Source organism: Rhinopithecus roxellana, chromosome 1, assembly GCF_007565055.1.
Source record: "Rhinopithecus roxellana isolate Shanxi Qingling chromosome 1, ASM756505v1, whole genome shotgun sequence".
Classification (NCBI taxonomy): domain Eukaryota; kingdom Metazoa; phylum Chordata; class Mammalia; order Primates; family Cercopithecidae; genus Rhinopithecus; species Rhinopithecus roxellana.
The window spans coordinates 171,105,579-171,393,936 of record NC_044549.1 but is presented as its reverse complement, the minus strand read 5'-3'; the positions used below and the strand labels follow the sequence as shown (position 1 = coordinate 171,393,936).

The following is a 288,358-nucleotide window of genomic DNA, read 5'->3' as shown; positions in this document are numbered from 1 at the left end:
TCAGCAGAATGAAGGACAACAACCATGTAATAATTGCACTTGATGCTAAAAAAGTTTGCTAAAATTTAACATTCCTTCATAATGAAAACTCTCAAAAACCTGCATATAAAAGGAACATACCTCAACATAATAGAAGTCATATATGACAGACTCACAGCTAGTATCATATTGAATAAGGAAAAACTGACAGCTTTTCCTCTAAGATCTGGGATGAGACAAGGATGCCCACTTTCACCACTGTTATTCAACATAGTACTGGAAGTACCAGCTAGACCATTAGGACAAAAGAAAGAAATAAAGGCCATCTAAATTGGAAAGGAAAAGGAAAGAAGTAAAATTATCCTTGTTTGCAGATGATATGATTTTATATTTGGAAAAACCTAAAGACTGACAGAAAACTATTAGAACTGATAAGAAAATTCAGTAAAGTTGCAGGATACAATATCAACATGCAAAAATCAGTACCATTTCTATATGACAACACTTAACTATCTGAAAAATGTATCAAAAAAATCTCATTTATAATAGCTGCAATTAAAATTAAATATCCAGGAATAAAATAAAAAAGTGAAAGATATCTACAACGAAAACTATAAAACATTGATGTAAGAAACTGAAGAGGTCAAAAATATGAAAAGGTATTCTATGTTCATGGATTGGTAGAATATCATTAAAAATGTATATATTACTCAAAGCAATCTATCTATTCAATAAATGCCTATCAAAATACCAATAACATTCTTCACAGAAATAGAAAACATAATCCTAAAATTTATATGGAACTGCAAAAGTCCCAGAATAGACAAAGCTATCCTGAGCAAAAAGAACAAAACTTGAGGAATCACATTACCTGACTCCAAATTACGCAACAGAGATAACGTAAGGAAAACAGTGTGGTACCAGCATATAAACAGACATATAGACCAGGAATAGACAACCCAGGAATAGATCCATACATCTACAGTGAACTTATTTTCAACAAAGGTGTCAAGAATATACATTGGGGAAAGGACAATATCTTCAATAAGTGGTGCTGGGAAAACTAGATATGCATATACAGAAGCATGAAACTAGACCCCCACCTCCTACCATATACAGCAATCAAACCAAAATGGATTAAACACTTAAATCTAAGACCTTAAACTAAGAAACTACTAAGAAAAAATTGGAAAAACTCTCCAGGACACTGGTCTGGGCAAAATTTCTTGACAAGCACAGGCAACCAAAGCAAAAATGGACAAATGGGTTCACATCAAATGAATAGCTCCCGCACAGCAAAGTATACAATCAACAAATTGAAGAAACAACCCACAGAATGGAAGTAAATATTTTCAAGCTATCCATCTGACAAGGGATTACTAACCAGAATATATAAGGAACTCAAACAACTCAATAAAAAGAAATCTAATCCAATTAAAAATGGCAAAGACCTAAGTAGACATTTCTCAAAAGAAGGCATACGAATGACAAACAAGGATATAAAAGTGTGCACAACATCACTAATTATCAGAGAAATGCAAATCCCAACTACAATGAGATATCATCTCATCCCAGTTAAAAGGCTTTTGTCCAAAAGACAGGCAATAACAAATGCTGGCAAGGAAGAGGAGAAACGGGAAACCTTGAACATTGTTGGTAGAAATGAAATCAGTACAACCACTATGAAGAACAGTTTGGCAGTTCCTCAAAAACACTAAAAAGAGAACTGCCATACAATTCAGCAATACCACCACTAGGTATATACCCAAAAGAGAGAAAATCAGTATATTGAAGAGATATCTGCACTTCCATCTGCACTTTCATGCCTGTAATCTCAGCACTCTGGTAGGCCAAGGCGGGCGGATCATGAGGTCAGGAGTTCGAGAACAACCTGGCCAACATGATGAAACCCCATCTCTGCTAAAAATACAAAAATTAGCCGGTTGTGTTGCATGCCTGTAATCCTAGCTACTTGGGAGGCTGAGGCAGGAGAATTACTTGAACCTGGGAGGCGGAGGTTGCAGTGAGCCCAGATTGTGCCACTGCACATCAGCCTAGGCCACAGAGCAAGACTCCGTCTCAGGAAAATAATAATAATAATAATAATAAAAACCACTGCTACATATAACAACATTGATGAATCAAACATGATACTGTACGAAACAAACCAGGTACAAAAGAGTACATGTTGCATGATGCCATTTAAATAAAGCTCAGTATTAGGTGGAACTAATCTATGACTATTACTAGAGGAAGATTGATTTCCAAGGGATAGCATTGTGGGGGCTGCTGGGGTGTTGGTAATATTCTATTATTTGACTCAATGGTAGTCACACAGATGTGTTTACTTGGTGGAAATCCATTGAACTATACACTTATGATTTGTGCTTGTGTGCTTTTATATATACATACTATGTTTCAATTAACAATTTTTTTAAAAATAAAGCTTGAGTATGATAGTGATTGTTTGGGGGGTTCTACAGATAATAAAGTTCCTTTGAATAGTGGTTATATTTGGCTTTCAAGAGATGCAAAGAATCAATCAAGGGAGAGAAGTTCAAAGATGAAAAACAGTAATAAAAGATGGGGTGGGAACTGTGATTGCAGGTCTATGTAAAAGACTACTCAGGGCCTGGTGTGGTGGCTGATGACTGAAAGTGGGAAGATTGCTTGAGGACAGGAGCTGGAGATGATCCTGGGTAACATATGAAAACTCCATCTCTAAAAAAATATATATATATATATAAATAACCATAATAATAATTAACCAGACATGGTAGGACTGTCTATGGTTCCAGTTACTCAGAAGGCTGAAGCAAGAAAATCACTTGAGCCCAGCAATTGGAGGTTATGGTGGGCCATGATCACACCACTGCACTCTAGCTTGGGCAACAGAGCAAAACCCTGTCTCTAAAAAAAGGAAAACAAACAAACAAAAAAGATGATTCAATAGCTCTGTACATCTTTGGAGAAACGAGCAGAATGGAGGCTGTTTAAGGGCAAAGACACTGCCCCACCAATTCTCTCCTCTGCTTTTCGTTCAGCAGACCTGGAGATAGTTGGTATAGCCTAAGGCAAGAATAAGATACACTAGATATTAATAATGACACTACTATAGAATTTGTAAATAAATAATAAATCAGACCAGTCTTCTTTTCCAGATAGAGAAACACTTCAACTATTTTTACCCTGTTCTGTTTTGTGTTTTTATTAATCATCTCCAGAGGTAGGATATCTTTGAAGCCTTTTATGCGGCTTTTTTTAATCTTTATTGTAATCTCATAATTCTAGATTCAGCTTCTTGAGAGCAGTGTTGTTTCTTACTTTGTTGCAAATGTACATTCACCAATCAGGCTCTTGTTAAAGAGTAAGTACTAAATGAATGTTTGCTGTCTGTCTGTTACTAGTATGATCTAAACCCAGGATTTAAATTAGGGCCAATATTGTGGAATACTAGATATGCTACGTGTTTTGCCTTTGCTTTTTAATTTATTTATTTTTGCTTTAAGGGGGAGAAAACCCAGGAACTATGCCATCAATGGCAAAAGTAGATTAGGATGTGTGTGTTCTGATGTGACTTAAATTATTGCTAAATTGTCTCAGAGCTTAGAAGTTTGTCTGTGATCTGACACATATGTTTGTAATCAGATTTGGCTTTTGTCTCCAGACTAGGCCTGATATTAGTAAAATTTTCCATATGTGTTCTTATTCAATTACTCTTTTATGAGTACAAGACATTTCTATTATGTCTGTGTCTCTAGATAGCTCATTGTAAATTTAATCAAATTTACATTTTTAAGCAAATTGGCAAATTAACACCTTGAAAAGTCTTCTTGGGGAGCAAGGCTAGATGGTACGTGAAAGGCATGTTTAGGTGCTCGGTATTATGACAAATGTTTCCTGCATAGGTGACCCTGACTGTATAAAAATATTCACAAATATTCAACATTAAAAAAGTATACTTTTCCCAAGAAAAGTAAAATCCATGAAAAAACAAAACATATTTTCTTCATATTAATATCTAAAATTGGAACTTTAAGACTGAAAGCTTATTTGCTCAGTATACAGCTTCCAGAATTCAGGCTCACCAGCTCCAAAAGCCCACTCGATGGACATGATGTCACTTAGCACAATAGAAAATAGTTGTGACTGTCTCCAGTACATGCCAATATTTTTTCAACGGTCACCACCCTGACCAAATGATACACAGCTAATAAATCATTTGCCTGTAGAATAGCCTGGGCTGGGTCCAAACATTTTTAAAAAGGAGGATATGGGGGGCCATGGGTATTTTGTTATTGCCCTGTATAACTGCACCAAACAGAAGGGGGAAAAATATCCCACAAAATTCTGTGCCATTATATTATGTACATATTATGTAGACATGCATGCAGTCATTCAACAAGCATATTGAAAAAAATCTCAGTATCACTGATCATTAGAGAAACGCAAATCAAAACCACAATGAGTTACCATCTTATACCAGTCAGAATGACTATTATCCAAATGTCAAAAAGTAACAGATGCTGGTGAGTTTGCAGAAAAATGGGAACACTTATACCCTGTTGGTGGGAGTGTAAATTACTTCAACCATGTGGAAAGCAGTATAGTGATTCCTCTAAGAGCTAAAAGTACAACTATCATTCAACCCAGTAGTCCAATTAGTACATTATACCCAGAGGAATAGAAATTATTCTCTCATAAAGACACGTGCACATGAATGTTCAGTATACCACTATTCACAATAACAAAGACATGGAATCAAACTAAATGCCTATTAAAGACAGATTGGATAAAGAAAATGTGGTACATGTATACCATGGAATGCTATGCAACCATAAAAAAAGAATTAGATCATCTCTTTTGCAGGAACATGGATGGAACTAGAGGCTATTAGCCTTAGCAGACTAACTGAAGAACAGAAAACCAAATATTACATGTTCTCACTTATAAGTGGGAGCCAAATTATAAGAACTTATGAACACAAAAAAGGAAACAACAGACACTGGGGTCTAGTTGAGGGGGGAAGAAAGAGGAGGGAGAGGAACAGAAAAGATAACTATTAGATACTAGGATTAATATCCGGATGATGAAATAGTATGCACATAATATGTACATAATATATTATTCATATAATTATGATTGGTATAATTATATTATATAATTATATTATATATTAATATATGATTAATAGAATTAATCATAACCATATCCTTTTTTTTCACTAAATAAAATCTTACAGGTAACCCACCGTAGACATAAAAACTGAGGTGTGAGATTGAACTTTTTATCCAATATTTGACAGCTAGTTAGCAACTAAGGTGAAACCACAACTCAGTTACGGTGGCTCACAATAAGTAAGTTTTCCCCTAACAAATTGTTGGGCTAGTTTTTTACAAAATGTGTGGATTTAAAGTTTAATATAGATAGAGCTGGAATAAAACTCCTGCCTCACTTCATTAAACATTTACTTTCTTACAAGGTTCAAGTATGTTTGTCTCATAGGTCCTTGAAATGGCAAATAATAAAGACTACTAGTTTTTAGATATTGTATCTCGGCAGAGATGCTGATAAGAGAAAGAGAGAAGAATGAAGTTTTTGCAGAAAGACTGGAAATACGAGGAGGTAAGTAGAGAAAGAGAGCACCAGGATGGAAAAATACGTGTCTTGCCTTTGGCAAACGAACTTGTGCTTCAAAACATTGTATGAGCATTGGTTACGTATGTTTGCATAGAGAGTAACTACTGCTGTTGTGGTGGCTTTAAAATTCTTTGCTACTCCTCTTTTCAAAAGGTGTAACCTAATTATCCCTCTTCTTGCTTATGGGCTGGACTCAGTGACTCATCTCTAGTGTACAAAATATGGTAGAAGTGATGCTGTCTAACTTTCAAGACTAGGTCATAAAAAGCATTGTGATATCTGAGCAAGATGGTAGACTTCCTTTTTACTTCTTTGATCCTTTTCTAGGTTAAGCTAGCTGCCATATTGTGGGGTTATTAAAGCAGCCTTATAGAGAGGCTCTTGGGGCAAGGAACTACTAAGGCCTCTTGCCAACAACCAACAGTAACTTTCTGGTCATGTGAATGAGCCACCTTGTAAGTAGATCCTCCAGCCCCAGTCAAGCTGGGGACAGGACTGAAGAAGTTAACTTCAGCCCTGTCCAATAACTTAACTGTAACTTCACAAGAAACCTTGAACTAGAACAACCCAGCTAAGTCACTTTTGAATTCCTGACTCATGGAAACGGTGACATAAATTTTTGTTGTTTTAAGCCACTAAACTTTTGGGAAATTTATTACATAAAAGTAGATAATAATGCAATGTAATAATGTAGATAATTAGTAATAGTAGCGTTGAAGTGAAAAACAGTGTGTATGAACTTATAAAACACAACTACTCTTGGAATGAACCACATGAAATTGCTGATTTTGTAGATCACATATCAGCCATATGGTCCAACCTTCCTTTTTAACTTTTATTTTCGGTTTGGAGGTTCATATGAAACTTTTGTTACATAAACACATGTCCCAGGGGTTTGTTATACATACTATTTCATCATCCGGATATTAATCCCCGTATCTAATAGTTATCTTTTCTGTTCCTCTCCCTCCTCTTTCTTCCCCCCTCAACTAGACCCCAGTGTCTGTTGTTTCCTTTTTTGTGTTCTTAAGTTCTTATAATTTGGCTCCCACTTATAAGTGAGAACATGTAATATTTGGTTTTCTGTTCTTCAGTTAGTCTGCTAAGACTAATAGCCTCTAGTTCCATCCATGTTCCTGCAAAAGAGATGATCTAATTCTTTTTTTTTTTTTATGGTTGCATAGCATTTCATGGTATACATGTACCACATTTTCTTTATCCAATCTGTCTTTAATAGGCATTTAGTTTGATTCCATGTCTTTGTTATTGTGAATAGTGCTGTACTGAACATTCATGTGCATGTGTCTTTATGAGAGAATAATTTCTATTCCTCTGGGTATAATGTACTAATTGGACTACTGGGTTGAATGATAGTTGTACTTTTAGCTCTTAGAGGAATCACTATACTGCTTTCCACATGGTTGAAGTAATTTACACTCCCACCAACAGGGTATAAGTGTTCCCATTTTTCTGCAAACTCACCAGCATCTGTTACTTTTTGACATTTGAATAATAGTCATTCTGACTGGTATAAGATGGTAACTCATTGTGGTTTTGATTTGCGTTTCTCTAATGATCAGTGATATTGAGATTTTTTTCAATATGCTTGTTGGATGGCTGCATGCGTGTCTTCTTTTAGGAAGTGTCTGTTCATGTCTGACCACTTTTAAATGAGGCTGTTTTTCTCTTGCAAATTTTTAAGTTCCTTATAGATGCTGGTTGTTAGACCTTTGTCAGATGCACAGTTTGCAAAAATGTCCTCTCATTCTATAGGTTGTCTATCCTATTGATAGTTTCTTTTGCTATGCAGACGCTCTTAACAATTAGATCCCACTTTTCAACTTCTGCTTTTGTTGCAATTGCTTTTAGTGTCTTTGTCATAAAAACTTTTTTTGATATTAAATTTTATTTTGATAACGTAGTTATATAAAAAGCATGTTCTTAGAAAATAATTTTTGTAGGGCAGCTATAGAGAGAGAGGAAGCATGCATTGTGTCAAAATATTAACAATTATTGAACCATGGTACAAAGGAGCTATTCATGCTATTCTTGCAAATTTATGTTTAAAATTTTCTCAAAATAAACAAAATTAACCAAAACTCTCAAATTGGAATAGCAATGCGATTTTTTGGTAACAAATGAAATTTCTCAAAAAGGTATAAAAACATTTTTAAATTCTCTCTAACCACTTTATTCTCCTGAGATAGTAAATATAAGCAGAAAAATTACATCCTGCCACATCTTATATGCTCATCCAAATATATACATAGATGTTTTTATGAATACATACATATTTCTGTCACAAATAATTGTTTGCACGTTACTCTATAATGTGGATCAATACATAAAAAATGTCTGCCTTGCTTAATACGTACAAAAATAATTTCTTTGCCTCACTAGTTGCTTAATATCTCAGAGTATGTGATCCACTCATTATCCAACCATATTTTTGTTTTGTTTTGTTTTTTGTTTTTGTATTTTCTTTTTTTATTTTATTTTTTATTTTTTATTTTTATTATACTTTAAGTTCTAGGGTACATGTGCATAACGTGCAGGTTTGTTACATATGTATACTTGTGCCATGTTGGTGTGCTGCACCCATCAACTCGTCAGCACCCATCAAGTCATCATTTATATCATGTATAACTCCCCAGTGCAATCCCTCCCCCCTCCCCTGTCATAAAATCTTTGCCCATTCCTATGTCCAGGGTGGTATTGCCTAGTTGTCTTCTAGTGTTTTTACAGTTTTGGATTTTACATTTAAGTCTTCAATTCATCTTGAGCTGATTTTTGTGTATGGTGTACGGAAGGAGTTCAGCTTCAATCATCTGCTTATGGATAGCCAGTTTTCCCAGCACCATTTATTGAATAAGAAGGCTTTTCACCACTGCTCATTTTTGTTAGCTTTGTTGATGATCAGATGTTCATAGATATGTGGCCTTATTTCTGGGCTTTCTATCCTTTTCCATGTATTTATAGTGCCTGTTTTTGTACTAGTATCATGCTGTTTTGGTTACTGTAGCCTTGTAGTATAGTTTGAAGTCAGGTAACATGGTGCCTACGGCTTTGTTCTTTGTGCTTAGGATTGCCTTGGTTATTTGGGCTCTTTTTTGGTTCCATTTGAATTTTAAAATAGTTTTTTTTTTTTTTTTAATTCTGTGAAGAATATCACCAGTAGTTTGATAAGAATAGCATTGAATTTGTAAATTGCTTTGGGCAGTATAGCCATTTTAATTATATTGATTCTTCCTATTCATGAGCATGGGATTTTCCTTCCATTTGTTTGTGTCTTCTCTTACTTCTTTGAGCAATGTTTTGTAATTCTCATTGTAGAGATCTTTCACTTCCCTGGTTAGCTGTATTTCTAGGTATTTTATTCTTTTTCTGGCAATTGTGAGAAGAATTGCCTTTCTTTCTGATTTGGCTCTTGGTTTGCCTGTTGTTGATGTCTAGGAATGCTAAGTGAGTTTCGTACATTGACTTTGTATCCTGCAACTTTGCTAAAGTTGTTTATCAGTGGGAGGAGCTTTTGGGCTGAGACTATGAGGTTTTCTAGGTATGGAATCATGTTGTCTGCAAACAGAAATAGTTTGACTTCCTCTCTTCCTATTCGGAAGCCTTTATTCCTTTCTCTTTCCTGTTTGCTCTGGTTAGGACTTCCAATGCTGTGTTGAAAAAAAAGTGGAGAGAGCATACTTGTCTTGAGCTGGTATTCAAGGGGAATGCTGCTAGCTTTTGCCTATTCAGTATAATGTTGACTGTGGGTTTGTCATAGATGGCTCTTATTATTTTGAGGTTTCTTCTACATCTAGTTTATTTAGAGTTTTTAACATGAAGGGGTGTCGAATTTTATCAAAAGCCTTTTTCTGCATCTATTGAGATAATCATGTGGTTTTTTGTCTTTAGTTCTGTTTTTGTGATGAATCACATTTATTGATTTGTGTATGTTGAACCAACTTGCCTTCCAGGGAAGAAGCCTACTTGATCATAGAGGATTAGCTTTTTGATGTGCTGCTGAATTTGGTTTGCAAGTATTTTGCTGAGGATTTTTACATTGATGTTCGTCAAGGACATTGGGCTGAAGTTTTCTTTTTTTGTTGTGTCTTTGCCAGGTTTGGGTATCAAGATGATGTTGGCCTCATAGAATGAATTGGGGAGGAGTCCCTCTTCAAGTTTTTAGAATTGTTTCTGAAGGAATGGTCGTGGTTCAACCTTACGTAACAAAGCTCAACCAACTTACTTCTTACAACTACAATTTTTTAAACTTGTAGTTATAATAAACTAGTTTGGACTGGACTTTGGTCTCCTAGGATGCATTTCTGGAATATGCTTATTATTTTCCAAATTTGCCATTCTCCAAATTACGTAGGAATACAGTTATGATTTTCTGATACAATGTTCTGATACAACAGTTGGAAACTAATTATTTGTGGGTTGTGGCTTGGTTTAGACATGTAAAAGATAATTATTAGCAAATGATTATCGTTCTCTCAAAAGGTATGTCGGTTTTGGACTTGAAACAAATATTTGAATAAATGATGAAATAGGCTTTAAATGTCTTACACAATACTAAATACAAAAAGCTATTTTATTCTTATCCTTGGAAACACTGGATGCATGTTCTTATGACATCATGTTTTCTTTCCACAATAAAAAAAAGGACAGCCAAATCATCCAGTCTGTAAGTATGTAATTACCTTCAAATGTTCTCCTCATTTAAGCGCATTAAAATGCTTCAACTGACCCAGGTTACACAAAATTATCTTCCTGATAACTTACTATCATTTTTGGCACAATCTGTGCCACTTTCACATGTCTGTTGATGATATATGCCAAGCTATTGAGTGAGAATTTATATCTGTTTCTAGGCTCCCTGGAGCTTTCACATGTGTGCCTGATTTAACACAAAGCTTTATGTGTAACATTTCCAGCACCCAAACACAACAATTTCCATCTATCTGTTTTATTTTAGCTTTAAAGACAAATATTAAGTGGGAAATAATTTCTAAAAGGAACATTTTACCCTGACTCCAAATTCAGATTCTGCTACTGTTTCACAGGGCCTTTGTCAAATTATCTTTTTTTAAAAAAAAATTGTGAGGATATGTCATGTCTGAGCAATGGTCATAGGATGCTTATTTTCTTTGAAAAGAAGAATCTCCAAGCTAAAATTCCTGATTTGCCAGTGCAATTGCACTGTCATCTTAGGGGTTTATTGGCACTGGCATAAATGTAATATTTTCTTCTTCTCATGATTACATCTAGCAAAGCCTTGGTCAACATCAGTAGTTATTGAGAGCAAAAAGGAACTCTTCACAAATCCAAAGTTAGAAATCATGCTACCTTTTCTATCTTACCAGGGTATGAACTTACCTAACTTCCTAGCAAGAGCTCATGATATTGCCTGTGCCTTTATCAGGGTGATAGGTTCAGAGAAGATCATTGTTTCCACTCCTGCTCATTTCTACTGCTTAAAATTACTTAAGAGTTAATATGTATTTCTATTATGTTATAGAAATATGTAATCATCAGTAATTATATTTGTACTTAATATATAATGTATATGCTATAAATTATAACTTTCTCTAAATAATAAATCTATCTGGCGCAGTGATACTAGCAGTAATATATAAAATTATCAATTGACTCTAATTTAGTTACAGAAATCTTGAGTCTTTCCCTTACCTTCTTGGTAGAGAGCTCAGCCTATTTCTACAATATCTACAGAAAAATTTTATGAGCTGAAACACTTATTGCTAACTCAGATGGGAAAATTCTGAACTTCTTTAACTATTGAAAACTGTATGGCTTGGATTTCCTTTGAAAACAGAATGCTACATGAAAGGGCAACAAATCTTCTGGCAATAACTCACACTTAACGGGTTGATACAGCAAATCTATCTTTCTAAACAACAAATGTGTGATCTAATGGCAATACCAACAGTGCACTGTACCAGCAATTAGAATGGTGTATTAAAGCTTCCAATTTGCAATGATTTTTTATGGAAGTATAATTATCCATTTAAAATGTAAAATTCCCTGTACAAAAACATTTGAATTATTATGAAAATGTAAGTGATCCTTTGCAAAAACTAATTATGGTGAGGGAGACTTTCCTTGGCTGTCAGTGTTTTATGCCTGTGTTTGGTTCCATAAGCAAACTAATTAAAATGTTGCAAGACACACTGAAATGCTGGCATTTTAGATGGAAAGCAGTTGTACTTCTGGCAAAGATCGTTTCATGTTTCTGGAATTTTAAAATTGTAGTTATAATAAACTATTCAGTCAAGCAAACAGAAAACAAGAGCCAAAATCATGCTCTCAGCTTTCAGATCTATAGCCACATGCCACCACAAAGCCGTGAATTTTCTAAGTATAAACTGGAAAAAAAAACACACATTTGTTTTGTTAGCAAACATTTAGGGTATGTATGCGTGTGTTTGATACAACTGTGGTAATTATGCAGCTAAAATAAGAAGAACCAATTTGGAAGTCGTCTTACTATTTTGTGTTATTTCCATTATTGGAAATCATTGGTCAAAAGGTGGGCAAAACGTTTCCACCACAAATAAGAATGCTCTAACATGACAGCTAATAAGACAAAGAACTGTATTATGGCACCTCCTCAACAGTAAATACTTGTCCTAAGAGTGTAGGAGGTAAAGGGCAGCTGCAGAATGATTATCAGGATTGCTTCATGCTCCAGATTGCATTTGGAACATGAAATGTCCATCCTCTTCACTGTTGGGTCAGTCAGTCATGCTTTGGGCAAGATTTACTGAGGTTGTCACTTTTACCAGTCACAGTGGTAAGAAGTGGAATTTCAGTGGTATGTGAGGGACTTATAGTGCATGCCCGCATGGATTTTACACTCCAATCTTTTTAAAAGACAGTAGTTTGATGAATTATGTACTCCAGGGCAGACCACCTGGGCTTAAATCTTGGCTTATCTACTATCTATCTATGTGAATTTAGGCTAGCAAACTATTCTCTTTAGCATGCTCATCTGTGGAATGAGAATAATAGTCCTGCCTTATGTAGTTGCTGTGAGAATTAAATGAGTTAACCTATGTGTAAATGTATAATGCCCAGCAATCAGTACATTATATTGTTATTAGCAAACATTTTTATCTCCACTCCAACAAAGCAATACCATAAATATTGCCAAACAGACAACATAATATCTAATTTCACATAAGATAGATATCCAGTAGAAGTCAAAGGTCAGAAAAGCTCCTAGAAAGTACCCAGTAGCTGCAGGTATCTGAAAGTCTTCACTATTTGTTCTGCAGGCAAAGCATACAAACACACTCTGGCTATTATTTATATTAAACAAGATAGAAGACATACAAATAATAGATAACGCAGCTGGAGGAGGTAGAATAACCATTTCTGTGAGTTAGAAGTAAAACAGCAGTTTCAAATTATATTATCATCATCCATCACAGCTATCATGTATTCAACTCTTCCCATGGTACAAGTTATTAAGCTCTAAGCTCTTTAAATGTTATCCCAATCAACCCATTTTCCATAGGAAGAGGAAGAAATAGTTTAAAATCACTTTCCCAGGCTATCTTAATAGTTTGTGATGAAGATATGACAAGAAAGGTCTCTCTGAAGCTAAAGTTCGCATTATTGTACTATATTGCTATCCACGTAATATGATGAGCATGTTCCCAAGTCATTACATTTTCTTCACAAACATGTTTTTAATAGCTTTAAAGTGTTCTAGTCTATGGCTGTTTCATAATTGATTTACTCTCTTCTGTCTTGTTAAATATTTATGTTGTTTCTAGTCCCTTAGATAGTTTGAATTATTGGCAATAAAAATCTTCATGTGTAAATCTTAGTATGCATAGCTGATAAGTTTCTTAGTATAAATTCCAAGCAGTGAAGTCACCAGGCTGACGGATTTGAACATTTCTAAACCCTTAGCACAAATTGCCAAATCATCCACAGGAATAGTATAGCAATTTTCTCTCCTTTCAGAAATTTTTGAGCTTGTTCATTTAGCTGCATCCTTGCCAATCCTGAACCTATTCTAAAAGTTTTCTTATCAACATGCCATATACAAAAGTCTCCTGTAGATTTAATTTGTATTTTTATCTCCACTGTGGTACTTAGGGAAAAAATATCACCTATTGAAAACAAAGCACGTGAATAATAACTTTGACATTCGTATCTGTCTCTGTCTGTCAGCCTCCTCCTTGCATGCAAAATTTGGGTTTCCCTTAACAGAATGTTACAAAATCCATGAGTGCTACTCTGCCTATGGGCTAACCCTGCCCCATCTATGGAGCAGCCATTTTACTATGCACTGGTGCTCTAATACATTTGGTTTCTTTTACTGTTGGCTTGCTCTTGAATTCTTTCCTGACCAAAGCCAAGCATCTTCCTGAGCCGAGCCCTAATTTTGGGGTACACCTGCATCAAAATCCCATCTTTACTTTTAGTGTCGCTATGAGAAATTCAGCATATCTTTCAATTATAAATGTAGAGATCAGCCACAGGGCTGTTGGCAATTCCTGTGACTTTCTCATCAATAAACATCATAGGAATTTCTTGTTGTGGATATCTTTAACTATTGTTTATACTTATCAGCACCTTGAAGTATCAGTTGTTACTAGAGCAGCCAAGAGATTTGTTATTAGTATGTTAATAACAAGAACATATTTTGAACCTAGATTAATAAACAAGGACATCACATTTTAAAAATATTTTGAGAAAGATATTTTAATGTAATCAGTTTTCTTTTTAATTATTTGTATTTCAATACTTTAGTTATTTAAAATCATCATCCTTAGAAGTGCATAGACTTAAATAGACAGCCAAGGGAGTTTGTTGTAACATACACACACACATAGACACAGACACACACACGCTCACACGCACATACTGAAGAGTTCTTGGATTAACTAGGAAAAATATATTAAAACAGAAATTTTCTTTTGTGATACATACCCCTTAAAAAGAGTGATAAGGAGATTACCAATTACTGGCACCCAATTGAGATAGGTTACTCGCTTTTCTTGGTTTATCATTTTTAAAAGGCTTTACTACACCTCCTAAGTCCTGTCTGCTTTTACCAAACGTACTCATTTTAAATTTGATTTTAGCTATGTAGACGTACAGCTATGCACATCAGTCAGGTTCACAGAACTGCAGCATTTCCCCTGAGGGTCTGTTGTTTTTATGAATAAAAAGCCAAGGGTATTACACTGCATTATAATGTCAAATAGCAAAGACATTTCCTCAGGTTTTCACTGACAAACCTATTCTATAAAGTTAGTTTGATGTCTTAACCGTTGCATCTATCTGAAAGGATACTTGAGACAAAACAACATTGTGTGGGTTTTTTTTTTTTTTTTTTTTTGCCTATCATATCTGATGTTATAGACAAATTTGAATGCAATCTAAGTGTATGGGATGACAATATTTAATATTGCTTGTTTGATTTAAATTATTTGCGAGTAAAATTCTTCAAAATTAAGAGAAAAAAATCAGCCATCACCAACATTTTGGGCTTTATCTTTATCAATATTCTCACCAAATTATTTAACTTCATTGTATTATTCTCTTGCAACAAGGAAGGCAGAGAACAATCTATGGTCAGACTAGTTTTCAAATATGGTTCTACTTCTCATTTTTGAACTTGTGACTTTAGCTACTATCTCTGACACTCAGTGTTCTTACATATTAAATAAGAATTACACCAGTAAGAATTATAGCAGTGCAATAGATAGCTTCAAAACTAGACTAGATTAAGCAGAAGAATTTCTAAACTTGAAGGCAGGTCTTTTAAAATACCCCAGTCAGGCAAAAAAAAAAAAAAAAAAAAGAAAAAGAAAAAAAAAAGAAAAGAAAAGAAAAACAAAAAGTGATGAAGAAAAACAATGTAACAATGTGACATATGGGATACCATAAAATGACCAAATATTCTAATTCTGGGCACCACAGAAGAAGAGAGGGGTGAAGGCAAAGAGAAACTATTTTAAAAAAATAGCTAACAAGTTCTCAAGTTTGGAAGAGATACACACATCCAGACACAGGAAGTTCAAAAATCCCCAAATAGATTCAACCCAAAATGGTCTTATGTAGGCGGGGAGCAGTGGCTTACGCCTGTAATCTCAGAACTTCAGGAGGCTGAGGTAGGCAGATCACAAGGTCAGGAGATCAAGACCACCCTGGCTAACACAGTGAAACCCTGTCTCTACTAAAAATACAAGAAATTAGCCGGGCGTGGTGGCGGGCGCCAGTAGTCCCAGCTACTCAGGAGGCTGAGGCAGGAGAATGACCTGAACCCGGGAGGCGGAGCTTGCAGTAAGCCGAGATTGCACCAGTGCACTCCAGCCTGGCCAACAGAGCAAGACTGTCTCAAAAAAAAAAAAAAAAAAAAAAAAAAAAAAAGGTCTTATCTAAGGCACATTGTAGTTAAACTGTCAAAGGGACCTCTGGTCGTCCTCACTGCCACACTCCCACCAGTGCCATGACAGTTTACAAATACCATGGCAATGTCAGGAAGTTACCCTATATGATCTAAAAAGGGGAGGCATGAATAATCCACCCATTGTTTAGTGTATCATCAAGAAATAGTATGTCCATAAAAATGGGCAACCAGCAGCCCTTGGAGGGTTGCTCTGTCTATGGAGTACCCATTATTTTATTCCTTTACTTTCTTAATAAACTTGCTTTCACTTTGAAAAAAAAAAATCAAAGACAAGGAGAGAATTCCAGAAACAGCAAGGGAAAAGCATCAAGTCACATATAAAAGAATCTCTAACAGATTAATAGCAGATTAATAGCAGAAACCTTACAGACCAGGAGAGAATGGGATAATAAATTCAAAGTGCTGAAAGAGGGGAAAAAAAAAAAAAAAACCTGCTAATTAAAAATAGTATACCTAGGAAATCTAACCTTGTAAAATTAAAAATGAGTCTTTCCCAGACAAGCAAAAACTGAGGGAATTCATTACAATTAGACCAGTCCTACAAGAAATATTTAAGGGAGTTTTTTTTAAACATCAGGAAGTGTAAGGAAAATTATCTGCCATCATAAAAATATAAAATAAAATAAAATTCATTTGTAGAGCAAACAAATTGGTAAGATTAAGGAATCAAAGGTTATCAAATGTGATATAAAATCAATGAACTGCGATGAGAAACAATAAGAGAGAAATAAGGAATAAAATATATACAAAATAACCAGAAAGCAATTAACAAAAGGATAGGAATAAGTCCTCACCTACCAATAATAGTCTTGAATATAAACAGACTAAATTCCCTACTTAAAAGATATAGATTAGCTGAAAGGACTTTTTTTTAAAGCAATAATATGCTGCCTACACGAAACTCACTTCACTGGTAGACACATATGGACTGAAAGTGAAGACATGGAAAAAGATATTCCATGCAATAGAAACCAAAAACAAGCTGGAGTATACTAGTATCAGATAAAACAAACTTTAAGTCAAAAACAGTAAAAAGAGACAAAGAAGGTCATTATATAACAATAAAGAGATCAATTTGTCAAGAGGATATAACAATTGTAAATATGTATGTACCCAATACCAGAGCAGCCAGATATATAAAACAAATATTATTGGATATAAAGAGAGAAATAGAGTCCATTTGCAATTTTAGTTGGGTACTTCAATACTCCATTCTCAGCACTAGACAGAAAACCAACAAAGAAACATTGGATTTAAACTGCACATTACACCAAATGGATCAAACAGATATTTACAGAACATTTCATTCAGCAGCTGCAGAATACACATTCTTCTCATTAGCACAGGAAACATTCTTGATGATAAACCATATGTTAGGCCACAAAATAAGTCTCCATTAAAAAGAAAATATAAACCCTATATTTTTTCAGACCACATTAGAAAACAAAGGACACTTGAAAACTGTATAAATAAATGAAAATTAAACGTATTCCTGAATGACTATTGTGTCAAAAAAGAAATTTTTAAAAATCAAAAAAATTATTGAAACATATAAAAATTGAAATATACTAAAACCTATGCCATACAGCAAAAGCAATAAGAGGGAAGTTTATCACAATAAATGGCTATATCAAAGAAGTAGATTTCAAATAAACAATCTTGTAACAATATAACTCAAGGTACTAGAGAAGCAAGAGTAAACCAAACTCAAAATTAGGAAAAGGAAATAAAAGACCTCTACAAGGAAAGCAACAAAACACTCATGAAAGAAATTAAAGAGGACATTAACAAATGGAAAGACAAATTAGAGCAAAACTAAACAAAATAAAGGCTTAAAAACACACACACACAAAATTAATGAAATGAAGAGCTGATTTTCAGAAAAGATAAACAAAATTAATGCACTACTAGCTCAACCAATACCAAAAAAGACCCAAATCAATAAAATCAAAATTGAAAAAAGTCATTACAACTGCTATCACAGAAATACAAAGAATCATTAGAGGATATCATGAACAAGTATATACTAACAAATTGGAAAACCTAGAGCAAACGGATAAATTCCTGGAGTCACACAACCTACCACAATTGAAGCAGGAAGAAATAGAAAATCTGAACAAACCAATAACAAGAAGCAAGATTGCATTGGTAATAAAAAGTCTTCCAAAAAAGAAAATCCTAGGACTAAACAGCTTTACTGCTGAACTCTACCAAACTGTTAAACAAGAACAAAAACTCTTCTCAATCTATTCCAAAAATTGAAGAGAAGGGAATTCTTTCTAACTCATTTTATGAGGCCAGCAGTACCCTGACACCAAAACCAGACAAGAGCACAAAAAAAAAAAAAACAAAAAAAACAACCAAATCCTGCACATAAATATGCTTAATGAACACAGACACAAAAATATTCAGCAAAATACTAGCAAACTGAATTCAGCAAAACTTCAAAAAGATAATACACCAGGATCAAGTGGTATTTATCCCAGGGTTGCAAGATTTATTCAACATACACAAATCAAGAAACATGATACATTACATTAACAGAATGAAGAACAAAGCCATATGATGATCTCAATAGATGCAGAAAAATTCAACATCCCTTTATGATAAAACGTCTCAACAAATTAGGCATATAAGAAACATATCTCAACATAAAAAAGGTCATATATGACTAACTCACAGCTAATATCATTCTGAATGGGGAAAAGCTGGAAGCCTTTCCTCTAAGAACTAGAATAAGAAAAGGATGCCTACTCTTACCACTCTTACTCAGCATAGTACTAGAAGTCCTAGTCAGAGCAATCAGTCAAGATAAAGAAATAAAAGGCATTCAGACTGGAAAAGAAGTCAAATTGTCCTTCTTTGCAGATGACATAATATTGCATATTAAAAACAAAACCTAAATATTCCACCCAAATCTCTTAGAACTGATAAATGAATTCAGCTAACTTGCAGGATACAAAATCAACATACAGAAATCAATAGCTTTTCTATATATCAATAATGAACTAGCCAAAACAGATATCAAGACCACAATTTCATTTACAATAGCTGCAAAAAAAGCATAATTCCTATGAATAAATTTAATCAGGAGGTAAAAGATTGCTACAAGGAAAGCAACAAAACACTCAGGAAAGAAATTAAAGAGGACATTAACAAATGGAAAGATATCTTATGCTCATGGATTGGTAGAACTACTATTTTTAAGAAAGATCATGGTACCAAAAGTATTCTCTAGATTCAATGCGATCTTTTTCAAAATACCAATGACATTTTTCACAGAAATGAAAAAAAAATACCTAAAATTTGGCCGGGTGCAGTAGCCCACCCCTGTAATATCAGCACTTTCGGAGACCAAAGTGAGTGGATCACTTGAGGCCAGGTGTTCGAGACCAGCTGGACCAACATGATGAAACCGTGTCTCTACTAAAAACACAAAAATTAGGCAGGCATGGTGGCAGGCACCTGTAATCTCAGCTACTCAGGAGGCTGAGGTGGGAGAATTGATTGAACCTAGGAGGCAGAGGCTGCAGTGAGCCGAGATTGCGCCACTGCACTCCAGCCTGGGTGACAACACAAGACTCCATCTCAAAAAAAAAAAAAAAAAAAAATGAAAAGAAAAAGGAAAAAAATTACAAAACTCAAATAGAACCACAAAAGACCCCAAATAGTCAAAGCAATCCTGAGTAAAAAGAACAAGGCTGGAGGCATTATACTACCTGACTTAAAAATATACTATAAAGCTATAGTAACTAAAACAGTACAGTATGGTGTTGATATAAAAACAGACACACAAACCAGTGGAACAGAAGAGAGAACCCAGAAATAAACCCACATATTTATAGCCAACTGATTTTCAACAAAGGCACTAAGAATACATGTTGGGGATAGGATACCCTCTTCAATAAACAGTACTGGGAAAGCTGAATATTCATAGGCAGAAGACCCCTATCTCTCAGCATATTCAAAAAGCAACTCAAATTTAAATACTTAAATATAAGACTCAATACTATAAAATTAGAAAAAAAAACATAGGGGAAATGCTGCAGGATATTGGTCTAGGCAAAGGTATTAGGGCCAAGACTTCAAAAGCACAAGCAACAAAAACAAAAATAGACAAATGAGATTATATTAAACTAAAAAGCTTTTGCACAGCAAAAGAAACAATCAACGGAGTAAAGAGACAACCTGTGGAATGGGAGAAAAAGTTTGCAAATTATTCATCTGATACAAGGCTAATATTCAGAATACAGGTTGGGAGCTCCTTAGGGCAAACCTGCCTCCCATTCTATTCCTAAAAACGATAGCTGCAAAGATAAAAATGTTACATACCTCACTCACAAGGAATTTCCTTGTGGATAAAGGACAGACAGAACTCAAAGTCATCCTTCTACTCACTGAGATAAATGCGTATCTGATTGCTTCCTTTGGAAAGGCTTATCAGAAACTCAAAAGAATGCAACCTTTTGTCCTTATCTACCTACTACCTGGAAGCCCCTTCCGTGTTTTAAGTTGTCCTGCCTTTCAGGACTTAACCAATGTACATCTGACATGTATTGATTGATGTCTCATGTCTCCCTAAAATGTATAAAACCAAGCTGTGCCCTGACCACTTTGGGCACATGTCATCAGGACTTCCTAAGACTGTGTCACAGACGGGTGTCCTTAGCTTTGGCAAAATAAACTTCCTGAATTGACTGAGACCTGCCTTAGATGTTTGGGGTTAATACAAGGAACTCAAACCACTCAGCAGAAAAAAGAAAAAAAAAAAGCAGATAATCCCATTAAAAAGTGGGCAAAGAAGACATACAAATGGCCCACAGGTACATGAAAAAATGTTCAACATCACTATACACCACAGAAATACAAATTAAAACCACAATGAACTAGCATCTTATCCTAGTTAGAATGGCTATTATTAAAAAGATAAAAAATAACAAATTCTGACAAGGATGTAGACTAAAGGGAATTCTTACACACTGTTAGCGGAAATATAAATTAACATAGCCATTATGGAAAATAGTGTGGAGGTTTCTCAAAAAACTAAAAATAGAATAAGAGAAATCTATTGCTCAATAGCATAGCAGCTTAACTATTGTTAACAACAATATATTATATATTTTTAAATACCTATAAGAAAAGATTCAAAATATTTTCAGCACAAATAAGTGTCAGAGGTGATAGATATCCTAAATACCCTGATTTGGTCATTGCACAATTATGCATGTATCAAAATAGAACACATATCTCATAAATATGTATAATTATTATACATTAATAAGAATTAAAATAAAATACTCCCACCTCATTATATTCTCTCATCTCATTATACCCACTTAAGGAATTGTCCTCTTTAAGCTTCCCTTTGAAAATAAAACACAGTGAAAGAAGGATCCATTTACACAACCTTTAGAAACCTAAGTGTGAAATACTAAGTGATATTATTTGACTGAAAATCCTCATGTCTTTGTTCTAATAGGCATTTGTAGAAATGTGAATGAGCTTTAGAGTATTTAAAAGGAGTAGGAAAAATATAGGTACTAAAAGTCATTATTTTTGAGTCTGTCTTTATCTCTAAATACTGACTATTCACAGATATTTAAAGTTCTGAAAGCTTTCTTTTTCCCACTTTCTCTCTCTCTCTCACTATTGAATGTGTCTTTTTGAGCTTTGACTATAACTGTAAAAAGAAAGAATAGCAGCTTTCATGTATTTAAATATAGTCCAAGGTAGTCAGTCACCTCCTGGTTGTAATTTCACATGATGATCCGGGCTTATATCACTCTTCAATCATTAGATAAATTTTTAAAAACAGAGGCAAAATGAACACATTTTAGATAAAGCTAAGCATAGTTTTACATTTTGAGAAGAGGAGGGAAAGGAACTTAACTACTTAGTGCATCTGTGGTAAGACAAATAGTCAATCTTGTTGATATCCATTACAAAAAAGTCAATTGCAAATGGTTTTGTATATCTTAGTCATACAAAAATCTGGGTCTGTGTTTCTACATGTTTTTCAACTAATAAAATGCTTGTAAAATTAGAAATGTTCATGACACTATTTCAAATTTATAACTATGGGAAAATACAGTTGTTTCCAGAAATGATTTTAAAGTAATCTTTTACTTCAAATACAAATCACTTGTATTCATATACAAATGATTTGGAATAATTATCTCCTTTTGATCATAGCAATAAAGGAAGAATAGGAAAAGATAGGAAGGATAAAAAGTTGAATCACAGATGGAAAATGGACAATAAAGTATCAAAAAGTTAATTACAGAAAAAAGAGAGAGTAAGTAGGAATAAATTGGAAAAGAAAATGGAAGAGACGTCACGAAATAATGCCTTTATTTTTGGCAATACAGTATATTAGATTTGCTGAAAAGCTTTTTTGTGAAAACAATAAAAATTGGATAAAATATAATAAAAATCTCTTGAAGTATATAAATGAGCTTATAAAAATAATACCAAAAACAAAAAGGGAAAAAGGAAACACAGGGACAAAAAAGAGTGATAAGTAGAAACTGATACAAAACTAACAGAGAGACATCAGAAACCAAGAGAACCGTGTTTTATAAGTCATTCAAGGTTTGGTAAGAACTTCTGAGTCTGTGAGAAAAAAAAAACCATTTAATATAGATATCAAGGCCTTAGGCCTAGGGAAGGTGTGAAACTGATGATGTTGTCAATTTGATATAGCATTAGATTCAATATTAGTTTTTCAAAACTCTCACTTATTAATATTTTTGAAAAGGCAAACTGTTCATATGTTTAAAAAAAACATCTACACCAAGAAGTATTCTCAGAGAAGTTTCAATCTCATCCATACCCCTTCTACTCCATTTTCTTTCATACCTATTAATAACCATTGTCCTTAGTGTTTGGTTCATCTCTCCTATATTTTCTTTTGCAAAAATAAGCAATGCTCAACTAAATCTTAATTTTTTAAAATCAACATTATATCCTGGAAATCAATTCATAACTGTTTCTAAGGATCTAATACATTCTTTTTAACATCTGAATAACAGTCTTGTGTAAGTCTACCATACCATTCAAATCAGACTTATGGATATTTATTTAGTTTGTTTTCCAAATTTGCAATTTCTAATAACTTTGGATGAATAACCTTGTGTATAAGTTGTTTAGTATGTGTGGAGGTGTATCCTCAGGGCATGTGGTTATAAATGGCATTCATTGCTGGCTTCACAGGAAATGCTTATTAATTTTGAAAAATATTGCCAAAGTCCTCCTGAGAGGGGTTCTGCATACCTATAAGCAATGTATGAAAGTAGAGATTTCTTCACAGTTTTGTCAGTAGAGTGTGCTGCCTATCTTTTCAATCCTTGCTAATCTGATAAGTGAGAAATGATAATTCAGTATAGTTTTAATTTACATTTTCAAAATTATAAGTTAATAATCATCACTTGTATGAGTCATTTTTATGTTTTATCTGAACTGCCTATTGATATATATACATATATTATTTTCTCCTAGTTTTTAATTTTTTAATATTGTTTATATAGTTTTCTTTTTCTTAATACAAAAGCTTTCTTTTTATAATTTGTATGTAGTAAAATTTATCAATCTCTTATCACCTCTGAATTTTGAATTTTGTTCATGTTTTCTCATATCTATGTACAAATGAGCTGAGCCATCTTTTATTCTAGAATTTGTATAGTTTCTTTCTTTATATTTGGATCTCTGATGCATCTGAACTTTATTATTCCAGAGTTTGATGAGAAACAGAATCCAATTTTATTTTTTTAATGATGATTTAGTTGACCCTTTAGTATTTATTTATTTTTTAAACCATTTTTATTTAGATGGGTGTTGGAACTAAATAAAGCTCCTCATAAAATTCAGAACTTCTAAGTGCTACACTTTCAAAATAAGGTAGACTAGGAAAACATACACTTGGCATCAAAGGGAGATGACAAGGAAATATGCTTTTACTGGCCAGGGTTTTGTGAAAAATACTTACTAGATCAAAAGGCAAAGTTCAACAGATTTAAAGAATCACTTTCATACAGGCCATGTTTTTATAACCACAATGCAATCAAGTTGGAAAGCAATAACAAAACACAACTGAAAACAAAACACAACTGAAAACTGAAAAACTGTGACTATTTTTACACACACTTCGAGTAACAAAGATTAAAATAGAGAAATGTATAGACTCAAACAATTATAAAAATAGTGAAAGTCAAGACAAATGGTAATTAGCTAAATCAAAGCATATGAAGAACTGTAAATGTAAATGCTGCTTTCATGAAAGAAGAAAGTCTGTAAATTAATGAGAGACATGTCTAACATAGGAAGGCAGAGTAAAACGACAGAATAAATCAAAAGAATATGGAAGGAAGAAAATTAAAAAACAAAACAACAGGAATCAAAGAAACAGAAACATTACAAAGTCATACGAGTCTAGTGTTGGGTAAGAAAGGAGGAATTATACATTAGATAGGGGCCAGCTTGGTCAAACCACTTTAGAGCACATTGTAATATCTAGTTTATCTAAAAACACACATATCCTCAAACCTAGCAATATCCAGTAATCTTATTTTTAGGTATACAGCCTATTAAAATTTTGTGAAAAAAATGTGATTCCAGTAATGTTTGAAACAGGGAAAATTGTAATGAATATCCATATCCATCAACAGGATAATAAATAAATAAATTGTGGTATACCTACACCATGGAGCATTATATATTATACATATTTTTTAAAAAATTAGATTCAATGAGAAATCAAGGTACAGGATGCATCACATATGACATTTATAAAATTTAACATACACAAGTTGAATATTAAATTATGAAGTTTATAAATACCAAAATCTGGAAAGTAGTCACTTCTGGCTGATAGAGAGTCAGAGAATTTTCAATTGACAGTCCAGGGTCATCAGCTGCATTTGTGATGTTTTATTTCTTACAAGTAGTCATGGATATATAGATTTGTGTTATGATAAGCCTATAGTTCATAAAAATACAAAATTTTAAAAATTATATAACAAAATATAAAAGGAATGAAAACTATTTTAAAAATGATAGGAATAGAAACAGTAGGAAGGGCATAAAGAGGGCATGAAGGAAATTGAGGAAAACTGGTAAACACAGTCACTTCTGAACTGTTATCAAAACCCCACAATTAAGCTAATCATCTACCTGACTGTATTTGACCTAAGTAGTCTATTAAAGGAAGAAAAAAAATCTCTACAAGATTCCAAGATGAGAAAATTTCATTTAATAAAAATATGAAAAAAGTATATGTTTTAAAAAGCAGTTTGTATGACAAAACAGGATGAGCATGAAAGGCAGAAGCATAAAACGTGGAATGATCAGGAGCCATTTTAGTAGTTGTTGCTATAAACACCGATGTCACAAGACTTGGAATATTTAGGAAATTTACTAAAGTGGACAAATCAAAATTCACAAGTGCTCTATATACATAATTCATTGACAGAATTATTTCTGCCTTATCAAGAAAACAAATATTATCTTCAGGACGAATTATTTACTCCCAATACCAGTTCGCCTCTAAATCTTGGAGTTTATTGAGGACAAAAAGATAAATCAAGAGACACCTATTGAGTTTCCTCTATCTAGGCTCAGATTTGCATCCTTTTCAGTCTGGAGACTGCAAGTCCGATATGACACAGTTGAGATAACTACGTTTAAAGCCTAGAAATCCACAGTCTAAGACTCTTTTGATTGTCTCTAAATGGACATGAGGTTCCCATGGACCTAATACTACAAAAACAGTCTAGGGCCAAACTGGATTCCAGACTCACCTCGCTCAGAACCAGAAGAGAACCAGGTGAATTTTTTCTTTCCAGATGTATCACTCTCTCCTCATAAGAATTTAATAATTTCTGAACTTCTGTATGAATAATTATTTTGACAGATGTTACTCTGGGTTGTTTATATTTTGGACAGGGAAATTAATGTAAGGAGAGCTATTTCAATACGTTGTGTCTGCAATTTTTTTCTTTCCCTTTTTCTCCCATCTTCCCACCATTCACCCTCATTGAAAATATCACCTATTCAGAACCAAAGATACATGAATACATGAATAAAATCCTGGATAGACTATTTCAATGGATCATAATTGAAAAGGTTTTATTGCCAATATAACTCATTAAAGACATGATACATGGATTTCGACAAGATTTGTTAATGAATCCTCCCCAAATTGTTTCCAGAAGCATAATAATTTCTTAGAGCTTGATTTATTTTTGTATATAACTACAGTAATTTATGAGTAAATTCCACTGTGTTTATTGTTTCTAAAATATGTATATGTAAGCAAAAAAGTCACCAATGAGATAAATTTATGGAAATAAATACAAACAATGGATAGATGGTTATTTTAAAATATCTAAAATATTGAAGAGCAGTATTTTTATTTTAGAAAAAAAGATCATGCTTATTTTCCATCAGAGCTTTATCTTTGCTTCAAAATATATCTATCATTAAAATAGTGGGAAACTGTCCCAGGAGTGAACCCAGTACTGGGTTATTATTCGTTTCTCCATACTGATGAGTTTGGCAGATTAAGCTCAAGGCAAGAAGAGAACAACTTTTCTATCATGATATTTAATGGACACATGGAAAAGAGAAACATAATAATACAGTTTGATATTCCTTAGAAATTTTTCATTTTGATGCATAAAATAAGGTTGTGGATTATCTGAAGAAAATTTTGTAATCTAAATAATAGTAAAATAGGAAAGTTGTTGTATTAATAAGTATGGTTGTAAATATCTAATGATATGATAATAAAAGCTATAATTTATATAACAATCACTTAATATTTACAACAATTCTTTAAGGAAGGTAGGGAATTATTATTATCCCATTTAACTTACTGAGATACATAGTGAAATTGTATCTTACCTAAGATCACATTTTTGGTAAGCTGCAGGGCTGAAATTCCAGTGGATATCTATCTAACTGTAAAGACTGTAATCATGCTACTATGACACATTCTACATACTGCACACAGTAGCACCAACAAATAAAACATTCCAATAAAAGGGCCTAACCAGGCAACAGGTTTTCTTCTTCCCTCCCTTCTTTTCTTCTTTGACTTCTTTCAAGTATTGTGTTTCTAGACACACATAACATAATCAGTACAAGTGCATGATATTATCAGATAGGGAATTATATCAACTTTCTACAAGGGTTCCTAATTTGGGAACCACAGGTAGGCTCCAGGGAGCCCACTACCTTTCTGGAACAATTAGTAATTAGAGTTTTCATTTTTTTCTGGGGCAAAGAAGTCCATTACTTAAACCCCAGATTCTTGAGAGGATATATGACACACCTCTTCATTGACATTTTAAGAACTACTGCATAATGTCTTATATCTACAAGCTCAAATTGAAATACATAGCTCTTCTCGAACTTTCTTCAAGTATGGAGTCCACTAACAACTAATATAAAATGTTTGGTCGATCCTAAGGACATAACATGCTAACTATATACCACAAATGTGTTTTAGTGCTAAAAAATAAATTACATTATTTACATTTGTCATTTTAAAATATTGCTCATAATATTTCTCTCTCTCTCCCTCTCTCACTCCCCTCCCTCTGAGAAAATGTGTGTGCTTCAGAATTTTCCTATATTGAGGAATTTTAAAGACGAATAAATATTATCCCTAGATTGTAGTCTAATGAAGAGACCAGACTGATAATAAAACAAGCATTCAAAATAATTACCATGAGATAGGAATGTGGATATGATACTTTCCAGAGCTGGCTTCACTTGAACTCTCAATCAACAGGGAAGTATAATGACTTATTCTAGTCTTGGGATCCTTTATGGGTTCCCAATGGTGCCTACCCCACTGTGTTACAGTATAGGATTAAGAACATTTTCCATAAGCTGCTTAGCACATAATTCTTAGGAACTGCTAATCCGCTCCCGTCTAAATTGAAGTACTGGCAATAGATTACATTTATTTAAAATGTTAAGGTAAAATCTAGAGTTTCTCAATTAAGTAATCATAGGCTCCTAGTCAAAGACAACTGGTTCAACAACAGTGTTTAGTGTTTCCATCATCCCAAATCCCATTAATATGATAGAAAAAATATATAAATTAAAAATAAATATTAGCTTTAGAAACTGGAATACCATTAGCAGAACAAAAATTTAAGAAATGTATGGAAGATTTAAAGTAGATAAGCTCAAACAGAATGTAAAACTCCAAAGAGCTAAGAAATTGGAATCTGCAGAGGTTAAGGAGAAAGTCAGTGCTTAATATCTATAAAAATGTTTTAAAACTAAAAATATATATCTATTGGCTTTAAGATACATAAAGTGCAAACCTCTAATGAAAACAATACTTGCTTAAATATCCTCTAAATTTAAAAAATGTAATAATTGTCTTGGTTATTATACATAGTATATATAAAAATTCTATTACATTTGCTAATGAAGTTAGATATTTTCACTTGGTAAGAATTCCTAAACATGATGTTGATTACTGAGAAACCAAAGCCCACCATATCATGGTAGTTACAACAGGCCAAATAATTTTTTTTTTTTTTTTTTTTTTTGAGATGGAGTCTTGCTCTATTGGCAGGCTGGAGTGCAGTGCCACGATCTTGGCTCACTGCAACCTCCGCCTCCTGAATTCAAGCAATTCTCCTGCCTCAACCTCTCTAGTAGCTGGGACTACAGGTGCACGCACCATGCCTGGCTAATTTTTGTATTTTTATCAGAGACAGGGTTTCACCATGTTGGCCAGGATGGTCTCTATCTCTTGACCTCGTGATCCACCTGCCTCGGCCTCCCAAAGTGCTGGGATTACAGGGGTGAACCATCGTGCCCGGCCAGGCCAAATATTTTTTTTTATGAATGCTTTTATGTTTTGTACTAAAATGTTTATATTTATTGCTGATTTCGGGACCTTTTGATGTTTGATATTTCGGTTGGTGTCTCCAAATAAAGATTTGAAAATAGTAAATTTTCTCAATGGAACTTCAAGATAACTCCACTGGTGCAGGCAGCATGATTAGAAATCAAGTCAACCCCTAGGATTAGGTAGAAACTTAATTAAGAAGGTGATTAGCTGAGAATGTCCAGCCAGACTAAAAGTTTAAGTACAGTCTGTTAATCAAAGTGTGAGTCCCATAGGAGACTGACAAAGCAAGTGAGAGGGCTGAAGGATGAAGCTTGGTGAAGCTCGTCAGGGAGCATCTGGATCCATGTTTACAGAGGAGACCCATTCTCAGAGCACAAATGTTCCACAGCACCCCCCTCCCCCTCCCAAAATAAGCCAACTGGGCTGAAGGTTCAGTGCAACCTTATCTAATTAAGTACAAAGCTCTTCAATAATGCTGAGTTAAGACCCTTCATCAACTGCTTTGGTCAAAGCATATATTAACAAACTGACCAAATGTTTGAGGAAAATCATTGGCAGGACGGACTCCAAAAACAAGAAGCAACCTCAAGAAACACAGTTACATCAGGAATGGGAAAAAATCTTTGAGGAAAATAAATGTGTAATTTATATCTTCAAAGAGTTTCAAGATGCTATCATATGACTAAATATAGAAAGTCTTCATATTTAAAACAAAAAACCCCAAAAGTCCCATAGCTCTTGGAAGTTAAAAGCATGGCTGCTACATTTTTTTTAAAGAGACAAGGAAGAAAAGGAAATGCAGTAGAAGTAAGAAGTTGCCCAATGGCAAAAGAACGAATCAGTGTATGAGAAGTTTAAGACAAAGGAAGGGATTCCTCCAGATCACAGGATGCAGAGATTAACACATCCGTGCTCCCCCACTTCCCTAGACAGTGAAATCTCCAAAGGTAACAATCCTACAAGATGCCAGAGAAAAGAAAGAAGATAACTCTGAAGAGCAGAAACCAGTCTCATTTGTGACATGGAATGCTAACCAAAAAAACACAAACTACCAATGCAACAGTATGTAAAATGGGCTATGTTAAGAAAGTTTGAACCCCAAACCTACATCCACCTACCCCCAAAATGCAGACAGTTTTACATATAAAAGTACTATACTCAGAAAAACTACCACCATGAAAATTTTAAAGCAAAATATGATAATATGTGCAAGGAAATTGAATAACGAACTGAAAGAAAAATGAAGACCTGATAAATAAGAAATAAAGTGCAAACTGCTAAGAATCGTGATTAAATATATTAATAATGAAATTTCTATGTAAATATTGACAAAATAAAAATGCACAATACAATAAAAATAAATACTAAAAATGGCCGACAAAAATTACTTGTAAACTAATGTTTACAAATGTTATAAACATAAAAAGAGTATTAGACACCAGTGTATCTGCCACTCAGATTTTATATAGGTTAACATTTTGTTATATGTTTTTACAGTTATGATAGCCTTAAATAATACATTAAAATTAAAATCCATTTCTCTTTTGTCAATTTTTGCTTTAGATATTTTTAGGCTATGTTGTGAAGTGTACATCTGGTTAACATCACATACAGACATAGTGAATTTTTTATATAAAGTAACTCCATTCTGAGTAATATTTCTCAAATAAGATTTTATTTTATACTAGCAATGCTATGTAGCTGTTCTTTTGGTTAGTAGATCTCTGGCGTATCTCTTTTCAGCTCTGTCAAATTTTCTTCATCTCTGTGTTATCTTTTAGCTTTATCTCTCGTAAAGAAATCAAAGCTCTATTATTTTCTGTTTCTTATTCTGTCAATAATCTCTGTCTTATAACTAAAAATTAGCTTTTATATTTATTCTGATTTAGATTTATTTCTACCATATTGTTTTGTGTCTTCATTACTTCCTTCCTTATTCTCTTTTATTTTATAAATTTTTATTATCCATCTTTCTCCTTACTGGGTTGCAATAAATAAATGTATTCACTGTTTTATAATGCTTTAGCAATTAAATTCAATTGTAAAGTTGTTCACTTGGCAGCAATGTCCTAAATTTATAACATATTTCTCCTATCATTTTCATTTTTATGGTTTTCTAGTAATTCTAGCACACTTTATTTTTAACACTCTGCCCAAATTATTTTATATTTTAAGCTGTCTAGACATATTTGCGTCTAATAATATGTTTACATATGTATTTGATTTGAATTACTCCTTGTATTCAACTTGCTTTTTGCATATTCAATTTATCTTTCACTGAAATATAACTGATTTCTTACAGTGAAGTTCTATGTATAGAAAAGTTAATCTTAAAATATCTTCATATTCACTTAATGTTGACTGATACTTAGCTGGATAGAGAACTCTACTATTTTTTCCCCAATAGCACTTTGAAAATAATAATTAATTATTTTCCGGCTTGATAAGAAGTGGAATGTCAGTCAAATTAATTTCTGTTCATAAGTAAACCATTTTTATTGTTTAAAAAATACTCTCTATAATTTTTTAAAATGTGCAGTATCAATTTCTCCAGTTAGAAATAAATATGACTCTTGTCTAAGAGGGATGTATGTCTTTTTTAACAAGTTTTGGAAAATAATTTGTCATTTAAAAAATTATTTTCTTTATTCTATTTCACTGTGGGTACTCTATTAACATATAGATTGTACATTAACATTCTCAACTCCATTTCTATTAACTTGCCTTTTATATTTATCTTGCTTTACATCTTTGTGACTTTTTCTGGTAATTTTTTCATGTGTATCTTCAAAGATATTAATTTTGTCTTCAAAGCTTTCAAATACACAGTTCAGTTTACCTGAGTTTTAACCAATTTTTATACAAATCATTTTTTGTTAGTTTCTATTTCTCCAGTTTTGTTTCATTACATCTTCCATTATATGCTCTGGTTCTTCTCTATGACTTTAATTATTTAAAAAAATTCTTACTTAGGGTTTGAGAGTATTTTGTTATATCCAGGTTCAAGTATAAATCCTCCTCTTTGTCATGTTGACTTTCTCTTTCTCATAATGGCCTATTTACATTTGTGGATTGTTTTAAGCTTGGGTTATATTTTACTAAAGATTCCTATGTGTATTGGGTTGTTAAAGCAACCCTACAAAGTCATTTGACCTTTGCTTTAGCAGACTGATCCAGCTGTGTTACAGAAATCGGTGGAGTTTAATTGCTAATTTTTGAGTTTAGATTCCCAGTGCACAGGCTGTGTAAATTTGGACTCCAGGCCTACAGAGCACAGGACTGAAAGTGCAATTTATACTCACTCCTTCCCTTCTCTACCCACAAACACCTAAAGCATTGCTATATTACCTCCCTACCACTTCCCAGTTTCATGGCTAGAGTTATTTACCTTTTTTATTTTTTTTTCTTATGAAGGACGCTATCCCTGTAGCGTTCTGGCTTGCTTCAAGAGCCTTTATTCCTATCTCTTGTCTCCTATACAGGGGTCTATAATAAACCCAGATCTGTAATCTGTATCAATCTATAATACTGGCATAGGGCCAATATATGACCGAGATCCTGCAGAGAAAGGCATTCTCACCTTATTTCTAGAATGTGATAATTTCTTTAAGCTCAAATATGTATTCTTTTAAAATTATTGTTATACTTTCATGTATTTTTATCTCTATAAGCAGATGTGGGAAATTTCACTGTAATTCATTCACATAGATTTCAGGACAGACCATCAGTTATGTCAAGGTTACTTTTAATGTCAAGATATGTCTAACCCATCTCATATAGTAATTGTTAAATTTCTAAAATTTATGAATTCAGCAAAGATAGTAATTGAATTTGTGGTTTATTAATTATAACTTCTATATGCATGAAAAATATAAGCACGTACATATATACAAAACAAATAATGATCAGACTAATTCGAAAAAAATCCTTTCATTTGTGTCTGAATTCCTATTTTCATTGCAATAGTCAAAGATTTCTTAGGTATCTAATACCAACATGTTGAGTACCAGGATTCTAAATATCCCCCCAAAGGTCTGGTTAACCATTTTGGAGACTCTTCATTTATGCTTAGATGTATACCCTTTATGCAGGAACAGTTACATGAATCTATGCCGTGGGAACTGGGGAAAAATAAAAATGTGGGGCCCTTATTTGAAAATTATTGAGAACCTTGAGAGTGTGATAGAGCATTAAACCAAGCACAGGATCCTTTATATATAAAGTCTGTAAGATTCAGTACACCTAGTTCACTTATTTATTTAACCTATTTTTATTAATTTTTCTGTGTCCCAAATGCTGTGGTAGATAATGAAAAAACAAGATAACTTCTTGTAATGACTGCATAAATACTTTGTTTTACTAATTGAATTCAGATTAATTGTTTATTTTTAAACAAAATTCATAAAATTAAAAAGTGTAAAACAAATATTTTGTTTAAGAAGAATCCTTCGTTAGTACATGGATGCTTAGAAAATTCTGGATACTACTGTAACAATTCTATGACTTGTCATGCAATACATGATAAGGAATTCTTAAAGTGGTGTGGGTTACAGAATGATGGCTGGGCGTTATAAACATAACAAGAATAAGAGCCAGCAAGGTCTCTACAGAAAGGACACCCAGGCAGCAGTGGAAATGCTGCATGTATAGATTTCAAGTATGTTGGTGACAGTTTTTCTTTTTCTATTATTTTTAAATTTTTTCTTTAGTTGAACCACATGGGGAACATAAGACAAGATAGTTTCTGTGCTCCAGCAGTTTCATCAGTAGGAACAGCTGGAACCTAAACATAGTTAAGGCTCTAAACACAGCAGTTAGCATTTTCAAAAGAAGACATAAAAATGGCCAACAGGTCTATGAAAAAAATGTACACCACTAACCACCAGATAAATGCAAATTAAACCACAAAGAGATACCATACTATGCCCATGAGGATGGCTATTACTAAAAAGTCAAGAAACAACAGATATTGGTGAGGATGCCAAGATAAGAGAACTCTTTTTTTTTTTTTTTTTTGAGACGGAGCCTCGCTCTGTTGCCCGGGCTGGAGTGCTGTGGCCGGATCTCAGCTCACTGCAAGCTCCGCCCCCCGGGTTCACGCCATTCTCCTGCCTTAGCCTCCCGAGTAGCTGGGACTACAGGCGCCCGCCACCTCGCCCGGCTAGTTTTTTGTATTTTTTAGTAGAGACGGGGTTTCACCGGGTTAGCCAGGATGGTCTCGATCTCCTGACCTCGTGATCCGCCCGTCTCGGCCTCCCAAAGTGCTGGCATTACAGGCTTGAGCCACCGCGCCCAGCCAAGAGAACTCTTATAGACTGTTGGTTAGAATGCAAATTAGTACAGTCTCTATGAAAAACAGTATGGAGATTTCTCAAAGAACTAAATATAGAACTACCATTTAATCCAGCAATCCCACTACTGGGTATCTACTGAAAGGAAAATAATCATTGTATCAAAAAGATACTTGCACTCATATGTTTATCACAGCACTATTCACAACAGCAAATATGTGGAATCAATCTAAGTGTCCATCAACAGGTCATTAGATAAGGAAAATGTGGCATATATATACAATGGAATACTATTTATCCATAAAAAAGATGAAATTATGTCTTTTGCAGCAATATGGATGGAACGGGAGGCCATTATCTTAGGTGAAATAAGACAAATATTTCATGTTCTCATTCATAAGTGGGAGCTAAAAAATGTACACACATGGACACAGAGAGTGAAATGATAGGCAGAGGCTCAGAAGAGTGAGGGGGATGGGATTGGATGAGAAACTACTTAATGGGTACAAGTATGTTATTTAGGTGATAGATACTCTAAAAGCCCTGACTTGGCCACTGCACAATCTATTCATGAAACAAAATAGTACTTGTACCTGAAAAATTTATGCAAAGGAAAAAAAAGACTCAACATGTGAAACATCCAGTGTCATACTAAATGTTGATACTTCAAACCGCAAAGCTTGGTGGGGAATCAGTGTCGGCAAACAGAAATGTTAGAAACTCACAACACAAATAGGCTTTCAGGTATCAGAAGTATAGAAACACAGAATAGTGACCCTAAAATAGAAACAATATTATCACTAGAGTCACAACATCTTGGGTTCAGAGTCAAACTGACTTAAGTTTTGAATCCTGACTCCACCGCTAACGACATCTATGCCTTTGAGTAAGTTGCTTTAATTTGCTCAGCCTCAATTTTCTTATATACTTTTGTGAAGATTGAGTGAGATAACGCAGGTAGTGTTTAGCTCCATGCCAAGTCTATAACAAATACTCAATACAAGTTGGAGCAGAAAAAAATTTTTTGAGACTCTCAAACAAACTAGGGGTACTTAAAATGATGAAAACTGGCTTAGGAATGAGGAAAACTTGGTTCTTTCCAAGCATTTCCACTAACTTAGTGTTTTGCAAACTTGTCTATATCTTGGAATGTTGTGGGGAACTTCAGGAATTATTGATGCCTTGTCCCACTCCCTGGGACTATGATTGAGTTAGTCTAGGATGTGGCCTGCACTTGGAATGCTTAGAATAATTCCCAGGTGATTCTAATGTGCAGACAAGTTTGAGAGCCACTGTTCTCACTTGTTCTGGAAAACTCACTCACTGAACTTCCATTTCCCTGTCTATGCCGGGGCACAGAGGAATATAAAATAAAGACTTTGTGGTTAATAGCACTGAATTTGAAGTCAGAACTAATTGAGTGTGAGTAAAATTGTAGTAACTGATGAGCTCAGATTGTTAGGAAACTTAGTTTCTCTGTATTTCAGTTTTCTTAACCATAAATGCATCACCTAGAATTATAAACGTCAGAATGTTACTATAAAAACTAAATGAAACAACTTACACAAAGTATATAAAATTAAGTTAACTGGCACATGGTTAAGCTTCAAAGGTATGTTAGTTATTATCATATTATTAATGGTTTTAATTCACAAGCTTATCATACATTACTGAATTAATGTATTGTACTCACATTTCCACATCAATTTCTTAGTTTCAACATGATTTTGAATGTTGAAAAGATCAGCTCTAATCTTTCAACTTGGAGTTATTCTATGAAAGTCCTACTCTCAGCTCAAAATTTCAGGGAAAATGAACAGCATCAAGAAATAACATACCAACTCTATGATGAACTCTATGATCTAGTTCAACTGTTTGCACTTATAGCAAATATACACCAAAGGAAATCAAGAAAAAAGAAACGATGCATCATAAATTCCTGTTTGGCAAATGAACAGCGTGTCCACTGTGATAGCATATTCCGGATCCTCCCAGAAATCTATCGTCACAGAAAAGAGTAATATATGTCTTAAGCAAACTCAACATTGTACATTATGTATTACTTTTTCCTTCAAAGAATGAACAAGGAATAGAAACCAGAAATTGAGACAGAAAAAAATTCAAGAATATGTAAAATTTAAAAAATATATGGAGAAATAGTACTATTTTTTTCAAATAAAAATATGCAAAATGGTTACCAGGAAGACAAAATTAATATTTTTTAAAGAATGAAGGCCACTTTGACTTGTTTCTTTGTATACTTATTTAGCATGGAAGGCAACTATGGATGGCTCGTGGGGATCCAGGAAGAGGTAAAGGCCTGAAAATAAAAATTGGGAGTCTAAAGAAGGCAAATAAACAGAACACAAAATAAACTCTGTTCCTTAAAAATAGTATGTATTCCAGTCTGCTCTTTACAAGTGTTTCCTTCCTCACTGAAGTCTTTTCTTATTTTTATCCCCTTTAACCATGTCTTATGGAGGGCACAGAATCAAAAGCCTTCCAAATAATATGGCTGAATTGAAGTAATGATGGTAGAAGGAGCAGTCAAAGGAGATTGCAAGGAATAAAACAAAAGTGAGAATGAGAGGAAGCAGAGTGGCAATTGAGTCTGGGCAGGAATCACCTCAACTTACATTTGTGCTTGGTGCCACCAATTGGCTCAGTCTATTTAGAGTTCACATGCTTTAAATTCAAAGATCAGGACTGAGTAAACATGCTCATAATATTATCATGCACATATCATGTCTATATTAACATTTGAAAACCCAGCGGCATAGAACACTAAAAAGGATCACACTGAGAAACTAAATCTGATTTCTTCTTTCAAATTAAAGTTTTACATCAAAACCCATCTTTGCTGAGAATAAAATGGAGTCATTGTGACAATGCTTCTTCCCACTGCACATTTAGATAAATTACAAAGCTGGTTCTGGCTGAGAGCAAATGGAGAGAATTTAATCAAAACAAACAAAAAGACATTCTAAATATGAGTTAGCAGCAAAGCAATGCATATTTTATCAAACTGATGATTCAGTAAATCTCAATAGAAATCATTTTATTCTATTATGGATTCTAATATACAGCAGGTCAAGTCATGTAGATCCTATATTGCTAAAAGGTACACTTTATTATAGTCAAAGGCTGAAAGCAAGAACTTGGAAGAGTGCCCCGTACCTGGTACAAGGCTACAGGATGAGGCAATGATGATAGGTTCATTAAAGGACTCCCTGTATAAGTCCGTTTCCACACTGCTATAAAGAATACCTGAGACTGGATAATTTATCAAGGAAATAGGTTTATGTGATGGTTAACAGTGAGTGTCAACTTGATTGAAGGATACAAAATATTGATCCCCCGGGTGTGTCTGCAAGGATGTTTCAAAAGGAGATTAACATTTGAGTAAGTGGGCTGGGAGAGGCAGACCCACCCTTAATCTGGTGGACACAACCTAATCAGCTGCCAGTGAATATAAAGCAGGCAGAAAAAAAACATGAAGGAGCCAGATGGGCCTAACCTCCAAGTCTACATCTTTCTCCCGTGCTAGATGCTTCTTGCCCTAGAACATCAGACTCCAAGTTCTTCAGTCTGGGGACTTGGACTGGCTCTCCTTGCTCCTCAGCTTGCAGACAGCTTATTGTGGGGTCTGTGATCATGTAAGTTAATACTTAATAAACTCCCCTATATATGTGTGTATAATAGGATATCTATATATCCTATTAGTTTTGCCCCTGTAAAGAACCCTAATACAGATTTTGGTGCCAGGAGTGGTTTTAGAATATTAAGGATGGAGTTATTTCCTTGGTTTGGGGGTTTCTGGAGTTGGCTGCTTGATATGATTAGACTCAAAAATGCTAAGGACTCTACTTCTAATAGTATGGAGAACTAATAGTATAATAGTTATAATAGTAATAGTATGGAGAACTATTAATAGTATGGAGAACATACTATTATATTCTTCGTAATAGTATTATTAACTTCTAATAGTATGGAGAACACTGATAGTACTTGGCAAGAACCGTTTAGACAGTTATGCAAAATAATGCATTTGACACTCCTGGTTCACCGCTTGTGAGAGGCAAGGAGTTTAGTGACTCTATACATAACACCTTTGACCATATGTGGAGAACCAAGGAACATAACGAAGCTGGATGATTGCTCCTAAGTTCCGTGAACAAAGTGATGAAAGAAAATGATGACCTCAGAGATTCTGTCTCCCTGGCTTCAGAAGCAGATACTAAGTTTCAAATCTGCTAAGACTGCCCTGAGTGAGAGTCTTATCTCCTGTAGAGAAAGAGCTGAAATTGTGGAAAAACAGACACAAGCCCTTAGCATACAAGTGGCTGACCTGAAACAAAAGACACATGCACAGTCTCACCAGGGGTCTACTGTTAAAGTGAGGGCATTGATTAAAAAGAATGGGACCCTGCAATTTGGAATGGGGACATGTGGGAGGACCCTGATGAAGCTGGGAACACTGAGTTTGTATATTCTGATCAACCTTTTTTGCCAGAAGAAACAGCTTCCCCATCCCTAGTCCTGGCAACATACCTTCCCTGACCCATGGTGGCATCAGCCTTTCTAATTCTGTCTAAGGAGATAAACTCTGCACTGCCTGAGGCAACAGTGATGGCCTCCCCTGAGGCAGCTGCCAGGAAAGATAATGTTGATTCTCCTCAGAAGCCACCTCTAAAACCTCTGTTTGCTTGTGGACCTATAACTAAAGTCCTGCAGGGTCCCTAGAAGTGAGGTTGAGAGTGTGACCCATGAGGAGGTGTGCTACACTCAAAAAGAACTGTTTGAGTTCTCTAATTTATATAAACAGCAATCTAGAGAACAGGCATGGGAATGGATATTAACGGTATGTGATAATAGTGGAAGAAACATAGAGTTGAATCAGGCTGAATTTATTGATTTGGACCCTGTAAGTAGGAACTCTGCATTTAATGTTGCAGCTCAAGGAGTTTAAAAAGGTTCTAATAGTTTATTTGTTTGGTTAGCTGAAATATAGATCAAAAGATGGCCCACTGTGAGCAAGTGGAAATGCCTGATCTCCCTTGGTTTAATGTAGGGGAAGGGATCTAAAGGTTTAAGGAGATTGGGATGGTGGAGTGGGTTAATCACTTTAGACCTACTCATCTCAGCTGGGAGGGTCCAGAAGATATACCATGGACCAATGCCTTGTGAAATAGATTTGTGAGGGCAGCACCTGCATCTTTGAAGAGCCCTGTAATTTCTCTTCTCTGTATGTCAGATGTAACAGTGGGAACTGCAGTCATTCAACTACAAAATTTAATTACAATGTGAATAATTGGATCTCAAGGTGGCAGGGGCCAAGTGGCGGCACTCAACAATCAAAGGCAAAATGGGCATAGCTATCATAATGGACAGCAGAGGCAAAGCAGCAATCAGAATAGCCTGGCTTGAGTAGAGCTCTGGCATTGTCTAATTGATCATAGCGTTTCTAGAGGTTGAAATTGACAGGAAGTGAAATTGTTAAAAAGTGAAATTGATAGGACGCCTACTGCATTCCTACTTACATTATACAAACAGAAAACACTTCTAGGTCAAATAGACAAAAGACGAATTTGAATTATAAAAACAGAGAATCATGGCCCCTCAATTTCCAGACTTGACCCAGTTTACAGATCCTGAACCCCTTGAAGGAGAGGCCAGGTCCCCTTGAGAAAGGACCCCACTACATTACCGACAATTTATGCGGTGAATCTTTCTCCCATCCTTCCCCAAGGAGACCTCCAGCCTTTTACCAGGGTAACTGCATTGGGGAAAGGGAAATGTTGAGACATTTCAGGGACTACTGGACACTGGCTCTGAGCTGTTGATTCTAGGGGATCCAAAATGTCATTGCGGTCCTCCAGTTAAAGTAGGGGTTTACGGAAGTCAGGTAATTAATGGAGCTTTAGCTCAGGCCCAACTTACAGCAGATCCAGTGGGTCCTCAGACTCATTCTGTGATCATTTCTCCAGTGCCAGAATGTGTAACTGGCACAGACACACTTAGCAGCTGGCAGAGCCCTCACATTGTCTTCCTGACTGGTAAGGTGAGGGCTATTACGATGGGAAGGGCCAAATGGAAGCCAATAGAGCTGCCTCTACCTATAAAAATAGTAAGTCAAAAACAATATTGCATCCCTGGAGGGACTGAGAACACTAGTGCCACCATCAAGGACTTGAAAGACGCAAGGGTGGTGATTCCCACCACATCCCCATTCAACTCTTTCATTTGGCCTGTGCAGAAGACAGATGGATCTTGGAGAATGATGGTGGATTATTGTAAGCTTAACCAAATAGTGACTCCAATTTCAGCTGTTGTACCAGATGTGGTTTCATTGCTTGAGCAAATTAACACATATTCTGGTACCTGGTATGCAGCCATTGACTTGGCAAATGTATTTTTCTCCATTCCTGTCCATAAGGCCCACCCAGAGCAATTTGCCTTCAGCTGGCAAGGGCAGCAATATACCTTTACTGTCCTGTCTCAGGAGTATATTATCTCAGATATTCCTTTTAAGGTGAAGGATAAGTTGCTGCATTTGGCCCCTCCTACAACCAAGAAAGAGGCACAATGCCTAGTCTACTTATTTGGATTCTGGAGGCAGCATATTCCTCATTTAGGTGTGCTACTCTGGCCCATTTATTGAGTGACCTGAAAGACTTTCAGTTTTGAGTGGGGTCCAGAACAGGAGAAGGCTCTGTAAGAAGTCAAGGCTGCTGTGCAAGCTGCTCTGCCACTTGGCCCATATGATCCAGCAGATCCAATGGTGCTTGAGGTGTCAGTGGCAGATAGGGATGCTGTTTCAAGCCTTTGGCAGGCCCCCATTGGTGAATCACAGCAGAGGCCTCTAGGATTTTGGAGCAAGGTCCTGCCATCTTCTGCAGATAACTACTGCCCTTTTGAGAGACAGTTATTGGCCTGTTACTGGGCTTTGGTGGAAACTGAACGTTTGACTATGGATCATCAAATCACCATGCCACCTGAACTGCCTATCATGAACTGAGTGCTTTATGACCCATCTAGCCATAAAGTGAGCCATGCACAGCAGCATTCCGTCATCAAATGAAAGTGGTATATACATAACTGGGCTTGAGCAAGTCCTGAAGGCACAAGTTACATGAGAAAGTGGCTCACGTGCCCATGATCTCCCTCCTGTCACCCTGCCTTCTCTACCCCAGCCTGCAACAGTGGCCTCATGAGGAGTTCCCTATGATCAGTTGACAGAGGAAGAGAAGACTAAGGCCTGGTTCACAGATGGTTCTGCACGATATGTAGGCACTACCCAAAGCGGAGAGCTATAGCAGTACAGCCCCTTTCTAGACATCCCTAAAGGATAGCGGTGAAATGAAATCTTCCCAGTGGGCAGAACTTTGAGCAGCGCACCTGATTGTGCACTTTGCATGGAAGGAGAAATGGTCAGATGTAAGATTATACACTGATTCATGGGCTGCAGTCAATGGTTTGGCTGGATGGTCAGGGACTTGGAAGAAGCATGCTTAGAAAATTGGTGATGAAGAAATTTGGGGAAGAGGCATGTGGATGGACCCCTCTGAGTGGTCAAAAACTGCGAATATGCTTGTATTTCATGTGAGTATTCACCAACAGGTGACCTCAGCAGAGGAGAATTTTGATAATCAAGTGGATAGAATGACCTATTCTATCAACTATCAACGCACCTCAGCCTCTTTCCCCAGCCACCTCTGTCATCACCCAATGGGCCCATGAAAAAAGTGGCTATGGTGGCAGGGATGGAGGTTATGCATGGACTCAGCAACATGTACTTCCACTCACCAAGGCTGACCTGGCTATGGCCACTGCTGAGTGCCCGATTTGCCAGCAGCAGAGACCAACAATGAGCCCTCAATATTGTAGCATTCCTCAGGGTGATCAGCCAGCTATCTGGTGGCAGGTTGATTATATCAGACCTCTTCCATCATGGAAAGGGCAGAGGTTTGTCCTCACTGGAGTGGACATTTACTCTGGATATGTGTTTTCCTATCCTGCACACAATGCTTCTGCCAAGACCACCATCCATCACCTCACAGAATGCCTTATCCACCATCATGGTATTCCACACAGCATTACCTCAGACCAAAGCATTCACTTTATGGCTAAAGAAGTGTGACAGTGGGCTCAGATTCATGAAATTCACTGCTCTTCCCATGTTCCCCATCATCTTGAAGCAGCTGGATTGATAAAACAGTGGAATGGCCTTTGGAAGTCACAAATACAATGTCAACTAGGGGACAATACTTTGCAGGGCTGGGCAAAGTTCTCCAGAAGGACCGTGTGTGCTGAATCAGTGTACAATATATGGTACTGTTTCTCCCATAGCCATGATTTATGGGTCCAGGAATCAAGGGGTGGAAGTGAAAGTAGTACCACTCACTATCACCCCTAGTGATCCACTAGCACAATTTTTGCTTCCTGTTCCCATGACATTACATTCTGCTGGCCTAGAGGTCTTAGTTCCAGAGGGAAGAACACTTCCCTCTGTGTGCCAGGAGACACAACAACTCCATTAAACTGGAAGTTATGACTGCCACCTATATACTTTGGGCTCCTCCTACCTTTAAGCCAACAGGCTAAGAAGGGAGTTACAGTGTTGCTTGGTGTGACTTACTTGAACTGTCAAGATGAAATTAATCTACTACTCCAGAATGGAAGTAAGGAAGAATATGCATGGAATACAGGAGATCCATTAGGGCTTCTCATAGTATTATCATGCCCTGTGATTAAGGTCAATGGGAAACTACAACAGCCCAATTCAGGCAGGACTACAAATGGTCCAGACTCCTCAGGAATGAAGGTTTGGTTTATTCTACCAGGAAAAATCCCATGACCTGCTGAGGTGCTTGCTGAAGGCAAAGAAAACACAGAATAAATAGTAGAAAAAAGGTAATCATCAATACCAGCTATAACCACATGACCAGCTATGAAAACGAGGACTGTTGTCATGAGTATTGCCTTCTTCTTTTGTTAAAAACATGTTTGTGCATGTATACACTTGTACTAAGAAAATGTCTTTTATTTCCTTTTTCTTTATCATGTGACATGAGATTTTTTGACTTCATATCATATTTAGGTATTGTTAACTTTCTGTAATAGTATTTGGGTTGGGGTTTGGTGCATTTCTGGTTGTATGAAGGATAGTTGTATTATGGTAGGCATAATTATGACATTATTATCTTTAGTTGAAGATTATGATCTCAGAAGATGTGTATGGGTTCAAGTTGACAAGGGGTGGACTTGTGATGGTTAATACTGAGTATCAACTTGATTGGATTGAAGCATACAAAGTATTGATCCCCTGGATGTGTCTGTGAAGGTGTTGCCGAAGGAGATTAACATTTGAGTCAGTGGGCTGGGGAAGGCAGACCCACCCTTTATCTGGTGGGCATAGCCTAATCAGCTGCCAGCAAATATAAAGCAGGCAGGAAAAAACATGAAAGAGTGAGATGGGCCTAGCCTCCCAGTCTATATCTTCCTCCCATGCTGGATGCTTCCTGCTCTTGAACATCAGACTCCAAGTTCTTCAGTTTTGGGACCTGGACTGGCTCTCCTTGCTCCTCAGCTTGAAGACAGCCTATTGTGGGATCTTGTGATCATGTAAGTTAATACTTAATAAACTCATATATATAATATATATATTCTATTTGTCTTGTTCCATTCCTCTAAGAGAACTCTGACTAATATGGTTTAATTGACTCATAATTTCACATGGTTTAAGAGGCCTCAGGAAACTTAACAATCATGGTGAAAGTCAAGGGAGAAGCAAGTAACTTTTTCACAAGGTTGCAGGAGGCGGGGAGGGGAGGAGACAGAGAGAGAGAAAGAGAGTAAGAGCGTGCACAGAGGAAACTGTTATTTTAAAAACCATCAGATCTTGGGAAAGCTCCCTCAGTATCATGAGAACAGTATGGAGGAAACCATCTCCGTGATCCAATCACCTCCTACCAGGTTTCTCCTTTGACACATGAAGATTACAATTTGAGATGAGATTTAGGTGGGGACACAAAGCCAAACCATATCATTCTGCCCTGGCCCCTCCTAAATCTCATGTCTTTTTCACACTTCAAGACCAGTTATGCCTTCCAAACATTCCCCTAAAGTCTTAACTCATTCCAGCATTAACTCAAAAGTCCAAGTCCTAAGTGTCATCTGAGACAAGACAAGTTCCTTCCACCTATGAACCTGTAAAATCAAAAACAAGTTAGTTACTTCCAAGACACAAGGGAGGGACAGGCATTAGGTAAAAGTTCCCATGCCAAATGAGATAAATTGGTCAAAACAAAGGTGCCACAGGCCTCATGCAATTCCAAAACCCAACTGGGCAGTCATTAAACCTTAAAATTCTAAAGTCTCATTTGATTCTATGTCTCACATCCAGAACATCCTGATACAAGGAGTGGGCTCTCAAGGCCTTAGTAGCTCTGTCCCTGTGGCTTTGTAGGATTCAGCCCCCGGGGCAGCTTTCATAGGCAGGCGTTGAGTGCCTGCAGCTTTTCCAGGTGCAAGGTGAAAGCTGTCAGTGGATCTAAATTTATAGGGTCTGAAGAATGGTGGCCCTTTTCTCACAGCTCTTCTAGGCAGTGCCCCAGTGGGGATTCTGTGGGGGCTCCAAGACCACATTTCCCTCGCACACTGCCCTAGCAGAAGTTCTCCATGAGGGGCTCTGCCCCTGCAGCAAGCTTCTGTCTGGACATCCAGGCATTTGTCTACATTCTTTGAAATCTAGGCAGAGGTTCCCCAAACCTCAGCTCTTGTCTTCTGCACACCAGTAGACCCAACACCATGTGGAATCCTCCAAGGCTTGGGGCTTGCACCCTTTGAAGCCATGGCCTGAGCTGCACCTTACCCCTTTTAGCCATGGCTGGAGTTGGAGCAGCTGGGATGCAGGGCACCAAGTCCTGAATTTGCATAGAGCAGCATGTCCCTGGACTGGGCCTACAAAATCATTTTTCCCTTCTATGATGGGCCTATGATTGGGGGAGCTGCTGAGAAGATCTCTGACATGCCCTGGAGATATTTTCCCCATTGTGTTGGTTATTGACATTTGGCTCCTTGTTACTTATGCAAATTTCTGCAGCAGGCTTACATTTCAATCCAGAAAATGGGTTTTTCTTTTCTACTGCATGGTCACTCTGCCAATTTTCCAAACTTTTATGTTCTGCTTCCCCTTTAAACATAAGTTCCAATTTCAAACTATCTCTTTGTGAACACATATAAATAAACACTTTCAGAATCAGCCAGGCCATATCTTGAACGCTTTGCTGCTTAAAAATTTCTTCTACCAGATACCCTAAGTCATTTCTCTCAAGTTCAAAGTTCCACAGATCTCTAGGGCAGGGGCAAAATGCCACCAGTCTTTCTGCTGAAGCATAGCAAGAATGACCTTTGCTCCAGTTCCCAGTAAGTTCCTCATTTCCATCTGAGACCATCTCAGCTGGGACTTCATTGTCCCTATTACTATAAGCATTTTGGTCAAAACTATTCAACAAGTCTCTAGCAAATTCCAAAGTTTCCCACATCTTCCTTTCTTCTTCTGAGCTTTCCAAATGGTTTCAACCTCTGCCAGTTACCCAGAACCAAAGTGGCTCCCACATTTTCACATTATCTTTATACCAGGCTGGGAAGGACTCAGGAAACTTGCAATTGTGGTGGAAGGCAAAGGGAAAGCAAGTACGTCTTGACAAGGCAGCAGGAAAGAGAAGAGCAAGAGAGCACACGCCGAGGAAACTGTCATTTTAAAAACTATCGGATCTCATGAGAACTCCCTCACTATCACTAGAACAGTATGGAGGAAACCATGACCATGATCTAATCATCACCCACCAGGTTCTTCCCTTGATACATGGGGATTACAATTCAAGATGAGATTTGGGTAGGGACAGAGAGCTAAACCAAACCACTCCCTATATATATGGTCCTAAGCAGTGTATAGAACTAATAACAGAGGTGACTTTCTTAGCACTAAGGTTAACAGAGATCTGGCAAATTAAATTACACACTGACAAATACTAAACAATTAAATAAAAGCAGGGGGTCAGGGAAAGGGCATTTAGATAAATGGTAACTTATGGGGTTGGCTGAAAAAAAATCAGGATTAATAATACTAATGCTTACTGAGTACTTACTATATGCTCTGGACTGATTTGCATGCTTTAGATGCATTAATTTTAACCTTCACAATTACACCTAAGAGTTAGAGTTGCCATTATCGTCCTAATTAAGCATTTGAGAGTACTGAGGCACAGAGAGGTAAAGTAACTCGCCCAAGGTCCCACAACTAGCAAATAGTAGCGTGTAAGTTTGATCTGCATCATTCGGATATACAACTCTTTCTCTTAGCCACTGTGCTATACTGCAGACTGAAGAAGACAGAATCAAGATTCAGAGATTGAATTTCTGCCCAAGACATTTTGATTCCATGCTGTGAGGTCAAAGAGTATAGAATGAACAGTGAGGCTGGGCACAGTGGCTCACTCTCGTAAACCTAGCACTTTAGGAGGCTGAGGCGGGTGGATAGCCTGAGCTCAGGAGTTGGAGATCAGCCTGGGCAACATGTAGTTAGAAATTTAGTAGAAACTCTGTCTCTACTAAAAATACAAATATCAGCCTGGCATGGTGGTATGTCCCTGTCATCCCAGCTACTCTGGAGGCTGAGGCATGAGAATCACTTGAACCCAGGAGACGGAGGTTGCAGCGAGCCAAGATCAGGCCACTGCACTCCAGCCTGGGTGACAGAGCAAGACTACCTCCAAAAATAATAATAATAATAAATAATAAAAATGCACAGTGAGATGAGTTAAAGATATAAGCTGATGGAACCAGGGAAATCTTTTTGAAGGAAAGGGAACAGATTTTAAAGACCTGAAATTTCACTGAAATTATGAGTGTGTCACAGAAGGAGGTAGTATCTGTCAGTGTTCAGTATAAACACACAGAGAAATGCATTCTGAGAGCAAAATGCAAACTAAAATCCCTCGATGAATGATCACCAAAGAAATTAAGGTGATTATAACAAGAACTATGTCTTCTATATTCCTTGAACAATCTGTGATTGAGAAGAAATTAAAGACATGAAAAGCAATTTTCCATAGAACACCTTATTTGAGCAGTCTGACTGTAGTAGTTACAATAGTAGGTTACAATGGATTATCTTTACTACTCACTTCAGTTACCAAGCATTATGACTAAAAATTCTCTAAATTAAAATCTATAATCAGGATGTAAGGTTACCAATTCATTCTGCTTCACCCAGAGCTTTCCTTGTTTTGATACTGAAAATCCTGTGTGCTGAGCAACAACTTTCTCCAGGAAACCTGGGATGGTTTGCTTAGGATAGTCCCCGTTTTAAAACGTAAAGTCCTGCTTTCAGAGAACTCTGTAAGTAAGTCCTCAGCAAACCGAGATGCTTAACCATCTTATCAGGATAGTACATTATATTAACACCCTGCTGTGGACTGAATGTTTGTGTTCCCCCAAAATTAATATCTTGAAACTTTATTCCCCAGTGTGATTGCATTGTGAGATGAGGACTTTGGGAGATTAGAATTAGATGAGGTCTTCAGGTCGAAGTTCTCATGAATGAAATTAGTGATCTTATAGGAGTCAATAGAGAGTTTGCTTCCCCTCCCTGCTCCCAGCCATATGAAGACAAAACAAGAAGTTGGCAATTTGTAACCTGGAAAATGGCCCTCATGAAAACCTGACCGTGCCAGCACCCCGGTTTCAACTTCCAGTCTCCAGAACTGTGAGAAAATCATTTCTGTTATTTATAAGCCACCAAGTCTTAGTCTTAGCAGCCCAAACTAAGATACACCCCACCATAATTATTTTTACATGGCAAAATTCTTTACAGAAAGCAATTTAAAATGAGAAAGAAATAAATCAATTTGAATTGTAAAAATATGTACTAATATATTTAAGACATTGTACAACAAAAGAAATAGAAGTTGGAGCTATCAAATAACCTCATAAGTGGTATAAAAAATGTTAATACAATCCAGTTTCCTTGCAGACCTGCTATTTTAAAGAATTATAATTTCACAAATGTTTTAATTCAAGAATAACTCAATACATATTAAAAAATAAGTACCAGCCAGGCGCGGTGGCTCACGCCTGTAATCCCAGCACTTTGGGAGGCCAAGGTGGGTGGATCATGAGGTCAGGAGATCGAGACCATCCTGGCTAACACGGTGAAACCCCGTCTCTACTAAAAATACAAAAAATTAGCTGGGCGTGGTAGCAGGTGCCTGTAGTCCCAGCTACTTGGGAGGCTGAGGCAGGAGAATGGCGTGAACCCGGGAGGCGGAGCTTGCAGTGAGCCGAGATGGCACCACTGCATTCCAGCCTGGGAGACAGAGCGAGACTCTGTCTCAAAAAAAATAATAAGTATCTTTAGACATGGTAAAACAGCAATAATCAGAGAAAATATTTTACATTTTAAAACTGTCCTTGATATTATAGGTGAAAGAAATGTATATAATTTCATAAAAAAACTTAAAGTCAGCCCAGAGATATGTTGAATTTATCCTACAGTATAATAGTATTTCATGATTTACATGTCAAATACTTTAAAACATATCAATAGGAAAAATTTATAAAATGGTACCATTTAATTTTTATATTGTTTTCTACATAAAATTTGTACATAAAGTCAACATTGTCGATTTATATACTGTTGTTCATGCAAGAAAATCACTAAACATTGAATAAACCAATGTTATCCTACATTTGGGTATCAATGAACTATAAAGTGAACACAAAATGTTCTGGATGAAGTGTGTTAAGTCACTTGTATCATTTAGTTTGATCACTATTAAAAATAACTGGGTTCAATACAACTGGTATGCTAAGAAGGAAAGGTAAAACTTTTCAACCTTGTCCTCGTAGGTCAAAATAATTCCATTTAAATTATGAGAAAGAGGGCTGGACAGTCTTGTTTCCAGTGCCCATCTGGCAATATCTTCTCCTGTCTTTTAAAATATATTTTGAATGTTAAGCAAAATGCTGCACTAAATCCAAGTATAATTCCCTTTTCATTAAAAACAGAAATCCAATGCTTATCAGTTAAGCCCAGAGCATAACAGAACACAAACCATAAAAGATGGTTTCTGAAAAACAACATTTTAAAATTAGTTTTAAAACTTGTTTGTTTTTTAATACTGTGACCTAAGTTCTGGGTGTTTGATTAAGTAATTGTCTTTGATAAATTGTCATAATGGTAAAAATGTAGAAGTGGAGAAAGTTAAGTAGCCATATCAGCCTAAAAGTAATATTCTCTCAAATCCCCACTTAATCAAGAAGACCTCTAGAAAACAAGCAATGGGCCATGAGTGTTTCCAAGGGGAGTTTCTGAAAGAAATAAGGGGTTGTGGTCTAAGATGCAGAACGTAGACTCCAAAATTATGACCACTCTGCAGAAAAATGAAGAGGATTCTAGGATCTAAAAATATTGTGGATCTTGTTATGGGTTCCAGGCAGTGGAAACACATGGTTTGCCAGTGGCTTGCTAATAAATGATTACGGACGCAGGTGGTACCTTCACAGTTTTTCCCAACATAAAAGACATAGTTAAAAAGAGAAAAGCAGAAATGGAAAATGAAGAGTCAAAATAAGACGTATGTATTTTTCTGAGCCTTGATGCCTTGGAAAAAGAAGACAAGGGTATCCTGGCAGGAATCCTAACTCTACCGTGAGTATTTAAAATGATATGAATGAAATTCAATGATATACAATAGTTAGAGAAAAAAATATGGTTATAACAGCAGAAGTTGTATCAATTGAGAACCTCAGATGAAAGGGAAAGGATTCATGGGGGAGAAGGTACTCCATTCTTCTCAGAGGTAAACAGCAGGGAAGAATACAGGACATAATCACTTTCCCCCAAAGCAGATCACAGTTAATCAACCAAATATATATATTAAGGCAGACTGGTAACTGTGATAAGAAAGATATAACCAAGTTTTGGCCCAATGAAACAAATGATTGGAATGTATCTTCTAAACATAAAATGAATTCAGTAGGAAAAGCATGTGAGTAATATCAATTGACAAGAAAACTGACCCATCGAGAAATTCACAAACCAAGGGGAAAGGAAATAGTGGAAAATACTTACCTGAGAAAAGAAAAATGGAAAGAAATAGTAGTGATATGAGTATATGGCATATGAAATTGAACTCCATCTGGGTTTATTTGGCACCAATCTAGAGCAAATTGCTGAACTAAGATGTATGGGAGATAACAAGTTGAATAATGACACATGAAGGAGTTTTCCTGATTGAAATTACAAAACATTCAAGAAAGATAAAAATGTGATAGAGATGGGCTCTTAAATTACCCGAGGAAACTATAAATTGGGACTACTTTTCTAATCCCTGGAGTCAAATTGCCTAGCTTAGAATACTGGATTTCTCACTTATTATCAGCATGCCCTTGGACTTGTTACCTAATTTTTCTTGGCCTTAGTTACTTCAGTAGCACCTGTTTCACAGAGTTGGTGAGAGCAATTAAATGATATATGCAATAGTTAAAATGGAGACTGCAGCAGAGTTAACATTGGCAAATGTTATTAGTACTATTGTTGTCATCATTATCATTACAATCTACAGGCTGAAATAAAATTTATTCTACTAAAAGCACAGTGTGAAACACACTCCTCATTTGCTTTTTTAACAGTTTAATCAAAAGTTTGAGAAAACTAGCTTAATTTGGAAATTTAATTCTAATTCTTTTGGATCTAATCAACAAAAAGTTAAATATATTAGCATCAAGAACTTTAGATCTTGATAATGAATGTTAAGATTATAGATTTCATACACATTAAGGAAAAAATATATATCCTAACTCCTGTAGTTAAGCATGTTTTTAAAATGTGCACTGAAGTGATGAACATGGTCATTATTATGTCTATCATAACAAATACATAATAAGGTTATATTTTATTTTTTATTATATATAAATATATATATTTTATTATATATAAATATATTTTTTTATTATAACAAAGTTAAATATGATCAGGCATGACTCAATGAAGAGTCTCTAAATTATAATCAAATAATTTTATCTTTCATTTTAACAATGCCTTGTAATTTATGTAGTGGTCTGAACAGGTTATGGGCTCTCACTATGTAATGCTAGCAAAATAATTACAAATGATCCCTATGCAGACCATGTAAATGAGCCAGAAGTGGAAGCATAGCAAAACTATGTAAAAAGTAGCAAAAAACCTCTAAGGATGTCCGTTTGACTGATGTGAATGATGAATGGATGCTTCTGAAAATACTAGTAACAATAAACACTGTCGATTTGGCTATAATCCAAGCCAAAAAAAAAAAAAATAATAATAAGGCTATGTATAAGCAGGCTCATTGTTAGGGGCAGATGGCATGCTATTCCCAGAAAATGTCAACTTCCTAAAATCAGGCCTGATAGCATCACACCCCAGTTTTAACATTTTCAGTGGCTTCTCAACTAGTACATGGTAAATTTAGAACTTAGCATGGCATCCAATGCCCTTATCTTCCTGTCTCCAGTCTACCATTCCAGCCAAAATTTTCATCATTCTCTCTTTACTCAAAATGTAACCTAAATCCTAGTTGCATCAGACTAGAGAGGAGTCAAGTCTAGTATATTACTTTGAACTACATAAAAGTCTAAGCATTAAGCTACTTTGACCTACAAAATAACAATTTCATTCAACCTAATATATAATATAAAAAAGGAGAAACCACAGCTTCATGTTAAATTCATTGCAAATCCAGGCAAATGACACCCCAGGATTCTTAGAGAGTCTGAATATTATAACTAAATAACTTGGTTAAAAAAATCTTTTTAGGGTACACCGTTTTAGGAGTTGAGTTTTTGCTGGATGTCTTTCTTCCCTTTTCTTCTTTAGTACCACTCTTCATCCTTTTCCACCCTTTTCTATAACTGAAAGGCTAATCTACATTGACTGCTACAACTGGCTCCCTTGTCCTCTGGCTTTGAATTGGATGTAGCCATTGGGATATCCAGCAGGAGATCAGAAACAAGGAGGATCATGAGGCTGAATATTTGGCCACCTGCTCCCGCCATGCACTGTTGCATCAACCTGGCCATGCACTCTTACTAATGACCACATCTCAAGATTTCAGTGTGTACCTAACTCTCCTGTCTTGAGTTTCTGCAACTGCTCCCTCCTCTCATTGCATAGGTCCAGGGTGAGGTCAACTTCACCAATTCCCTCATGATTTTCCTTCCACATAGCCCATATCTTTGTAAATGTTTCCTTTATTAAACCTTTTACAAATTATCCTAATTTGAGTCTATCATCTGTTGTCTGCTGTAATTCTAATTGACACAAGACCAAATTCTTCATATTATTCAAATTTAATTCTTACTACACTTTAAGGAAGGTTTGGTTATTATGTCATTTTATAGACAAGGGAACTTAAGTTCATAGAGACTAATTAATGTGTCCAACATTAAACAAAAAAATGGGTTACAGATCAAGGGTTGCAATCACAGCAATGAGACTCCAGAGGCTACAGTCCTGATGGGTGATGGGAAATTGCAAGTTTGATCTGCTAAAGTGGAGAAAAATAAATTTCAGAAACCACACATTGATAAAAAGAAGTAATGCTAATCACAGGTTTTCTGAACAGGTTATTAAATGTGTAGATAGTCTCATATGGTATGTTGGTATGTTTTTGGACACTGTAAAGAATTATGGAAACAGTGTCTTAGACTTCAGGAGACTTGGTAATTTTTGGTCTACAGTTTAGGGAAACGCAGAAAAGACGATCTTATTCAATTTGCTGATGCTGCAAAGCTAGGATAGAAGGCTGATAGAATCAGAATTTCAAAAACATTGACAGACTAGAAAAAACAGAGTAAATGAAATGAAATACAAAGGTAATAAATATCATGCTACGTTTGCAATGGTCAAGTGTCTTGTTTGCTAGAGTCTTTTTTGTGGGGGAAGTTTTATTTTAATTAAGATATAATTTATATGCTATACAATTTTCTCTTTTTCTGTGTACAGTTCAGTGGTTCTTAGTATAGAAGCAGAGAATCGCATTTATTGGCTCAAGTAACTATATAATCTAAAGGAGGACATTAAAGGTAAATACATGAAGGGATTTCGAAAGATGTCATTAGGTAAGTTCTCCCCCTCTGTCACTCTCTTCTCTGTTTTCCTCTATGTTGCCTCTTGAGCAAGTTCCTGTCATCAAAAGGGTTGATATTCTACCCCTCTCTGGTTCAGGTCTAGTTGAAGAGAAAAACTCTCTGAAAAATCTCTAGAAATGACACATGGTTGCATATCATTGGCTCTGAAATAGGCCATGTTTTCACACTGGACTATAGCCAGGCATCTGTAGTATCTGTAGTACTCTGATTGGCAAGGCATGGATCCCATGCCCATCCCAGAGAGAAACCTAGCTCCACACAACCACAAGAATTGTAAGTTGAAGAGGTGGCATAATACAAAGAAAATCAGTCAGAAATCATTAAGCCAAGTGTTACAGTTATATCAAGCAAAGCCACAAGTAAAACGCATATCGACTACAAAATTCAAAACAATTTTTAAAATACAGAATGTGGAAGGCATAGCTTAACTACAATATCATTAATATTAAAAATTTCTTAGGGTTTTCAAATGCCATTAAACTCAGTATAAACCAACTGGGTGATGTGAACACTAAAAAAGTCTCAGACTGAATTGATCAATGTATATTATTTACAACAATAGTGACAATATTTATATTGATCTGCACTTAACTGATTACACTGAAATATCGTGTTAGGTGCTATAAACCACATTTTAAGGGAGATATTGAAGAGCTGGTGTCTATTCAATTGAGATTTATAAATGTGCTTGGAAGGCATAAAACTTTGAGGAATGGTTGAAAAAACAGGAAGGGAGGTTCAGGTAGGAAAATGGACAATTCAGTGAGGTTATAATATCTGTGTTCTAACATTGAAGAAAGAATTCATATGGAAAGAAAAGTAGATTTATACAAAGCAATTATTGGTGGCTGAATTAAGACCAGTATAAAATTTCAGCAGTATTTTAATGCCTTACAAAAGTTGGAAATGTGTTTTAATAGGAGAAACATAGTGGTGTTAATTAGTGAGTAGGCAGCTACTTCATAAATATGCTACCTAAGGGTTATCAGATTGGGTCAAACATGGGACTAGAACTGGCCTTATGTATTTCCAGCTTGGAATTCAAGAAATCCTACTACCTAGATCCAAACTCTTGTGTCACTGTTCACTATGTATGAAACTGGGAATCCTCTACAAACCTCATTTCTTAATCTGCAAAATGAAGATAATAATCTCTTCCTTTTAGAGTTGTGGTATTAAATTATTAACACCCACAAGGAACTTAGATGAGTGTATGGCCCATATTAAGTGCTCAATTTTAGCCATTATTATTACTGTATAGTTGATGATTAATACTTAACTTTCTTTGCCATGCACGTACATTTCTATACTTAGTTGTGATAGGGCTAAAAAAAAAATTTTTCCTTTGTGTTACAAAACATATGGTAGGTTGAGCAACTTAAGGTATTTTTCTGCAGTAAAACAGACTATAAGGTATTCACATAATTCTTTTACAACAAGTTATTTCCAAGAACGGAATAGTCATCCAGGTCCAATTTTCGGCAAAGCTATGAGGCTCTGGTGATGTACTTCTCTGCTGGGAAAGCCCATAAAACACCCATTCCTTCTCTTCCAAGTTTCACTCCTCTAGAGGATCAAAAGTCTGAATCGTCTCACTAAGAAAACGTATTGGCCAGAACTCAGTAAACACCCTCAGAAGTTATTGTAAAGGCCTAATTTAAACAAGAACATCCAGATTTTGCTTACAGCTCAAAATCAAAACAAACTCTCATGCCTGATCTCAACGTGTTTGGCTATCTTTGGAAGATCACAGACATATGTGAAATGTGAATTCTATATTACCCAGGAAGTGTGAACTTTGCAATCACCAAATCAACGGACTAACCTAAAATTCTAATTTTCTCAACTAGGATCAGTTGTAATCCTCTAATTTTTTAATCTGATTAACCCAGTCACAGATTGAAATGTTTCAGAGCTTAACAAGGCTCCAAACTGAGAAGTCCATTGTGGCTGACTGTGCCACACGATCATTCCTTGACATTTTTTCCACTCAGAGAATAAAGCTGCAGTCATTTGGTCTACACATAACAAGGCAGAAAGTCTTTTGGGTTATTTATCCCTAACATTAAGAAAACAAAACAATAGCACTAAATTTATCAATGATGTAATCATGGCTAGAGTTTTCAAGCCTTAAAAAAGAAATCTTGCTAATTGGAAGCACTGAAAACAATGTACAGTTTAAACACTGTCAAAGACTACAGAGTGAATTATTATGTTTCTTATAGTTGAGGTCTGTGGCCCAGATTCTAAACTGTTAATTATTTTTTAACATACTGAAACTATGCATGCTACAAACATAGGCATAGATACAAACAGAGTTGCGTTTTAAACATGATTCTATTTTAAAACAAAGGAAAGTATAATTATCAAATTTATTTATGTAAACATATTTACTTGTATATTGGTTAACACAGCAAGAGCAAGTAAATACTGAGTAACAATTATGTCCTATACATTGTTCTAAAGGCTGAGGATGTACAGTATAGTGAACAAGACATTATAGTTCCCGCCTTCTCTTCTAGCAGAGGACAGAGTGTAGTAGATAACTTCAGGGATGTCCCACCAGTGACCCTTGCCTTAGGGTCTTCAAGACTTTGTTGCAGCCTCACCTCATTGTCTGTGGCTGGACCTAGAGATTTGCTTTTAACTAATATAATATGGCAAAAGTGACAGATTGTCATTTCCAACATTAGGCTATAAAAATCTGATGACAATCTTGCTTGCTCTCTCTCTGACTCTACTTGCATGCTTGCTTTGATAAAGCTAGCTGCCCTAAGAAGATGCCCATGTAGCAAAGAAGTGAGAGAGGCCTCCAACCAACAGCTAGCAAGGACCTGACATCCTCAGTCCAGGCTGGAGTGGGTTGAGGAAAAAAAAGAAAGAAAATTAGGTAGAAGTGACAGCAAATATTCTCAGATCTTTAAAGGAAGTTTTCCCTTAATGAGGAACAAAGAAACATGGTGATCAGATGAAACACGAAACCTGGGAAAAACATTTTTTTTTTTAAGTACTGACCTCAGGATTTGGTGGGTATGCTGTGATTGTACAGTACAGCCTGCATGGATAGTCACAAAAGTAATCCTTAAAGATGAATTGGCACCAGTGAGGGGTGACTGTTCACTTATTTGTTTACTCAAAGGTGATAACTGTTAGGAATGGAACCTGTCATCTTTGGAAATCTAAATTAACTGGCAGTATTTTAAAACCATTTCTCTAATGTTTAGTACATGTTCCAAAATGGCTGCTTGATTGAATCACATCCCAAACTGGCCTAGATTTGAGCACCCTTTGGCCCATTGTGTTTGGGTGATAGCGTTCCTAGAACAAGGCCAACAAAAACAGAAACAAAAACAAACATAACAATTTTTTTTAAAGACATAGGCAGAATCACTTTATTTTAATACTGAGAAGAGCAATTTTTAAATAAAAGCAGAGGATGTTATATCCTTATATTTTGGAGAAGGGAGAAATTTATTGTGTAGGGAAGGTGGTGATGAATTTTGGAGTAAAGGTTTTTAGTAAGTTATGAAACGGGATACGGGGCACAGGTTTATGCTTTGCTAAGAGCCGTTTGGTTAACCTGCTCTATTGGGAAGGAAGGTGGAGAGAATGGATACACGTGCAGGCAGGCTGGTTGTGGGAGTCTTTTCTTCCAAGATCTTCAACTTTCTCATGAAACAAAAGACAAGAACTTAAGCTAAATGTGAGAAATGGGAGGAGGAGAGAAAATGAACCCATCCTTTTTGTGAGAAAAAGAGATGATGAACGTGAAACTTTCCTTATAGTGATTTGCTGTAATTGGAAGTATGGTGCAGAATAGGGAAAGGTACATAAAAGAACATTTTGCTTGGTATGATATAATAAAATATAACATAATAAATTCATGGAAATATTCCAGTAAAGAGCGAAAGGAGTGGGGCTTTTGAGAAATGGGAATGGGAGATGCAATTTAGAACTCAAGAAGAGTCTGGTCTTCCACAGAATTGGGAACCGCTCCACTGTGAAGCCAGGAAGAGAGTCCTTCAAGCTCCCACTTCTCTTTTAATTTCTACCTCCATTTCCAGCATTTCCAGTTCCCTAGCAAGGTATTCAGAAATTCAGATGTGAGTTCTTCATGTGCCACTTTTCACTCTTAACACCACCCCCATAGTGTAGAAAATTTTCTACACTTCTATGTTTTTTTTTTTTGTTTTTTTTTTGTTTTTTTTTTTTTTTTTGTATTTCAGATTTCTGACCATTCTCTCAAACCAATAAAGCCTGGAGACACTGAGATCATGACCTGGCGATTTCTATATGGCTACTTGGGGCCCCAGCTGCTCTTGAGAAGTAAAACTCGAAACTCGAAACTCAAACTCTTTGCCACTAATCAGAGGTAGAATTATAACAGAGATCTAAACAAATTTCTCTATCTCTAAGCCCCAGGTGAAGAGCAAGGGACTATTCATATCAATTGCCTCCAGGGAAGAAAAATAATGAGGGAGGGAATCTGAATGACTGAACATTACTGAACAAGCACTTGTTAGTATAATAATTGTCAACCTTGGCAGATTCAGCTGGGAGGAAAATTGATGATAGTCGCTTAGCACAACTGTTTCAGCCAAAATGACAGTGGAGTGGGCAGCAGGAGATCTGCTAAGTGGAATAAACAAATGGCCACTAAGAGGAAAAAGTCAAAGAAAAATATTCATATAGGGTTTCAATTCAAAGCACCAATACACATTTCTGTAGAGTAGATAAACTTCTATTTTCTAAAACTGCTCATTTTTGCTGTAGTTTCATTAACCGTATGTTACCAGTCCTCTTATTCCTCTCACTATCACTGTTCCATAATACTGAATAGAGACATTCTCTGAAAAAGAATGCCCTGACAGCCCACTATATTTTATGTTTATATAAAAAAGACATTGTAGATTGGCTAAAATTCCCTTTAAAGTGTTTTGTTGATACTTAATCCAAACAAAAAATCTACTAGACATTTTTTCCCATGTGTGCTAAGTGAAATGTTTTAAGAGCTACCACTGAAGAAAAGCAATTTTCTTGTCTTCTTCCACTAATATTAATGAAGCATCATTTTTTCATCTTCCTTCATATAAGCAACTGCAAATAGATTGAGATTTACTGAATGAATTACATTTAACCCCTATGAAATTTAACATCTGTTCATTAATTCACTCAAGAAAAGTTAGTGAAATAACTTCTAGCTCAACTAGGTAGAGTTGAGTGTCATCTTGATCATTATTTCATTTGGTGCAGATATTATATACAGGTCAACAACAGGTACTTTTCTAAGTCACACTGTATTTGGAGAAACAATTTATTTTATAAAGTAAATGTGGAATTCATTTTATAAACTATGAAACAAAGGAAAATATGAAATTGGAAACACTTTATACTATATGGGATTCATTAAATAACTGGGAAATATAAGTCCAGATTAGATTATATCTAATTTGAATAAAGAAAGAACATATATCTTTTACTAATTTTTGGGTGGCCAATAATGAATTAAGATAAATTATACCAGTAACTGGACTATAAATAACAGTTCACCTGATTTCTCTGTCAACAGTGAAGGCTTCTGATGTTCTTGTTAATTGACAAATAAAAAGTGTATACATGTGTGGTTAATTGACAAATAAAAGTGTATACATGATGTTTTGAAATGTATACATTGTAGAATGGCTAAATCAAGCTAATTTATGCATTAGTTTGATTATGCATCAGCTCACATACTTTTCTTTTGTGGTGGTAAGAACACTTAAAATCTACCTCAACAATCTACTCTCATCAATTTTCAAATATATAATATACTAACTAAAGTTACCATGATGTACAATAGATCTCTTGTGCTTATTCCTTTTAATTGAAATTATGTGTTCTTTGACCAATATCTTTCCATATCCCACTCCTCAGCCTCTGGTAACCACTCTTGTACTTTCTGCTTGTATGAGTTAAATTTTTTGAGATTCAACATGTAAGGAAGATCATGAGTATTTGTCTTTCTGTGCCTGTCTTATTTCACATAACATAATGTCCTCCAAGCTAATTCATGTTGTTACAAATGACAGGATTTCCTTCCTGTTTAATGCTGAATAGTCCATTGTGTGCATAAATATACACATTTTCTTTATTCATTCATCATTGGTGGATATGTAGGTTGATTTCATATCTTAGCTATTGTGAATATTTCTTCAATGAACATGGGAGTGCAGTTATCTATTTGACATACTGATTTATAAAATCAGTATACCCTTAGATGTATACTCTTTAGATGTATACCCAGAAGTGGGATTGCCAAATCATATGGTAATTCTATTTTTAATTTTTTGAGGAATTTTCATACTGCTTTCCATAATGGCTGTACTAATTTACTTTCCCACCAATCGTATACAAGGCTTCCCTTTTAACACTTCACATCTTCACCAATACCTACCTTTGGTCTTTTTGCTAATAGTCATTCTAACAGATTTGAGGTAATAGCTCATTGTGGATTTAATTTGCGTTTCCCTGATGATTAGTGATGCTGAACAGTTTTCATTTACTTGTGGTCATTTGTATGTCTTCTTTTGAGAAACATCCATTCATTTAAAAAAATTTTTTAATCAGGTTGTTTACTTACTATTGAATTGAGTTCCATATATATTTTTTGGATAATAGACCCCTACCAGATGTGTGGTTTGCAAACATTTTTTTCCTTTTCTGTAGTCTGTCTCTTTATCAGTTGTTTCCTTTCCTATGCAGAATGTTTTTTAGTTTGCTGTAATACCATTTGCTTTTGGAAAAAAAGCCTATTTTTCCTTTTGTTCCCTGTGCCTTTTGGGCCATATTCAAAAAATCATTGCCCAAACCATTATCATGGGGCTTTTCTCTAGTAGTTTTATAGATCCAGGTCTTATATTTAAGTATTTGATCCATGTGAGTTGATTTTTCAGTGGGGTGCAAGATAAGGATTAAATTTTATTATTTTGCATGTGAATATCAAGTTTTCCCAGCCTGATTTGTTGAAGGGACTATCACTTTCCTGTTGTGTGTTCTAGACATTTTTGTTGAAAATCAATGGACAACAAGTACATGAATTTATTTCTGAGCTCTTCATTGTGTTCTATTGGTCTACGTGTCTGTTTTTATAACAGTACCATGTTGTTTTGATTATTACAGTTTTGCAGTGAATTTTGAAGTCAGGTAATGTGATGCGTTTGGCTTTGTTCCTTTCACTCAGGATTGCTTTAGCTATTCTGGGTCTTTTGTGATTCCAAGTGAATTTTAGGATTACTTTGTGATTCCAAGTGAATTTTAGGATTGTTTTTTCCATTTAAGTGTAAAATGTCTTTGGAATTTTGATAGTAATTGCATTGAATTAGTAGATCACTTTGGATAGTATGGACAATAGTATTTATTAATTCTTTCAATTCATGAACATGGAACATGTTTTCATTTGTCTGTATCTTGTTCTATTTCTTTCATTGATGTTTTATAATTTTTCATCTACAGACCATTTTCTTGACTTTTTCTTTGTTGGATAGTTCATTGTTAGTGTATAGAAATGCTGTTAATTGGCCAGGCATGGTGGTTCAGGCCTGTAATCCTAGCACTGTGGGAGGCCGATGTGGGTGGATCATTTCAGGTCAGGAGTTTGAGACCACCCTGACCAAATGGTGAAACCCCATCTCTACTAAAAATACAAAAATTAGCTGGGTATGGTGGTAGGCACCTGTAATCCAGATACTCAGAAGGCTGAACCTGGGAGACAGAAGCGCTTGAACCTGGGTGACAGAGTTTGCAGTGAGCTGAGATTGTGCCACTGCACTATAGCCTGGGCAACAAGAGTGAAACTTAATCTCAAAAAAAAAAATGCTGTTAATTTTTGTTTGTTGATAGTTATCCTGCAACTTTACTGTACTTGTGTATTAATTCTAATAGGGTGTGCTTCTTTTGGTGGATTCTTTGTCTGCAAATAGAAATGAATAGAAACAAGTGTACCCCTGTTCTCCAGCTTCCTTCGCATTGGATGCCTTTTATATCTTTATCTTGCCTAATGGCTCTAGCTTACACCCTCTAGTACTATATTGAATAAAATTGACAACAATGGGCATCTTTGCCTTCTTCCTAATCTTAGAGAAAAAGTTTTCAAAATTTAGTTTGATGTTATTAATACCTGTGGGCTTATCATATATGGTCTTTATTGTGTCGAAATAGATTCTTCCTATACCTTGTTTGTTGAGAGTTTTTATCATGAGGAGATGCTCAATTTTTAGCATCTATTGAAATGATATATTTTTTGTTCCTCATTCTGTTAATGTGGTATATTACATTTGTTGATTTGTGTATGTTGAGCCATCTTTGCATCCTAGTAATAAATCTCACTTGATCATGGTGAGTTATTCTCTTAATAGGCTATTGAATTTTGGTTAATATTTTGTTGAGGAATTTTGCATCTATGTTCATCAGGAATAATAGCCATAGTTTTCTTTGTAAAGTCCTTGTCTGGCTTTGGTATCAGGGTAATGCTAGCATCATTGTAAGTATTTCCTCCTCTTTAATTTTTTGGAAAAGTTTGAGAAGGATAGGTATTAGTTTAGTTAAAATGTTTTGGGGGCTGGGTGCAGTGGCTCTTGCCTGTAATCCCAACAATTTGGAAGACCAAGGCAAGCCTGGGGTTTGAGACCAGCCTGGGCAAAACAGGAAGATCAGGTTTCTAAATAAATAAATAAATAAATAAATAAATAAATAAATAAATAAATAAATAAAATTAGTTGTCCTTGGTGGTGCATGCTTAAAGCCCCAGTTACTCAGGAGGCTGGGGTGGGAAGACTGCTTGAGCCCCAGAGGTTGAGGCTCCAGTGACGCATGATTGTGCCATTGCACTCCAGCCTGGGTGACAGAGCAAGACTGTCAAAACACACACACACACACACACACACACACACACACACACACACACTTTTTAAAAAAGTTTGGTAGAATTAAGCTGTAAAATCATCAGATCCTGGGCTTTTCTTTAGATGAAATATATCATTATTGATTTAATTTGGTTGCTCTTTATCTGTTCAGATTTTCTATTTCTTCATGATTTTTTGGTAGATTGTATGTTTCTAGGAGTTTGAACATTTTTTTCTAGGTTCTAATTTTTGACTAAATCTAACTTTTGATTAAATCACTGAATTGACCAAAGGCCACATGTGTTTTACAACATGAACTCAGCAGTTTTCAATGAGTTAATTTCTCTGATTTTATCTGATTCTGAAATTATATTAATCCATTGTATATTATGTATTTGTTTTACAATTGTATATTTATATTAAATACACTAAACAATAAAAAATAATGAATATCTGTTCCTGACTTTCACAATCTATTCACTTTTCTGACCCTTAAAAATTCAATGTGATACAGATACCTAGAGAGTACAGTAAGAACAGGATAAAATATAACCCATGTGTTAGTTTAGGGGCTGTCTATTACAGACTATGGCAAAGATGATAAGCTAAACTTCCATCAAGGATCAGTTAGGTGGGAATGTCACCAGGTGAAAGACACCCAAGATAAAACCGTAGTGAGTATTAGGAACCATGACCCATTATAGGGTGTACATCTTCCTAAAGCCATTCCAATTAAACAGAAAAGAAAGTTTAAAAATGGTCCTGACCAAAAAACAAAACAATAAAACCCACCAAAAATAACTCTACAAATGAAATTCAGTTGGTGTAGTTTGACAGTTTTAATTCAAAACTATTGTTCAGTGTATATCAACTATTGCCATAATAATGCTATGTAACAATCCACAGAAAAACTCAGTGGATTAAAACAATTGTTATTTATTCTCATGCTTACAGGTCTGAGGGTAGACTGGAATCAGTAAATCTCAGATTGTTTGGGTGGCCTTGGCTACAGGCTGCAGGTTCAATTCAAATTAGCTCCATGTGTCTCATTGTGGAGCCCAGGCTGAATTATCAGTAGCCACTCAGAACAATAAAGTAATTATGCAATCATAAAGTCTCTAATCACATCACTTTCACCAAAATTACATTGGCCAAAGCCAGCCACATGAATAAGTCTGAAGTGAAGAGGTTGGAATATATACTCCATCTTCCATGAACTTGTTGGGAGTGTGAAGTAAAACAGAGAAACAAAATATTGAAACTAATCATTTAACCTATCACATCTGATCAGTTGCTATGTGACCCTGTGCAAGATATTTGTGTTTAAAACTCAGGCTTTAGAAACTCATACACCTGATTTGAATTTTAGTGAATCCACTCACTAGTTGTACAATTTTGGGCAAGTTAATTAAATTTTCTCAACCTCAGTTTATCTGTTTATGAAATGGAAATTACAAGAATAATATTACCCACATCTCATAGATTATAAGGATTAAATCACATAATCATTTTAAAGTGACTAGCACTGTTCCTGGAACGCAGTTAAAACTAAAAATTAATATTAGCTAACGATAACTGTGTTAGGACTTGAAGTAGGAAAATTGTATTATGCTTTTACTATATCAAGTGATATTGCAATTAAATTGGATAAAAGCAGATGCAAATTACTCCAAAACATTATTTATTTTCTTTTTAATTATCATTATTATTATTATTATTATTATTATTATTATTATTATTTTGAGATAGAGTCTCACTCTGTCGCCCAGGCTGGAAAGCCGTGGTGTGATCTTGGCTCACTGCAACCTCCGCCTCCCGTGTTGAAGAAATTCTCCTGTCTCAACCTCCCGAGTAGCTGGAACTACAGGCAGGCACACACCACCACGTCCAGCTAATTTTTGTATTTTTAGTAGAGACGGGGTTTCACCATGTTGGTCAGGCTGGTCTCGACCTCCTGACCTCAAGTGATCCACTTGCCTTGGCCTCCCAAAGTGCTGGGATTACAGGCTTAAGCCCCTGTGCCTGGCCTCACCTTTTTAAAATCCAATTTACTTTTCCTGACCTCCATATCCTGGAAGCAGTAAATGGACAAATAGGTAAATTGAAATAAAGACTGATGGAGAAAATCATTACAATTCATGGTTTTGCTATGACAAACATGCCATTTAGGCCATATGCTTGTTTATCCCAATCAAATAAAGTAATGGAAAATAAGTGAATGAATAAATGAATGAATGAATAAATGATGACCAAACTAAAACAATTCTTGTTGGCTATACACACTCCTCTACGCCACACTACACAAGCTGACAGAAGGCAGAAAGGAATTTCATGCTGGTCAAAAGAAATGTGGTTCCTTAAAATATTGGTAAGTCGTAAGTTGATAATTCAACTTTATGGCACCATCTGATTTGATTTCTTGTTGAAAAAAAGCAAACTCTATTAAAATACTTTTTGCTTCAAATGTTAGAGTCAACTCGATGTTGCTTAGTTGAAGAATGAAAAAGTACAGAAGGGAATTTGATATTAGCTAATTCAACAAGCTGCCCCTATTGTCAACAGTTGCCTCAGACCCAGGCCTCCAGGATTCAAGCCAGGAAAGGACCCTGTTGTTTAAAAGGACTGGACAAAATGGGTTACTCATTCCAGCTCTCCCCATTTTTTACTTATTCATAGCCTCTTTAGATAACTGGATAATGGGTATCACACAAAGTGAGGCAATGGTTCCAACTCCTAACTGGTCCAAAGGGCATGAGAAGCAGGGGAGATCTTGGTAGAGTCAGGAAAATGAGTACTGTCAAATAATTTCAGGATTATAAACTAATTTGAGAGTTTTCATATTTAAATAATTTATTGATGCCTAAATGAAAAAATAGGACATTATGATTTGTTTTCTTTTCTTTATATTTTAAAATGTTTTGGGCCGGGTGTGGTGGCTCAAGCCTGTAATCCCAGCACTTTGGGAGGCCGAGACGGGCGGATCACGAGGTCAGGAGATCGAGACCATCCTGGCAAACACGGTGAAACCCTGTCTCTACTAAAAAATACAAAAACTAGCCGGGCGAGGTGGCGGGCGCCTGTAGTCCCAGCTACTCGGGAGGCTGAGGCAGGAGAATGGCGTGAACCCGGGAGGCGAAGCTTGCAGCGAGCTGAGATCGTGCCACTGCACTCCAGCCTGGGCGACAGAGCAAGACTCTGTCTCAAAAAATAAAATAAAATAAAATAAAATAAAATAAAATAAAATAAATAATAAAAATAAGTTTTAATTATTCTATTTTAAAACATTTTGTATTGAAAATCTATACCATTTCAAATTTATATGTTAACTTTCGGAAGCCAGTATGAAATTTTAACCATAATTTATAATTTACTTTGTATATTTGGTTACAGCCCTGTGGGTTGCCCAGATTAGAAATGGCTGGTGGTTAGTGGGGGGGCCACTATCCACCTCCATAGCAAGAAGTTTGGTGTCTTCTCTTAATCCAAGTCTTTTCCTCTTTAAATCTTTTTCAGGAATATTTACTAGCTAAGAGTATAATCAAATTCATGGGAGACTGATTTTAATCACTCCTAAACCTCATACTAGGTCTGATTTAAGGAAAAGGAAAAGGACATTGGTAGGACACATTGTTTGGGGTGGCCAAGCAGCTGGGCAATCACTGGACTCCTGGAGGTGGAGCTGACTTGGCTCAGGAATTAACCTGTCAGGAGTTATTTCTTTAAAGATGACCCTGTGTAATCATTGGAAGTGACTGCCCCTTTGGTCAGCACTGAGCATTAATTTAAAGACTTCTCATTCAGTGACAGGTGTCTGGATATGTTTTTAAGAGGGAGGAAGGAGAGAAAGGGAAAAGAAGAGGAAGACAGGGCCACAGGGACTGTGTGTGTGTGAAAGGGTGTTGGCATTTCTAAAGTTTCCCAGGTGAGTCTGTGTTGCAGCCAGCAGCAAGAACCAGAGAACTGGGGTCATTCACTTTCTTAAGATCAACACCAACCTTGTGGTTGGTTTTAAGAATATTTTCTTCTATGAAACAATGCCCCCAAAATAAGAGATGAGTGACAGATGTATCTTTCTTTTGCAAAGCCGGAGTGTCCTTTATGATAGGGTTGGTGGTGGTGGTGGTGAGTGGAGTATGTACAAAGTTGTGAATCTGGAAACATTCCCTTAAGATCCTTCATCAGCTTCTTGGAATGTCTTTGAGTTCTCCAATGGGTATGTGGAGCACATTGTTGTGAAGACTACATATAAGTTTCAAAGAGCAGAGATTTTTCAATTTTGTTTGCTGCTGTATCCCCAGGGCCTAACCACCCATAATAGATGCTTGTGCAGATTAATTTTATGTGTTAACTTGACAGGGCTAAGGGATGCTCTGGTAGTTGGTAAAAACATTATTTCTGGGTGTGACTGTGTGGGTGTTTCTGGAAGATTAGCATTTAACTCAGTAGACTGAATAAAGAAGATCCACCTTCACCAATGTGGGCAGGCATCATCTAATCACTGAAGATCCAGATAGACTTGGATAACAGTGAAGGAAGGGTGAATTTTCTCTTTCTCCGCTGGAGCTGAGACATCTACTTTCTCTTGCCTTTGGACATTGGGAGCTACTGGTTCTCAGAACTTCAAATTCCAGGAGTTATACAGCCTTACCTGCCCAGTTCTCAGAACTTCGACCTCAGACTAGGAGTTACACCCTCAACTCCCCTAATTCCCAGCCTTTTAAATTTGGACTCAATTACAACACTGGCTTTCTTGAGTCTCTAGCTTGCAGATGGCAGATTGTGGATCTTGTCAGCCTTCATAATTATGTGAGCCAGTTCCCATTATTCTCCTCTTATACAGTATATCTCTATATACCCTATTGATTCTGTTTCTCTAAAGAACTTTATAATACAGTGCTTAATGTGTATTTGTTGAAAAATTTATGATTAACACTAAATTCAAATTGAGTTTCAATCAACCGTCCACATATATTCTATTTTCCATAATTAAATGAATAAAGTAATAATGAAGGGACAGGAATAGCATAGTGAGGACTTTTTCCAAAGATAAAATTAAACCATTACTTTGTCAATACGTTTTAATTTTGTAAAACATGTTTCCTTTTTAGAAATTGAAAATGCACTAAATGCCCTAGGAAATTCTGTTCACATTTCCAAAACTTATTTCAAATATGAATTCATTTTAGATCTCACTTAAAATATGTTAACAGCCATGGAAACCAATGATCTTAGAGCATGAGGAAATGAAGTTTTAGATTATTAAAATTAAAGATATATAATATAGCAGATTATTATTGGGTTAGCACTGTTCAACTAGAAAATAAGAAAGTCTAATAAGAAAAGCCATCCACACAAGGGTTTTTGAATAAAAACAGTGACTATTAATTTAAAAAAGAAAGTTTTGCGGTTCAGTTCTAATTGCTTCATTATTCAATTACCAATTTTGGCTCGTAAGTAGAAAAATCTATAAAAAATTGTAAATTGATAATAAAGTTAATTTCATGTCAAATTAAAATTAAGTGATGGCATTTTTACTAAATAACTGTTAAATAAATGTATAATAACTTGATAATCATGGATATTAAAAAGCTTTGTTGATTTCTCATTCTCTGAAGGCAGTATTAATACTACTAGAGCTTGGGTAACAGGGAGAATGTTAATTTAATCACCTGATAGTTGCAAAGAATTATTCTCTCAAAGTAAATTTGTTTTCTGAAATTTCTTCTGGAGCAAAACAGTCTGAAAACATTTCAGCAGTGAGCATAAAGTATGAAGAAAAGTAGTTATTTAAATATTAAATGAACAATATCATAAGGCCAAAAACCTTTGGGTTTATTCCTTATTCATTTAGTTCTCTTCTGTCCAAACGTATCTGAGTCCACCCATTTCTTCCTTCTTTTCCTGCTTCTACCTATTCTAAGGCATTGTCACCCCTAGATTACTGTACCCACATCCCTGCTGGAATTCCTGCTTAAATGTTTACCTCACAGAGTTTATTCTCCCAAGAGCAGCTAGAATCTTGCTCTTAAAAGTACATCAGATCATGTCACTCTTTTATTCTCAAGCCTCCCACAATAACTCCAAAGTCTTCAATTCCTTTGGTCTCCAAGACTCAGGATTTGATTCTCAATTACATGTCCAGCCTCATTTCTTGTCACTGTCTTCCAACAGTTCATCCATACAATGAGTGTCAATTCTAGAATATATTGTGTTATCTTGTCAAAGAGGCCTTCTGTGATCATATCAAAAATATGTCCTTCTTTCCTCTCCTTTCGCCCTCTACCACTGCCTCTGTACACACACACTCCACCTGCTATTACCTTATCCTGATTCATAGCTCTTATCACAATCTGGATTACCTTTCTTTACTCATCTAGTTATTTGTTTATTGATTGTCTCTGCCACTAAAGTGTAAGATGTATGAAGGCATATTTTGAGCTGTCTTATTTGTTGCTTCATCCTCAGCACCTAAAACAGTATTGGTGATTACCATGCACTCAGTAAATATTCACTGAATACATTAGTAAATAAAATAATTCTAAACGTGGAAATGTTTGTTGTTGCGTTTAATTTTAATTTTATTTTTAAGACAAGGTCTTGTTCATGTCACCCAGGCTGGAGTGCAGTGGCATAATCATGGCTCCCTGCAGCCTCGACCTCCTGAGCTCAAGAAATTCTCCCACCTCAACCTCCCAAACAGCTGGGACTACCTGGGACTGCAGGCAAGCACCACCATGCCTAATTTAATTTAATTTTTATTTTTTGTAGAGACAGGGTTTTGCCATATTACCCAGGCTGGTCTTGAACTCCTGGGCTCAAGAGATTCACCCACCTCAGCCTCCCAAAGGGCTGGAATTACAGCCGTGAGTCACTGTGTCCAGACTATTGGTGCATTTTTAAATAATCTTTCTTCTAAGTGGAAGAATTAACATTCATTTTACTTTATAATACTTTAAATGAGCATCTCTATGTCCATAACTAATGAAATATTGCCATATAAATAAATATGCTTCTTGCAGCAATCATGAAAGTTGTTTCAATTAGTAGTGAGCCTAACTTGTGATCAAAATTTGAAAAGTAACCATACATGCTACTTTAAAATATTTAACATTGTGGTGGTTTTAAAACATGCCCCAAAATTCTGCCCCCCTGGCCCCCAAAGATGCACTCTATCTGCCTTCCACATAAGTGTCGGCCAGCCTTAGTGACCTGCTTTTCAGGAGTAGAGTGTAGTAGAATTGACAGTGCGTGGTTTGTGGGAGTTGGTCATAAAAGACATTGCAGCTTTCTTCTTGCTGTATCTCTAGGAGATGCCAGCTGCCATGTAGTGAGGACATACACACAGCCATATGGAAATACCATGTGCTAAGTAACAGAGGTCTCCTACAAATAGCCATATGAGTGAGTCTTTGTGAAAGTGGATCCTTTAGACCTAGTGAGGCCTTCAAATGACTGCAGCCTGGGTGACATCTCCACTACAACAGAGTGAGAAATTCTGAGCCAGAACCACCCAAATAAGACACTCTCAGTCTCATGACTCACAGAAATTACATGGGATAATTTTTTTTATTTAATCCATTAATCTGGGGGTAATTTGCTATGCAGCAATGTATAAGTAATACACAGATACAATGTACTTTTCTCACTTAAAGAAGACATTCCTGAATTGGCCAATATGCCATTTTGGTTAACTTTTTTAACCTTTCTGAACTTCAGTTTCTTGATCTGAATAATGGGAATATTATCTATTTCACTGATTTACTGAAAAAATTAAACAATTTATTGTAGTTAACAATTCCTAGAACATTGTCTGATTAATTTTGGTTTACTTCCTTTTTCATCAATGAGAAGCCAACAAACACATATCAATTTCATTAATCTTCTCTTAAAATATTAATAAAAATTGAGTAAAGCCTCAGAGTTAGAGAACCTAGTTTCTAAAAGCATCATGATACAAAATTTCATCTGCAAGCTATTTATTTAGAATATTCAATATACTTTTTCCATAAAACTTCCATGTAAAATGAGTATAACGCTTGAGAAGCCCACTAAAGCCTATTAAATTCTCTAAAGTCTCTCATAATAGTTAATTTAAAAATAAATCGAAAATAATCCTAATGATATGGTAATATATTTGTAGGTGATGCTGTGCTCAATTTCTCTCTGAAGGATTCATGCCCCAGCTGCTGGGCATGCTGCATGCTGATAGCCCTCAGCTCTCTGTCCTCTCCAAGAATTATGCTTAGCTGAAAATAGGCATCTTACCCAAAGTCACACCCTCTTCCCCCAGGCAGCCTGTATACCTTCACTGGTTCATGTGGAGCTATGTGTCCAGTGTGTCCAGATCCCTTGCTCCAACTAAGTACAACTCTAAAGACTTATCCAAGCTCCAGAGCTCCTTGCGGGCTGGCTGAGGCCTTTGTTGTGATGGCAGGACATCTCGATTTTCCCGCTGCTCAGTCTTTCCTCCTTCCCTATAACCCACAGTTATTAATCCTGAGCGCATACCCCAATACACTTGCTGTAACCAAATATCCATCTCAGAATTTGCTTCCCAAGGAATCCAAATTGTGATATTTTTGATTGTAGTGCACTTCATGCTTCACACTTTGTACCTCACCTTTAGGGGACTGCTAGGACTGGAGTCTAGTTATAGGGCTAGAAATAAAGAGAAGTGGCAGGGTTGGTCCTGAGGAGACTCAGTCTTGTCTTTCATGGTGATTACCTCAGGAGAAGCCATTCCAGTTTCCTCAGGCAAGGAAGGGATAATCCTCTCCGATGGGGTGGAAAGTGATTCTCTAACACCAATGGTGTTGTTTAGGGAGTAGGAAATTTAATTAGAAGAGCACAGAGGAGCAGAGATTTTTGTGATAAATTGCGTGGTGACTTTGGGACAACTTCAAAAACTGTTAGAAAGCAGAACATTCGTTGCTTGTATTTCTTTTAAAAATTTTATCCCACTTCTGGGTATATATCCAAAAAAATTAAAATTAGTAAGCCAAAGAGATATCTGTATTCCCTATGTTCCTTGCAGCACTCTTCACAATAACTAAGATAGGAGAGCAATCCAAGTGTCCACTATCAGATGAACAAAAAAAATAAGATACACATCCACAATGGATTGCTATTCAACCTTATAAAAGGAAGAACTCCTGGCATCTGCAACAGCATGAATGAACCTGGAGGACATTACGCTAAATGAAATAAGCCAGACACAGAAAGACACATATGACATGATCTCGCTTATATATGGAACCTAAAAGTCTGGAAGTCATTAGTAGTAAGCATAATGGTGGCTGCCAGAGTCTTGGGGAGAGTCCTGGCTGGGGAAAAAGGAGATACTGATCAAAGGGTATAAAGTTCAATTAGACAGGAGGAAGAAGCTTTAGTGATCTATTGCACAGGATGGTGATTACAGTAAACAACAATGCATTGTATATTAAAAAAAAAAAAAAATGTTTCCTTAAAGCCAATGTATCAGTAGCATGGTTGACTTAGGCAAGCACAAATTATATTATGACAGTATAATGTTCTAAGTAGGGTAGACTTTAGAACTTTAGAAATACAACCTCAAATCCTAGTTATGCCACCCACTAGCTATAAGTCCTTAAACAAATTAGTTAGCCTTCCCTGGCTTTGATTTTAAATAGAAACATAAACAATAACTTAAATCAACACGGAAGATGAACTTATTGAGAGAGTATGGAGCTATTAAGCCTTAGACTAAAAAAGGGTGTTGTGTGGCTATTGTATTGCTCTCCTCATAAGACTGGGGCAGATTTGCCAAAAGAAGCACTGATAGAGAAAAGGACTTTTAAGAAAGCCAGATGGACATCTCTGTCTCATCTAGCTCACTGTCCTAGCTAGCTAGATGTCTGCAAAGCTGCAAAAATAGTCCAATCTATGCCAACAGAGTGCTTGGGACTTGACTGTAAAGAATGATGCCTGCTTTTCTAAAAAATACAGAAGATGGAAGGCAGTTGGAACACTCTGCAATGGCAGGGTAGGGGCAACAAGAGGTTGCACCCTACACTTTCATGTTGGTGTGGGGCAGAGATGCCAGGTGGGTGTACAATAGCATCCAGATCTGAGCTCACTTGATGGGATCCTGACACAAAAGGAAATCGGGCATGGTGAAAAGATCAATTTGTTGAGGACAGGACTGGGCGTGTGGAGCTCACAAGTGGTGAGTTCAGTTAGGCAAATACACAGGATCATAATCTAGGAGTGTACGTGTATGTGTGGGGGGATGGTATTCTCAAAGAACATAACACACACTGCATAAAAAACCAGCACATAAATATCTATCATGACTTAAGGGTCACCAGTGGCCACAAATTATATAAGTCATAAAATATGTTTTGTCTTTTTCTTTTAATCTCTTACCTCCTCATTTTGATTCTAAGATCCAGAAGGGTAAAGAGATATAGATAAAGACACCACAGATCACAGTCCAACTGAAATTGGCCAAGTGGGGTGAAGGAAAACAGTATCTGAGGCTCAATTTTAAAACTGGACCACCTAAGGATTATTTATTCCTGAAAGTGAAAATTATCAAAAAATAAGATCGTTCTTACAATTGAAAGTGACAAAAGAGCTGTTGTATCTTCCAGAGATGTCATCAGAGAGCAGGGAAAGAGGAGTCAACCGAGAAGAGTTGAAAGGTGTCGCTGGAGAAAAAGATACCATTTTTTTTCTGATGCATATTTTATGTCCAGTTCATTCAATAAATTAGTTTAGCGTCAAAAGTTATGCCCAGAAAAGAAAAGAGAAATTGCTTATGAAACAACAAGTACAGTTTGGAAAGACCAAAAAATGAAGGAAAGGGGAAAAGGATGCTTCTTTGTGAGTTAAGGAGAGAGAGAGAGAAGAGAGAGGGGGGGGGGGGGGGGGGGGGGAGTGGGGGGAGGGGGGAGGAGAGGGAGAAGGGGGAGAGAGCTGAGGAGAGGAGAGAGAGGAGCAGAGATGCGAGTAGCTCGATGGAGCTGAGAGTAGCATAGATCATAGATATCTAGAGAATATCTAGCCGAACTCGCGACTAGAGCTCTATAGACGCTGTGTTTTTGTGTTATGTTGTTTAAGTAAAAAGATACTGGGTGAGATGGTTCCCTATCTGTGCACCAGGGAGCATTATAAAATCAGGGCAGCTTTGGTGTTGTAGGAGACAGTAATGAGGTTAGAAAAGGAACATCTAGTTAGGAAGTGACTGCTAAGAAGATAAGTGATGTGCACTTAGATATTCACGTTTACTGGATGTTTCCTAGTTAGTTGTTCATGACCTGAGATGCGTCTATTTCTGGAAGATAGTAAGTCACATGAAAAAGAAATTGAAAATGTATTTCCTTGAAAACATAATCCAGGTTGCTAAATAACTTTTACCTACGATGAATGCTTCATCAAAATCAATGATGCCTATAATCAGAAGTACCCCATTCTTGTTTAGTTTCCCTACTTTCTAACATCCATCAATTCAGCAATGAATTATGAAAGTCTACATCACGCTCAGGCACCTAATGTGACTATAAAGAAGTGATATTCTCCTCAGTGGAATTACTCTTTTAATGTTCTTGCTTTCCAATTTACATCAGTTAGAAGCTGTTGAAGTAATGGCACAGGCATTAGAAAAATAAAGAGAATATGGAAAGTAAAATTGCTTGTGTCTGTGTTTTATTCATCATACTGCCTGTTGAGTTTATATCACTGGCTTCAAATTTATACAGTTTCTTTTCTTTTATGACTGGAGACATTAAGCTAAACCTGTCATCTCTGTAAAATAACATTTGTAGTACTCTCAATCTTCTCAGTGTAAACTTTAATAACTTTCTTATGTTCAAGTTGACAGCAAGCAAGTAATAAAATGCCTAATATTTTATAGGTCACATAATGCAACACTTTATTTTAGCTCAGCAGGGCAATAACAGGTAACAGATAATGAAGTCACTATAGATTTGTATAATATAGTTTCTGAGTTGGCAACAGGTTCAGAAAAGGCTTAGAAATCATCTTTTAAGCTATGACAAAACAGAAGTGTATTTCCCATTTCCTCTCTTTCTAATGATTGATAACACTAAAGTTAACTCAGAGGTGGTACACTTCAATGTTAACAAGCTGAGGTATGTTATACAAACAAATCAACTTTTTAATGAATGCCTTTCTCACAGAACTTCAAATTACATAAGGGAAAGAAGCAATTATTCTACAACTATTTAGAAATATAAAATTATATTTCTACGATTATTTAGAAACATAAAATTATATTTCTACGAGTATTTAGAAATATAAAATTATATTTCTACAACTATTTAGAAATATAAAAATATCTGGCCGGGCGTGGTGGCTCACACCTGTAATTCCAGTACTTCAGGAAACTGAGGTGGGCAGATCACAAGGTCAAGAGATCGAGACCATCCCGGCCAACTTGGTGAAACCCCGTCCGTACTAAAAATACAAAAATTAGCTGGGCATGGTGGCACGCACCTGTAGCACTTGGGAGGCTGAGGCGGGAGAATCGCTTGAACCTGGGAGCCAGAGGTTGCAGTGAGCGGAGATCACGCCACTGCACTCCAGCCTTTTTCCACTGGGGGTGGAAAGAAAAATACCTAAGAAATCTCTGATCAATACAGTAGCCACTAGCTACCTGTGACTTTTGAAATTGAAATAGAAATTAACTGAATTTAAGTAAAATTTAAAATTCAGTAACTTTAAGAAGGTCTTATTCTTTTATTATGGTTTATCTGCCTTATTTTATCTTCTTTATTAGTTGGAACAGTGTTCTCTTAGAAGCTCTTTCAGACAGTTGTACTATCTCTTGATACTGTGGTGCTAATTATATTCTTTTTTTGCACCTAGTAATACTATGTCTCTTCATACGAATTAATACTTTGCATCAGTTTTAGTTCCAGCTTAACACTTTGAGCTACACTTCACTCCCTGTCCCTTCATGAGCATTAAAACCCGACATACCATCCTTAAGGCCTATATCCAAGTGTAGTAAACAGATACATGAATGTCTCTTTTTCCTTTTCTTTCTCTGTCTACTCCCCCACACCCCATTTGTCTTTCCTTCTTAAGCTCTGCTAATTCAGTCTACTAATCTAAAACTTTTTATTTTATTCTTTTGAGGATTTGTCCTAGCAGTTGGATCTGCCTGGCTTCCTACAGGTTCAACATTATCCACCCACACTCTGTCTATTTAGTGACATTTCTTTGATCTTTCTTTGGCTCTTCTTTTCCACATTTCCTCTCACATATGTGAAAGGCCTAATTCTCAAAATAAATTTCTTTTTCTACATATTCCTAGTTAAACTCTGATTGAACTCTGACTGATAACTTTCTTTTTTTTAAAAAATATTTAAAAATTTTTTTTATTATACTTTAAGTTCTAGGGTACATGTGCATAACCTGCAGGTTTGTTACATATGTATACTTGTACCATGTTGGTGTGCTGCACCCATCAACTCGTCAGCACCCATCAATTCGTCATTTATATCAGGTATAACTCCCAGTGCAATCCCTACCCCCTCCCCACGATAGGCCCCGATGTGTGATGTTCCCCTTCCCAAGTCCAAGTGATCTCATTGTTCAGTTCCCACCTATGAGTGACAACATGCGCTGTTTGGTTTTCTGTTCTTGCGATAGTTTGCTAAGAATGATGGTTTCCAGCTGCATCCATGTCCCTACAAAGGATGCAAACTCATCCTTTTTTTATGGCTGCATAATATTCCATGGTGTATATGTGCCACATTTTCTTAATCCAGTCTGTCACAGATGGACATTTGGGTTGATTCCAAGTCTTTGCTATTGTGAATAGTGCCGCAATAAACATACGTGTGCATGTGTCTTTATAGCAGCATGATTTATAATCCTTTGGGTACATACCCAGTAGTGGGATGGCTGGGTCATATGGTACATCTAGTTCTAGATCCTTGAGGAATCGCCATACTGTTTTCCATAATGGTTGAACTAGTTTACAATCCCACCAACAGTGTAAAAGTGTTCCTATTTCTCCACATCCTCTCCAACAACTGTTGTTGCCTGACTTTTTAATGATTGCCATTCTAACTGGTGTGAGATGGTATCTCATTGTGGTTTTGATTTGCATTTCTCTGATGGCCAGTGATGATGAGCATTTTTTCATGTGTCTGTTGGCTGTATGAATGTCTTCTTTTGAGAAATGTCTGTTCATATGCTTTGCCCACTTTTTGATGGGGTTGTTTTTCTTGTAAATTTGTTTGAGTTCTTTGTAGATTCTGGATATTAGCCCTTTGTCAGATGAGTAGATTGCAAAAATTTTCTCCCATTCTGTAGGTTGCCTGTTCACTCTGATGGTAGTTTCTTTTGCTGTGCAGAAGCTCTTTAGTTTAATCATATCCCATTTGTCAATTTTGGCTTTTGCTGCCATTGCTTTTGGTGTTTTAGACATGAAGTCCTTGCCCATGCCTATGTCCTGAATGGTACTACCTAGGTTTTCTTCTAGGGTTTTTATGGTATTAGGTCTAACATTTAAGTCTCTAATCCATCTTGAATTAATCTTCGTATAAGGAGTAAGGAAAGGATCCAGTTTTAGCTTTCTACTTATGGCTAGCCAATTTTCCCAGCACCATTTATTAAATAGGGAGTCCTTTCCCCATTTCTTCTTCCTCTCAGGTTTGTCAAAGATCAGATGGCTGTAGATGTGTGGTATTATTTCTGAGGACTCTGTTCTGTTCCATTGGTCTATATCTCTGTTTTGGTACCAGTACCATGCTGTTTTGGTTACTGTAGCCTTGTAGTATAGTTTGAAGTCAGGTAGCGTGATGCCTCCAGCTTTGTTCTTTTGACTTAGGATTGTCTTGGCAATGCGGGCTCTTTTTTGGTTCCATATGAACTTTAAAGCCGTTTTTTCCAGTTCTGTGAAGAAACTCATTGGTAGCTTGATGGGGATGGCACTGAATCTATAAATAACCTTGGGCAGTATGGCCATTTTCACGATATTGATTCTTCCTATCCATGAGCATGATATGTTCTTCCATTTGTTTGTGTCCTCTTTTATTTCACTGAGCAGTGGTTTGTAGTTCTCCTTGAAGAGGTCCTTTACATCCCTTGTAAGTTGGATTCCTGACTGATAACTTTCTACAGCTGACACGTGAAGAAAAACACTACAGAAATATTGGCTTATGCACAACTGTGAATTAAATGCTTCTAGCAACAAGTAACATGGGGCCTAATAACAGTAGCATAGATCACAGTGACACTTCAAGTCAACTTTACAATAAATATGGAGGAAGGTGTCTCGGGACTGGTACAGACACTTCAAGATTGCATTACATACCCAGGTGCTATCTTTACTCTCCATCACCCTCAGCTTTAATCTTGTTTTCATGCTCAGTGTTTCACTGTCAGAAGATGGCTCCCACATCTCCAGAATTATATCTGTGTTCAACTACTACAAGGATATAAAGATCTGGGCTAGCTACAGGTGTTTGTTGTATTATAAAAATTAACATTTTAATAGATTCTCTCCCAACTAACTTCTCCTTATATCTCATTGGTTAGTACTGGTTCAAATGGCTACTCCCAGTTCCAACAGGTTCTGAGAAAATGAGAGCACAGTGACTGGCTCAGGGTGATCATGGATAATCTCTTGGAAGTGGCAAATGGTTCTACATACCCTCACCACAAGACATCTCTCACCAATGACCAAACAAATCAAGATTCTGGTAGAATAAAAGGAATATGAGAAGGATGTAGAATGCTTTTTGGGTAGGCACTAGAACTAGTGTTGGTCTTAGGGTGGGGAGAGAGGAAATTATATATTAAACAAGAACCCCAAGGGGTGTGCATGTATAGCACATAGACAATATAAAGATAACATAAACAACAATAATGGCATGCTAACATTTTGGACCTGACTCCTTGGAAAACTGAAGCTATTAGAAGCAAAAGGATGGCATAAACATATCTGTGTTTTAGAATGGTATTTAATGGAATATTTTGGCCTCTAGAAAGAAATAAATTCTCTCCACAATGACTCCTTCATTCTATAATCTTCCCTGAAAAGCAGCAGTGAAGATGAAACTCTAGGATTCTGGGGCCTTTTTTTAGATGTGAAGGTAATAGGTGCGCATCATTGATAAGTCAACTGGGACTCCTCCACATGGCCCTATTGCTTTTCTTCTTCTGTCCCATGAAATAGTCAGGCCCAAACCAGCCACCTAGGAAAACCCACTGTAGCAGGTACCTTCCTTTGCTCTATGTCTCCTGTTGCCTTACTGCTGGTTCTGTCTGGTATAGAATGGGTTTCAGAGTGCCAAGCTGTCTGCAGCACCTTCAGAAAGAAAGCAACCTAAGACGAATAAGATAAAGCTGTTTGTTACTCTACTATTCTTGGTACTTTATTTTTAGTGCCACAAACTGTCTAAATTCCAAATTGTATGCTCACATTGAAAATGGGCTTTTCCTAGAATTAAAAACACATTAATTTCCTTTTTAAATTATTTTCCACAAATGTTCACTTAGAACTTTAAAGATAAGCAATCTTTTAAAAAAAAATAAATAAACATTATCTACTCACATGTTGTAATTTAAATCAGTGGTCTCATCCCTTTAAAGCACATTCTAGGTCCTGGATAAAGAAATAGGTCCACTTATTTTTAAATGGCACCACCTGTAATTATACACCTATATTTCCTTTTATATATACATAAAAGGAAAGCAATACATCCTACAGAGAAACAGATGCCTATGAAGTAATCTGCTTTCCAGAAAACACATTACTAAATTGTAAAGCTTTATAGTTAATATGTCATTTTATGGTAGATAATGCTAATTTTTTCTGTTGTATTTTATAAGAGAGAGCTGAGTGCTTTGTTAATTACCTCAAACTTCACTTAGGAAAGTGAAATAGGTTTCTATGAAAGTTCTTCCAATCCTAGGACACATTGTGATGAAAGAATATAAAAGGATGAAACTATTTTCAAATAGAGAAACATCTATTCTAGTCATAGAAAGTCCTATACTAAGTCCAGGGTAGAGGAAATGAGAACATAGAAAATAAAAATTTTGAATAAAAAAACAAAGTTTCAAATTTTATAATGTTGAAGCTTTATTAAGAGTGAGGGGAATCTATATCTTGAGTTGTGGAAGTAAGTCATGAAATTTCAGAAAGCATTAAAATTAATGAACAAGTTTGTTTCCAATGATATAATTTATAAATAGCTTACAATTTCAACTGGCTTCAATGTAATCACTTTTGTTAAGTTTTCTTCTCCTGTCTTCAGAAAGCCCTTACTACATGGAAATATTTAAGAAATAGCTTTATTAACAGTATAGGTGTCAACCAATATTAGGAAAAGTGAGACATTCTCCAGTCTGCCAAAATTGAAAGATTTTTACCTATTCAGTTGCCAAATCTATGAAAAGAATAAAAAATATTGATGCACTGAACACTTTGAAATAGAAAGGTAACATGGTATTTATGAAATAGCTCAGTCCTGGATACAGAATTGTCCTGTGCCTGACTTTGGACAGCAATAAAGAATGTATATGTCTGCATTACAACTTACCTTTCTCTTATTCCCTTTAAAAGCTAATTTCATATTTGACAGATAAATAATATCCCGAAGGTTCCAACTCATTCTTCAGTATCTCTACATCATTTTTATCAAGCTTCTGCCCCAAAGCTGAAATATTGGCAACATTCATGGTATACAGCAACCTATCTAAACAGTGAACAGTCTAATATTTTTCCCAAAGCAAGAAAGAGTATTTTCTACAAACCTGAGGAAGAAAATATTATCCAGCTTCACACTAGAGGTCACTAGGTGATTGAAAAGAAATTGCTGACATTTATCCCTCAACTGCACTTCTGATGATTAAATCAACTACAAACCTGCCATTATTGGCCTTTGTTCTAAGGAGCCACCTTTGAAGTTAATTTTATGCATTCCTCCATACATGCTCCTCACTTTCCCTGTAATACTACAGAGAATAAAAATTATATGATGGGTAAGTTCAACATTTCATCATACTTAGAAAATATCCCTGATCATTTGAGTAAGCTCACATTCTCTTGGGTTGGCAGATGAATGTAAAGATGAAGAAGAATGAAGTACGATACCTATCTTTTTTCTATGGACACCGACAAGATTAGTAAAAGCCCTAAATCTAGTTTTCTCTTCCTGGTCATGCAGTTAAGTGCCTAAGACACACACCGATACTGTTTTTGCTCTGCCATCTGTGGTTGGTGCATTTGATGATGGCCCCATCATAGACTATCTTGACATAAGTCAAAGACTATTAATGCAATGGTCCTGCAAGGTCTGGTAACTCATTCTATTTACCAAGAAACCTGAAGGAAACTGTCAAATTCAGAAAAAAAGATACATACTTCTTTTCTTGAGATGAGCAATAATTTATACCTGTAATACCCATCATGTATGTTAATTGTAGCATTATTTTCATTTACCCATCTGAGTAACTATGATGAAATTAGGCATTGAAGAAACTGAATCACAAGATTGTAAATTAGACACCTTTATTCTAAGTTATTTTATAGTAAGTGACTAAAGCCATCCTGTGGTAAGCAAAGTCTGAAAAAGGATAGAATTTCTTAACTGGACATGGAAAATTCCTGAACTAGACATGGGCAAAAGCCATGTACAACAGATACTGCGACCGTACTTTGGCATTACCTACTTCTTGGAAGTTATCTGTGAATTGAAAAATTTAAAAAAGTAACCGTCTTATTAAACTACTCAATATTTTGGTTATATATAAGAGGCTTCATCTGCTCCTTCAAGCAGAATGCAGCATTCTCTAAACAATTTCATCAAGAATTACTCGAACTAGAGTCCTTCAGTTGCTTGCCGAAGAGCTGGCACTGAAATAAGCATTATACTAGCTTTTCTTCTATGGAGATTGGTTGTAGAGTTGTAATTTTTAGGAAGGAAAGTGACTTTCAAATCTAAGACATATTGTTATATTATCTAATCAAAACTAAAAAGAATCAAAGGATAGAATGTTAGGAAGGCAAGAAGGAATGGAGAAAGGGAGGAAGAGGAAGAAAGAAGGGAGGACACGAGTACAGTCAGACAAGGAAGAAAAAAGAAGAAATATTGAAGGTTGGGAGATGGAAGGAAAAAGGGAATGGAGAAGAAATAAGGAATTAGAACAAAAGGAAAGGTAAGGACTTGATTCTTAGTGCCCTGGAATACATATTCTTCTCTGCACTTGTGCTGTTTGATTCGAAACTGAGGTTCCCGGGAAGACTCGGGGCTAAGTGAAAAGCACTTGCTCTGAGCACATAGAGAAGGCAGGCCACCTTGCCTGGATTGCCTCTCAGATGGTTTCTGGGCATTTTCCATCTTTTCAGAAGTTCAGACTTCTTCTAGCTCCAAACACCTCAAATCTCCATTGAACTAGAAAGTTCTTCAGCAGGAAAAATGTAGCAATCCTTAAGGGCAGAGACAAGCAGACCTGGAAAGGCTGAAGGTGCCCTCAGAATTTACCTGCTTGAAACAAAGCTAGCTTCTGGTCAAAATCTAGACCTTTGCTGTGTTTAAGTTCCAAATAATTAATTAAAATCATCATTTGCAGACAAATCTAATAATATTTCCCTTTTGGATTCCTGCTTTTTATTTTCTAAACTACTTTAGGTTAAAACTAGTTCTATATGAAGAAGAGACAGAGTGAAAAAAAAAAAAAAGGAAATTCATGTAATTTCCTCTGAAGGAGGGTGGGTGAGAGGGTGAAATGCCATCATTTCTCCATATTTATTGCTTTATTCCTTAGGGGAAAAGTAGTTTAAACTTCCAGAAACTTAATCTTTCCTGAAATTTAATAATTGCTTTATTTTTAAAAAGTATAAAAAGCCATACACAACAACCTTTCTGGGGAAAAAATTAGCGGCAAGGAATAAAAAAGCAAGGGTTCTAGCCTCATTTCTGCCACAAATTATGAGATTACACAAATAATTTAGGCTTTCTATTTGCATTTGTAACAGAAGCACAGTACCAGCTATCCTATCTTACAAGTTTGTAGTGGGAATTAAGGAAATGGGGAGGTTGGACATTTTGGATTAAGAACTGTTTGCTGAATTGAATAATACATTTGAAGGTTCTCTGAATAGGTAAGAACACACTATTTTTAGAATTTAAAAAAATACAGAAAGAGGTTAATTACCAAACCCATACATATGTGTCTCCAAGGCAATGTATTTATTTATACTGAGAAGCATTTTCTCTTTTATAAAACAACTTTTACAATTGTTTTATGTTATTCATGAATGGTTTTGCATCCTTTAAAAGGGCAGTTTATCTTCATGTATTAAAAATCTATTCCTTTTTTCTGCTTGTACTAAAGTACATTGATTTAATGTTCCCTTCCTATGTCTAGGGATCTTAAAATTTGGCTTCTGATTATTCTGTACCCTAAGCAACACTTTTGGAAGCATTAAAATTTTCCTATGATATTTTTTTTATTTTTCTGTGTACCTGTAAGATAAAGATATCTACAGTGAAGTTCCCAAACGGTTTTACATAAACAAGTGTCAACAGCTGTGCAATTTGTTTGTCTGTGCCAGCTCATTTGCTTTGAAGAGAAAAGACAAAGACAAGCTGATCCACGGTGATCAGCTAGAGTGAAGACATTGATTATGTCGATGCACAAATAATTAGATACATAGTTACCATCAACAGCCTTTGATGTGTTTCAATAGCTGTAATTCTATCCCTTGCTATCATCCAGCCCTTGGCAGAGAAGCCAACTCTTAATTTTTCTATGGGTGGATCTAAGCATAAAACATTGAGCCCAATGCCTAATACTAGAAAATTACTAATAAATGATAGTTGAACATGAATCTTGCATATTGGTTACTTCTGATTATCATCAGAGAAAATTATATAAGCAGGCTGAATGTTTCCCTTTTTAAAATTCCTGATTCAAACCTCAAATTGATACTGCCTGGTATTTCTGTTATGTTTCCATAGTTTGCTTAATTCCACAACATAAGAAAAACCTCCATTCTTCAAATTTGTATGCTCTCATTCTCCAACGAGGGGTCATTTGATAACCTCACAAGCACATCATTGAGTAAAGTAAGCAATGATACTTTTTAAATCTTTCCAGAAGAATTCAACGTGATAAGAGAGTTGAGACCACTTATGGGTAATAACCTTTCTCCTATGTTGTCAATCTCATTCCTACCAGTAGGTTATTCCCTTCAATTTATATGCACATTATAATCACTTAATTGTAATTTTTTTCCTTTCCAGGTTCCCTAAAGATTCCTCTCCAGAGGCCTAACATCATGTTAGGCCTTTTCTTTCAATCACTTCTCCTCCCTCATCCCAATTCACCCTTCAATTTCACTCTAATCTGATCTCTACTCTCAACAGTCCATTGAAAGTGCTCCTGCAAAAGTTGTCAATGAACTTCATATTGCCAGAGGCAAATGATGATTATTTGCCCTCATTATCCCTCTTCATTTTCCCTCTCTCTCCTCAACAAACCTTCTTTCTTGGATTTCATGATAGCTCATGCCCTTGATTTTCTCTTCCAGAATGACCACTCTTTTCTAGTATCTTTTGTAAGATTGTCCTTCTCTATTAAACTGCTAAACTTTAAAGATCCTCAAGGCTTATGCTTGAGTTCTCTTTTCCTTCTTGTACTTTCTTTCCAAAGAAGTTTTGATCCATTCTCTTGGCTTTAAATATTATCTACAAAAAACCCTCTCACATCTATCCCAGATTTTTCTCTGAGCTTTAGCTTCAAATATTTAACTGCACTTCCTTTGCAAATCTTAGGAACATTTCTATCTTCAAATGCACAAATGAGTTCATCTATAACTTTTTTTGTCTTCCCAAACTTCGTAAATACCATCCTAATCCATCCAGTTCCTCGAGTTGGATGTCAATCTCCAAATGTAGTGAGGATATTCTTCACTTCTTTAATTCCCCATGCCCAAAAGACAGCAACTCCTACAAATGCAAACTGCAAAATATATCTGAAATTAATCCAGCTTTGTCTCCCCTATTACCAACTGAGTCTAAACTACTGTATTTTTTTTTTTTTTTTTTTTTTTTTTTAACCTAGACTAATGCCTTTTAGTTTCACTTCTCACTTCCAATTTGCCTCCCTTTCCTTCCATTTTCCACTGAGCTTCCAGAAGGATCATTTGAAAACCTAAATCAGGTCTTGTAATTCCCCAGTCCAAAAATCTTCATTAGTTTCTCACTTCATTCACAAAAAAAGATACATTCTTTATCCTCCATTACTGTGACCTGGTCTCTATCTGTCCAGCTTCTCATGTCCTACCCACTGTTCCCCAACCTTGATCACTTTGGTCCAGTCTCTCTGGTTTTCTTTCAGTTACCTGTATGAACATTTCCCACCTCCCATTAGCTGGCTTATTTTTTAATGAATATTCCCCCACACCCTATTTTTTAATCATTTGGGTCTCAGCTTAAGATTCAACTCCCAAAAGTGAGGCTTCCCATAACAAATCCACTTAAAGTTGGTCCTCCAGTGTTATGCTATAACACAGTCTCTATTACTATATAATCACAAACTACAATTATGTATCTATTTGTAATTGTTTATGTTTCTTAGCCCAATAGGACTATAAGCACAAGGACATGTCTATTGCTCATAGTTTTATTCCTAGTACCTGTCAAAGAACATAGTCCAGAGTAAGTGATCAATACTCTTTTTATTTAATGTCTACATTTTATATTTGGGTTAGGTTTGAGCACCAATTCCTCTTGCGTCTCTAATAACACATTGAAAAATAGAGTGACTTATTCTTGGACAACATAGTTGAAGATCAAGATCATATTCTCCATAAATTTCCTTAGGAAATTATCCATTTTAAAACTCTTTATGACCATAATTACAGAAAAACAGATGAATAGAACAGTAAACATATTTAAAAACACTCATCTACCTCTGAGTACCATGTTTTTAATCATGTTAATATATAAGAGCCACCTTCCAAGTTATAAGGACTCTTTGGATAGAGGTCACGCTTTAAAAATAAGTGTGAGTTATTTTCAGAAACAGCACAAGACCTTAGTATCCATAATAAGCATATTTAAAGCAAATTAAAAATATATATAATAAAAAGCATTAACAGTGTTAGTAAATGATTATGCAGCAGAGGTGTTGCTACAGTTCAGTATTGATGTCTACTTTTTGTTCAGACTATATGAATGTTTCATTTCTTTACTTTTTTTATTGTATAATTGCACTAAGCATAAATTTTCCTGGACTAGATTATGTTCCCATACAGAATTTTGGTTAAATTCTACTTCTTCCATGCCTATTTTTAGTACTCTCAAAAGAGCATCTTTTGGTGGTAGAGGTAGAATAATTGAAAAAGAAGCCTAGACACAAAAGAGAAAATAAGATTAAAATTGTCCAACATTGGTTGTTACCCAAATACATTATCTATGCTGATGTAATTTGGTCCAGTTCAGGCAAGACTGAAATAGATAAGGCTTCTTATCAATAGATTATTCCAGAAATTGGTCTTCTTTTGTCTTAGCAAAGGCCCACAAAGGGTGAGGTTCTGTATCTAAATGCAAAGCAAACTTCCTATTTAACACTCTCCTTGATGAAAGAATCAAATAAATATTTGATGTTTTTGGCACATAGTTGCTATTGTTTTGGTTTGCATGTAATGCTTCCCTCCATACAGAGATTCTTCTCAGCAGATGTTTTAGAGTGCAGTTGTAGCTGCCTACATAATTTCTACCTTAGAAGCTGTTTCTAACAACAACAAAAGAAACGGGAGAAATAGAATGTCAGTCTAAAGCATGATTTTAAGTAATAGGTGTGTTAGTGACAGGTTACTATTTATTCATTTTCCATGTGAGACACCCCCACTCCACTTGTAGAAAATGCTCACTTACTCTGTGTCTGATACCTGAAACCTGGTTGTGGGGTATCTGCACTGATAGCTGACAACATGAAAAGTCCCAGACAAAAGAAAAAAATAGGGTTGGCCAAATAAGATCAGGTATTTTTATTGGATTTCAAAACTGAAGACAATCTATCTTAAATATCCCTGAAATTTGTGAGTACCATTTCAGTTTCCCTGGATTCCTTCTCATGAATGCTAAAAGCATGAGACAATTTGTGAGGCTCATTATCTGAAACGTCCAACTGGATATGCAATGTTCAAAATGTTTAACAAGCCCCTTTAAAAAAAAATTAAAAATAATTTATTTAAAAATAATAATTTATTTTAAAATAATTTATTTAAAAATAATCACAGCATAGACACTTTTCAAAAGACATAAATGATTTGGTTGCTCTCTGTCTGTATTTTGAGAAAAAATATGTTGACAAATTAAACGTTTGAAAATATGTTGACAAATTAAACACTTGAATGATTGCGTTATAACCAAGCGTACTCATCATTTGGTGATCATAACAGATAATGTTGACCAGGCTCACAGAGAAAATGATCCAACCATGCAGTGCCACCACCAAGTGCGTATGTGTCCTTCTCATTTATTTCTTTTGCTCCTGTCAAAAGATGAGTGGATAAGGATATGGTATTGAGACATTATGTCTCAAAGCTCACAGATGAGAGGATTTTGCAACACCGTATGAAGAAAATCAAGGAAGGCACAGTGTTTAGCAAGGCAAGGAAGTTCAACAACAAAAGCAGTAATGCCTGGTCACCTTGTTGACATTATCTTCAAAACAGAAATCTCTAATAGTGACAGGTGATGGCAATCAGTGTGTTTTCAAGATACTTCTCAGGCACGGCTGTCAGGAATCTGTATCATAAGTAGTGACAAGTTGCAGAAGTAAATGTCATAAATGTGAAAAAAAACTTTGAAAATAACCTTTTTATATAGGATATGGTTTCAAAATAATATAGATATATAAGCAAAGATAAGTTATATAAAACTGTGTATACAGACTCTTATACCTAAAATTTTAAATACAATAATGTTGTTTCTAACAAAGTATGCTTTGTCAAAAAAATGTGTGGAAATTAACCTACTTTTTAATTTCAAGTGTGTTAAGATTATTTATGCTAATCTTAATTTTTGAAGGTCAAAAACTCTGAGTTTTAGAATAACCAGAATTTACATGAAAGATGTAGAAGACAGAAGTGGAATCAAAGTTAGTCAAAAAATGTGAACGGAAGTTTGGATTAAATAGGAATAAACAGAATGAGTATGAGTGTCATGGATTACTGGTAACCTAGGTTAGCCAATACTAAACTTGAGTGTCACACTACATAAAAAATTGCAACATTTCCCCCATCGCTAAAATGAAATTAGGGGATAAAAGAAAAATATTTTCAACAAACCAAAAAAAAAGATGATCAAATGATATATCTGATTTCATAAATAAGCCTTCAGAGTAAAAGGTGTTACTGAAAAATGTAATTTAACAATGCAATAAATAAATTACATGATTAAGGCCGGGCACGGTAGCTCAAGCCTGTAATCCCAGCACTTTGGGAGGCCGAGACGGGCGGATCACAAGGTCAGGAGATCAAGACCATCCTGGCTAACACGGTGAAACCCCATCTCTACTAAAAAAACACAAAAAACTAGCCAGGCGAGGTGGCGGGCACCAGTAGTCCCAGCTACTCCAGAGGCTGAGGCAGGAGAATGGCATAAACCCTGGAGGCAGAGCTTGCAGTGAGCTGAGATCCGGCCACTGCACTCCAGCCTGGGCGACAGTGCGAGACGACTCTGTCTCAAAAAAAAAAAAAAACAAAAACAAAAACAAAAAACTATGAAGTACAAATTGACTAATGATATTTAATAAAGAAATGTTCTGTTGAAGGTGTTTTCTATAATTCTAAATGTAGGGGTTCAACAAAAGTTTTCCTTGGAAACTGGAATGCGGAGAGATTTCTGAAGTGAATTAATGGTAATTACCAATTAGTAGATGATTAGCATAGAACAAAAAAGTTCCCTCACCATTTTGTAAAGCAGATCAGCGGTTTTTCATTACTGGGAAATGCCAGCATCCTACTATGTATAATAGGGAGATAATGCACTAAGGAAGATTATTTTGGTTTTCATTGATAGCATAAGGTATCCAAAATCAGATTAAGTATGTCTTTATTTATATTATTTTCTCTTTAAAGGATGGTTTTTCCTTTGATTTTTAAAATTATAACAAGTAGTGTATCTGTTGAGAAAATAAAGATCTTGGACATATGGGTATTAAAAGACATATGTAGGAAACGCATAGTGCTGATTCTGATCTTTGTGTATGTTTAAATATAGGTCCTTAAAGATTCAAATATATGTGTGTGTGTGTGTATGTGGGTATATATATACACACACACACACATACATATATACATACACACAAACACACACACACATATATTCTAAAAGCACCAGAGCAGTTATTTTAAATATATGTTCAGGGAGAGAATATCAAAGTCGTTATACTTACCTGGTAGACTGCCAACCTATACCTATGTTAATGAAGGCACAAAATATTCAGGGATTGTTTTATAAGATGTTTTTACCATTATACTTTGTCATATAATTACTTACGAAGTTCTAAAGTATTCCTGTCTAAGTCTTTAATAATACGGGTCCTGAAAGATAATGGATCCTGGAAAAATCATTGTGTTTTATCTCACAAATTTAGAGTGTTATTGACACAGCAGAGCCTAACAACACCAAAGTTGTAATGATCTTGCGTCAGTCACCCAGGAGACTTTAATGCATAAATGACAGTCATCTATGTAGTTGAGACATTTGCTTTAAACTCACATGCTGAGAAAACTCATTCTACTTTTGTTTTTAGAGAAAGCAAGGTTCATGATCAATAAATAAAGAAATAATCTGCTTTCACCCCATATTTTGATGGAAACTCATAAGCTTTGAAGGGAATGAAAATCATATAAATAAAAGCTTTAACAATAATTGGCCACTCAGTATATAACAGTTAATAACTTTATAAACTCTTATACATATATAGTTGTAATAGCTACAGATTTTATATATAAAATTTTTATATTTTATATACAAAGTATACATTTCTGTATCCATTTTATATATAAAATGCATTGATAAATATTGCTATATTCTGAACATTTTTTGTCCCCCTAAAATTCATATGCTGAGTTTCTAATCCCCAAGATGACAGTATTAAGAGGTAGGGCCTTTGGGGGGCAATTAGATTATGAAGGTAGTGTCATTGTGTTTGGGATTAGTGGATTTTATAAATGGGACCCCAGAGAACTAGCTAGGCCCTTGCTCCATGGGAGGACACAGTAAGAAGGCACCATCTATGAACCCGGAAACAGACACTTACCAGACAATGACCCTGCTGCTTTCCTAATCTTGGACTTCCCAGTGTCCAGAACTGTGAGGAACACATGTTTGTTGTTCATAAGCCACCCAGTGGCTTTCCTTGGCTAGGTTCATAAGCGACCCAGTGGCTTATGATGCACATGTGTGTGTATATATGTCTATAGACACAGGTACATACGTATTTTTTTTCTGTATTTCCAACTAAATTATAAACTTTTAAAGGGCAGCAACCATATCTTATAACTCTCAATGTCTCCTATATCTACTACATTTCTCTACAAAATGTAATAGATGTTCAATCTACGATTTCTGTTAGATATTTGCTAAATTAAAGCATTTTATTAATTTTTTTGCCCCAAATTCTTCCTATCTTATTTTTGTATTTCATCCATCTGTGGGTCCTAATTTCAAATATTGGGAGCTATGTAGTATTGAACTGTTTTGGGGATGTGAGCTTAAATTCTTGTTCTCCATTTAGTAGCTCCATTCTTTTAAGCAAGTTACTCAGCCTCCATGTCCTAAAAGAGATCCAAATTATCGAATTCATAAGTTTATCATGAAACACACATATATTGAAAACATGTTTTCAGAACTATGAAATAATATAAAAATTAAGATGTTTTTGTGATAATGGCTGAGGCAGAGATGAGCCAGCCATTCACCAAAACAGTTTCCTCTTCCTCATGAGCACACAGGCAGCCTACTCTCTTCTCGTAGATGGACTGGTGTTTTAGATGATTAAGTGTTGGCAGTCAACTGTTGTCACAGTAAGCTGGGACCAAAACTTGTCATCTACCCTCTTTTTTGCAAGTCAAAATTTGATGGAACATACAAACCTTTCCAAGGCAGCCTTTGAGTTAAAATGGCAGAGTAGTTGTCACAAAGACTATTGCCTCAAAACCCTAAAATGTTGATTCTCTGGCCATTAAAAAAAAAAAAAAAGTTTTTGCTCTACTTCAGAAAAAAAAAAAAAAAAAAAAAAAAAAAAAAAAAAAAAAAAATACAATTATGTATGAATTCACTGAAATTCTTTGATTTGCTTATTATAAATGATCTTAGCTAACACGCGATCTTATCACCTCTTAAAGTTATTGCTTCCCTCTCCCCCAGTAGTTCTAAAGGCAGTTACTTATTTTATGGTTGGGTTTTTGTTTTTTTTTTTGCTTGTTTTATATTTTTAATTCAATAACCGATATAAATGGCTTGGAACTGCAATGTTAAGAATTTTTGGGCCGGGCGCGGTGGCTCAAGCCTGTAATCCCAGTACTTTGGGAGGCCGAGACGGGCAGATCACGAGGTCAGGAGATCGAGACCATCCTGGCTAACATGGTGAAACCCCGTCTCTACTAAAAAAATACAAAAAACTAGCCGGACAAGGTGGCGGGCACCTGTAGTCCCAGCCACTTGGGAAGCTGAGGCAGGAGAATGGCGTAAACCCGGGAGTCGGAGCTTGTAGTGAGCTGAGATCCGGCCACTGGACTCCAGCCTGGGCGACAGAGTGAGACTCTGTCTCAAAAAAAAAAAAAAAAAGAATTTTCTTCCGTTCCAAAAACGGCTGAATAGGAACAGCTCCGGTGTGCAGCTCCCAGAGTGATCGATGCAGAAGATGGGTAATTTCTGCATTTCTAACTGAGGTACCTGGTTCATCTCATTGGGACTGGTTGGACAGTCGGTACAGCCCATGGAGGGTGAGCCGAAGCAGGGCAGGGCATCACCTCTCCCTGGAAGTGCAAGGGGTTGGGGAATTCCCTTTCCTAGCCAAGGGAAGCCGTGACAGACGGGTACCTGGAAAATCAGGACACTTCCACCCTAATACTGCGCTTTTCCAACAGTCTTAGCAAACAGCACACCAGGAGATTATATCCTGCACCTGGCTCGGCGGTTCCCATGCTCAGCGAGCCTTGCTCTCTGCTAGTGCAGCAATCCGAGATCACACTGTGAGGCAGCAGCCTGTCTGGGGGAGCGATGTCCGCCATTGCTGAGGTTTGAGTAGGTAAATAAAGTGGCTGGGAAGCTCCACCTGGGTGGAGCCCACCACAGCTCAACCAGGCCTGCCTACCTGTAGACTACACCTCTGGGGGGCAGGGCATAGCTGAACAAAAGGCAGAGAAACTTCTGCAGACTTAAACATCTGACAGTTCTGAAGAGAGCAGCGGTTCTCCCAGCATGGTGTTTGAGCTCAGAGAACAAACAGACTGCCTCCTCAAGTAGGTCCCTGACCCCTGTGTAGCCTAACTGGGAGACACCTCCCAGTAGAGGCTGACTGACACCTCATACAGCTGGGTGCCCCTCTGAGATGAAGCTTCCAGAGGAAAGATCAGGCAGCAATATTGGCTGTCTACAATATTTGCAGTTCTGCAGCCTTTACTGGTGATACCCAAGCAAACAGGGTCTGGAGTGGACCTCCAACAAACTCCAACAGACCTGCAGCTGAGGGTCCTGACTGTTAGAAGGAAAACTAACAAACAGAAAGGAATAGCACCAACATCAATAAAAAGGACATTTACACCAAATCCCAATCTGTAGGTCACCATCATCAAAGACCAAAGGTAGACAAAACCATGAAGATGGGGAGAAACCAGAGCAGAAAACCTGAAAATTCTAAAAACCAAAGTGCCTCTTCTCATCCAAAGGATCGCAGCTCCTCCCCAGCAATGGAACAAAGCTGGATGGCGAATGACTTTGATGAGTTGACAGAAGTATGCTTTAGAAGGTCGGTAATAACAAACTTCTCCGAGCTAAAGGAGGATGTTCAAACCCATTGCAAGGAAGCTAAAAACCCTGAAAAAAGATGAGACCAATGGCTAACTAGAATAAACAGTATAGAGAAGACATTAAATGACCTGATAGAGCTGAAAACCATGGCATGAGAACTATGTGACAAATGCACAAGCTTCAGTAGCCGATTCAATCAAGTGGAAGAAAGGGTATCAGTGATTGAAGATCAAATGAATGAAATGAAGCAAGAAGAGAAGTTTAGAGAAAAAAGAGTAAAAAGAAATGAACAAAGCCTCCAAGAAAGAGGGACAATATGAACAGACCAAATCTATGTCTGATAGGTGTACCTGAAAGTGATGGGAAGAATGGAACCAAGTTGGAAAACACTCTGCAGGATATTATCCAGGAGAACCTCCCCAACCTGGCAAGGCAGGCCAACATTCAAATTCAGGAAATACAGAGAATGCCACAAAGATACTCCTCGAGAAGAGCAACCCCAAGACACATAACTGTCAGATTCATCAAGATTGAAATGAAGGAAAAAAATGTTAAGGCAGTCAGAGAAAAAGGTCGGGTTACCCACAGAGGGAAGCCCATCAGACTAACAACAGATCTCTCGGTAGAAACTCTCCAAGCCAGAAGAGAGTGGGGGCCAATATTCAACATTCTTAAAGAATTTTCAACCCAGAATTTCATATCCAGCCAAACTAAGTTTCATAAGTGAAGGAGAAATAAAATCCTTTACAGACAAGCAAATGCTGAGAGATTTTTGTCACCACCAGGCCTGCCTTACAAGAGACCCTGAAGGAAGCACTAAACATGGAAAGGAACAACCGGTACCAGCCATTGCAAAAACATGCAAAAATGTAAAGACCATTGAGGCTAGGAAGAAACTGCATCAACTAACGAGCAAAATAACCAGTTAATATCATAATGACAGGATCAAGTTCACACATAACAATATTAAACCTAAATGTAAATGGGCTAAATTCCCTAGTTAAAAGACACAGTCTGGCAAATTGGATAAAGAGTCAAGTCCCATCGGTGTGCTGTATTCAGGAGACCCATCTCACGTGCAGAGACACACATACGCTCAAAATAAAGGGATGGAGGAAGATCTACAAAGCAAATGGAAAACAAAAAAAGGCAGGGGTTGCAATCCTAGTCTCTGATAAAACCAACAAAGATCAAAAGAGACAAAGAAGGCTATTACATAATGGTAAAGGGATCAATTCAACAAGAAGACTAACTATCCTAAATATATATACACCCAAGACAGGAGCACCCAGATTCATAAAGCAAGTCCTTAGAGACCTACAAAGAGACTTAGACTCCCATACAATAATAATGGGAGACTTTAACACTCCACTGTCAATATTAGACCTATCAATGAGACAGAAGGTTAACAAGGATATCCAGGATGTGAACTCAACTCTGCACCAAGCAGATCTAATAGACATCTACAGAAATCTCCACCCCAAATGAACAGAATATACATTCTTCTCAGCACCACATAGCACTTATTCCAAAATTGACCACACAGTTGGAAGTAAAGCACTCCTCAGCAATGTAAAAGAACAGAAATCATAACAAACTGTGTCTCAGACCCCAGTGCAATCAAATTAGAACTCAGGATTAAGAAACTCACTCAAAACCACACAACTACATGCAAACTGAACAACCTGCTCCTGAATGACTACTGGGTACATAATGAAGTGAAGGCAGAAATAAAGATATTCTTTGAAACCAATGAGAACAAAGACACAACATATCAGAATCTCTGGGACACATTTAAAGCAGTGTGTAGAGGGAAATTTATAGCACTAAATGCCCAGAAGAGAAAGCAGGAAAGATCTAAAATCGCACCCTAACATCACAATAAAGAGAACTAGAAAAGCAAGAACAAACAAATTCAAAAGCTAGCAGAAAGCAAGAAATAACTAAAATCAGAGCACAACTGAAGGAGATAGAGACACAAAAAACCCTTCAAAAAATCAATGAATCCAGGAACTTTTTTTTTTTTTTTGAAAAGATCAATGAAACAGAACCCTAGCAAGATTAATAAAGAAGAAGAGAGAGAAGAATCAAATAGATTCAATAAAAAATGATAAAGGCGATATCACCACTGATCCCTCAGAAATACAAACTATTTTGTATTTCAGAGAACACTATAAACACTTCTACGTAAATAAACTAGAAAATCTAGAAGAAGTGGATAAATTCCTGGACACATACACCCTCCCAAGATGAAAGCAGGAAGAAGTTGAATCCCTGAATAGACCAATAACAGGTTCTGAAATTGAGGCAATAATTAATAGTCTACCAACCAAAAAAAGTCCTGAACCAGATGGATTCATAGCTGAATTCTACCAGAGGTACAAAGAGGAGCTGGTACCACTTCTTCTGAAACTATTCTAAACAACAGAAAAAGAGGGAATCCTCCCTAACTCATTTTATGAGGCCAGCATCATCCTGATACCAAAACATGGCAGAGACACAATAAAAAAAGAAAATTTCAGGCCAATATCCCTGATGAACATCGATGCGAAAATCCTCAGTAAAATACTGGCAAACCGAATCCAGCAGCACATCAAAAAGCTTATCCACCGTGACCGAGTCAGCTTCATCCCTGAGTTGCAAGGCTGGTTTAACATATAGAAACCAATAAATGTAATCCATCACATAAACAGAACCAATGATAAAAACCATGATTATCTCAATAGATGCAGAAAAGGCCTTTGGCAAAACTCAACAGCCCTTCATGATAAAAACTCTCAATAAACTAGGTGTTGATGGGACATATCTCAAAATAATAAGAGCTATTTATGACAAACCCACAGCCAATATCATACTGAATGGACAAAAACTGGAAGCATTCCCTTTGAAAACTGGCACAAGACAGGGATGCCCTCTCTCACCACTCCTATTCAACATAGTGCTAGAAGTTCTGGCCAGGGCAATCACGCAAGAGAAAGAAATAAAGGGTATTCAATTAGGAAGTCAAATTGTCCCTGTTTGCAGATGACATGATTGTATATCTAGAAAACCCCATTGTTTCAGCCCAAAATCTCCTTAAGCTGATAAGCAACTTCAGCAAAGTCTCAGGATACAAAATCAACATGCAAAAATCACAAGTGTTCCTATACACCAATAACAGACAAACAGAGAGCCAAATCGTGAGTGAACTCTCATTCACATTTGCTTCAAAGAGAATAAGATACCTAGGAATCCAACTTACAAGGGATGTGAAGGACCTCTTCAAGGAGAACTACAAACCACTGCTCAACGAAATAAAAGAGGACACAAACAAATGGAAGAACATACCATGCTCATGGATAGGAAGAATCAGTATAGTGAAAACGGCCATACTGCCCAAAGTAATTTATAGATTCAATGCTACTCCCTTCAAGCTACCAATGACTTTCTTCACAGATTTTGAAAAAATTACTTTAAAGTTCACATGGAACCGAAACAAAGCCCATATAGCCAAGACAATCCTAAACAAAAAGAACAAAGCTGGAGGCATCACGCTACCTGACTTCAAACGATGTTACAAGGCTACAGTAACCAAAAGAGCATGGTACTGGTATCAAAACAGAGATATAGACCAATGGAACAGAACAGAGTCCTCAGAAATCATATCACACATCTACAACCATCTGATCTTTGACAAACCTGACAAAAACAAGAAATGGGTAAAGGATTCTCTATTTAATAAATGGTGCTGGGAAAACTGGCTAGCCATATGTAGAAAGCTGAAACTGGATCCCTTCCTTACACCTTATACAAAAATTAATTCAAGATGGATTAAAGACTTAAATGTTAGACCTAAAACCATAAAAATCCTAGAAGAAAACCTAGGCAATACCATTCAGGACATAAGCATGGGCAAGGACTTCATGTCTAAAACACTAAAAGCAATGTCAACAAAAGCCACAATTGACAAATGGGATCTAATTAAACTAAAGAGCTTCTACACAGCAAAAGAAACTACCATCAGGGTGAACAGGCAACCTACAGAATGGGAGAAAATTTTTGCAATCTACCCATCTGACCAAAGGCTAATATCCAGAATCTATGAAGAACTTAGACAAATTTACAAGAAAAAAATCAAACAATCCCATCAAAAAGTGGGCAAAGGACATGAATAGACACTTCTCAAAAGAAGACATTTATACAGCCAACAGACACATGAAAAAATGCTCATCATCTCTGGTCATCAGAGAAATGCAAACCAGTTAGAATGGTGATCATTATAAAGTCAGGAAACAACAGGTGCTAGAGAGGATGTGGAGAAATAGGAACACTTTTACACTGTTGGTGGGAGTGTAAATTAGTTCAACCATTGTGGAAGACAATGTGGCAATTCCTGAAGCATCTAGAACTAGAAATACCATTTGACCCAGCAATCCCATTACTGGGTATATACCCAAATGGTTATAAATCATGATACTATAAAGACACATGCACATGTATGTTTTTTGCAGCACTATTCACAATAGGAAAGACTTGGAACCAACCCAAATATCCATCAATGATAGACTGGATTAAGAAAATGTGGCACATATACACCATGGAATACTATGCAGCCATGAAAAAAGATGAGTTCATGTCCTTTGCAGGGACATGGATGAAGCTGGAAATCACCATTCTGAGAAAACTCTTGCAAGAACAGAAAACCAAACACTGCATGTTTTCACTCATAGGTAGGAACTGAACAATGAGAACACTTGGACACAGGACGGGGAACATCACACACCGGGGCCTGTTGTGGGGTTGGGGGAGGGCAGAGGGATAGCATTAGGAAATACCTAATGTAAATGATGAGTTAATGGGTGCAGCACACCAACATGGCACATGTATACATATGTAACAAACCTGCACGTTGTGCACATGTACCCTAGAACTTAAAGTATAATAAAAAGAAAAAAAGAATTTTCTGATTGGAGCATGTTAATTAGAAGAGTGATTATGAGATCTCTGAAACAGCATTATTTGATTTCACAAATTATTACTGAAAAGTATGTCGTATTCCAAGCAAGACAGTAAAATTAAACTTTTTTTTTCACTGAGGCCACATCTATAAAATATGCATATGACAGAATGTTAATTGTCTACCCATATCCATTTCCTCTAAGCCTTTTATTTATATTTTTTGCTGAACAAATGAACACTCAGAGAAAGAAAAAGATGGTATTACTCAGTCTCCCTTAAAAACATGTATGTCATGGAACTAAGTTCTGCCCAAAGGGAGCAAATGAAAATGAGGTATTCAAATTCTAAGAAGTGTCACTTAATGAAAGGATGATGCTTTCTCCTTCCGTTGCCTAGGTCCTGTTTGCTGAAATGTAACATGATGACTGGAGCTAGGGAGATTTTTCTTGGACTGTGATGTGGAAATTAGTTATTAGGAATGATGCTTCAACAAGATACGAGCCTGAATCCCTGGTGATTTTTGAGCCATTACACCATCTCAAGACTACTTACTTTTACTTGAAACAAGAATAAACTTCAACTTTGTTAATTATTTTTATTTTGGGCTTTGTTACTTGAAGTCAAGCTTTATCTTATGGAACAGATAAGTGAGTTAGAAATTAGTGATTTATTAATAATGGGTAAAAGAAGATACAACAGTGAGAATAATCAAAGTTTAAAAAAAGCCGAGTATAGGAATGATTATTCAAAAGCCTGTATCAGAGTGATAATCGTTTTGAACTATATTATCGACTTTTCTTCATCATGTTTCCTTTTATCAACATTCTAATATTCTGCCAGAGTCAATTTATTTGACTGGGAAAGGTTTAGGGTTGTTACAGAAGAAATGTACAGAGAAAGAACGTTAGTGTTCAGTTGTTGACACTCAAAATGGATTCAGCAGCTAGTATTGAAGCAGAGCTTTGTCCAAAACAAGAAGATTTAACAAATTTAAGGAATTTAATAAATGAATACAAAGCATGGAAGGCAGGAGAGGAAACACAGATTTTCTCTGAAGCAGCAGAGAATACCCTTCTGCCCACGATGTTAGACTGCAAGGCGTGTTAACATGGGCACGATGTACAAATGCTGAAGGAGAAAGTGAACATCCAAAATCTGGAAGAAGAAAAACAAAATATGTGATAAAACATGAGAGGGCTCTAAATAATCTCCTTCCCATCTTGCTCTTCAGAGATAACTTCAGAAACATTCCAGTATATGTGCAGGGGCCCGGTAAAGCCGAGTCTGCTGAGCCACTTGCTTTGCTGTATCCTAGGACACTTTCAGATCTGGCTTCAGTCTGGCACCATTCAGCGTGGTGTGAGAGCAAAGATGTGTATGGATGAATCTGAGGCCAGACTCCCAGTTTGCAAACATCTGAAATTGTTGCATGAGACTTAAAAATGCTCTTGTACTCCTGACCATGGACACCAACCACAAGAGATTTAGTGGAGTGGCACTAGAAGAGCAGAGCAACCACTTCTACATGTGCCGGAACCTTGGATGGAGCTGTGTGGGACCATACATAGGCTGCAGTGGTAGAAGCTACTGTTCCATTAAAATACAAATAACAACAAACTAACAAAGCAAAAATATTCCCAACATAAGACCTTAGTAGGAAAAGAAGAAAACCAGACAACATTGCAGTAAGATTCAATAAGAATCCAGAAAACAGTAACCAATGAGAACTGAGATTAATCCTTCTCCAGTGCAGCTAAGTTGTGTTGCTCATATACCTAAACAGCATAAAGAGAAGACCGTAAGGAAGCAGAGGTGTGAAAAAAATTGAGCAATCTATTTAAAATGACTAAGTTTTTTTTTAAGAACACTCTTAAAAGATTTAATTAAAGATTGCAAATTGTAACATTTACATCCTATTATTTTTCCCTTACCCGGGGGTAGGGATCATAAGAAAAATCAGGTAAGCTAAAATAACCAAGAAAAAGATATGTTTTCTTTACACATCTAAGTGTGGCATGAGTTAATTAGCTAGATCTCTATATTTACAATGTTCAAAGAGAAGGCATGGCAGATACTGCTTTTAAAAAACTGTATGTAAAAGAGCTTCATAATAAAACATTTTCTTTAAAGATTAAAACAATGTGTAGAACTCAATGTTAGTGAAATGCAAAATAGTAATACAGCTATGTTAACATGGACATTAGAATGAGGCTGAAATAATTATTGAAAACTTCCTTCAGGTAACTTCAGAGAAAAATCTATCAACCTATTCTAATAAATGTCTTATAAATATATGTTAAAATGACATATTGGGTGAGCCACCAATGCATTGCCTAGACTTTTTTATTCAAATGTTTTCTATTATTATTATTATTATTATTATTATTATTATTTTCATTATCATTACATTGATCCTGCATGGCTCAATATGCGTTATTTATCATCACTTGTTTACCATTAGCAAAAATACTCTCCTACTTTCTTCACATTATATTAGAGCACATGTTTATACCTGTTTGGTAAAATTATCTGTAAACATAATCCTAACATAGCATTTTGTGAGAGCCACAAATTAATTGTCTCTGTAGTCCAAATACACACTTCATTGTTCTGTAATAATGTTGGTAGATGCTAAGTTTTGTCAGTAGAGGGCACTAAAAGGACACTGTAGGAAGAAAGGGTTTCATTTCCTGGTACTGGTGAGTTCCCAAAGACAGGCTCCTGCAGTACACGCAATTTCTGCAACACCTGGCTCCAGCAGTGTGCATGGCTTCTGTGAGTGTGCTTTTAACCATGGCTGGTGACCAGCAGCACATAGTAACTCCCAGGAGAGCTCATGACCTCCATGGCCTTTTTGCTATTCAGCGAGCCATGGATGCACCTTCCCCAGTGAGGTTTAGATCTCTGCCCTGAGTAAGGAGAGATTTCCAGTTCATGATTGTTACTTCAACATTATTTTTTGAGCATGCTATCTCAGCCCAAGGGGTAATAATTGCTTCCTGTACATGCTGTTCTTATATTTTTAGAGTCTTTATCATTACTAGCAAATTATCCATGACTTCAATCCCATGTGTTGTAATTAATAATTTTTTATTTTATTTTATTTTATTTTATTTTTTGAGATGGAATCTTGCTCTGTGGCCAGGCTGGAGTGCAGTGGCATGATCTTTGCTCGCTGAAACCTCCGCCTCCTGCGTTCAAGCGATTCCCCCGCCTCAGCCTCCTGAGCAGCTGCGACTACAGGCACACTAATTTTCATGCCAGGCTAATTTTTTGTATTTTAGTAGAGACGGGGTTTCACCTTGTTGGCTGGGATGGTCTTGATCTTCTGACCTTGTGATCTACCTGCCTTGGCCTCCCAGAGTGCTGGGATTGCAGGCGTGAGCCACAGCGCCTGGCCTGTGATTAATAATTATTTATGGTAAACTTTTCCAGTTCAAATTGCTATGAAATTTCTGCCCTGGAAATGGTCCCAGGAGACAGACCTCCAGTTATGACATTTGGGGGATATTTTGGTTCACTCCTGTGCTTCACTGCAGTGCTGAGCTTCTTACTAATGGGAAATGGGATACTAGGAATCCAGGGCATGTGTGGTATCACAATTAATTAATCAAACTATTGCCTGTGCTATGTTGTGACAAAGTGCCAACTGAAGCAAATCCTTTAAGAGCCCAAGTGACTCTGCCCTTGACCCTATGGCAATAATGATTATTATAAGGAGCATGGTGTGGGATAGATTCTTCTGAGTGCCCTTGAGCACTTACAGAGAAAAAAAAAATAAGCTCTCAGTTCAATTCACAGCCTAAGGGCCAGAGAGCTACCATGAGAACCATAAAAGAATATTTAGTGTAACCACAGAACTGATATTGCTAAATTTGCACAATATTTACTTTGTGGGTTGAGTAAATTACAACAGCAGTGAAATTGACCATTTCTCATGTGAAATTTAGGGTACCAATTGAGAAATAATGAAATCTTGACACTTGGAATGGGGACATATATTTGAACCAAATGAAATTGACAACACTGAATGTGCAAGCCACTCTGAGGCCTCCGTACCAGTAGAAGTAACTTGCTCTTCCATGCCTGAAGAGACTAGCCTTCCTTTGCCTGCAAATCTTGTAATAACCTCACCTGTAGGAGATGCCTTCCTAGGGTCTTATGCCCTGAAGTAATTTGTGTGAAGTATAGTATGCTCAAGAGGAACAGGTATACACTATACAGTAAAAAGACTACATGGCAAAAGAACTGCAAGACCATGCTAATATATAACCAATAGAAACATGATGGGGTGGGACATGTGTGGAGTGGATGCAAAAGGAGTTAGGCCAATAAGCAGAGAATATAACACTAGATAAGGCTGAATTCCTTGCTATAGGAAACTAACTAGAGATTTCAGATTTGATATGTCAGCTTGTAAAGCTGCAGGTGATTCTAACAACTTACTTGGTTGACTGACTGAAACTTGGACACCAAGATTCCAGACATTTTACTAGGTGGAGATGCCAGAGCCTACTGGTGAAGATAAACCAGTCCAGCATGATAAAACATGGCACTAAGAAATTCATTCGTGAAGAAAGTTGAGCAGCTTTGCAGACCAGAGACTGTAAGGGATTCTGCCATTGGGATGGATTCCCTGATTTCAACAGGGATAATGGGCTCTGGGGTAACAGAAATCAAAAGATAGCATACAATCACCAAGAACAAAGTGAGCATATCTAACTGGCAGGGCTGACTAGTAATCAGAACACCCTGGCCTGTAGAGATCTTTGACAGTGGCTACTGAACACTGTGTTCCCAGGAATGAAATACATGAGTTGCCTATCAGAGTTATTGTTTTATCTACCCAGTAGGAAAAAAAAGACCCTCTAGATATGCAGCTAAAACCCTGACAACCCTGACATAAATGGAAACAGCTTCTCACCTATTTCCCAAATCAATCCACAGACACAGAGTCCTCTGACCGAAGGATAAACTGGATCCATTTGTGAACGGCTGCACCACAGCTACAAGTATATATGGTAAATCTTTCAAGACTAAGAAGCTTGTCTGTTTTCTCTTTGCTTGTTATATGCATGTTTTTATTTGCATAACTAACCATTTTTATGTCTCCTTTTTCCTGTTTTTATTTTTTATACAAGTGGCAGATGGTTAACTTTACAATTTAGTCTTTAGTTCACAGAGCATTTAGTAGACCTGTGGTGGAATTTGAGAGGATTAATATAGCCAGTAACGGATACAATGACTGTTGGGACTGTGTCACCTCATTTTAGAAAAGGATGAAAATGGCCGGGCGCGGTGGCTCAAGCCTGTAATCCCAGCACTTTGGGAGGCCGAGACGGGTGGATCACGAGGTCAGGAGATCGAGACCCTCCTGGCTAACACGGTGAAACCCCGTCTCTACTAAAAATACAAAAAACTAGCCGGGCGAGGTGGCGGGCGCCTGTAGTCCCAGCTACTCGGAGGCTGAGGCGGGAGAATGGCGGGAACCCGGGAGGCGGAGCTTGCAGTGAGCTGAGATCCGGCCACTGCACTCCAGCCTGGGCGACACAGCGAGACTCCGTCTCAAAAAAAAAAAAAAAAAAAAAAAAAAGAAAAGGATGAAAATGCATTCACTTTCAGGAAGAACATTTATAAATTATTAGGTGGAAATACAGAGTTGTTTCGTTTTTGAATAAAAGTTCAAGATTGAATAGCAGAGGGAATATGGAAACTACCCAAGGCATGTACTGTCCTAGTCATCACTTTATTGCCTCTCGGTTGAAAATTCACAACTTACTGCTTTATTTCTGACAATGGGGCGAGACCCTGTAAACATTCCTTCTTTGCCAGTCAAGATGTTAAGCTTTGTTAGTAGAAGCTGCTAAGGGAAAACTGAAGGATGAATGGGTTTCTCTCCCAGGTTCTGTTATGCTTCTTGATATTGGCTCCTACAACACAGCTTATTTCTACAAAGCCTGTCCCAGCCACATCCACAGCTTTTGCAGGGCCAGCTCCAGGCATCCAGAGAATGCTGACTGAAACCCCAGCAGGTGTCTTCATGGCAGGGTACTGCTGGTATGACACCTATCTGTGGATGGCTTCCACTGATATCCTCCTGAGTACTTTGCAGCCTCAGCAAACCCTGCCATGCAGATTTTCATGGCTATGCGCTCTCCAGTGAATCTGGATCTGTATGGTGTGTGGAGGCTGGTTCCAGACCCTCTTGCTTCCATTATGTACCAGTTCAGCCTTAGGGGTAGTGGCCTCTATAATCCGCTATTACTATATTATTTACAGTTCTGTTTATTCTTTGCTAGCAAATCCCCTCTTATAGTTAATAATTTTTGATATTAAGATTACTCTCTGGTAATCTTAACCTGATGTTTATCTTCTGGATCCTGACTGATATACCTCTTACAATTTTGATATTTTTAGTTTGAGAAAAAAAGAAAGTACTAAATTTAAGGTCTGATTTATTGTTAGTCTCCCAGGAATTATTAATATTTTAGTTTTCTATCATTTATAACTCATCTATTCTTGAAATTGCTAAAGCAAATTGGATATAATAAAATTATTTTGAATGTTATTTAAATAAAATTAATGCAAATAAACTTATTAAAACTTAGGAATACAAAAATGCCTGTATACAATGAATGTGCATGGTTCAATGTTATGCTATTTATTGATTAAAAATATTGAATATATTAAGAGGTTACTAAAGTCAAAATCCAGGACAAAATCTTGATTTCCAGCAAGTCCCTTGCCTTACTGGATAATTTTTTGAAAGTAAAAATGTTTTCTCATCGCTTTAAATCATCAAGACAGTGTCAATTGAGAATTCTCCAAGAATTGAAGCTTTACTCCCTACATCTAAAGAGAGGAAACAAAGACCTAACCCTCCCTTTAATTTTAGGAATAAGATGAGATTCTTTTTACTCCAATGATTCTTTCAAAAGTCTTTCTCACAAATCTTCTCCTTTCGCTAGTTTTGGTCATTCTTGTGAAATGGTTTTATGTTTTTAATTGCTTTGTGTATGTATCTCATTTGGAATTATTAGATAAGGAGTCCAAGATTAGTAAAACTATATATAGTTTGATAACTTTATATTTTAGTCTGACATCTCATTTTTATATTTGCATCTTCTGTTGCATCTTGGTGCCTTGGTTGGAATATCAAATTTAATATGTATACACACACACACACACACACACACACACACATATATATATATATATATATACACCTATATCTATTTATTACATATATTTTCTGTTTTCTTTAATAAAAATGTTTTGATAGGTAATATGAAGGTATTTGAAGATTTTAAATTATTGATTGTTTCAGGCAATGTTCGCTTAATGAGAAAGTTAGAACATTTTAATTATGTCTTATTTATTTTTCTTCTGAAAAATTACTTTCAATCACTCATTTGTCATTTTATCAATTGCCTAATTTGGCACGGCCTCAACGCCTCCACAGGTAATCATACTGAGAATATATGTAAAAGTAGGAACTTGGTTAACAAAACAAATTATTTATTTTCTACTTCTAAATTCAAAATCATTTTTACTTTTCTACTTATGTCTATCTTCCTACAGAAATTACCATTTAAAATATTTGAACAATGAATTTTCATTTCATGTAAGCAATTATAATGCTTATTATTGTCACTTGAAAATATTTCTACTAAGTGCATGCATGCTCATGAGAGAGAAATAAAAAATGTATACTTTGTTCTTAAATAAGAAGATTTAAGCACACTGTGTTTTCATTTTCTTGTGTTTCCTATTAAAATGAATTCTCTATTAATGAAATAAATGTTATTCTTCATGGAGACAGAACAGATCAAAAGTGCAAAACTATTCTGTAAAGTGCTCTTCTTATGTATTAACAGTTATTATATTGAATCATAAGAAAATAACAGTACAATATTATGTTATTTATAAGCACCCTTATTTTTAGCCTAACAAATGAAAATTCTGATTAGAGACATTTAAGGAAATTTGTTATAGCCATTGTCTTATAGAAGCCAGATAGATATGAGAAACTTACAGAGAAAATTCAAAAGCACACAAAAATGCTAATTAAAGCCTATAATAAAACTTCTTTGATTGTAGCCTGGCTAGATAAGCACAAAATAAAAACTCTTCATTATTTTCCTATGTCTCCAAATATCATTATTTATTATTTTAAATACAAGTTACTACATACTTTGAAGATTTAAACAGAAGGATAAACCAAGAAAGAAATAGCAAACACTTTTACATTTAATTTTAGAGATGAGTTATTTCTGTATATTTAATGAGTGTTTTCACTTGTTTCTGTAATTAAAAATTTTTTGTTAATGCAAAAAATGTGCTCAATGTTAGTTAATTCATTAATCCATTCATTTACTCTTATATCCATTTATCTATGATTTTTTAAAGGTTCATACTATTCTAGGGTCTGGGGAAAATAAAATGATTTTAGAATTGTGACATATAAAGTACTAACATTTTAATGATAAAGTTCTTCACTTTAAAACAGACCAAAAAATGTACTAACGTGTAATTATAACTTTTCCAAACAAAATGCCAAACATGCTTAGAGTTTCAGAGAAAAAATAAAGTGACTGTTAGGAAGGCAAGGAGAAAGGATAAATAGCACTGAATGAGTTTACATCTGAACTTCTTGAGGAACAAGTAGAATTCCAGTACATAATGAAGAAATAAGAATGGAAAAAATGTTAGAGGTACTGGATTTGCTATATTTGAAATATACAATTAAAAGCACAAGTAAAGCTATGTAGGAAATAAAGCTGGGGAAATTGGGCATGGGTATCAAAGGACTGCTATAATGTGCCAAAGATTTCAATAGGCCAGCATTTTAAAATTTGGTATATTAAAGAACACTTTTATGATCTCCTCCCTAAAAAACATTCAAATGTTTATACAAGGTTTATAAAGACACAACACATATTAGCATGATCTGCTCTTTATTGCCATGACAATGATGCATGGCAAAAGAAACCCTAAAAGTTAAGTGGTAGAAAACATAAACATGTGCAAAAGTCCTGGGGTAAATAAAATAAAACATAAGCATGTGTCCTTCAACTGTTTTGAGTCAAAGGAGGGTTTGGCAGCTCCAGTCTTGGCAACAATAACATAACAGTCTCATATAATGTATCTGCTTGGGTCAAACATGTAAACATTCTGTTACCCAAAGCACATCACTTAACTGAGGCCAGCATCTAGGAGCAGGAAGGTCATAGCTCCCACACCCTAAAGTGGGACAATGTAGAGTCATAAGACAAAGAGTGTGGATACTGGGAGAAGTGAAGTGTTGGGGCCAAATGAAACAATTTATTACATTTAATGAAGAGTTAGAAAAACTCCCTAAGAAAAAAAAGTTGTTAAATTGTGTTGAAATCACTTATTTAGTTTTAAGACTAATGACGTTACTATTTTTATAGAAATAAAACATTTTTTAGAAAAAAGTAAACTCAACATCTAAAACTCTTAGAAGGTATTGGCTTTTAATACATGCAGATTGACCTAGACATTAAACTATGTATGGATACAAATAAAATATTATTAAATACATATAAAAATATAGTTACAAATAATTTAATAAAAGTGCAATTTGAGTAAAACATATTAAATTTATTTTACTTAATTTGAAAAGTTAAAGGAAATCAAAGTAAATAGAATAGCTGAATAAATATTTATCTTTCACAAAGGATAATATTAAAGGTCTATTTATTTATAAGTAAACAGTTTGAAAACTACTAGAGGTTCGAGGATTATGTGGTTTAAATTACACATTTTATCCTCATTCATTATATGAGTTGACAACCTACTATAAAAAATAAGAAAGATTGTGATCATTCACCTATGTCTTCCCACCCACCCTTTTTCCTAATTTTGACTTCTGCTACTCATGTTACTACTTTTGTTATTTTTATTTTTTCAGGGATTACTAACATTTACGATCACAAAATTATTATGGTCTATAATTCCCACATTTGTTTAGCATTAGTTCCATATTAATAGGGATTCTAAGCAAGTTTTGTACTAAGATATATATGCAGAAAAGTACACATATAGTAAACATTAAGCTCGCTAACATTTTATAAATGCAGACATCCTTATATCTACACAGAACATTACTAGCACTCCAAACAGCTCCCCACCTATTTGGTTCCATCCCTATTCCAGGGAAACTAGCATCCTGATTTCTAAACTAATACCAATTTAATGCTTTACAAATTTTAATAAGCGGGTTGACTGGATTTTATTGTCAATATTTTTAATAAAAGGCTATTGCTGTTGAATTATCTAAGTTGTTCCTTGTGTGAAAATATGTGTCATTGCTTTAATGTCTTCTGGCATCAAATATTCTATTGATAATTTTCCTTTCTACCAATTATATTATTCATCTTTTGGTTGTTCATATTTCATTGTCAAGTAGCATTTTTTTTTCCAAAAATTCTCATAACTATTTGAGTTCCTGAATATATGCATTTATCCTTGAATACATACTTGGCTAGGTATTTTATTCTTACGTTGTACCCTTTTTTTTCTTTCAGAAATGTGAAGGCATTGTACCATTGTCTTCTGTCATTTAATGTTGGTTAATACGTATATAAAGGCATTTGTGTCATCAGAGTCCTCCAAGAAAAAGACACAAAGACAGACTTAGAAATGCCAGACATTGATTGAGGGTAACCCCCATGAAATAGAAAAGAGAGGTGGCAATCAGAATTATACAGGGAAAAGTATCAGAAGAAGATATAGGCCAGACACACATGAAAGCAGAGGGGGAAGGAAGGAGAAGTGAGTATGAAGGGGCTGGAACTAAGGTGTGGTTTTGAGGACATCTCAGCCATCCCAGTGAGGAGCTCTGGTTCAAAGACTGCCCATAGAGGAGCCCTGGGCTGGGAGAAGATGGCTAGTCATGAGCATATCAGACATGTCCAGTAGATTACTGAGGTGGCCACAATGGGAAATGTGTGATTTTGTGCCAAATGCTGTCACAGGTCTTCAAAACAGTACAACTGTAAGTTGTCAGTTAACTTCATTCTTCATAGCTGAGTGGAAAATGTTTTCTTGAAGGCACACCCTCATGGTTGCCAGATATTATCCTTTTTCCTTTCTACATTCCCAGAAATTCTTCCCTCTCTTTTTTTAAAATTTATTTTAGAGACACGGTCTCACTCTGTCACCCAAGCTGGAGTATAGTGGCTCATGATCATGACTCACTGTTACCTTAAACTCCTAGGTTCAAGCAATCCTCCCACCTCAGACTCCCCAACAGTTAGGACTACAGACATGCACCACCATGCCCAGTTATTATTATTTTTTCTTTCTTTATTTTAAGTTTTTATTCTTTTGTAGAGATAGGGGTCTCAGTATGTTGTCCATGCTGGTCTCAAACTCTAAAACTCCCAGCCTCAAGTAATCTTGGCCTCCCAAAGCACTGTGATTACAGGTGTGAACCATAGCACCTGGCCCCAAAATTCTTTATCCTTGAAATTAAACAATCTCAGTATAAATCATTTTGTATTATTATGTTATTTATTTATGAACCACTCAATTTTTTTTTAATTCTGCAGATCTATTTCTTTATCACAGGATATCATTTTGGTATTCCATCATGATTTTTCCTCTTTTAATATGGTAACTTAGGTACTAACCTTTCCTCTGAGTAGCTTCTCAAATATTATCCACCTAGTTTTATTCAGGGGAGCATATCCCATTTCTATGGGACAATACTCTCAAGCTATTGATCTAACTTCTGATTCAATATGATACTCTAGATGATGTGATCTGTGGATGAAATTCCTGTCTAAAAATGCTGCAAACATAGATAAAATCTCCTATTGTACCTGGTTTTTCTATGAATTTTCTTACATGCAGTATAAAAATCTATTGCAGGAAATTGATTTTTTTTATTTTGTTGCTATTTGTGAATAATTGCTTTTAAAATAAAAGTATTCTTTATTTTCTTTCCTTCTGAGATAATTTCATTACGTGGCATCAGTTAGCATTTGTACTGTTTAATAAAATTTAATCCACTATAAATCAAATTTTTAAAAAATAATTATAAAAATATTAAGCATTTTTAATTCAATGTATATACATATATATACACACACTATGTTTAAAAATTCTTGTATCATGGAGGTGATATTCACTATATTATATCTACTAATGACAAATGAACTTTTTTGAGGAATATATTTTTTAAAATGCTTCTGTAAATGACTAAAGTCTTTAGGAATAAAAGCTGGAAATTGGAGTTTACATTTGAAAATAAAGAATTTGAAGTAGAGAATGAAGACATTTGGAGCAGAAACTTAGCCATGAGATGAAGACTAGATTGAGAATGGGATGTTCATATAAGGCAAAAAAAAAAAAAAAAAAAAAAATACATGTTTAATAATTATTTAGAGGGGGAAGGGAGGGAAGGGAGAGGAGACAAGGTTGAAAACCAACTGCTGAGTAGCTTGCTCACTACCTGGGTGGCAAGATCATTTGTAGCCCAAACCTCAGCATCACGCAAGTTACCCAGGTATCAAACCCGCACAGGTAACCCCTGAATCTAAAGTAAAAGTTGAAACTATTTATAAAAAATAAATACACATTTTTTGAAAGAAAAAATGATTCATGACTTATTATTAAAAATTGGGCTTCTTGAATTATAAAATTTCTTACAAAAATAGAAAAAATATTAATCGACTATAGTCAAAATTGATTTAAACATATAGAGACATAAAACTCTAGTAAGAGCTCTCCTTGTCAGAGAATAATGCTGTCAAATGCTTTACAAATACTTGAGACTTTCTTGCTCAAAAAGTGTTGAGGAGAAATTTTATTCCTCCTCTATTTTCTGACCCATTAGGATTAAGGGCATTGGTACGTTGCCTGTAATAAAATCGAAAACACATCCCTGTACCGCACAATCTCTGTGATGCAGTCAAAATAAAGCAGCATTTCTATCATTCCCCACCCTGTCCTATATGTCATGGCACATGAAACAGGATGGGTTAACTAGAAAATGACTAGTATTGGTATCTGTGGAGTTTTAAAAATATGGCCTCACCATTCTCTGACGCTCCTCTCATTGCGAGAAGCTGTGCCTTTCCTCCCTTGCATCTGTGCTCTGTGACTGACTGACCAAAAAGACACAGCTGAAATGACCTAATGTCACTCTCCAGGCCCAAACCTTAATAAGTTAGGAACTTCCACTACTCATCTCTTAGGACGTTCGCCCTTGGAACTCAGCTACCATGCTGTAAGAAAGCCCAAGCATCCACAAGGAGAGGCTCTCTGAGAGAAAGTGACAGCATTATCTTGTCAGCTATGTGAGTTATGAGAAATGAACTGTCCATCTTCAGCTAAGGCACACCAGGGACTCTGAATGAACACAGCCATTCTGCATGAGCTGCGCTTGCAGAATCCTTTCTGAATTGCAGATTTACTGGCAAGATGATTATTTCTATTTTATATCAATACATTTTGAGGTGGTTTGTTACATAGCAATAGATAACTGAACTGTAATTTGATACCTGGAAGTATGTTGCTTCCATAATAAAAACCTAAAATACATGGTGTTGGGTTTGGAGCTAGATGGCAGGCTGAAGCTCAAAAGGCTTTGAGGGGAGTATTAGTGGGAGTCTAATATTTTTAGATGGAGGAAGAGGTTATTGGTCAGGTCAAAAATGATGATAAGGAAGATGTTATTGGAAACTGGAAGAAATTGAGAGAAAAGTTAATAACACTATCACTGACAGTAAGGTATAAGTAGGAAATATTCTTAATGAATGCAAGATCTTGCTAAGGAGTTTTCCAAGAACATTGAAAGAGCAAACTGGCTTCTTCTCACTGTCTATGATAAAATGAGAAATAAGAGAACAAGGATCTGCTTCTATGTCTACACCTATACCCCAGGGAAGAAAGGCCAGTATGTGATTTTCACAGATCTGCACATGGGACATCATGCAGTATCATTCCTGAGAAGATGAAGCTGTGTGCTTAGAGAAGCAGCAGAAGCAGACAGACTTGATAGAAAGTGCCCCTGTGATAGGGAAATAAAAACTATGGGCACCAGGAACCACATTTCTGTCTAGATACCCCTAAAATGTCAGGACTTTGATAAAGTGGCTTGGAGTCCTTATGGCCTTGACAGGAAGAGTAATAATACCCCTAGCCCATAATAACCTAGAGACAGTGGAGTTGTCATTTATAATTCATGTGAACTTGAACAAGGATCATAATAATGTTGACCGATGGCCATTGAAAAACTGTAACATTTTCCCCACAAAGTTTTAAGCTACTAGGAACTCACAGGCTAGGAAAATACCTAGAGTGTGTTGTGGGGAGAGGTGGTGGTAGTGGTGGTATATTTTGGGAAAAGACTGTCCACAAAACACGACTGAAATAGAATTTTCTCCTAGCTTTTCAGGAAGTTAAGTTTAAGATACATTGAATCGGCCAGGCGCGGTGGCTCAAGCTTGTAATCCCAGCACTTTGGGAGGCCGAGACGGGCGGATCACGAGGTCAGGAGATCGAGACCATCCTGGCTAACACCGTGAAACCCCGTCTCTACTAAAAAATACAAAAAAAACTAGCCAGGCGAGGTGGCGGGCGCCTGTAATCCCAGCTACTCTGAGGCTGAGGCAGGAGAATGGCGTAAACCCGGGAGGCGGAGCTTGCAGTGAGCTGAGAACCGGCCACTGTACTCCAGCCCGGGCGACAGAGCGAGACTCCGTCTCAAAAAAAAAAAAAAAAAAAAAAAAAAAAAAAAAAAAAAAGATACATTGAATCTATTATGACCAATAAAATATCACATGATTTGCAACCTTGCATCATGGACAAAAATATGTATCCATAGCAACTCCCAGAAAACAGAGGAAGTGATCACTGAAGTTGACTATTGCTCTGGGAAGAATTAGACCAACTCAAATACTTTAAGAAAATGCAAGAACTTTAAGTGTATGAGTCATCATTTAATGAACACAATTTTTTTCAAACAGTTTATCAATTTAGTGTTTAGGAAAAGGAAGCATTTGGGATAGGGGAAGATTTTCCTCCGAGTTCATTGGAGGAAAACACATTAAATTTATGTGCAAAATTGGAAATTGATTTAATTGTTGACTGCTTAACTACTCTCTAGCTGTTCTAAGATTCTAAGAATGATCATTTTAACAACCGTAAGTAGAGGATCTTAAGGTTTCTATTTTTATTTGAATAGTCCACATTTGAAGCTCCCATCTGGGAAGGAGAGGCTTGCCATGTGTGCATGGGTGCAAATGACATGAACAATCTATTCACAAGAGAAGAAATGTCACATGATTAGTAAGCATATGAAAAATTGTTCAACCTTCTTAACAATCAAAGAAATACACCCCAAATAAAGAAAACTATATTTTACGTCGCAAATAAATAAAGATGAAAATAAAAGTATCACATACAATGATACTGATAGAGTAGAAAAACAGGCAAATACAGAAAATACAGTTAGGCAAAAACTCCCTGGAAAAAAAAATGGCATTATTTTTCAAAAGTTTTAACACTTACATCCTATTTAAGCCAAAAATTTTTATTCTAATACTCTATATTAAGGATGCAATTAGAGTTATGCACAACTTCTTCATGGATATTTATCATAGTGATTTCTGTAATGAGGAAAAATAGGAAGCAAAAACTTCCAATCTACTTGTTCAAAATTAGGGGACTACTTAAATAAAGTATGGTATTCTTAACAGAACACTAAGCAGCCAATGAAAACATCAATGTGACTATGTCAATTGACATGGGAAAATGCTCATAATAAATTTTTAAGTGAAGCAGCAAACCACAAGATAGTATGCACAGTGTTAAGCTACTGTTATGGCATATACATATATATATATATATATATATATATATATATATATATATACACACATCTATATGTACACACACTGTGAAAGTTGAGTAGATGACTTGAGGAAAGGGCCAAAGGTTTGGAATACTCATGTAGTCCACGGTAAAGGGAGCAGACCAGGTATGGATATTGTAAATCACTTCTTAAAGTATCAGTTGTAATTATTAGAATGTTGTAGTGACAGCAGTCAATTGCATTAAGCAATGTTCTCCAGCTTGTCTCAAAGTCTTGCTGTAAAGACTGAGAAACAGGGATAACTAGATTTATCCAGAGAGAGTGGGATTTGTAGGAAATGTGTGGCTGAGTGACAAGCGCTCACATAGGCTGATGATTAATTTAAGTGGTAAACCTGATTTAGTGGAAATGGAAATAATCCCTTGTGTGCCCACAGAGAATAAATACTAACTCAGAAGTAGGCAGTCATCCTGGGCTTGCCGCCGACCTTGAAGCATGGCTAGGATACTAATAGAAGGATGGAGTGTAAGGAGACCTGAAGCCAGCAAGGGTGGGTACATCTTGATTGGGGTCTTTGTAAAGGCTAGAAGCCAAACATTCACACTGGCAGGGAGTGGGGGCTACTACCGTAAGAATGAACAGATTGGAGCCTGGTTGTAGAATGCGTAGAATATCAGACCAAAGAACTGAGATCCTGGTAAACCCCTTGTCAAAAATGTCCAGGATTAAATGTCAGTTCTTGAGATATTTTAAAAAACAAGAGTTCCAGGGTTGTGCTAGAGATTTTAGAAATATATAAAATAGTAAATGTGAAGTCAGGCAACATTTTATTGAGTATAAATACTAGGACTCACAGTGCAACACATGGGCCTATTATAAATGGGCTACCCAAACAGTTTCAATAATATGGCTTCTGAGGTACATGAGCTTGAAGTTAATGAAATCTTAGAGAAAATGAGATTTTGTTGAATTGTAATGCTCATAAATAATAAGGTTCTACTTGGACTAAAATTTTTACAAAAATAAATAAGTTACTGTCTTTTCTAGTAGTATTCAAGACACGTTTAAGAGATAAAAAGCACCAAAATTTCTCACAAAGTAATGAATGAAAATGCTTACCTCATGGGAAAGTATAAAATATATTTTAAATAGATAGATCAAAGTAGGTATAGATATACATACATAACCTTCCATGAGCATATGAGATGCTGGCAAAAAACCAAAGCAAAGGAATGCAAGTTCACTGACCAGGTTCCACGTGCCAGTGTGTGTGCTGGATGTTCTCAGAGAGATGAAATAACACATATTTGTCATATGGCTAGTAATCAGCTGATATAAGGTTTAAACGTTAATCTAAATGGTTGCAAAATAGCATATTATTACACCCACACTGAAACATTTCTCTGTAAGTTCTATTTATACTGTGCTAAGACGTGGGACACCAAAATAGAAACTGACACATTTAATTTTGCCAACTATAGCTACTAATAGAACAATAGGGGCGTGTACACTTTGCATCAGTTTGGCTACAAACCTCAGAAAGGATTCTCTGGCAAAAATAAAACCAAGTCAGCAGAGTTCTTGTGCCCATAAATTGAAGACGCAAAAGAAGATGAAATTGATTATCAAGAACGGTACACTTCTTGGAAATCTTGGAATGAATACAAAGTAATATGTTAAATCATCTGGTGACTATATATTTTCTGTTACCAATGAGTAAGCTACAGCCCGGAGAGGCAAAGTGATTTACTCAAGTAACAGAGTAAGTTAGTGGACAGATTGGGCTTCTGTACAGGCCAAGTTTCATGTGATCTAGTATCCTACTCCCTTTCCATTGTGCCACATCAGGCTTTTTCATGACAGAATAAAAGTTAAAATGTGATTTCTGTGGTAAAGTATAGCCCTAATACAAGAGAAAAGCACCAAACATGACAAGTTTCCCTTTGGAACTCCAAATGCCCTTGGATTGACAATGAAGACAGAGATGAATGTCTGTGTTCTTTTCCCAGGATGATTTCTTTGATCCCTGAGTGATGGAGGGCTTGGAGTACTCCTAACATTAGTCAATGTGTTTTGAGCACTTGCCATTTGCCAGTCACTGCTAAGTATTTCACACTCATTATTTCACTTCATTCTTCTAGTTATCATATGTGCAATTATTTTTATTCCCTTTTGAAATGTGAAGAACCCAAAACAGACAGAAGCAATTAGTCCAAGATTGCTTAGATATTAAGAGTTAAAATACGAATCCCTGCAGTTTGAGACAAGAGTCCTTGCACCTCATGGCTATGCTAACCCAATTCCCTCCTTCCCACAGTACTGAGTTTCACTGTACAATATTTTAACTCAAGATTTAATCCAAAACCAGGGAAGGCTATCTCTTGAGTTTTGAGAACCACCCCCACCCCAGGAAGATTAGCAACTTCTTTGCTGTCACTGGCCAAATGAAACATAGGCAGAGATGAGAAAAATATATATTGAAAATGGGACATATTGATGACTGGGGTAGAGAATAAAGAAAAAGAATAAAGGCCTTAACCTATATTTAAACTTTGAAGGGGTTTTAACTGATCTTCAATATCCCCACTAGCTACAAGATTAAAGAAACTCATATTGCTTTCTGTGTTTTCCCACAGCAGTTGTACAAACCTCTCTGATCACTGTGAAAGGACTCATTACTAGCATTGGAGACATTTTTTTAAAATACATGTTTGTCTTCCCTAATAAACTGTGAGTTTATCAGTGAAAAAAGAACAAGTTCTCACATATGTCCCTCACTCCCCAAGGCTGGCAATTATTTTTATATGTTACATACTGTACATAAAATATATAAGTGAGTAAATTTCTCATGCTGCTGGCTTTTATACAACTAAAGTCAAGACTAATTTTCCTGTTAAATTTAAATAAAACTTTAAAACCATATAATTCAATTAATCATCTTAATTTTATAAGATGGATATTAGTATTTTCTCAAGATACTGCAGTTGTACAAACCTCTCTGATCACTGAGAAAGGACGCATTACTAGCATTGGGGACATTTTTTTTTTTTTAAATATATGTCTGTCTTCCCTGGTAAACTGTGAGCTTCTAGAGGGCAAGGGCCATATCTAATCATGGTTGGCTCGCCAGTGATTACGATTTTGCCTGAAACATAGTAATTTTTCAGTAAATGTTTAAAAACAAAAACACCCTAAGAATAAAATTATAGAGCTACAAAGTAAACATCTGCTTCACATGCTACTCAAGTCCTCCATGCTGCCCCAGGATGGCCTACAGATGATACTATTTGACAATTTTGAAAAACTTGTGTTCTCAAGCTATCTCTGTTTTTCTCCAAATGGGTATGGGAAATTATCTCCAATAATTAATTTTAAGTGGTTTGTATGAATTTTGATGGTCTGGAGAACCAACCTAATGTTATGAATCATCTGAATGATCAACAAAATTACAACTGAGTCCTATTTTGCAACTCAGTGACTCACATTTGGGTTAGTGCTTGTGGACACGTAAATACTACCTCAAAGCCATGCAAAAACAATGGTGAAATAAAAATCTTATGAGAGCACAACCCCCTGGCTGTGGCAGGAAAACTGAATCCTCTAATAGCCCATTATCAGAATGGCAAACTATGCCTTACTATAGTTGAGGGGGGTGATTTTATACTGAAAGTGAAAATCTCATCTTGAGAAAACACTAATATCCATCCTATTAACATGATTAATTGAATTATATGGCTTTAAAGTTTTATTTAAATTTAATAGGAAAATCAGTCTTGACTTTAGTTGTATAAAAGCCAGCAGCATGAGAAATTTATTCACTTATTACATGTATAGTATATAATATATAAAATATATAAAAATCACATTATAAAAATAACTTGCCAGCCTTGGGGAGTGAGGGATGTATGTGAAAATTTGTTCTCTTTTCCTTTGAAAAGTGTCCATGTATTATTCAAGTTGGAGACAAATTGGTCCAGCTCTGAGGGAAAATGCATTTATGCCACTGCAGTTGCCATCACCTCCATGATGGATTCCAGCAGATGCATCTGTGAAAACCTTCTCTCCTCCTACCTATGGCATCCTGTGTAGAGTGCCATCACTCTCTCCTTTCACATTCACTGAAATTCACCGAGTGTGTCTCCTGCTATCAAAGACTACTTGAACAAAAGGAGGATGTTTTATTACTTGTTCACTATAATCTACTTTGTTGATTCTTGTCACATTGCTCTGCTTTAGAGGAAGACTAATGACATTCTTCTGCAGGTAGTATTTTGATGTTTAAGCTCCATTTTTAAAATACAGCTATTTCTTCTATTTCGCTAACTGTAAATGTTTCATTCAGTATTTTATAACCACATGATTTTGGCAGACATTTTTTTGCTGGGATGTGTACTTCTTAGTGATGTTTCCAATTCTTCATTTTTTAGAATTATGAATTTCTATTACATTCAACATAAAAACGACAACAGGCAATAGTGGCACGAAAATGAGTCAAAAGTTGTCTCTTTCCCTACCCATAACTAGAAAGAAAACTGGTTCCAATCAAAAGCACTAGCAAATAAAGAATTGTTATGGGAGATAAATTGTACCACCTAGTAAATATGAATCATATTCTGTGCCACGAAGTAGACTACCTGTGAGTCTATTGTCTGAAATCAAAAAAGAGTCTCTGAACTTGAGTGAATTAACTAAAAGCAGATTTTCTCCAGAGAATCCAGTGACTACTGCTGTAACTGAAGAGAATGCTGAAGAATGGTCAATGTTTTTCTAAAGCTTGTTGCAACTTGCCGCAACGACTTTACATTGACCCAGTATTATTAGAGAATCTAAGGAGTTTAGAAGATTAAAACTGCTGACATGGTTAAAATTAAACTGTTTCAATAATTTTAAAATGTAATTTTTTTTATAAGGAGATGTGGGGGCCAAGATAAGTATTCACTTTTACAGTCTAATTTACTTATTTATTTACATACATGTGGCAAGGCTACGGGAAGTAGGCAGAAGGGATATAATCTTCTGTATATCAGAACCATAAAACAGTACCTTGAAAATGCTACTTTTCTCTATTGAGAATATTAAGTGCCAAATAGTGTACATTTAACACAATTAAACTCAGTAATTACTGCATATTGCCTTTTTTTCAGAGATGAGTTGTATTAGTCAGGACTCACTAGATAAGCAAATATGTATCTCTATCTATGTATGTATAGTATGTACACAGACACACATACTTATATACAGAGAAAGAAAGAGAGACTTATTATACCTGATATTATACCTTATATCTGATAAACTGTCACAGGCAAGAGGAACCTGAGGATTTATAACAACTAAACGTGACATGGGGTCCTGGATGGGATCCAGGGATGGAAAAGAGACATTGGGTAAAAACTAAGGAAATTTGAATAAAATGTGGACCTAATGAATAATGACATATCAATATCAGTGTATTAATGGTAGCAAATGTACCTCACACAATTATGAAGGCTGAGAATTCCCACAATCTGCTGTCTGCAAGCTGGAGACCCAGGAAAGCAGGTGGTATACTTTGAAAACCTGAAAGCCAGAGAGCTGATGATGTAGATCACAGTTCAGGTCTGAGGGACTGAGAACCAGGACCACCAAGGGCAGGAGATGACAGATGTCCTGGTCCAAACAGTCAGGCAGAGAATGAACTCAACCTTCCTCCATTCTTTTGTTCTATTAAGGTCCTCAATGACTGGGTGATGCCTACCAACCTTGGGGAGGGCCATCTGCTTTACTCAGTCCAATTCCAAAGGTGTTCTTTTTGAGAAACACTCTCACAGACAAAATAATGTTTAACTGGCTGGGCATCCTAGGACCTAGTCAGGTTGACATATAAAATTAATCATCAATTATTATAATTATATTATATATATTATATATATATAATAATCTGTGAATTTATCTAATTTAATAGTACATGTTTGTTACTACTGTATTTTGAGTAATCATAAATAACTTAATCATAAATAAGTTTTAGTAAATACAGTAGTATCCCTATCATATGCTTAGTCATTATTTATATGATAAATCATGCCTAAGACTCTGAAACTCTGACTTCAGCAAGAGGAATTCTGATTTGATAGGACTATAGCAGAGCCCAGGTATTTGTGGCTCCAAAAGTCTCCATGGGCTGTTCTCACTTGCTACCTGAGTTGAAAAATCACTGCCTCAATATTAGATTGTAAGGAAACTTGTCATCAAAATGATCAAGTTTTTCCCAGTAACAAACCTATGCACTTAACACACAGTATCTATTCTACACAACACTTGGATGAAGTAAGGACAATTACCGCTTACATTCGAAAGATGAGGAAACTGAGATACCATCTGCTCTTTGGTTACTATTCTCCTAGGTTCAGCTGAAAGGACAAAACATCCTTGCATTTTCCAGTCTCTGTCGTGTACAATACAGAGTTTCTGACTGGGCAGTCTATTAGGACCTTTTTCCTTAAATTTCAGTGAGTTACTGGAAAAGGTTTGCTGTCTTCTTGCCAGGTATGACTTTAACTCCTGGGCATCTGATGTGATGCCCTTATTAGTCAGTTTAAGTCTCTCGCTCACCAGTCCCTGCCTCCGTGATTCAATACCAGCTCCAAAAAGCCAAACCCTCAACCTGAGGCCAGTTGGCTGAAGGCCTAACCTCTTGCCTACTACTTGTTGGCTGTAACCCTTGGAGTTGAACCTGTCTTCCAGAATCCCTACAAATCACCTCATGTAACACAATTGGATCTGTAACTTGATCTTTTACCTAATGCAGAGAAGCCTGACAACTTTGGATTAGTATCAGCATAGGTTAGACTATTAATCACCATGATCCCTTAACTTGTGATTTGGACACTCATTCTTCATAAGAGTGGTCACCTAACTCTTCCTCTGCTCTTGCTAGTATTGGTTTGTTGCTGCTTTCTCTGAAACATCTCTCTGACATGAGCTCCCAGTAGGCATAACTGATAACAACCAACTTATCTATTTATGCAAAAAAATTGGAATAAGAGTTTTGTTTTGTTTATTTGAGACATGGTTTTGCTCTTGTTGCCAGGCTGGAGTGCAATGGCGCAATCTCAGCTCACCACAACCTCCACCTCCTGGGTTCAAGCGATTCTCCCGCCTCAGCCCCTAAGTAGCTGGGATTATAGCCATGTGCTACCACCCCTAGGTAATCTTTTATTTTTATTTTTAATTTTTATTAATTTTATTAAAACTTCAGCCTGGGTGACAAAGCGAGATTCTGTCTCAAAAAACAAAACAAAACCATGTAGCAATAATGCTTGTACAGACTAACGACTCAGTACATAGTAGTTATTATTTTCAGTGGTGGTCAGGCTGGTCTCGAACTCCTGACCTCAGGTGATCTGCCCACCTCAGCCTCCCAAAGTGCTGGGATTACAGGCATGAGCCACCGCACCAAACCTGGAATAATCGTTTTTAAAAGGCAACTTTCCTCTTGTCAGAAAATTATGTTAAATTTTCTATATTTTTTTCTGAGAGTAAGGACTATAAAATAATTGATACACGGGGAAAAAAGGCAAAGTTTACACATGAAAATATAGTTTTAAAACTACTAATCTTAAAAAAAACTCTAGATTTTTTGATATAAAATAGGGTAATTTAATAACTGAAGACTTTATATGCAAGCAACCTGAGATGACTTTTTTAGTGACTACAAGTAACATCATTTTATTTAAAGAAATAATATATGCTTATTGCAGGAAAATATACCGAAACATGCATTAAAATATTAAATAATCCTATCAACAGTTAATTGCCAATCATTGATATATTTCCTTCTAGTCTTTTCTTCTGTGCATGCACTGTATGATGTCAACTGTATGCATGTATTTGTCTACAGGTAAATTTTACATCTATATGTAGTGCGGTATTAATGGTGCTTGTTTATGTCTATATTTATACATGGAATGGCATGGTTTGAATGTGTCCCCTTCAAAATTCAGGTGTTGTCAATGTGATAGTATTATAATGGGGTGCCCTTAATAGGTGATTAGGCCGTGAGGACTCCTCTCTCATGAAAGCGATTAAGGCCCTAATAAAGAGGCTTCAGGCAGCTTTTGGCTATCTCCTGCCCTTCTGCCTTGTACCATGTGAGGGTGCAGAAAGAAGGCTCTCACTAGACATCAGTGTATTGATCTTAGATCCCCAAACCTCCAGAATTGTGAGAAATAAATGTCTATTCTTTATAATTTACACAGTGTCAGGCATTCTGTTATAGCAACGTAAAGTGAACTAAGACACAGTATAAACTGAAATATTTGTATGTGTACATACATACACACATATATAGAGAACACAATTTTTTATTTTGCTTTATTTACAGTAGCAATTTCTTATTCATTTTAATCCACAGTTTTGGTCAGAACATCTGTCAAGTGTTCAATTTTCTTGGAAGATTTATTTATTAACGCAGAAACTATACAGATAATGCAGTTTTTTTTTTTTTTCATGATCTGTCAAGACATAAAATTTCCTTAAGAGGAAAGAAGTAAGGGTATGAAATGAAACTATAGTTTCTTGATGACAGAGATTAAAATATTTGAATGAGTGGACATATTATTAATCTTGGCCATTTCATGAAATGACTGGCAAATGAGTGCAATGCATGTGGAACTAAGGATTTTACATTTGGATAAATCACTTCAAATTCAAACTTTACCACTAAGATAGTGGCCTTAGAAAAGTTATTTAACCTCTCCAAGGTCAATTATCTCATCTGTGAAGTGAACATAGTTTATAATTACTTCACCAAGTTTCAAAGTCTAAATAAGATGAATATAAAAAACATGTAGCCAACTGCACACAGTGGCTCATGCCTGTAATTCCAGCACTTTGGGAGGCTGAGATGGGTGGATCACTTGAGGTCAGGAGTTCGAGACCAGCCTGGCCAACATGGTGAAACCCTGTCTCCATTACAAATACAAAATTAGCTGGGTGTGGTGGTAGGTGCTTGTAGTCCCAGCTACTTGGGAGGCTGTAGTCCCAGCTACTTGGGAGGCTGAGGCGGGAGAATCGCTTGAACCTGGGAAGCGGAGGTTGCAGTGAGCCGAGATTGCACCACTACACTCCAGTCTGGGTGACAGAGCGAGATTCTGTCTCAAACAAAACAAAACAAAACAAAACCATGTAGCAATAATGCTTGTACAGACTAATGACTCAATACATAGTAGTTATTATTTGTCTCCCTCTATAATACCCCCTCTTCACTGAAGTGTGCCCGTTAGGGAAGGAAACCCTACTTGACTTCTGCTCCTTGAAGCTGCAGATAACTAAAATCAGCTCTTGCTGATGACAGGCCATTTTTGGAAGGTGAATGACTCAGTCAGAGGTTCAGTCCTACACATTCATTCATTCACTTATCAACCAATAATGATTTATTAATCTTCAGTATGTTTGCTAGGCATTACAAAAATATGAACATATAAGGATACACATAAGATGTCACCTTGTATATGGACATTTAATGTAAGTCCCTAACATATCACAGCTTATGTATACCTTATACAAATTAGAAGCATGTATACAGTAAAGCTTGAGCTATGTGAGGACAACATTACATCTTCTTGCTGGGTAGTGGAAAGAAAGCATTTTAGAGCAACTGATGTTTGAAACACATTTTGGAAATGAAGAAGTATTTGCCAGATAGATGGGGCTGAGGCAAATACGGTTTTTCTCAGATGAAGAAGTGAACGTGAAAAGGATTTGAAAAAATATCAAGGAAACTATAGGTACCGTGTGATGTGTGAGGTGCTACTGAGGGGAATATGGTAGGATATAAGGCTGTCAAGAGAGGTAGAATGTAGCTGAGAGTCTTGAATATAAAGACAAGAAATGTAAAATGGATTTTACAGATGATTTTGAAAAGTAATGTACTAAAGACTTTTGGGCTGTGGTATTTAGTTTCATCAAACTGAGAAAGGCCACTCTAGTGTCACTGTTAAAGGCAAATTAAAATGCTATTAATTCAGACGTTGTAACTGAGACTATCACAAAGATTCAGCCTAAAATGGATGAAAACCTACAGTAAAGCAGTGACATATTGAGTCTCCATGTTTAATTTTTTTTTTTTTTTTTTTTTTTTTTTTTTTTTAATACTCTCAGGAGACTGTTTTGTGCTTTCCAAATTTGGAAAGCATCTATAAACTGCTATATTTACTTAGGAATATTCAAGAAAAGATTAGAAACTTCTAGAAGGCAGAAATCTGTCCTGTGAACTTGGTAAATGTAAGTTTACTAAATATGTATAAGAGCTTCAATTTAGTAAGTTCAAACAGATGCTAGCAGAGCAGTAATCAGGCTGAGGACACATGGATCGGACAAAGCAGAAAGTGAGCCCTACCACAGGGATTGGCAAACTGCTGGGGTACGCGATCATCAAATGTCATTCTGTTCACACTCAGAAAAAGCTGCATGGAAGTGATAGAAAACTGTTGAATTAGGCACTGTTCAGTGCTTTTCCTAATTTACCATCTTGGCATTTTGTTCAACCGTTGCTGATTCCCTATATATTTCCTTCCACTGACGCAGTGAATTGAACACATGGTTTTGTTGTTAGACTTATACTGTCTTCATAGATGGCATAAATCATAAACAATTAGAAGACATCGGATCAAACTTTTATTTATCTTTTATCCCTTCTGACTATTTTCCAAATGCTTTTGCTTAGGACTCGTGAAATCCTGAACAGTGAAACATGGAGTTAACTCACTGTTCTATCGGTTTTATAAAGCACTGAGAGTTGGGTTTACAGGACAGAGAACACACTACTAAGAAGTGAAAAGTACAGAAGAACATACATTCAGTTTAATACTGGCTTGTCTACTTCCATCAAATGTAGCCAAGTCATTAAAAAATAGAAAAGTCGGCTGTGACATGCATAAATCAGTCAGAAATTTTACCCTGATCTAATCTTAAAGGACTGCAACAAAATTTACTTAACTTGAGCACTGATAAAGAGCAGTCAAGCTGCTGCAGCAAGAGCAAATAGATTAACATGTAAATGCAAGCAAAGTATCAGTTGTTTTAAACTTTGGAACAGTTAAGACTATTGTTTAACAGAGTATTATTTATTGTTCCTATACCTGATTAGCTTAAGCTGCATATTTAAACCTCTCCTTTTTGCGTGGGTTACAATGGGAATAATTTCTGAATCCCATAGTCTGAAAAATTAAAATAATTAATGAATAACCACAAGAAATCTCTGCATTGCCTAACGGTTTTACACAATCATGGTCCTCCAACCATCAGAAATCAGAGGAAATAATGCACAAAAGTACTGTACGGCATATACTTTTTAGAGGATATAAAAAGAATGATAGTGGTGGGTGATAGCATTACCAAATCAAACCAGTAATTCTTAATTTCTTGTTGATAAGCAAAATTATATTTATCAACTTATTAATGTATGTAAATCATCTATTAATATTGCAGTTTTGTAATTATCTGTATCAGCTATGTAAATGTTATGGCTTAGTATAAATAATTTGATACTTAGCTTTATTCTTATTCTTTATAGATAAATAAGGGTTTGATATATGCAGATGCAATCTGGAACAATGAGCAAGGGTGGTATAGGGAGAAAGCTACCCATAGAAGATGAAGAGTCATGAGTTCGATTCTCAGGAAAGGCTAAAATCTTTGAATGGAATGTTGAGAAATACAAACTTCACTGTTTGTTAAGCCTATTTTACTCAGGAAATGAACTGTCACTCTTCCCATGGGAAAAAATAAAAAAATAGAAGCAATTTTCTACCAAGTTCAGGTCCACTTTAGTAAATCCAGAGATGAACAAATGACGGTTATGTGTTATACATGGGTAGAGAATGTGAACATGCCTAATAAGTACAGAACTTTAGCCTATTCTTCAGTTAACTAGCTGTGTGGCCTTGGTCAACTCCAGTAATCTCTCGGTCTCATTTGTGAAAATGAAGTAGATTGGACTCAAAGTGACAAATCATTTACACATCAAGTGCTAACAATGATGAGCTGTAAGAAGCTGCTTGGTGCTCTGTGTTGAAATAGAATGTGTACTTGTGTCATGGCTCGACAAGGAAGAATGGGGGTGGGCTAGGGGCTTTTGCAGTTCAAGTGCTGCTATTTGCTACTCCTGAATTGATTTATTTCTGAGTAATTTCTCATTCTAAATCTTTGTGACTCTATGATTTAACATGAAGATAATAGGCAATGCTGAAACACTAAGGAAAGAGGCTTTAGGAAAGGTTCCAGTACCTAAAAATATCACTTTCAACTACACTACCTTATATAGTGCTTAAATTTCTCTAATTTTTCATTTTTTTATTTTTAGTTAAGGCAATGACTTATCAGAACTATACCTTGGTTCAAATGAATTGATGAACTTAGCTAACCTATGAAGACAGAAGGCCTTGGGAGAAATTAGATCTATAATAAACATATTTGTGTAAGTAAAAAGAAGAAAAGTTTCATAAAGAACTTTTGGGACATTACTGTCAATAAAAGTAGTGCTGACTGAGCAGCCAAGTAACCAGGAAACCACAGGACTGGTCTTGTTGCCAAATACTAGGAGTGCCTTAGAAGCCAGGGATGAGGTATTGACCGAATACAAAAAAGGTACACAGTTACAGACATAAAAGAAAGCTCACTTTGGGAGGCCAAGGCAGGCGGATCGCGAGGTCAGGAGATGGAGACCATTCTGGCTAACATGGTGAAACCCCATCTCTACTAAAAAAAATAAACAAAACTCTTCTGCTAAAGGAAATTAAGACAATTGGGCTCTTTTTCAAGATTGAATACAACAATAGACATCATTCCTATTACCCAGAATTACAGTTCATTTTTCTACCTTGCTAAATCTAGATAGAAATATCTAAATAAAAATAATAGAGTACATTCATTGGAACTAGAATCACCAACCACATCAGTTAAGTGTTTCTATTTACCTTTAATATCATTAAATGGAGAAAAGTAATATATTTGATTCTATAAATGTTATAAATATTAACAGTATTAAAAATCATTAACATTTAACAACATAAGTGAGAAAACATAAATCATATGCACTATGACCATTTAAAAAGAAATATTTACAGTAATTGGATAAAAACACAAAACTTCATCTAAATGTCAAATATCTGTTAAAGACTACGTGAAAAATATTATTGTTTGTATGCTTACTTCTCTCTATTAAACATTATCTATAGATAAGGATTTACATAACATCAAATGTTTATATTGGTGAAATATAAATGATTCTTAATTCACATAACATTTGCACATATAAAATGTGATACATAGTAAAGTGATAAACAGTCTACATTTGGTAACCTAAAAAAAGGCATGATTTACTCCCATCTACCTATCCATTTATCCATCATTTAACCAATATGTATCGTGGTACATATCACGTTTTACATTGTGTTTTCCCAGAAATAATAAAAAGATAATGACTTGAGTAGTGCAAGTAGTTTGTTTGGGAGGTGATCTCAGGAAGCATTAGTATTAGGGAAGAGAGACAGGAAATGAAAAGAAGCCAATGGAAGGTACATTAACGAGCAGATGACTGTTGTGAGCAAATGGGGCTCAATCCCACTGGTGGCCATTAGAAGACAATTTGTGTGGAGTGCTCCCAGCTCAGGGGTGAGGATGCTGGGGTATTTTTCTACTAACTTGGAATAGTTGTTAAGAAATTGCTAAAGTGTGAATGTTTGTGTTCCTCCAAAATTCGTGTTGAAACTTAATCTCCAGTTCAATAATATTAAGAAGTTGGGCCTTTGGGAGGTGACTAGATCATGAGGACCCCTTTTGTGAATAGGATTAAGACATTTATAAAAGAAGCTTTACAGGGCATCTGGCAGCCCTTTGCCCTTCAGCCTTCCACCATGTGAAAACATAGCAAGAAGTGCCTCACCAGACACTAAATGCTGGCTTCTTGATCTTTGACTTTGTAGCCTCCAGAACTGCAAGAAATCAATCTCCTCTCTTTTCTGTATAAATTAGGCAGTTTCAAGTATTTCATTACAGTGACATGAACAAATTAAGATAGGGTGTCAACTCACTGGCACTTCTAGACTTGCCCACTGTGTGTTCTCCCATGGCCAGAGAAATCTATCAAGCAGACAATTACAGGGCCTGTCAGCCAAAAAGTCATTGGTAGAAAGAAAGCACCTAGCAGATTTGGTCAGGCCATGAGCAAAATTTACAAGAACCAGGGAGAATGTTAGACATTACAAAGAAAAAATGGAAACATAGACTTTGCCTTTGGGGAGTTTCCAACAAAATGGGTAAACCTTGGAAATAAATGATTATAATACGATACAGAATGACCAAAATGAAATTTGTGCACAAGTAGAAAGAGCACATAGGTGTCCTTTGGATTTTGTTTAAAAATTCTTCAATATTTGAGCCCAAATTATTTTGTATTATACAATTGCTGCCTCTCACCTTTAATTTTATAAAGAATGAAAGAAAATGGTCATTTTCAAGATATTTCAAATGATGAGACAATAATGCTATACGGCAGCTATAATTAATAATGGCAAAGAGAATTGATTACACGTCAATTACATTAGAGAAAGCTAAAGAGATTTTGCTGGAGCTGAATCTCATATGATTCCAGTAAACCATATTGAGAAGTCTGGGAGCTTGGTTAGCTTTTCTGCAAAATCTAAAATGGAGTAGTAGATTTCCTAATGTAAAGAAAATATGTACAGCTTTAGTCATATGACCTCTAAAACACTTCGGTGATTTAATCATCATCAAGAAAAACCTCTAGCAGCAGAGTTTAACCTATTAAGAAAACAGGCGTTTGTTTTCTTAAAATAAAACTATGTTTGCAATTCTTGATCTTGTCAACACTTTAAAGCGAGCTGATGCCTGTACCAAAAGCTGTCTGAGGTTGCAGCCATGACCACTTCCAAACTAAAGCTGGAAGCTTAATAATGACCTATTGGGGATAAACTTTTACATCTCAGAAGGAGGATTAACTCCTGTATTTTCCTGTGTTCATATAAAAAGTTCAAGGATTAGAAACTATCAATATTTACACATAAGAATGATTTTAACCATGCTTGGGTAGGATAATAATCTTTATAAATCAGTGTATTTTTATTATAATATATATTTAAAATTAGAGAGCTTGGAGAAACAAGCTCTTAAATTATAAATTTTTCTTTCTATTCTCTCCTAAATCTATCTTATATAGATTTCTCATATGTCTGCATTTGACATTTAACACCAAATAACAGGTTTTATTGAAGTCACATTTACTAACACCCATGGAGTAACACATTCAATAGTTAATATACTCCTTTTCTTCCATTAAATTAAGAAGTTTGCTCCTCAAGAACCACTCAGATTAATTTTGTCCATTTACCTGCATGAATGAATACATTCTGTAACATTCTCTAAAGGAAAGAAGGAATTTAAGTTATCTTGCAAAAATATACACAATGAAATGTAGTAATAGTGGGTGAAGAAAACAGAAAAAAAGAGAAAATGTTTAGAAAGGAGAAGATACAAAGAAATGTGAGAGATGAAATTACACAAAATTTCTTAGAACTGAGGCAACATTTGAATGTAAGCTTTCTAACAACTAATGCAAAGACAGAACCATCACACATAGTTGATTTGAAGGGATTATCAGATGAAACCAAAATTCGTCAGTCTAATCTGAAATGTAAGGCAAAATTTAGAGACACATTTATTCCACAAAGCCTAGCATGTATAGTGTCAATGTCCTAAAAATTACAGTTTTTACAAATATGATGAAAGGTTTATAAGGCTATTTCTGGTAAGCTCTTTATAGAAATTACCTGTAACACTAAAACTTATAATAAAAACACTTACTGAGTTGTTACCATGTGCTAGTCACTTTACTAAGTGTTTAGGTCATTTGGCCATCATTACCACCCTATAAAATGGTTAAAATTTATTGCCCTCTTTCAACAAATTAGCAAAATAGCTTAGGAAAGTTAAATAAATAGTCCAGGATCATATATCTGATAGACACATGGAAAGAATTCAAACTGACCCCAAACTCAGGCTTTAAGATGCCAGGCTTTAGGAGCTCCCACTGGTGAGGTTTTATGTCATGGTATCTAAAACATACTTATGTTTACAAACAGAAAAATCCAGCAATATGGAGCTTATGTAAATATTTTAAATTATTACAAGTATAAGTGTGCTTTGGCTCTCATAGGATTTGGGCCCCCTAGAAGATTAAATAGGAACTCAGAGCAATATACTTTGAGCAACATAACTTCTTAATGTTCCTTCCAAGATAAGCAGGTTGCAAAATGGGTTATTTGAAACTGAATGAGTAAACTTGTTTTGTACGAGTGTTAGCTGTGAGCTAACTAAATTATGGGGAATTGGTACACAAATTATGATTTTGAAATGAAGAACAAGCTTATCTCTCTGGCTTGAGGAGGAACAGACAGGGAATAGGCATCTTGCTCAACCAAAATTGGCATGAAATGATTAAATAACAGGTTAAATAGGAAAGGTGTCTGAATTCACACTGATTTATTCCACTAATTTTTTAACAAAAAAAAATATTCTTTTAACTTTAAAAACAGACTTAAATTGAATATTTTTAGATATTTACTTTTTAAATAAACTCAGTGGTCACATATCTCTAACTTGATCAACATTACTGGTAACATTACCATTGATTATTAATAATGAATAAAAATATTTACATGAAAGGATGTCCATAATTGCCAATAACAGAAGAAATTGAGAAAAATATTCACTTTTCTATATTACAGTATTTATATGACAAAGGTAGAAATCTTTTTATCTAATATAATCGTAATAATCATTTAAAGGATTTGTGGATTTTAAAAACATAATTTCATGTGGCACAATTTCTTAACATCTGAACCACGTACTCTACTGCCCTCTCATGGATATTATAGAAGTAGCAAGAAGAATAAAGTCAACTTAAAAAAGGTCAACAAAATGAACTTTGTTTAAATAAAACCTGTGATTTGTAACAGACACACTATTAAATAAGTATTTTTATGCAGAATATTGTTTTTATGAAATGTCATAAAATATTTAGACACAGGTACTTTAAATAATTATGAAGTAAAATAAATGAAGTGCACTTTACTTATAGAATTGTGAACTATGGAATTGCTAATGTCCTTCTTACTTCCCAAATCTCATTGTTCTTAAGTATGCCATTATTTTCATGAGTTTAGTAGCCTCAGGTGACTAGTATAGAAAAAATAACTTTAGTTTGGTAATCCCTCCAAACTATAAATTGTTTTTGCCATAACTGATAAATCTCTTCATGGAACAAAAAGTAAGAAATCTTAGAAAACTGTAAATATAAGTAGAAATCTAAGCATGGTGCTTAACATCTGAGATTGCGTTTGTCAGGTGAGGGAGTGAAAACATGGTTGCTGCATATAGTTGTACAGGTTGTAGACTGCACATCTCCAAAGGGTGTTGCCTAGATAAGACATTTTAAAATGATTGCCCACGTGTAAATTACACCATTAGGTATACTTCTAGTATTTTGAATTAAGCAACTCAACATTTTTTCCCAATGATATTGGTAGGAGGTTAGGGAAATTCGTTCATGTTGGTGTGGAAGAACAGCCTCTCCATAGTTAAGACAGACAAAGAACAGATAGCTGTTGTGACTCTGAAGCCCGATATCCTTGACCTGACCTAGCACCTCTTCCATTAACAGTCATAGTTCTGGGTTTAGAATTTCACGGGTCTTAGGAACATGATGTAAGCACTATTTTAACACTGTTTCTTAATTCATTTCATACATACAAATTTGAGCATTTCACATGTACTTTCTATTACTGCTTTGTAGATAAAGGTTTTTAGAAACATTTGTAAGTCTTACAACATTGTCGACCAGACTGAGATATTTTTAGTTTTTAACATAGAATATAATCACAGACATAAGAAACTATCACCTGCTATTGAATTGTTTTTACAGTGATTACCTAATTCTAAAAATCTGAATATTAATTATCTTAAATATCAAGGAATCAAGTCCAGATTAACTGTTCTACAGCGGCTACAGAGCCCAGCAATAGGACGTCCTGTGGTGCTGCCAAGAATACCACCTGCCTGATGATCTTTGCCATTGGCACTGACTTCAGAAGGAATCTGCTTGGAACTTAATACAGAAAAAATACCTTGTCAGCTACTTAACATGGATTAAGAATATGAATCAACATCTTCATTACTATAAAATTAGTCAAAAGAAATGTTACATAAAAATACAAGGCATTGACTTATGTACCATTTTACCAAATCTGTAAAATCATATCTTCTTGTCATATAAACTGAAATGCAGTCTAGAGTAATTTACTATCTTAATCTTAAAATGTTATATTTAGACATAATTCATTGGAGGGAATATGCTTGTGTTTGTGAATGCTTAAATGATTTATTAATAATTCTTGTCACCTTTTATTGCTCTATCCTCTATTTCTTCAATTGGTTTTGATTCTATAAAGGCCTTCTCCTCTAGCTTTTTGGAGTTGCTCTCTTTTGAGTGACTGTCTCTCCCAAAATAGGTTTTGATCATTTGCTCTGCTTTTATAGACAGCTTATGGTTACTTCAGCCACCGTGCAGGACAGGTTGCTGGGGCCTCTTAGGCACTGGCAGATTGGAAGATAGGCTGTTTATTATCTCTCCAGTAGATTTTGTGTCACAGGATTCCCTGGGATTTCTCTGCTGAACTGTTTTAGGAGATATCTGGTGAGCGTTTATTAGTGAGTATTTATTTAGCATCTACTGCATATTAGGTATTGTGGCTTTTTAATATATATATTTATTGAGACGGGATCTCACATTGTAACACAGGCTGGAGTAAGTGGTATGATTTTGGTGAGCCTCCTGCCTCAGCCTCCCAAGTAGCTGGGACCACAGGCATGCTCCAATATACTTGACCTTTTTTTTTCTTTTTTTTTTTTTTGGTAGAAACAGAATCTCACTATGTTGACCACATTAATCTTGAATTCCGAGTCTCAAACCACCCACTTGATTCAATCTCCCAAAGTGCTAGGATTACAGGTGTGATTCACCACGTCCTGCTGCATTTTTTTTTTTTTTTTTTTTTTAATGTGGGGAACTTAATGAAGGTAGAGTGCCTTAGTTTACTATGGCTGCCACAACAAAATACCATAGACTGGAGGCTTAAACAACAGACACTTATCCCTCACAGTTCTGGAGGATAGAAGTCTAAACTTCAGGTGTTGGAAGTTTGGTGTCTCCTTTGGCCCCTTTCCTTGGCTTGCAGATGACACCTTCCCACCAGGTCCTCACAGGACCTTTGCTTTGTGTGCTGCATCCCTTCCTCTTCTTCTGAGGACACCAGTCATATTGGATTAAGGGCTCTACCCTGATGACCCTTATGACCCTTATAAGCTTAACTACTTTTTAAAGAGTTCTATCCTCAAATAGTATCACACTGGGGATTAGGGCTTCAACATATCTACTTAGAAGAGACACAATTCAACTCTTAATACACAGCACAGCACTTAAATATTCCAGCTTTGAATTCAGACCACCATAGTTTGAATTCCATCTCTACTCTTTACTAGCTGCACGATACTGCACAAATCACTTAAAAGAAAACTAAGCTGTCTGAACGTATTCACCTAGATTTAGTGAGTAATAATATAATCTAGCTTATAGTGCTATCACTTATTTCAATTAACACTAAAATAAAAACCTCTATGAGGCAGTTCTTGAGAAAAAGATTTAAATATGTTTTCTTATTTTTTATACCCATCAGACATTTCATATGAACCGAAACAAGCCCTTGAAAAATATTTTTAAACGAGTACAATATTAAAAATAATGACTTTTAATAGTAGAAGAGAGCTTTGAGACCATCTTTTTTCACTATAAACCAAAATGAATCACCAAGTTGTATTTTTCTTCTGACTAGACCATATTCAATATCTGAAAGACTACTGAAAATAACACATAGAAATGTAAAGTTGCTTTATATCTAAATTATTTTTAAAGAGAGCCTGATAAAGTCTCCTCATTGTGGCCCACTGTGAATTATCTGTTTCTCTAAAACAATGGGTTTTCATTTTATCAACTTCATCATTAAAGCCAAAATGTGAAGAATCGTAATTTCAACCTCCCTCTTTCACTTACTTCTAAACACTCACTGTCTTAGCGATCTGTAAATAATTGACCAGCCAAGCACTGAAGCACAAAGACAAATAGATCAATAGTCCTCCTGCAAGCTCTTACAGCAGGGAGAGAAACCCTGTTTCCCTTCATTTCCTACCACACAGGACCTCATTCATGAATCAATCTGCAGTCTGCAACCCCCAGATTTAACTCAGCATGCATAATCAGCAACAACTGCTGAAGTCTTTGATTAAACTTTTAAATTGCCTCTTAATATGATGTAAATGGAAAAAGGTATTGATTAAAGAACCTTAAAATGCTAACCTGTTAAAATGAGAAAGGAAAAATGCTTTGAGTTGGTGAGCCTGTGTAGAAAGATAAGTAGTGTGAACAATGCAGAAAGGATCTTCAATGCACAAATGCAAAACAAACAGTAATTATACCTACTGGTCCTCATGTTCTTGGGCTTGCAAAACTTGATACACACATACATGAAAAATGTATGCATTGACTCTAATCATACTAAAAATATTGAGCACTAAATATATGTCAGAATCCTTTCTAGGCGCTGATGATACAGCCATAAAGAAAAGTGACAAAGCTCTCTGCCTTTGTAGAGCTTAATTTCAAAAAGGGAAAGAGAAAAAAATAAGATAACAAGTATCATATATGGTTTCTTGAATAATAACTTCTATGGAAGAAAGAAGAACAGAAAGTATATGTATGGGGGAAGTAACAATTTGGACTTGGAAAGTACCAAGAAAGGCCTACTGAGATGGTGACATTCGAGTCAGATGCTAAAGGGGTTGAAGAAATGAGTCATGCAATTTTCTGCAAATACTTTAAACAGAGGCAACATCAAATGCAAGGGCCCTGAGTGAAAATCAAGTTTCCTTTGCATTGGCTAAAGACCAAGTAAAGCAGTATGGGTGAATGCTATAAGTGACTGGGAAAAGAGCAAGAAATGATTTAAGAAAGGTATTAGGAGATAAGATCATATAGGGCTTTGGAGGCAACTTTAAAGACTATTTTTATTCCAAATGCAATGGATTGTCATGGAGGACTTTGAGTAAAGGAGGAATAGCATCTGACATCTGTTCCGATAGAAACACTCTGGATGATGAGTTGATAGATTGTTGGGAGTGATTAGAAGAGCATAAGATGAGATACAATGGGATGAAATAGGATGGAAGAGAAGAGAAAAGAGAAAAAAGAGAAAAAGGGTAGGGGAGGGAAGGGGAGGGAAGGGGAGGGAAGAGGAGGGGAGAGGTGGGGAGGAGAGGAGACTGAATTACCAAGAAGGTAGGAGGAGTAGATCTTAAAGTGAGAAGTTCAAGAGTACAGTTTTACACAAGTTACATTTGAGATATTTATTTTCATAATTAGTTTTTAAAATCTTTATGGGTACGTGATAGATGTATATATTTATGAGATATTTTGGTGTATATATTGATGAGGTAAGTGTATATACTTATTTTGATACAAGCATAAAATATGTAATCATCACATCAGGGTAAATGGGGTATGCATCACCTCAAGCATTTATCATTTCTTTGTGTTACAAACCTTCCCATTGTACTCCCTCAGCTATTCTAAAATGTATATAAAATGTACAACAAAAAAGTATTGCTGACTGGGCCAGGCACAGTGGCTCACGCCTTTAATCACAGCACTTTGGGAGGTAGGTGGATCACCTAAGGTCAGGCGTTCAAGATCAGCCTGCCCAACATGGTGAAACCTCATCTCTACTAAAAAATACAAAAATTAGCTGGGTGTGGTCCTGGGCGCCTGTTATCCCAGCTACTCCGGAGGCTGAGGAGGCAGAATTGCTTGAACCCAAGAGGTGGAGGTTGCAGTGAGCTGAGATTGTGCCACTGCACTCCAGCCTGGGCAACAAGAGCAAAACTCTGTCTCAAAAAAACAAAACCAAACAAAAACAAAACCAAACAAAGACAAAACAAAAAGTAGAGTGAGACTCTGTCTCAAAAAAAAAAAAAAAAAAAAAAAAAAAAAAAAAAAAAAAAAAAAAAAACATTGCTGACTGTACTCACCCTGTTGTGCAAACAGCTACGAGGTCTTATTCATTCTACCTATTTTTGTATGCATTAACCATTCCCATTCTCCCTCACCCCTACTACAATTCTCAACCTCTGGTAACTGTTATTCTACTCTCTATCTCCCCGAGTTCAACTGTATTAATATTTAGCTCCCACAAGTGAGTAAGAACATGTCATGTTTTTCTGTGTCTGGCTTATTTCATTTATAAGTTCCTCCAGCTGCATCCACGCTGTTGCAAATGATGAGATCTCATTCTTTGTAATGGCTGAATAGTACTCCATTGTGTATAAGCACTGCATTTTTATTATCCATTCATCTGTTGATGGACACTTAGGTTGATTCCAATTCATAGCTGTCATAAATACTGCTGCAATAATCAAGGGAGTGCAGATATCTCTTTGATATACGGATTTCCTTTTCGGCGGATACATATGTAGCAGTGTTATTGCTGGATCACATGGTAGTTCTATTTTTAGTTTTTTTGGTACCTCTATACTTTTCTCCATATTGGATGTACTAATTTATATTCCCACAGTGTATGAGGATTCCCCTATTCCACCAGCATTCATCATTGCTTGTCTTTAGGATAAAAGCCTTTTAAATAGGGTGAGGTAATATATCACTATAGTTTGGATTTGCATTTCTCTGATCAATGATGCTGATCATATTTTCATATACTTGTTTGCTATTTATGTGTCTTTTTTTGAGAATTGTCTATTCAGATCTTCTGCCCATTTTTAATTGGATTAAACATTTTATCCTATAGAGTTGTTTGAGCTCCTTATATATCTGGTTACTAGTTTCTTGTCAGATGGATAGTTTGCAAATAATTGTTTCCCATTCTGTGGGTTGTTTCTTCACTTTGTTGATTGCTTCCTTGGCTGCATAGAAGCTTTTTAATTTGATGTGACTCCATTTGTTCTTTTTTGCTTTGGTTGTCTGTGCTTGTGGGGTATTACTCAAGAAATATTTGCCCAGACCAACATCCTGGAAAGTTTTCCCAAGGTTTTCTTTCAGCAGTTTCACAGGTTGAGACCTTATATTTCAGTCTATTATCCACTTTAATTTTATTTTGTGTAGGGCAAAAGATAGCAGCTAGTCCCATTCTTTTGCATATGTATATTCAGTTTAACCAGCATCGTTTATTGAAGAAACTGTCCTTTTCCCAATGTATGTTCTTGGCACCTTTGTTAAAAATGACTTCATTGTAGATGTATAAATTTATTTCTGGGTTCTCTATTCTGTTTCGTTGGGGTATGCATCTGTTTTTAAGTCGGTGGCATGCTGTTTGGGTTACTACAGCTCTGTAGCATAACTTGAAGTCAAGTATGTGATTTCTCCAGTTTTGCTCTTTCTGCTAAGAATGACTTTGGCTGTTCTGGAACTTTTGTGGTTCCATATAATTAAAAAAATCTTTTTCTATCTTTGTGAAGACTGTCCATTGGTATGTTGATAGGGATTGCACTGAACTTGTAGATTGCTTTGAATAGCATCAACATTTTAACAATATTTGTTTTTCTAATTCATGAACATTCTAATCCCTGAATATAGACTATCTTCCCACTTTTCTATTTCATCCTCAATTTCTTGCATGAATGTTTTGTAGTTTTCTTGTAAAGGTCTTTCACATTTTTGGTTAAGTTTATTATCAGGTATTTTATTTGTAGCTTTTATAAATGGAATTATATTCTTGATTTCTTTATCAAACTGTTCATTGCTGGCCCATAGAAATGCTAATGATTTTTGTATGTTGATTTTGTATCCTGCAACTTAACTGAATTTATCAATTCCAATCGTTTTTTGAAGTCTTTAGGTATTTTCAAATACAAGATCATATCATCTACAAAGAAGGCTAATTTGACTTCTTCCTTTCCAACTTGGATATCTTTCATTTCTTTCTCTTGCCTGATTCATCTAGCTGATACTTCCAGTACTATGTTGAATAACAGTGGTGAAAGTGGGCATCCTTGTTGTGTTCCAGATATTAGAGAAAAAGCTTTAAATTTTTCTCTATTCAGCTTGATAATCTCTATGAGTATGTAATATAAGCCTTTATTTTGTTGAGGTATGTTCCTTCTATACACAGGTTTTCAAGGGATTGTATTATGAAGAAATGGTGAATTTTATCAAATGCTTTCCCAAAATCCATCAAAATGATATGATTTTTGTCTTTCATTCTGCTGATATAATGTATCATATTGATTGCTTTGCATATATGGAGCCATCCTTTAATCCATGGAATAAATCCCACATTGCGGGATTTAAGATGCATCATTAGGTTATGTATTTGAAAGGGTTTTGTTTCCCCTCCCCCCCCCCTTTTTTTTGATGTAGGCACTTGTTGCTACAAACCTTCCTCTTATTAAGATTTGGGTATGTTGTGTTTACATTTTCATTTACCTCAAGGACTTTTAAAATTTCCTTTTCAATTTCTGGTCATTCAGGAGCATATTGTTTACTTTCCATGTGTTTGTATAATTTTCAAACTTCCTCTTGTTATTGGTTTCTAGTTTTATTCCATTGTGGTCAGATAAGATATTTGACATTATTTTAATTTTTCTGAATGTTTTAAGACTTGTTTTGTGACCTAATGTATGCTCTATCCTTGAGAATGATCCTTATGCTGAGGAGAAAAAAATGTGTATTCTGCAGCCATTGGATGAAATGTTCTGTAGATGTATGTTAGGTCCATTTGGTCGATAGAGCAGATTAGTTCTAATATCTCTTTGTTGATTTTCTGTGTGCATTATCTGCCCAATGCTGAAAGCGGAATGTTGAAGTTTCCAACTATTATTGTAGCTCTCTCTTTAGCTCTAATAGTATTTGTGTTCTATATCTGGGTTTTCCAGTATTGGGTGCGTACAGAGTTATAATTGGTATTTCATCTTGATGAATTCATTCCTGTAAAATTACATACTAATGTTCTTTGTCCCTTTTTGTGATTTTTGTCTTAAAAATCTCTTCTATCTGATGTAAGTATAGCTACTCCTGTTCTTTTTTGGTTTTCATTAGCATGGAATATCTTTTTCCATCTCATTATTTTCCATCTATGTGTGTCTTTATAGATGAAATGTGTTTCTTATAAGCAATAGATCATTAGGTCTTACTTTTTATTCATTCAGTCACTGTTTTTGATGGAAGGGTTAGGACACTGACATTCAATGTTATTATTGATAACTAAGGACTTACTCCTGCCGTTTTCTTATTTCTTTTCTGATTGTTTTGTGGTCTTCACTTTCTTCCTTCCTTCTTTCCTATCTTCCTTTTGTGAAAGTGATCTTCTCTGGTAGTATGTTTTCATTTCCTGCTTTTTATTTTTTTTTTATTTTTATTTTTTTTTTTGAGACGGAGTCTCGCTCTGTCGCCCGGGCTGGAGTGCAGTGGCCGGATCTCAGCTCACTGCAAGCTCCGCCTCCCGGGTTTACGCCATTCTCCTGCCTCAGCCTCCCGAGTAGCTGGGACTACAGGCGCCCGCCACCTCGCCCAGCTAGTTTTTTGTATTTTTTAGTAGAGACGGGATTTCACCGTGTTAGCCAGGATGGTCTCGATCTCCTGATCTCGTGATCCGCCCGTCTTGGCCTCCCAAAGTGCTGGGATTACAGGCTTGAGCCACCACGCCCGGCCGCTTTTTATTTTTCATGTATCTGTTGAAGGTTTTGTTTGTTTGTTTGTTTTGAGACAGCGTCTCACTCTGTCACCCAGACTCGAGTGCAGTGGTGCAATCTTGCCTCACTAAAACCTCTGCCTCCTGGGTTCAAGCGATTCTCCTGCCTCAGCCTCCCTAATAGCTGGGATTACAGGCACCCGTCATGACACCCAGTTAAATTTTGTATTTTTAGTAGAGATGGGGGTTTCACTATGTTGTCCAGACTGGTTTTGAACTTCTGACCTCAAGTGATCTGCCTCCCAAAGTACTAGGATTACTGGGGTGAGCCACTGTGCCTGGCCCTGAAGGTTTTTTTTGATTTTGAAATTACCATGAGGCTCACAAATATTATCTTATAATCTATTATTTTAAATTGATGAAAAGTTAACTCTGATAGCAAAAACAACCAAGAAAGTAAACAAGCAAAGGGAAAACTAAAGAAATTCTACACTTTAACTTCATCTCTCCCACTTCTTAACTTTTTGTTGTTTCTATTTAAACCATATTATACTATCTATGTCTTTAAAAGTTGTAGTTATTATTTTTGATAGTTTCATCTTTTAGTCTTCCTACTAAGATATGAGTAGTTTACATACCAGAATTGCAGTGTATCTGTCTGTGTACTTCATATTACCAGTGAGTTTTGTACCTTTAGGTGATTTCTCATTGCTCATTACATCCTTTTCTTTCAGATTGAAAAACTCTCTTTAGCCATTCTTGTAGGTTATGTACAGTGTTGATAAAACCTCTCAGCTTTTGTTTGTCTGGGAAGCTCTTTGTATCTCCTTAATCTCTGAAGGATATTTTTGCTGGATATACTATTCTAGGATAAAAGCTTCTTTCCATCAGCACTTTAAGTGTATCATGCCACTTCCTCCTAACCTATAAGGTTTGCATTGAGAAATCTGCTTCCAGATGCATTGGAGCTCCTTTATGTGTTATTTATTTTTTTCTTTTCTCTTGCTGTTCTTAGAATCCTTTATTTATTCTTGACTTTTGGGAGTTTGATTATTAAATTTTGTGAGGTAGTCTTATTTGAGTTAAATCTTCTTGGTGTTTTGTAACCTTCCTGTAGTTGAATATTTAATATCTTTTTCTAGGTTTAGAAAGTTCTCTGTTGTCTCTCTGAATTAACTTTCTTGCCAATATATATCTCTCTCTATCTCCTCTTTAAGACCAATAACTCTTATATTTGCACTTTTAGGCTATTTTCTAGATCTTGTATGTGTGTCTTATTATTTTTTATTCTTTTGCTTTTGTCTCCTCTGTGACTTTTCAAATTATCTTCAAGCTCACTAATTCTTTCTTCTGCTTGATAAATTATGCTGTTGAGAGACTGATGCATTCTTCAGTTTGTCAATTGAATTTTTACAGAGCAGCTCTGTAAAAATTTTACAAAGCAGCAGAATTTTGCAGAGGAGCTCCAGAATTTCTGCTCGATTCTTTTTATTTATTTCAATGGCTTTGTTAAATTTATCTGATAAGATTTTGAATTCCTTCTGTGTTTTCTTGGATTTCATTGAGCTTCCTCAACACAGCTATTTTGAATTCTGAAAGGTCACTTTTCTTGTCACTCTGAAATTGGTCACTGTTGCCTCTTTTAGAATAGTTAGGTATTTCTTCTAATATTTGCAGTCCAGGCTTGTCTATATCTGTCCTACTTGAGAAGGTTTTCCATGTAGTAAAAGGGAATTGAGTGTTGTGTTCTAAGTCTTTGGTCACGGCAGCCATATGGGCATTAGGCAGCACCCCGTGCCCAGTAACTCTAAGACTCTTGCAGACTTGTAGATGTACCACCTTGGTGGTCTTGGGTAAGATCCAGGAGAATTCCATGGATTACATGGCAGAGTCTCTTGTTTTCTTTCCTTACTTTCCCCCAAACAAACAGTCTCTCTCTCTCTCTCTCTCTCTCTCTCTGTGTGTGTGTGTGTGTGTGTGTGCTGAGCTACCTGGAGCTGGAGGAGTGGTGACACAAGTATTCCCATGGCCACTACAGCTGGGACTGTGCTTTGTTATACCTGAAACATGCTGGGTCTTGCCTAAGGCCTATTGTGACTATTCCATGGATACTGTTGAATTTACTCAAGGCCCACGGCCTCTGTCAGCAGGTGCTGAATCCTGCCAGGACTAAGTCTTTTCCTTCAGTGCAGCAGGTTCCCTTCTGGCCCAGGGTGGGTCTAAAAATGCCCTCCATGAGCTAGGGACTGGTATCAGGGACTTCAGGAATTGACTTGGTGCTTTCTTTTACTGGGGTTGAGTTAATACTCAGGTTGCAAGACAAAATCCTCTTTACTTATCCCTGTCCTTTCCTGAAGCAGAGTCTCTGCCCATGGCCAAGGCTGACCCAGATTTGTGGTTACTGTAGCCTGGATACCACTGCTGTTTATTCAAGAACCAAGGGCTCTTTAGTCAGAAAGTGGTGATTTCTTCCAAGACTCAGTCTGTTTTTTCAGGGTAATAGGTTTCCTTCTGGTCCAAGCTGGGCCTAAAAACACTCTCCAGGAGCTAAGGCCTGGAATTGGGACATTTAGGAGTCTGCTTCGTGCTTTACTTCACTGTGGCTGACCATGTGCCAACGTTGTAAGACCCTTCCCTCTCTTTTCCTCAAACAGAAGGAGTCTCTCCTTATGTCCACCACAGCTAGGAATGTCCTGGGTCATACCTGAAGCCAGCATAATACTGGGTCTTGCCCAAGGCCCATGGCGACTGCTGCCTGGCTACTGCTGATGTTTATTCAAGACCCAAGGATTCTTTAATCAGCAGGTCACAAATTCTGCCAGAACTGGGTCCTTCTCTTCAGGCCATTGGGATCTTTGTGGCCCTGGGTGGTCTAAAAACGTCATCTGGGAGCTATGGCCCGGAATGGGGACTTCAGGACTCTGTTTGCTGCTTCATTTTTAATGTGGCTAAGCTGGAATCCAAGCTGCAAGACAAAGTCCTCTTTACTCTTCCATCTTCTCCCACAGTTGCAAGCTACACTGCCTGGAGTTGGGAGAAGGGTGATGCAAGTACCCCCTTAGCCACCCCAGTTGGTATCTCACCAGGTCATATGTACCCGAAGTCCACTGGCTTCAAACCCAGCACAGCATCAGAACTTCCCCAGGAATTAATTACAATCCTTGTGGCCTAGGCTGCCTTTCAAGTTTATTTAGGAACCCACTGTGCTTTAGCCCACTGTGATGGGTACAGCTAGAACTCCAGTTCTGACAACTGGGATGGATGATTCCCCCTTGGGTAGGGCTGGTCTAAATGATTCCTCCAAGCTGGTCAAATCTGCCTTGTGTTGCTTTCTGCTGTGCCAGGGCAGAACTGAGTTCCAATGCAAACTTCCACTTTTCCAATGTAAAGTTCACTACATTCTGCTTCCCACAAGAGCACAGATTCTCTCTTCCCACACCATATGACACTGCTGGGAGATGCGAGAGGGGTGGTGTAGACAATACAAGACTGTCTTTTCTGCCATCTTCACTGCCTCTTTCCTTGATATGATGTTAGAACTGGGTACACCATATTTTTGGTTCTTATGAAGGTACTTTTTTTTTTTTTTTTTTTTTTTTTTTTTTTTTTTTTGAGACGGAGTCTCGCTCTGTCACCCAGGCTGGAGTGCAGTGGCCAGATCTCAGCTCACTGCAAGCTCCGCCTCCCGGGTTTACGCCATTCTCCTGCCTCAGCCTCCCGAGTAGCTGGGACTACAGGCGCCTGCCACCCTCGCCCGGCTAGTTTTTTGTATTTTTTAGTAGAGACGGGGTTTCACCGTGTTAGCCAGGATGGTCTCGATCTCCTGACCTTGTGATCCACCCATCTTGGCCTCCCAAAGTGCTAGGATTACAGGCTTGAGCCACCGCGCCCGGCCATGAAGGTACTTTCTTGTGTGGATGGTTGTTCAATTTGATGTTCCTTTAGGGGAATAATCATTAGTGGGTTCTGTTTGGCCATCTTGCATCACCTCTATTTATTCATTTTTATTTATCACATACTAGTGCAGGCATTAATTAGCTATAGACTATTTGCTTCTGGAGCTTGGAAGATGATAGATCCAGGCTAGAAAGAAATATTGAGAATCATGCATGCTTAGAGAACAGTTAAATTTATGACATTTGGAGAAAATCTACAAGAAAATGGATAAAACAAAAGAAGAGTTCCAAGAGCTAAGCCCTGTAGCACTCCAACATTTAAAAGTCAGGGTGGGTGATGAGGAACTAGCAAATAAGACCGAGAAGATGTTGTCAGGAAGACTGGCAAAACAGTCTGGTAAGATAAGAACTGAGCTGACCTTTGGATTTAGCAGCATGAAGTCATTGGTGACCTTAAAAGAAACAGTTTCAGTGAACAGGTAAAGGAAGCAATGCCTATTTTGCGTAGATTCAAAAAAATTTTTGGAAGAACGACAGCTCTTTCAAAGAGTTTTTCCATAAGGGGAAAGAAATAGGTGGGGTTGAAGTAAAGAGAAAAATGAAGTGAAGATAATATTTTTAAGATAAAAGAATAGTATATTTTAATATTGATGAGAAACACCCAGTAGAGAATAAAAAATGATGTATCAGGAGAGAATGGAAAGAACTGTTACAGGACGAATAGGACTAAAAAGAGGACAGAGCAAAGGTATAAGTGGAAGGGAAGGCCACTGCAAAGAGAATAGACGTTTATTCAGAGGAAAAGGAGTGATGGCAGAGCACATGATCACAGATACAGCTAGGTAGAGAGATATCATAGAGGGAGTTTTTGTAAGTTCATGTTGATCACTTCTACTTTTTTAGTCAGAGGTATCTGCTGAGAATACAAATGGGAGAAAGCCATTAAAGCTTAAGGAGTGAGTCAAAGTATGAAAGAATCATCCAGTGAGTTGAGAGAAGATATAAGCCAGGGAAACACAATATGATTATTTGGTAGTATTAAAAACCCACTGGAGGCTGATTCTCATGAATTTAAAATAAAACAAGCCAGTTTGGGAGTCTGAACAAACATGTTAAATATGTTCACCAGTAGGGGTGCAGGTCTGAAGCAAGAGAATTGCATTATATAACTGGAGTTGACATTTCATTCATCAAGTGATAAAGATGAAAAAATGTTTAGGGTATATGCAAAGAAGTGATTATAATGGTGCTATGGTCTGAATGTTAGTGTACATGTCAAATTCATTTTTTGAAATCCTAGCCCCCATGGTGATGGCATTTGGAGGCAGGATCTTTGGTCACAAGGGCAGAACCCTCATGAATGGCAATAAAGCCCCTATAAAAAAGAACCCAGAGAGACCTTTTGTACCTTCTGATGTATGAGAACACATGAAAACAGTGTCATCTACGAACTAAGAAATAGACCTTCATCAGACATCAAATCTATTGGTGCTCAAATCTTAGACTTCCTAGCCTTCAGAACTGAGATAAATACAGTTCTGTTATTTATAATCTACCCAGCTTATGGTATTTTGTAATAGCAGTTCAAACACACTAAGACAAATGATAAAATACACAGTGTAAGCTGAATAAGGAGGGAACTAAGAACAAGATGTGGGTAAGTTTCAGAGGATAGTCGGTAGGATCAATGCAAAAAATTTTTTGCAATAGCCCAAATTTATTTCAACATATGCCTCAACATGCTATAAAACCAGTGTTTCACTGAATTCATTTTCTGAAGAAAATTCCTCTAGGTGAATTATAGAAACATTACTTAATAGTAATAACAATTAATGGTCTTTATTAATATTTCAAATTGTCTAAAGATCTAGTGCATAAGAGATAGTAATATTATAAATACTTAATACTTAAGTATATAATATTAATACTTAATAATTTACCCATGTCTTTAAGATTAATTTATCTAAAAGGCATTAAAAGTATATTTATAATTCATTGTGATTTCTTTCTATTCTGAAATTCTAAAAAATATATCTTATGTAAAGCACTAAAGATATTTTAAAATTTAAGGAAGAAATTAACCCATCCAAGTTATTCACTGAGTATTCTGTTAACTTATGAAAATATAACTTAACAGATTCAGACTGTGTAAACACTATGAAGTTACTGAAAATTGTTCTGTTTTAAAATGAAAGGATTAGACTAGAAAATCTCTATAGTTTCCCCAAGGACAAAAATTATAGGTGTTTATGAAACCTAACTGGCTTATTAAGTGAAAGTACAGTTAATTTATCTCTTTTAATAAAACAGTAGTTAGTTTTATAAAAAGAATCTTTTAAAAAATACTCTCAAATATTTCCTTCCAGGAGATATAAACAAAGGAGTTGGATTCTTAAATATCTCCAGCTTTGGGAAATACTTCATATCTTCAACATTCTTCTTTTTAAATTTCACAAAGAAAATTTCCTTAGTATCTTTCCATGTGAAAATCTGAAGTTTTAAAAAGGCAGTCTCATCAGATTATGCAGTAGAATATTGAAAATAAATTCTCTATGTGGGGTGTGCCTGCGTGTGAGAGAGAGAGAGGGAAGGAGAGGAAGGAAAAGAGAAGAGGAGGGAGAGAGAAAGTCTATAAAACAGACAATTCAAAAAACCGCTATTATTTTATGCTAGAATACAGCATTATAATCACATTAAAATAAGAATGATTAAATTTGATACAGATTGTATATCTAGTTTGACACAAGATCAAGTAATAAGCACATTACTTATTTTTTACATTAATTTTTATTTCTACTTAGTAAGAGGACTGGTGTGGGGATACTCTATTCTTTCTGCCACATAGAACTAAAAACCCTAGACAAAATATATCAAGCAACTATCAGAAGACTCTGAAAAATTCAGAAAAATTCAGAAAAGAATGGCTTCTAAGCCATCCCTTGTCCTGCAGTAAGACAAGCACGGGGCCATATTGCTCTTCTCCACAAACAAAGCATCTATGCAGATTGTGCTCTTAGCACTCCCCGACTCCAAGCTACTGAGTGAAGGGATAACTATGCAAGATAACATTGCCAGAAAACAACAACAACAACAACAACAACAAAAAAAAAAAAAAAAAAAAAAAAACCTCTTTTTGTATGAAAATCTGAACAGCCTCATGAGTGGTCCGTATAAGACACTGCATAGAATGTTCTGTAAACTATAGAAAGGCAGAAAAGGAGAAACAGAAAAATCAGGGAGAACAAACAGAAAACAAATAATCAATTTATAGACTTAAAGTATCATATTTATAGACACTAAAGTATCAATAATTTCATTCAATATAAATTGTCTAAATACACCAATAAAAACAGATTATCAGAATGACTAAAACCTGACAACTATATATTATCAACAAGAAATGCACCGTAAATATAATGTAGGTTAGTTAAAAGGAAAAGGATAAGAAAATAAACATAAACACTAGTCAAAGAATACTGGAGCGTTATATTAATATTAAACAAAATGTAATTCAGAACAAAAAAAATTACAAAGGCTCAGTTTACCAAGAAGATACAACAATACTAAATGGATATGTCCCTAGCAATGGAGATTCCAAATGCTTGAAGCAAAAATGGCAAAACCGAAAGAAAAACTATTATTAGGGACTTCCAAACCTCTGTCTTAGCAATCATTAAAACTACTAGACAGAAAATCAGCGAGAATATGGAAGATCTAAACAATACCATCAACCAACAAAATCTAACTGACAAGTACAGGACACTCTACCAAACAGTGGCAGAATACATATTTTTTCAAGTGTACGTAGGACATTTACTAAAATAGGCCATATCTAGCACATAAAACAAATCTCTCTTAGTTCATTTTGTGCTACTATAACAATCCCTAGGACTGTATAATTTATAATGAACAGAAGATTATTTGCCTCACAGCACTAGAGGCTGAGAAGTCCAAGACTGAGGGGCCATAGCTGGCAAGGGCCTCCTTGTTGCATCGTACCATAGCAGAAGGCAGAAGGCAGAAGGACAGGAGAGAGGGAGAGGGAGGGAGGGAAAGTGACAAAAGAGGGACCTAACTCATACTTTTATAAGGTACCCACTCTTGATCATAATGGCATTATAAGGACAGAGCCCTCAGAGCCTAGTTACCTCTCATTAGGTCCAACTTCCCAACACTAGTACATTGAAGATTATGTTTCCAGGGCATGAATTAAAAAAACGATTGCATTCTACAAATGAAAAATAATTAAAAATCATACAAAATATATCCTCTGATCATAAGAGAATCATGGTAGAACTCTTAATCAGAAAGTAAACAGGAAAATCTCCAAACACCTGGTTAGCCACTTTTCCCAGTCCTATTCAACAGCATACTGCAAATCCTAGTCAGTATAATGAAGCAAGAAAAGCAAAGACTTACAAATTCAAAAGAAACAAAATCATCCTTATTTATAGACATACTGGCAACATAGAAATTTGCAAAGAATGTACAAGACAGCTCCTATAACTAATAAGAGAGTTCAGCAAGGTCAGTAGATATAAGGTCAACATACACAAACACACACACACACACCCCTACATACACACCTATCTTATTTTTATATACAAGCAATAACAATTGAAAACAGAAATTTAAACTACAATTTATAATAGTTTCAAACACTATAACACTTAAGTATAAATCTAACACTCCAGGCATTGTATGTTAAATCTACAAAGCCTTAAATAAATGGAGAAACATGCAACATTCATAGAATGAAAGACTCAACATAGTAAAAATGTCAACTCTTCTTAAATTCATCAATGGGTTTAATACATTCTTATCCAAATCCCAGTAAAATTTTTGTAATTTAATAAGCTGACTCTACAACTTAAGGGAAGAAGAAGAAACTAAGGAGCTGCAACAATTAAAATTATTTTTAAAAAATAAAATTCAAGACACCACATTATACACTGTTAAGTCATCCAGATTTGGGGGTTGCCAACCCTTAGGTTTACATGGAAAATAAGGTACACTGAAGCTCAAACAATTGCTGAACTTAAACACAAATTATATATCAATATCACTAGGATTCATGTCCTGAGCAATTTATAGTACAACAAATTCTCAGAGATTAAGAGATTTACTGTAGCCCATTTGAAAGCCAACTATTCAAAGGCAATATATTTCATTACTTAAAAATATAAGAAAGGTTTATACTTTCCTCAAAATAATAAGAACACAAAAAAAACAACAAATCATTCTCTTGGATGTTGAACGTACGATAAAGATTCACCAGTTCTTCATAGGGTGGCATAGCATTGTTCCCAATGCAATATTTCATTTAAAAAAATTAGCTGGCAAGACTAGCTTTCAAAGAACATATTCTCCTTCTCCTGAAATCATCTTATTAGTAGAGTAAAATGACACAAAAATATATAACTTCATTTAAAATATACACTTTGAAAGAATATGAACTGTTTCCACACTTACACTGTTATAAATCTTGATTTTGTTTACACCTTGAGAAAGAAAAAGAAGGAATCCTAGCTAAACTTTGCTGAATTTTCCAAGATTAAGAAGGCCAATCCTCAATTATTTGCACCAGTGGAAGAGAAGAGCATCATGGAGCTCAGCCTTAAGGGTCTTTGTGGTGGGACCTGTGGTAGTTCACTGGCCTGCTGTTCACCTTGTGGCGACAAGAATTAGGTTAAGAACCAAAAGCACTGCCCCTGGAGGAGTAGGAGGAGGGTAGCATATCAAGAAGCAGAGATTATCTGTGGTGAACAAATACTATGTGCCAGTACTTACTACCTGTTATCTCTGAATTTACAGTGACCTAATGAAGTCGTTATTCAGTTTTCAATTTTAAAATTGAGGAAGCTAAGGCTTAGAAATAGTAACCACCTTGACCAAGGACAAACAATTAACAAAGTTCAGTTATCTTTATCCCAAAGATGGTACTCTTTGCCTTGTGGTATTTTATTGCCTCCTAAGCATGTACATATCAGAAGACAATGACTGACATTGCATTTTAACATTTAACCACATGACTTACGGTTAAATGATAGTCAATTTTACAGATAGTTAGAAAGCATCATCAGGTTGACAGTTTATTGAGAGCAACTGAAACATGAGAAGACTGTAATTCTCAGGGACAAAGAGCTTGAAAAAGCCTTGGAAAACACCCACGCCTAACCCAGGATGAAATGTTTAGTCCACAGTATTATTGGGTGTTGTTGTTTCACTGTACCATGTTATATTTTCTTCAGTATGTTCTTCACTAGTGTTGTTACTATGTGTTTTTAACTAAAAAAATTTCTTTACCAGCTTTTTACTAAGAGTTTACATGTATAATAAATTAGATTTTGGGGGTTTCAAATTCAACAATTATTTCTTTGGTTTATTTGATATTACCTCCATAGCTCTTTTCCTTATGGTTTGGAAAAAAAAAAAGCCAAATTTAAATTGGTGATGTATAATAAAAGTCCAATGTAGAGAACCAATCAAACTAGATGGTTTAATTCTACTGAAGCTATGAACACAAGCACCTATAAAATTAACTTGTTTGTATACACATTTATTTCTTTATTAACATTTTAATTTATAGCATTTGTTTAACCTGTAGCTGCTCTCTCCTTCCTCATCTATGGTGGTCTCCAACCTGAGAAACATATCTGCACAGATTGAGTTAATGGTATAGACTAGATCAAGCCAAGTCGTTGCTCTCTGGAAGCCATCAGTCAAATAGAGAGCCTCAGCAGGTGATGAGTGCAGGGAAGATGAATTAGGTCACTAACCTTGTGGTGTTGATTTCCCACCTTCCTCTTTGTAGGTCACATAGATCTGCCTGTTTTCCCAAGCCTAAGGACACAGCTTCTCTCAAAACAGCCATCTCCACAGGATATTTTCCTCCCTGTGTTCCAAAAAGTTCTCTCCTCTTACCCCGTAAAGAATAGCAATGGTAACTCTCACTATTAACAGTCTCAGGATACTGCACTATTACTTGTAGTTTCCTTTTTCACTGCCCATAAGTTTGAATGAGTCATTTGTTTCCTCTGGAGTCATGAATGACAATAATAAAAAATATGATAGAGATTCATTTGATATATTTTATTATATGATAGAGATTCACTTGATATATTCTATTAAATCCGGCTTTTTTTTTTTTTTTTGAGACAGAGTCTCGCTCTGTCACCCAGGCTGGAGTGCAGTGGCGGAATCTCCGCTCACTGCAAGCTCCGCCTCCCAGGTTCACGCCATTCTCCTGCCTCAGCCTCGTGAGTAGCTGCAACTATAGGCGCCCGCCACCTCGCCCAGCTAATTTTTTTTTCTTTTTTTTTGTATTTTTAGTAGAGACGGGGGTTTCACCATGTTAGCCAGGATGGTCTTGATCTCCTGATCTCGTGATCCACCCACAACGGCCTCCCAAAGTGCTGGGATTACAGGGGTGAGCCACCAAAATTGAGCATGTATTTTATGCATTTAAGTTAAAATATAGAAAACTAAATGCAAAGTAAACAGGGGAAGACATTTTTCACACTCCCACACCTCTGTGCTCTCCAGAAGTACCCACTATTTACCATTTCCCACGTATGCACTAGACCTATTTCTATTGACTCACACACACACTTGCAGATAATTTGTTCTCTTTGGCATACTGAGATAACACGATATATATTTTTCTGTGATTTGCCTTTAAATAGTCCTCTTTGATGGCCATTTAGATTTATTAAACTTTCACACTGTTACCAACAGTAATGTAATGAACACCAACCTATTAATAAATTCCTCCCAAATTTTTACTTAAGATTATGCTCTTAAACAACTTTATTAAATTTCTGATCTAGTGATTAAATTTCATTTGGAGTTTGAATTCATCTTCCAGCCCAGTAAAACTTTCTGATCTTAAATTCACGTTATCTTGTAACTACAGAATGTATTATTTATCATTAACATCATACACACTAATATCTTATTCATTTTTAATATTAACAACTTGCCAGAAAAATTTTTAAAGGCTCAAAAATGTATAATAGGGGTTCAAAGTAAGTATTGTCAGCTACATTTCATGTTATCTTTGTTTTTGAACATGAGCATTTTATAGAAAGACTGACTAAAGAGTGAAATATTGCTGGGGATATTTGTACAATGTTTTATAAAAGAATGTGGGGAAAATATTTGATAAAAAATTTGCATGAGCTTTGACAACTACACAAGAATTCCACTTTTAGCTAAATTTAAGTAGTTATAATTTTACAAAAAAATAACTATAGAACCAGGAATTCAAAAATAGAGACAACACTTATATGACACATATAGGTTTAAATTATTTTAAAGTTTGAAGATTTTATACATTTAAAGAATGTGGTCAGGCATGGTGGGGCTCGCACCTGTAATCTCAGCACTTCTGGAGGCCAAGGTGGGTGGATCACTTGAGGTCAGGAGTTCGAGACTAACCTGGTCAACAGGGTGAAACCCCCTCTCTACTAAAAATACAAAAATAAATTACCCAGGCATGGTGGCGTATGCCTTCGAGCTACTCAGGAGGCTAAGGCAGGACATTGCTTGAAGGCAGGAGGCAGAGGCAGCAATGAGCCAAGATCATGCCACTGCACTGCACCCTAGGCAACAGGGTGAGACTGCATCGAAAGAAAGAAAGAAAGAAAGAAAGAAAGAAAGAAAGAAAGAAAGAAAGAAAGAAAGAAAGAAAGAAAGAAAGAAAGAAAGAAAGAAAGAAAGAAAGAAAGAAAGAAAGAGAAAGAAAGGAAGGAAGGAAGGAAGGAAGGAAGGAAGGAAGGAAGGAAGGAAGGAAGGAAGGAAGGAAGGAAAGGAGTAAGGAAGGAATGAAGGAAGGAAGGAGGAAGGAAGTAAGGGAAGTAAGAGAAAGAAGGAAGGAAGGAAGGAAGGAAGGAAGGAAGGAAGGAAGGAAGGAAGGAAGGAAGGAAGGAAGGAAAAGAAGGAAGGAAGGAAAAGAAAAGAAAGAAAAGAAAAGAAAAGAAAATAAAAGAAAAGAAAGAGAAAGAAAGAAAGAGGAATGCCTTTCAAACACTATTTTTATTTTTAGTGAATATAAAATTTAAGTTAGTCTTCATTAGTAGATATCACCAATAGTACATAGTGATCAACAGTGTTCAAATTTTTATTACTGTACAATTATTCAAATAAATAAGCAAGCAAGTTCATATTCACAAGAAAATAATTAGAAAATAAAATAGTTATTCTCTTAGTTGTATTTTCAAAATCAAAGTCTTAAAGATTCAAAATCAAAGCCTTAAAGATCATTTACAGCTTTATCGCAACTGTGGTTCATGGAACTATGGTTAAATAAGTTTGCTTGATGAAAAACATATAAAATATTTAGACATATAACACTTCCTTATTTAATCAGTAATCATAATCAAGACAGAGCTACCTAGAAATACAGTGTTGAAGATATATAGATATATACGTCTGTATGTGTATATTCCCAATTAGTTGATATCAGTGATACTACATACTTATCAGCAGTGCTCAAAATGTCCTATGTACATACACACATACATTTGTATATATAAAAGGTGAGCTATTACTAGAGAATTTCTTTGAGCTTTAGCAACTGCAACATACTTTTTAATTTTACATTCTTTATGGATGTTTTCTCTACGCCTTGCAACCATCATGAAATATAGTTATTAGGTTGGTGCACTAATGGCAAAAACCACAATTACTTTTGCATCAACTTAATACAATTTGTGAATCTGATGTTGAAGATACAGAGGATAAGAAATTAAAATGCCTAAGATTATACAGCCTGCAAGCAGACCTTTATATGAATGCAAGTTCCTTCTCTTTGAAGAAGTCTCCTCTCTTCGAACACCCTGTTCTTTGAACTACCAGTGCTCTTTACACACTAGACAGACTCTTTGCCTATGAAGAGAATTTAGTCTCTAGTAAGACTAATGACACATGGAAGAATACTATTTTTTTCCATCCCCGACCATGTGGAATTTCCAAATTTAAGTCTAAAGGAAGGAATGACTCTATAGGACAAAAATAATAAATATATGCGATTTTGGAGTTTTGAGTTTCAAAAACTAGCCTTGACTGGGATGGGGATGAGGAGTTAGCAGGGAAGAAATCAGATCTAATTGGTACATTGATAAGAATAAATAAAGATTCAACTATTCTGTGTTTATAGCAGGAAATGATGCTTCAGAGAGTAGAGAGCCTGAGAGTGGAGTTTAGAGGCCAGTGGTTTCCCCATCAAAGAGCTCTGTGTCTCAGCCACTGATCACTCTGGCCACTAATCCAAGTCAATACGAGATTTCCCGAAACTCCAGGTAGTTGGAAATAAGAGAGAAAGGAATCATTCTCCCAATAAAACAGCAATGGAAACATTTGCTGTGAGTCTTAAGAGCAACAGGATTCAAGCCAATGCACAGAGTCTAGGTAGCCAGTGAAAGATGAACGAAACAGTATCTGCTGGACTGATGACCACAACACATCCACAGGACCCTGAAATGAAGCAAGCTGTGAACTGCATCAAACATAATAAAGGTACAAGTACTTCAGGAATCAGGCAAGCATTTGAAGAAAGGATTAATTAGTCTAAGAGGGAACCATCTGGTCTACTAAAAAAGTAGCAACGTTTCATTTTTACTTATAGGATTTCACCTCACAGTTCTACATTGTTTCACTAAACAGAAATATTGAGTAACATTCATTTAATTGCTATAGTTAGAATAATTTTATTTCCTGTTAATTAAACATGCTAAAATTAAAAGCATTCCATAGGTATTTCCTATTACCATCGTTAACGGCAATAAACTGAGAGACTACAACAATGGGTTGTATAGAATGACATTTTTTGTATGTTTTTGTTTGCTTTCCCCTTTGTCTTAAAGATTGTGACTAAAATAAATCAAACTGAACATCTGAAATAAAATCTACTTAGGTCCTATATTATATTATACCATATGTGATACTTTTTATGGTTGTCCATTTTTATCAGTTGCCTGTACTTACTAAATTATAAGTTCCATGAAGGCAAAGATCTTTGCCTGCAAAAACAGTAACTTTTCTCTAAAATTTGTAAAATGAATGAATGAATAAGCACATTATATAACATTTTTTATGATTTTACCTAGAAATATTGATTTTGACATTTTAGTTATCCTGAGACTGTAAACCTAAGATTCATTAATCTATAGAATTAGATTAATAACACACTAGACTGCTGAGTAGACCAAAATAATACACTTTGATACTCTTATGAAAATAAGGGAATTTGTAAGCCAATGTGTCTAAAATTTCTTCTAAGTTGTGAAACATATTTGTGAAGTATATTGTTTTGTCTCGTTTTTACATGAGACTATTTTGTTGTTCACTATTAATAGAGATAAAACAGAAAATAACAGTAAGCTCATCAAACGGAACAAAATTTGGTAACAAAAAGCTACATGCTGGTTGTTAGTAAATCTAATATTGTATTTAGAGTTACCAAACTAAAGTTATAGTACTAATATTACTCTTGACATTCTACAAATGCTTGTAATTAGAAAGAGACCAAATAAATAATTTAGAACAAATGCTAGGGATGTAGCCATGGTGTTAGAATCAAAGTTGAAAGAACTTTTAAAATAGCTGTTATTCTTGCTTTTCTAAACTATTTCATTCTCTCCTGGTAAGAGGACTTCAATTTTCCTTGAATAACTCGTCTCTCCTACTTTTGTAGGAGATTTGTGTGGGATTGATGCCAGTTCCAACGGTAGGCATGTGAACCACACCTGGCTTTTCAGAGCAGTACATATGCTTTCTGGCCATGGGGATTGGCCATAGCCCAAATCAGTTCCACGAATGCTATCCTAAGCTTTTGCTGTATTAACTGGGAAAGAGATATTCTCTTTTGCCGACTGTGGTGTTGGCAAAAGGAAGCCTGGAGTTCCTGGTAAAGATGGTGTCAATACAGAGGAAAACCTACCTGAGAAAAGGGGATTTGGAAATGAAATATTGATGGTAATATCATATGCTTACTATGTATGGGATCTCACTCTAAGCACCTTATATGTATTAATACAACACCACTCGGAAAAAGATATTAGGCACATTAGGCAGTCAAGGATACGGAGGCCCAAGGGCATTAAGTAATGTGTACATTATAGAGCTCAGCAAATATTTTCTCCACAATGAGAGTCAGGGTTGAATCTAGAGCCTACTACTCGTTGTCCTTAATTCTGCATTGCCCACAGATTTCAGGGATAAATAGTTTTTTGCTGCAGAAACTAGGAAAGAAATACTCTCTTTTGCTGAGCTTGAATTTGGGAAAATGAAAATCTGGAATCATGAGCAATTGTGGCTCCAACACAGAAAAAAAGTTGATCTAAAGTATGAGGATTTAGAAAAGATGTTTCTGAGGCTGACATGGAGTAAATACTTCATTTCTGGGATAATTGTTTTATAACTGCTTATTATAAAAATGTCATTTGATTGTGGCTTATTTTTAGTATTGTATCCCACTTTAACAACTACATGAGTGGAATTCCAGTTGTGTAAAATTTATATAACAACCCTCATATAGAACCATACAATTCAAGGAAACTCAACTAGAATTAGAATTTATGATTTGTAAATTTGTCTTTAGCCATGCATGATGGAGTGGTCCAATCCAATTAAGTACAAATTTGCCAGACCTAAAAGACCCATAGTCCAGAAGCAGTAAAAAGTCTTATACTTAAGTAGATTTGACTTAAATAAGTTGTTATTTCTTCTTTATCATGCCACCACCTGTAAACACCTCTGTTGATTATAGGACAGAACTGCTTATTCACCACCATACAGATTCTTCTGTCAAACTGTAGACCGTATTTTAAATCCATTCTTGGAAAAGCTGTGAAACTACTGAAGGATTGGCCAGCCACAGTTTAAAAATAAGTTAATTATTGAGCAATTCCACCTGATGGCATCCATGTAGCTACATACCAAGAATCTGTGTATATGAGTAAACAAGTGAAACTAAGTTTATCTTCAATAGAGGAGCTGCTCTTGAAAAATAACTTGACAAGTTTACTGAGCAAAGCAGGAATATGAACTCCTTCGGATGGGTTAGCAAAGTAAGATCTATATGTTCACAGTTTGTATGGCTTATCTAATGGATCTGTCCTACTTTTTATAGGGTCCAGTAGTACTATTTGACTACCTCCAAAGTTAGATAATTAAGGGAAAATGACCTTAAAACTTTAAGAATTTATGACTGCTCTTCAAACTATTCTGTCTGAGAAGTATTAAATTGCTTCTTAAAGAATTCTGAGAAGTATTGAATTGCTTCTAAAGAAAGATGTAGCTTTTGTCCAAAAGCTACAACTCAAGGGATGAGATGACATGAACCACAGGGTCTCAACTTGCCACCCACCTTCTATCCTATAGTTTTGCTATGAATACTCAAACTTCTGTTTAATATTGCTTTTAGAGCTGCAAAAGACAGTTAAGTGGAAGTAAAGGGGGCCATGGGCTGGATTGATGCTAATCAAACTGTGATCCCAGGACCAGCAGCCCCAGCATCAACTGAGAGCTTGTTAGAAATGCAGAATCTCATATGCAACCCTGGACCTGTATCAGAATCTGCATTTTAGACTCCCAGGTGATTTGTATGCATGTTAAAGTGTAAGAGCAACCCAGAAATATTTCTCTAAGAATGTTACATGTCCTTAAAGTCTATATTTATGTACCTGTTAGTATCCCAACCTTTATTTTTCTTCCTGCTGATTGCAGCATTTAACAAGAACTAATTGTAATTATAGATAACACTTATTTTAGTGAAGGTTAACTATGTTTGCACTAAATATATTACCTAAATTACCTTATTTAATCTTTTTTTTTTTTTTTTTTTTGAGGCGGAGTCTCGCTCTGTCGCCCGGACTGGAGTGCAGTGGCCAGATCTCAGCTCACTGCAAGCTCCGCCTCCCGGGTTTACGCCATTCTCCTGCCTCAGCCTCCCGAGTAGCTGGGACTACAGGCGCCCGCCACCTCGCCCGGCTAGTTTTTTGTATTTTTAGTAGAGACGGGGTTTCACCATGTTAGCCAGGATGGTCTCGATCTCCTGACCTCGTGATCCGCCCGTCTCGGCCTCCCAAAGTGCTGGGATTACAGGCTTGAGCCACCGCGCCCGGCCCTTATTTAATCTTAAAATTATTGCTTCTGAGATGTTATTTACTACACAGGGCAGTGATTCTTAAGCTTGAGCCTGCAACAGAATCGCCCAAAGGGTTCTTTAAGACACAGATTGCTTGGCCTACTCCTAGAGTTTCTGATACAATATACTTGGGGTAGGCCCCAATAATTGAATTTTACCAGGTATTCAGGTGATGCTGATTAGAGCCACCACCATAGAGGTCCCAAACACAAGTGCTTGTCAATTCAACTACTTGGGTCCATATCTCAGATATAGGCTATTTGTTCCTTACACTCTTTTAAAACAATTTACTGGTTAGTCCTAGAATTTCTGTTTGCATTTCTCTCCTTCCCACAGTTATTGCTGATTTTCTCCCTTCTTTCCCAGATCACCTGCAAAAGACAATGCACTTTTCCCACCTTTCTCCCTCTTTGCTATCCTTAAGTCTCAGACTTTCCGTCTTCGATGTTATCAGCGCTACGTATCCCTGGGTGATGAGTATTTTTTGTATATAAGAAATATTCCAGAAATCTCACAAGCTCTCAGAGCTTACTCTCTTGACTTTAATTACACATTTTAATATTGAATTCCTAGAGCCCTTTATGTCCAAATAACTCAGAGTTACTTCAGAGGAAATAATGAATTAAAATTCATATATTTGTAAGAAAAAGAGATTGCTGAAGTACTTTCATCTGCATTACTGCATTTGCTTCTCCCAAGAATCTTATTAAATAAACAAGGCAAATAAGATAATGCCAGAAATAATTAGGAAAGCTAGGCACAAAGTAGCAACAAGAAAATATGTCTTAGTTTAGGAAGATCCTCCTTTCTTAATGTCCATATTTCCATCCTTCCCTCCATGTTCAAATAGGGCCTTATACACATCTCAAAGCTAGGCATTAACTGCCAGATGGCTCTTAGGTTATATATGTGTGTATTTATAAAACATGAATAGTTTTGCTTTATTTACATAAACATTCTTCAGTAGGAAAGAGCTATATTCATACTAGATTTTACCTAAAGAAACAAAGTGTTAGATGCTTGGGATAACACCCACATGGATATAAAAATAGACCAAAAAATTCTTTAGATCAACAATTAATAGTGGGAATGCATACCTACTTTTTTCTCCCATAGGTTTTGAATAGAAATTATTTACACAGAAGGCATACCCACTGCATTCAGCATTACAAAGAAGATAAATACTTTTAATCTCTTCCTTCAGGCCACTAACTCAATTAGTCCACTAACGTTAAATTACAGAAAAATTAGGATAGTAGTTAAAATACCTTATCTAGCTTGCCATAAACTCATATATGTCTTAAAAATATATTTAATGCTCTAAGAGAAGCATCCAGAATAAAATTTAAATACATATAATTAGTAGAAGCTTTAGCTTAATCTGATCTGTATTCATGTCAAAATGCAGACCCATGTGATCATGTGTAGAGTGCATATAGGGGTGGGTTCCTCAGGAGACTATTTAAGGGAATGTTGAGCTTCCTGGGAAAACTTATAACGGACTAGAGAGTAAATCATTCTGGGAGTGTTGAAAAGAAAGGATGATTCTCAGATTGGCCTAAGACCCAGCCCACATGGACTTCTATCTAGAGAGAGAAGCTGTGAATTAAGAAATAAAATAAAGTCTTGTTTTAGATTCCCTAGTGCAATGTGTTCGACATGAACATGCTTTGTCTCAACTCTGGATCTGTCTTCCCTTATGCCATGGAGAATACTGGAAAGGACATCATGCATCATTTCTACTTCTGATAGTTTCATGGAGCAGGGGCACCCCTGGAGTGCATTGGGGCTGGGGAAGGAACATCACAGGCACACTGGATATGCTGGCTGACAGTGGTAGCACTGTGCTGGCAGCTAAACAAGACTTACCTGTAATGAATCAAGAATCAGAGAAAGAGAGAAGGAAAGTGTCTAATGTCAGGTGAAAACCAAGAGTATTATGTTTTTAAATACCTACAAGAAAGACAGCTTTTGGCCTTTTTTAGACATTGTGGGTTGAGGAGGTGAATAATTAGTTTGAACAGAGATTGCAATTCCTACAGTGGATGGATTATGTGTACATTGAAGTTCCTAATTCACTCAAACTAAATTTCAATGCATGCATTTTTTTTTTTTTTTTTTTTTTTTTTTGAGACGGAGTCTTGCTCTGTCGCCCGGGCTGGAGTGCAGTGGCCGGATGTCAGCTCACTGCAAGCTCCGCCTCCCGGGTTTATGCCATTCTCCTGCCTCAGCCTCCGGAGTAGCTGGGACTACAAGCGCCTGCCACCTCGCCCGGCTAGGTTTTTGTATTTTCAGTAGAGACGAGGTTTCACCGTGTTAGCCAGGATGGTCTCGATCTCCTGACCTCGTGATCCGCCCGTCTCGGCCTCCCAAAGTGCTGGGATTACAGGCTTGAGCCACCGCGCCCGGCCCAATGCATGCATTATTTAGAGTTTTCCAAACAAACAAACCAACAAGGTCTGCATGTGTCCAAAGGCAAGTCAGCTGGCAGAATTTCTTCTTGCTTAAGGAAAGTCAGTCTCTGCTCTATTAAGGACTTCAGCTGAGTGGCTGGGCCCCACCCAAATTATGGAGGGCAATGTGTTTTACTCAAAGTCCAGCGATGTAAATGTTAATCTCATTCAGTAAACACCTTTACAGAAACATCCAGAATAATATTTGACCAAATATCTGGGCGTCATGGCATAAAATTAACCACCGTGAGCCCTTCAACCACAAGGGCTAGAAGAAAATTCAATTTACCTCACTACCTTTTTTAACTTTTATTTTAGATTTAGGGGTACATGTGCAGGTTTGTTATACAGGTAAACTGGGCAACATAGCGGTTTCTTGTACAGGTTATTGAATCACTCAGGTACTAAGCCTAGTATTCAATAGTAACTATTTTCTGTTCCTCTCTATCCTTCCACCCTCCACCCTCAAGTAGGGCCCAGTGTTTGTTGTGTCTGTGTGTTCTCATCATTTAGCTCCCACTTCTAAGTGAGAACATGTGGTATTTAGTTTTCTGTTCCTGCATTAGTATGCTATGATGATGACCTCCAGCTCCACCCATGTTCTTGCAAATGATATGATCTCGTTCTTTTTTATGGCTGCATAGTAATTTAAACAACTTCATTGGGTAATACTTTCAGACAAATGCTTAGTATTGCCTATCCTCTGCTCTCTTTTAAAAGAGCAACAATGACTGCATGGGAGGGTGAGTACTTGCTTGACCTCATACCACTTAGGAAAATAATGGTATCTGTATTGGTCTCCTATCATTGCTGCAACAAATTACTACAAATTTGTTGGCTTAAGACAAAAAAAATTTATAATACAGTTCTGAGGTCAGAAGTCTGAAATGGGTTCTATGGGGTGAAACCAAGGTGTTGGAAGGTCTGTGTTCCTTCTGAGGGCTCTAAGGGGAGAATATGTTTCCTTGCCTCTTTCAGTTTCTAGAAGCCAGCTGCATTCCTTGATCCCTTCCTCTGTCTCCTAAGTGCATCACTCTAACCTCTGCTTCCATCATCACTCTCCTTTCTCTCTCTGACCTTCCTATCTCCCTCATAAAATGACCCTTGGAATTCCATTTTTCCTACCCAAATAATGCAGGATAGATCTCCTCATCTCAAGACCCTGAATTGGATCGCATTTGTGGAGTTCCTTTGGCCATGTTAGGCAACATATTCACAGGTCTCAGGGATTAGGAGGTACACATCTTTTGGGGAGTATTATTTGGCCTACCACAATGTCCTTCCGCTTATAAGTGTCCCTGTACTGTTCTCTAATCCCATTGGCCACACTTACAACTAGGGACGCGGTGAAATCTTGTACTGGTTTTCAACAACCAATTGTGTGTACATCTTATCTACTCAGTCTTCCCTGATGACACATTGGTAGCTTAAAATGTGCCATTGTGAAACATAGGGAGATGCTACAAACCATGGGTTTTATTCTCAGGAGAGTTGATGGTTAAAACTGACCAGCATACTATTACACACAACCATTTTCCACATGGTTATTGGGCTCCCTCCCTGACCTCTGTTGTACAAATCTGTGGCTGGTGAAGTCATATTCAGTTTTCTTGTTTTGGGAATGGTTCAACAGAGAATGAGTAACCTCCCATCTGCTGATGGGGCCCGACTTCTGCCCTCTTAGGTACTATAGTTCCCCTGAGATCCAATTAGGACTCCTATCACCTGCTGGGCTGAGTGGTCTCACCAGTAGCCATTTCCCAGAGAGCCAGATCCTCCCTGATGCTGTAACCTCATCAAAGCCAGGGGCCAGCTTTATGGCCCTGTAGTTCGTGCAATCATGGGCACAAGTTCCTGCACTCACAGTGACCCCATGCCTGTTTTAATTCTGTCACCATGAAATTATTATTATTATATTTTGAGACGGAGTCTCACTCTGTCACCCAGGCTGGAGTGCAGTGGCATGGTCTCGGATCACTGCAACCTCCCCCTCCTGGGCTCAAGCAATTCTCATGTCTCAGCCTTCTGAGTAGCTGGGATTAAAGGCACCCACCACTATACCCTGATGATTTTTGTATTTTTAGTAGAGACGGGATTTCGCCATGTTGGTCAGGCTGGTCTTGAACTCCTGACCTCAAGTGATCCACCCACCTTGGCCTCCCAAAGTGCTGGGATTAACCCTGAAATTCTTAACAGACTTCTAGCAAGGGACTCTGCATTTTCATTTTGTAGTGGGCCCTACAAATTGTGTGGCTGGTCTCACTGACAGTCAGCATCCTCAGCCACATTTTAACAAACTTCTGGATACCTTTTATCCCCACACCATGTAGGAGACATAGCAGAGCTGCAGATTAATATTTAAACATACTAATCATGGTAGCACTCTCTCCCTCTGTTGTTCACATGTTCCCATTTAGATAACTCATCACCTTTAGTTTTAGCATCCAGTCCTTTAGCTTCCCATTTCATCTGCTCCTATCCCAAAAGGTTTTTGGTATATGGAATATGGAATAAGCCTTATGTGAACAAATTGGGAGTAAGGATCATCTCTGGCCTAATAATTCTGGTCCTTGGGAATATACTGGCGGATGTCCACTGGAGTGTGGTTATTTGGGTGCTCAGCTAAGGGCATTCTGCCCTGTTTATTGTTGAAGCCCCACCACTATAACTGAAGCTCGTTTCATTTCCAGCTCTATCAGATAATAGGATATTCTCCTGGCTAACCTCATCCTATATTGATTGATTCATGTTGATGCTGCAAACCACCCTGAGTCTCTGCTACATCATTAAGCCAGGTCCATGTCTAGAAGGTGGGGTTTCCTTGTCCCTTACCATTCCAGGATCCAGAGTGGGACCAAAATTTCTCAACTCAGCTACAGAGGTCTTCACCATGTAAGAAAACAGAAGAATATCTGAATCCCTCCTCTCTGCCAGACGCAACTGAGGAATACTCTAGAGTGCAAATTAAGCTCCTTCTGATCTCTTTGCTTTGCACAAACTCACCATATAAGGAAGAAGAGTCCTGGTGTCCTAAATGAGGTATGAGCCATAAAGCTCCTTCAGGCCTTGGCATCTTTATGAATCTCTTTAATGTACATACCTTGCCTCTCTGGGACTTCATGTCTTACTTCCTGCTTTCTCTTAATCTGCCCAACTCCTTTTAATTTTTAACATCTTCCCAAATCACATATGACAAACAAGTCTCTGGCATTGCTCATAAGAGTAAGTAATGCAGGAATACTTCAGATAACTTTATTCTGTCTTAAATTTTAAAATCTTTTAACTATTGGATTCCTAATAACACCAGTTCCCACAAAAAACAAGAAACATTCATCTTCCATGATACTAAAAGGAACATGATATTTGGTTTATACAAATTGATTGTAGTTGAACCTGAAAGAAATTAATATTATGAGATTTGGTGGCTGACTACTATATTAAGTGAATTAAGGCAGTCACTGAACAGTGTAAGGGACAACAGGCAGATTTTTAAGCATCATTGTATAATTGATCTTATGTGATGGACAATGACAATATTATTATTGATAGATTTGCAACTTCTTAATTGCCCTGATTTGATCATTACACATTGTATGAATGTATAAAAATATCACATGTACCCCATAAATATGTATAATTATTGTGTATCAATAAAAATAAATAAAAAGATATATGTGAGAGAAGTACAGAAAAACATTATTGACTGCTGTGGTAAAGAAATTATTTCAGAATCAGGCACATGGGATGTGGGGTCTCTGCTTTGATTTTTTTCCCATCAGAAATGAAATGAATTAAAATAGTCCCTGATGCTTGTGAGAACATTATATACTATTAAGATTTTTTTTCTGAAACTAAAGAGATTTCTTAAGGAAATTCTATACGAAGGGAAGGAAAATATTTTATGGCAGTAGGAATAAAAACAGAATAGCAAGAATTACAAACATTGCGACACTTTTGTTAGTGATTAGACAAAAGGGGTCCTTGACTAGTAGAGTAAGTAAAACTAGCCTGCCAGGATTATGAGCATAAATTACTATCTACTGAGCACCCATAACACGTGTTAGCTTATTCTGACACTTTCCTGATTGTCTCAAATATAAGAACTCCTGTTAAAATAGTTAAATAATAAAGAGAACGTGTTCCTACTTTTATAAGATGGTAATTTTTCTGCCACAAAAAATTGGATGTTGGTAGAAGAACTATGTGTGATTCTCCAAAATCTTATATTGTCTTAATTAAAAAACAATAGAGAGCATTCACTTCTCAATTTTTGTTAAAATAAGGATAATAGAGTTTGTTGTTAAAAGTTTTTAATTTGGGTCTCATTTACAGTTAATAACAGGTAAATTACACATAAGGAAAGTTAAGAGTATTCAAAATAGTATTCAGATACCCCAGGGTAAAAATCAGTTTATCAAAGACTTTGAATTTCAGATGCAGGATGAAATGAAAAGAAAAACATGAAAGACATTTTGTCCCAGTAACTCCCATGTATGACATCCTAGACTAGGGACCCGGACACATATGCGACTGGTATGGGAAAACAATAAAGGAGGCATAATAGAACACTTGGCATTAACACATTCTTTAAGAATTGTACAATGAGCATTTATCAGGTTAAAAATGTAAATGTGCTTCTAGGAAAAAAATTACTACCATATGAAGACACCATCCTCAAGTGAAGGTGTAAGAAGAAACAAGAAAAACACATAAAATATTGCTGAAAGGAAGTAATTTTATAACTTTATAATGAAGTCAGAACTTTATAATGATGGTCAGAATGCCAAACAAAACAGCAAGACCAGATGCAAACTGTGGTGTACACAGCCCCCCTGCCCCTGCACAGACAGATTATGTGCTCTTCAAGTTACCTGCAATGCTTAGGATTGATTCACAACCACCAGAGCTAGGTTTAGAGAGACAGCGAGCTACTTGCTTTCATAACTGGTAGATTGATGACAGTCCCTAAAACATCGCTGAAAACATAACAAGAAGGAATCACTTTGATGAGTCTCTTGGGCTGGCAATTAGTCTTCCCCCAGCACATGCTAGAATACAAACAGATGGTCATGAAAATGCCTCTATAGCAGACTTTTCCTTGTCGACTGAGGTATGTAAACTGAGCCGCAGCCATCTCATTCCTCTTCCTCACCCTTTTTCCCTTATTGACTTTTTCTATTTCTAACCAAATGTTACTAACTAAATGTTAGATTCTCATTTAAAGGACCGAATGCATCCCAAGGAATCTGAATTTTCACAAAGCATCCAGGGTGATTCTGAATCAGGGATTTTAAAGACCAAAAGTCAGAGAAACACTCTACTTACCAACATCTGATTTTGTTTTGCCCACTTCATTTAAACAATTTCTCAAAGATAATCTGTCATTTTACAAGTTCCAGATCTCCCACAGAGGGTGCCTATTTTAACCTCTCTGAAAAAACTCTTCAGCACACTGTAGACAACCACTTCCTCTTTTTTTGAAGCTCTCTCCTCCTTTGGCTTCTGAATTAAGGAGCAATACAAGGTATTCTCCAGGCCTGTTATCTATTGCAACATCATGAATATGGGTGTGGACTCTGGAGCCAGCTTGCCAGGCTCAAGGACTGGCCCCACCACTCTCCAGTTACATGACCTTTGGCAAATTTCTTTACTTTCCTTTGTACTGGTTTATGGTCTATATAATACATACAAATAACTATATCTAAATCATAAAATAAGAAAATCACATTAATTATACACATAAAATTGTTAGAATAAAATCTAGAACAATGTAAATGCATGAAAAATGTTACTCATCCTTTATATTTTTGATGCCTTTATTGTCTGCTTAGCAGACCCTTTGTCTTCCTCCTACAAGACAGGAATTAAATTTTAAGGTTGTTTCCCCTTTTCTTCTTTCTGTTTTTTATTTTTTTTATAACACCCCTAGATGTAGCTATTCTATCAGTGAGAATAAGATCTAGGTCAGAATTCTTATTCTATACAGGAAGTGTTTTATTAAGTATTTGTTAAGGAAATTAAATATTCTTGTATTCTGCTTTTATTACTTTCCATTTAAAACTATAGATTTTTTTAACCTCTTATGCATTGATTAGTTCACATATTCTCTAACTTTTTATACTTCTACTGAGTCATTGAAATAAAATCTTGAAGTAAAAAAATCACACTTTTTTCTCAAATAAATTATTGAATTGAAATTTATGTATACATATTCACTCCTCTCAGGGTTAGAAAATTGGAAACAAGTAGAAAATATGACTTGTTCATATCTTTGATTTCAACACTGTAACTGATAAGAGTCGTTGTAAACAGATAATACGTATGTAGTTCAGTTTTTATCTTTGTACTTGCATACATAGTGCCAGCCTTAATTGGAATAGAGTCTAGATGTCCTTTACAAAAGTTCCCTGGGAATAACTCTAATCTCACATAATTTTTAATTAGTGAGTAAGCAAAGTCAGCTTTACAAGCGATTCCAGGGGTGAGACGAAAGAGGGAATTACAGCACACATTACAAAACCAACAAATTCACAGATGTGTCTGTTCCCTCTATCCTCTCCTATCCTTGACCTCATCCGGAGATTCCCTTTCTGACTTCTTTGGCTTGTAACCCCCAGATTCATGGGTTGTTTATTTTCACCATTAGGCTGGGCAGGTGAGTTATATCTCAGCTTCTGACTACACACCAGCGTAAGTAAATTCATCACAATTTCCATTAAACAATGCACACCACCTTTAAGCCTACTTCAGAGTAATCTTAGAGATATTCTGAAGTTCTGTTGGAAACCTGAGTTATTGGGCCCTTTTTCCCTAACTTTATAGGTTTCCTTACTTGTGTTTAGGTCCAGTGTTTTATCTCATTTTTATCCCATTTCTTTTACTTTCCCAGAAATCCCTCACTATTTTATTCTTAACAAGTTCACAGTGCTGCTATACATCTATTTGCTTTTATTTTCAAGTTTCTTACAAAATACTATCGCAATTTTGGAAGCAAGGAAAGAGAAGACACATATCTGGGCTGCTGTAAAGGTTTTTGAAAATTACTTTCTGATCTCTCCTTGAAAGACTCAAAATTAATATTTAAGGAATCTATTTAGTGAATTGAATCTGTAATACCATCTTAACACACACACACACACACACACACACACACACACACACACACACACATATTCATGCCATTGCTTAGTGTTTCTGAGAAACAAACAAAAAAGGTGGTGGTTAAGAGAAAGAGTGCCAGACCTGGTGTGGATCTGTAGAAACTAGAAGCCAGTTTCGAAAGGGTGGGCCTCAAAATGCAAAATAACTTGTTAAGGGTATAAGTCAGGAAAGAAAAATTCATACATACAAGAATCTCACCTTTATTACTACTAGCTCCATTACCTTGGGAAAATTACTTCTAGGGGAAATATAAAGGAAGGAAAACAAAAGTTAAAAAGCTTATACTTTCAAATCTAGAAAAGTAGTGGAGTGATTACTTTCCTAAGATTACAGATAGGAAACACAGGGACTGGAAGATGTTGTTGGTGGGAGTGATTAGTAACTGAAAGAGGCAAAAGATGAAGAAACAAGGTAGCTCTATGTGTACTAAACAGATGTGAAGTTCAGACATAAAAAATATATATTCTGCACTCTATTTCATACTACCAGTGCTATAAGCTACCAATCCCTTCAGTTCTTCAAACTTCCCTAAACATACTCACTCCCACACATATACATGCAGAGATGCACAAATGAAAATCTCCTCTATCTCAAACAAATTATATTTCCAAGCTAAATGTTACAAATTTAATTCATTCTCTTTTCTCTAATGGCTTCCCTTAATTTACACTTCATCTAGCTCTTCAAAACAATGGTCATGAAAAACTAGAGTATACTTCATCTTGGGCAGAGTAAGCTCTTGGATGCTCTCCAGAGGGGAGTTAGTCTAGATTATCAGGCTCAGATTGTAAAACCTCATTACTGTCCTAGTACACAGGTTTTCTTAGGGATAGAGATTGCATAAAGAAATCTCTGCGTTGCAAAAGATGGTATCCTTCAATGGAATTCATATTAAGTCCAAGTAAAACAAATAGCCAGTGGCTGGAACTTTAAATAACTGACATGATTTCTCTTTAGGGTGAAAAAAATTGGTAACAAAAGCCAGAAATATACTCCAAATTTGAACACAGTGAAATTAGCATATTTCACTTTCTTCTACATTTTTATCCTTCAATGATAAAAAATAAATTTAGTTCAAACTAGAACACAATGTCTTATTATATATTTTAGAACAATTTAATATCAGCATTTTTTAATGGCCTCCCCTTGGCTGAACTTCTAAAGGATATGGTCAGTAGGAGAAAAGGATGAGGAAAGCGCCACATTTCAACATGTCATATACTGATATGGTTTGGTTGTGTCCCCAGCCAAAATCTCATCTTGAATTGTAATCCCCATAATCTTTACAATCCCCACGTGTCAAGAGAGAGACCAGGTGGGGGTAATTGAATCATGAGGGCAGTTTTCCCCATGCTGTTCTTGTGATAGTAAGTTCTCACAAGATCTGATGGCTTTATAAGTGTTTGATATCTCCTCCTGCATCCATTCTCCTTCCTGCCAACTTGTGAAGAAGGTGCCTTGCTTCCCCTTTGTTTTTCATTATGATTGTAAGCTTCCTGAGGCCTCCCCAGACACTTAGAACTGTGAGTCAAACCTTTTTCTTTTATAAATTACCCAGTCTCGGGCAGTTCTGTATAGCAGTGTGAAAATTAACTAACACATATACTAATGTAGATAAGGTATCATTAAGAAAGAAGCTACCATTATGAAATAAAATTGTGCCAAAAGAGATTACTGTGAAGCCACAAATGTTCTAGGAAGTTCTAATTTGTCTACTGACAGTCAACAAAAGCACAAATAGTCCTTGGAGATCAAAAGGTGAGACAAATTTATATATACATGATAAATATATGCATAAAATCAAGGCCTGAAGTACGATAAAAATCTACGAAGCTATTTTATTTTCATTAACTATCGATGTTGCGGGATAAGAAAATCTTGTAAACTGATAATCTTCTGACACTTTAAACATCTTCTGGGGCAATCAATGGAAAGAAAAAAAGAGAATAGATCAGTGAGAACTAGGAATTAACATTTTATTTAGCTTTTCTGTTAAATGAAAGAAAATTTACTGCTAGCAGCATAGATAAGGGCAGCAATAATCTGGATTTATGTGCTACAAAACAATGAACACCAAAAGACTCTAGAATACTGGTAGATAAAACTGAATTATTTGATAGCAGTTTCAGCCCAATAAAAATAGAAAACCGGGCTTAATAAAATAACCCAAATATGACAAAGATAGTGTGAATAAAATAAAGCTGCCACGGTAGGTCAACTTGTTACTTAATCCTTCAACAAAGCGTTAACAACAGCTTAAACCATGTTGAGCACATGAAATTGAATTAAATTAGTTGGCCATAGAAGCTTTAAACATCCTAAAAGTTATGTCCCTTGTAATATGTCTTTCAAAATGCTCTTATGAATCAAAGAGCCATTTTTAATCTAATCTTCACATTTCTGTTCTTAGCCAAAATCCCTTATGATACTTTAATACTTCATTCTATTCCTCATAATGTTAAAGCTTTTCCATTATAGAATATATCACATAATTAGAAAACAAAATGGCAAATGTGAGTAAAATCTCAATGCTTACCTAGAAATCTCAACTCCACTACTAATTTCCTATGGTAATTAAAAAATATATATTGTAAAAGGTACTGATATACAAACATTGTTATAATGCTTGTAAAATTGTACAAACAATATTTCTTATTCATACTTACTTGCATTCTTGTTGAATTGTGACAAAAATTTAGAAGTACATATCTTTGTAGCATTGTTGATTTTTAATTTACTTTTATAAATTTGTATGCAGTATATATGAAACCATATTATTTCTATCAGCAGAAAAATAATCTTTATTTGTAAAGCTCAATCACATCATAAATATAAAATCAAAGGCCTTTTTAAAAGAAGAACTTAGTCATGCAGTCTGTATTGTTTCCTAGATCTGTAATATTTATGAGAAGATGAATCATGAAATCTCTGGAATATGGTAAAGTCAACACATTAAGTCAACTTCCAATATAGAATTCCCTTCTGCCACTTCTTTATTCACAATTTCAAAAAGTATGCTAACATAAAAAGACACATTTCTGGCATAATAGAGAATATATAGTGATCAATTATCAAATGATCTAATTATATGACTATTTATTCTGCACAAAATATTGATGTAAATGAGACTTGTTGACATAAATTTAAGGAAAACACCAGCTTTGTTGTAATAATATAAGTGATTTAAAAATGACATAAACTCAATAACATAAGAAAATACCCAAATGTATGGTATAATTTTGTTGACAGTATAATATAAGTTTGCCAAGGAGATTAATGGGTTGCCAATAATATAGACCTGGGCAGTTCTGAAGACAAACAGCTGTACTGGCAAGTCTGTCAGGTTCTTTGATACTTGGCTATGCTATTTTCAAAATAGAGGTAATAAGACTTTGTAAGATTGTTGATTGGGATTCAATAAATGATGTATATGAAGTACTTGGAGCAGTTGATACTAGTTTCCTTTTCATTTCTTTTGCATTTTTGGTGGCAAATCTTAACTCACAGATATCAAACAGAAAATAAAATTTAAGGGAAGTATTAAATTTTGTTGCATTTGCACAATAAAACACATTGTGCATACTTCTTACTGAGACTTTGAAGGAAACCAGAATATTTTACCCCAAAATATACTTCTTCGACATATTTTAAGATGCTATTCAGAAGGGCTACAGACTACAGGAACAGCTTTGAAAAGTTGTCTTTTTGTGGGAGGGATTTACATCTGTATAGAAAATCTACTTTAGTAAAGTAAACAACAGATGCAAACAGGCTTTTTCTGAGGCCCCCCTTATCTGCCTTTCCCAAAACTAAGATTAACTCAAAGGAAAAAGAGACTGAAAGTCTGACCATTTTGAAGTCCTAACAGAGACATTTTACCACAGGCCACCATCTATACTTTCTGAGGGCAACTCTGAGTTTACTCGAGAGATTTTTTATAGCCATAACAAGACAGCCCTGCCTGCCATGCTTTCCTTCCCTCACTCTCCTATTACCTGGGACTCCACCTCCCTTGCACTACCCAGAAGGCAGCCATTCTTTCCATAACCTCAGGATAATGTATAAACTTCAACCATCTGGCCTCTCCTTTGAGTCTCATATTTTGTATGGCTCCCAGGTTTATGCATGTTAATAAATTTGTATACTTTTTTACCTGTTAATCTCTCTATTGTCAATTCATGTCAACAGAATACGAGTTGAACCTTCAGAGAGAGAGGGTAATTCTCCTTAACAACTTTAAAAATATTGGTAGTGTCTTATTTGGATTCCCAAGAAGCAGACTGTAAGATGATTTTGTGTGCAAGTAGTGGACAGGCAATCTATATCTGTGAGGCATAAGAAAAGCAGTACAGAGTAGAGAGTGAGGTTAGACTGTGATAGAATTGAAACAGGGACATCAGCAAATCTGAAGCTGGAGTGGACTTTCAGAGATGTCCACCCACTTTTGAGGCAAGGAGCTGGGACTTTGTATCTCAGCATTGACTAGCCATTGGACACAGGCTGCCGAAGAAAGGAACAAGCTCAGAAGAGGTAGTTCCCATGAGCTGAAGGCAATGCTTGGGGAGGAATTTAGCAGGCAACATTCCTGACTGAGCTGGAGGGACCTTGGAGATTCTGGAATCACACAGAGTCTTGAATCAGTGAATTCTAGCACTGCATGAATTCAGGTAACGTACATGCATTCTATATACCTTTATTTCTGCAAAATGTACATCGCTGTCAGAAACCAAAGTTAGTCTTAAATGCAGGAACAATAGCCTACTAATTAATTTGTATACATCAGATAGCTTTTCACTGTGATCTTCAGAAGATCATTTCCCTTAATAAGTGAGATGACATGTAAAATGCCATATTTTTCTCAGAAATGTGAAAAACATTTTAGATATGATAATGCTCTCTCTTAAGTATTTTTTTGTAGTATATAATATAATATGCTTCAAGGCATATAATCACACAATATTCAAATATCAAACAATGATATTTTACCTATTTAGACAATCCTTAAATGACTGCTAAAATTAATTCCATATGTATTATCTTATTTGCGTCCTTAAATATAAAAAAACACAAGGTCGGATAAATTTAGGTAAAAATCTCTATTGTTATGTCTTTCTTGACATACCATATTTAATTATTTTCCATTTGAAATCTAAATTGTGAAAATTTTGTGAAGATGAAAGTTCAAAGCGTTCATTTTGCAATTGTGCGTGTTTAAGGAAAAGAATCAAAGAGCTCCCATATCTTTCTCTAAATCACCTAAAAAGGATGATGTGCTTACTAAGAATTTACAGGATCTATTATCTGTACAAATCAACATTTTTAGCTTGGTTTCTGTGTAGGTAAACAAATTACCATTAATAACTGTGTAAGGCTTGTAACTGAGTTCATTTCTTATTCCCAATAAGCCTGCAAAGGCACATTTTAATAGTGGGGATATGGGGGATAGAAATAATATCTTTCTATATTAAGGTGAAGCACTAAGTCGCTTGTGAAATTTATGGCCTATAACTAGACCCACCTATAGTTATAGGTGAGCACGCCCTTTTACATACCACAGGTAATACAAAAGGAGCACTTTTTTTTTTTTTTTTTTTTTTTTTTTTTGAGACGGGGTCTCGCTCTGCTGCCAGGCTGTAGTACAATGGTGCTATTTCAGCTCACTGCAACCTCTGCCTCCTGGGTTCAAGTAATTCTCCTGCCTCAGCCTCCCAAGTAACTGGGACTACAGGCATGCGCCACCATGCCCAGCTGATTTTTGTATTTTTAGTAGACGGGGTTTCACCATGTTGGCCAGGATGGTCTCGATCTCTTGACCTCGTGATCCGGCCCCTGTGACCTCCCAAAGTGCTAGGATTACAGACACGACCCAACGCGCCTGGCCAAAAGGAACACTTTTTAAAGGGAGTTGAGAAAGACCAAAGGGCAGAGGACGAAGCTATCACCTACAATGTGCCCAAAGGAATTTTTTTTTTTTTGAGAGTGAAACCACTTATAGTTTTTCTTCCTGGACAAAAGTCATCCCAAATAGATAACCTGTTTCCCCTCTGTTGTATAACCCTTTAATTACAACACCCTTTCACCTGAAAATCCTCAGAAAAGTATGGTACAGCCATAGGACCTCATGTGGCAGTGTTATGGGAAATAAAGGGTCAAGATAATTTTTATTTAAAAGCAGGGTAGTTCAATGCTAAAAAAGGAATGAGCTATCGAGCCATAAAAAGACACAGAGAAAAGTTACATGCATATTACTAAGTGAAAGAAGCCAATATAAAAAGGCTACATAGTATGTGATCCAAACTTTACAATATTCTGAAAAAGTCAAAACCATGGGGACCACAGAAAGATCAGTGGTTATGAGGGAGGAAAAGATGAACAGGCAGAGCACAGAGGACTTTTAGGGCAGCGAAACTATTCCGTATGATATTGTGATGTTGGATACATGTCATTACACATTTTGTAAACCCATGGAATGTACAACGCCAATGGTAAACACTAATGTAAACTATAGACTTTGGGTGATAGTGATGTGTTGATGCAGGTTAATCAGTTGTAACAAATGTAGCACTGTTGTGCATGGTGTTGATAGTGGGGAAGGTTGTACGTGAAGGAGGGGATATATGGGAACTTTACTTTCCACTCAGTCATGCTTGAACACAAAAACTATTCTTTAAAAATAGTCCATTAAGAAAAGAAGCAGAGTAGTCTGGTCTATGTCAAACATGGGTCTGATGGCTGTAGAAAGATGATAATTTACTATGCTAGGAACCTTGTGGGAGCTGATCAGTTGCAAAACACTGTATGGCCTGACAGGGGGCTGGATAAGGCAAAAAATACTCAACAAAATCATGTGGGAAAATATTTTTGTTTGTATTCCCACTTACAAACACCTATCGACGGCACTTGGCAGTATTTAAGAAATTCTTATCCTATCAAATGTTAGGGTTTGAAATGAATTAGGTTTGCTTTCCTAACTCTGAGATCTAGTACAGGAATATAGTATTTCTCCTAATGCTTAAGAAGTTGATTAAATCTTTATGCCATTATTTCCATCTAGTTTCCAGCACACATTACTGGTCTTTTCTTAGGAGGAGACCCCAGCATTGAGCTTTATTGAAATTTGAACCACACCGACTTCTTGGCAGCTCTTACCTCAACACAACCCAATCCCACAGGCCAGGGTCCTTAGAAACTTAAATTAACTACTAAGGATTACTACAGAATTTTCTGACCTACCTCAAGCATCATCACTTTCTATTGATCCTTGCTCTTACATTCATACAACAGATCAAATATCCTTGAAAACAGATGCAGCCCAGATTAAGGCCAAATTCATCATACCTTCTCAGATAATGTGATTGACACTTTTGGCTCCAGGATCTCCCCTAATTCCTAGGTAGTCCCCAAGACTTGGCCCTGACCCTGCCATTCTTGATTTTTCTCATCCACATGTCCACCATCCTCTGAAGTATGATTTCAGGCCAAACTGATAGGACCTAAGATGACCCAGTATTCCCAGTAATCATGGTTGTTTTTGGTGATCAATCATCATGTTAGTAATATTACTAATGACAGGTCATTGAAAATGTTCCTACTAACATGATGATACTAAAAATGTCTTGGGGAAAAAAATCTGAATAGGAAATTCAGCAATAAATATTTTGTTGAGTACTACATTCATCAAGTAATTTGAAGAATATATTAAAATTTTAATTTTTAAATGTTCTCCTAAATGATTTGTTTGAATGAAGAAAGGCATAGATTCTACAGAATATTCATTTTGGGAAGCAGCATTTAGAAGTACAGGTACTTAGGTGAGTAAGACCAGGGTTTGATTGCAAGTTTGACCATTTAATACGTGTGTGACCTTCAGCATAGTATCAACTGATGTTAGCCTCAATATATATCAAATATCCTTGAAAACAGATGCAGCCCAGATTAAGGCCACATCTATAAAAGTAATATAACAAGATCATTTTGGCTGGTTATGAGGAAAAATTGAAGAGTAAAATGTACATAAAGTCTTTAATAAAGTGCTAACCTCTAAGTGTATTCATAGGATTGTTTAAAAATATTTAACTTGAGTAAACTCATACCTAGTATTGTGGTCTGAAAATCTTTGCCGTTCCGCATTATGGCTGGGACTAACTTTGATTTAGGTTTCTAAACAAGATGTATCTTTTGTTCTAGTTTTGTTCTATAATATTGTTTATTACTTCTCCAAATGAGGTTTGTGACTATCAAGATAAGTGAAGTAAAACACCAAAGCTTACACTATCGTGACCAATACAAACTTAGAGAAAACAACTTGGAATTGAATCACGCTGTACTTGAGGTGATTCCACCCAGAAGTTAACAATAAGGCATAGATTGTTCTTAAGAAGTCTAAGTAGAGACTGAAATACCCATTTTAAAATCGTGACTTACTTTGCTAGCGATAGCATCAGGAAGCAGACAAATGCCTAGGCAGATAGGGGCAGGTCCCTGGTGAAAACCCACCTCCAAGCCAAAGACAGTTTAAAGCCTGAAATCCAAGCTACAAATCAAATCCATGAACTGGACTGAGAATCTGTCTTCCCATTTGCTGTGCTTTCCTTTTCCCATCCTTCACCTATTTTACACATACCAACCCTTTTCTAATTGGTTTTCTACACTGCCATGCCCACCTTTGAGTGATGCCTTTGCTTTAGCCTTTCCTTGCACACTCACAAATATATCAGCATGTGCTCTCCTATTCTGAGCCAATAAAATCCCCAGACTCAGCCATACCGGGGGAGAAACTACCCAACTGTGGGGGTGGAGGACCACCCACTCATCCCCTCTCCACTGAGAGGTGTTCCATTGCTCAATAAATTATTCTCTGCCCTTCTCACTCTTTTTTTGTCAGCATATCCTCATTCTTCTTAGACAGGTGGCAAGGGCTCAGGACCCACCAAAAGTAGGTACAGAGAAGGCTGTAACATTGTGACCCTCTGCCTTTTAACAAGCAGAGGGCAGCCAGCCCACATGACAGAAACAGCAGTGGGGCTGAGCCAACCCCAAAGCCATGGGCCAAGGCAGAGCAAGGACATTACTGGCCAGGTGTTTCTGGCCGCAAAAGTGATCAAGAAATGTCCTGTGTCACTAGGTTTATTTTATGCCTATAGAATTTAATAGTTCTCAATTACTTTCTGATCACAATTTTTGTTTCTTATATCTCTTTGACAAATAACATCTATAATTAACTAAATGTCATACATTTGAAAGAAATATAAAATCCTTTCTAATAGAATACTACAGTTCATTCATACTAAAATCAAATAAATGAAAAACACATAAAGCAAGATAGAAGCAATTTCTACTTTAAGAATGTACTTTCATTTTTCTTCTCATCATTTGGCCACCTTGAAGCAAATTACAAAATTATACTAAAAATCTTTATGATGTCAAATATAGGAAGGGATTGAAATTCATTCACATTTTAAAATGTCAGTATAATTTAAATGAATTATATTTATCAAACATGAAACATCTGATCAGAATATAGTACTGCAACTGAAGTCGCAGTGAGTTAGCTCTCTAAAGTCTCCTCTGTATGGGCCTGCCCTCCTCTCTTCATGTCTCTATATTTTCTAATATCCTTCCATTTGTTCCCAAAGGTATTTTTGTGCTATTTGGAAAATGTATTCACTTACAAATTCAACACATACTTTTAAAAAGTACTCTTATTAAATAAACCATAAATTTTCACTAGGAAACTTAAAAGTCTGTACTAATGGATCATAGCTTATTGATTAAAACACCTATTTGAAAAGATACGCATTATTTCAAATCAACTGCAGTGTTACTAACCAATTGAATCCCCTGTACCTGCAGGAAATAAAAAGTAAAAAAAAAAAAAACCCACTGTCCCATCTACACTGTAAAAGGATGTCTATTTCCATACATAACTATGTTAAAGGCACCCATCAAGAAACTCTGAAACTCTTAACAACTCAAAAATAGTAAATTTTCTGCAGGTCACAACCCTAATACAATTAATTATGTACAAAAAATAAAGTATCTCCTTCTCCCTCAAAGAGAAATGATGTATTTTAATGTACTCTGCTGATAAAGCTTTTATGTAATATTTTCCTGGTTTAAAAAAATAGTTCAGTTCATTCTTTTATCATCACATCTGCAGGTACACAAATAACTTAAGTTGATGATGTAAAATTGAGAAATATTTTTAGCAAAGCTTACCATTGTCATTTTTCAGCATCCCGTTGCTGAGTTGTTTTAATCTCTTTTGATGTGATTTGCCATTATAGTGGATTTGTGCTTGAGCGGCCGAATTCAGCTGAATGTTACATACGTTGCACAAAGTAAAGTTGGTATGTTTCTTTTCTCTTTCTGGTTTTTCTTCAAAGTCGTCAGGTATTAATTCAGCCTCACCCTCGCCATCGTGTACACAGGTGAAATCTGGGGGTGCAAGGAAAGTTATGAACACGCAGATCAAGATTTTTATATTACTTCATATTTATTAAATTGGGTGGCAAATAAATACTGATCCAAGTACAAGAATTAAAAATTTCTATATACTCTCATTCTAATAGATTGCTTTCATACTATGCTAAAGTAGACAATCTCTTTAATGGAATATAAACGGCAAATGTTTAACTTTTTTTAAATCTATTCCCAATACTGTCCTATATGTTTTTATTACTTCATTTAATTATCATAACAATGAAATAAGCACTATAGTTTTCCCTTTTTTATAGCTGAGGAGACTAAGTTTTAGAATAATTAAACGACTTGTCTAAGGTCACACAGCTAACAAGTGGTATAGCTGTCATAAGCATTCAGTTTATCTCTAAATTCAAAGTTTTTCATCATCATGTTCTCTAGTATGTATTAATGAATTAGACAGTTTTGTTTTAATTCAACTAAATAAAATTCTTATATGCCTTACTAGTTAAGTAAAATGTCTTACATCTGGATGGACACATTCTACACATACAAAGATGCTAAAACTGTTTCAATACCCCCAAATTTATATTTTATACCTGACACACAAGAGAGGCTTTGAATACCCAAGATAGCCTCATAATCAGGATACAAAAAAAGTGTGACTGACTGACGGCTTACATTGGAAAGCATTACTTTTGGATAAATGTATGCTTTGTATACTAAAACCAAAGAAAAAAGGTCAACTCGTAATTTCAGTATCTCTGGCCTTAAAATGACATTTATTTATTTATTTGAGACACGGTTTCACTCTGTCACTTAAGCTGGAATGCAGTGGCATGATCTTGGCTCGGCACAGCATTGACCTCTGGGCTCAAGCAGTCCTCCCACTTTAGCCTCCTAAGTAGCTGGAACTACAGGTGTGTGCCACCAATTATTGTCCAGTAAGATGGCAATAATTAGAGTAAGTATTGTAATCTATATTTAACATCCATTCACAAGTAATTTAAAATAATAATACCTCATTTCTAAGTTTTCTCTACTTCCACTACCCAGGCCTCTCTAGCACACTATTGCCCAGATAGGAGTTCTCCATTCCAATTCTCCCAATTACTTAAGAAGTTATTTTAAAGTCTTTGAAAAATATTAGCAGAGAAAAACAGTCATGATTTTACTGTGCATTTATTAACTGACTGCTACTTGGCAGCACCCTCCTAGGTTCTGGAGTTAAACTGACAAGCATCACAAAAGTGGTCCTTGCAGTTAGACAAACTTAATGATGCAAAAGCCACGGACTTTGGTATGACGCAAATGAGACAGCAAATGTTGAAATGTTTTTAACAATATGGAAGCATTATCAGTTCACCAATAAAATTTTAAGGAAAATCAAACTAGTGAACTCATGCAAAAATGGCTAATACTTGGATCTATTTACGGGTATTGAAGTCACTATCCAAATTCCAAAATGAGTAAAAGATTGGTCAGTGCATAATGCATGCTTTCTTTGTGAACTAATTCATTTAAAATATGTTAACTTCCTTTTAAAAAGGAAACTCTATCTTTCTTACTCAGATAACCTTGTTAAAATAATTTAAACATGCAATTTAAATGGTCATTTTAAAAGAAAAGCTATCAGCTTTGTAAAATGACTATATAATTTTAATGAAAGGAAAATGTGTAAGCATATCATCTTTTCTTATTTTATATAAATAAAAAAAGTAAGTATCTATCCAGGTTATAATCAGAACATTTCAAAATCTCTTTTGTGTAGAGTTGATTTATGCTTAAATCTTTTATCTCAAATACTGTTAAGTAGTAAAATGATTAAGTAAATGATGGTGTGCTAAAATCACTGCAATATGCATAGCCATTAAAAGCAGATCAGGAAAGTTTTAAAATATGGGAAAATATTGGCCGGGCACAGTGGCTCACGCTTGTAATCCCAGCACTTGGGGAGGCCGAGGCGGGCGGATCACGAGGTCAGGAGATCGAGACCATGGTGAAACTCCGTCTCTACTAAAAATACAAAAAATTAGCTGGGCGCGGTGGCGGGTGCCTGTAGTGCCAGCTACGCAGGAGGCTGAGGCAAGAGAATGGCGTGAATCCGGGAGGCGGAGCTTGCAGTGAGCCCAGGTCAAGATTGCACCACTGCACTCCAGCCTGGGCTACAGAGCAAGACTCTGTCTCAAAAAAAAAGGGGGGAGGGGAATATTTTGTATATAAGTGAAAAACAAACGTAAGATGTAAATTTACATATAGCATGTTTACAACCATATGAAGCACAAACTTGACTTAGAAAAAGTATTAGAATTATTTCACTCTGAGTGGCAAGATGACAGTTGGCTTGTTTCCTTTACCATTTCTGTATTTAAAGAATTTCACAGCCGGGCGCGGTGGCTCAAGCCTGTAATCCCAGCACTTTGGGAGGCCGAGATGGGCGGATCACGAGGTCAGCAGATCAAGACCATCCTGGCTAAGAGGGTGAAACCCCGTCTCTACTAAAAAATACAAAAAAACTAGCCGGGCGAGGTGGCGGGCACCTGTAGTCCCAGCTACTCGGGAGGCTGAGGCAGGAGAATGGTGTAAACCTGGGAGGCGGAGCTTGCAGTGAGCTGAGATCAGGCCACTGCACTCCAGCCCTGGCGACAGAGCAACACTCTGCCTCAAAAAAAAAAAAAAAAAAAAAAAAAAAATTTCACATGATGACCATTTATTACGAAAAAGTAAATCAGGGGGCGGAGCAAGATGGCCGAATAGGAACAGCTCCAGTCTCCAACTCCCAGCGCGAGCGACACAGAAGACTGGTGATTTCTGCATTTTCAACTGAGGTACTGGGGTCATCTCACTAGGGAGTGCTGGACAATCGGTGCTGGTCAGCTGCTGCAGCCTGACCAGCGAGAGCTGAAGCAGGGCGAGGCATCGCCTCACCTGGGAAGCACAAGGGGGAAGGGAATCCCTTTTCCTAGCCAGGGGAACTGAGACACACAACACCTGGAAAATCGGATAACTCCCACCTCAATACCACATTTTAAGCAAACGGGCACACCAGAAGAATATATCCCTCACCTGGCCGGGAGGGTCCCACGCCCACGGTGCCTCCCTCGTGGTTAACACAGCAGTCTGCGGCCATCTAACCGAAAGGCAGCAGCTAGGCTGGGGGAGGGGCGCCCGCCATTGCTGAGGCATAAGTAGGTAAACAAAGCTGCTGGGAAGCTCGAACTGGGTGGAGCTCACAGCAGCTCAAGGAAACCTGCCTGTCTCTATAGACTCCACCTATGGGGGCAGGGCTCAGCTAAAAAAACAACAGGGGAAGCAGCAGAGGCCTGAGCAGACGCGAACGACTGTCTGACAGCTTTGAAGAGAGCCGTGGATCTCCCAACACGGAGGTTGAGATATGAGAATGGACAGACTGCCTGCTCAAGTGGGTCACTGACCCCTGAGTAGCCTAACTGGGAGACATCCCCCACTAGGGGCAGTCTGACACCCCACACCTCACAGGGTGGAGTACACCCCTGAGAGGAAGCTTCCAAAGGAAGAATCAGACAGGTACACTCGCTGTTCAGCAATATTCTATCTTCTGCAACCTCTGCTGCTGATACCCAGGCAAACAGGGTCTGGAGTGGACCTCAAGCAATCTCCAACAGACCTATAGCTGAGGGTCCTGACTGTTAGAAGGAAAACTATCAAACAGGAAGGACACCTATACCAAAACCCCATCAGTACGTCACCATCATCAAAGACCAGAGACAGATAAAACCACAAAGATGGGGAAAAAGCAGGGCAGAAAAGCTGGAAATTCAAAAAATAAGAGCGCATCTCCCCCTGAAAAGGAGCGCAGCCCATCGCCAGCAATGGATCGAAGCTGGTCAGAGAATGACTTTGACGAGATGAGAGAAGAAGGCTTCAGTCCATCAAACTTCGCAGAGCTAAAGGAGGAATTATGTACCCAGCGCAAAGAAACTAAAAATCTTGAAAAAAGAGTGGAAGAATTGACAGCTAGACTAACTAATGCAGAGAAGGTCATAAACGAAATGACAGAGATGAAAACCATGACACGAGAAATACGTGACAAATGCACAAGCTTCAGTAACCAACTCGATCAACTGGAAGAAAGAGTATCAGCAATTGAGGATCAAATGAATGAAATGAAGCGAGAAGAGAAACCAAAAGAAAAAAGAAGAAAAAGAAATGAACAAAGCCTACAAGAAGTATGGGATTATGTAAAAAGACCAAATCTATGTCTGATTGGGGTGCCTGAAAGTGAGGGGGAAAATGGAACCAAGTTGGAAAACACTCTTCAGGATATCATCCAGGAGAACTACCCCAACCTAGTAGGGCAGGCCAACATTCAAATTCAGGAAATACAGAGAACGCCACAAAGATACTCCTCGAGAAGAGCAACCCCAAGACACATAATTGCCAGATTCACCAAAGTTGAAATGAAGGAAAAAATCTTAAGGGCAGCCAGAGAGAAACGTCGGGTTACCCACAAAGGGAAGCCCATCAGACTAACAGCAGATCTCTCGGCAGAAACTCTACAAGCCAGAAGAGAGTGGGGGCCAATATTCAACGTTCTTAAAGAAAAGAATTTTAAACCCAGAATTTCATATCCAGCCAAACTAAGTTTCATAAGTGAAGGAGAAATAAAATCCTTTACAGATAAGCAAATGCTTAGACATTTTGTCACCACCAGGCCTGCCTTACAAGAGACCCTGAAGGAAGCCCTAAACATGGAAAGGAACAACCGGTACCAGCCATCGCAAAAACATGCCAAAATGTAAAGACCATCGAGGCTAGGAAGAAACTGCATCAACTAACGAGCAAAATAACCAGTTAATATCATAATGGCAGGATCAAGTTCACACATAACAATATTAACCTTAAATGTAAATGGACTAAATTCTCCAATTAAAAGACACAGACTGGCAAACTGGATAAAGAGTCAAGACCCATCAGTCTGCTGTATTCAGGAGACCCATCTCACAGGCAGAGACATACATAGGCTCCAAATAAAGGGATGGAGGAAGATCTACCAAGCAAATGGAGAACAAAAAAAAGCAGGGGTTGCAATCCTAGTCTCTGATAAAACAGACTTTAAACCATCAAAGATCAAAAGAGACACAGAAGGCCATTACATAATGGTAAAGGGATCAATTCAGCAGGAAGAGCTAACTCTCCTAAATATATATGCACCCAATACAGGAGCACCCAGATTCATAAAGCAAGTCCTTAGAGACTTACAAAGAGACTTAGACTCCCATACAATAATAATGGGAGACTTCAACACTCCACTGTCAACATTAGATAGATCAACGAGACAGAAAGTTAACAAGGATATCCAGGAATTGAACTCATCTCTGCACCAAGCGGACCTAATAGACATCTATAGAACTCTCCACCCCAAATCAACAGAATAGACATTCTTCTCAGCACCACATCGCACTTATTCCAAAATTGACCACATAATTGGAAGTAAAGAACTCCTCAGCAAATGTGAAAGAACAGAAATTATAACAAACTGTCTCTCAGACCACAGTGCAATCAAACTAGAACTCAGGACTAAGAAACTCAATCAAAACCACTCAACATGGAAACTGAACAACCTGCTCCTGAATGACTACTGGGTACATAATGAAATGAAGGCAGAAATAAAGATATTCTTTGAAACCAATGAGAACAAAGATACAACATACCAGAATCTCTGGGACACATTTAAAGCAGTGTGTAGAGGGAAATTTATAGCACTAAATGCCCACAAGAGAAAGCAGGAAAGATCTAAAATTGACACTCTAACATCACAATTAAAAGAACTAGAGAGGCAAGAGCAAACACATTCAAAAGCTAGCAGAAGGCAAGAAATAACTAAGATCAGAGCAGAACTGAAGGAGATAGAGACACAAAAAACCCTCCAAAAAATCAATGTATCCAGAAGTTGGTTTTTTGAAAAGATCAACAAAATTGACAGACCGCTAGCAAGACTAATAAAGAAGAAAAGAGAGAGGAATCAAATAGACGCAATAAAAAATGATAAAGGGTATATCACCACCGACCCCACAGAAATACTAACTACCATCAGAGAATACTATAAACACCTCTACGCAAATCAACTAGAAAATCTAGAAGAAATGGATAATTTCCTGGACACGTACACTCTCCCAAGACTAAACCAGGAAGAAGTGGAATCCCTGAATAGACCAATAGCAGGCTCTGAAATTGAGGCAACAATTAATAGCCTACCAACCAAAAAAAGTCCAGGACCAGATGGATTCACAGCTGAATTCTACCAGAGGTACAAGGAGGAGCTGGTACCATTCCTTCTGAAACTATTCCAATCAATAGAAAAAGAGGGAATCCTCCCTAACTCATTTTATGAGGCCAACATCATCCTGATACCAAAGCCTGGCAGAGACACAACAAATAAAGAGAATTTTAGACCAATATCCCTGATGAACATCGATGCAAAAATCCTCAATAAAATACTGGCAAACCGGATTCAGCAGCACATCAAAAAGCTTATCCACCATGATCAAGTGGGCTTCATCCCTGGGATGCAAGGCTGGTTCAACATTCGCAAATCAATAAACTTAATCCAGCATATAAACAGAACCAAAGTCAAGAACCACATGATTATCTCAATAGATGCAGAAAAGGCTTTTGACAAAATTCAACAGCCCTTCATGCTAAAAACGCTCAATAAATTCGGTATTGATGGAACGTACCTCAAAATAATAAGAGCTATTTATGACAAACCCACAGCTAATATCATTCTGAATGGGCAAAAACTGGAAAAATTCCCTTTGAAAACTGGCACAAGACAGGGATGCCCTCTCTCACCACTCCTATTCAACATAGTCTTGGAAGTTCTGGCTAGGGCAATCAGGCAAGAGAAGGAAATCAAGGGTATCCAGTTAGGAAAAGAGGAAGTCAAATTGTCCCTGTTTGCAGATGACATGATTGTATATTTAGAAAACCCCATCGTCTCAGCCCAAAATCTCCTTAAGCTGATAAGCAACTTCAGCAAAGTCTCAGGATACAAAATTAATGTGCAAAAATCACAAGCATTCTTATACACCAGTAACAGACAAGCAGAGAGCCAAATCATGAATGAACTTCCATTCACAATTGCTTCAAAGAGAATCAAATACCTAGGAATCCAACTTACAAGGGATGTAAAGGACCTCTTCAAGGAGAACTATAAACCACTGCTCAGTGAAATCAAAGAGGACACAAACAAATGGAAGAACATACCATACTCATGGATAGGAAGAATCAATATTGTGAAAATGGCCATACTGCCCAAGGTTATTTATAGATTCAATGCCATCCCCATCAAGCTACCAATGAGTTTCTTCACAGAATTGGAAAAAACTGCTTTAAAGTTCATATGGAACCAAAAAAGACCCTGCATTGCCAAGACAATTCTAAGTCAAAAGGACAAAGCTGGAGGCGTCACGCTACCTGACTTCAAACTATACTACAAGGCTATAGTAACCAAAACAGCATGGTACTGGTACCAAAACAGAGTTATAGACCAATGGAACAGATCAGAGTCCTCAGAAATAATACCACACATCTACAGCCATCTGATCTTTGACAAACCTGAGAGAAACAAGAAATGGGGAAAGGATTCCCTATTTAATAAATGGTGCTGGGAAAATTGGCTAGCCATAAGTAGAAAGCTGAAACTGGATCCTTTCCTTACTCCTTATACGAAGATTAATTCAAGATGGATTAGAGACTTAAATGTTAGACCTAATACCATAAAAACCCTAGAAGAAAATCTAGGTAGTACCATTCAGGACATAGGCATGGGCAAGGACTTCATGTCTAAAACACCAAAAGCAATGGCAACAAAAGCAAAAATTGACAAATGGGATCTAATTAAACTAAAGTGCTTTTGCACAGCAAAAGAAACTACCATCAGAGTGAACAGGCAACCTACAGAATGGGAGAACATTTTTGCAATCTACTCATCTGACAAAGGGCTAATATCCAGAATCTACAAAGAACTCAAACAAATATACAAGAAAAAAAAAAAACCCATCAAAAAGTGGGCAAAGGATATGAACAGACATTTCTCAAAAGAAGACATTCATACAGCCAACAGACACATGAAAAAATGCTCATCATCACTCGCCATCAGAGAAATGCAAATCAAAACCACAATGAGATACCATCTCACACCAGTTAGAATGGCAATCATTAAAAAATCAGGAAACAACAGTTGTTGGAGAGGATGTGGAGAAATAGGAACACGTTTACACTGTTGGTGGGATTGTAAACTAGTTCAACCAATATGGAAAACAGTGTGGCAATTCCTCAAGGATCTAGAACTAGATGTACCATATGACCCAGCCATCCAACTATTCGGTATATACCCAAGGGATTATAAATTATTCTACTACAAAGACACATGCACACGTATGTTTATTGCGGCACTATTCACAATAGCAAAGACTTGGAATCAACCCAAATGTCCATCTGTGACAGACTGGATTAAGAAAATGTGGCACATATACACCATGGAATACTATGCAGCCATAAAAAAGGATGAGTTTGCGTCCTTTGTAGGGACATGGATGTAGCTGGAAACCATCATTCTTAGCAAACTATCACAGGAAGAGAAAACCAAACACCGCATGTTCTCACTCATAGGTGGGAACTGAACAATGAGATCACTTGGACTCGGGAAGGGGAACATCACCCACTGGGGCCTATCATGGGGAGGGGGGAGGGGGGAGGGATTGCATTGGGGAATTATACATGATATAAATGATGAATTGATGGGTGCTGACGAGTTGATGGGTGCAGCACACCAACATGGCACAAATATACATATGTAACAAACCTGCACGTAATGCACATGTACCCTAGAACTTAAAGTATAATAATAAAAAAAGAAAAAATAAATCAATATATTTCAAAGAAATAATCCAAAGAGCTTATTTCCTCTAGCGTGAACAGCTTAGGTTTGCCAGAACTAAGCAATGCTACAGAGATAGTCACAGTAGGTGAGCCCTTGTAACACATCATTTTTGCTAAATATATGCATATATTTGGAAGAAATTATTTTCTTATTTGATTCACATTTCCATCTTGACCCACAAAATAAGAACATGTGCTAACAATTTAGCAGGGGAAAATACTGGAGAATTTTCTTTCAAGCCTCTGAGATTTATTTGCTTTACACATGAGGAATTCCCTGCTCACCTGAGAAAGACTATATTACCAGACAATGTCAACAATTTTGTACTAAGGTGCAAAAATGACAACTTTCAAAGGAAATAGAAACTGTGCGGTATGGACACTAAGGAAAAAAGAGAACCTCAAATAAATAATTGTGGCTCGCATAGGATATGATAAAACATTTATAGATTTTGCAGGAAAACTGCAATGGCTCAAATGGCACTCTCTGAAGTAGGAGGCAATATTCATAAGTGATTTTCCTTCCCAATATGGTAAAAATGTCATGTTTAAATTTTTAAATGGAAATTTAACACATATGAGTTTCAGTGAGAAAAAGTTCAGCAGTCATACATAAACTTTAGGTGACTCCCTTGAAACCCAAAATTATTGATCAATTTGTCCACTTTTTTCCCTCCTAACCTTCATCCCTCAGAACCAAAAGACCCTGTAAAGATGTTTGGCTTAGTACAGTAATGTAGGTATAGACAGCACTATTTAACAGGTTCAAGAACTGGAATTATCCCGGGAGTAATTATCAAAGGAATGAGGTGTTTGTTTGTGTGAGTGTGTTTTAATTATCTAGATGTCGAGACTGATTTACTCTTGCAGACTCATAGAAGTAATTAAAATGTGGCACACATAAGATGACTCATTTTTGGTAAGCTATATTAAACAATGTATGTGAGATAAGTTGAGAAAAAATAAAAGTAGAAACAATATTTTTCTGGGATGCAATGTGGTTCTTGCAGTTGATTTATTTAGTGCATTATTTTGACACAAGCTGAAATGTCACCACCTTTGCCAAAGGACCAGCTGTTGGTATCAAGACTGCCCTGAGAAGTGCTCATATTCTCTAACCCATGCCACCTCTGGCATTAACAGGCTATATCCCCGCTGGACCCTAAAATTCGTGTAACCTAATTAAGAATCAAAAGTTGTAGACACAGAAACCAACGGAAAACACTCCCAAGAACCAAAGCTGGAGCAATTTGAACAATAATCTGAGTAACATATTATTAGATTAAAACCTAAAGTATAAAATAAATTTCAATGAGTACATACTGATGTAAATATAAATGGAGGAGATAGATACCAAACTCTCATTTAAAAGTATTCCAAATAACTTCAATAGACATCCTCCATTCAAAGCCAGATAGGGCACAACACTCTTCCTCTTTAAGTATAGGTTATGCTTAGTGACTTGCATCTAAATAGTGTGGTACAGAAAGAGGAGAAAAGTAGCTTCATAGTGAAGAAACCTGACAATTAATATTTCAGCCACATCACATTTCATATCCACAGTGATAGGTCACACTGAAAGCAAGAATCTTTAATATGATGTGCTAACAATGGTATTTCACCTCTGTGATCTTCCTCACAGAAATAATAGACAAACACAAACTAAGGAACTGTATACAAAATACCTGACCAATATTCAAAACTGTCAAGGTCATCAAAACTAGGGGAAGTCTGCGAAATTGTTACAGCCCAGTGGAGCCTAAAGAAATACTAAAACTAAATGAAATGTGGTATCCTAGATGGGGCCTTGAAACCAAACATGAACATCGGAGGAAAAATTCATGAAATCCAAATAAAACATAGAGTATCATTAATGATAATGTATTATTAGTTCATTAGTTGTAATAAATGTACCGTACTTACAAAAGATATCAACAATAGAGGAAATTGGATGGGAAGTCTATGGGAACTCGACCAGTTTGGCAACTTTTCTGCAACTCTAAGACAATTAAACAGTAAAAGTTTTATTTAATATCTTTTTAAATTTGGAAAATAGAGCAGAGACCATTTTCTCTCCTTGACAATAAAACAGGAACCTCTTGAGAACTTGTGTGCTCTGGAAAAGAACTGAGAAAGAAACTCCTGTTCTCTTTATCCTTTGCTCATTCATCCTGTGCCAGAAATAAAGTATGTGATTTGAAGAATGAGGGAAACATTCACTGCTTCACGTGCTGTCCACCATCGGATGGCTCTTTATCTCAAATTTGCCCGAAATGACTTTCTCCTATCTTCTTGCTTGCCATATACACACTTACAATGGAAAGGCTCCCCAGCCCTGTAGAAAGCTCAGAATTCTCCTGCCTGTGAACAGGTAGTTAAATTCAATTCAGAAAAGAAAGGGTTGAGGGTTGAAAATCCAATATGGAACACAGTTCTAAGTCATTTTATCTAATTCAAATTTTCCTTCTGAATAACTGAGCTACCAACCAACAAAAAATCTAATACACCTCAACTGATTCCTTCTATTTATTACCAGTTTCAATTAAGATTATAAGCCATTTACACACACACACACACACACACACACACACACACACACACACACACAGAGGTATCCAGCCAACCACCACATAAGTAACAATTTACAAACTTCATATTCGCTTTACTGTTTCAATCCTATCACAACTCCCACAATCATTAATATAAAATTAAAGTATGTAAAATAGTGTATATTAGTTGACAACCAAACCCAATTTTAATGAGTAGAAAATTTTCCCTGCAAATAATGTCAGTGTTTTATCTTAATGTTAACGAGCCAGTTTACATCGTTTTGTCCATGATCGGCTTTACTCATTGTTCTTGCATCTGCTGCCTTGTCAAAGCGGCAAGCCTCTAAAATCTCCAAGAATCTCAAGTTTCTAAGATAATCTGAATTGACAATGAAACGTCAGTAGATGACAGCCACTAACAGACAGTTTAGTGCACAATAAACCACATTGTAAGTAGTTTTACAAATGACTTACAAAGTCATAGGACTGTAAATGGTATAAATAAACCAAAATATTCTTGTTTTACAATGACTTCTCCCACCATATAATTTTTTAAAAAGTTGGCAGATAGGAATTTACATACCTAGAAGACATTTAGCACAGACAACCTCATATAAATAGTGGCAGAGACCAATGCTAAACACTAAAAATCCCTTTAGAAATCTTGATGTGATAGTATCTCCAGAAATTATTTTTGGTTCAACTGAAAACAAAATAAAAATCTAATCTAGAGATACTTCATGGCTATAACTTTGCAATACAAATAAGGTAGACGACAGCTGGTTATTTCATTAAAAAGTCAAAATTACAAGTTTATTTGGTAAGCAGCTTTATATTCTTAGGTTTTAATAATATGTATACAAAGCACCACAGGTGACAGATTTTGGCCATTTCTTTAAAAATAATTTCATTGAAAAAAATAAAATTTAATGTCTAAATATTCCCCACATTTTACAAACGTTGCTCAAAAAAACTTATTCTTCTGAAAAGAGGAATCCACCAATTTTGAATTCCTTATAGAGTCTCTTATAAAGCGTTCTTAAAAGTGCTTTATTAGGGAAAAAAAGTACTGTATGGGAAGACATCAATCTAGTCCATTTCACAGAAGGGGAGTTGTAATTTCTATGATATATACAAATCCTAATGGAGTTTATAATTTTTATACAATTTTCTTGACCAGCTCATAAAATGAAGGTACACATATAACAAATATTTATTATTTGTAGGAATATGATGATACAATTGCTACTGCAATATGTCATTTTGCAGAAAGCATTTAAAATCACCTTTAAAAATGGTAAAAGGTTGTGGAAATCATGAATAAGCAAATATAGAGTAAAATGGGAAAAATACTGTACTAATGTCATGGGATTAGATACTGCTTACCTGGAATACAATTTCCAGAGACAATATCATAAGTCGATTTTAAAAGCACTAAAATTAATTTGAAATAACTTAGAAAAAATGAAAAAAAAATATTAGGTGATTCAAAAGGTGGCTGTAGCCACACATTGCTGCCAAAGTTGCCTGTGCAGGATTTAAGTTAAATTGCTTCATAAAATTAAGAATAGTAATGAACCTTTATAGGCAAATATTTTTAAATCTCATTTTTATTCATAAAATTTATGAAAGAAATTTGGCCTTTTTTGGATGAAAAAATAAGTAACTTTTATTCAGCATTTCCTTGTATTAGGATTTAGAGAGTATTGCTTACATCTGTATATACATATATATGCATATACATATTGTATATATCTGTATAAATTGTACATATGTATATATGTATATAGATTTTATGTAGCATATTTGGAATACATATATATATTAATCAAATAAACTACTTCAGTAGTGAATCTTCCCCTATTTTCAAGACTAATGTAGAAAAGTGTATTTTACTGTTATGGTAAAATATTAAATATATTATCTATAATATACAAAATCATATTTATAGCATTAAGCATTTGAGAAAGTTATAGTGGGTTACAGTATCTTCTACATTTCACTATTAAAACTGTAAATAGTTCACAGTTAGTGCTATAGAGTACCATCATAAAAGTAAGTTCGCTTTGATCTAATTCCCCACTAGAGTGCAGTGTGAATTAAAAATTAAAACTACAGCATCTGGAAATTCCCCAGACATAAAAATAGCATGACTGTAATTCTGTAAATATCTAACATACATATATTGTAACACAACATTCAGCTTCAGTGGTGTGTGTTTGCATATAGCACAGCTAACGAACTCACCAATATTTAGCCACACAACTCAGATATTAAAGATAAACCAGGGGAAAGTCACAGAACAGCAGATAATCTCAATTGTTTGTCTTTATTAAAAAGCATTAATTGTTTTACACAGTCTCCTAACTTAAATATCACTTAGGAACTTTCAAAATGAGAATATTTTAATTAGGAATATCTTACTTTTATGATAGGAAATTACATTATAGAAGACTACATAAGGCAAATCAAGGTTAATGGATTGTATTTCAAGTACAGTTTTTATCACATCCCAGCATCACACTAAATTTGATGGTCTCAATACAATTATGCTATTACAAGGTGATGGAAGTCTTAACTGAGTATCTGCAGATTCGCCTACAAAAATTAAGCCCACAGTGGCAGAATGAGATACAGAATGAAACTTTTAAATGCATTCCTTTCTCCCTTTTAAGCAGTAGACTTTTTAGAGTTGTAAGCTTCAAATCAGAATTTCTATTTTGAGTCCTCAGTTTCAAAAAGAAATTTTACCTTAATCTTCAAATGACTCACCATGAAAGCACTAAAATATTTTTGAGGCCAAATGGGAGCCCATAGCTTAACCTCGAAAATAAAAACAAAAATATTTTGTTAAAAAAGGTAAATTATTCAAGTAGAATCTACTACTATATAAATAAATCAGATATGTCTTAAATTTCAATATCACGAATGTATTCTTCAAAGTTTCAAAGTCCAACGGAAAATTAATTACTATTATTACTTTTTTTAGTCAATGGTATGCAAATCTTTTCCTGTACTCTGACCCATTGTTCCCATTTTAGGAATGTTTTCTTGAATCAGTCATGCCATCAGGGCCTCCTTGGCAAAACATGATCCCCCTGGAGTTATGCCACACAGCGTGTCTGCCATCACACCAGGGATGCTGAGGCTGCACTGTGAGTCCTGCTCTTGAATTCTCAGACCATGTTTTTTTAAGGTATTTTAAGCATCAACCCTATTTTCTTGAAAATGCACCAATATCTTCGCGCTTTCAGCCAGTTCTACCCTACTTTGGATCTAAAACAGCTTATATAAAACTTAAGAATGGTTTGCCTCAGAAAAATTTCTGAAGACCTGAATTAGAGAATGATTGTTTTTATGTATATCTTGTGAAAAGTTATGCCAAGAAAAATATAGGCACCCTACAAGCTATTGAGAAGTCATATGACAAATATATTTTAAGCACCTGCCCTGTGTCTAGCACTAGTTTAGCCACTTGGGATATTTGCATATCACATCACACAATATCCTAGTTCTCTGTGGAGCTTGAGAAGACAGACATAATGTAGGCTAGACTGATTATGACTTTTAACAGTCAGTAATGCTAAGAGAAGAATTGTGAGGCCGGGCGCGGTGCCTCAAGCCTGTAATCCCAGCACTTTGGGAGGCCGAGACGGGCGGATCACGAGGTCAGGAGATCGAGACCATCCTGGCTAACACTGTGAAACCCCGTCTCTACTAAAAAACACAAAAAAACTAGCCGGGCGAGGTGGCGGGCGCCTGTAGTCCCAGCTACTCGGGAGGCTGAGGCAGGAGAATGGCGTGAACCCGGGAGGCGGAGCTTGCAGTGAGCTGAGATCCGGCCACTGCACTCCAGCCTGGGCGACAAAGCGAGACTCCGCCTCAAAAAAAAAAAAAAAAAAAAAAAAAAAAAAAAAAAAAAAAAAAAAAGAGAAGAATTGTGACGAAGATTTCGGCTTGTAAATCTAGTAGCTATATGCTTTTATTCCGTTTTGTGTTGTTGCTGTTAAGAGACAGTTTTGCTTTTTCCCTCCCTCATTTATAATGCTTAAAGTCTCAGGTTTTTTTCCTTATCTCATTGATTCTGTCTTCTTACAATACATTTTAATACTTTGGTGATTTCAACCACTGTCCATGCCTAGTCTTTTTGTAACATAGACTTTCTCATATTATCTGCATCCAATTTTTCCATAACCATTCTTACAAATGTCTTACTCTTAGATCAATGTTTCCATTTACAGTTTTCTCTCTTTCATCATTAAAGGAGAAGAACAGGTACTAATGATGATTCAGGATATCTTCAGGCTATATGAGAATATTTTCTTATACCCAAATAAATTTCCCTGAAGAATTTGCGCATCCTAACTGTGGCAGATATATTCTAGGATGGCCCCTCTAATTTCCACCTTGAGTTAATCAGACCTTTCCACAGTCTGCTCTCCTGGAGGGTAGAACCTGTAACTTGCTTCTACCAATAGAATATGGTAAAGGTGATGGGATGTACATCATGAGTGGGATTATGTTACAAAAAGATAGTAATGCCCATCTTGTGAGAAGAGATTCTCCCTCACTAACTTTGAAGAAGCAAGCTGCCAAAGCTTTTTCATGTTGTCTTATATTTCACTTCTACAACCTGAAAGAAAATGTGAGCTTATTATGAGTTTCCCTATGAAGAGGACTATGTGGCAAGGATCTTAGGGTAGTCTCTGGCCAACAACCAGTGGAAAAAAATGAGACTGTAATAAGCAGCTGAATACTGTAAACAAACATATTAGTGAAGAAGTGGTTCCTTCCCCAGTTGAACTATAGACAAAAACACATCCCGGCCTGTATCTTTATGGTAGCCTGGAAGAAGTCCTGGTTAGGTAATGTGTGGACCATTGCTCCTCAGAAATTGTGAGCTAATAAATGTGTGTTGTCTTAAGACATAAAATTTCTGTAATATTATTATGCGTAAATACATAACTAGTATACCAGCTCTCTTGCAATCATTAATATTAAAATAAGTAACCCAAACTTCCAAGGAAAAATATTTGTCAAGAAAATGTCTTAAAACAAATTACCACCTAACCAAAACCATGTTTTTTTGTTAAATGAATTAAATATCCCAGCTGTATCCCTAATTCCAAACATACTTGAGTAAAAGTTAAAAGAAATAACTCCCATATGAAGAACTTGATAACCTGATGCACATCCATGACAGACATAACTAATCAATTATGACAATCTTTCCTTCAGAGGCTGGATTTGGTTTCAAACACTCAGCACATTGCAGGGTCCACAAATTATTCAGGTTTACCATATAAGACAAAATTTATTTGCTATCCTAGATATACTGACAAATGTATCACTATCGAATTCGACTTAGAGAGAGTGGAAACCCACTAAAAAGATAAAATTAGGTAATATTCATTTTTCACTACAGTACCATTTAACATATTTTTCTATTACCCAAATAAGCTTGAAAGATTGTTTAATAAGTTTGTAGAACTCAATCAATCTAGACTGTTAAAAGAATCCAAATTGAAAATTACTTTGTTATAGCAGTTGTTATAAATAAAAATGTATTGCAGGGTAGTAAATTTAATATAAAAATAATTATACATATAGAGTTTTTTTCATATGTAGGAGACTTCAGTAAAGATTTTGTTATATTTATATTTCTCAAGTGCATTATATTTAGATTTAAGCTCCAAATAGAAAAATTATGGATATGGATATAAATATAGATCTAAGAAAAAATATGACAGATTAAGTATTAGACAATACATTTATAAATTTAAATTATAAAAAACTGGGTTTCTTAGACCTGAAAAGGCAAGGAAGAGCCTTAATACAAATCTTAAAGCAAATAAAGAAATACTATTAAATGAAGGTGGTTTTTAGGTTCTGTCCATTTCTATTAATGAAAGAAAAATAATGAGTTAAAACTATAGCACGAATAGTTAAGGTTACATATAGTATTATTAAGAGAGGAAGTTCCTTGGACATTTTTCCTTGTTATTTTTCATAGATATTCATCTAACTGGGGTAGTTAAAATTAAATTATCTTAAAGATAACAGTATGCATTCTGCTCCTCTTAAGTGCTTTGATTTTCAGAGAATGAGAATTTTTTTCGTTTTGTTTTGTTTTTTTTTTTAATTTGAGATGAAGTCTCACTCTGTCACCCAGGCTGGGGTGCAGTGGCGTGATCTCGGCTCACTACAACCTCTGCCTCCCGGGTTCAAGCGATTCTCCTGCCTCAGCCTCCCAAATAGCTGGGACTATAGGCACATGCCACCATAACCAGCTAATTTTTGTATTTTCAGTAGAGACGGGGTTTTACCAGATTGGCCAGGCTGGTCTCAAACTCCTGACCTCATGATTTGCTTGCTTCAGCCTCTCGAGAATGAGAAGTTTTAAAACCAAGGATTCTTTATGAAAGTTACTTGTAAAAGTATATTTCTATTGTGTCATTAATACATATGTTTTCATTTAAAATTGGGTTTAGTAGATTATCAAACTATAATTGCCCTTTTGAATGTTGCTTTCTAATTAAAATGGGTAACTTGGCAAAATGGAGGTCTTAGAACTATTAGTTATTTTTTTCACCTTTTTTGTGCTTTAGTGTTTTTTTAAATTTAGTTTTTAACAATTTTTTTTTGCATTTTTTTATATTTTACTTGTATTGCGTGAAAGAACTGTTAATTTAAAAAAGTTCCATTTTTTATTTAGGTTAAGATTTAAGAAATGTAGGGCACAAAACCATGAGTTTCACTTTGTCAGTATGTGAATTTTAAACTAAATATCAACTCCAATTCTCTGGTGAATTCAAAGATCACTTTTAGGAGTTCTGATCATTAATCTACTTACAGTACTTGTATAAAAAGCAAGGATTATCAAAATGTGCTGATTCTAACATGTTCAAGTTGTGTGGCCTCCAGCAAACCCTTCACCCCTCTGACTGTTCTCCCATTTGTAAGAAGGAGGTGAACAAATGATCTTCGTTGCCTTCTAATGCAATAAATCCTGGCCCACTTGGAAAAGTGATGTTTCACACTCACGTTCATGGGACCATTATTGACCTCAGTGCAGCATGGTGTTTTGTCTTTAAAATATATCTTACCATTTGTTGTTTGCTTTGACTTCAAGGGAGATAAATCATTTCAACATACATTTTTAGAATTTAATTTTCCTTTAGTTGTGGCAGATCTCAAATCTTCAACACTGTGTGTGTTAATTGATACAACTTTTGCTTTTGATGATGCTCTCAGAATTCAGCTACACAAGCAAAAGACTTGATGGTACTAGAGTTAAGGATAGACAAACGGGACAGGGTACAGTTGCTCATGGCTGTAATCCTGGCACTTTGGGAGGCCGAAGTGGGTGTATCACCTGAGGTCAGGAATTCGAGACCAGCCTGGCCAACATGATGAAACCCTGTCTCTACTTACAAATACAAAAATTAGCCAGGCGTGGTGGCAGGTGCCTATAATCCCAGCTACTCGGAAGGCTGAGGCAGGAGAATCGCTTAAACCGGGAGGAGGAAGTTGCACTCCAGCCTGAGTGACAAGAGTGAAACTATGTCTCAAACAAAACAAAACAAAAAAGGACAAATGGACTACACTGCCATGAAGTTCCTTCACATGCTAAGATGCTATCGATTTGTGGTTCCATAGATCTCCATTTTAAAAATTTGTAGTGGTGTCACCTGGCCATTTTTTAAAATCTTTTTTAAAAAAATCCTGCCTTATCCTGAGTTTTTAGGTAGGTTAAAATATGTTTTAAGTAAACATGAATTTTCTTCCATAAATGCTGAAATCAGGAGATACTTTGATGTACATTGAATATTATTATTTACTATCAACTTCAGTTCATTATATCTATACTCTACCAATGAGAGAGCAATCTACTTTACCCGATCTAAAATTCCCGTGATAAAAATGGAAAAGTTTGTGGAAACTTTAAAATTGTAAATTTCAACTAATAAATGTATAGATCAATAATCATTGGGGACAGAAATTAAACACTAAGAGAACATTTAAGTCAAATTAAATGACATAGTAGACAAATATTTAGATATAATATTGTCAGTGTCATACAAATTTCTAGTTCAATGGTGCTCTTTAGTAAAATAACTTTTATTGCAGGCTTAATAAAAGCTAAACTACAATTTTATGTGCAAAAACCATGGAGAGTGGCAATCTTTTTTTCCTAAAACAAATAATACAAGTATTTAAATATGATCTACCCATTCAAAGTTCACTTTCTTTCTTTCTTTTTTTTTTTTTTTCAGACAGAGTCTCACTCTGTCATCCAGGCTGGAGTGCTGTGGCGTGATCTTGGCTCACTGCAACTTCCACCTCCTAGGTTCAGGCAATTCTCCTACCTTAGCCTCCCTTAGCTGGGATTACAGGCACCTGTCACCATGCCCAGCTAATTTTTGTATTTTTAGTAGAGACAGGGTTTTACCATCTTGGCCATGCTGGTCTTGAACTCCTAACCTCATGATCTACCCACCTTGGCCTTCAAAAGTGCTGGGATTACAGGCGTGAGCCACCATACCCAGCCCACTTTCTTTTTTAAAAATAAAATATTTCTGTCCCACCTGGAAAAGCACCCTGGGGAGAAAGATGTTATTTTGTCTGAAACCTGTGCAGAGAAAGGGATATTATTGCTGACTGTATTGTAGATTTAACCATGTGTTAACCTGATAACTTTCTTTATTGCATGACAGGACAGTGGCAGAAGGTGGCATGAAAGAGTAGATCTCGACTCAACTCACGTTGACTTGTTTTAGCTCAACTGTTAATAATATTTTACTAAAATTGTATATAGGCACAAATTGGGACTTTCCTAGACAAACACACTGTCTTAAATTATGTTTCCAAATTCTACCAGTTTTGCATTCTGATTGCTTAATTAAGCAAGTTTACTTCACGTAATTGGAGTTAGAAAGTGAGGTTTCTCTTTAGGAATTTCAAAATAAGAAAGGTCTCTGAAGAATTAATCTTTGAAATCAATACATACTGTGTCAGAATAAAAAATTGCAAAGTCATCTTGGAGAGAAAGATTGATTGCTCCCAGACCAGCATGAGTTCAGAAGTAATTTGACGTAACTTCAACAAACACATCGAGAGACATGAAAAAATACTGATTTGAAGGAAATGGTCAACCATGGAAACACATGAACAAGCCAGAGAAGGGAGTGTCACCTGGGTCTGTTAAAGCACTCTTCAGTGGAGACAAGTCTTGTAGTTAAAACTTGGCTAGTGGCATGACCATCTCTGTCGTCGGAGATGTTGCAGCTGCCATGTCCTGAAGTTATAAAATTATTGTTTCATTTCACTTTACCTGTCCTGATTTCATGACCATCATGCAACCTTCTGATTGTGATCTGACTTTCCTTGTAAGTCTGTATACAACAGGGGACAAATGAGCTTGATCATAAGAATTTGATATATTTTTGATCTTATGAGAATAATTTCCTACTGAAATCCCAGCATCTTACTTTATTTCGCGCTCTTACTAGATAGGTTAGAACCCATATTCATAAAATATGTCTTGTTCAAAACAAGTATTTAGAGTCTAACTGGCACCAATACCATATTTGAGACTGTTCATAATCAACTGGTATTTTATGAAGGACATTAATGAAAATATCAGTATTTTTAGTGTTTGTTTATAAATAATTATAAACACTTATATAATGTTACTAGCTACGAATGCTAATTCACTTAATCCTCAAAGCACTGCCAGTAAGGTAGGAACCGTAATTATCCCCAATTTACAGATGAGAAAATTGATTCACAGCCAGTAAGTGGCAGAACTGAGTTTTGAACTCAGGCTCTGGCTTTAGAGTCAGGGCCTTATGACATCCTAGATTACAACAAATGAGGAGATCATACAATCTAAAATCTACCCACATATAAAAAGACATGAACAAATTCTTCAAAAATTGCCAGGCCATTCTTCACTAATGTTTCTTTGTTTCTTTGTTCGGTACCTTTTTCTAGCATCAACTTTTAACTGGCATCTTGTACTGTGGAAATACACTGCAGTCATTTATTTAATCGAAGTCTATTAAAATAAGAGTGCTAAGCACTAATCAACACCATATGTTTTTCAATTAACTGGTGATACACATCTATTTCTCAAGCTCATGATAACTAATTGAGCACTTTGGGTGGTTTAAACTATTTAAGACCATAATTAATTTAGAAAAATCAACTTATAAAATATGAAAACTTTTCTATGGCGACTTTTTTCTCTCTCTCCCTCTCTCCCTCTCACCCTACACACACACACACACACACACACACACACACACACACAAAGACATATACGTACTTTTAAAATATTACGTAGATATTCCATTTCTTTCTTTTTGTAAGGAGAGTGAAGTTAGTGATGAAACCAGAAGGGAACAAAGTTATCATGAGGAATACTTAGACATTTTACTCAAAGTAAAATTCAACATTAAACTTGAAAGCATTATAATAGATATATATTTAATTAAAATTAGGAAATATTATTTTAACATTGGTTTATAACTTGTGGAGTAAATTAAGTAAAATAGCAAAGGAGGCTCAACTGTGCAGAATCATATGTTTATTCTGACAGCAGTGATAGCTGTCCACAATAATGTAGAGTTGTCACTGGGATGCAGTTGGCCACTGAGAGACTTTCTTTCCCAGTCTTCCTTTCTCCCAGGGTAGCTGTGGTAGGCAGAATGATGCAAGCTCCACACACAAGAATATCCACACCCTATTCTCCAGAACCTCTGAATATGGCAAAGGGTATGTTGTATGTTATTAAGTAAGTGGGTCTAGACATCATACACATTGTTAGAATTCATGAAGTTGTAATCAATAATCCAAACTTCACCTTTCAATACCAGAAATGGAGTGTACACAGGAATCATGGAGGAAAGATGGGAAAGAAAGAGCCCTAAGAGGCAGAAACCAAATTTTCAAAGTTTATTCTGTGGACAAAGACAAAGCATTAGATTTATTTTAGTAAGTAAAATGATAGATTTGTAGTTTCATAAGATACTGCTTACAACACTATGGAGAGAGACTTGGAGTGGAGAGATGAAAGACTAATGGCAGTTAAAACAGTATTCCTGCTAAATCCTACCTATAATAGTCTTGCTTCATATAGGAAAGTGCATTGGAAGAAACACACAGACTCTGCTGTATGTTTTAGCAAGTTATTGTGTGAATGTGTTTACATACAAATATGTGTGCATACTTTTTTTTTTTTTTTTTGAGATGGAGTCTCGCTCTGTCGCCCAGGCTGGAGTGCAGTGGCGTGATCTCAGCTCACTGCAAGCTCCCCCTCCCAGGTTCACGCCATTCTCCTGCCTCAGCCTCCCGAGTAGCTGGGATTACAGGTGCCCGGCACCACGCCCGGCTAAGTTTTTGTATTTTTTAGTAGAGACGGGGTTTTACCGTGTTAGCCAGGATGGTCTCTATCTCCTGACCTCCTGATCTGCCCACCTCGGCCTCCCAAAGTGCTGGGATTATAGGCATGAGCTATCGCGCTGGGCCCTGTGCATACTTTTAAAAATATTTTCAAGTATCTACAGAAATATCTTCTCATGGTATTAAGAACTTCTTGGTTTTAAGCATTTCTATTTCATTTCTTTTTTTATTTTCTCGTAAGGACTGGTAGTTCATCTGTAACACTGGTTACAAAGACAAGTAAATAAAAATAAATATCCAAATGGCATTAGAAACAATCCAGCTGGATTGCTGCTGAGCAGAGAATACACGCTGATTTAGAGCAAGTTCTGTTAGAAAGCCCAACAGCCTTCTAGGCTTAGCAGAAAAACCAGCATTTCTTTTTCTTTCTTTTTTTTTTTTTTTTTTTTTCCTTCTTCATTAGGTGTACAATCCATTCCTTAACTGGTAACTCCAACATTTCTACAGGTTTTTTTTCAATTGGAATTCTTGTCCTTTAGGGTTAAGTTTTGCTCATATACTAAAGTTGGCCTCAAGGTCATCCCTGAGTTCTTATGAACTGTCTTTCTCAACTGGGATTCTGAGAGAGGATCCATGAGGCATGGCCTATGGCATAAACTCCAAGTGATGGATTAACTTCTCTCTTACCTATCCAGAATGGCATAGATATGAACCATACATGGGGCAATTGAGAAAATGTCACAAATCGTGTCTTCTGTGGTTCAGATGAGAAAACCAAACTAACTAAAGCCTAACACACACACATACATTGTTTTCCTCAGTCTACACCTTGAGGTTTTATATAAAATATTAATTTCACAGACTTACGACAATTCATAGTATTCAAACCTCTGTTTAGAGGTGCAAGTGAGAATTGAGGGGAGATTTGAATCAGGAATAAGGGAACCCAAAGGAGGAAGAAAGAGAAGAAAAAAGGAAGGTTCAATATTATTGGGCAAATTTGGACTGGTTTGTAGATTTGCAGATCTAAAGTGTTAATAAATTGTTTATTATTATCTAGAAAGAAGCATTATAGAAATACATGCCTTTATCTTCCTGCTCACCACCAGAACTCTGATATTTTTAGATCTGTATGCCTTGTATGTTAGGTGATGACAATAAGCCAAATTTAAATAGCTCAAAGTTATTTTGCTTGGCATACTGCAAAACAGCCATTAATAGACACAGACACGGGCCCAGCAAATTCTACGTTGCCTCGTGTCCTACTGAAAGTGTCCTGTTGTTCATTAAGCACAAGCATTACCTTCCAAATGATATTAGGATATTCCAGAAGTAAGCTCTACTTACAGAGCTATATATATGCTAACCCTCATGTACCATCTGTTATTCTTTGCTAATTCTAACACACTTTTGCCCTGATGTGTTTGCATTATTTGGAAAAATGAACACTTACCAATTAAATTCAACAATAAAAATGGCCCAGCGGGTGTAATGAAGCAATAAAAAAACAGTATTCTTGGTAAGTGTTGCCATCACAGTTTGAGATTTTATATTGCTGCTGAGGAGTAATTTCTAAAACAATTACTTGTGGGCAAATATATTAATAATATTCAAATACAGTCCAAGTTGAAAAGCAAATCTACATGATGGGAAATTTCAAGTTCACACTGACGTTGTGTCCATGATATGGCACATCCCCTAGGCTCACATGCTGCAGTATGTATTAATTTTATTCCAAATCTATCCTCTGATGACAGTGCATTTACAAGGTATAGTAAAAAGGTTTTATTGCAGATAATTCTTTTCTGTTATTCATCTCGTTTTAAATTCATGTATTAGTAACCTTAATTGCATTTCAAATGAGTGGAAAGTGCCTTTTGAAGTGTCTAGAGGAAATTTTTCCAAATATATGTGTCAAGAAATTTGTCATGGTCACTGAATATAATGGCTAGCAGCCCCAAGTTCATAAACTAATTGCTAATATCATTAAGTTCTAAAGGTCAAGGTTATATAAATACTAACCTAGTGATATAGGAAAAGCCCACTAGAACCATCAGGAATAACCTGGTATTGAAGGAAAATTAAATATTCACATACAAACCTGTCCTCTATGAATAAACTTATACTTCTTTAGTATTTTTTAGTGAACATGCAATCCTTGAAACATATCCACACACAGGAAATATAAGTTGTATAACAAAGGTACAGGCTATTTTTTTTTCTCTTTACTCTAGATAGATTTCCATTCTTGTAATTTGGGGTGTAATTTAACCTAGTTTAACATGATAAATCACGTGACCTACCACTTCCCAATAAGTATAAAGGATACTCTGTGAATTTCTAAAATGTAAAATCACCTCCGAAAAATACCTAAAAGTCATATTCAAACAACATTTTCTCCCTTAAATTACGTGACTCTTGTTATTCATCTATAAGAAGTATGTGTGCTTTTAAAGAAATTGGCAGTAATTATTGTTTAACATGGTGAATTAAGTTAAATACAGCATTCTTTTTTTAAAAAATAAACATAGGAAGTCCACAGCAGAAATTGCTTTTTCTATTTTTAATTGGGTTAATTATTATTGGTCTAATTAAATATATTTTTAAATAGTGTGCCATATTGACCTTATAAGACAATTTTGCCTAATGTGATCACTTAGAGGTGTTACTAGAGCATATTCTTCTTTTAGAGCTAATTCTAGGTGTAGAATATGTATGATAAAATATGAACATTCTGTTCTTACTAAAGATCTATTATCTTTAAACATTTAAGCTGATGAAGTTATTCTTCAAAAATTAAGAGATGCTAATACAATGTGCAGGACTTATACTTGCAAAACAGTAATTAATGAATAAATGCTTTTACTCATATTCTAAAGAATCATAAAATAAAGACTATCATTAAAATATTTCAGGGAAGGAATATAATAACATTAAAAATTATCACTTTATGAGAAAACAAGGAAAATGTATCATTATCTTTACTTACTACTGATGCTCATTAAATAACTCTGATATACCAATCTATAAAAAAATAAATGGTAATTTCCAGATTCTTCTAACAAAGCGTGATTCCTCTTAACTCTGTCTTGTTTAGGAATTGACAAAATGATGAAGAGGATATGATATTTTTCTCCTCTACCCTGAAATGGCTCCATCATTCATCTCTTTCTCCATCCCACTTACGCAAGTGATTTCTTTCAATGAGAGCACGCTGTCCCTAACCTCAGGGTTTAGAAACATGGCCCTAAGACTAACAGATTGCAGTGACTTAGTCCAAAGGAGGACATATGAGCTACACCGGGTCAGAGAACTTCTGAGAGATTTGGTGTTCAGATGCTGAGAGTTGCTTTCTTTTCCCCTGATTTGCAAGCTGAGATGTCTGCATTGACCTGCCAATAGCCTTTGTTTTCCCAGAACAAATAAATCATATTGTAGCTTGAGAAAATGAAGCTGTTTTAGCCACGTCTAAGATTGTTCCTACCGAACCTCACCTCTTGGTATTCATGCTGTCATATAGTCTCCTTCCATAATAGTCTCCTTCCATAATAAACAGGGCTAACATATGTAACCAATAGCATACATTGCAAAAATAATCGTGTGTAACTCCTCAGGCTAGTTCACAAGATTTCTGCCTTACATTCTCTTGGATCATATCTCAGGGAAACCAGCTGCCATTTTGTGAAGACACTCAAGCAAGCCATGTGAGAATTACCATGTTAAAAGTGGACCCTCCAAATCCAATCAAGCCTTCAAGAGATTATTGATGTCATGGCCAACAACTTGACTGCAACCTCATGAAAAAACCTCAGCAAATGCTTCCTAACTAAGCTTCTTCTGAATTCCAGACCTATAGAAAATGTGTGAGATAACTGTTCGTCAGCCCAGCCAAGACCCTAAGAAGATGGGAGTGGAATTTTGCCTCCCCTGCACAAATTCTTGCCATGACTTAGTGACACCTTTAATGAACCGAGCACTGGGTTAGAATTTTCTCTAATTCTTAAATAACTCTGCTAGGTAGCTTGCCATTAAAAACGGGGTTTTTGACAAAGGTTTATTTAATACCAATGGCCAAATTCTTTCCACCATGACTCTACAGTTCCTAGTTTCATATACTTACATTAATCTCAGATAAGACAAGAGTAACTGTAACACTCTTCATTCAAAGAAAATTCTTAGTTATCACAAATTAAATTTTAATTGTTTGAAAATTAATAATTCTTTCTTATGAATAGTTTGTATCTCAGCCACATTGAGGGAGTCCTTTATTTGACACCTTCCTTCAATATTTCCCCTCCAGGCAGAATAAACTCTTTCACAGTATAGCCTTTATTAATTAAAAATGGCTTTCTCTTCCTAATAGATTATAAAATGTTGAGGCAGTAATTTGAGCTTAGTCGTTGTTTGTACATATTTTTCTATTATAAAGTGATACAATCATACCAATTTTGAAATAGATGAAAAAAATTAAAATCTTAAGCTAGTTACTCACTTATTTTCCCAAAACTTATTATATATGATAGTAACAAATATTACATTTGGAAAAATATGGGTTAAATGAATTTTAGCAGAATTATTTCCTGTAGTAGATCTTAGAATCTTTACTGTTTTGGTTTGTATTGTAACTTCAAAATTGAAGATTATGTGCAGTTTTTCTAATTTATTTGACCACTGAACTCTTTTATCATAAAGCTTCTGGATTAGTGTTCCATGAAACTTTGGGAATGAGTTCAGTATTCTATTATATATTGGGGCTCTTCTCACTTTTGTAAATAAGTCCAAGATGAATATCCTGAGGCATTTACATTGTGTTTCATATGTTTTGGGAAATTCTAGGGTAAATACCCAAAGCCTCAAAGATATAAATATTGTTTCAAAGATTACTGAAAACTTAAGTTTTTCATCTATATTTTTAAATGGCTTTCAAAATGATTATAACCACGTTTAGAATACAATCAAAGCATGGGAAAGCCAGTTTTATCGAACTCTTATCAGCATTAGGCAGTGCATTTTTTTCCCTTAATTTTGCTGGTGAAACAAGTGGAAAATGAAAACTCATAGTTATGACTTTTTATTTTTGATAGGAGGTAGAACACTTCTTTGTATGTTTTATTAGAAGTTCCTCTTTATGCAATATATACTTCCAAACTTTACACATGTATGCATGGTAACTTAGAAGAATTATTATTTTAAGAGTTTTATAATCTCTTATGCTTAGTACATCTCAACGATTAGATTTTGATTGATAATTTTTTAAATTAAATTCTAATTTTGCATAAGCTATTTTTGCCAAAATTAAAGTATTAGTCATATACATGGGCGCTATTTTACTATTCCTTCCATATTACAGATAAAAGCAAACTCTATTTACCCTAGGGCTTTATTGTTGTTTTGGATTTTTTGAATTAAAATTTAATTCAATCTGATAGGTATTTTTGTGCATAGTATAGAGTTAGTCCTTAAATTTTCATTGTCCCTCAAATAGCTAACCGATTATACTAAGAAGATTTTTTTTTTTTTTTTTTTTTTTTTTTTTTTGAGACGGAGTCTCGCTCTGTCGCCCAGGCTGGAGTGCAGTGGCCGGATCTCAGCTCACGGCAAGCGCCTCCTCCTGGGTTTACGCCATTCTCCTGCCTCAGCCTCCCGAGTAGCTGGGACTACAGGCGCCCGCCACCTCGCCCGGCTAGTTTTTTGTATTTTTTAGTAGAGATGGGGTTTCACCGTGTTAGCCAGGATGGTCTCGATCTCCTGACCTCGTGATCCGCCCGTCTCGGCCTCCCAAAGTGCTGGGATTACAGGCTTGAGCCACCGCGCCCGGCCAGAAGATTTATTTTTTAAAATCTTATTTTTCCATTTATATCTTTTGTCTTTAATCCACTGCTTTTAGCTTTCAATTAACATACAGTAAAATTCACTTTCATTTGTGTAAAATTCCATAAATTTTAACATATATTTACATTTGTGTAACCACCAATAAAATCAGTACATAAAACACCACATCACCCCCCAAATCTTCCTTGTGTTATTCATTTGTAGGCATACCCATTTTACACCTGGCAATTACTAATCTGTTCTATATCATTAGTGTTTTCTTTTCAAGAATGTAAGTAGAATAAAAAAGTGTGTGCCCCTTTGATACGGGCTTTTTAACTCAGGCTGATACTTTTGAGATACTTCCAAATTATGCATATTAATAGCTTGTTCATTTTGTTACTGAGTTCTCCATAGTATGAACATACCACAATTTGCATATTTTTTCAGCTGCTGAAGGACACTAGGGTTTTTCAAAAATGTTGGTAATTATAAATCATTCATATAGGCTTTTTTTTGTGAATATAAGTTTGTATTTATCTAGAGTAAATACCAAGGGCAATATTTTGGTCCTTATATGCTTAACTTTATAAGAAACTTCAAATTTTTTTCCCTCCAAAAAAGTATTAGTTTGAATTTCTACCAGCAATTTATGAGAGTTCCAACTGCTCCACATTGTCATTAGCAGTTGGTGTCATAAGGACCTTTTAAAGTTTTAGCCATACTAATGGTTTCTAGTGGAATCACACCGTGGTTTTAATTTGCATTTCCTTAATGACTAATAATATTGAACAGTTTTTCTTAACTCATAGTTCAAAGGAAGAAACATATTTTAATGTGTTTATGTGTCATACATATGTTCTCTTAGCTGAAGTATTTGTTCAAGTCTGTTGACTGGAGTTTTGAGATTTACGTATACACATTCACACAAACATATATGTGTATATATGTATTTTTCTAGATATAAGTCTTTTGTTGTCAGGGCCAGCCTAAAGGCCACTCATTAATTTTTTCTTTAATATAGTATGCTTTTTATGTCATATATAATAACACTTTTCCTGATCCAGTTCATGAAGATTTTCTTGTATATGTTCTACTCAAAGTTTTATAGTTTTACATTTTGAAATCTATGGTCCAAAGATTATGGGCAACTTACAGGTTTTTATTTATATTCTCAAATTTTCAAAAATGACTATACTTTTTATGCTACTAACAAAGCATGAGGATGCCAGTTGTATTGATCTCTAGCCAGCATTAGATATTATATATTTTTTCATGTTTGTTTGTTCATTGCAGCACTATTCACAATAGCAAAGATATGGAATAAACCTAAATGCCTATCAGTGATAGACTGGATAAAGAAAATGTTAGACATATACACCATGAAATATTATACAGCCATAAAAATGAACGATATCATGTTCTTTACAGGGACATGGATGGAGCTGGAGACCATTATCCTTAGCAAACTAACACAGGAACAGAAAACCAAATACCACATGTTCTCATTTATAACTGTGAGCTAAATGATGAGAACACATGGACACACAGAGGAGAACACCACACACTGGGGCCTTTTGGAGGGTGGAGGGAAAGAGGAGGAAGAAGATCAGGAGAAATAACTAATGGATAGTAGGCTTAATACCTGGGTGATGAAATAGTGTGTACAACGAACCCGATGACACAGTTTACCTATGTAAAAAACTGCAATTGTGCCCTTAAAAGTTAAAAATAAATAAATGTTTGCTACTTGAATAGGTGGAAAACAGTTACAGCTATGTATGTAGCTTTTAAGTATTCTTATCTGCATTCTTATTGCTATACCAACTGTGTTTGGTTCAGCATTTCACAGGATCTTCTTTGTCATTATTTTACTTCATATCTTATGTTTATATTTAGAGTGTGTATTTTGTAAAAATAGAAGTAGGATTGTCACTTGATTATATTATTTACATTCAATAACACGTATTTGAATTTAAATCTATGTTCTATTTTCTATTTTCTCCTTTCATTCTTTTTTCTTTGTCTTGCCTTTTGATTGAACTATTTTGTTTTTATTGCATTTATTCTCTGTTATCTTGTGGTAATACTGTAGTTTATTATTCTTTTATTTCTTATCCCAGAGATTACAGTATCTATCCTCTACTTATTAGAGTCCATTGCAGATTGCGAATTTTACCATATATTGAAAAATTCTAGAACATTTCAACACTTTGATTTTGCTCATTTCTCACTTGTTTTATGTCATCATTTAGTATAATTCTACATTTGTTTAAACCCCAAAATACACTGTTGTCATTTTAAAGTTTTTTTTTTTTTTTTAGTTTTACTACACATTCGCCCTTTTGATGATTATTTCCTCACTGTACTAATTTGCTTTTATCTGAGATTATTTTCTCTCACTCAAGAGATTGTCCTTAATATTTATTGAGAATGGGTCTGCAGATGGGAAATTATTTCATTTCTCTTTGCCCAAAAATATCTTAATATTACTTTTATTTTTGAAGGATGATTTCAATAGATATAGAATCCATTTTGGTCGGTCTTTTTATTTCTCAATTTGTAAATATTATTCCGTAAAATTTGGCTTCCAATTTTTCTGTCGAAAAGTCAGCTTTCAGATAATTTTTCACATAATTTTTAGTCTGATGTTTTATTTTCCTTTTGTCTTTCCCTTTTAAAGGCGGAATTTTTTAAAACACATTTGGTGTGATTTTTGAATTTATTCTGCTTGGTGTTTTTGAATTTGTAATTTGACATATTTTGTCAATAGTAGAAAATTATTGGGCAGCATTTCTTTGACTATTACTTTTATTCTAGGCTCCTTCTCCTCTTCTAAGACTCTAGTTACACCTGCATTGGAACTTTTCACGATGAACCATATATCTGTATCATTTTTTTCCTGTATTTTTCCATTTTTGTTTCCTACCCATGATCTATTCCAGATATTTTAATGAGTTGTTTACAGCTCATGAAATCTCTCCAACTTTGACCAACTGACAGTTCGACTCATCTGTATTTGATTTTGACTTATGTGGTCAAAATGGTGAAAAATGCTTATAAAATGTATAAGCTACTCCAGAAGATGTTTGCCTCTTCCGGGGAATGGGCTTTGGGCCCTTACTCCTAGAGTGCAGGTATTCAGGAGAGTCAGGTGAAAGTCTGGAGCTCTACCCAAGATTGTTCTCCATAACATAAACGTCAATGTTTTTCACTCCTGTTGTATGAGTCAGCCAGATACTCTCCTTATAATAGCAGCTTCCTTTCCCCTGCATTCTGTTCAGATTCTGGGACTCATGACCCTGCATGGTTTAGGACAAGACAAATGTCTTGATGAACAAAAGCTGCTTAAAATATCTACCTTACTTCATTTTGGTTTCCTTTCCTGTAGCATCTTTCCTTCAAAAGTCTTGCTTTCCTTTATTGTGCTCAGACTTCAAACAGCTTTTTGCTGGCGTTTTATGTAGCTTTCATAGTTGTGTAGAGGGAAGACTGGCTTCATATGACCACTTTGTCATAGTCAGAAGGTGATGTCCCCTTTTGCTTTCTAACCTGTAAATTTGTGTATTGCTTTTCAACACGTATGTATTTATGAATTCTCATATACAATTTTTAAAGGAAAATAAATGGTTTAACAATCAGGATTAAAAATGGAGAACAGACATAGAAGCTGTGTATACAATAATGCAGTTATGAGAATATTTAAGACAAGAGACTCAAACAAAGAATTTCTAGTAGCTGGATTTGGCAGGTTTACCTAGTAAGTTTAAAAGTTAAGATTAAGTTTAAAGATGAAGATTGTATATTTAGAAATAAGAGGACAATAATATTCTCAATTTATGATGTTGAGGCAACCACTGATATTTGCAGCAAAAACATATTAGGGTTGACTTGTGAAAGGATTTTCAATGAGAGAAAGCTTCAAGATAATTAATGATCTGGTACAAAGCATTGTGAAAGAAAGCTCTAAGTTTTTTATACATGGGAAATAATTGATGAGACCTCGTTTATAGAAATACACTTTCACAGAATAAAGAAAACAAGAGAGAAGTTAGGTTTTCTAATATTATTGAATTGTAGGTCTTTGTAAAGCAAGAACATTTTTAAAAATTTATCTGAACCAAAACCTGGCCGTGACAAGTTTAAAATCTTTCAGACCTTTAATATTGGCTTTTTTTCTCACATTTTATGCTGATACATAATTTAAACAAATGACTACATATTTGTAATACTATTATAAAAATGTGTAACTGGCAGGAAGGCATAAGTAAACAGACATTCACTGTAAAATTAAACAACGGAGTAAATAACCTTTCCCCAATCTTCATATATGAGATCTTGCCCCATCATTAACCTTCTTAAGTTAGATTTTACCACTTCTTTTAAAGAGAAATCAACTGTTATTAGATTCATCATATTCCCCTCATGCTACACATTCACTGAAAGACTGAGCAGCAACTTCTTTTCTGAATGGAATTGCTATACATTTCAATAAGTCTGTCTTCTTTAACATCTGCAAAATACAAATTCTACATCTACTACTGTTTAATAAGTCTCATGATTGTTGATCTTTACAAGTATCTCTCCTTATTGACTGGTCTCATGTTTTACTTCTGCTGATTTGTAACTCTCAGAATCTCTTAGCTCTGAGATTTGAAAAGAAGGCAAAAAGCTATCTCCTTATTGACTGGTCTCATGTTTTACTTCTGCTGTTTTGTAACTCTCAGAATCTCTTAGCTCTGAGATTTGAAAAGAAGGCAAAAAAACTAAACACACAAAAAGCGTAATCTAATCTCCACATTGCTTTTGCCATTTTAAGGTCTGAAGTTTTTGCTTCTGTCTCCTCCACCCTGCTTTTCATCCCTTTGTTTCACCAGGCTATAATTGTCTGCCCAATGTAGATTACATTTTACATCTCAGATCAGAGAAACGTGTGGAAGGAAATGCAGAAGTTAAAAATAACATGATTTGAATGTTTTATTCAATGCATACTTAAATAGGCAACATCATTAACAACACTGATTGACAATACGACTGAATGCAAAAGCTATCCAAAAAGAGAGTGTTTGCCCCTGCAAAACAACAAGATGCTAGGCCATGGAAATGTTAGCTTCAATGCTTCACTTGGCAGCTTCCATAGAGTCAGGAAATTTGGCGTTCTGACTTCAAGTTTAATATTACTGTAAAAGTCTGTAAAGTACACTACAGAAGGGAAAAAGGAAGGGAAGTGGCACATATGGATTGTTACTACTGGAGGAGAACTGTGCTAATCCCAGAAGATTTCTTTTTTTATTATTATACTTTAAGTTCTAGGGTACATGTGCACAATGTGCAGGTTTGTTACATATGTATACATGTGCCATGTTGGTGTGCTGTGCCCATTAACTTGTCATTTAAATTAGGTATATCTCCTAATGTTATCCCTCCCCACTACCCACTCCCCACAATAGGACCTGGTGTGTGATGTTCCTCTTCCTGTGTCCAAGTGATCTCACTGTTCAGTTCTCACCTATGAGTGAGAACATGCGGTATTTGGTTTTCTGTTCTTGCGATAGTTTGCTGAGAATGATGGTTTCCAGCTGCATCCATGTCCCTACAAAGGACACGAACTCATCCTTTTTTATAGCTGCATAGTATTCCATAGTGTATATGTGCCACATTTTCTTAATCCAGTCTGTCATGGATGGACATTTAGGTTGATTCCAAGTCTTTGCTATTGTGAATAGTGCCGCAATAAACATACGTGTGCATGTGCCTTTATAGCAGCATGATTTATAATCCTTTGGGTATATCCCCAGTAATGGAATGGCTGGATCAAATGGTATTTCTAGTTCTAGATCCTTGAGGAATCACCACATTGTCTTCCACAATGGTTGAACCACTTTACAGTCTCACCAATAGTGTAAAAGTGTTCCTATTTCTCCACATCCTCTCCAGCACCTGTTGTTTCCTGATTTTTTAATGATTGCCATTCTAACTGGTATGAGATGGTATCTCATTGTGGTTTTGATTTGCATTTCTCTGATGGCGACTGATGATGAGCATTTTTTCATGTGTCTGTTGGCTGCATGAATGCCTTCTTTTGAAGATTTCTTATTGTTAGCCTCATTGTTCCGATGGAAACACTGTAGTCAAAAATTTTAAGTAAATTTCCTAAAGCAGCATACCCTTTTAAAGGGCTAAATTTAAATGAGGTATGGCTAACTGTAAGGCCAAAAACTGAAGAGAATTAATACCTAGTCAACAAAATATATGCATATATGTGGTATACGGGTGAAATTTATGAATTTTTAAACAGGATAAAATGTGAAATTTTATAAAAAGGGACCCAAACAATAACAATAGCAATACTACTTAACATTATGAATGCTTATTATATTCTAGAAACTCTTAAAAACTTTACCTCCTAGATTTATTTAATTATCAAAAAACTATTAAATAGGCACTAGTATTTTTCCTATTTTATAGGTGGAGACTGTGTCAGCACAGAAAGGTTAAGATCATACAATTAAAAGCTGTTAAAGAGAGAATAGGAACATCTGGAATCCTTGCCCTAACCATTGGAACACAGAGCCATAGGATAATTTACATATCATAAATTAGATTGGGAAATTAATAGAAAGAGGTCAATTCACTTTTCATTTAAGTTTCGTCATGGCAAGATGACAAAGTCAACTGAGAGAAAATTAAATTATTTTGCTTTATTCTTAATTCTTGAAGTTTAAATAATATCCAAACACTGTTTTCCACTCCACTTCTGCAACCATAAAAGGTTTTTACTTATATGTGAAAACATAGTAAAAGTAGCTATCCTGATTTAAATATGTTTCCATATATATATATATATATATATATATATATGGAAGAAAGCTCTAAGTCTTTCATACATTGGAAATAATTGATGAGCTCTTGTTTAGAGAAACACACTTTCATAGAATAGATACAGAAAAAAAAAGAGATAAGTTAGGTTTTCTGATATTATTGAATTGTAGGTATTTGTAAAGCAAGAACATTTTAAAAAGTGTATCTTAACCAAAACATTGCCTTGACATGTTTAAATTCTATCAGATGTTCCATATTGTTTTTCTCTCACATTTTATGCTGATACATAAAATAACCCTCCCTCAATCTGTGGCAGTGCAGCTCATAGCTCCAAAAGAAACCTGTCCCTTCTACTTGAGGAGAAGCGAAGGAAGACAAAGGGGACTTTGTCTTGCAACTTGGACACCAGCTTAGCCCCAGTAAGATAGGGCAGTGGGCAGAGTTGCGAGGTGCTCATTCCAGGGCCTAGCTCCCAGATGACATTTCTAGAAACACATTGGGATAGAAGGGAATATGCTGCCCTGAAGGGAAGAACCCAGTCCTGGCAGGATTTATCACCTGCTGACTAAAGAGTCCCTGAGTCCTGAATTACAAGCAGTGGTAACCAGGTAGTACACACAGTGGGCTGTACTGGCTTCAAAGCTGTGGTGGCTACAAGGAGAGACCCCTTCTGCTTGAGAAAAGCAGAGGGAAGATTAAAGGGAACTTTGTCTTGTAGCTTAGGTACCAGCTCATCCACAAGGGTAGAGTATCAAGCAGGCTCTTGGGATCTGCAATTCTAGGCCTTGGCTCTTGGATGGCATTTGTGGACCCATCATGGGCCAGAGGGAAGCCCACTGCTTCCCACAGTCACCACTAGCTGACTGAAGAGCCCTTGGACCTTAAGTGAATATCAGCAGCAGCCTGGCAGTAGTCCAAATGGACCTGTGATTGTGGTGGACATGGAAACAGACTCCTCTGCCAGGGAAAGGAAAGAGAAGAGAAAAGTGAGAATGACTTTGTCTTATGGTTTGAGTATTAGCTCGGTTGCAGTAGAATAGAGCATCGGGTAGATTCCTGAGATTCCAACTTCAAGCCATCGCTTCTGGATGGCATCTCTGGACCTGCCTGGAGTCCAAGAAAACTTGTTACCCTGAAGGGAAGAATAGAAATCTGGCTGGCTTAATAACCTGCTGATGATGGAGCCTTAGGGCTTTGAGCGAACATAGGTAGTAGTCAAGTGGTGGTTATGGTGGGCTTTGGGTGAGACTCAGTGCTGTGCTGGCTTTAGGTCTGATCTAGCACAGTCCCAATGGTGGTGGCCACAGGGGTGCTTCTTACACCACTCCCCCAGTTCCGGACAGCTCAGCAGAGAGACAAGACTCTATTTCCTCTCTGTTTGGAAGAACGTAAGGGAAGATAACAAGAGTTTCTGTCTGGTAATCCAGAGAATTCTTCTGGATCTTATCCAAGATCACCAAAGCAGTACCTCAACCAGTCTGTAAGAATCACGTTTTTTTTTTTGTTTGTTTGTTTTTGTTTTTGTTTTTGTTTTAACAGGGCCTGGGGTGCCACCTAATGCAGATACAGCTGTAGTGACCAAGAACTTGTATCATAAAAATCAAGTTCCTCTGAATACATGAAAAATCTTTCCCAGAAGAATGGACACAAACAATCCCAGATTGTGAAAACTAAAATTAATACCAACTTTTCAATGCCCAGAAAGCAATGAACATCCACAAGCATCAAGAGCACTGAGAAAAACACGACCTCCCCATACAAACTAAGTAAGGCACAAGGGACCAATCCCAGAGAGATAGAAATATGTGACCTTTCAGACAGAGAATTCTGTCTGTGTTAAAGAAACTCAAAGAAATTCAAGAAAATACAGAGAAAGAGTTTAGAATCCTACCAGATGTATGTAACAAAGATACTGAAATAAGTAAAAAGAATCAAGCAGAAATTCTGGAATTGAAAAATGCAACTGATATATTGAAAAATGCAGTATGTCATTGTTAGCAGAATTGATTGTACAAAAGAAAGAATTATTGAGCTTTAGGACAAGCTATTTGAAAACTCAGTCACAGGAGAAAAAGCATAAAGAACAAAGAAGCATGCCTAGAAGATCCAGAAAATAGCCTCAAACGGGCAAATCTAAGAGACACTGGCCATAAAAAGAGGACAGAGAGAACTGGGGGTAGAAAGTTTATGTAAAGTGATAATAAAAGAGGACTCACCAAATCTTAAAAAAAAAAAAAAAAAATCAATATCCAAGTACAAGAAGGTTATAGAACACCAAGCAGTTTTAACTCAAAAACAATGACTTCAAGGCAAACCAAACTCCCAAAAGTCAAGAACAAAAAAAATTCTAAAAGTAGCAAGAAAAATGAAATAAATGACATCCAATGAAGCTCCAAAATATCTGGCTGCACACTTTTCAGTAGAAACTTTAAAGGCAAGAAGAGAGTGACATGACAAGTTTAAAACACTGAAGGAAAAAATATTTTATCCTAGAATAGTATATTTAGTGAAAATATCCTTCAAACAGTAAGAAGAAATAAAGATTTTTCCAGATAAGCAAAAGCTGAGGGATTTCATCAACACCAGACCTGTCCTACAAGAAATGCTGTAAGTAGCTCTTCAATCTTAAAGAAAGAAAAAGAAAACAGTTATGAGCAACAAGAAATCATCTGAAGGTACAAAACTTGCTGGTAATAGTAAGCACACAGAAAAAGAATATAACACTGCTATTGTGGTGTGTAAACTATGCATATCTTAAGTAGAAAGATGAAAAGACAAACCGATAAAAATAATAACCATGATAACTTTTCAAGAACTAGATAGTACAATAAGATATAAATAGAAATAACAACAAGTTAAAGAGCAGGGGAATTAAGCTAAAATGTAGAGCCCTTATGAGTTTTCTCTTTGCTCATATGTTTGTTTATGCAACACTGTTAAGTTGTCATCAGATTAAAATATGGGTTACAAGGTATTATTTGCAAGCCTCCTGGTGACTCCAAATCTAAAATATTTTAACAGATACACCAAAAAACAAAAACAAAAAATTAAAACATAGTACCAGAGAAAATCACCTTCACTAAAAAGAAGAAGGAAGGAAAGAAAGAAGGAAGAGAAGATCACAAAGCAACCAGAAAACAAATAACAAAATGGCGGGAGCAAGTTCTTGCTCATATGTAATAGCATTGAATGTAAATGGACTAAAGTCCCCCATCAAAAGACATAGAGTGGCTGAATATATTAAAAGAGACCCAACTCAACCTCTTGCCATATACAAAAATCAAATCAAAATGGATTATAGAAACACGCTTTAACTGTAAAGACACACATACTGAAAATAAAAGGATGGAAAAAGATATTCTCTGCACATGGTAACAAAAACAGGGCAGGAGCAGCTATGTTTATATCAGACAAAATAGATTTCAAGACAAAAACTATATAAAGAGACAAAGAAGGTCATTATATAATGATATATATGGATTATAAGAAACACACTTCACCTATAAAGACATACATGCTGAAAATAAAAGGATGGAAAAAGATATTCTCTGCAAATGGTAACCAAAAAAGGGCAGGAGCAGCTATACTTATATCAGACAAAATAGATCTCAAGACAAAAACTATAAAATGAGACAAATAGATCATTATATAATGATAAAGGAATACATTTAGGAAGAGGATACAACAATTATAAATATATATGCATCCAACACTGGAACACTGAGATATATAAAGCAAATATTCTAGAGCTAAAGAGAGAGATAGATCCTAATACAATAGCCGCTAGAGACTTCAACATCCCACTGTCTGCATTGGACAGATCATCAAGACAAAGGATCAACAAAGAAACATCAGACTTAATCTGCACTACAGACCAAATGGACCTAACAGATATTTACAGAGAATTTCATCCAGTTGCTGGAGAATACACATTCTTACGAGCATATGAATCATTCTTAAGGGTAGACCATATGTTAGGCCATAAAACAAGTCTTAAAACACCCAGAAAAGAAATTAAAGAATAACAAGTATCTTCTCTGACCACCATGAATAAAACTAGAAATCAATAACAAGTGGAAGTTTGAGAACTATACAAATGCTTGAAAATTAAACAATATGCTCCAAGTGACAAGGGAGTGAAGAGATTAATAAGCAAATTGAAAAATCTCTTGAAACAAATGATAATGAGAACAGAATATACCAAAACCTATGGGATACAGTGAAAGCAACGCTAAGAAGGAAGTTCATAGCTATAAGTGCCTACATCACAAAAGCAGAAAAACTTCAAATATACAACCTAACAATGCACCTTAAAGTACTAGAAAAGTAAGAGCAAACCAAAGTCAAAGTTAGTACAAGCAAAGACATAAAGATAAGCATAGAAATAAATGAAATTGAAACAAAAAATACAAGACTACAAATGAAAAGTTTGTTTTTGGATATATAAACAAAATTAACAAATCTTAGCCATACTAACTAAAATAAATAAAGAAAGAAGAGCCAAATAAATAAAATCAGAGATGAAAAAGATACATTACAACCAATACTTCTGAAATTCAAAGGATTATTTGAGGCTACTATAAGCAACACTAAGCCAATGGATTTGAAAACATGCAAGAAATGGATTAATTTCTAGACACATACAACCTACCAAGATTGTATGCAGTAGGTTGGTACTGGCATAAAAATAGATACACAGACCAATGGAACAGATATGTTCTAGACAGATTTGCCAAAACAATTCCATACATCTACAGTGAACTCATTTTCAACAAAGGTGCCAAGAGCATATTACACTGGGGAAAGCATAATATCATCAATAAATGGTGCTATGAAAACCTGGACACGCATACGCAGAAGAAAACTAAGCCCCAATCTCCTGCCCTATACAAAAATAAAATCAAAATGGATTATAGACTTACATCTAAGACCTCAAACCATGAAACTACTACAATAAAATATTGGGGAAACCCTCCAACACATTGGACTGGGCAAAGACTTCTTGAATAATATACCACAAGCATAGGCAAGCAAAGCAAAAAGAGACAAATGGGATGGCATCAAGTTCAAAAGCTTCTACACCGCAAAGGAAACAATCAACAAAGTGAAGCGACAATCCACAGAACAGGAGACAAAGTACTAATAACCAGAATCTGACAAAGGAGTAATAACCAGAATATATAAAGAACTCAAACAACTCTATAGGAATGAAATCTAGCAATCCAATTAAAAATGGGCAAAAGATCTGAAATAGACATTTCTTGAAAGAAGACAGACAAGTGGCAAACAGGTATATGAAAATGTGTTCCACATCATTGATCATCAGAGAAATGCAGATCCCAACTACAATGAAATTTCATCTCAGCCTAGTCAAAATAGCTTTTATCCAAAAGATAGACAATAACAAATACTGGGGAGGATGTGGACAAAAGGGAACCCATGTACACTGTGGATGGGAATGTAAATTAGTACAGCCACTATGAAAAAGAGCTTAAAGTTTCCACTAAAAACTAAAAGTAGAAATACTATATGATGCACCAATCCACTGCTGGACATGTACACAAAAGAAAAGAAATCAGTCTATCAAAGAGATATGTGCACTCTCATGTTTATGGCAGCACTATTTATAATAGCCAATGTTTGAAAACAATCTAAGTGTCCATCAAGAGTCAAATGGAGAAAGAAAATGTGGTACATATACACAATGGAGAACTACTCAGCCATAAAATATATGAGATCCTGTCATTTGCAAAAACATGGATGGAACTGGAGGTCTTTGTGTTAAGTGGAATAAGCCAGACACAGAAAGCAAAATTCTTCCTGTTCTCACTTATTTGTGGGAGCTAAAAATTAAAACAATTGAACTCATGAACAGAGAGAGGAGAAGGATGGTTACCAGAGGCTGGCAAGTGTGGGGTGGGTAGATGGGTGGGGGTTCATTGAGTTGGTTAATGGGTACAAAAAATAGTTGGAAAAAAATGAATAAGATGTCTATAGTCAATAATTGTACATTTTAAATAAAGTATATAACTATATTGTAACAAAAAGGATAAATGCTTGATATAATGAATACCTCATTTCCCCTCATGTGACTAGTACACCTTATTTGCCCATATCAAAATATCTTATGTACCACATAAATATACACACCTATTATGTACCCACAAAAAGTAAAAATTGTAAAAAAAATAAAAATTTAAGAAATAATTATTCAATAGGCACAATATTTTTCTAAAACGTGTTATCAGCCATGTGATGAGGCACTTTTCTAAAACGTGTTATCAGCCATGTGATGAGCAGTTTCCAAAATTTACAAGCTGGCGAAACCAAAGAGAGAATAGAATTGAGTCATAGTCCTTGATGCTGAAAAGGCTCCCAGAAAATCAGGGAAGGCTTTATAATGAGATATCAGGGAATCTTTGTTGTCAGTTTTGTAATATTTGTTGCTTGTTTATATTTCCACTTGCAGATTCCAAGGTTGATCCCCCACTTTATGAGGCTGTAAATGTTAAGTGTCTCAGTCTTTGATATGGCCACCTGGAGTCATTGACAATTGTATTGCGGCAGAGAACCGCAGGCCATAAAGGCATTCTGCTCCTCAGATTCATTCAGTAAACCCATAATATTTACTCAAGGCACACTGTGAACAAAACATTGTGATATATACATATCTTTGGAGAGTTACAAAAAGAGAGCAGATATGACATATTCCCTTGAATAGCTTAAACTTATAAAAATGAAGCTTGTTATAGACATGTTACAAATGCTCCTATTCATGTTTAGTCTTATAAATACAAATTAAATAAGCTGTTAAAATAATAGTGGAAAGTAATTAAAGCGAGTGGCGAACACACTTTAGGGGTTGATTCAACTGTATAATCTATTAACACTTTGAAGGCATTCACATTTAGTAAAAACATCATACACATTTTATTATTAATGATTTTAAAGTCCTCTACCCTATATATGGTGTTGTGTTGTTTATGTTTATTTATATACTAAAGTTGGCTTGGGAAAAAAATATAAACATGAACTATAAGCAAACCACTTATTTTTGTTTCATGCACTGGTAAATGTTATTACATTTTTCCAAGACTATTTATCATACACATTCATTTCATATGAAATACCTTTATTCTTTTAAATCTATTTTTGAAAACTTTAACAACAAATCATTACTGCTGATTCTACCAACATCCTTTAGGTACACTCATTTACTTGGCTTTCATTTACGATTTTAAAAGAACAATCATTCTGTTTTCACTTAGCTAAGCAATAATATAACTACATCTACACAAAAGTCAATTCAGAATATATGTGGTGATTATAAGCTAATTGTATATTCAGCCTTATCTTTGAGAGGGTATAAGCATAAATATTAAGTTTGGAAGATCAATTGTTTACCTTAGTAATGCGACATAGACAATTTCTTAATTTCTAGATATCAAAAACTTCTTTATTCAAAATTACATTCAGTTATATTTAATTAATAGTATTATATTCAATATCATATTTTACCATGTACTGAGAGGTTTGAAATAAAAGAAACCTATAGGAAACTTAAGATATAATCTCAAACCATTTATATCAGCCAAGCCCCAGGAAAAGACTGTGTGGAAGACAAGTGAAAGAGTCATTGTATGATAACTGCACTGCTGTGCTTAATGCCCATTTAGAGAGCTGCATTAATAATCATTAAGATATTGCTTCAAATGTTAAACACATATCATTTTTACATTCTTTAATACCTTAAGTAACTAATGTCTCAACAGGGATTTTTTCTTCTATTTTAGATAGCATGAAAAAATAATGAAATTTGTATGGTTGTTCTATACTTATATCATGGAAGCAAAAGAGGCATCCACAGGTGAATTGAGAATTAGGCAAGTATAATTTTATTTAACACGAATGAGCATAAGGACTTAGTTAAAATATATTTACTGATCATCTAAAAAATCCGTACAGTTGAAAGTAAACAAAATGCGTGCACCTGAAAATACCATGCCAAGAAAGAGATGATTTGGGTCAAGAAAATACATGGTTCTTGATCCGAGTCTCCAATCCATTGGACTAAAAGTTGATATAGATAAATATAAAATCAATACAAACAGGATGTTTCTGGCATTACATTTTTATTACACATCTTTCAGAAATTATTTTCAACACACAGAAAGCTTCCTCAGAGATTAATTAATCTCTCTCCTACTAGCAACCCATTTCCCTCTGCACCATTTACACTTTACATTCTGGCCATATGGAACAAGAGCTTGTTCCCTTACCACTCTGGATCCATGTACTTGAAAGCAGGCCAAAATATACTCTAAGTCAATGCACTGAATTACAAATTATCTAAACATGAATTTCATCAAATTACTGATTCAACAAAATAATACTAAGTATACATCCATAAACATAATATACTCACATGGGTGGTACTAAAAAATGATATTCCTTAAAACAAGCTTTGAAACCAGGCAGTTTGGCATATTGATCCTTTGGTGAATTGTTCTCACTTGCTTTTCCAAGAAATCTTTTCTAAACCTCCAAAACTCTTTTTATGAGCACTTATACTTACCCAGTTAATCAGCTGAAGAACTGATTTGAGTAAAAGGAGTGTGTTTGCAAAGTTATTCCTCAAACTCAGTAGATTATAAATTTCTCAAAAGTGGGAACATAATAAGCATAAATCATATTTATACTTATTATATCTGTAGTACATACCACATACTTAATAAAGCAGTTGATGAATGAATGAACATTCATCAGTATTAACAGTTACAGACTGGAAAAGTAAAAAAAAAGTTCTGAACATATCAGTAGCCACTTTTCTCATCCTACTCTCCCATCTTTTCGAAAAATCTAGTTTCCTGAGCCCTCTTGAATGGTCAGTAGATCACATAACCTCACTGCAGAGATCACGCATCTCATTTGTGTTATGTGTGGTTAGCTGGTCTAAATAGAGACAATCAAATTATCTTACATAAGCATTTAGAATTTAGCTTCAGAGACTAGGCTCAGATTTCATTTGGATAGGTGAACCAGGAGGCGATACCGAGAAAGGGCAACTGTGTGTGTTCTTCCTGTATGTGCTGCAATAAATCAGGTCTATATAGAAAGAAAGTAGAGTGCTACCTTGTGGCAGAAAGAAACAGAGGGAAAGATCAAGGGAGAGGGTAGGAAAACAGGAGGATAATGGATGATGGCGGGCCAGAGAGTGAGAGAGGGCAACAACAGTCCTGGTGGTACCTGACTATCATATTTCTTGACTCCACTCTGAGACTTCACTGAATTTCTTGTACTGCAGTGTATAGATAGATCACCCAATATACTTCCAGTAAATCCCTTCATCTTCCTTTTCCTATCTAAATCTAGTTTGACTGTGTTTTCTTTTTTTTTTTTTTTTTTTATTATACTTTAAGTTCTAGGGTACATGTGCATAACGTGCAGGTTTGTTACATATGTATATTTGTGCCATGTTGGTGTGCTGCACCCATCAACTCGTCAGCACCCATCAATTCATCATTTATATCATGTATAACTCCCCAATGCAATCCCTCCCCCCTCCCCCCTCCCCATGATAGGCCCCAGTGTGTGATGTTCCCCTTCCCGAGTCCAAGTGATCTCATTGTTCAGTTCCCACCTATCAGTGAGAACATGCGGTGTTTGATTTTCTCTTCTTGTGACAGTTTGCTAAGAATGATGGTTTCCAGCTGCATCCACGTCCCTACAAAGGACACAAACTCATCCTTTTTTATGGCTGCATAGTATTCCATGGTGTATATGTGCCACATTTTCTTAATCCAGTCTGTCACAGATGGACATTTGGGTTGATTCCAAGTCTTTGCTATTGTGAATAGTGCCGTAATAAACATACGTGTGCATGTGTCTTTGTAGTAGAATAATTTATAATCCTTTGGGTATGTTCCCAGTAGTGGGATGGCTGGGTCATATGGTACATCTAGTTCTAGATCCTTGAGGAATTGCCATACTGTTTTCCATAATGGTTGAACTAGTTTACAATCCCACCAACAGTGTAAAAGTGTTCCTATTTCTCCACATCCGCTCCAACAACTGTTGTTTCCTGATTTTTTAATGATTGCCATTCTAACTGGTGTGAGATGGTATCTCATTGTGGTTTTGATTTGCATTTCTCTGATGGCGAGTGATCCTGGCTTTGACAGTAGATACCTAAGCAATGTGTTTCATCCAGATTCTTCTTTCTTTTTTTTTTTTTTTTTTTTTTTTTTTCAGAATTTTCTCTGCCCTACAAATAATTTGGGGATATAAGTGACTGTAATTCACGAATGGTAATCCTGTAAGATGTGTGGCAATAGGGAAAGTGTAGTACTTTTGCAGCACGAGTATATTTAGCTTTTTTCTTCACAAAACTCTGTTTTTTCCTTGAAATGTGAAAAAGTTGGGCAGTTTCTTGCCCAGTTATTCCCAGAAGAGTGCAAAGGACTGAGGAACAGGGAGAAACAATAGGTGGAAGAAGGAGGTGACCATCAAATGCTGCCTCATCCCACCTCCTTATCACAGCACAGCTTCTGCTCTACTCATCTATCAATCCTTGCTCCACAAAAAGACAAAAACAACAGAGCCTCTGTGCTTGCACCTTTTCATGCCATCTTGCTATATTTCCATATGCATATGTCTTTCTGCAATGGTTTCAAACTGAGAAGACTGGAGGGAAAAAGAAATTGATGAGCCCAGATCAAGTGGCCCTGATCCACCTGTTACAAAGTAATACATCGTTGACCTTTTGGAGGCACATTAGCAACGTTTCACTTAAGAGATTCTCTTTCCTTGGAATATGTCTCTAAAATGTCAGGCTTTATTCCCTCATCATTAAACAAATCAAGCTTAATGTATTTCTGCTTTCAAGTGACTATTTTAAATAAGTCAAAAAGGCTTATTTAATGCCAATATAAAGATGATTTAGGTGGGAAAATGTAAAGGCAAATAAAAGCTCATCTTAGGGTTAGGTAATTCATAAAGTCTATTTTTAAAAAAATAATTGTAAAAAGAAATATTAGGACAGAGATAATAGTATAGCTATAGCTAGCATAGAACTATTTAAACTAAAACATTCACTTGTTATCTTATTTATGGCCTTTCTGAGAAGAAATTATTAAGTAATACTTAACTGCGAGACACTAACTTAAGATGCACAACCAAATCGATTACCTTAACTAATGGAAAAAATCAATTGTATTAATTTAGAACCAATAAAAGACTGTTTAAACATAATGGTTAGAGTGCATTTATTTAGAGGTGGTGAATAAGATACTGTTCTTTCTGGCCTCTGCTGAAATAAATGCAAGTTAATCTGTGGAAGTTTATAAGTCATATTCACTTTAGAAATTTCATTTTATATTAAAAGGACATTTTTTCAAAGAACAGACATAATTACTGGAAGTTTGTCATGTGATGATAGAAGGGAAAATTATAATAATGTCATAGTTTGGCTTAGAGATCTACGGGGGATTTGATAAATGCTTTCTCTCAAAGGACAGATAGGCTTTGTGGGCCACATACAGTCTCTGCTGCATATTGTTTTTCGGTTTGCATTTGTTCATATTTACAACCGTTTAAAATGCTAAAAACAATTTGTATCTCACTGATAGCACAAAAACAAGCCATGGACCAGACTTGACCAGTGGGTTGTAGTTTGCTGATCTAAAGAAGAGTGATCGGATTGTCACATAAACAGATATGATTTACTTCTAGAAGTAGAATACTTCCAGTGGTATTCTCAGATTCGTGTTAACTTCTAATTGAACAAATAATAGTTTATGTCCTATCACTAACAAAGCACAGGATAAACACTCTAGGTATCAGTATGAATCAGTCTTAGATCCAGTATGCAAAGTTGAAAGCTTATTTTACTGTACCATTGAACTATGACACAAGGTAAAAAAACCTCCTGTCACTGATGTTGGCATATTGTTTATTAAGTCACTATAACTCCAAAAGTTTGAGGACAAATTTTTCATGGACCAAGTTCTGTTCCTCAGTAAGAAATACTATCTCATCAGCACACCAGAAGCAAGAAGTCTCAGGAAGATTAACCATTAACTAAAATCATAAGAGACGAATTCAAGTCCCAAGTCCCAAATGTTTACATCTTTGTGACATGTGAATTCTCTCCTTAAGGAGAGAATTTACACCAGAAGGATATTTATAAAGCGAACCATAAAATTTAGTTTATCGAGTCAGAATTTCCAATTAGTAAAGACCCATTCCTCACACATGGGGTACATTTGCCATACGTTGGACAGCTCTGAGGGTCACAGCAACCCTGTCTTAGACAATGCTGTGGAATTGCTGCCAGTTCTGCTCCTATGACTTTGCCATACTCTATGTTCCCAGTCAAAACATATCCCTACTGACTTCTTCTCCCTTTTTCTCCTCTGACTCACTTGTCTCTGTTAGTCCTTAAAATTTAGATGATTTCCTCTGAAAGAGATATTTCAGGAAAATCTGACTTTGCTCACATCGTCTCTCCTTGCCAGAATATTTTTTCCTTATGTTAATGAAACACTTTTATATTCAAATTTCACAACTTGATAAATGTTTTGATTTAAAATAATTTTGTGAATATAAATATTCAGTTTACAGCTTGGATCTCAGACTTTCATTGCTGTCTTGTCAACAATACTACCATTATGGATAAATTGCTATGGGAATGCAGAAGAGTGAAAGCCCCTTTCATTTTAAGTTGTGGAAGGTACAGGAAACATTCCATGATGGCAGTGGTACTGGAACTAGGTCTATTAAAATAACTCATATTCTTCATGAAAGCCAAGAGTTAGGAGGTAGAGATTTCGAGTAAAAGAAAATCTTAAGCATTGACCCAGATGTGAAAACACAAGGAAAATATGTGGAGAAGAAGCAATAGTTCATTTTGGTTAAAAAAGTTCCTAAAGGGATAAGTGTGAGGTATGACTTTGGAGAGTAGATTGAGCTGTGTCATAGAAAAGATGGAATATCATGTAGTAAAGTCTGGTTGCAGCTCACCAACATATCTCATCTTCTTTGAAGGTGCTTGGAGGGACCACACTTGAGAATTCCCTTTGCAGTTAGAAGTGGCCATGTGACAGAGGTCTCGTCAAGGAAAAATTATTGGAAGTCATTTGTGGCAACTCCCAGTCTCGCCCAAAAAAAGCCTCCCATGTCTAATTCTTCATTTTATGTTGTCTTTTGTGGCCAATTTGAAAGTCATATGATGAAGACGAGTTAGCCACAAATCACCACTGGAGAGAGAAGTGCCCGCCAAGTAGAGGCATCTGTCTTGAATTTTCATAAATGAAAAATAACATCTATTGCATTAAACATTTTAGATTTTGCTGCGTATCTGTTGGAGCAGCTAGCATTATCTTAACATTTTGGCCTTAACCTAAAGGTAAAAGAGAACCATTAAAGAACAGTGAATTTGCAAGAGAGGAAGAGGCCAATTGGAGTGCTATTCTAATATTCTCCAAGAGAATATACTCTTCCCACAAATTGGAACACAACTTGATCAGTCTATTCTTTCTACCTTGCTCACTGCTTCTCACAAAAACCACAATACTTTTGCCCATGTTTTCCCTTCCCTTTTTCTGCTCCCTGACATGGGTGGCCCATCGCCTATCATGTGACCCTGCAAGGTGTGCCCTGCCTTCTGTTTCTAAGGAACTGTCAACAAAAACTTCTTCCTTCAAAAAAGCCATCTCCTTATCTGTTGGCCTTGGCATACCTGATTAAAACAAAATTCCAGGTACATTTAAACATAGAGGTGCACTTCACTGTGGTATCACCTCTTAGCGAATTACCTCTACAATGACCCAGTTTCCAAATAAGGTTCTATTTTGAAGTACTAGATGTTGGAATTTTAACACATGAGCTTTTATGGGATATAACTGAAACTGTAACAGCGGTAAATTACACTTATTTGTAGATTTTTTATTAACAAATTTGTAAAAATTGTAATTCATAACATTCTACAGTACATTACATGTTATGGTAAATATAGAGAGCATATTTTGTGGAGAATGATGGCTTGAAAAGAAGGAATAGAGAACAATGAAAACACGGCAGAGAGCTAGAGAGATGATTTCAAGCTAATTTATGTGTGAAGGCGGAAGGATTTCTAATGATTCTACTTGTACAATATTTCTTGAATTTTTCTCCATCTCTAATTGCACAATCTCCAATTTGCAGGAAAGGGAATGTATTCAATTGAAGAATACTAGAATAGCACTCCAATTGGTCACTCCTTCTCTTTCAAATTCACCGTCCTTTTATGGTTCTCTTTTACCTATAGGTTAACGCCGAAAGGTAACGCTAGCTGCTCCAACAGATACACAGCAAGTCCTTCCACCTTATAGTTGAGTGTCTTTACTTATCTTGGTTGTTTTAAACTTCATATAAATCATCCAATAAGACTGTAAATTCCACAGCCATCCCATAGGAATTTTTATTTCCGATTTCATCAAATCTGTAGATCAATTTGGAATAATTTACACCTTTATATTATTGAGTCTTCTCATCTATGAAATGTATCTTCTTTACTTTTATTATCTCTTAAAAATATTGCATGCTTTTCAGCATAGCCATCTCATTCACCTTTGACTAAAAGCATCCCTAGTATTTACTTTTATGTATTTTTATAAACTATATCTTTTAAAAAAATATTTCTGGTAAATAGAAATAAAATTGATTTTTGGAAACTTACTTTGTATTCTGTAACATCATGAATTATAATAATTTATTTGAAGACCCCTTGAATTTACATATAAATGCATGTATATATGTATAAATTATGTGTATCTATGTACATATATATACATACACACGACTGTATCTGCGATAATGGCATTTGATCTCTTTTTTGCTTTTAATTGGTTGCTTATTATTTGCTTATTGCAGAGACCAGCTCCTTCAGTACAACACTGAACAGAATATTAGAATCTTTTTCTTGTTCCTCTCCAGCTGGCCGAGAAGGTTCCTAAGGCTTACATTCTTGATAGACTCTGGACTTTAGTAACTGGGTGAATATTATGAATTGTCTTTCTCCTGGCTCTCAGCACTATGGGTTTTTACTAACTTTATAGTTGTTTATTGCCTTCAAGAAGATTTTTTAATACATATTTTGTCCAGTTTTTCTATTTGTCCTTCATGTAGGGTTGATCTGAGATGTCTACGTAGCCATTACTAGAGGGTGTACTTTTTTCATTAAAAAATAGATTTTGTAGATCATTGCATGTTAGACTATAAGGATCTATTCTACTTATTCACACTACAAAGAATGATATGGTACAAAGATATCATAATCTAGCAATTCCTCTTTTTATGGGCATTTCAATTGACCATTCTCAAAGCTTAAACCACAAAGAAGGCAAACTAATTAACACAGCTCCGTCAAACTCTATGGTGATGGTCTGTTACTGTCTGTAGCTCTTTTTGGGTCAAGACAGATTTATATTTCTGTTTCAAATACCTTGGAACTGACTATGAAGACATATTATTCTTTGATTATTTGTCACAATTTCTGTAAAAATTCCTTTTTCAGTGCTCTCCTAGATGTGTCTCTGATATTTCTAGTCTTTTTCATATTTCCACCTAAGAACTCCCTGCCTGTCTCCCCAACCTTGTTCTACGTATTCATGAGTATCCTAATCAGGAAGATATAATAGATAAGTAGAACAGAAAAACTCAAATAAATTCTTCCAAATCTACACTTGAGTTAATCACTGATCATTTTGCCCTGTCACCATATATTTTACAATCTATTCTCCAGGGAATTATCAGAAAGGTCATGCTAGAATTTAATAAAGCTATGATATCTTTTAAGAGACTATCTGGCATCTTATTAACAAATAATGTAACATTAAATAGTACTGTAGATCCCTAATCCTTATCTGAAACCCGTAGGACTAGATGAGCTTTGATATTCAGAATATTTCAGGTTTCATAAAGGTAAGTGAGATACACACAGCATTTATAACACTCTCAACTATTTCTAGAGGAATGACTCATAATTAAATTAATATTTCTAATTCAAATATATGATTTATACTAAATGGAATGAATACAAATTTTGAATAGTCTTAGATCAGTTTAAGTAATGCTTTGCCACTAAGTGAGTTTGGGTAACTTGAATTTTCTGGTTTCAGAGACCTTTAGATCTTGGAATTGTACAAAAACAATTATGGAGGCGTACTCTATGACTCTTTCCTCAGCTCCTCTTTTCTCAATATGTTCAACATGATGGGTTTTATTTTCTAATTAACTTTCAGTTTCTTCTCTACCATAACTTTCTTAACAAAACCTTTGCCTTTCTCATCTAGAAAGTTATGATTACTTTTTTTCCTTTGTTCTTTTCTTTCTTTTCTTTGAGACAGGGTCTTGGTTTTGTCACTCAGGCTGGAGTGCAGAGGTCATGGCTCACTGCAGCCTCAACCTCCTGGGATCAAGCAATTCTCCCACCTCAGCCACCTGAGTCACTGGGACTACAGGCATGTGCCACCACGTCAGGCTACTGATTTTGAGTTTTCACAGAGACAAGACCTCACTATGTTGCCCAGATTGGTCTTGAACCCCTGAGTTTAAGAGATTATACAACTTTTGCTTCCCAAAGCGCTGGAATTACAGGCCACTTTAGGAGCCAGTGCCACAGCAAAAAGTTATGATTACTTTCTAATAGTTATCTCTGACTCTAATCTCTCCAATTTCAATCAGAACTCCATAGCAACAATTACAAAAGTGACCATCTAAATCTCAACTGGCAATATCACAGCTCAGTTTAAAAACATCACAGGAACCTATTTCCTAGAAGGCAAAAGTCCTTGATCATCTGAATCTTTCTTTTCTAGATTCTGTTATTGTCGTTGTCTTTAATGCAAACACTATTCACATGTCATATAAATTTACTTTTAGAATTTTCCATAATAATAATTGTATTTCATACTTCTCAGTCTTCACATATGCCAAACCCTTCTGTATAGAATTTCATTTGAACTGTGATCACATAGACTCTTATAGACTCATTCAGTGTTACATTCCTGAAGCCCTCATCCTTCCATTCTCAGCACATACTACCCCCACCCTCATCACGTTCCCTAAGTATTATTTTCTACTGTGCTACTGTAGCTATTTGCAGTGTATTTTACAGATATTATTTTTAATAGTTTTTGTTATACTACCAAAAGTATGATACACTTATATTCCATAAAGACATTACCTGAAAAATGTTTTTCTTTTTTAAATTTTCCCTTGGAAAAGAATTGGTTCTTATATGGAGAAAGCAATCTCTATAAACAAAATAAAGTTTCCTTTCATCTCTACATATGGTAGTTTGATTTATTCCCAAATGCGACAGCAATATCATATAATCAGATCTAATGCAATTATTTACCGTGTTATCTAGTTGGCAGTGATGTATATATGTGTGTGTATATATATATTTAGATACACACACAGATATATATCTAAATATATATTTATATATACTATATAAATATATATGTGTGTATATATATATTAGAATGATAAACTTTTTCTTGTTTTTCACTTTTCTTATATAAGAAAACTTGTTATAACAAAACCTGTGTATTTATTTCTCAGCTTCAAAAGTTATCAATTCATGGCCAATCACATTGCCTATATACCCCTATGTAACCTCCCCCCAACCTCATTTATTTTGAAGCAAATTCCAGACGTAACATTTAATTAATTTGTATGATAATCTGTATGCACATCAAAGTTTGACAAGTATTGCTTTAGAGTGTTAAAACTGAAAATCTTCACGAATTTTTAAATGCACAGAGACAATTTTGATAAAAGATGGTATAATTTCATTTTGCTTTATATCACAGGGATTTCTCATCACTTCAGGGTTTTATGAAAAAATACATTTCTTTGTAGCTGTGTGTTTTTGATCTTTTTAATAAAAAAGACAACTCATTTGTTCGTGTTAACTTGTTAATATAGATATCCTAATGGTTTGTAGTTTGCAAGGCTGACAAAAACTAAATTACAGAGTATTTGTACAAAAAGCGGGTGCAAGCATTGAAAAAACTAGAATTAAAACTAAATTTAAATTAAATTTATCTTTGTGTGGTTGATTCAATTTAAGTTTGTCTCCTTTATTCATCAAATCCTCTAAGATGTCCATAAAAGAAATATTTCTGTGACAGAGTAGCAGATGTGAATGGCTTAAATGAATGAATACAGAGAAACCATAGGTTTTCTAGGATCGTTTTCAAAACTATTTTAATACAGAAGATTTCATTAACTATTCTTTTTTTTTTCCCAGACAGAGTCTCATTCCATTGTCCAGGCTGGAGTGCAGTGACGTGATCTCAGCTCACTGCAACCTCCACCTCCCGAGTTCAAGTGATTCTCCTGCCTCAGTCTCCAGAGTAGCTGGGATTACAGGCACATACCACCACTCCCGGCTAATATTTATATTTTTAGTAGAGATGGGGTTTCACCCTGTTGGTCAGGCTGGTCTCAAACTCCTGACCTCAAATGATCCACCCACCCCGGCCTCTCAAAGTACTGGGATTACAGGCATGAGCCACCACGTCCGGCTAACCACTCTCAATTCTGCTGACCATAAAAACCACATAGTATTCACCACCCAGCCCTGAATTTTAAAAAAAGAAAAAAAATCTAAGATGATAATCTAGTGAATGAAAAAAAAAAAACTTGTATCTACTTATTTTAGAAATATTTAATGTATTAAAGAAAATTAAGTTCTGGGGTCAAAGATATTCAAATTAAGGGCCCTCAAAGGAAATGGTCATTTCTTCATATATCTCTGTAAGGACGATGACAATAAGAAATGCAGCAGTCTTAGGTATTTTATTCTCTTTGAAGCAATCGTGAATGGAAGTTCACAATTATTGTCTCCAAATTACAAGGGATGTAAAGGACCTCTTCAAGGAGAACTACAAACCACTGCTCAGTGAAATCAAAGAGGACACAAACAAATGGAAGAACATACCATGCTCATGGATAGGAAGAAACAATATCATGAAAATGGCCATACTGCCCAAGGTTATTTATAGATTCAATGCCATCCCCATCAAGCTACCAATGAGTTTCTTCACAGAATTGGAAAAAACTGCTTTAAAATTCATATGGAACCAAAAAAGAGCCCGCATTGCCAAGACAATCCTAAGTCAAAAAACAAAGCTGGAGGCATCATGTGACCTGACTTCAAACTATACTACAAGGCTACAGTAACCTAAACAGCATGGTACTGGTACCAAAACAGAGATATAGACCAATGGAACAGAACAGAGCCCTCGGAAAAAATACCACACATCTACAGCCATCTGATCTTTGTCAAACCTGAGAAAAACAAGAAATGGGGAAAGGATTCCCTATTTAATAAATGGTGCTGGGAAAATTGGCTAGCCATAAGTAGAAAGCTGAAACTGGATCCTTTCCTTACTCCTTATACGAAAATTAATTCAAGGTGGATTAGAGACTTAAATGTTGGACCTAATACCATAAAAACCCTAGAAGAAAACCTAGGTAATACCATTGAGGACATAGGCATGGGCAAGGACTTCATGTCTAAAACACCAAAAGCAACGGCAACAAAAGCCAAAATCGACAAATGGGATCTAATTAAACTAAAGAGCTTCTGCACAGCAAAAGAAACTGCCATCAGAGTGAACAGGCAATCTACAGAATGGGAGAAAATTTTTGCAATCTACTCATCTGACAAAGGGCTAATATCCAGAACCTACAAAGAACTCAAATTTACAAGAAAAAAACAAACAACCCCATCAAAAAAGTGGGCAAAGGATATGAACAGACATTTCTCAAAAGAAGACATGCATACAGCCTACAGACACATGAAAAAATGCTCGTCATCATTGGCCATCAGAGAAATGCAAATCAAAACCACAATGAGATACCATCTCACACCAGTTAGAATGGCAATCATTAAAAAGTCAGGAAACAACAGGTGCTGGAGAGGATGTGCAGAAATAGGAACACTTTTACACTGTTCTTGGGATTGTAAACTAGTTCAACCATTATGGAAAACAGTATGGCAATTTCTCAAGGATCTAGAACTAGATGTACCATATGACCCAGCCATCCCATTACTGGGTATATACCCAAAGGATTTTAAATCATGCTGCTATAAAGACACATGCACATGTATGTTCATTGCGGCACTATTCACAATAGCAAAGACTTGCAATCAACCCAAAAGTCCATCGGTGACAGACTGGATTAAGAAAATGTGGCACATATACACCATGGAATACTATGCAGCTATAAAAAAGGATGAGTTTGTGTCCTTTGTAGGGACATGGATGAAGCTGGAAACCATCATTCTTAGCAAACTATCACAAGAACAGAAAACCAAACACCACATATTCTCGCTCATAGGTGGGAACTGAACAATGAGATCACTTGGACTCTGGAAGGGGAACATCACACACCGGGGCCTATTATGGGGAGGGGGGAGGTGGGAGGGATTGCATTGGGAGTTATACCTGATGTAAATGACGAGTTGATGGGTGTTGATGAGTTGATGGGTGCAGCACACCAACATGGCACAAGTATACATATGTAACCTGCACATTATGCACATGTACCCTAGAACTTAAAGTATAAAAAAAGAAAAAAAGAAATGCAGCAATCAACTTCATTTTGAACTTGCTTTATTTCTGGACTTGAACTGGGCTTGCATAACAGTAAATAGCAGGACAATGGACTAGCTATACGACTGTGGGGAAGCTACTCACTTCTCTGAACCTGTTTTTTCATCTGTAATATGGGAATAACAATAATTCATCCTCCATAGTATAAAAGGTAAATGAAAGAACTGATATAAAAGTGCTTTTGAGAATTATAAAGCTCTAAGTAAAATGTGAAATTTATTAGACAATTTAGAATATTCAGTTTAGATAAAGAATGACATAATTGCTCTGTATTGCTACCAAAATAAGAACCATGAGTCTTTTTTAAGTAATAAATATCTTGAAACTCTAAAAGCCCTTTTGCTGTTAGTGCTCATTTAAATATTCAGTATTGATACTCAGTTTTAATGTGGCTTTGTTTAGTCATTGATAAGTATCCCTGAAGTCTCCCCTCATCCAACCGTCCTTTTTCCAAACTGGGTTCAGCTATGTCATTATTTCCATTTCTTAAAGCTATTAAGGGTTTAATCTATAATTTCTTTTATACTATCATTTAAAATTTTGAATAAAAGAACTATGATAATTATATTTTCGTTCTCTGGTTTCTCATAGCCCTCCTTCAGGTTTCAGAAGCAAATATTTAGGCTTTAATTATAAATGTGCTCAGGCCATCTTAAATCAAAGAGGGCCAATGAAAAAGAAACAAGAAATTTAATATACTTATTGTGCTTACTTGTTTGTCCTTTGTGCTTTCTATATCTGGGTTGTTTGCTGTATAAGTTGTTGGCAATTTTCACAAGTATAGAAATGGCTTCTGACAAACTGAGCTACTACGTACAGTGTTTAATAATGTAGGCTCTGAAATGAAATAAATCTATTTCTGCACTGTATCACATACTTGTTGAACAACATGGGATTGAATACTATTTTTTCTGGGCTTCAAATTTCTTATCTCTAAATTGGGGGTGTAATAGTGAGTACATCACAGAATTGCTGTGAGAATTAAATAGAGATGCTTGAAAGCATGTGGCAGGGTTCCTGACCATTAGCAGAACATAACGTATTTAACAATAATAAATAGTGTTAATTAAAAGCATACTGTGCACCAGCCACTATGCTTAACCCCAAATGTATTTTAATAATTTTAAACAAGATAGATGCACAAGACAAAGAAACAAAAATGTCCAACAATATGTCAACAGAAAATAAGGTGAGTGGAACATTTTCATGTCAAATTGAGTGTGTGTACCATAATGATTTCCGACATTATTCGTGAAATTATAAGAGAAACTCTACATTTTCATGTAGTTCCCAAGGTATCCTAGTAATTCTGATCAGTTTATTTATTTTTTTTACTACATGCCACACTTACAAGAATGAAGCATGTAAAGTCAGGGACTTTGTCTATTTTATTGACCATTATACACGGCCTATTTCCAGCATTTGATGCCTGGTTCATAGTGTAACTCCACAAATACTTGTACCATGAAATAATGCATTAAAATATGAAAAAATCATTCTTATCTCAAGTATATGCAAGACACTTGCCTAAATATTTTGAGGCAAAGATAAATTGGTCATGAATTTGACCCTCAAGAGAAAGAATGAGGAGAAAGAACATTTGTAACGAGATAATAAAATGTAAATATAAATGAATTAAATACAGGTAGATTTCAGAAGAAGAAAATGTTATTTCAACCACGAAAAATATATAATTAAATTGAAATTACTACTTATTTGTATTTTTAATCTTCTTTGGAGTAGCAGTATAATCACCAACATGCCACTTACCAGCTTAGTGTGCCTCATAGATGTATTTTATTTGGATGAGTGTTATAAATATCTGATTTTAAATATCTTTAGTTGAAGTATACATTCTTATTTTACCTCAGATTCTATCGATCTATATTATAGTCATACCTTCAAGACACTACAAATGGTTTTACTACTGCTCTGACCCCGAAGGCAGGGTAGACAACCCACAGTGTCTATTAAACAAAACTGCAGCAACTGGCAAAGGATAATGAAATGATAGGAAGCCCATGGAGAACACAATGGAGATACAGTGATGTACAAGCTGGGAACCCAAGGAAACACTATAGGGAAGGCAGCAAGGTGAGACAAACTTTTGTCAGCAGGTCATTGCAAGATCCAACCAAAGTGAACTATTCCTATTAAAGTGATCCCATCACTATTCCCTAATATATGAACCTTGGGACACCAATTCCAGAAGGTTGAAAACCTGCCCCTAAGTTGGTCCAACTTTCTGAGCACTCACAGCTCCCTGTATGGGGCACCACAGACCCACTCTGGAGCCAGAGGTGGCACCTCTATTCACAAGAGTTTTGCTATAAGCTTTGTTCATCAGCAAACAGGGATGCTTTTTACTATGTCTTGTGTTCTCATGAATAAAACATATAATCAGAACATCTGATTTCTGAAAACACGCCATGTTCCCAGTAGTGCTTATTCTCAAGAAAGTCTGATAAATCTCTAATTATATTAACAATGCAATATTTGTAATCACAGATAAAATTATGTTCAAAAAGCTTTTTGTTACACTGTTACACAAAATTCCTGACTTTATGTAGTGTTCATTTGCTCCCTTTACTTCCCTTCTTATATTCAAAAACTAATTTTGATTGAGTAGAATATGCCCTTAGGAAAAGATAACATGTAAACTGGAATTCACTATTATAGTACGTAGCAGACACTCTTGGTGCCTCATGCATATCCCATCACCCTTGCTACTTCACTGAGCACTAGCCTGAGGGCCATCTGTCAGGGCATGTGTTTCTTTGCCTGAGGCTCTCTTGTAACCCAAGCCCACCCTGCTCCCACTTGTAACCTGAGCCCACCCTGAACCTCTGTGGCAGGTCAGAAGTGCCAGAGAATTAAATTTCCTTCCCCACTGGAAGCAGTTTTCAACCAATGGCTGGCTGGGGGTAGATGCATAAATATCCCTTAGTATGGATGCACGTGGGGTTAGGCATGTGGGGAGGTAACACTGAAGTATGTGTTCTACACCCAGCTGCCAGAGTTTCTTCAGTGGCATCAAGCAACAATTGCCCACTGTGGAAGCTGCATGATAACATATCCTAAAGGCTGTCTTTCCTTCCCTGTCTCACTTTCCCATTTCTTTACTAACATTTTCTGGATTCAACAACCAAATAAATTACTTGTCACAAGGTCTTATTCTAAGCAAACCCAAATTAAGTGTAATATCAAATTTTTATACTCATCTCAGATATAGTAAGCATTTATTTGCTAGATTTATACAAATGTGATCTTGTGAATATTTATCAAATTTTCTTGGCCAGTAATACTACATTCAGTGTCTTTAGTTTAGCTCAAATTGTTGTGCACATGTGCACATATATCTCTTTACAAAGAGCATAGGAAAGTTCTGTAAGCCACTCCCTCAATCTTAACCCATCTTCCATTCCCATTGAAATGAAAACCCCACCAGCTACTTCCATATGCACAGTACTGTACCCTCACTGTAGGACCCAACATGAAAAGAAACTATATGTGGAAAAGAATCTTCTCTTTCCCAAAGTAAATGGAACTAAACAAAAAAACGTTAGCTAAGTACTGTTCATTTTATATCAATGTTTTCATTTCCAAGTTTGATCCTATAGAAAAAATATCCTCAATTCCTTTTTTAAGAGTATTCACTTTTACCACAGCTGGACACAAGAATTATAAGCAAGTTCTCAGCAGAGATAAAGGCACCTGGAAGCATGAGGCCTCAGCATGAAAGACCAGTGAAATCTTAGAGTCATAAACAGACAGTGGGAAGGACTGCCATTTCAGAAAGCTACCCAGCACAAGCAAAGAGAGCTCAGCAGAAAATAGCCAAAGATTCCCTGATCCCAAGATTATTGTTTCACAAGTAGTCTTCCAAAGTTCAGCTGTTTTGTTCTATCTATAGGTGAGAAAACACTTTTAAATCATGGAAACAGTAACCTAGGAAGCATATATGTAATAATTATTTTTGTTTAAGAACCTGTGATTAAACTTAACAGTCAGAACATAAATTTCATTTGTTTATGATGTGTTTTGCTATGATATTCTTTCACTAAGCAAGCTTTCAACACTTGCCTCTTTTGAAGTCTGGGTCATCCATTTATAGTATCCTCTCCAGGTACTCATCAGTCATGTTTTTATTTTTGTTACACTCTTTCACCCTCTTCACTTGTCTTGCTTTTCTCTCTACCCCATCATCTGTCATTTCATTATATGACATTAGTTAGCAGGTAGGTTGATTTTCTTATCTAATGTTGTAATCTTGACAACTCCTATGACCTTAATATTCTCTCCATTCAATCTTGAATTATATCATTGAATTCATTCTTCCTTGACATATTTCTGCCTGCAAAGGCCAAAATGGAAAAATATGGGCTAGATTCTTGTTGCTCACGGTGTGATTCAAGCACATGCATTCAGTACATTTTGGTAGCCTTCCAGAAATGCGCATTCTCAGGCCCAAGCCAAGACCTACTAAATCAGATAAGGCATCCACCTATTTGTATATACATTACTATAACATAATATTATGATTATATAATGTAATATTTTGATCACGTGTGTGTGTTTGTGTGTGTAGGTTTTTTTCATCCAAACTTCCTAGTTCCTAACTCCCATAACCATTGTTACAGTCTTTTCTTTTTATAATGTTGGGGTGCTTTAGATTCATAAGCAGGCCTCAGAAAACAAAATTTTTATTTCTTCTGTCCTCCTGCCACCTGCCCAAGGAAGGACTCTACTCTGATCGTGTGTCATAAGACCCTCATTTCAGAGAGGGTCCTACTCCATACTATCGAGGAAGGAATGCTTCCCAGAAAGATCTAGAAGAATGTGAACAAACATGCCTTGCTGTGTTTAGATCATGTGCTTTTCGTTTGATCACATTTTGACACAGTTGTCCTGGCTTCAATCATGAACAACAGATGAAGTCTCCATAAAAGGCCTAAAGCGAGGTAGGATGCAGAACTTAACTCAGAGCTGGAGTTCAGCCACCAGACCAGATTGAGGACTAGTGAAAACAGGGAAGAGATGAAAGCACCTCTCCTTAAGACATGCCCACCAGTGTGCCATGTCATGATACCATTGCCATGGCAACACCCAGAAGTTACCAACCCTTTTCATGGCAATGACCTTAATGACCTATAAGTTACAACCCATTTTCTAGAAATTTCTTCATAATCAGCCCATTAATTTGCATATAATTAAAAGTAGGTATAAATATGACTGAAGAACTACCTCTGAGCTGCTTCTCTGGGCATACTGCCTATGAGGTAGCTCTGCTCTGCAGGAAGGAGTATCTCTGCTGGTGCTGTACACTGACACTTCAATAAAAGTTGCTAACACCCCAGCTCACCCTTGAATTCTTTCCAGGGAAAAGCCAAAAACCCTCCTAAACTAAGCCCAAATTTTGGGGTTTACCTGCCTGCATCATCCAGCAACTATGAAGGGATGAAGACAGTGGAGATGGTGGTGATTGACAGAGAGGCAAGATGGTAAGACAGCAGAGATGGTAGCACTCAGCAATCATAAGAGATGGCAATTGGTGAGATGATGAGCAGAGATGGCAAGAGACAGCAAAGCAATCTGTGATCAAGGCTGTAAGAGTCACAACACAGAGTGTAACAATAAAGAGCTGCTAACCCTACAGAGATGTAATGCTAACCAAAGGCTCATTTCAGAGCCACCATGTTCCCTGGGAAGTGGCAGAGCCAAATATATACAGCAGCTGGCATAGCACCACCATCTCATGTGGGACTGCCACCCCTATCAGCAGGTTGGCAGGTCACTGGTCCCCATGCCAACCCCCCATGCAACAACCAAGGCCACCCAAACTGAGGAAACCTGGAGAGACTTTCATCTGGGTTCCATGTGGAAGATCAGTCAGTACAATTTTGGCTCCTGTGGATGGATAAGTGTCCCCTCTGCCACTCCCCATAATATCAGATAAGCCAGGGAATAAAGGCCTTTGGTTAAGTGCTCAGTTAAAATTTAGCTGTCATTTGAGTGCCCTGAAGCACATCCTTGTCACCTGTGAGGTTAATATTGAATGTCAACTTGATTGGTTTGAAGGATGCAAATTATTGTTCCTGGGTGTGTCTGTGAGAGTGTTGCCAAAGGAGATTAACACTTGAGCCAGTGGACTGGGAGAGGCAGACCCACTCTTGATCTGGGTAAGCACAATCTAATCAGCTGCCAGCACAGCTAGAATAAAAGCAGGCAGAAGAACGTGGAAGGACTAGACTGTCTGAGTCTTCTGACCATCTTTTTTCCCATGTTGGATATTTCCTGCCCTTGAACAGCAGACTCTAATTATTCAGCTTTTGGACTCTTGGACCTACACCAATGTTTTGCCAAGGAGCTCTTAGGCCTTCGACCACAGACCGAAGGCTGCAATGTTCTCCTTTGCGCTTTTGAGGTTTTGGGACTCGGGCTGACTTCCTTGCTCCTCAGCTTGCAGGCAGCCTATTATGAAACTTTTCCTTGTGATATTGTGAATCAATACTCTATCAGGGGAACCAGTCCCAATATTTCAACATAGGTTCTTTCTATTTTCCCTGTGTTGGCCAGTCTGAGAAATAAAGTGAAAGAGTACAAAGAGATAAATTTTACAGCTGGGCCTCTGGGGGTGTCATCACATATTGGTAGGACCGTGACGGCGACCCCGAGTTGCAATACCAGCAAGTTTTTATTAGGGATTTTAAAAGGTGAGGGGGTGTACAAACAGGGAGTAGGTCACAAGGATCACATGCTTCAAAGGGCTATAAAGATCACAAGGTGAAGGCAAAATTAGAATTACTGATGAGGGCCTATGTCCTGCTGTGCAAGCATTGTCTTGATAAACCTCTTAAAAGGAAACAGGGTTTGAGAGTAGACAATCAGTCTGACTAGAATTTACCAGGCTGGAATTTCCCAATCCTAGTAAGCCTGAGGGTAATGCAAGAGATCAGGGCGTATTTCAGTCCTTATCTCAACCGCATAAGACACTCCCAGAGCAGGCATTTATAGACCTACCCCTAGGAATGTATTCCTTCCCCAGGGTATCAATTATTAATATTCCTTGCTGGGAAAATAATTCAGTGATATTTCTCCTACTCACACGTCCATTTATAGGCTCCCTGCAAGAAGAAAAATATGGCTCTATTCTGCCTGACCCCGGAGGCAGTCAGACCTTATGGTTATCTTCCCTTGTTCCCTGAAAATCGCTGTTATTCTGTTCTTTTTTCAGGGTGCACTGATTTCATATTGTTCAAACACATATGTTTTACAATTAATTTGTACAATAGTGATTCTGAGGTGACGAAGTGATTCTCAGCTTACGAAGATAACAGGATTAAGAGATTAAAGACAGGCATAAAAAAATAAGAGTATTGATTGGGGAAGTGATACATGTCCATGAAATCTTCACAATTTATGTTCAGAGACTGCAATAAAGATAGGTGTAAGAAATTATAAAGGGAACTGATAAACGTCCATGAAATCTTCTCACAATTTATGTTCTTCTGCCTTGGCTCCAGCTGGTCCCTCCATTTGGGGTCCCTGACTTCCCACAACAATACTCCTTAATACACTCTTTCATATATACATTTATCCTATTAGTCCTGTCCCTCTAAAGAACCCTGAATAATACATCACTCCTTCCCCTGGTTCTTTCTCCCCTGACTCCATTTATTGTTTCATCAGTGATTTTGTTTCCAGTCCTAAAACATTTTGCTTGCAGTATTATGTTTGCTTTTGACTTTCTGTTAACTATATTTGGACAATTGGCCACTTATTTGTGAGAGGTGCTCCACTGGATTAACAGTCACATTGTTCTGTGATCCCAACTTAGGTTGTGGTTCACTGTTGGCCACCGCCCAGGTGCAACAGGGTTTTCAGCACTCAGTGAGGGGACCCTTGTTGGCTGAAACTCAGGCACTCCAGGTTTTCAGCACTGATATTCTTGGCTGTCTTCCAGATGCTTTGGGGATTTTGACTTTGCCATTCCCTCTATGATTGTGGGTTATAGCCCCTCCCTCTAGAGGAGTGTTGCTCTCTCCTTTTCCTGCCCTGAAGTTAGAAGTTATTATTTTCCTAACAGCCAGTTATAAGTCTTCTCTTGTATGCTGTCTTACAACTCCCTTGCTCGAGCCACTCTTGGTCAAACAGATTGAGAGTTCTCAGGACCCTGGCCTGATGGACAACCACTCACAGCAATAGACAAGTGGTCACTCAAACTTTGTTGAGATGTCTCCACTGTGGATACATTCTTTAGCAAGGCAGGGTCTCTGAGTTCTCCTCTTGGGCAATGCTGCTTACTCGCTTCCCTTCCTCTCTTTTACAGTCACCATTTGTTTAGCCCCTCTCTCTGCCCAACTCACTCTCTGTGGAATTGAGGCTCAACATTCTACTGCCCATTTGTAGCCCATAATCCACTTTTCTAACACCTTGCTACCTATACTTATACCTTCTCCACAGAAAACAGAAATCTAAAAGAAAAAAAAAAATAACAAGGGCCCAGTTACTTTATGTCTTGATAGACTTAGACAATCTTCTGTGCCCAGTAAAAATCCTTGTTAGTCCTGAGGGACAATGATGAGCCTCCCAGAGGATTCACCACTAGGATGCTTTTTAGGCTGTTGGAGAAAATTCAAATTTGCCTTAAAGAAAAAGAAACTTATTTTCTATTGCACCACCATTTGGGTTCAATAAAAATTAGAAAACCAACAGAATTGACCTAAACATGGTTCTATATGTTATAATGATATTTTACAATTGGGTTTATTCCATTAAAAAAAAGAAGGAAAATGAGAAGAGGTTCCTTATATATAGGTTTTTATAGCCCTTTACTGGCTCATGTTACTTCCAGTCACCGGAAAGTCATGCCTAAGGGATCCCATCCTACCTGCTCTCCATAAAAGGTCTACACCTTCCCTGCAGTTTCCTTAGTTCCCCGATGCTGAGGGGGATTCCATCTGTTCTTTAATGAAGAATTCCACTCTAAGGTCATCAGGCACCCCTCCCTCTATTCCAACCAGCCCCAGACTATACCCACCTACTGCTGGAAAAAGTAAGTGCAACTAGTTACTATCAGGAGTGGGGCCTCATATCAACCCCTAAATTCAAACCTACATTCATTGCCCAAGTTAGCTGGTGAAAATGAGGGAATCACTTACAGTACATATGCCATTTTCTATGTGTAATTTGGCTTTATACGAGGAAAAATTTGGCCAGTTTTCATAAAATCTAGAAAAGTTTATAGAGGAGTTTGTTAAGTTGACTATGCTCTTTAATTTAAATTGTCATGAGTTACAAGTATTGTTGTCTGCTTGCAGTGCCATGGAAAAAAAAGCAGAGGAAAAAGTGTGTGGTTAAGTCAGTCATTTATGTCAGGGTTAGAGAAACAACTCAGGGAAAAGATGAAAATTTATAGTTTCAGGGTTATTTAGCTGAGGCACTCAGGAAATATACTAATTCAGACTCAGACTTCCCAGAAGGGCAGTCTCTCCTGGATGTACATTTTATTACTCAATCTACCCCAACATTGGGAGAAAGCAACAAAAAGCAGCAACAGGACCTCAAAACTGTGTGTGCCAACTCTTAAATACGGCCTTTAATGTTTTCAACAACAGGAACAGGGCAAAAGTAGTTGAAAAAAAAGGAATAGCCAAAAAGTGCAATTGTTAGCAGTTGCCTTAAACCCCCCTGCTACTGGAGAATTACTCATCCTGAGAAAGTGTTGCGAGATCAGTGTTTGGATGCCCAGACAAGGGCCACTGACTCACTGGCCCTGAGCCAGAATCAGTGTGCCTATTATAAGCAAAAAGGCCATTGGCAATGAGAACGTCCTTACAGTCCCCAGTGAGAGAGAGAGAGAAAAAAATTCCCCATGAATGCTAGAGCTAACCTTCTTCCACCAGCCCCAAGGAGCTGCCTTGCTCAAGTAAGTTTACTGGATGTCTTGAATCCTTGACCTGACAAACAGCTTCCCACAGTGGCTGACAAGAGGCTATCTGAACAATTTTCTTCAGTGTCTCTGCTGCTAGGCAAGCTCTCTGGTGGCTTAGGAACACCAAGGCTTCCCCTTGAACAACACAGTATACCTCTTCCTTTCCTTATTTGATACTACGAGATCCCATTCCATGCCTCCTTCTGTCTTCCACACCTATTGGGGCAAAAATTTGGCCAGTATATGGGTCCCAACCTCAGGGCAAGGGGCAGAATAATATGATTTGGCTCTGTGTCCCCACACAGGTCTCATGTTCAATTGTAACCCCCAATGTCGAAGGTGGGCCCTGGTGGAAAATGACTGGGTCACAGGGGTAGATCCTTTTCGAATGGTTTAGCACCATTCCTTTGGTGCTATTCTTCTGATAGAATTCTCACAAGATCTGCTTGTTTAAAAGTATATGGCACCTCTTCCCTCTTTCTCCTCCTGCTTTGGCCATGGAAGAAGTGCCTCCTTCCCCTTCACCTTCCACCATGATTGTGTTTCCTGAGGCCTCCCAAAAGGAGAAGCCACTGTGTTTCCTGTACAGCCTGCACAACTGTGAGCCAATTAAACCTCTTTTTTTCTTATAGATTTCACAGTTTTAGGTATTTCTTTATAGCAAAGCAAGAATGGACACTCTTGGCATGACAAACCCCTCACTTGCTTGCCCTCATATTCTAAACATTGTGAAATCTCCAATAGGAGATCATCTGGAATCATCATCCCCCTACTTTTCAAATGTTGTTAGTATAACTAAAAATTGTTCTGAGTAAACTCAAAAGTCATCAGCTGATTTTATGTGCCATATTAATAAAATGGTATGACTATACCGTTTTTTTTTTTCAAATTTCCTAGTTAACATGATATTTTTCTCTAAGAATGGCTTTTCTTTCTTTTCTTTCTTTATTTCTTTTTATTATAGTTTGAGTTCTGGGGTACAGGTGCAGAATGAGCAGTTTTCTTACATTGGTATACACATGCCAAGTTGCACCCATCAACCCATCACCTATAATAGGTATTTCTTCTTTTTTATTATTATTTTTTATTTTTAATCATACTTTAAGTTCTAGAGAACATGTGCACAATGTACAGGTTTGTTACATATGTATACTTGTGCCATGTTGGTGTGCTGCATCCATTAACTTGTCATTTACATTAGGTATATCTCCTAATGCTATCCCTCCCCACTCCCCCATCCCCCCACCCCACCACAGGCCCTGGTGTATGACGTTCCCCTTCCTGTGTGCAAGCATTCTCATTGTTCAATTCCCACCTACAAGTGAGAATATGCGGTGTTTGGTTTTCTGTTCTTGCTGAGAATGATGGGTTCCAGCTGCATCCATGTCCCTACAAAGGAAATGAACTCATCCTTTTCGATGGCTGCATAGTATTCCATGATGTATATGTGCCACATTTTCTTAATCCAGTCTGTCTTTGATGGACATTTGGGTTGGTTCCAAGTCTTTGCTATTGTGAATAGTGCCACAATAAACATATGTGTCCATGTGTCTTTATAACAGCATGATTTATAATCCTTTGGGTATATACCCAGTAATGGGATGGCTGGGACAAATGGTATTTCAAGTTCTAGATCCCTGAGGAATCGCCACACTCTCTTCCACAATGCTTGAACTAGTTTACAGTCCCACCAACAGTGTAAAAGTGTTCCTATATCTCCACATCCTCTCCAGCAACTGTTGTTTCCTGACTTTTCAATGATCACCATTCTGACTTTTTAATGATCACCATTCTAACTGGTGTGAGATGGTATCTCATTGTGGTTTTGATTTGCATTTCTGTGATGGCCAGTGATGATGAGCATTTTTTTGTGTGTCTGTTGGCTGCATAAATGTCTTCTATTGAGAAGAATCTGTTCATATCCTTTGCTCACTTTTTGATGGGGTTGTTTTTTTCTTGTAAATTTGTTTGAGTTCTTTGTAGGTCCTGGATATTAGCCCTTTGTCAGATGAGTAGATTGTAAAAATTTTCTCCCATTCCATAGGTTGCCTGTTCACTCTGATGGCAGTTTCTTTTGCTGTGCAGAAGCTCTTTAGTTTAATTAGATCCCATTTGTCAATTTTGGCTTTTGCTGCCATTACTCTTGGTGTTTTAGACATGAAGTCCTTACCCATGCCTATGTCCTCAATGGTATTGACTAGGTTTTCTTCTAGGGTTTTTATGGTTTAGGTCTAACATTTAAGTGTCTAATGCAGCTTGAATTAACTTTTGTATAAGGTGTAAGGAAGGGATACAGTTTCAGCTTTCTACATATGGCTGGTCAGTTTTCCCAGCACCATTTATTACATAAGGAATCCTTTCCCCATTTCCTGTTTTTGTCAGGTTTGTCAAGGATCAGATGGTTGTAGATGTGCGGTATTCTTTCTGAGGGCTCTGTTCTGTTCCAGTGGTCTATATCTCTGTTTTGGTACCAGTACCAGGTTGTTTTGTTTACTGTAGCCTTGTAGTATAGTTTGAAGTCAGGTAGCATGATGCCTCCAGCTTTGCTGTTTGGCTTAGGATGGTCTTGGCAATGCGGTCTCTCTTTTGCTTCCATGTGAACCTTAGAGTAGTTTTTTCAGTTCTGTGAACAAAGTCATTGGTAGCTTAAGGGGGATGGCATTGAATCTATAAATTGCGTTGGGCAGTATGGCCCTTGTCACAATATTGATTCTTCCTATCCACGAGCATGGAATGTTCTTCCGTTTGTGTCCTCTTTTATTTCATTGAGCAGTGGTTTGTAGTTCTCCTTAAAGAGGCCCTAGACATTCCTTGTAAGTAGGATTCCCAGGTGTTTTATTCTCTTTGGAGCAATTGTGAATGGTTATTCACTCATGATTTGGCTCTCTGTTTGTCTGTTATTGGTGTATAAGAAAGCTAGTAACTTTTGCACATTGATTTTGTATCCTGAGACTGCTGAAGTTTGCTTATCAGCTTAAGGAGATTTTGGGCTGAGACGATGGGGTTTTCTAAATATACAATCATGTCTTCTGCAAACAGGGACAATTTGACTTCCTCTTTTCCTAATTGAATATCCTTTATTTTTTCTCTTGCCTGATTACCCTGACCAGAACTTCCAATACTATGTTAAACAGGATGGTGAGAGAGAGCAACCCTGTCTTGTGCTAGTTTTCAAAGGGAATCCTTCCAGTTTTTGCCCATTCAATATGATATTGGCTGTGGGTTTGTCATAAATAGCTCTGATTATTTTGAGATATGCTCCAACAATACCGAATTTATTGAGAGTTTTTAGCATGAAGGGATGTTGAATTTTGTCGAAGGCCTTTTCTGCATCTATTGAGATAATCATGTGGTTTCTGTCTTTGATTCTGTTTATATGGTGGATTACATTTATGGATTTGCATATGTTGAACCAGTCTTGCATCCCAGGGATGAAGCCCACTTGATCATGGTGGATAAGCTTTTTGATGTGCTGCTGGATTTGGTTTGCCAGTATTTTATTGAGGATTTTTGCATTGATGTTTATTAGGGACATTGGTCTAAAATTCTCTTTTGTTGTTGTATCTCTGCCAGGCTTTGGTATCAGGATGATGTTGGCCTCATAAAATGAGTTAGGGAGGATCCCTGCTTTTTGAATTCATTGGAATAGTTTCAGAAGGAATGGTACCAGCTTCTCCTTGTACCTCTGGTAGAATTCAGCTGTGAATCTGTCTGGTCCTGGACTTTTTTTTGGTTGGTAGGCTATTAATTATTGCCTCACTTTCAGAGCCTGGTATTGGTCTATTCAGGGATTCAATTTCTTCCTGGTTTAGTCTTGGGAGAGTGTACGTGTCCAAGAATTTATCCATTTCTTATAGGTTTTCTAGTTTATTTGCATAGAGGTGTTTACAGTATTCTCTGATGGTAGTTTGTATTTCTGTGGGGTCAGTGGTGATATCCCCTTTATCATTTTTTTATTGCATCTATTTGATTCTTCTCTCTCTTTCTTCTTTATAATTCTTGCTAGCAGCCTATCAATTTTGTTGATCTTTTCAAAAAATCAGCTCCTGGATTCATTGATTTCTTGAAGGGTTTTTTGTGTCTCTATCTCCTTCGGTTCTACTCCGATCTTAGTTATTTCTTGCCTTCTGCTAGCTTTTGAATGTGTTTGCTCTTGCTTGTCTAGTTCTTTTAAGTGTGATGTTAGGGTGTCAATTTTAAATCTTTCCTGCTTTCTCTTGTGGGCATTTAGTGCTATAAATTTCCCTCTACATACTGCTTCAAATGTATTCCAGAGATTCTGGTATGTTATATCTTTGTTCTCATTGGTTTCAAAGAACATCTTTATTTCTGACTTCATTTCTTTATGTACCCAGTAGTCATTCAGGAGCAGGTTGTTCAGTTTCCATGTAGTTGTGTGGTTTTGAGTGAGTTTCTTAATCCTGAGTTCTAGTTTGATTGCACTGTGGTCTGAGAGACAGTTTGTTACAAATTCTGTTCTTTTACATTTGCTGAGGAGTGTTTTTCTTCCAATTATGTGGTCAATTTTGGAATATGTGCAATGTGGTAATGAGAAGAATGTATATTCTGTTGATTTGGGGTGAAGAGTTCTGTAGATGTCTATTAGGTCTGCTTGATGCATAATTGACTTCAATTCCTGGATATCCTTGTTAACTTTCTGTCTCGTTGATTGGTCTAATATTGACATTGGGGTGTTAAAGTCTCTCATTATTATTCTGTGGGCATCTAAGTCTCTTTGTAGGTCTCTAAGGACTTGCTTCATGAATTTGGGTCCTCCTGTATTGGGTGTATATATATTTAGGATAGTTAGCTCTTCTTATTGAATTGATCTCTTTACCATTATGTAATGGCCTTCTTTGTCTCTTGATCTTTGATGGTTTAAAGTCTGTTTTATCAGAGACTAGGATCGGAACCCTTCCCTTTGTTTGTTTTCCATTTGCTTGGTAGATCTTCCTCCATCCTTTATTTTGAGCCTATGTATGTTTCTGCATGTGAGATGGGTCTCCTGGATACAGCAAACTGATGGGTCTTGACTCTATCCAATTTGCCAGTCTGTGCCTTTTAATTAGAGCATTTAGCCCATTTACATTTAAGGTTAATATTGTTATGTGTGAACTTGATTCTGTCATTATGATATTAGCTGGTTATTTTGCTCATTAGTTGATGCAGTTTTTTCCTACCATAGATGGTCTGTACATTTTGGCATGTTTTTGCAGTGGCTGGTACCAGTTACTCCTTTCCATATTTAGTGCTTCTTTCAGGAGCTCTTGTAGGGCAGGCCTGGTGGTGCCAAAATCTCTCAGCAGTTGCTTGTCTGTAAAGTATTTTATTTCTCCTTCAGTTATGAAACTTAGTTTGGCTGGATATGAAATTCTGGGTTGAAAATGCTTTTCTTTAAAATGTTAAATATTGGCCTCCACTCTCTTCTGGCTTGTAGAGTTCCTGCCGAGAGATCTGCTGTTAGTCTGATGGGCTTCCCTTTGTGGGTAACCCGACCTTTCTCTCTGGCTACCCTTAACATTTTTTCCTTCATTTCAACTTTGGTGAATCTGACAATTATGTATCTTGGAGTTGCTCTTCATGAGAAGTATCTTTGTGGCATTCTCTGTATTTCCTGAATTTGAACATTGGCCTGCCTTGCTTCTCCTGGATAATATCCTGCAGAGTGTTTTCCAATTTGATTCCATTCTCCCCATCACTTTCAGGTACACCAATCAGATGTAGATTTGGTCTTTTCACATAGTTCCATATTTCTTGGCAGGTTTGTTCATTTCTTTTTATTCTTTTTTCTCTAAACTTCTCTTCTTGTTTCATTTCATTCATTTGATCTTCAATTACTGATACCCTTTCTTCCAGTTGATCGAGTCAGTTACTGAAGCTTGTGCATTTGTCACATAGTTCTCATTGTCAGGGTTTTCATCTCTATCAGGTCGTTTAAGGACTTCTCTGCATTGGTTATTCTAGGTAGCCATTTGTCAAATCTTTTTTCAAGCTTTTTACTTTCTTTGTGCTGGGTTTGTTATTCCTCCTTTAGCTCGGAGAAGTTTGATTGTCTGAAGTCTTCTCTCAACTTGTCAAAGTCATTTTCCGTCCAGCTTTATTCCATTGCTGGTGAGGAGCTGCATTCCTTTGGATGGGGGAGAAGCACTCTGATTTTTAGAATTTCCAGCTTTTCTGTACTGTTTTTTCCCCATCTTTTTGGTTTTATCTATCTTTGGTCTTTGATGATGGTGACAGACAAATGGGGTTTTGGTGTGGATGTCCTTTCTGTTCGTTATTTTTCCTTCTAACAGTCTGGATGCTCAGCTGCAGGTCTGTTGGAGTTTGCTCAAGGTCCACTCAAGACCCTGTTTGCCTGGGTATCAGCAACGGAGGCTGCAAAAGAGTGAATATTGCTGAACAGCAAATATTGCTGTCTGATCATTCCTCTGGAAACTTCGTCTCAGAGGTATACCAGGCCATGTGAAGCATGAGATGTCAGTCTGCCCCTAGTGGGGGATGTCTCCAGTTAGGCTACTCGGGGGTCAGGGACCCACTTGAGCAGACAGTCGGTTCTCAGATCTCAAACTCCATACTGGGAAAACAACTACTCTCTTCAAAGCTGTTACACAGGGACATTTACATCTGCAGAGGTTTCTGCTGCCTTTTGTTTGCCTATGTCCTGTACCCAGAGGTGGAGTGTACAGAGGCAGGCAGGCCTCCATGAGCTGCGGTGGGCTCCACCCAGTTCAAGCTTCCTGGCCACTTTGTTTACCTATGTAAGCCTCAGCAATGATGGGCACCCCTCCCTCAGCCTCACTGTGGCCTTGCAGTTAGATCTCAGACTGCTGTGCTAGCAATGAGGTAGTCTCCGTGGTTGTGGGACCCTCTGGGCCAGGTGCAGGATATAATCTCCTGGTGTGCCATTTGCTAAGACCCTTTGTAAAGCTCAGTATTAGGGTGGGAGTGACCCGATTTTCCAGGTGTTGTGTGTCACGGTTTCCCTTGGCTACGAAAGGGAATTCGCTTCCACCTTGCACTTCCTAGGTGAGGTGATGCCTTGCCCTGCTTTGGCTCTCACTCATTGGGCTGCACCCACTGTCCTGCACCCATTGTCTGACATGCCCCAGTGTGATGAACCAGGTACCTCAGTAGCAAATGCAGAAATCACCTGACATCTGTGTCACTCATGCTGGGAGCTGGAGGCTGGAGCTTTTCCTGTTTGGCCATCTTGGCATGCATCTAGGTATTTCTTCCAATACTATCCCTCCCCTAGCTCCCCACCCCACACAGGCCCCAGTGTGTGATGTTCCCTTCCCTGTGTCCTTGTGTTCTCATTGTTCAGCTCCCACTTACGAGTGAGAACATGCAGTGTTTAGTTTTCTGTTTTTGTGAGAGTTTGCTGAGAATGATGGTTTCCAGCTTCATCCATGTCCCTGCAAAGGAGATGCACTCATCCTTTTTTATGGCTGCATAGTATTCCATGGTGTGTATGTGCCACAATTTCTTTATCCAGTTTATCATTGTTGTAGCTTCACTTTCTTACAAGGAAAATCTAGGCCACTTGATGGACATTTTCTCTACTATCTTCTCTCTGTACAATTCTTGACATTGTTTACATCCTGAAGATTTCAATTTCATTAGATTCTCTTTTTAGTTCATCTTAACTTCTTCACTCTGCTAAACATATTTTTAAAATTTTGTTTTTATTTTTTGTTTGTTTTAAATTCTAAGTTTAAATTCCCTATTTATACTTCTATTTGTGATGTTTATCTTACAAACCACGATGCCCTGGGAAATTTTTACTATAATTTTTTTTGTTTTTAGTATAGTCAGTTTCTCTTATCTGCTTAAAAACACCTTCAGATTTTTTCTATCTCAAAACAATAAGAATTTATTTATTATAGCTTCAGTCTTATTTCACTAATAAAACTGTTCAATAGCCTATTCTACATACTCAGCATTAAAAGAGAACAGATTAAGATACATACAACAACATAATATCAAAATCCTGCTAAGTGCAAAAAGCCAGACACAAAACGGTAAGTACTATATTTCACTTTAAAGAAATTATAGAAAAGAAAATCCAACCCGTAATGAAAGAAAGCATATCAGTGGTTGCCTGGGGCAACAAGTGAGGAGATGAAATTGAGAATGGTCACAGAGGACTTTCTGAAATAAACGTAAATGTCGTGATTGTGGTGGTAGTCCCATGGTGCATATAGGAATCAAAACTTACAGAAGTGTACATTTAAAATATGTGCATATAATTGCATGCCATTTATAGCTCCATAAACTTGATTTAAGAAAAGTCCCCACTTTTCTTATCCATGTGACCCTCCAACTACATAACCCCCAGAATATCTGGTTTCTACCCACACATTTCACTGAAATTATCCCAGTGACAGTCACAAATATAGTCCTGGTAGGCTCTGCTTTCTTGACATTCTCATCTTTTGAGTTCCAGGGTGGTTTAATTACCCACCTACTCATTTGAACATTCCTTCTGTATCTCCTCTCCCAAGTTTTACTCTTTTACTCATATTCCAGTATTTAGAAACAATTTAATGGTTGCATTAAAAATCTATTTCCTTGATCACCAGTTACCATGATTTATTAAAGCTTTAATCATTCTTTCGTTTGTGATAAGATCAAACTCTCCACTCTTCTATCTCCTAATCTGCAACCCAGAGTTCTACCTCAAAGTTCAAATACTTGAAAACAAATCTACTCTACTATCTAAAGTCAGCTAAAATCTAACTTATCTGGCAATCTTATAGTCATTCTAATTAAAAATTTCAAAACAATTTTATCTTCACTATTCACAACAAACACCCACTAGGTATGTAAATGCATTATTTGAAATTTATATTTTACTTTCCATACTCATTATATTCATCTGGACTCAGATTTTTATTTGTTGCCTTATCAGAGAAACTCCTTTTCTTCAGACATCCCATTTCATCTCCTCAATGTATTTTATTAGCTGCCATTAGATTGTCTTAAATGCAACGTGGTGATTGTTTCATCCAGCAATTCAATAAACCACAAAGATCACTCCAATGGTTTTTGAAGACACTTTCAAATCTAGAGTCTTTGGTAATCTCTTCCTCTGTCGTCTTAATACATTTTGTCCTCAAATCTAAATCATACATTTCATCCAGTCTGGAAGAGTCACCATTCTCTATTAATGCCCTATATATTTTTTTCATTCCTGAACTTGTTTTATTCTTGTCTTTGACTGAAAAGCATCCCACTATAATCTTAGCCTGTTGATGTCTTTTGATGACTATCAATGTCTTGACACAGAAGGTGTGTGCCAACTCCTTCTGAATAACATTATTTATGATTATTTAAGGAATATATTCCCTTTGTGTTCCCAAATTATTTCATTTATGCAAAGTATTTGCTAATTGTATATCCCTTTGTATTGTAGTGATTGGAATATGTTTCCTTTTCTCAGACTTTATTCTCTGTGAATGGAAATATTATGAAATATATTTCTGTGGTGGAGTGCTAAAATGGGCCTGTACATTGTGAATACGGAATAAAATACGACATATGAATAGTATTTCATCAATTATCCTGCAATGTAAATCTCTAAGTTCTCAAGTAATGTACTTAGAGCTTGATATTTAGTCAGGCAAAATATCTTCAAGTAAACATTTTTATAGTACCAAATAAGAAAATTTAAGTTTTCTTTATTTCATTATGTACACAAAATCTCAACCACATAAAGAGAAGATTTCAAATGGAGCCACTATGGTATGAGTTAAAAATCAAAGCAATAAATTTTTGGTCAATAATTTCTGATAAGTTTATTGAGGCAAATATGTATGTGTATGTATGTATGTGCAGCAAAGAATTTAAAATATTTTTTCTATATGAATCCAGAATTTTACCTTCAGCCAGACCCAAAATCTGTGCATTTCACATACTTTCAATATCCATGATCTGTGTGTTCTCAGAAATAATAATTTGACTTTAAAGAGTTTCATTCATTTAAAACTATAATGAATATTGAAATGTGAAAAACATCTTTAAAAGAAACTTCCTGTGAATTTGTGTGTAATCGTGAAGGAAGGTAAAGTAAGGCTGATTGCCAGGGAGAGAAAGGGAAAGTCGACATTCATTTTAACATGACAAAACACTCAGAGGGCACAAAATAAAAGATCAATAGAACTAAAATATTAGAATCTTCAGTGTGTCCAAAATACCCAAAACAATGCCAAAATGACAACTAGAGACAAAATAGTCAACTCTTATGCTAAACAGTGTTTTCTAAATGTTTAAAGAGACCTTGCAAAATATGACAGTCAAGTAAAAATAAAATGGTCAAATGATCTGTGCGGACAATTTCTGTAAAAAGGAGAAACAACAAATAAACATAAAAATATGCTCAAGCGTATTTGGAGTCAAAAACTGAAAGTCAAAACACTTTGCAGTTATCCACTTATCAAAGATTAATATGCTTATAACACTGTGTGCTAATATATGCAGGAAAAAACAGAAATGCTCACATAGTCTGGAGGGAGTGCAAATTGGTACTATCTTTTTGAAGGGCAATATAAAAATGTAATTAAAAGAAGTGCCCAGATTCGTGTTCGACAAATGAAAAGTAAAAAATATTTATTGTTGAATTAAAATTCAAAACTGCACATGCACTTTGACTCATCAGTTCCATTTCTATAAATTTGCTATGGACAGGGGCTCACAAAATGCACAAGATACAGCATAAAGAATCATTGCAACACTGATTGTAACAGCAAGGCATTTGGAGGAAAAAAAGGAACATGACACATCTGAAATAATATACAACCAGCACAAATAATACTACAAATTTTTAAATGCAAACAAAGCATTTTTTGCAAAAATCATAGAAGTAATTATATCATCTGGGAAAAAAAATTATGATATATATGTATGTATATAAACACGTATATTTTATGTATATGTATATATGTATTTATATGTGTATACACATATATATCTTGCTTATATATAAAAGGATTTCAAGTTGATAATAATTATCACTGGAAAGTTGACTAGGAGAACAAGAACATTTTATTTATTTGTTAGATGGAGTCTTGCTCTGTCACCCAGGCTAGAGAAAAGAGGAGTAATCATAGCTCATTGCAGCCTCAAACTCCTGGCCTCAAGTGATCCTCCCATCTAAGCCTCCCAAGTCATCAAGATTACAGGCATGAGCCAATACATGCATGAATTGAAAATTTTTAATTACAGTATTATATCTGTCTAAATGGTCTGATTTTTAAATATTGAGATATAATCACTTACCATAATATTCACGCTTTTAAAGTGCCCAATTCAGAGATTCTCAGTATATTTACAAGGTTGTACAATCATCACCACTATCTACTTTCAGAACATTTTCATTACTACAAAATGAAACCTCATGGTGATTAGCAGCCACTCTCTATTCCTCCCTATGTATAGCCCCTGGCAACTAGTAATCTACTTTCTGTTTCTATAGATTGGTTTATGCTGGGCGTTTTATATAAATAGAATCATACAATGTGTCCTTTTGTGTCTGGCTTCTTGGGTTTAGTGTAGTGTTTTCAAGATCCATCTACCTTTTAGTATGGATTGGTATTTCAATTTTATTTATGGTTGAATAATATTCTATTGCATGAATACAGAACATTTTGTTTATCTATATATTATGTAATAAAATTCTGGGTTGTTTCCACTTTTTGGTCATATCATAATGCTGCTACAAATATTTATGTATAAGAATTTATGTGAATATGTTTTCAGTTGTCTTAGGTGCATAACTATAAGTGGAATTGCTGGGTCCTATAGTAACTCTATGTTTCCCTTTTTGAAGAACTGCCAAACTGGTTTCCAAAGTGGCTGCCCTGTTTTTCACTTCCACCAGCAATGTGTGGGGGTTCCAACCACTCCACGTCTTTGCCAGCAATAGTTAATATCCTTCTTTTTTATTATAACCATTCTCTCTGGTATAAAGTAATATTTTATAATAGTACTGACTTCCATTTACCTAATGTCAAATGAGTTGAGCATCTTTTCTTGTGCTTATTGGCTATTTGTGTATCTCTTGGAGAAGTATTCCTTTAAATCACTTGCCCATTTTAATTGGGCTGTTTATTATTGGGTTGTGTTATTTTTATATTCTAGATAATAGTTACTATGCATACAATTTGCAAATATTTTCTCCCATTTTATAGGTTTTTCTATGATACTGCTACTTAATGCACAGACGTTTTAATTTTTAAGTAGTCCAATTTATCTACTGTGTTATTTTGTTGCCTTTGCTTTTGGTGTTATAGCTAAGAAACTAATGCCTAATTCAAGGTCATTAACATTTACATGCAGGATTTCTCCTAAGATTTGTATACTTTTTGCTCTTAAATTTAGACCTTATTTTATTTTATTTTGAGATGGAGTCTCACTCTGTTGCCCAGGTTGGAGTGCAATGGCACGATCTCAGCTCACTGCAACCTCCGCCTCACAGGTTCAAGCGATTCTCCTGCCTCAGCCTCCTGAGGAGCTGGGACTACAGGTGTGCACCACCATGCTCAGCTAATTTTTGTATTTTTAGTAGAGACGGGGTTTCACCATGTTGACCAGGACGGTCTCGATCTCCTGACCTTGTGATCCGCTCGCCTCGGCCTCCCAAAGTGCTGCGATTACAGGCCCGAGTCACCGCCCCTGGGCAAATTTAGACCTTTAATACACTTGAAGTTAATTTTTGCATATAGTCTGCGGTAGGGGTCCAACTTTATTTTTTTGATGTGGAAATCTAACTGTCCCAGTACCACTTGAATGAAAAGATGATTCTTTCTGTTGTCTTTGCAGTCTTGTTAAAAAAACAAAAAGACAGATCACGGATGTGAAGAGTTATTTCTGCACTTTCAATTCTATTCTACTAATCTACATATCTATACTTATGCCTGTACCACATTCCATTGATTTCCGTGGCTTTTAGTAACTTTTGAAATTGGAAAGTACAAGTCCTCCAACTTTGTTATTTTGGGTTTTTCTTTTCCAGATTATTTTGGATATTTGGGGTCCCTTGCATTTCCACATGAATTTCAAGATTAGCTTGTCCATTTCTCCAAATAACATAGTTGGGATTTTGACAGAGATTGCTTTGAATCTGTAGATCAGTTTAACGTGTATTTCTATCTTTAAAATGTCAAATTTTCAGTCTACAAATATGAAATGCTGTTCCATTTACTTAGGATTTTTTTCAACTTCTTTTAATAATAATTTATAGCATTTAGTATACAAGTTTTACACTTATTTTGCCTAATATTATTCTTTGATGTTATCATAAATGGAACTTTAAATAATTATTTTCAAATTTTTCATTGCTGGTGCATAGAAATACAATTGATTTTTATCTATTGATCTTTTATCCTTCAATCTTGCAGAACTCATTTATTAGCTCTAATAGTTTATGTGTATATATTTGTGTGTATATGTGGGTAATGCTTCTTAATTTTTTTATATAGATTTTTTTTAGACAAGATCTTGCTCTGTCACTCAGACTGAGGTGTAGTGTTGTAAACAGGGCTCACTGCAGCCTTGAACTCCTAGGTGCAAATGACTCTTCTAGCCTCAGCCTCTGGAGTAGCTGGGATTACAGGCATGCAACACTATGCACAGTTATGTGTTTTTCTTTTGTAGAGATGGGGTCTTGCCATGTTGTACAGGCTGATCACGAACTCCTAGGCTCAAGTCACCCTCCTGCCTCGGCGGCCTTAAGTGATCCTCCTGCCTCAGCCTCCCCAAATGTTGGGATCATAGGCTTAAGACAACATGCCCAGACTAAATTTAATTTTTTAAAATGAACTAGAATTCAATTCCAAAGCCTTAATTCACCAAAAACCTAAGACAAAAATGTATGATAATACTAAATGGTTTTAAACTAAGTTCTGCCTTTTTCTAGAACAAGAGTTGGAAAAGTATGATTCATTGCCAAATCTCTCCTGCTACCAGTATCTGTAAATAAAATAAAATTGGAACATTGCCACACTCATTCATTCAGGTATTGTGCATGGTGCTTTCACGCTAAAATGGTTACACTGTGTAATTACAACAGAGACTCTACGGCCCACAAAGTCTAAAATATTTACTAGCTATTCCTTTGTAGAAAGTTTGCTAATCCTTGTTTTAAAATGTCCTAAGTCAAAATCTGAAATAGTGAGGGGAAAATTCAAGTTTAAAACTGTACCAGAATTCCTCTCCTATAATAGAGATATTTTTTGCTGATAACACACACTACCACATATACAAAATATATATTATATTTTAAGTCTTTAAATGATTTATTAAAATAGTTGCTGGCAGACAATTCCTGTATTTTATTTAAGTTTTACCCTTTTATTTCATCTTCAGGAAAATATATAATCTTATGTTATATTTAAATTATTTTTCAAATTACATTTTAAAATATCCTCCAATAAACAGTGTGCTAGCTAAAATCTAGATCAAGTGCAAATTCAAGTATGAATTAATTTATTGAAAAAAATTTAGGGACTGTTCTCTGAGAGTTACAATCAATTGATGAAAGAAATGAGTTTTTCATATAATGCAGAATAAGTGACATATCTTCATATAAATTCTCAAGCACACAGAATGTCAGAATTTTGGCTTTAAAAGATTTCAGGCTGGGCACAGTGGCTCACGCCTATAATCACAGCACATTGGGAGGCCAAGACAGGTGGATCACTTGAGCCTAGGAGTTCACAATCAGCCTGGGCAATGTGGCAAAACCCAGTCTCTATAAAAGAAAATATAAAACATTACCAGGTATGGTGGCACATGCCTGTAGTCTCAGCTACTCAGGAGGCTGAGGTGGGAGGATTACTTGAGCCCAGGAGGTCAAGGGTGCAGTGAGCTATCATCGTATCACTGCACTCCAGCCTAGGCGACAAAGCGAGACCCTGTCTCAAAAAAAAAAAAAAAAAAAAAAAAAAAAAAAGGAAAAAAAAAAGGACTTCAGACAACTGGCTCCACCAAAAAGTCATCATTAGAAATTTTGTGACTTGCAAAGCAGTTTCTGTTTGCTCTGCTGTTACTTTAAAAATCCAACACCTTATTAGAGACACAGAAAGAACAACATAACCCACAAATGACCAACTAACTACAAGTCGAAAACTGACCAGGTATCTCCCTCTCATTATCTTCTTCCTGCCCCTTTGTTAATTATTTTCTCAACAGCTGCTCTGACCAGCTCCGGCCTACATCATGTTTAGTTGTAAACCTGGATCACCCACCTTTACTTAACTCCTTTCTAATTGGATTTGGACTACTGAACTCCTTTCAGATCTGTGTCTCCCCATAGCATTACCTTGAGTCCTGCTTCATGGACTGCACACATGACCTTCCAGGGTGAGAAAGATGCCAGTACCACCTCTAGTCTTGGAGGTTATGGCAGCTGACCCACAATTGCTGCCCTCTTGATCCTCCTGCTTCCTCACATCATTGTCAGGCAAAGGGTGTTAGACAAATAACACGTCAAACATTGTGTAATTATAATCATATATGTGTCCAGACTGTGCACCTGTAGAAGGATTCAGTAAACAGCTAGCACATGTGTAGTATCTCCCCGTAAGCCTTCCTTGGCCCTCCTTACCTCCATGGATCTGATCACTCTCTTGTCTGTACTACCTTCATATTAAGTACATGCTTCTTTTGATGCATATCAAAGTGGAAGTATTAATAATTTGTTTGCTTCTACATCTCTGGCTTCTATCAGACTATCAGTGTCTTCCACAATCCCATGCACACTTTAGGTGCCATGTGAATGTTCATTCAATTGAGTAAATTTTTGCCTTTTGAATACCCAATAAAGAGCTCCAAAGTAGTAGATATTCAGTATGTTTGATGGATAACTAAATGAATAAATTATCCTTATTGTATTCTAAGATACCTTAACTAGCCTAAATGTATTGAAACAATTTTCCTCTTTCCCCAAAATAAGTGCCAAATAATGTTCTCTGGAAAACCAAGCACAACATTGAAAGAAAGCTGAGTATGGTGAGGAAGGTGGCAAGACTTTGGTCTTCACAAATAAAACCAACCTGTAGAGGGCACTGTTCCCTTGCACTCATCCTCCCTGACTCCTTATTGCCTATTTCCTTGCCAGTTCTCTATTGGTTTTGATCTTTGCCTGTTCTATGTTCTCAGTCTCTCTGTTCACCTTTACGTGTATTTGTTTCTCGTCTGAATGACTAGGTACTGGCCTTGCTTCATCCACTGACTCAGTTTCCAAATCATGGACAAGATTTTGTGTATTCTGTGTAGACACTTGTAGACATTTGACTTTTGCCTACTTCAGGTTTTGGATTTATTATTTCTAAGCCAATAGCCCTGTGGCCCTTAATGAATTAGTGAGGCTTTTTTACTCAAGGTAGGATCTGCTTGCACATCCATTTTCTTTCTTTCTTTTTTTTTTTTCTTTTCCTGGAGAGGAGGCAAGAATGCTTCCATATTGTTTTAACTTAGTTTAGACTGAGGTGAGAAATACCTAAAAGAAACTTTTTTATTTAGAAAATAACAGTGATGAATACATATTCTACAAGGCAATGTCCATCATTTGAAATCCCAGGAATTTCAAGAGTACGGACAGCTCTTGAATAGTCTGAATATAGTACTTATTTTCATATTTCAACATAGTAATATTTATTATAAAGGAGCTTCTTTAAACAGAAGGGACAACCACTCTAAATATCCACTCCCTAAGAAGGTGATTACTGTTTGTGGCTTGTACTAGGAGTAAGGTTAAATTTAAGATGGAAACTGTAACAATTTATTCTGCATTGAAGAGAGTGCTTCTCAGTTATCAAAACACAGCTAGAGAACCTGGCAAACATCACCTTAACCAAATGATCAAGGTTAACATCACCAGTAATAAGTTTTACGGATAGCATGTAAACTCTGAAATGAAGCCAAGAAAAGGCCACTTGGTTTCTTCCCCCAAATCAATAATTCCAGTCTAATTATGAGAAAAAAAAAAAAAAACAAACAAACAAGGGATAGTTTACAAAACACCTAACCAGTACTCTTAAAAGCAGCCAAAGTTATATAACAAAGGAAATATTGAGGAAAGATTGTTGCAGACTGGGGGAGACTAATGTGATATCACAACTAAACACAACATGGTATTCTAAACTGCATCCTGGAACATTCACACAAATATCAGGAGGAAAAAAGTCAGTAAAATATGAATAAAGACCACAGTTAATGGATTATACCAATTTCAATATTTCAGTTTTGAAAAATCTATCGTAGTTACATGTAAGATGTTCACGTAGGGCAAGCTGGGTGAAGGGTTTACAGAAACTTACGTTTCTGTTAGATTCATAGAAGAGGGATATACAGAAACTAATCTGTTAGATTTATAGAAGAGCAAAAAGTATAAAAATCTTAGGAAAAAACCTACGTGTAAATGTTAATGACCTCGAATTAGGCATTAGTTTCTTAGCTATAACCCCAAAAGCAAAAGCAACAAAATAACACAGTAGATAAATTGGACTACATAAAAATTAAAACTTCTGCACATTAAATAGCACAAGCAAAGGAAACATACAGAATGGGAGAAAATATTTGCAAATCATGTATGTAGTAAGGGTCTAGTATCTAGAATATAAAAATAACACAACTCAGTAATAAAAAAATCAAACAGCCCAATTAAAAAAAATGGGCAAGTGATTTAAAGGAATACTCTTCCAAGAGATATACAAACAGCCAATAAGCACATGAAAAGATGCTCAACTCATGGGCCATTAGGTAAACGGAAGTCAGTACTAAACAAAATATTACTTTATACCACAGAGAATGGCTATAATCAAAAAGAATTTTTGAAATAACTTTCGATTTATAGCTAAACACTTTGAAGGGGGAACAGTGAGTTGTCAAGAATTGGATTTGAACATTTAGATATCAGGCTGAACGAAATAGAATTATATCCTGTAGTAATGAGAAGCTACTAACATCCAAACAAGGGAATAAGATGTTAAATACTATGTTTTGAAAGTGGAGTACATTCAGAAAACAGGGAGAAATTAGCCTGCTATTATGACAATGGAAATGTGAATCAGGACCAGGTAGAGGCAATGAAAACAACAATCAAAAGATGTTAGAACACTTGAAAGGCAAGAACAGCCAAGCTCTGTGGCTACCTGTATTGTTTGAAAGAAAGGAGGGAAGGCAACTCTCAGATGTCAAGGCTGGAAAAATGGCACTGTTATCAAGATTGGGCAAGTAGAGGGGAGAGGTGGTTTGGAGGTAAGAGGAGATGGTCAGAACTCTAGATATGTCGAGGGTGGAACTGAGAACTCCATCCAAAGAGGTATTCAATTGACAGCTGGAAATACGGCCCTTAAGCTCAGGAGACAGGCAAGAGCACCTTTGAAATTTACCCATTATGTATTTCTATTACATATATTTCATAAGTGACTAGAAATGTATGGTCTATGACAACAGTCAACCTTTCAATTTAGTAATCTCTTCATTGGCTTAGCACTCCTCTCACTGGAACAAAGTTACTGAAAAACCTATCAAGATTTTTTTATTTCCCCTTGAAATCAATGAACCTCTACAAAATCTACGTTCCAGAAAGTGTTAGTACTCTGTGCAAGAACCTTCTTAAGGAGATTTAAAAAAAAAAAAAAAAAAAAGCCGTTATTAAACTTTGTCTCTAGGGTTTGCAATACCTGTGGTTTGCCACAACATGTTGTTTTGTTATAACAGCCTTGGACTTGTGAAGTAATTTATCTTGAAATTGTGCTACTCTTTGGAGAGTTTTAAGATAGACTCTCTCTCTCTTACTTAGCTTTGAAGCAAAGTGATACCAGAAAACCCAATGTAAAAAAAATAAAAAAATAAAACAGCAAACGCAGGAAAGTAAAATAAATATCAAGTATATTCTTATCATCAATATAAGTAGAATTTTGTTTTATCTTCTGTTTCTTAACAATATTCCAATCAAAATGAAACCCTCACTACTTTGAATCAGGATCATCAAATCCAAAATGAGATGCTTAGAATAATATTTAATGTCCCCTTCAAGTACATCAGCTCTCAAAGTAAAATTGTTAAGTTTGAAATAGTATGGGTTTCAAAAGTGTGTTTAATATACCTTAAATACAAATGACTTCATGGTCTGCAACTCTATACTGAATTTACTATTTCAGGAAACTTCCAAATGCAGGTATTTAATGCTTCAGGTATATTCAAAAATAATAGCAAGTGCTAAAATCATTGTACACACATCTATTATTTTGGGGGAATGTTTTTCCTCGATTTTTCTTTTTTCTTTTTCTTTCTTTTTTTTGGCTCATCTGCTATACAACTTGGGCTGGCATGTACCCAGTCAAATAAACATAACATCACTGTGTCTCCTCAGGTCTCAATACCAGTTGTGATTTCTAAAATTTGTGCTAGAGGAGCTGTGGTCTTGGCATAACCTGGTTCCAAATGGCCTACCTTATTCCTTTTGTCTGCTCTTGCATCAGAATTGCCAGAGAAGTTAGAAAATGACTTCCAAGTGAATAGAAGATCTATGCTGTTTAAGTCTTAATTCAATGGCACACTAGAAATACCATATATTCCTTCAAGGAAACTGAGGCTGCAAAGTTTGGGGATAAAGTCTGAATAATAAATAGATTAATTCCAGCAACATTATTATTTTATTTGTTTTCAGACTGTCCAATATAAATGTTTCAGCTACAAAGATGTCACAGTAAAAAGAGAGATGAGACTAGCATATTGATTTATTTCACCACCATTCTGACCTCAGCATTCCTACCATATGACAGAAGTGTCCTGGGGTTAGTCCAGCTGTGGTTCCTGCTTTCCAAGGAAAGCATGCTGCTAGTTACACTGCAGCAAATTCCACATAAACCAGTGTATTCCAAAATATTTAGAGGTAGTGCCATGGACTCAGCTATTTGACTTCTCAAAGATAGGCTAAGCCAAAAAAAAAAAAAAAAAAAAAAAAAAAAAAAAAAAAAAAAAAAACTCAAAAATTAACGTAGGGAGAATATTTCCTATTTGATTCTCCTTAATTGGTATTTTAAAGTTGCTTGATTAAAGCGTTTTAATTTTAAAATGGAAAATGTGTTTCAGATTTAACAGCTTACCACAAGAGACAATAGATGGATGTGTGCTGCCGCACAACCATGAAGGATTTAAATGCAAACCGTAAAGAGGAAAGTGGTTCAGCAAATTGCTCTTTTTCTCTTTCGTTTTTTTTGGGGCAGGGGGGTTATGTGGAAAATATTTAGTCCCACCTGTCTTATCAGTCAAGATGATAAACTCCCCGGGACAAATTGGAAAGAATTGTGATTGAAGTTGACATGAAGAACCACTCTAATCAAGTAATAATCACTCTGAATCATTTCCAGGAAAATCTGCAAAGTGGTTTAGATTAAGTGTTGTGGCTTAATCTGAGCTCCTTACGAAAACAACTCAGTCCCAACCAGTCTCAGTGACAGTGCCACGAAGCCAGCCTACTACCACTTTTGCTTTCTAGATACACAACATTTGGCCAGGAAACTTGAACATCATAACAGATGCTTGGATCAGGTTGATGAAACAGCAGATAATGAGAAAATGCTTAAATACAAACTTCTATTCAAGCATTTGAATACAACTATTTTAATACTTCACACAAGAAACATACTTTTCTTTTCAATCATAATTGTCTTTCTCCAGAATATCTCTTAATTAGATCTATACCTTTCTATAACTAATAGCAAAATTATTTTTCAGTTCTTAAATTTATTTTAGAAGGATTACATGTGAATTTTTTTGTTGACCTCTGTCTACTCTGAAGCATGTCCCCTACCAAAGCCCAAATAATTTCCCTGATGTGTTATGAATACCTTACTCAACATCAGAAAATATGAATGAGTTACTATTTGTAGATGGTCCTCAAAAAAGAAACAGGAATACCTTTGCAAATAAAAACCAATCTTTAAATGAGAACCATACTCATAACTCTTCTGATGCACTTCAAAGATACATTTTCTCTTGCTTCAAAGCCTAGACCTGACTCTGTTATAAAACTAACTGAAATGTTAACTATAAGATTTGATGTTAGTATCTCAATTGCTTGACATGTACACTAAATCAAACAAAAAGAAAGCCATGTCTGTTTTTCTAATCTATGATCAAAGGGGGGAAAGATTACTGCATTTTTTAATTTTTATCATGAAGATAGAAAAGACAAACCCAAATGACTTTCAGAGAAATTATCTCATTCTGTCTTACATGTTCACACTCTTAAGCCTTTTTTTACTTTTTTTTTTCCCCTGATAACAGCTCTCCTTCCCTAGAAATTCTGATTCTAATTATCAAGTTTAACTTCTCAATGATTTTTCAGAACATTCTCTGTGTAGAGATACAGGTATATTATTGTACCTTTTGTCAATCATACATGCATGCAAACACACACACAGATTTCAATTTATAGATACATTCATTTAAACATTCACCATATACACAAACAACTTCATTTATACACTCACTCACATAGTTTTATTTATACACACATGTAGTTTCACTTGTTCATTCTATTCTGTTATTTAAATTCCTGGGCATCAGGAAGTAAAACTATACTGGTAATTTCATGCAATTATCTTGGCCCATAAAAATGCAGCTTTATTTCCTATTGTCTTTGATAATAATGTCCTTTAGAATGCTGATTATTTAACATATTAAGCCATCTGATTAAAAGAAAAAATAATCATTTCTAATTAAAAGAAAAACTAAAACTTTTTTTTCTTAAATAAAAAAAACTGAAGTAAAAATGGTACAGGAGAAAGTGCGCATATTTAGCATGTAAATATAACAAATTGTTTACCAGATTTTTTACACTACGTGAAAAATTGATGCTGATTACTAATTTAAGCTCCAGATAACCTATACCAACAATTATACCATGAAAATTATGAGATCTTAGAAATTCATATTTTGATGAAGATATGTTAGAGATATTTTGAGAACCATATGGTGTCATTTCTTGAAAATCACACAAATTAAAGTCACTTTGATTTTTCAATATTTAACAGATTGCTATTTATATACCAAAAATTTTACAATTTTTATTATCATTATTATTTATTTATTTTTTGAGATGGAATCTCGCTCTGTCACCCAGACTGGAGTGTAGTGGCACAATATTGGCTCACTGCAACCTTCACCTACCAGGTTCAAGAGATTATCCTACCTCAGCCTCCTGAGTAGCTGAAACTACAGGCACATGCCACCACACCCGGCTAATTTTTGTACTTTTGGTAGAGACGTGGTTTCACCATGTTGGCCAGGATGGTGTTGATCTCCTGAGCTTTTTATCCACCTGCCTCGGCCTTGCAAACTCCTGGGATTATAGGCGTGAGTCACCGTGCCCAGCCTACAATTTTTAATATGAGAATCTGCAAGGCAGAGTTCCATGGATTCAACAGCATTTGCATCAAAAACAAGAATTTTGCTATGAAATTTATATAAATAAGTTCACAAAAGACATATAATAAAGATTTAAGTCAACAAAACAATGACAAAACTATCTGGTAGCCCTCAATCAAGCTGATGTCATGATTCATGAACTATACAAACTTGTTCCCTGAAGATTCTGTCTTCTGCCATCAGGCAAATCTCAACGTATTGTATTCCAGTGTAATCAAGGTTATTCTGTCAACCATTCACTTTGCTAATGGGAAATAAAACCAACAATCACCAATCACCTGCAAGGGAGGTAGTGACCACATGTCTGTACAAGACCACACAGTTGTATGGGAGGAAACCTTAAATTTTATTCAAGCTTGATGAAACTGAAATTTCCTTCCTTTATTCAACAAACATTTATTGAGTTCTTAATTTGTGTGACTCACACTGTGAAGCACTGAGGATATAGAGAAGAAGGTAGATATTATAATTCACTGCCTTTCATGAAGAGCTCTAGAGTGAGGCAGAATATTAAAGGAAATCATACAACTCATTATTTACATACAATTTAGGCAAAGTCTATTATGCAAAAGTAAAAATTGGGCCTCTCTAAATTGAGATTACTCTTCAGGAGGCAAAGGCTTTTGGATTTAGATTCTGGTTTTGTTATTTACTTGCTCTGTGATTTTGGCAAATTATTCAACCTCTCTTCATCTCCTCTTGCATAACCATACAGTGGGAATTAATTCCTATCTGTGGCGATTTTAAAATAGGGCTGAAAATTTTTTTACCAAACCTCCCATGAATGGTGTAGTTGTGTCTCCTCCATTTAATGCTGGAAAATGACTGCTTTGACCTTTATAGCACAGCAGAAGTGATGCTCTACTCTTCAGATGAGGTAATATAAATTCATGAAGCCTATGCATATTTTTCTTGAATACTCCCTTCTCAGGATCTTCTCTTTCAGAAGGCACTATCATGCTGAGAAAAGCCCCTATGCAGGAGAAGTTACCTGAAAGTATTCTGATTGATGGTTCTAGCAGAGCCACCTCTTAAGTGAGTGGCGAATCACTCAGAAGTAGATATTCCAGCACTGGCTGTTTAATGCCAGGCATTCTACCCACTTCCAGCCATTCAAGTCTCCACAGCTGAGAGTCCAGACTCTTGGACTAAACAAGTCATGTTCATTCTAAATCCCATACCTGAATAGCTAATTCTTAGCATCCATGAGCATAATGCCATGGCTGCTGTCTTATACCATTAAGTTTTGGGAAGGATTTTTATGTGGCAATACACAATCAGAATCCCCTCACTCAAATTAGCAACTGTCTTAGTAAACGTAATGAAAGCAATAATGTGTCTTGATCATAGCAGGCACTTAGTAACAGAAAATATTCTCATTACATGGTTCATCAGAAACTCAGAAGAAATGGCATAATACTCAATGGCATGAGGGTCTCTTAAGCATTCAACCAACATTTTACAACCTCCAACGAATTCCCCATCATTATTCCAATCTGTGTTTAAAGAATTATGTAAGATACTATTTTTATAAACTTATGTAAATAGAACAGTGTAATGCATATCTTACCATGCATCACTCTTTAGATAAGGATGAGGTCAGACAGGCTGATTTGTTATGCTGGAAATGACTAAGGATAGAGATTTATATATTATAGATAAATTCATAGATAACTGAAGAGAAACAGCAGCAATCATTTTTGACAAACCCTTTCAAAGCTCTGAGAAATGTGCAAATGCACATCATTTGAAATTATTCTGAGTCTCAACTTCTCACTGTTGAAAGCTAAAATTGTGGATTTTTTTTTTTTTCTGTTTATATTTAGGACCACTAGAGTTCACCTGAAACAAGAGATGGATATATATGCCATGTCAGTTTTTCCTTTTTCAAAGAAGCCTCTCCATCACATGAGCTACAAGGACATTGATCACTGCTTCCAAGCTAACTGGGCACCACATATTTTCTCAGGGAGATATTATCAAATTACCCACAGCAACTACACAATGTGGAAATTTACATTCCAAAAAGTAAATCTCAACCTTCATATAGCACATTATAATGAAGTCTATTTCTAGGTTTTTATAATTGTTTACTTACAGATTTGTAATTTGGAAAAGAAAAGCCAAAGATGTGGTAAACTTCAAAGTATCTTCCCCCAATTTTATTTATATTTAGCAAAACACAGTTCTATTCAATCATATAAGATACAATTTAAAAATTTGAAAATTTCTTTATAGAAATATTTCCAGTATTCCTTGAGTGGGTTGTATCCTATCTTTTTAAATATGCAAAAGTCTCTATATTTATTTTTCTAATTTTGATGGGAATTCTAAGACAGATTTATCAATTTAGATTTTAACAAACACCAAATGACATAATTTTTTAAAAGGTGTATTTCTGCTTATCAACGTCCCTAAGCAGGTTGATAAGCAGAAGAAAAAAATGCCATTTATTTAGATTGCAATTACTTTGTCCTTAATTGATCCATTAGGAGTGCACTGGAATATTGCCCCAACACTCCTCATCCACAACCTGACAATATATAAGCAAAATGTACTTTATAAAGATGAACCAGCTACGTAATTTGGGGACTCAAGGCAAAATGAAAATCTAGGACCCTAAGTCAAAAGCTAAGAACTTCTGATGAGAGAAGAATATTAAACAAAGCACAGGGTCTTCCTAGGTACAGAGCCCCATGCCATTGTACAGGTCATGCATGCAAAAAGCCAGCCCTGGCTGCAAAACAGTTAAATAATACTGCATTACAGAGCAGTCATCAAACGAGCAAAGGGCAAAATATGCTGTCAATGGAGAGTTTAGAGTGAATCTGTGGGTACCTCAGTGGTTTTAAAACTAAATCCCTCTTGCCAAAGACACTTTAATCCATGGGATCCAAAGACGCCCTCAAGAAGTTTATTAATGAGGACTTGAGAATGTACCAAATGCTTCAGTAGAGTGGGTTTTCATGTTTCTCTGCCCGTCTAAAGACCTTCCATGCAAGAAGCTTGGAATCAGGAAAACACCAATTAATCGCTCTTGCCTCAGAAGAATAAAAACATCACGCCTGAAAAATGCGCTAGTCTAACTACTGAGCCACTTGCAATTTCAATATTTATTCAGGTTAGGAAAAATTTTTCCACCAAATTTAAGATATAGCTGATATACATTTGCTAAAATAATCAAGACCTGAAAACCTAATGTTTTAAAGTAGACACGTAAAAAGAATAATCCATTTACATGATTGCTTAAGTGTCATCTTTACATAGGTGTCTACTGCAATTTCTTCCCTAAACAATTTAAGATGATGCTTTTTTGTTTTAAGTTCTACAAGAGGAGTAAGCACTCTACCGTCAGTATTTCTATGGTAATGGTTGTCTTCCACAAAAAAACAAACAAATACAATACCATATATTACAATGGTTTGTTGTGTGTAACCCCTTCCCCAACACTTCTTTCTCCAACTCATTTCTCTACTTGGAAATCTCTTAAGTGGCTATCCATAATTTGAGAGGTTTCTCCACCTTTACCTTAGACCAGGATTTCTCAGCTTCAGTATTATTGACATTTTGGTGGAGGGCTGTCTTGGGCTTTCTCCTGAGTCAGCATCCCTGGCTTCTATCCATTAGATGTCAGTAGTGAATCCCTCCCCCAGTTGTGAGAACCAAAATGTCTCCAACATTGCCAAGTGACCGTTTAAATGGGGGCAGGCAAAATCACCCCCTCATCTTTGTGGAGTACCATTGCCTTAGACCTACCTCTACACACAGGGAAATAATATAGCACAATGGTTCAGAGTTTGAGCTTGGGATCTTAGCGACACTATTTTTAGGTTCACTTGAGTCACTGAGTGTTACATAGACCTGGGAACCTCACACAGCCTTTGAAAGTTCAATTCCCTCTTTGGTAAAATAAGGTTTGGGCGACTTACCTCACAGGACTCTGACCAAGACTAAATGGATAACACTTACAAAGTGCTTAGCTTAGTTCTTGGCACATATTAAACATTCAATAGATGTTATTTAAAAGCTGAAATTGAAATGCAACCTAATTCAAATCGATACAATAAGAATAAGGAACTTAGGGAAGGGAAAGAGGGAGGATGACACATTTTCAAAACTAAAGACTTTTGTTTTCCTCTATTTGGATGGAAACATTAGACTGTGATGATATTACTTGCCTCAGAATTTCAAAGAATTGATTTAACAAGGTTTACACAATTGCATGCTTAGCACATGACTTAACTAACTCTTATGAAAGAAAATTGAGGGGAGGGGTACTGGTCATTAGATTTTATACCAATAAACCAATTTTTCCCTGATTTGAAAATTGTTTTGATGTCTTTTAATCAGAAAAGAGTAAGTATCGATTGTTGTGTGGGGGAAATAAACCCAGCAGAAAGATAGTTAAGATGCAGATTTTGCCTTCTTATAAGTTACAGTCTTAAGATGAGGTGAGTATGTTTCCGTAGATTGTTACATTATTTAATGTGGTATGACAAAGGTATGAGTAGCGTTCAAGGGAGCAAAGAAAAGAAAACTACTACTGTTAAAGAAAATTACCATTTATTTAATGATTATTGGGTGCTGTGCAGTGTGCTAAGTATTTAACATGTACCATCTCATTTGACTAACGCTTTCTAGGTACCTGAGGAAGGCTGCATTGCTAGAGAAGCAGAGAAGCTGGCTTTGGCTACTGAAGGCTGATTCACGTGTGTCAGACAGAAATGTCATGGAGAAGAACATGACAGAAAAAAGAATTAATGTTTGCACATAGGCAATAAAATATGAGGCATGTTTGAATAAGTTTAACAAGTCTACTGTGATGAAGCATAGGTATATTGCTGAGTCGAGAAGATACAAATGAAAATCAAGAGGCCCATTGGCCAAGACCGTAAAAATGTTCCTTACTCCAGGCTGAAGGGTTTATTCTTTATCCTATAGGCATCAAGAAGTAACAAAGCATTCTTTTAAACCCCAGCACGACACACTAAACTCTATTTCCATGAAGATGATTGTGCAGGCACAGTATGAACCTGAATTGAAAAGCAAGAAGATTTGATAATTGATAGATGTTGGGAGATGACAAAGGAGAAGGTGTTTTGGACAAATCTTGGTCTCCTGCCCTGAGGGATTGGATAGATTGTGATGACAAAAACTGAGATAAGGAGCACATACCAAAAAAATATGACATTGGAGGGTAGAAAGATATTAAGTTTGAGGGAGACTTAGACAGGGCTGCTCGTAAAGTTCTAAACGGTTAGATTTTAATGGTAGCATGGGAAAAAGTTAAGACTGAGGTGTTGTGAAAACTATGGAATAGATTGTAATTGAAACCATAAAGTTAGTTGTATCAAGAAAGCAATTAGAAAAAGATAGAAACATAGGTGAAAACAAGTTCAGTTTGCAGATTTCAAATCTCAACTTCAGCAGTAATTGTAAATTTTAAAAGCAGTTTCTTATTAGCCATCTATTCAATTATGAAGATTAGAGAGTTTTCAACCAGCACACTTGTAATAGTTCTTCTATTTATAATACTAATGGTGATAAATAAAAATTTGCCTAATGGTAAGACATGTCACGTTCACATGACATGAGAGGACTCACCAATGACAAGATTCCAAATCCCTAGCATTGATTTTTTTCAGGTTTAATGCAATTTAATTTGAAACCACAAATGAGGTTATTCTGGGATTTTTTGACAGTGACTTAGTTTTATCTGCAAGAATGATTAGATAAGAATAACTTGGAAAATACTGCAAAAGTGAGCACATTAGAAAACAAAATTACTGAAGCAGTATAGTATTAGTACAAGAGTAGCCAAACATTGTTATAACAAGAGAGAAAAATCCAGAAACAAACAAAAACATGATAAAAGAGGCATTTCAAATCCATGGGAAAATAAAGTATTCAATCTCTGCTGGGTCGAACACTAGAAAAAAAAACATTAAATTCATCCTCATCCAACATACCAATTCTTTTCAATCCTTTTCCGAGAAAGAAATGATAGAAATTTTGGTAGCTATGACTACATAAAAGCTATTTATTCTTGTATGTTAAAGAAAACAGAAATTATAAAGCACCCAGTGGGGAAAATATTTGCACAGTGTAAAACCTACAAGGCATTAATAACCTTAATGTATACAGTTTCCTCATGATCAGTTAAAGAAAGGGAAATTCTCCTTCAGAAAAAAATGGAGTAAGAGACATACACAATTGATAAAAGAAAGAAAAAAAGAAAGAAAATGAGCAATAAATATTTCAAAACGATTGAGTCTTACTAGCAAATATAATTATGCAAATTACAGCAAGCAATAATTTATTTTACTGACAAATACGTATGTATATATTTAATTTTATTTTTCTGTGCAAGCAGAGTACATGCATGCTGGTTGTCCTCTCCAGTGACAGAATCCTGGAGAAAAAACTGACATTCGCTATCAGAAATATTTAATCTGCATATTTTTGACCTAGCAAGTATCTTCCATGTGTTTATATCAATGTTATTTTTCTATTTCTTTATGCATTTCATTATAAAATATGTATATTTCCTAGATACACAAATAGATTTCATTTACAGTAGTCCCCCCTTATCTACATTCTGAGGCCCTCAGTGGATACCTGAAACCTCAGAAAGTATGTTTTTTCCTATACATACATAAATGTGATAAAGTTTAATTTATAAATTAGGCACAGGAAGGAATTAACAACTAATATAACAAAAACAATATTAAAATATGCCAGCATTACTTGTGTCAGCATGTTAATAGCAACCCTTATTCTACTTGTAAGGGTTACTAAGCAAAACTGTGGTGCTTGTATTCAAGTAGCCCTTATTTTACTTAACAGTCTCAAAGTCCTTGTGCTTAGTCCCTGTGTTATCAGTCCTCTCTGATAACAAAAATGGCCAAATAATTGACTAACATGGGGGTAGCGTATATAGCATAAAAAAGCTGAACTAAGGGATAATTCATGTCCCGGGCAGGATGAAGCAGGATGACACATGATTTCATCACACTATTCAGAACAATGTGCGAACATGCAATCTAAAATCTATGCATTATTTATTTCTGGAATTTTCCATTTAGTATTTTTGGACTGTTGTTGACCATGGGTAACTGAAACTTGGGAAAACAAAACCACAAATGCAGGGAACTACTATATTGTAAAAACCTTGAAACACGCTCATGAGCAAAAAAAAAAAAAAAAAAAAAAAAAAAAAAAAAAAAAAAAAAAAAAAAAAAAAAAGCTTTGTAATCACCAATACCGTGAGGAAAATTCATGCTGACAATGATTTTATCATGTATTTCCCCCCAAAATGGGGTCATAAAATGTTTTTTTACCTTTTTTTCTCCCTTTATTTAATGTGGAAATAATGAATAGACAAATATATTATTGTTTTACTTCTGAGCATATTTTACCCTATAGATATGAAATAACTTGTTTAAACACATTTAACATTTTGGGGATTCTTTTCATATTCTTAACAAGTCTAGCTAAATCTTATTGGATATATCTCTTTGTAAACTTTTCAATTATTCCTATTAAAAATCATTAACTGTAGGATTGTTTTATCAAAGACTCGGAGAGTTTTTAATGTATATTGCCAATGAGCTACCACAATGGTGGCCTCTATTACATTTCTACCTGCCTATTTCTCAGCTTTTAAAAAATACCATAACATCACATTTTTTAAAAATGCTAGCATTATTCATTTCATACTCACTTTTTTGAGAAGTGGTAAAGTTTTATGTGCCTGTTCACTAATAGTTTGTATTTATTCTCTTGAGAGTTTAAATTTCATATCCTTAACTCCTTTTTTTTTTAATTGGGACTCATGTTTTCCTTACTAATTGTGATGGTTAATACTGAATGTGAAGTTGATTGGATTGAAGGATACAAAGTATTGATGATCCTGGGTGTGTCTGTGAGGGTGTTTCCAAAGGAGATTAACATTTGAGTCAGTGGGGCTGGGAAAGACTGACCCACCCTTAATCTGGTTGGGCACAGTCTAATCAGCTGCCAGTGCTGCTAGAATATAAGCAGGCAGAAAAATTAGACAAGAGAGACTGGCTTAGCTTCCCAGTCTACATCTTCCTCCCATGTTGGATGCTTCCTGCCCTCCAATGTCAGACTCCAAGTTCTTCAGTTTCAAAACTCGGACTGGCTCTCCTTGTTCATCAGCACACATATACATATACATACACACATACACACACACATATATACACACACATATATACACACATATATCTACACAAACACATATACATATACATATACATATATGTGTGTGTGTGTAGATATATGTGTGTATATATCCATATATATACACATACACGTGTGTGTGTATACATACATATTCCCTTAGTTCTGTCTCTCTAGAGAACCCTAATACACTAATCTAAGGGTGCTTATGTAATTAAGAAAGGTCTCCCCAAAATATTATGACTACTTTTTATGCTCTGTCATTTATATGTTAACACTGCTAATAGAAGAGGCTTTTGATTATCATATTTAAAGATTAATCTTCATAAAACTGAATTGATCATTTTTTTAATTCATGCCTACAGAGTCATATTTCAGATCGTTCTTTTCCAATTTGAGTATAAACTTTTGTATTTTCTTTGATTTGGATTATGGGTACGATTATATGTGGGTATAAGGCACAAGGTAGCAATATAATTTCTGTCTACAAGTGAGACAGTGATAAATAATCATATCTGTCGCAAAACATTTGCTGCTGTTGTTGTTTGTATAGCAGCAGTTATCACAACAAATGGTAAACTCATTGCCTTGTAAGACAATGTCTATAATCAAAATTTTCAGGTGCCACCTTTATTAGACATGTACTCATTCTACTAATATATTAATGACTGCCTTCCATGTGCTGGTTGCTATCACCATTCCTCAATGTGTTGTAGTGAACTAAAACTCTCATCTTCACAGGTTCACATTTTCTCAGTAGAGAAGGGTTTAACACAAGTAAATGTATAATGCCACATTTTGTAACCCTACAAAGTTAAATAATTAGTTCATAAAGATAGAAAATACTTTTTCAGGTTAAGGAAGACTTAGATCAAGAGTTATGCAAAACCCAAGACCTCAGATTAATAAGGCATGTGTCAGTTCGAAGAAGGAAGAATATTCCTGGAGAAGATAAAAAGAAGAAAATTCCTGGTATGCTTCAAGATCACACAGAAGGCTGAAACAACAGGACCTTCAGAGACTTACAGTTTTATAAAGTAATTTTTCAGTAACAATATACAGGCTTCTCAGTCTCACCAGAGAAAAATCTGCCCCCATATTTTCAAATTCTTTTTGACAAGCTATGTACCATTAGACTGTATCACACCCAAGTCTCCTGGCCTTTAGTAGGGTTGTTAGATTCTACATTCAAAGTATGAACTTGTTTCATTCCTTTTTATTTCTTCAATTAAGGAAACCACCATCAAGCATTATCACTTCCAGTCATGCTATAAAGGTACCAACATTTTTCATCATCATACTGAACTTCTCAATTTTTTGTATGATTGCATCTTCTTGATGTGCAATTGCATCATCATTTCCTCTCTTTTCTAGTAATTTCTCTTATTTTTCTACTCTGCATTCTTCTATTATGTTCTCATAATAAATACAGGTTTTCTCCAGAATTTCATATGTGGTTTTCTTCTATTTTTAATCTATATATTTTAAGAGGTTCACATCTATTGAGGATGAAGGAAAACAATTAAGAACATCACTACTCTGCCCAGCATCTGAGTAAAGGATGTGAGAATGGTGTGTTGTTAATTTTCCCTCCACAATGCCTTTTAAATAGTCATCCTTTTAACTCATACTATCACTTTCTCAATTTCAAATGCAAGTAAGTAGGGTAAAGCTGTTGTTATAGTGGCTTTGATTCTTATCAGGTATGACTAAAATGCTGAATAAATAAAAATTCCTGGTGACTTCATGATTCATACAATTTTATATCAAGTTATTTTCTAGTGATATTTTTTAAAAAATAGGTCACCAATGCTACAAAATATCTTACATATTTAATCTTACAATCTCAACAAATCTTTTAACTAGTTGAGATTGTACAACAATATTTCATAGTAAAAATCATTATGCCTCATGCAGGAGAGGTGTTTTACACAAAGATCCAGACGTAAATGTTTCCTACAGAGGTACAATGAGATATAATAAACTGATGAGTTTTTAATTTGAGAGTGAGGGGAGAGGCTTACTCTTTATAAATAGAACAGATTCCACTTTTCGTCTGTTTAGGGGAAACCTTGTCTCCAAAAAGTTAATTAGAATAATTTGTTTTTCAAGGACTGGAGTCTATTATTATGAACAAGCTTTAAATGTTAGAGGTAACATTTTCTTTAAAAGAGAGGAGGACGTTAAAAGAAAATTATACATATAGCCACATTTATGCAATAGCCAAATAAGCAGAATAAGTGAAGGAAAAATAGTGTAGTTTTCTCAAGGCAGGATTTGCAAATATTTAAATAAAGGTTAAAAAGTAAAATGTAAAACAAGTGTATTTGTTGCTACTTTGGAAGAGATACAAATGTACTCTGTATATCATGAAAATTGCTTGGGTTTTAGAACCAAATTCATCATTCTTTTTAAAGAATGACTAAAAAAGACCTCTCTGAGTAGCAGAACTTGTAATATTCCCTCAAAAAGAATCTAAATATGGATTTGACCTACTGCAGAACTTTTCAAACTTTGGTCTCAGAACTCCTTATACTCAAAAATAATTGATAACCCCAAGAGATTCTATTTATGTGGGTTATATCTATTGCATTTGCCATATCAGAAATGAAAACTAAGATTGTTTAAATATTAAAAAATACAATTATAAATTATTTGCATGTTAAAATAACATGTTTTATAAAAAAAACCTTACATTTTCCAAAATAAAAAAATACAGAAAGAAGAATAGCATTGTTTTATAGTTGTGAAAGTCTCTTTGCTTTGGTATTCAATCTGCCATAATATATTGCTGTGCTTGAAGTTTATGGAGAAAAACCAGTCTCCTGAAGGCTTGTATTGGACCAGGAAGAGCTTCTGAAATCTTTCAGATAATTATAGATGTACTTATTTCATACTACAGCAAAACTTGACATGTGGTAATTTTATAAAGTGTAATAGCTATGTGGATTCCGAAATCATATAAATGAACTATTTTAAATTGGCCTACCTTGCTCTTTGAGTAAATATTTCTCTTAAACTACTTTGTAACATCATGCATCGCTCATTTGGAAAGTACTGGTTTACAGAGTTATACTGATTTCCCAAATATTGATGTATTTCATTATATATATAAAATCTAATGTGATCATATCAGCTCTGAGCTTATCAGAAAACTTATTAAGAATTGGGGAGTTCTTTATCTCATGGTGCCACATTCAAGTTTTCCAAAATTCTAATTTTTGCATGAAAACTTGAATTTTATCATTCACAGCAAATACTGAGTCATTTTCTTTAGATTTTAGGCTTGCTTGATTCTGCTAAATACCAGTATAACAATAACCAGGGTCTGTCAGTTGTTCTTTCAAGTACAATTGACATTCCATGATAAAATGCGACTAGTTTAGCCCACAATTCAAACAATTATACAGCACCTTTCCTTGAGACAGCTGTCATATATTTCTGTATGTAACAGAAGTGCTCTGTGTGTACCTCCCATGTTGTCACTAGAATATCAAAAAGATGTTTATTCAAGTTTTGAGATTTAACAAAGTAATTTTTAATTTGTACTGTTTTATAGGAAACATCCTAAGTAAAGCCAGCTTTAGAAGAAAAAAAAAAAACTATGAGCACGTGGTAGTGAAGAACACACTGCCTTGCTTTGTATTAAGGCACCAGAAATTTTACCAGCCAGTGCTTTGTCCATCGTCACTCTAAATGCCAACATAGTGAGAAAAAAAATCGAATACAAATCTTGGTTTCACTCCAAAATTAGTTCCCCCTCTCAGACTCTCTGAGAGAGACCATCAACCTCCCACATCCCTACTTTCAAGGACCTCAAAATGTACATAAAAGGGAAAGGGACTGTTAGGACATGTAAAGGTCATAAGCAAAACAGGGAAACTGAATGTATGAGCAAAATATGCATATAGTATACTAATAATTTGAAAATACAATCAATTGGATGACTTACAATGTGTTCTACTCTAAGTAGTAAATTAAATACATTGCATTGCATTCAAGTTTTCTGTATTGATGGAAAATTTAAAGGAAACTGAAATTATATTTTAATTAAAAACTGCTAATATTGTATCCAAGAAATGGAAGCCATCATTCTCAGCAAACTAACACAGGAACAGAAAACCAAACACCACATGTTCTCACTCATAAGAGGGAGTTGAACAATAACACATGGACACAGCGAGGGGAACATGACACACTGGGGCCTATCAGGGGTTTGGGGGCAAGAAGAGGGAGAGCATTAGGACAAATATCTAATGCATGCGGGGCTTAAAACCTAGACGACGGGTTGATAGGTGCAGCAAACCACCATAGCACATGTATACCTGTGTAACAAACTTGCACCTTCTGCACATGTATCCCAGAACTTAAAATAAAGAAAACTACATTAGAATTGATTTTGATAGGTTGTAAATCATTTTGTAATCTCTTATAGGAAGAATAAAATGGGTATACATTTGATAGGTATTTTAGAATTTCTATTTAATACTGTCCAAAGTTTTATAAGTAAAATGGACATAAATCTGCTCATTCTCAGAGGAATCCTTTTTACCTAACATTGAAAAATACCTTCTAATTTTACCTAATATAAAAATGCTAATTCAACTACAAGTTTTTAGTTGTAGTCTTAATTTTAAACATTGAATGTGATATTCCTACAACTCTTTATCAAACTCAAAAATCATAGCCAGATTTTCAATTCTGAAGAAATGTGTTTTTATCAATTATTCTATGGAAACAATTTTAGTAGAGCAATAAGTTGTTTTTTGTTTGTTTGTTTGTTTTTTGTTTGAGACGGAGTCTCGCTCTGTCGCCCAGGCTGGAGTGCAGTGGCACGATCTCGGCTCACTGCAAGCTCCACCTCCCGAGTTCACGCCACTCTCCTGCCTCAGCCTCCCGAGTAGCTGGGACTACAGGCGCCCGCCACCTCGCCCGGCTAGTTTTTTGTGTTCTTAGTGGAGACGGGGTTTCACCCTGTTAGCCTGGATGGTCTCCATCTCCTGACCTCGTGATCTGCCCACCTCGGCCTCCCGAAGTGCTGGGATTACAGACGTGAGCCACCACGCCAGTTCGAGCAAAAAGTTTAATAAACCTAACTATTATGCTACTATTTCAAAATTACATTAAAACATATTTGTCATGGAATTCTTCAGAAACTTAAAAAATTTAAAGTGGCATTTTAATATTACTTAAATTGGGATAATTATTTGACTCGTATGTACAAGAAATGAACTGAAACTAATCACTGTGTTTTGCCTGCAATTATCTATCTATCTACCTATCTGTCTGTCTATCTATCTATACACCTACCTACCTTTCTTCTCATCTACTTCTATCTTCTCCAGCTTGTCGTTCATCCATACCTCATCAACAGCATAGTGAAGGGGTGAGACCAGACCTCAGGATATATTAGTTGGAGGAGAGAGAGAACCAGCCAGAGAGACTGTAACATTATAGTTAAAGACTAGGTAAAAAATGGTGCAATATAAGAAAAATAATTTAAGATATGTAGGATTGAGAAGAGGCTGAATTAGCTTGGTAAGGCTAGTAAATGATCATTAACACTAATTTCACAGGAATAGAAGTCTAGGCTGTCTGAGCAAAGATGTTGTAGGAGCCAGTACATTGTAAAAATGTAGTGTCAATGGGTGTGCTGTAGTTGCCCCTTCAGAACCACTCTCCATCCATCCCCATCCTGCTCTGTGCCTGGAAGCCTGGCGTTATGGTCTTCTTCCAAAGCCTCTTTCTCTGTTTTCTACCTGGACTAAGCTAATGGAGTTGGGGTGTGGGGGTGACATTAGCAGAGACCTGAAGGTGGGGGAATGCGAGGTGGAAATCTTCATCTGCCCTGCCTTGTTGCCTCCAGGTTGTCGTGTTTCTCTAACCACAGAGCCCATCTGTTGGCTTCTTCAACAGCCAATAAGGGCTCTCTCTGAGGTTCTGAAACCCATAGCTCTACTTCCCCCTCAGACCTATGGGTGATAATGGCTCCCTGTGATTCTAGCCCCATGGTACTTTCCATCTCCTATTGATGTATCTTAACCTTTTTCTGTTGTTGTTAAACTCTCCTTAATTACCTATTTGAGTGTGCCACCTGCTTCTTTAAAAGAACCCTGACTGGTAGAAATAGATTGATCCATTAATATTTTTAAATTTGCAGCATATTATCATATAAAGTATTTTAAAATAATATTCTAAAGCATTTCATAAATAGTGGCTTTTTTGGTGTTTCAAATGTTATTTTTTAATGTTATCATTTTTCTTTTCTTTTGCCTAAAGATTTACTAAACACAGAGTAGAAAACATTGGCATATTAGTAACAATATAATGAGGTATTTTGAGGAAGGAGACATGAGCTATTCTGTGATCATCTTTGCATCGCTAGAGGCCTTGGGGTCTAAAGGCATGAGAACATTTAGGAAAATGTTCCAAGTGACACATGGAGTTAACATACATGGAAGAATGGGTAAGAAGTAAAGACCAAGACCAAAAATGGCTTTGGAGGAAGTTGATGATATAATGTTGTGGTAATCCCAATCATGGAGACATGTATTTTCAATGTCTGTACTTATTTTCTATGTGTTACAAAGTATAAGAGCCTATGTTTTATGTTGTCCAGTCTCAACATAAAAACATTTGGCAGCTGTAACTAAGAATACTTTTTCAGAGTCTCAATTTAGAGTCTTCATTTTTTAGCATAAGTCCTGGTTCACTCAAGATTTCTTGAGCTCCAGTTTTCTCATTTCAAAATAAAAGTTGGTTGTACCAACTACCTCTGCAAACTTTTTGGGGTGTTTGGAGGATTTGAAAAAAAAAAAAAAAGATAATTGAGGTAAAATTAACTGCTTATCCTCAGCATCCTTACAATTTGCCATTCCATGTGGTCTTTGTCGCCTCTCCCCCCACCTAGTCTGCTTCTCCCCAGATCTTTCTCATATTGGAATAGGGCATCAACCCTTACCCATGCCTATGAGTCACACTGGGTCCTTTCTTCTACTGATATCCAACATCCAATCTTTCAGCAGACACAGTCAGACCTATCTTCAAATGACATCTCTTAATCTAACAACATTTTCCACCTCCAGTATCATCACCCCAAGTTCCAGTTGCCTTCATCTCTCACTGACCTTCTTGTGGTAACCTCTTTAGTTCCATTCTTGGCTCCCCTCCTATTGTCAATTCTGCCCAGATAAATCAGAATGTACCAACCAGATTTAAAATAAGATTCTGCTACTGCCTAGCTAGAGCCCTACAATGACTTACTGTGCCTGGAATCTATCTAACCCAGTTGTTCTTCACTCACCTGTAGCCAAGTTGTCCATCTTGCTGTTTCTCAATCACAAGCTTGTTCCACTTGGTGATTTTCCAACTTTTTGCTTCTTTCTTTCTGCAATTATGTTGTCCAAGATCTTCACAAAACTTTCATCTTTCAACTTTTTTTCCTTTATGTCTTTGCTCAAAAGTTATTTCCTTAGAAAGACTTTGACTATTCCATCTGAAATAGTGCTCTGCTTCCTTGATTGTTTTCTTAAGTTGTACATTTGATGAACTGATGCAATATTGTATATTTTTAAATTTATTATACTTCCCTACAAACATGTGAGTCCTACAAGGGCAAAAGTTTTGTCCATATTTATTACAGTTGCATTCTCAATATCTCAAACAGTTTCTGGCACCAAATAGGTACTTAATAAACTCCAGCCTGGGTGGCAGAGCAAGACTCCGTCTCAAAAAATAAATAAATAAATAAATAAATAAATAAATAAATAAATAAATAAATAAAATAAAATAAATATTTGTTAAATGAATTAATGAATAAATGAATAAGAAGTGCCTTGGTTACTCGAAAGCAGTGATTCTCAACCAGGGGCAGTTTTTGTGCCATAAGACATTTGATAATATTTGGATACAATTTTTTTGTGACAACTGAGGTAGGGGTGCTCCTGGCATCTAGTGGGTATTACTAGGTTGCTGCCAAAAGCCCTCCCATGCACAGGACAGCCCCTCATGCAAAAAATAATTTTCTGACAAAAAAGTCAGTAGTGTCAAGGATGAGAAATTCTTCCTTAAAAGGTTAAAAATTATAAGAGAAGGAATATTCCTAAAAAAGAGAAATCACTTATTTCCCTGCTTATTGTCTAGCTGTCATAATTTTAGTCGTGAGCAATGTGAATATAAATATATAAAACCCAAAGGGGCTTGGAATGGAGGAAGGTAGGAAGAAGCTAATACAGATTCCAAGAGGCATAAGTCTGGAAGAATTTGACCATTATCCAATAGAAAACCCAAAGGGGCATGGAATGCAGTGAGGAAGGTAGAAAGAAGCTAAGACAGACTCCAAGGGGCATAAGACTGGAAGAATTTGACCATTATCCAAACTTTGAGGCATATATAAGATCAATTTGGACTATGTCTTGGCAGAAATTCAGGAAGTATATGGCAAAGTAAGGCTGATAATAGAGTGAAAGTTTTCAGTAATTAATCCATAAAAGAAAACCAGCAGCTACTATAACAGAATCATGTGCTTTTCCTTGAATTAAAGGTCAGCAAGAGAAAGGAAGTTTACAGGGTCCTGGTCAAGAAGAATGGGTCTTAGGGCAGAATGACAATCCCACTGAAAGTGGTGAACTAAAACCCAAGACAATGGATCAGTGGTAGGGCTGTGTTGTGTGGCAAAGACTAGGGATCTGAATCTATAATGCATGGATCAGAGCCTAGATGCTAATAGCAGACAATGCAGTGTGACTGAAGACTCTAATATGTTTCTTTATTTGAAGAACTTTCTGTGCGACTCTTCCTTCTATATTTTAAATTGAGTTTTTCACTTCCTTGTTTCATTTCCATGTATAATCATATATGGCGAAATATTGACATATGTTTACTTGGTTAATATGGGTTTCCCTATTGCATTCTATAGTCTGGGAAAGAAAGATACTTATTGGTGCGGGACTTAGTACACTAATTAGGTGATTAATGAATACTTGTTGCATGATCTAATGAATAAAATCATACCCAGCAATGAAATAAGAAATATTTCATTATCAAATGAAAAATTGATTATCAAAAATGAACATTTAGATATCTAAAATTCCATTCTCTCTCCCAGTATAAGACAAAAGGATTTAAATAATTATGTTGAGCCCCTTCAAATGAAGCAGCCCTCTAATCTGGGTTCTGTAGTAACCTCAGAAGTTCCTGTTGCTCCAGACTCCTCTTCTCTCTTCCTTCTACTCCAAACTCCTCAGTTAATGGACTTTTTTTTTTCATACAACATATTATTGAACACCTTCTATGTGCTATGATCAGAATTACATCACTGGAATAGAATGATGAGCAAAGTAGATCTGCCCCCAATTCCCAAGGAGTTTAAAAACTAGCGAAGAAAACAAGCATTAAAAAAATATAATTTCAAATTGTGGTACACGCAGTAGAAAGATATACAAAAACTGCAACCTGATAGAGAATTACAGGGCGACCTACTCAGATAATATAATTTGCAAAGACCTCTCTGAGGAGGTTATGTTTAAGCTAAGAACATTTAAGATTTTTTTAAAGCCAGTTTCTACTGCTGTAATCATTTTAAAATGAATTAAGACACTTAAGCGATCATCATGAAATTACAAAATTTTTTTGTGAAACATTATTGGCAAATGAGGTTAAATGAACTCTTTGTATCTAAATAGTAAACATTTATAGAGCAGAAACATTTAAAACTCGCCAGGCCTTTTAAGGTCTCCACATACCAGAGAAACAAAGTTGATTACTTAGAGAGGAAAGCAAATCGAACTCAATTGACCTTGTCACCATCAACCTAACACATGCTATCAAATCAATTTTTGTCACAGAAGGGAAGGATTATGACACAAGGTCTATGAGTCAGCAGTCTGAAGTCATTGAGTGATAGAATTTTGGATATGAGAGGAAGGAGCGATCAGAAAAGACTGGCTTGAATATCAACCTTCCTGGGTCTCTCGGACAAAGAAAATTATCACTGATCCAACACCTACTATGCATTAAGCACGTCACATAGTGTTTTAACAATTGCTGCCTCATTTTAGGCCTGGTGTGGTAGGCACCATTTTTGCACGTGGGAAAATAAGGTCACATAGAGGTTAAGTCACATACCTTGACGTCATATAACTAATATGTAATTAAGTTATGATCTGAACCCAGTTCCATATGACTCCAAAACTTGTTTCTTTTGATTAAAATATGCTGTCTCTTCTGTACTGGGACCAGATAACTCTAAAGGCCATCTTGGCCTCTACTTTCTCATCTTCAAAATGCCTGAGCTAGTTTAGATTCCCTCAAATAACTCCTACAGCTCTGGAATTTCCGTCAATGACTGAGGTTACCCTCAACTGGATTCTTATTACCATAGTTCTACAATTTAAATAATTACTCTGTCCATTTGGACTTTCACACATTTCATTGTCTCTCTTGTTTGGAAGAGGAACCAGGTCTGGAAATATACAGCAATCAAGCTGTTTCTCTTTCTCTCTTCCTCAAAGTCATGCCCACTGGCAGAAAACAATATAGCAAGATACCCATCTGCACTCAAGCTCAAGGTATTTCTTACTGCACTCCTCTTGATCAGAATGTAGAAGCAAAATTTAACTTATTTTGATTTTCAAAACTAGAGCTCAAGTAAAACCAACAGGTAAGAAGAGGTGTAGGGATCAGGACTCTTGTTCACACAGTCAGCTGGCTGACTGCTGTCTTACTTTAGCTTGAAGAAGCTACCAAGATCTTCCTAATTAATAATAACAATATCTAGGAAAATCACAGAGAAGCATGAGAAAGCACAGTTAGAAAGGAGACAGGTCAATATAAGAGCTCTAGTCTTAGGGAAGTTTGCCAGTCAAAGGCTAAATTGAATAGTTACGAAAGGCACTGAGAAATGGAAATTTTCTATTCCGGTACAAAGGTATTCTTTTTACAGCTTGCTATATATTTATATTTCATGTCCCAAAGCAGTACTCTTGTTTGGCTACTGCTTTAAACTTTATCATTATTTGATAAGTCTGCTCAAATATTATCGGGAAGTAAATTCCTGACTATATGATGACGCACAGATACCGAAGCAAGGTCATGTTCTCTTTTCTGGGAAAGGTAGTGTCATCCATCTTTTCATTCCGTTCATAAAGCCAAGGAAAACAAAACAAAACAATCTTTCCTTCCAAGGATATGTAATGACAATAAATATAGTACCTAGTGCTTTGACACAATATTGCCAATATCCAGAATTTACATGGATTATTTAAAGTGAAACAAAAATAGATTAGGCAATTCTCTTCTGAAGTTTAATTTCTAAAGCATAAAGAGGTCAATTTACTAATCAATTGCTTACATCATGAACTAAGCTAACTCCCGGCTTTCATCAGGGAATAATCTGAGTTGAACTTGCATCAAATGTCTATGAGAAAAGAGTATGTGAGAAGTAGCCACTATGTATCCAGATTAAATAATTAAGTTTCAAAGGATAACATACAGAGTATAAACCAATCTAAAATTTAGGTGTCCTTAAATTCACAGATTCCTTCCTTGTCATAATCTAAAACAATAAACCTCTTAATTTCTCCTTTCTAACCAAATGGTTTTTCCATTATGTTTTACCAAAGAACCACAAATAAAAACTACACATTTAGATACTTTTCTCTGAAAAAAATATAAAGAATAACTTGCATATATCAGTAACCATATTTTTATTATTTTGAAACAGTTTGGGTATTCTGCTTTCATAAATTATACTGTCAGTGAAAAGAAGATCAATAGTCAAATCTATATTTCTCAGTAAGAAATAAGAACTCACAACCCCAGATGAACTATATCGAAATAAAATTCCCCTCAGCTTTATTAAAACACCATTATTTTAACTTTACCTACACTTTTGTCATGTAAAAATATTTTGTGCAAATAATGACTCGACTTCCTAAATGCACTCCCAAGTTAGAATGACACATATACAATTAAATGCTCTATTGTGATTGCATTTCATCTATTAAATTATTAAAACCAAATCAAGCTTTCAGTAATTAAAGTATTACAAATATACTCAACGCACACTTTTCATATTTTATGTGAAACAAAATAAAAGGCAATAAAAATCATTGATGGAACATAATATTCAATGTGTTTCTACTTAAAGTAAAAAACAAAAAACATAAAGCAAACCGCAAACCCTGAGATTAATATTTTGTTGTTAGTTCAAGTAATAACATTCTAGTAACTGAAAGAAAGCAAATATTCTTTCTTTTCTTTTGCAAAGTAAGTATGCACTACAAGAGACCGATTAGTATGTAAATTTATTTTGTAGTTTCAGGTTTGTGCTAAGTAATTGTAACAAAAATCGATTATTTAGTTTTGAGACATGAAATGGCAATTTAAAAAATGTTAACTGTTGCTACTGCATGGATGACAACCCCAGCTGTCCAACGGAAGTGTCTCTCTGATGCTATCATTAGGGGCACACAGCAATGGCTCAAACCAGCCATGTTCTTTGAAAGAATGAAATATTTTTCCACTAATACTTACTAAAACTATTTGAAAATTATATAATTGCAATAAATGTACTTTACTTTCTTCCATGTTTAATTATAAATGTTATAGTAAATGAAAGCATAATGCTCATTTTGTTTATGTTATACATGTTATTAATTTTTTTACTTTTATTAAAAAAAGAGGATGGTAAATTTTATCTGTGAAGAGCCAACTAATAAATCTGCCTTTGCCGGTCAGAGGGTCACTGTCACAACTACGCACCCCAAGCTACTGTAACCCAAAAGCAGTAAGGGGCAATATGCATGCAAACAGGCATGGCTGTGTTCTAGTAAAATTTTATTTACAAGATAAATTTGGCATGGGCCATAGTCTGTAGACTTCCAGTACGGAAGAGAGCAGGAAGCGGTATTAGAATATTTAAGCAGATATAACTTAATCTATCAAAAAGCTATTGAGAGGCACCTTATGTTATAAATGAAAGTGTGTATTGAAGTGAATCTTAGGATGTGACATCTTTGGAGCCAGACCCCCTCAGAACCCAAGCATTTCTACTTGCTAGCTGTATAGCCTCATAAAGTTACTTTACCCTATTTTCTCAGTTTCCTCATCTGGAAAATGGTGAGGGTGAGGGAGAATGGGGGTGGGGGAGAATGGGGTTGTGGTGAAGACATAATCAGCTAATGCAGGTAATTCACTCAAATTCATGCCTGGTAAACAATAAAAACTACATAAATATAGCTATTATCATAAAAGTTCATTTTCATACACAATGGTCTATCAGGAGGAGAAAAGTAAAGGCCCCACATATTTTCCAGTTCCTTCTTGTCATCAGTAAATAAACAAATGAACAAGCAAACAGACAACTTGTACCCTGCTAATCTGTAAGAGAAGATCTGTATGCATAACATCATTCTGAATTCTCAAGGACCAAGCCTGAGACTTATTTATTCTTATATCCCCAGTACTAATCATTGTCTAACATATAGCTGGGAAATGTAAAATGAATGAGAAAGTAATGGCTGAATAAATCTGTGACTATAACAACTATCAGAGGCATCCTTGGTGACTATAAGACCATGGAGATAAAAGGTCCCCTACGAGTTAAATAAAGAGGACACATTTGATAGAATAAAGGCAGGAGGCACCAGTAGACTGTGAGCTGCTAAAACAGGCACTTTCTAGAAATTAGAGCAGTCAGGGTATTGAGGGTGAGGATAAATACATATCTTTCCAGGGCTAGGAAATAGCCAAGGAAATTTGGGTCATGTCTGATGACTTTGGCATGACTTTCTAGAGGTCATAGAATTAGAAACAATTTGAGTAATGGAGGAGAGAGCACCGGCAGTTTGGGATATAAATGATACTCCAAGAAAATGCACAGATTGAAGAGTGAAATTAGAGTTAAATGACAAAGTAGGAAAAAGGACTCTCCCAGCTTCTTCCAGGTCTTTAAATATAAAATATAATTGATCATTCTTTTTTTTTTTTTTTGGTAGGTAAAGAACAGTTAATATGACCTCCAAACACCACACTATAGAATCATTTTTCCATTCTTTAATTCTCTGCTTGTCTGAATCTCAATGCTAACTCCAAGCCCTAATGAACCTTAAGTAGCAAATATTGGCTTGCTTTACCTTGTATTATTTCCTTAAGATCTGGTAATCAGCTATTTTATCCTGTGCTGATAACTTTCCTTAACTTCCTCCAGTGCTCTTTAGTAGTGTATAGCAGCACTTCTCAGACTTTAATGTACGTGTGATCATCTAGGCACCTTGCCAAAGTGCAGACTCTGGTTCAGAGTATCTGGAGTGGAATCTGAGTCTGACTCTCCAGCAAGCTGCTGATCCATGAGCCCTATGTAGAGAACATTTAATTCTTATTTCCTGCCTAATGTTATTCTGATTTATTTTCCCCTAGAAAAAGCCCTTTCTCTGGCTCACAGCTCAAATGGGACACTGTGGTCACTTACTCCTCCCTTCGCTTTGTGAAAGCACCCAAAATTGCCCTCAATTGCCTAAATGGATTTCTATAACCAGGGGCTTTAGGACAGTATCTCAAAGCTTTGGAAAATTGAAGCTATCCAACAAGGCTTTCATATACAGCTTTTGACCCTCATTTTGAT

The 288,358-nt window shown here is 36.0% G+C and overlaps 2 long non-coding RNA genes across 2 annotated transcripts in view; both read left to right on the top strand.

Moving 5' to 3' along the window:
* LOC104658114 overlaps window positions 1-5,680 on the top strand; it is a 23,791-nt gene extending 18,111 nt beyond the window's left edge. Inside the window, exons 3-4 of the long non-coding RNA XR_747384.2 lie at window positions 3,271-3,346; window positions 5,485-5,680. This is a non-coding gene — a long non-coding RNA (uncharacterized LOC104658114). The remainder of the gene's footprint in view (window positions 1-3,270; window positions 3,347-5,484) is intronic.
* A 96,495-nt stretch (window positions 5,681-102,175) lies between these two features.
* Window positions 102,176-270,328, top strand: LOC115898380. The gene is made up of 3 exons (XR_004058115.1): window positions 102,176-102,262; window positions 191,487-191,600; window positions 270,172-270,328. It is a non-coding gene; the product is annotated as an uncharacterized LOC115898380 (long non-coding RNA).
* The last annotated feature ends 18,030 nt before the right edge of the window (window positions 270,329-288,358 follow it).